The 208,557-nt window shown below is 36.4% G+C and overlaps 2 protein-coding genes across 7 annotated transcripts; one reads left to right on the top strand and one right to left on the bottom strand.

Annotated features, from left to right (window-relative positions):
* Nucleotides 1–11,139: 11,139 nt before the first annotated feature.
* LOC138308596 (F-box only protein 10-like) lies at nucleotides 11,140–40,540 on the bottom strand. Its single transcript, XM_069249641.1, has 14 exons — nucleotides 40,466–40,540; nucleotides 35,610–35,844; nucleotides 34,797–35,250; nucleotides 32,576–33,545; nucleotides 31,050–31,420; nucleotides 29,598–29,679; nucleotides 27,093–27,160; nucleotides 26,703–26,831; nucleotides 19,455–19,571; nucleotides 17,719–17,878; nucleotides 17,237–17,406; nucleotides 16,341–16,478; nucleotides 15,111–15,295; nucleotides 11,140–13,232 (listed from the first exon to the last, which is right to left on the bottom strand). Exons 2-14 carry the CDS (start codon nucleotides 35,786–35,788, stop codon nucleotides 13,043–13,045), a joined length of 3,213 nt encoding a protein of 1,070 aa, XP_069105742.1. The 5' UTR covers nucleotides 35,789–35,844; nucleotides 40,466–40,540; the 3' UTR covers nucleotides 11,140–13,042.
* A 250-nt stretch (nucleotides 40,541–40,790) lies between these two features.
* LOC138309030 (nuclear receptor coactivator 3-like) lies at nucleotides 40,791–194,050 on the top strand. 6 transcript variants are annotated; one of them, XM_069250126.1, is made up of 23 exons: nucleotides 40,791–40,964; nucleotides 44,015–44,137; nucleotides 164,656–164,825; nucleotides 169,384–169,475; nucleotides 170,334–170,423; nucleotides 171,429–171,540; nucleotides 172,739–172,816; nucleotides 173,599–173,715; nucleotides 174,532–174,661; nucleotides 175,432–175,538; nucleotides 177,262–178,155; nucleotides 178,643–179,304; nucleotides 180,620–180,760; nucleotides 181,264–182,953; nucleotides 183,851–184,059; nucleotides 184,551–184,628; nucleotides 184,830–185,081; nucleotides 185,553–185,763; nucleotides 186,423–186,696; nucleotides 187,117–187,358; nucleotides 187,606–187,773; nucleotides 188,072–188,211; nucleotides 188,405–194,050. In XM_069250126.1, the coding sequence occupies exons 2-23, from the start codon at nucleotides 44,085–44,087 to the stop codon at nucleotides 188,474–188,476; spliced, it is 5,982 nt and encodes a 1,993-aa protein (XP_069106227.1). In that variant the 5' UTR covers nucleotides 40,791–40,964; nucleotides 44,015–44,084; the 3' UTR covers nucleotides 188,477–194,050. The 6 variants fall into 6 exon arrangements, with proteins under 6 accessions (XP_069106227.1, XP_069106230.1, XP_069106232.1 ...); XM_069250129.1 differs by lacking the exons at nucleotides 40,791–40,964; nucleotides 44,015–44,137 and adding an exon at nucleotides 60,744–61,184; XM_069250131.1 differs by lacking the exons at nucleotides 40,791–40,964; nucleotides 44,015–44,137 and adding an exon at nucleotides 91,871–92,209.
* Nucleotides 194,051–208,557: the final 14,507 nt, after the last annotated feature.

Here is a 208,557-nt window from a genome sequence, read left to right on the forward strand (position 1 = left end):
TTTCATTGCACGCGAATATAAGTTGGTTCACAGCATCGTTATTCACGCGTTAATGATTAATTAAAATTGATACTCTTATTGTATTTGATAAATTGAGTGACTCATGTGATGTGATCTTGATGTGTTGGATGATGTTTGTTTTTTTGTGACGAGTAGACTAGATCTACAAAATGGCTGTGATAATCAATCATCAGTAGGTATAGGTTGTTCCCTTTGTACATGTACAATTCTATTTAAAACTTAATTTCTTGGTTTTTTTTTAACTTCATTATCTCAAAGATGAAAAAGAAATTTTGAAAATTAAAAAGTCTCATTTAAGTTTACACTTGTTATTTTAGAGATAATTTTTTATGTGTATACTGTGTAGCCATTTACTTCTGCAGGAAAGATATTTTTGCGATTTCACAGGTCATTATTATGGCTGCGAAAATTTGATCAACATCACTTGAGAAATGTATGATTGATTATGAAATGGTACACAATTATGTCCATCTTATATATATATCTTTTCAACATATATCCTGTGATTATTCTGATGTGTAACTTTGCTAAACCGGCAATTAAAAATTCAATTTTCACATGTTCTTCACAATATAATAATGCATCTTGAAGGAGAATTTAAAGATTGAACATCCATCTGGTACGTAATCTTTATCATTGACCTGTCTTAAGTGACCAACTATCTTAAGCGACTTCTATTGGAAGGCTTCTTAAGACATGTTTGACTGCATTCCATCTTTGCATATTACAGAGTTAGCTTCCGTGTGGGTTGTTATAGATTGTTACGTCATTATTTGGGAGAACAATTCACATCATTTTCACCAAAACGTATGACATTATGCTTGCAAACACATGACATCAATCAATACCTACCTGCAAGGGCAGATAACTCTATAATATGCAAATATAGAATACCCTTATGACCAAATGAAGAAACTAAAATAAAAATTTCAAATGTGATTTTAAGATAAATTTCCAAAAAAGTAAACCTCCGAAAATAACTGGTTATACAATATACTGTGTACCATCAAAACATTTCGTAAATTTTTTTAGATCTGATGTCAAAACATAGATTATACATGTATATAAATAAGCCCACCATCTTCATCTTCATTTGCAAAATCATTGCTAGCTTTATATAGAAGCTTGTTTTTGAAGTATATTTATTTCATATATGACTCCATTTAAGAATACTCAATATTGAAAAATGTATATTTAATATATGTTATGTACCTTTTTGCATGCATATGATACCCATGAAATCCCTTTTAAACAAGTTTGTAGATAATATGAGAGGTCCATCATATTCTTTATTCCACTTTCGCGATTTGTAATATATATTATCTCTAGTTTGTTCAAATAATCATGCTTAATTCAAGTGCATTTTTTACCATGTACATAATATACAAATATACATGTATCATTTTTACTCGCAAGATACAAGGAAATTGTATAGGCAATCTTAATTTTTTTTAAAAATTTAAATTTGGTAAACTGTAATTATTTTTTCATTATTCTCTTTATTATGAATGGATTTTTTACCCTTCAAAATTATATACAGAGCTCCCTCAAATTATTAGCACCTGATAACATCACCACCCCTTCATACTACTGAACCCTCTGAACAAATTTTTACACTACATAATTCCACCTTCACCCCTGTTAGACACATTTGAACGTTTCTAATTCAAAGAATGGAAGAGTTCATTATGAATTTTCAGGGGTGAATGAGTTAGAGAGTGTGCTACCATTTATCCCAAATATCTTGAAAAATGTCTCAATTTTATTGACAAAGAGTAACTGTTCATTCTGCTATTCTGCATTTGCATATTATAGTTATTTGTCCATATGTGAGTAGGTATTGATTGTGACGTAATGTGTTTCCAAGTGTAACGTCATACATTTGGAGAAAATGATGTGAATAGTGCTCACAAAGTAATGATGTCGCAATGGATACCTACCCATAAAGGGAGCTTACTCTGTAATATTCAGAGACGGAATAAAGACAAACAGGGATTTTTGTTCTAAAACCGCCTTGAGGGTTGGCTGTGTTCTTTGGCAGACATCATTTATTAGCATTGAGCTTTTCATCTTCAAATTTACCTCCTATACTTCTTCCAAATCAATATTAAGTACCGGGTATATGATTTTGATTTTTAAAGATGCTCCACCGCCGACAGAGCATAAATGATAATTACTCATTTGAGCAATAATTGATTTTTAATCGTGTATATATATGCCTGATTAACACAAAAAATAAAATATCAAATAATTCATTTAGCCTTTTGTGCATGCGCAATCAGTACTTCATTCCATTTAGGATATTCCGGGATGAATTTAATTATTTTTCATATTTTTAACTTTAAGCAAAATTAGAAGCTCAAACTTTTCAATGGTGGTAATGGTGTAAAGTAAGTAACTTTTGTAACTGAAGAAAAATACTAAAAAATACTATTTGTCAGCAGTGGAGCATCTTTAAATATCAAAACATTCATAAAGCTCTAAGTATTGGGAAATTATTAATCTTATGGTATTCAATAGAGTTAGTACAAAATCACCAAGTTCCATAAAGTTATCTAGTCTAGAAATATACTCAGTTTTTATCATTAAACATTGGCAATAATTTTGTTTTTCTCATCTGTAACATTTATAAGTCATTATGCAATAAATTGTTTAGATTGTTAACGTCATTATTTGGGAGAACAATTCACATCATTTTTCACCAAAACGTATGACATTCAGTGACATCACAATCAATACCTACCTGCAAGGGCAGAAAATTCTATAATATGCAAATATGGAATACCCTTATGGCCAAATGAAGAAATAAAATAAAAATTTCAAATGTGATTTTAAGATTAATTTCCAAAAAAGTAAACCTCCGAAAATAACTGGTTATACAATATACTGTGTACCATCAAAACATTTCGTAAATTTTTTAGATCTGATGTCAAAACATAGATTATACATGTATATAAATAAGCCCACCATCTTCATCTTCATTTGCAAAATCATTGCTAGCTTTATATAGAAGCTTGTTTTTGAAGTATATTTATTTCATATATGACTCCATTTAAGAATACTCAATATTGAAAATGTATATTTAATATATGTTATGTACCTTTTTGCATGCATATGATACCCATGAAATCCCTTTTAAACAAGTTTGTAGATAATATGAGAGGTCCATCATATTCTTTTATTCCAATTTCGCGATTTGTAATATATATATTATCTCTAGTTTGTTCAAATGATCATGCTTAATTCAAGTGCATTTTTTTACCATGTACATAATATACAAATATACATGTATAATTTTTACTCGCAAGATACAAGGAAATTGTATTGGCAATCTTAAATTTTTTTAAAAATTTAAATTTGGTAAACTGTAATTATTTTTTTCATTATTCTCTTTATTATTAATGGATTTTTTACCCTTCAAAATGATATACAGAGCTCCCTCAAATTATTAGCACCTGATAACATCACCACCCCTGCATACTACTGAACCCTCTGAACAAATTTCTACACTACATAATTCCACCTTCACCCCTGTAGACACATTTGAACATTTCTAATTCAAAGACTGGAAGAGTTCATTATGAATTTTCAGGGGTGAATGAATTAAAGAGTGTGCTACCATTTATCTCAAATATCTTGAAAAATGTCTCAATTTTATTGCCAAAGAGTAACTGTTTCATTCTGCTATTCTACATTTGCATATTATAGTTATTTGTCCATATGTGAGTAGGTATTGATTGTGACGTAATGTGTTTCCAAGTGTAACGTCATACATTTGGAGAAAATGATGTGAATAGTGCTCACAAAGTAATGATGTCGCAATGGATACCTACCCATAAAGGGAGCTTACTCTGTAATATTCAGAGACGGAATAAAGACAAACAGGGATTTTTGTTCTAAAACCGCCTTGAGGGTTGGCTGTGTTCTTTGGCAGACATCATTTATTAGCATTGAGCTTTTCATCTTCAAATTTACCTCCTATACTTCTTCCAAATCAATATTAAGTACCGGGTATATGATTTTGATTTTTAAAGATGCTCCACCGCCGACAGAGCATAAATGATAATTACTCATTTGAGCAATAATTGATTTTTAATCGTGTATATATATGCCTGATTAACACCAAAAAATAAAATATCAAATAATTCATTTAGCCTTTTGTGCATGCGCAATCAGTACTTCATTCCATTTAGGATATTCCGGGATGAATTGAATTATTTTTCATATTTCTAACTTTAAGCAAAATTAGAAGCTCAAACTTTTCAATGGTGGTAATGGTGTAAAGTAAGTAACTTTTGTAACTGAAGAAAAATACTAAAAAATACTATTTGTCAGCAGTGGAGCATCTTTAAATATCAAAACATTCATAAAGCTCTAAGTATTGGGAAATTATTAATCTTATGGTATTCAATAGAGTTAGTACAAAATCACCAAGTTCATAAACTTATCTAGTCTAGAAATATACTCAGTTTTTATCATTAAACATTGGCAATAATTTTGTTTTTCTCATCTGTAACATTTATAAGTCATTATGCAATAAATATGTTTTAGCTAATTAAAAGTTTTCAGTGTTTTTATTTTGAAAGCAATTTTGGATTTAACAAGAGATCCCAGAGGGATCTTGGCACCCATTAAAGAATTATCTATGTCTGACAATGGAAAGAGGGATCTATTCTCTGCTTTTCAAACTTTTTCAAACATACTGCAATTAAAATTTGAGTCAGGTCGCTTTAGTACTTTCTGAGAAATAGCGGTAACAATCTTCAACTTACCAAATTACAAGATGTCGCCGTATCAGCCAACATGGTCACTGTTCAGTCCCAAAATGCAATATGCGAAACTAAAGCCCTAGGGGAACCTGGATTTGAAATTTGAGATAGATTTCTTCAGCACTTTATGAGAAATAGTGATAATAAACTTTAACTATCAAAATCCAAGATGGCTGGCTGGTGGCCATCTTGTTGACCATCTGATGATGGTGGGATAAAAAAGCTGATATAACATCTGAATAATTCGGTCTAATTTCCATAGAACAGCTTCTGTTTCAGCTGGAATAAGGATACAAGAAATGTTTCAAGAGTTATCTCCCCTGTTAAAAACCTTGATTTGTGGTAACTTTCATAATTTCTCTCAATATGCAAATGAATTATTACCAATTCTTGACGTGGAAATGTTCTGATAAGTACTTTACTCTAGCAGTCTATCACAGCACTTAAAATAGTAAGATAATTCTAGTTACTTGGTACAATGGATACTGTTGCCAGCAAAGCAGTCCTTCCATTTTTGGGTTCAAGGGTTGTATGTTAACTACCATATTCTTATTAATTGAATAATAAATGGTGGATTGGATTATCCTTGGGATCTGGGTCACAAGGGTACTATATATGTGTCATTTCAAGTATGTCGCACAATTAAAATATCTAATTTATATTTTTATTGTTAAAATATTTGTAATGGTTTAACTAAGTAAGGTAGTACTTCTTGGTATTTCCATAGAGCAAGGTTGATAATGAAGTGTCCCACCCTACCACTAACCCCTGTCAACTTTGGATTTGATATATAATATTTTGGTAATATAAATTATGTGGTAAAAAGTAATTTGCATATTAAGTCATGTTTAGAAAAAGGGGAGTTAACTACAAATATTCACTCTGGTATAATGATGTAAAGTGAAGATGATAATACCTATTTATACTTATGTCATCTTTGGGTAATAGTGTGAATATTAATCTACATAAATACTTATTTAAATTAAATGGTATTGAATTTATCAACATTACAATTTACTAAAGGTGTAATTTTGAAAGTGCACTCGATGTAATAAAAACACCACAAATCGTCAAATTTACAAAGGGGAAATAACTATTAAGATGCAATTTTCCTATGCAAGGTCATAAAATTTTGCTCACAAGATTTAAACTTACTTCTTTCACACTTCATAAAAACAAGAGGCCCAGAGGGCCTGTATCGCTCACTTGGTTATTGTAATGCCAAGCAATGTTCTGATTACAGGATCATTGTTTCTTTTCTGAAGGAATTTAAGATTTATCTCTAATTTCCCTAATTGGGACCCATTCTTTCTGCTCTAGGGGGTCAAAGCCAAAATTTATGCAAACAAAATTAATGTTCCCCTTCCGTAAATGATGTTTCTGGTCAAATTTGGTTATATTCCATGCAGAACTCTATGACTAGTAGCGATTTAAAGGTTTTTACTCTATTTACCCTATTGGCCCTGCCCCTCCTGCCCCTGGGTCTGAGCCAAAATTTATAAAAATTCTGTTCATCTTCCCCCACGGATGTTTCTAGCCAAATTTGATTACATTCCATTCAAAACTCTATGACTAGTAGCGATTTAAAGGATTTACCTCTATTTCCCGATTGGGCCCCGCACCTCCTTCCCCCGGGGGTTCAGAGCCAAAGTTTATATGTGTTTCCCCTTGTTTCTGGACAAATTTGGTTACATTCCATGCAGAACTCTATGATGAGTAGCGATTTAAAGGAAATGTTATGGACAGACAGACGACGGATGCCGCACCATGACATAAGCTCACCGGCCCTTCGGGCAAGGTGAGGTACAAACAAGATTGTTTTCCTGATAGCTGTTTTATCCGAATTTACCAATCTTTTATTAACATGCACTTTGCATCTTGATTTTGGGAATTACATAGAATTCTTTGTTTTTGCTTCCTCTCTTTCACTGAAAAGAAAACGAGTGCTTTTTATTTTGTTGATGTGCGATTACAATGAATGTAAGAGTTTGAGTTTACTTTATTTAGCACTCATGCAAGCACCCAGAGATTACCTTCAATCGTAGTGCCTAGTTTTGCATATTGCAAACTGGATGGCAAGCAACCATCCTTTGATAATGACAATAGGACTAATCCACGTACTATATGATACCCGATAACATTTGAGCAGGACTATTGTTTCTATTTGTGATAGAATGATACTAAAAGATGTTATCCAACACTAACGTCCTTTCAGCGTGAAGATTATAAAGAGTTACATTCCATCACCACTGGAGATACTTATGGTCCTGTACAAATGTTATCAGGTATCTCGTGGTACATGAATTAGTCCCATTATGAAAAGGTCCTATCCTCTGACTGACTTAATTAGATCATTGATCTATGGTGTGTCCCAGTGATTGATTCATGGGGCTTAACGTCCTTGTTCCAGTGAGTGTAAAGATTTCTCTCGGATCTCTTGTTCAGTGGACTGTGATAAAGTAAAAACAAATTCAAATACCAGAAAATCTTTTGCTAAACATTTTTATTCTAATAAATTGGTAGCATTTAATATTTATAACAAATTTATGTATAAGATAAAATATATTAAATACACATTGTATAGCAGTCTACATCTGGGTAAAATTAGCAAAATTTTAAAAACTATTAACAAAGGGACACAACTCTGGGTCAATATGAATAAAGGGACATAACTCTGGGTCAATGGGACATAACTCTGGGTCAATAGGACATAACTCTGGGTCAATAGATCTTGTGTAAGTGTGTAGGTATATGAAGGTCACCATCATCCACATTCTCCAGGTGTTACAATCAGAATCGGATAAAGTACCGTAGTCTACCCAATAAGTGCCCATGTCCCTATAAGCGCCCCTTCCCATTTTGAGGCTCCAATTTCAATTGCCTGGGCATAAATAAAGACCAAAACTATCAAAACTGTATAGGTTTGCAATAATTTTGTCTTATTAAGCACCTTTTCATTTATTTCAATTTTTTAAACACCCTGGGCACTAATTTGGTCGAATCAGTATGTTATTGTTTCCCCTGGAGATAAAGGAGTGGAGACTGGGCTGTTGGCAAACCAACTCAATAAAAAAAAACTTACGAATAAATCTGAAATACAAAGAAATTTAGAATTATGTTTGACTCTTACCCTCTAGCTTTCATTTATATTTTAAGTCTCAAGTCTGATATAGACAATCCAATGTAATTATGACATTTGTGTGAACTGACTGAATATTGTGGCAACTTAATTTCATGTTTTCATGCCAAAAACCTTTTTTTTTTAGATCAATTTTACCAGTTACAGTTTGAATTTTTTTTTATGTTTTTGTAGTTGGAAATTTTTTAGCTGAGAATAATTTTTGAGAATTCTGTGAAATACGCAAATTGAATTGCACACAAAATATAATTGGTTAGCAGTATCATGTACAGAAATATTAATCTGAAATACAACTTCACACAAGGTTTGGGGTGGGCTGAAGGAAATGGATGGGACCACATCAACCAAAACCAAAAGCAAATATGAAATAACTATTAATTTTAACATCATTTTATCATTTTTAAATCCAATTCTTTCAAGAATCTATCCATCAATGTTCTTAAATTGATAATATGTACACAGCTCAACTCCAGGTCACCATCGTGGTTCCATGGTTGACTGCGCATGCTCTACACTACGTAATATAACACACTGCAGTTAACCAGGAGTCTGTGACGATGACTTCAGGTTTAATGATGATAGGGCTTTGTTCTATGTATTAAGTTTCCTACTAGTGAGAGGGACCTGCCATGATTTTCTAACCTACACTAGTTTTATATATTATAGTAGAGCGGGATTAGCGACCAGGGGTATATATCTAGCTCACGGAGGTCCGGAGTTTGAATCCTGGTCTGACAGCGAAATTTTCTCCGCTCCTGTTACATAAACAAGGCAATGAAACCATGCATTTTTTTGGTCTAAAAATTTACCAGGTAGAACTCATTTAAGATGTCTCATTTGTAAGACGAAACCCAAGAGAATGTATCAATCATTATTGACCTTGAATGACCTTGACATACATAATTGACCTTGAATGACCTTGACATACCATAAGTATGATAAATAATCACAAAAGGTGTTTTCTTCCTTAATCACAAATTACTATCAATTTACAACACTAAAATCAGTAATGGAGTTATCTTCTCTTTGTTACACAATGTCAATTGAGATTGCCCAGTTTTCAATAAAAATACATCTGAGTATTCATTAATTAACTTGGTAAGTATTAATATATATATATATGTGTGTAATAGATTAGTTTCCAGTATACTGTAATTGTTAATGTACTTGTCTATATGTCTTTATAAGGAGATATGTATGTAAATAGCATAATAATTATAAAAGTCATGTCACGAACACATTAAAACAGAGAACAAAAAAGTTAAATAAGATTTTGTCATGCCATATAAAAAATATTCCTCCTGAAAAAGCCAAAAAAAATCTTTAAAAAGTTTAAAATACAATAAAGCTACTAATCACATTTCTGGAGAGTCTGCTTCAAAATTAAAATTTTCATATCTCAGGTCATGAACAAAATTAATAGATTGTAGCTTTTGAGTCTGAATTACCCTACAAAAGATTTGGGTATGGTTGCTTTAATGTCCTATTAAAAGCTAGGGTTATTTTATTGATTACCAGGTTTATTTGTTGGTGGAAAGCCGGAGTACCAGGAGAAAAACCATTAGCTTTCAGAAAGCAAATAAGTACCTAGCAACTGCCCCACATGGGATTGACAATAACGACCCAGAGATGTGGTCATATGTCAGGACATTCTGGGTACAAAAGGAGTTACAATGAACTACCTGTATAAATTTTCAAATTTTTGTACTTAAATTAGCAATTATGATATCAATAACCCATAGCTAGCAATATGGCTTATTTAATCTATTGTACTTCTTCTGTGAAAATTTCAAGTTTTATGATCAAAGAAAAAAATGTAAGCTTATCTAGTGGCAAGACGCCAACAACAACAAAGTCAACTGTGGAAAAAAGTGGAACCTACGACAATATCACTGCGGCCCAGTTTTACGAACATTCCTTAACTTTACGGAAATCTTCAACATAAATCTCTCTATAGGAAAGCATTAAAGGAGTTAAGGGGAAAGTCTTAAGTTCAGAAACTTTCCTCAAGTTTTTCTTAACTTCTGTAATACTTCCCTATGGAAATTTTTAAATTAAGGAATTCCTTAGAGTTAAGGAATGTTCATGAATCTTGGCCATGGCAGAATAAAATATCTCAAAAAAGAAGGGAACTGTTCCCAAAATTCCAGCATTTATCAGAATATGTTTCCACTAAAATCTTTTAACAAATGAACAGAAAATTATTACATCTACATAAATGTAATTGATTAAACGTGGAAATGTATGTTGAGATATCTAAATGTCATGTTATATGTCATAAATGTGTGATACGTCATGTCTGGAATGTGAGAAGTCATGTAAGTTCTTAAGACCATAACACCGTGGTAACAAATCAGATGTCATGTTAGACTAAATAGCAAGATGATGATGACAATAATCAGCATGAAAGATGGAATTACTGTTGATATCTGTTGAAGTTTGACCACTCTATAATCAACATCAATGATATGATAATTAAAGCACTGTTTAATCTTCCATCTTAATATCTAAAGTTTGGAAAAACTGGAAAAATAGCAAGACTGGTGGTCACATGTTCTGCACATATGTAGCCTTGACTACATAATCACCTTAACAACATACACTGTAGTCAACATAAGTGTAAACCTTGAGCACATGTGTGACCTTGACTACATGCGTGACCTTGAGCACCTGTGTAACCTTGAGCACATGTGTGACCTTGACTACACATGTAACCTTGAGCACATGTGTAACCTTGAGCACATGTGTGACCTTGACTACACGTGTGACCTTGAGCACATGCTCCACATATGTGTAACCCATCATTTGTATAGAAACCTTGAGCACATGTGTGACCTTGACTACATGTGTGACCTTGAGGACATGCTCCACATATGTGTAACCCATAATTTGTATAGAAACCTTGAGCACATGTGTGACCTTGACTACACATGTGACCTTGAGGACATGTGTAACCTTGAGCACATGCGTGACCTTGACTACACGTGTGACCTTGACTACACGTGTACCCTTGAGCATATGTGTGACCTTGACTACACGTGTGACCTTGAGCACGTGCTCCACATATGTGTAACCCATCATTTGTATAGAAACCTTGAGCACATGTGTGACCTTGACTACACATGTGACCTTGAGCACATGCTCCACATATGTGTAACACATCATTTGTATAGAGATTATGTCTGGTCAGGGATATTAGTGATAGTAATGTTTCAAAAAAACCGGCATCCCTGAAAATAATCAGCTGAATGACCTCATACAGGTCATGTGAACAAACATAAAAGACAACTTTTTCATTTAGCACTAAACAATCTACATACATAAATATATATAGGTGTCACATTAGTGGAATGTAGAAATACACTTTTAAAATGTAAACAAAATGGATGGTCGTACACAATGGATGGTTCTTCCTCAATTAAACAATTATCAATTTTCTGACATGATAAACATTTGTCAATAATTTGTAAATGAGTGTAAACATAAACAAAATATCAATATTTTAATTAAAACTGAACACCTGCTACCTATTAATATTTCATAGAAAAATAAAATTACATATACCAGTACCTAGTATATAAATGAAAATGTTCGCATTTCATAATGATAAAACTAAATTAAAAATGTCTTAATACAAACATTACACATTAATATGGAACTATATTTAGAAATGGGATTTAAACTATAATAAAAATTTTAACACAGGGACTTTTTCTATAAATGAACAAAAAAACATAAAAGTACAAATATTTATAAAGATTGAATTATTTATAAGACTTAAAACTTTGATTCATATACGGTTAAAAAAAGCAACCATCATATCACAATAAGGATGAAATGTGGGAACATTTAACTAGACATTATGTATATAATATAATTATCCTATAAAGTGGTCACATGATTACAACAACAGGAATGAATATATAATAGATTCTTATATAATAAGGACGGATTACAGAACTTTGAATCTGGACAAAGTTTCACAAAAATCCTCAACTTAAACTTAAAATGCTAATTTGAAATTCCTTAACTTAAAATTCCTCAAAGGGAAGCAATTCCAGAAATTTAAGAAAATACATTATTTGTTTGTTTATGTTTAAAGGTCCATCAACAGATATTTAGGGCAAACTTTTAGATGAACAGACAATAAAGATATAACTTATTGAGGTAAAAGCTAGGCAAATGCGTTCTAAATAAAAATCAGGTTTTTCACTTAGAAAGTTTTTTTTTTCCTTTTGTATTGCCTTCCAATTGAAAACTTAAAGTTAAGCAGTTTCTTTAACCTGTTCATCCCTTTAGAAGGCTTTAGATTCTTCTCGTTCAAAGGCTGGAATGGTCCATTTTGGAATTTCAGGGGTGAATGAGTTAATAAAAGAATTTCATGAAACTTGGGTCTGATCAAAGAATGAGCAACAAGGAATGCAACAAGGACGGAACAAACACAGATTTTCAACAAACAATGAAACCTAACCAGTTCTAGCTTCATTTTCACATGATAATTAAAACCACAGGTCTTTGCAGTTGCAAAAATATTTGCATAATGGAAATTGAACAACATATATATACCTACAAATGCTAATCCTGGTACTGCAAATCGCTTTGATTTCACGAACACTTTTTAATTTTTATAATTACGATGTTAGACATGTTTACAGACACATAATTCTGTAAACATCTGCCTCTAGAAATGACAATGAAACTGATTTAATATGGATGCCATCTTGAATTCTTCATAGAAAGAATGACAGAGAATTTACACCCTGATAAATTGACAAAACATCTAGCCAAACAATGTTAGATTAACATAAATGTATTTTAACTAATAATCTAGCTATTCATATCTAGCTATTCATTCATTTACCCCTATAATATAATAATGAACTGTCTATCCTTAACTTTAAGAAGAGTTCAAATATATGTATGGGGTGAATAGATTAATGTGTTCAGATGGCTCGACCAACTTTTAAAATTGACTTGCAGATTTCTGTTTAGATAATGGATACTAATTATTTTCTCCGTTTTTGTGTCAAATATAAGAATATTAGGTCATTTGATATAAACATTTGCAAGATTAGAATTTTTTTAACATGGATAACATAGCTACAATATAAAACTACAAAATAACACAGAGTTTGCTCCCTTCTTCACAGTTACCAGACGAAGGTACTGTCACTCTTGTTACCGTGGAAACCTGGTTGGCAGGAAGTGAATTGATGAGTGATGGAGCCTCGATGTGAGGCCGTGGTCCAGGGTCGTGTAACATCCAGAAATCTATATCAGACTCTCCGTTCATCACCTCAGGGCTGGAATAAAGCAAAAGTAATTCTCATGTTGTTTTACATAAAATTGATCAAATTCTGTTAGGCAAATATTCTTCTGAACAAATTCTGTATTTTCTAAATCTGTGTTTTGCTAACAAAATGAAATTCAAATGGACATAGCGTTTTCACAAGCAAATAATGAGGAACTCAATTCTGTTGTCCAGTCAGTTCTTTAAATCTGGCCAAGACTGACTGGCTACAAAGCTAGCAAGACAGAGCCTAAATCTAGGAGGTAGACAACCTTCTGAGAAGACATCTGTTCTTAAAAAAACGCAAATTGAGTTGAGCTCAGGGGACTTGGAGGATTGGAAGGGATGGGACAAAAGTGGACAGGACGCAATGAGACAGGACAGGACGCAATGAGACAAGACAGGACCAGACAGGATGGATTGGAATAGGAAGATACATGACCACATGCATGGACATGAGTAACGTTTCTTTGAAGTGTACATTGGTTTAATCAGTTTAACATCATATGAACAGCCAGGGTCATTTCAGGACGTGCCAAGTTTACATGGTTGAAGAAGCCTGAGTACTAGGAGAAGCACCACTGACTAGCGGTCAGCACCTGACAACTGCCCAACATAGGAGTCAGAGCCAAAATTTATACAAGTTCTGTTCCCCTTCCCCAAGGATGCTTGTGGCCAAATTTGGTTACAATCCATGCAGAACTCTATGACTAGTAGCGATTTAAAGGATTTACCTTTATTTCCCCTATTGGGCCCCGCCCCTCCTGCCCCCTGGGGGTCAGAGCCAAATTTTATACAAGTTCTGTTCCCCTTCCCCAAAGGATGTTTGTGGCCAAATTTGGTTACAATCCATGAAGAACTCTATGACTAGTAGCGATTTATAGGATTTACCTTTATTTCCTATATTGGGCCCCGCCCCTCCTGCCCCCAGGGGGTCAGAGCCAAAATTTATACAAGTTCTGTTCCCCTTCTCCTAAGGATGTTTGTGGCCAAATTTGGTCACAATCCATGCAGAACTCTAGGACAAGTAGCGATTTATAGGATTTACCTTTATTACCCCTATTGGGCCCCGCCCCTCCTGCCCCCGGGGGCTCAGAGCCAAAATTTATACAAGTTCTGTTCCCCTTCCCCCAAGGATGCTTGTGGCCAAATTTGGTTACAATCCATGCAGAACTCTATGACAAGTAGCGATTTATAGGATTTACCTTTATTTCCCCTATTGGGCCCCGCCCCTCCTGCCCCCGGGGGCTCAGAGCCAAAATTTATACAAGTTCTGTTCCCCTTCCCCCAAGGATGTTTGTGGCCCAATTTGGTCACAATCCATCCAGAACTCTATGACTAGTAGCGATTTAAAGGAAATGTTGACGGACGGACGACGGACGGACGGACGGACGGACGGACGGACGGACGGACGGACGGACGGACGACGGACGCCGCGCCATGACATAAGCTCACCGGCCCTTCGGGCCAGGTGAGCTAAAAACGCAAATTGAGTTGAGCTCAGGGGACTTGGAGGATAGGAAGGGATGGGACAAAAGTGGACAGGATGCAATGAGACAAGACAGGACCAGACAGGATGGATTGGAATGGGAAGATACATGACCACATGCATGGACATGAGTAGCGTTTCTTTGAAGTGTACATTGGTTTAATCAGTTTAACGTCATATGAACAGCCGGGGTCATTTCAGGACGTGCCAAGTTTACATGGTTGAAGAAAGCCTGAGTACTAGGAGAAGCACCACTGACTAGCGGTCAGCACCTGACAACTGCCCAACATAGGATTCAAACTCGCAGCCCAGAGGTGGAGGACTCATAGTAATATGTCTGGACACCTTAACCACTTCGGCACCACGGCCGTGGAGCATACATAATCTACAGACAAAACCTACCATTTCTTGTCGTTGCTTTCCTTGCCAACCACACTGTTGTCTTTCACAGTACATTTACACCCAGAGCTAACTTCAATAGCCTTGTGGGAACTCTTGTATATCTTATTGTTCTGTACACAGCCTTTGGTTACCATGGAAACATTCACTGCCTTATCACTCAATGACTGAATGCGGTTTTCCTGAACCTGTGAAAGGATAAAATTATTACATTACTAAACAATGTAAGTCAATTCCATTTCTGTAAAAAAAAATATTTTACTGTTTACATCAGTATCAGAGAAAGTTAATACAGTAAAACACATTTATAATGAACATGCTTTATTTAATACAATGAATTCATGTTTATAATGATGTACTTTTCACTATCTGTAAAGAGATTTTTTTATATTTCTTTTATTTTCAAAAATATTTCATAGCAATACTATGACATTAAACATATACAATACAGAAAAAGTCATAAACATTCATACACGCATTCATTCTTATTTTTTTTAATGAATTTAGCATTGCCTATTTTTTATAAAAGAAAGGGGAAAAAAGGCAGATGAGAGGAGGAGAAGAAGATGTGCAGGGAGGAAAAATGGTGGAGGAGGTTTGAGAAGAAAGATATATATATAGCGACAGGGCTGGGCAGAAGGAGGGGAGCAGAAGGACAGAATGCACTTTTAACTTCTATAACTGATTTTATGTATAGTAACTTGCTAAATTGCAAGAAGTGAATTATAATATTCAATACCATGTACAAATAGGGAAAAATAACATAGATTAACATATTTACACATTAAGTAGCACATGAAATGAACAGTGTTAAAGAGTCAAGGGTTATCTGTAAAGATTCTTAGAAGATGTTTATAATATGTGGATACATAATGAACTATGCTTATAACAAGGTAGTTCCATAGGTTCCTAGAGGCTGTTATCACCATATTTTACTGTAATGTGTAGTTAATTGTTTATGAGTTATTAAAACAATTAATACAGCAACTTGGCAGTTTATATAATATTACTGAGACATTCTAAATCAATATTAAGTAACTTTCCAGACAGTTTCTATGGTAACTGAGACAGTTTCTATGGTAACTGAGACAGTTTCTATGGTAACTGAGACAGTTTCTATGGTTACTGAGACAGTTTCTATGGTTAATGAGACAGTTTCTATAATTACTAAGTCAGTTTCTATGGTTACAAAGTAAATTCACTAAGTTACCGAAACAGCTCCATTCTTCTTACCGAAACAGCTCCATTCTTCTGTAGTAGAACAGCACATCTCTGATTTCCAATAATATCATTGGTTGAAATGTCAACCTCATTCTGACTCCAGATTCCATTGTCTCTGTTATCAAATATTCCGTTTCCTCGAATGGCAACCTGTAAAAGAAATTTATATCATGTATTGACATCCTTAGATGTAAAATTAATACTATTATGAACTATATAAAATTTTTCTTTGAATCACACCGTTGTATGAGCCAATCAAAATGCTGTACTAAACAGCAATGTCAGTTTTTCATTTATGAGTTGATAAAGTAAATATTTAATCAAACGGAAATTTTCTTTACAAGCAAGATTGAATTTTTTGTGTGAAATGAAGCAATTATTGCTATAGCTCTGGTTTATAAGATTTGCTAATATGAGAAATGTTTGTATTTCAAGATACATTAATATGCAATATCGTCTTTCTCAGCATTGATACCTACAAAATCAATCTGATTAAAATACAGATCCTTATTATCACTACGTTGGATAAGAGGATCTGACAATATCCCATTAGGGGTCATGTCAGGATGACCTTTGGAAATGGCCAATCAAATTGGCATTGCCAGAATCTTGACCGGGGACAAACTAATTTGAAAACGCTGTCCAAATTATTTTCCTGTACGTAGTCATCTCGGCCAAAGTGCACAACAATGCTAAATGTGTATTCTTACTGGAACGAAATGGCGTTAACAATTGACGTAGAAATGTGTAGAAAATGTATTTGATCTGGAGTACACGCGGTAAAAGGTCATCCGAACGTGACCCCATATGGGATATTGTCTGATCCTATATTGAATGGAGTGGTTATAAGGATATGTATTTCAATCAGATTGCTACAAAATAAAAGCACATGGTATTTTCTGCCTTACCTTTCCATTTTTAGAGGTCACAATCCCGTTGCCACAGTTACATGTAATACTGTTATCCTGGACTAACACGTCGGAATTCTGGTCGATAAAAATCCCATCCCCACGGTTACCATGAATAGCATTACACTGGATGGCAACTTCATCATTGAACATGACCTTGACCCCACGACCTATAAAACCAAATATGGATGTCATTGTTTACGTTTAGTTTTAAAAAATACACAGTGATCAGCAGCTTTCGTCATTTTTTTCATTAAGCAATTAATTAGATGCAAAAAAAATTGGTCTGTACCAGCACATAGCCAAAGCAGCACAGACTGGTACATTGCTCCAATTCCTGAGAAACACTAAATGTTAAAATATTGGAAAACTATTATTATTTTTTATCATAATTCTTTAAAAAAAATTTTTCATGAAATTCTTGAATCTTTTTTTTACGACAAAGATCAAAGAGATGCTTGCTTTTTTGCACGATGACATACCTCCATTATGATAGATACTGTTGTACTCAATTGTGGCTTTCTGGCATGGTCGTCGTGGCAACGGTTTTTCATCATTAGCAAACTGCCAAAAATCCATGCTCTGTCGACTGTGCATGTCATTCCTGTTGATATCCATCATGTCAGCCTCATGAGCTGCATCCTAAAATGTCAGGTTTAAATTTTTCTATAACCCATATTTTGTTTTAACCACTGATGGCAATTCTGTCATATAATGGGACAAATTCACGTACCGCATGTTACACGATAAGTTTGTGCCGGTCTATTATCTCTAATGGTGATGCAACGTAACTATTTGAAATCTTCCCGCTGAAATGACGTTAGCGTGGGATATCATCTTTAGACGTCATTCCATCACCAATAGAAACAATAGTCCCACACAAACGTTATCGGTTATCACATGTTACCTGAATTTTTCCCATTAAATATGCTTTTTGTATCATATTTTACTTTTACTAAGGATTTTTTCTTTTTTTGAAATTTGAAGTCACGATAATGGTAAAGTCACAACAAAAGCGTTAAAGGCCCATTACCTTTCTGGAGCAAAATAGTTTTAAGGTTTCTTAAAAAACATTAATAAAATCAGAAAATGCATTCCGATGACCTAAAATAAGGTTAAGACACAAAAAATATGCAAGATTCCCTGCGTAATATATGAAAACAGTGGAGAGTCATTTTGCTGTTTTGCCGTCTGGCGCAGTGATAGTCAACTACCGCGCGGTATTTAGAACGACGGCGGGAAACATAAGACGACCCGTGATATGAAAATTAACGTTTTATTTATTTTAATCAAATTGTTCAGAAGGTGATGATAAATGTAGTATTAACGGTAATCTAATAATTTTTAAGACTCTACAAAATTATTGATCTTGTTTTACATTCCTATTTTAAAAATTAAAAGTCGTGTCGGTTAGGTAGTGGGCCTTTAAACCCAAATGGTCAAAATTATTTTGATAAATGTAATGAATAATTTCTAAGGCCTTTCTATCATGAACCCATGTCTTAATATAAAACTCTCTCTATCAATTGTTGTTTGATTTTTGAAGACACATTGAGTGAGTGTTGTTAAAAGATGACAAAGAACCTGATACTAATGTGCGTATTTATAATTAAGGCAACAAGTCCAAATTGGCAATTCCGATATTCAATAATCGCCACTGAAGGGAATGCCCCAGCCCCTTTCAAAATACACATCTAGCTCACTTGACACGTTACTAATGTATAGTTACTAATACTTGTGGGTGTTTTAATTTCGTTAAATTCACAGGCTCATATAAATTTAAGAAATTTGATACCTCACGCAATTTATCAAAATCATAGTTTTACTTATTACAGGGTATAGCCTGTCGTATGCATGATGCTTTCCATTGCTACAAAGATAATTCGCTAAAATAAACTCAAACAGTAAATCGTGAAAATGTTCAACTGCCAAACTTAACAAGTACTGTTTAATTCCACTCTGATGACAAATGGGAAGTCAGTTTTAGTTGAACTATAGATCTTAGTTTTACCATTTTGTTGACAAAAGTCTTACCATTTTGTTGACAAACGTCATACCATTTTGTTGACAAACATCTTACAATTTTGTTGACAAACGTCATACCATTTTGTTGACAAAAGTCTTACCATTTTGTGGACAAAAGTCTTACCATTTTGTTGACAAAAGTCTTACCATTTTGTTGACAGATGTCTTACCATTTTGTTGACAAACGTCTTACCATTTTGTTGACAAACGTCACCCCAGCATCTCCGTTATCGTTGATCTGGTTGCCATGGAGCATCGGTTGGCAGGCGGCCGTTATCCAAACTCCACACCCTGAGTTACCTTTGAATGTTTAACAATTCGTTACATTTTTTTCCTCATTTTTGACCAAGTGAACTAAAAAGTATAATCTCATCTGGTTTCATACAGCAGTAACTTTTCAAAAGAAAGATTACGACCGTAATACATAAGATTACGGTCACGTGTTGACATTAAATCTATAGTGACTAGAGTGGACCGTCAAGATTTCCGCAGGTCTATTGTACACAAACCAGATATTAGAATATGTGACTATACTAACCAGATATTACAGTATGTGACTATACTAACCAGATATTACAGCATGTGACTATACTAACCTGATATTACAGCATGTGGCTATACTAACCAGATATCACTGTATGTGACTATATTACCAGATATTACAGCATGTGACTATACTAACCAGATATTACAGCATGTGACTATACTAACCAGATAAAACAGTATGTGACTATACTAACCAGATATTACAGCATGTGACTATACTAACCAGATATTACAGCATGTGACTATACTAACCAGATATTACAGCATGTGACTATACTAACCAGATATCACTGTATGTGACTATACTATCCAGATATTACAGCATGTGACTAAACAAACCAGATATCACTGTATGTGACTATACTATCCAGATATTACAGCATGTGGCTATACAAACCAGATATTACAGTATGTGACTATACTAACCAGATATCACTGTATGTGACTATACTAACCAGATATTACAGCATGTGACTATACTAACCAGATATCACTGTATGTGACTATACTATCCAGATATTACAGCATGTGGCTATACTAACCAGATATCACTGTATGTGACTATACTAACCAGATATCACTGTATGTGACTATACTAACCAGATATTACAGCATGTGACTATACTAACCAGATATTACAGTATGTGACTATACTAACCAGATATTACAGCATGTGACTATACTAACCAGATATTACAGCATGTGACTATACTAACCAGATATTACAGCATGTGACTATACTAACCAGATATTACAGCATGTGACTATACTAACCAGATATCACTGTATGTGACTATACTATCCAGATATTACAGCATGTGGCTATACTAACCAGATATCACTGTATGTGACTATACTATCCAGATATTACAGCATGTGGCTATACTAACCAGATATCACTGTATGTGACTATACTAACCAGATATCACTGTATGTGACTATACTATCCAGATATTACAGCATGTGGCTATACTAACCAGATATCACTGTATGTGACTATACTATCCAGATATTACAGCATGTGGCTATACTACTAACCAGATATCACTGTATGTGACTATACTAACCAGATATAACTGTATGTGGCTATACTAACCAGATAACCAGCATGTGGCTATATAACCCAGCATGTGGATATATTACCAGATATAACTGTATGACTATATTACCAAATATTACAATCAATGATGATACCAACTATATATAAGTGTACTATACAAACCCAGATATTACCACAGTGGTGGACTATATACCAAATATTACAAGCATGTGACAATACTAACCAGATATAAGTATATAACTAACCAGATATACATCTAACCAGATATTACAGCATGTGACTATACTAACCAGATATTACTGCATGGTGACTATTACTAACCAGATATCCATATATACTAACCAGTAATCACAGTATGTGACTATACTAACCAAAACTATCACTGTACCACAATACATACTAATACCAATATAGACATCACTGCATAATATTATTGAGTAGCTATCAATACAGGAACTGGTATAGTCACTGATGTGACTATACATCATAACCATATATCCGTCAGTTTGTGGGGGGGGCTATACCTAAACCAGATATTAACAGCAGGTGACTATTTACCAATAATTACAATCAATCGGGACCAATACTAAAATGATAAAAACCTATGTGAACATAAACTAACCATGAGATTAATATGTAACTATACTAACTAGATATCATAGGCATGATAACAACTCACCAGACAAAAGAGTGCCTAATGCCTAAACTGGACGATACAGTAAAACATGGTTATAACAAAACCTATGATAGGATCACCAAAATCCACCTTGTTATAGAATATATTTATTGAATCCTTTCTATAGTTTACTCACCTTAACTGTATTAACTCCCTCTATTTATGATAACTCACCTATCACATAACCACGGCCAGCCTCGTTAACTGTATTAACTCCCTCTATTTATGATAACTCACCTATCACATAACCACGGCCAGCTACGTTAACTGTATTAACTCCCTCTATTTATGATAACTCACCTATCACATAACCACGGCCAGCCTCGTTAACTGTATTAACTCCCTCTATTTATGATAACTTACCTATCACATAACCACGGCCAGCCTCGTTAACTGTATTAACTCCCTCTATTTTATGATAACTCACCTATCACATAACCACGGCCCAGCCTCGTTAACTGTATTAACTCCCTCTATTTATGATAACTCACCTATCACATAACCACGGCCAGCTCGTTAACTGTATTAACTCCCTCTATTTATGATAACTCACCTATCACATAACCACGGCCAGCCTCGTTAACTGTATTAACTCCCTCTATTTATGATAGGGGCTAGACACCTATCACATAACCCCGGCCAGCCTCGTTAACTGTATTAACTCCCTCTATTTATGATAACTCACCTATCACATAACCACGACCAGCCTCGTTAACTGTATTAACTCCCTCTATTTATGATAACTCACCTATCACATAACCACGGCCAGCCTCGTTAACTGTATTAACTCCCTCTATTTATGATAACTCACCTATCACATAACCACGGCCAGCCTCGTTAACTGTATTAACTCCCTCTATTTATGATAACTCACCTATCACATAACCACGGCCAGCCTCGTTAACTGTATTAACTCCCTCTATTTATGATAACTCACCTATCACATAACCACGGCCAGCCTCGTTAACTGTATTAACTCCCTCTATTTATGATAACTCACCTATCACATAACCCCGGCCAGCTACGTTAACTGTATTAACTCCCTCTATTTATGATAACTCACCTATCACATAACCACGACCAGCCTCGTTAACTGTATTAACTCCCTCTATTTATGATAACTCACCTATCACATAACCACGGCCAGCCTCGTTAACTGTATTAACTCCCTCTATTTATGATAACTCACCTATCACATAACCACGGCCAGCCTCGTTAACTGTATTAACTCCCTCTATTTATGATAACTCACCTATCACATAACCACGGCCAGCCTCGTTAACTGTATTAACTCCCTCTATTTATGATAACTCACCTATCACATAACCACGGCCAGCCTCGTTAACTGTATTAACTCCCTCTATTTATGATAACTCACCTATCACATAACCACGACCAGCCTCGTTAACTGTATTAACTCCCTCTATTTATGATAACTCACCTATCACATAACCACGTGGCCAGCCTCGTTTAACTGTATTAACTCCCTCTATTTATGATAACTCACCTATCACATAACCACGGCCAGCCTCGTTAACTGTATTAACTCCCTCTATTTATGATAACTTACCTATCACATAACCACGGCCAGCCTCGTTAACTGTATTAACTCCCTCTATTTATGATAACTCACCTATCACATAACCACGGCCAGCCTCGTTAACTGTATTAACTCCCTCTATTTATGATAACTCACCTATCACATAACCACGGCCAGCCTCGTTAACTGTATTAACTCCCTCTATTTATGATAACTCACCTATCACATAACCACGGCCAGCCTCGTTAACTGTATTAACTCCCTCTATTTATGATAACTCACCTATCACATAACCACGGCCAGCCTCGTTAACTGTATTAACTCCCTCTATTTATGATAACTCACCTATCACATAACCACGGCCAGCCTCGTTAACGTTAACTGTATTAACTGTTACTCCCTCTATTTATGATAACTCACCTATCACATAACCACGGCCAGCCTCGTTAACTGTATTAACTCCCTCTATTTATGATAACTCACCTATCACATAACCACGACCAGCCTCGTTAACTGTATTAACTCCCTCTATTTATGATAACTCACCTATCACATAACCACGGCCAGCCTCGTTAACTGTATTAACTCCCTCTATTTATGATAACTCACCTATCACATAACCACGGCCAGCCTCGTTAACTGTATTAACTCCCTCTATTTATGATAACTCACCTATCACATAACCACGACCAGCTACGTTAACTGTATTAACTCCCTCTATTTATGATAACTCACCTATCACATAACCACGACCAGCCTCGTTAACTGTATTAACTCCCTCTATTTATGATAACTCACCTATCACATAACCACGGCCAGCCTCGTTAACTGTATTAACTCCCTCTATTTATGATAACTCACCTATCACATAACCACGGCCAGCCTCGTTAACTGTATTAACTCCCTCTATTTATGATAACTCACCTATCACATAACCACGGCCAGCCTCGTTAACTGTATTAACTCCCTCTATTTATGATAACTCACCTATCACATAACCACGGCCAGCCTCGTTAACTGTATTAACTCCCTCTATTTATGATAACTCACCTATCACATAACCACGGCCAGCCTCGTTAACTGTATTAACTCCCTCTATTTATGATAACTCACCTATCACATAACACACGGACCAGCCTCGTTAACTGTATTAACTCCCTCTATTTATGATAACTCACCTATCACATAACCACGACCAGCCTCGTTAACTGTATTAACTCCCTCTATTTATGATAACTCACCTATCACATAACCACGGCCAGCCTCGTTAACTGTATTAACTCCCTCTATTTATGATAACTCACCTATCACATAACCACGGACCAGCCTCGTTAACTGTATTAACTCCCTCTATTTATGATAACTCACCTATCACATAACCACGGCCAGCCTCGTTAACTGTATTAACTCCCTCTATTTATGATAACTCACCTATCACATAACCACGCCAGCCTCGTTAACTGTATTAACTCCCTCTATTTATGATAACTCACCTATCACATAACCACGGCCAGCCTCGTTAACTGTATTAACTCCCTCTATTTATGATAACTCACCTATCACATAACCACGGCCAGCCTCGTTAACTGTATTAACTCCCTCTATTTATGATAACTCACCTATCACATAACCACGGCCAGCCTCGTTAACTGTATTAACTCCCTCTATTTATGATAACTCACCTATCACATAACCACGGCCAGCCTCGTTAACTGTATTAACTCCCTCTATTTATGATAACTCACCTATCACATAACCACGGCCAGCCTCGTTAACTGTATTAACTTCCCTCTATTTATGATAACTCACCTATCACATAACCACGACCAGCCTCGTTAACTGTATTAACTCCCTCTATTTATGATAACTCACCTATCACATAACCACGGCCAGCCTCGTTAACTGTATTAACTCCCTCTATTTATGATAACTCACCTATCACATAACCACGGCCAGCCTCGTTAACTGTATTAACTCCCTCTATTTATGATAACTCACCTATCACATAACCACGGCCAGCTACGTTAACTGTATTAACTCCCTCTATTTATGATAACTCACCTATCACATAACCACGGCCAGCCTCGTTAACTGTATTAACTCCCTCTATTTATGATAACTCACCTATCACATAACCACGGCCAGCTTCGTTAACTGTATTAACTCCCTCTATTTATGATAACTCACCTATTAACTCCCTCTATTTATGATAACTCACCTATCACATAACCACGGCCAGCCTCGTTAACTGTATTAACTCCCTCTATTTATGATAACTCACCTATCACATAACCACGGCCAGCCTCGTTAACTGTATTAACTCCCTCTATTTATGATAACTCACCTATCACATAACCACGGCCAGCCTCGTTAACTGTATTAACTCCCTCTATTTATGATAACTCACCTATCACATAACCACGGCCAGCCTCGTTAACTGTATTAACTCCCTCTATTTATGATAACTCACCTATCACATAACCACGACCAGCCTCGTTAACTGTATTAACTCCCTCTATTTATGATAACTCACACCTATCACATAACCACGGCCAGCCTCGTTAACTGTATTAACTCCCTCTATTTATGATAACTCACCTATCACATAACCACGGCCAGCCTTGTTAACTGTATTAACTCCCTCTATTTATGATAACTCACCTATCACATAACCACGGCCAGCCTCGTTAACTGTATTAACTCCCTCTATTTATGATAACTCACCTATCACATAACCACGGCCAGCCTCGTTAACTGTATTAACTCCCTCTATTTATGATAACTCACCTATCACATAACCACGGCCAGCTTCGTTAACTGTATTAACTCCCTCTATTTATGATAACTCACCTATCACATAACCACGGCCAGCCTCGTTAACTGTATTAACTCCCTCTATTTATGATAACTCACCTATCACATAACCACGGCCAGCTACGTTAACTGTATTAACTCCCTCTATTTATGATAACTCACCTATCACATAACCACGGCCAGCCTCGTTAACTGTATTAACTCCCTCTATTTATGATAACTCACCTATCACATAACCACGGCCAGCTCAGTTAACTGTATTAACTCCCTCTATTTATGATAACTCACCTATCACATAACCACGGCCAGCTTCGTTAACTGTAATTAACTCCCTCTATTTATGATAACTCACCTATCACATAACCACTCAGCTCGTTAACTGTATTAACTCCCTCTATTTATGATAACTCACCTATCACATAACCACGGCCAGCCTCGACTGGCTATATGTAACAGTTAACTGTATTAACTCCCTCTATTTATGATGCTAACTCACCTATCACATAACAGAAATATTTATCGTGTAAAATCCCGAAAACGTCACAAAATGTTTACATATGCAAATCACGAAATTAACTCGCGAATGTCTCCACATTTACAGTATAATTGCGGAAAAACTATTACAAACAGAGTGACCTCCCCTCCAACAGCACTACTCTATACAGGAAAAGCATAACAACAATTAGGACATTTACGATGTTAGATTATATGAATTACCAAATAAATAAGAAAGGTTTTCGACTTTTTAACACCTTTTATCCAACAAAACTTTCAAAACTACAGTGACATCAACTTACCAGACTACAGGACTCCCTCGATACAATATGTACACTCCTGCCTCTTTGTTTTGGTAGATTTCGTTGTTATTGATATGGCCACGCCCACTACCCAGAACAACCACGCCTGATCGCTTTCCATGATGGATCCGATTACTCTGTAAACCAATAGATGATGATCATGTCTAAATGCTGTAATTTAATGACAAAAACATATAATACAATTATGTGAATAAAGAACTTAATTAATTCTTAAAAGAGAAATAAGTTCTTGAAAACTTTTTCTAGAGACACATCGTTTTCTGTTTATTCCAAAAACCTATTTATTGCCTATAACAGGTATATTCTGCGATTATGTCAGACAAACCTATTTCAGAGTTATCTTTCCTTTGAAAATCGGGAAAAGATATCTTTTATACCTGGACTATTGGGTCAGCGTTCTTCCTGATGTCGATACCAGCCTCACAGTTAGAATGAATGTCGTTCCCTGTAAATACAACAGCAGCAATGTTCAACGTGACATCATTGTGATCCAGAAATTCCTCTACAGACAAGAGGCCCATTGGCCTTAACCCAAGTTTGGATACAGAATGAAACAAAGACATATAACACTATATATAGGCCCATCAGGCCCTTGAAGTCAGTCAGTGATTTTATAAATTTGGCTTTTTAATCTATGAAGAATATTTGGTTCCTTCAAATCTGTGAATTCAGAAAGAAGATTTTTGAAATTTTAGCCATTTTGACCACTTTTGACCACGCCCCTCTGGCCCCTGGGGTCAGCCAGGACCAAAATTGCTAAGATGTTAAAATGCAATCTCAGGCTAATAATTCTAACCCAGTTTCACTTATTTCCTATGAAAACTAAGCAAATATGTTCATCAATGTGTTTTTCCAACATAAACTTTGATAAATTTGACCCCCTCCCCAGGGGAAAATTTGAAATCCTAGGGCCATGGAATTCACAATTAATGTTAAGAGCCTTAAAACCTTTTCAATCTATGAAGAGTATCTGGTTCCATCTAATCTTCGAACAAAAAGAAGATTTTTGAAATTCTTGCTGTTTTGACCACTTTTGGCACTGCCCCTCTAGTCCCTGGGTGTCGGCCAGGACCAATATGGATATGACATTAAAATGCTGTTTCAGGTTAATAATTCTAACCCCTTTTGACTAATTTGCTGTTTCAGGTTAATAATTCTAACCCCTTTTGACTAATTTCCTATGAAAAATAAGCAAAAAAAGGTCATAAATGTGTTTTTCCTATATAAACTATAGTAAACTTGACCCCCTCCCCAGGAGGAGGAACTTGAGACCCCAGGGTCATATAATTCAATTTTTTTTCAAAGGACCTAAGAACTTTCCATATAAGAAGAGTATTTTAATCTACCAGTTCCAGAATTTCAGAAGATTTTTGAAGTTTTAGCTAATTTGACCCCTTTTGGCCCCTCCCCTAAGGCCCCTGGTCATACTCAGAATGTACTGGATATTTTCTGTGCGTTTCTTTTGCTGATACGCACCAATTGTACTTAATTATTACGGTACCGCCTAATAGAGAACGTTTGGATTTTTCCAAGATGGCAGTGCCCGTATGAAAGATATGCGAAAATATAAAGGCCAATTGTTTTTAAACAATGGATATAAAAGTAATACCTATGCAGTTTCTGCATACATTGAAATAAAATAATCCATGTAATTTCATCAGATATACATATTCTCTGTCTTGCTTTCAACAAAGAAAATATTTCAATGACAAAAGAAAAAAAAATTTGGGTGCGCCATCTTGGATATAAGAGGTACGCTTCTGAAAATGAACCACTTGTACCGGTACAGTTCTGCTGATACATTTGAGATTTGAGATACAACAGATTTGCATCGATACAACTGATACAAATCCGCAAATGGAATGCACAGTAAGTCTTCAGAGTTAAATACTCTTGGTAGATGTATATACATACTTCTAAATTTAATTTTGTCATAATTTTAAACGAGATAAAAAAATTCACAATTAACATTTTTCTTTCAATAGCTATTTTATGGTTTAGGAAAGGTTGAAGAAGGTTGAGCTCAAAACAAATTCTAACTTTGATAATAAATCACAAATATTGCTTGGGAAGTTTGAATAAGGCTACAGATGCTGTCCAAAGTTTTGGACTTGAAAATAACTCACAGATACTACCTTAAGTTGATAACGGCATACAAACATGTTTTTGAATGTTTTAAAGAAATGAGCTTGGAAACAAACCTTCAATGTTCGAGTCCTTCAATTGCTCCAAATTATCTGATTATTTTTTTTTATATAGAATATAATTTTGAACGTTTTGAAGAAATGAGCTTGGAAACAAACCTTCAATGAGTCCTTCAATTGCCCCAAATCCTCTGATTATTATTTTTTATATAGAATATGATTTTGAACGTTTTAAAGAAATGAGGTTGGAGACAAACCTGCGATGAGTCCTGAGGCTGCCAACCTCATGAACACTCCTGAGGTACGACTATGATGTATCTCGCTGTTGATCAGCACCATCTGTAAACCACCAAGTAGGATATATATAAGACTCTTTCATATGTGGATATGAAGGATAGGGATATTCTACCTGAGGGTCACAAAATGTAGTAAAGCCAGAGGCTTGCCGAAGGGTTTTGCAACATTTTGCGATCCCGAGTTTTTTCTTTCATACCTCGACGCTTTATTGCAATTTTACAACTATAATATCCCGCTATTTTGAAATTAATTCGTAGAATTCCACGGCTGAAAGTCAATTTTTCATACATGAAAAATTATGTGATATTTTCAACAAAAATTCCGTGTGAGCTTGGAAACAAACCTTCAATGAGTCCTTCAATTGCCCCAAATCCTCTGATTATTATTTTTTATATAGAATATGATTTTGAACGTTTTAAAGAAATGAGGTTGGAGACAAACCTGCGATGAGTCCTGAGGCTGCCAACCTCATGAACACTCCTGAGGTACGACTATGATGTATCTCGCTGTTGATCAGCACCATCTGTAAACCACCAAGTAGGATATATAGTATAATATAAATATACATATATATAGGACCTTTAATGACTGTTCATTTCATATGGGATTTTATAAAATGGGTCTTAGAAAGTTTTATTTTTGCAAGCCTTGATAAAATGACCACAAATTTAAGATGCTTTTTACAATTGTATCACATGACTACATTTTGGAAAATCTCAAATTGTTTTGCAAATACCCAGAGGAAGCCACAGTTTTTGCTTTTTACAATTGTATCACATGACTACATTTTGGAAAATCTCAAATTGTTTTGCAAATACCTAGAGGAAGCCACAATTTTGTTACAATGTCCTTGAATCCCAACATCACATCATATCTTAATTACAGAAGTTATATTTTTGCGAGCCTTGGTGAAATGAGCACAAATTTAAGATACTTTTTACAATTGTATCACATGACTATATTTTGGAGAACCGTAACATCAAAATGTATTGCAAATACCCAAAGGAAGTCATCATTTTGTCACAATGTCCATGAAATAATCCTAACATCTCATCATTGCTTACTTATGTCAAGTCATGATGTAACAATGAAATCGCTCAAGGTTATATTACATTACCGGTAATCATATATGCAAAATATCACCTTGGCAAAGTCACACTATTTATCAAACAGATTGTGTTCAAAATATACAGAGCTTTTTCACACTCCTTTGGGAATGGGGCCCGTGGCTTTGAATTTGGGAAAATGTGCAACAAAACCAAGATTTGGGAAAAATTATGAAATATGAAATAAAGCATAACAAATAAAACTTTTTATTTCCAGTGTAGCTTATGTACTTTTCTGAAGCCAATTCACAAATATTTAAAGCCTTAACCAACTAAGTTCATGCAATGTTTTTGGATAGTTTCCAATAACCTTTGATTTTGGGAAATTTAAGGCTTGAATTGGAAAGTCAAGAGGATTTGCCATGGGGAATGGGGCCGAAATTCGGCTCCAAATCAGGCTGAAAAAAAAGCCCTGATATATGAGCAGTCTAATCGATCTCAGTTGATATGAGGATGTTTGATTTGTTTATCAGAATCAATGGTACATTATGTTAATACAAGCCAATTTGATGCAAATATCTTGTCGTGTTTCACTTTCATTAATTTTAGAAAATTAATTATCTATTAAAGGGTTATTAAAAGTCTTGTTAAATATTCCATGAACATTTATCTTATCCTAGCCTGAAGTTTACTAAATTCAATAATAAAATACACATTAGACCAATCGATATATATTGCTGTATTAATTGGAATGGGCCCTTCAACAGAATATTTCATTATAATTATTTTTCAAAATACAATTTACTAATTACGTGTCGGTACTACTCTACTGTTTTAAGTCACTAACCTTGGCATTCTGGATACACCTGACCCCGTAACCAAGGCTACTGAGGTCACAGTGGGAGATGACCGCCTGAGCCTGTAGACTGACCATCGCCCCTCCTTTACACTGACTCATTCGACAGTGTCGGATCAGACAGCCTCGTACTTCATCCAAAACTTTCTGCATGGCGTCATCGTGGACGATAGGAATTAGTTCTGATTCATTTTGACTTGATATAGAAACAACATCATCGTCGGCGTTAAAGCTACACGAGGCTGATACAGAGCGTGGCAGTTGGTGTTCCGGGTAGGATAACATTATCACAGACTCTTCGCTTGATGAAAAATCACTCTCGCCGTCAGATATCGGGCCTTCGTCGCTGCTGCTGGTGCTGACTATAGAAAACAAACATTTTGATGATATAGATAATTAAAACAGGGTGTGAAGCAACAAATGATATCATACTATATATCAAATTTTAAGATTTTTATAATTCATTAAATTGATAATTTATGTCAAAAACTTTTATAAGGCTGTACAAGTATAGCTATCACGAAAAAAATCTACGGGCACATATATCTAGTTGGTTTGTTCTGTCAGAGCATGTGCTAAATCTTTCAAAATCAATCCCATGGTGTGTAATTACAAATGTTAAAGATGCTCCACTGCCGACAGATCTAGAGCATAAATGATATTCATCATTTGAACATTAATTGGTGTTAAATCGTGAATGCATATATCTAATTAACACAAACCATAATATAAAATGATGTACTTTGCCTTTGGTGCATGCGCAATCAGTACTTCATTCCATATAGGATATAATGCCACGGAATTTTTTGGGGATGCAATTAATTATTTTCTATAGTTTTAACTTGAAGTAAAATTAGAAGCTCAAACTGTTCAATGGTGGAAATGGTGTAAAGTAATTAAGTAACTTTTGTAACTGAAGAAAAATACTAAATCGTCTGTTCCTGTTTTTGGTAGTGAAAAAATACAATTTGTCAGCGGTGGAGCATCTTTAAGCTTCAACAAAATCCATCAATCAATGGATGCTGAGCTCGAGTTATTGTCTGGAACCACCATCGGACAGACAGACAGACAGACAGATGACAGACAAATGGAGACAAACACTATATCACCATTAATATATATAAGGTCTCCAAGGTTGAGTTCACATGAAACCCAAAGTGTGGTACATGTTTCAACAAAACAGTGATAGTTTTAACCCAAATTACATAATTTGAACTTTGAACTCTTCCCGTGTCTAACCCAGCTCAGATCCAGGTTTTGGAGAGTTTCTCTCAGGGTAATGCTTTTTGTTTAACTCTAGATCTGCAACTAGGGTCTATAACTAGAATTTTATATCACTCAACTCAATGCCCAAGTGTGATGTGAACTTGGCCCAATATAAGACACAGAGGTGAAAGGTAAGTAGAATAGTATTATATATCTGACACTGTTTGAGGACAGCATGAGATTTAGCTGTACTAAAAGCATATTTCATACATGACAGATTTAAGACAGAAGCCATAATAATTTGTTCTTACTGCCAGGGAGTGAATGGTCTGATCCTGATTCGTACTGCCCGATACTATCGTCATCTCCTTCAAATAAATCACTTCCACTGATCATGGACAGAGGTGACCTGGACCCACTGTCCGACGAATCCCGTCGTATGTTTAAACGCAGTTCATGATTAACAACTGCTTCAGCAGGCTGTTCAGCAGGTCGTTCAGCTGGTGGATCAGCCAGCAGTTCAGCTGAAGGTTCAGAAGGTAGTTCGGTATTTGGTTGTGAGGCAGGAACAACTTGGCTCTGAGCCTCCGTGGCAGCAGACAACACCGACTCTTTGACAACATTTGAGGTACATGGTTGAGGGTTTGCAATATTATATAATCCGTCCATGGAACTTGCTTTGGAATTTTTTCTATGAGATTCTACATTTGTCAGATCCTCTGTATAACTTACCAGGTCAGAACTAGAGGACTCTTTCAGATAGAGCTGTTCCTTATTGGACAAACTACGGAATAAATGAACATTTGAACTTGGCTTCTCTGTAAATTCACAATGAACTTGAGAGAACTTTGCTGAACCACTGACACTCCTTCCTCCAAAACTTGGTTCGAAGGAAGCACTGTTTGTTTTAGAGTAACATGACTTCTCTGAAGGTTTTTGATTGGATGTAAAAGCAGTAGATGTAGAGAAAGCAGAAGTTGGCACTGGATCCCCCTTAGGATTTCGTCTAGTTTGAGAAATTTCACAAGCACTCACAATTTTTTCCATTAAGTAACCATATGTCCAGTTTTTTTCCTCGCGGGGGTAGCCTTCCACAGTGATGGCCGCTGAGTCAGTTTGTGAAAACTCACAATTTTCTATAACACTTGCGTTGACATATTGTAGAATGACAGTAGCGTGGCGTAGAGTACAGAACTTGAGATGACAGGTTCCTGGATTTTGAACATAGACCATACCATCTTCTAAAATACAGTTGTCAACCTGGAGGTAGCCGGATCGCACCTTCAAAACAGGAAAGATTAAATTAACAATTATTATAGAAATGTGACATAATTGAAATTAGACCCGTAATTCCACTTCACTACGAGTATTTGTATTGGAGCGTAACATAGAGCATTGTAGTGGAGCGGAATTACAAGGCTAATTTTGTATTATACAACGTTAACTATTTGTATTTTGTAGAGCATCGCATGTAGTGGAGCGGAATTACAAGTCTAATTTTAATGAGATTGTATGGAAATGCAGATGTAATGATTGAAAGATTTACTACACTGTGGTACTATTCCATTTGAATTTACTTTAAAACTGATCATTTGTAGTGATAGGAATTAAATTCCCCTATATCATAAACTCTGTTTTCCTGAGTATTGTGTAAATCAATCATAATAGTAATATACTTTATTTATTGAGGGTGGCATATTTAGCATGGAGCTAATCTTTCATATGGCCTACATATATAAACACAAACAGAATTGACATAAATCATCAAAATATACATCACATGCATATGATAACAATTTATATACAATACAATGGAAAAACACAAGTGAAATGAAACACGTACATTACTGTTTCATATATAACTGTATAGTACATTCCTTAAACCAAATAATAGGAACTGTTATGATATAAAGGTAACATATATTAAATACAATGAAAGTTAATAATGCATTATAATAGATTATCAAGTTTGATAGTAAATAATTTCTTAACTTTTTCTTAAAAGTTACAAGGGATGTGAAGTCTGATATAACAAGTAGAAGATTATTCCAAGACAAAACTCCAGAGTAGCTGAAGGACTTTCTCATTGTCCCTGATTGTAACTTAGGTAAAATGAGTTTATTTTCTGTAGCTGATCTCAGTTTTTGCAAGCAAGAATTTTGAAGTTCCTTAGTACATATATTCAATTGCAAATATATACAGTTCAAAAGTACAAACTGTCAGATAGTATTGGTTTATCTAGCATTATTCTAAGAGCTTTCTTTTGTAGTCTTGTTATATGATTTAGATGCTGTTTTGTCAAACCATTTCCCTAGACTATAGCTGTATAATCTAAAATTGGTATTCAACTATCCTGCATGTATGTTAAGCATCTTAATTCATAATTTACCCCTGAAAATTCATTATGAAATCATCCAGTCTTTGAATCAGAACAGTTCAAATGTGTTTTCAGGGATGAATGAGTTAGGACATGTCTGTTAGAGATGAGTATCTTAAGATACACAGTAAAATACCTATTCTCCCTGTTCTCACCTTCAATATAAAGTTTGTGAACCAAGGTGCTCTGAACACAAGATTACTGACACGCCCTGTAATTGCGATCTGTTCAATACAAACAACCAGGATCACACTTCCCAGCTCTCCTTCACCGACCAACTCAAATGGAATCTTTGACGACATTTCAAACTGCTCGTCATAAATTCCAGGATGCACCACAATTCTGTCATAGTCTCGTGCTACTGCAAGTGCACTTTTTAACGTTGCGTGTTCCTTGCCTCGCCCTACATGGATTATCTTTCGTTCTTTTCGCCGTTTCAGGACATAGAGACAAGTAGCTGGATCAGGCTCCCTTTGTGTCCGAATCCAGAACCTTGTGGACATGAACTGCTCTTTGAAAGCCTGTTTCCATGAAGGCGGTTCTGACTTGGTGTTAAGTGGCCAATAAGGATGTTTCCAATCGCCACACTGTAGATAGAGTTCTCGCCATCTATCGAAAGAATAATGTTTTATTTCCTTTCATTTAATCAAAACAAAATGTAATCATATGGTTCCATATAATATCCAAAATATTTAGACCCCACCGTTGTCCTGAAACCTGCCCCAGGCCTAAAGTTGCAATATAAATCACTATCATCTTTACCGAATAAGAATCATTTCTACCAAGTTTTATTGAAATTCCTCCAGTAGTTAAGGAGTAGCCACTTGGTTGTTTTGTGACAAGGGGGCATAACTCTGAAAAAGGTAGATAATCTTGTTTCAGTATAGATTATGCATTTCTACACTGTATAAGGATATTTCCACCAATTTCATGTACACATGTAGTTGAATTAATAATAGTACACTAACCTGGTGTTATCAAGGCTAACAATGAGGTCGTTCCAGGTTTTACACACACAGGAACTTCGACAAAGGTCATCTTCTGATAGATAGGATAGGATAATCCTCCAGATCTCGTACGGCAGTCCCGTCTTGTCTCCCGGTAGCACCTTACTGCCGATGTCCGGCTTGGCACTGGGGCTGGACATCGTCTATTTCACCATGGCACTTTGATCATTGATCTGCCTTCCCACTCCTACATAGACTAACAAATCAACATAGGATTAATGAAGTTATACGGTAAAACCCCTATAACTCAGACAGCAGGGGACCAGATCAATAGTTTGAGGATTACAGTAAAACCCCTATAACGTAGACAGCAGGGGACCAGATCAATAGTTTGAGGAATACAGTAAAACCCCTATAACTCAAACAGCAGGGGACCAGATCAATAGTTTGAGGAATACAGTAAAACCCCTATAACTCAAACAGCAGGGGACCAGATCAATAGTTTGAAGAATACAGTAAAACCCCTATAACTCAAACAGCAGGGGACCAGATCAATAGTTTGAGGTAGTGTTGTCTCAATGATCTATTATAATCAATGTCTAATCGAAAAGACAACCGATTTCGATTTATCGATTATGATATATCAACATCGATGATCGGTATTGAAACAGGAAGTGGGCATTCTACTTTCATTTTTCCTTAGAGAGTACAGAGTTTATGCCGTTTTTCTCTTTAGCAACGACTTCTTACCAAATTATGCTGTTAAGACAAATATGAAAACAAAATAAACATTATAAGCCTAATTAGTCCATCAATAAAGATTGTTACATTTACTTGAGTCAATCTGATGATAAATTAGGATAAGTAACTATGCAAAATAAAGCCAGTACGAAAATATAATACCTTAATGGCAGCCATCAATATTGTGAAGCTTTTCACTTCATATAGGCCTTCATTTATATTGTTTACCTGATATTGAATTTTAAAAGTCAACGTTATCAAAGTTGTTAAATTGACTTTGAAGATTATATTTTTCCTTTTGTCAAGAATTTTGTAATGATTCTTTTATTGGGTAACATCATAAGCAACTGAAAACATGAAAAAGTGTTGTTGTTTCTTTATACTAAAAAAAAACTGTTAAGGGTATGTCCAAATATGAAATTTTGATAAGACTTAAAGTGATATCAATAAAATTCATGACATCGTTGAAAATAACTAACATTTCTAAGAAAATTATGTAACAAAAGAGAAACCGATTAATAATGGAAAATCAATCGATTGACACCAACCAATTTTAACTGATCATTGATGATGAAATCTTAACCGATTCCCAACACTAGTTCGAGGAATACAGGGTATTCAATTCATCCTAGGTTGGTCACGATCAATCCTTGATTATCAAAATGTCTGGTCACAAACTATGACAAACAATGCATGTCAATGATATTTTAATTACACTGATTTTCAGCATTTTTAATTCTTATGAAAGTGTTTTTTTTATAGTAATATTGAACTGATAAGATACGGAATACATAAAATGAGTGTTTGAAAATTTCTCAAGGGCCAAACACCTGTTTGAAGAATATATGGTTTAATACTATTTATTTGATGAAACAGATATACATTTCCATTTGAAGAAAAAGGGATATTCGACAAATAGCTGTTCGAGCTTACCCGGGGTCTTATTACTTGAAATATATAGCCTTACAGGGGCACGGTCGGGATCAGGCGATCAGTTCGACAAATGGGGGGTATTCGAGGAATGTGGGTTCGTGTTAGAGGGGTTATACTGTATTTAAGCATTGGTTGTCATATTTTTTACATCCATTGATCTACCTAGTCACCAATCCTGCTCAAGATGTATAATATATTCAAGTATATTATGAATCAATGCAGTCTTACCAATAAAATAAAAAAGATTTTGTAATTAGAATGTAGCATAAAAGGAATTTTTAACATATATAATAGATAATTGTCTTAGTTTGCGGCCCTTTGGGAAGGAGAGAGCAGGGTGGGACCATGGTATGTAGATAGTAAATTACATTTTATATGTATACATATATTGAGTTTTGATTCAAGTTTTGATTGCATTGATCTAGCTGATAACCAATATAAGTTGACAACATGTATGTTGTTGACCAGTGATTTTCCAGGGTATTTTGGGAAAAAAGTTTTTGTAACAAATTGGGAATTTTAATCGCAAAAAGAGCAATTTTAGGAAAAAGTAACCCATTACTGAAGATGGTATTATTAGTGATTAGATATTGTAAAACAGTAAACTGTGTCATTTTGTCAAAGGTGACAACCATCACAACAGTTTGCGAGTAGTTTGTTTTAGGTTAAACAATGAGAAGAGAGATTTCCCCGTTTTATTTGGTTTTCAGCGATTTGATTTAGGAATTTTTTTATTCATTGTAATTGGGAAAAAAATAGGGGGGGGGGGGTGTTTGGCATTGGGAATGGGGTCGTTTACCGAAGTATTGTTAGCTATATGCTTTCATGGAAAGAGAACTTTAGTTGGTTTGTGTTCGGGGGCAAACACATTTGAAAGTGGGGAGTAGTGTGGCAGGTTTTGATTGTAAATAGTGATATGGTTGCCTTCAAGCTTCGTGTTAAGCAGAATTTCCTTTAAAGCTCAGCCTGTTGAGCAGCGGACTAGTAAGTTTGGGGTTGTGACGTTCGAGTCAGGCTGGCTGCTCACTATTTATATAAACAAGAGGCCCATGGGCCTTAACGGTCACCTGAGTTAGAATACATAATGAAACAAATTAAAGACATATTAACACTATATGCTGGGCCTTGAAGTTGGTCAGTGATTTATAAATTTGACTTTTTAGACTATGAAGAGTATTTGCTTCCATAAAACCTGTGAATTTAGAGGTATTTTTTGAAATTCTAATCATTTTGACCCTGTTTGGTCCTGCCCCTCTGGTCCCCCAGGGGGTCATTGAGGACGGATATGGATGTTAAAATGCTATATCTTAGGCGAATAATTCTAATCAAGTATGACTCATTTCCTACGAAAATTGGGCAAATAATGTTCACAAATATGTTTTTCCTATATAAACTAAAGTAAACTTGACCCCTCCCCAGGGGGTAAAGTGAGACCCCAAGGTCATATAATTCACAATTTTTATAAAACATCTTAAGACCTTTCCATCTATAATTATTTGATTCTACTATATCCAGAATTTTAGAAGTTTTAGCCTATTTGACCCTTTTTTAGCCCCGCCCCTCTGCCCCCATGGGGTCGGCCAGGACCAATATGGATATGATATTTAAATGCTATCTCAGGCTAATAATTCTAACCAAGTTTGACTCATTTCCAATGAAAATTGAGCAAAACATGCTCATAAATGTGTTTTCCCTATATAAACTATAGTAAACTTGACCCCCTCCCCAGGGGGAAACGTGAGACCCCAGGGTCATATTACAATTTTTATAAACAAACTTTAAGGCCTTTTCATTTATAAAGTGTATTTGTTTATACCATTTCGAGAATTTTAAAAGAATATTTTTGAAGTTTTAGCCTATTTGACCTTTATTGGCCCCGCCCCACTGCCCCCAGGGGGCCGGCCTGGACCAATATGGATATGATATTAAAATACTATCTCAGGCTAATAATTCTAACCAAGTTTGACTCATTTCCAATGAAAATTGAGCAAAACATGCTCATAAATGTGTTTTCCCTATATAAACTATAGTAAACTTGACCCCCTCCCCAGGGAGAAACGTGAGACCCCAGGGTCATATAATTCACAATCTTTGTAAAGGACCTTAAGACCTTTCTATTTATGAAAAGTATTTGATTCTACCATTTCGAGAACTTCAGAAGAATATTTTTGAAGTTTTAGCCTATTTGACCCCTTTTGACCCCACCCCTAAGGCCCCTGGGGGTCAGTCATAGAAAATTTGTTAATAGGATTAATTGGCCATCTCATACTGATAATTCTGACAACATTTGACTCATTTCCTATTACAAATGACCAAATAATGCGCAAAAATGTGTTTTCCCAATATAAACTATAGTAAACTTAACCCCCTCCCCAGGGGGAAATTAGAGACCCCAGGGTCATATAACTCACAATTTTTGTAAAGGACCTTAAGACCTTTCTATCTATGAAGAGTATTTGATTCTACCACATCTGTGAGTAGAGAAGAAGATTTTTGAAATTTTACTCAATGTTACACCTTTTGGCCCCTCCCACAGCTCCCTGGGGGGTGGGGACCATATAATTCACAATTTTGATTGGCCTTATGCCTTAGAAGGTTTGTGCAAAATTTCATTGAAATTGCTTTAGCAGTTTTGGAGAAGAAGTCGAAAATGTAAATTGTTTACGGACATACGACGCACGACGGACGACGCAGGACAAAAGGCGATTAGAATAGGTCACTTGAGACTTCGTCTCAGGTGACCTAAAAACTCAGCCCCGTTACATAACTATAAATTAAAACTTCCCTTCACATGCACAGCAAGGCAAGACGTTTGCAGCTTTTTGATTCTCAAAAGACATTGGTGGCAATTCTGTCTCTTAAACATACAAAAAGCACAACCGCTCTTACATCGTTTTCTTTCACACTATTTACTCAGATTTGTCAAACATAGAAAATCTACTTTTGTGATTTTGGTCGACACTTCATATCAGAAACAGACCTATACATCGTTTAAATAAGACTGCGTTTACTTTCTGTCCACAGTCATTAAGATAAACAGTTGATTAAGTGGGCACTTGTCTTCATTTTTTATCAGAGAAATGACAAAAAATAAACTTATTTGGAACAATATCAAGCCAATATATTTGTTGTATTCCTGAAAATTAACAGTAGTTTGGATTGTTGAACATCGCTGATGTTGATATAAGAATCGACGTTCTTACCATCTGTAGAGCGGTCTGACTTGTGTGCTAGGAGATTCCAAACATTTGGCAGCCATGTTTTACAAAATATTAGTAAGTGACGTAGGCCTACTTCCGGTTATAAAAATTGTCGGCCCCGAATCTGTATAAATGAAACGATAATAAAAACAATGTCACATATGCATCGCATACAAATTTCCTGGTGTATGGTCATAAAACAATTTTTCGTTCATTCATATTTTTTGAATGCATGTACACTAATAGATTGTTTCATACATATCGAATCAATTCTATCGCTCTGGTTTTCTCAAAAATGCATAATTACGGCCGCTTACCGCTCATATACAACATGGCGACCACATTGAGAATCGAGATCCTATGGATGTCGTATGATCGATAGGTACTTTTCAAGCCCGTCGTCACTTTCCAAGCCTTAATGACAGGGATATTTATCAAGAGTGGAATGAATACTATCTATTGCACTGCCTGTCATGCAAATTAACCTGAAAAAAATGTCACGGTAAGCATCTTCAAATGTATCGATCATTGCAAATGCTGCATATTCCCGATAAATCGAACAAATGTTAACGAAAAAGAGATTTTCTTGACAAAGACATAACGTATTTAACGATTAACAACATTTCTGCCTATTGTTGATGTATATCTGTCGAAAAACCGCTAACAATAAAAAAAATAATCGAATTTATTATTGAAGCCTTTTTTGCAACCCGAAATGGCAGGACGTTACGGTTACAGTGACAAGACGTTTCGGTACTGCAGTGAAATAATTCGGTCCACGGATAAAAGCGTTAGCGTCTATGCTTAACCAATATAAGAGTGATATATTATCAAACAGGTTGTTCGTTCAATTAACAGAAATACAGGCAAGATTATATTTTTCGAGAATGTTGACCTCTAAGTATCTGCTCAAGTAAAGCAATCATGCCATTTATTTTGGGACGAATTGTCTTGAGAAATGTTTATTTCCAATATATATGGATTTTGGTAAAATGTTGTTTATGAATCAAAATACATAAATACACATATTAGAATCACAAGTGACTAATGAAGACAATATTGTAATACAGACCTCAAACTCACCATCCAAAATTGAGTACAGCATCATTTGCTTGGGAGGCTGTGGTATGTGTTTGTTTTGTGGGTTTTTGCAATCCTAGTGCTGCCTCACTGAAGCATACCGCCAGAGACAACGAACAGCACACCTCACTTACTCATATAATACTGACAATGGGCAAACCAGTCTCATTCTTGCCAACCCTCCCTATTTTGGAGGGAGACTTCCGATTAGAACCCCCATTTAAGGCCATTTTAGCAAGTCCATTGCTTTAATATTCAAAAATCTGACTATATCATCAGAAAGAACAGGTCAAAGCATGCAACAAGACATCCCAGAGGGATCTTGGCGCCCACAAAAATCAACCTTTAATTTCATCAAAATAATATAAAATGCATATACCTTGTTTTTTACAACAAATTAAGTTTTGCTTAATCATGGTGAACACTTAAATAAAACAATGATAAATTCCAGTATAATAATATAAACTAGATACCACTCGAGAACGAGCATTCATGGATTTGGCTGGTAGAGCCACTAGGTTTCCGGATTATACAGGTTTTAATTGTGATAAATTAAGACAAATTAAGGGATGGTTAACAAGTTATATACTGCAAACGTTTAGTGCTGTCATATTTTATCACAAATGCGAAAAAATGTAAATTATGATTTTTAGCTCTGATATAAATTCTCTCAATTTGTCAATTTGTACTGTTACAATTTTTAAGCCATGGATACAAATTTGGCCGGATCAAATTGGTCTCTATTACATGGCTGCCTTCAAAAATCACTCGGGCACAATTTTCAATATTTTTTTGTGGGTTTCCAATTATTTTATGGGTCTATACAAGCTTTTGCATAATATTTTTGTCCAAAACAAACATAACTACCATTCTAATATCTACTGTACTGCTTACAAGGTGTCAAATTCATAATTTGTAGACTTGCGGTATAAATTCTCTTTAGAAAGGCCATCATATATATATATATATGTGTAAAAAAAATAATGTTTCGCTGAGAATTTGATATTTCATATGGTGCAGTTTTATTGCCTAGTAGGTAAGCGATATAAAACAACTACAATATGATGCTTGCAAACGTTGTGATAATGGTTTGCATTACCATTACTTCGTTTCATTTGTAGTAAAAGGCACCAATTGTAGCTCAAAAGACGACACCATTTTCTGTCTAAAAGTCTTTTGTGCTACAATATTGCAGCTATACATAAATTAGCACTTCAAAGACAGCATGAAAATGGCTAAAATAAAACTACCACTGAAATAATTACAATTACAGTATTGTTGGGAATGAGTTGAAATTTCATGGTCGATCATAAATTTTATTAGCTTACATGCCCAAAGGGCCGGTGAGCTTATGTCATGGCGCGGCGTCCGTCATCCGTCCGTCTGTCAGCATTTCCTTTAAATCGCTACTATAAATAAATAGCAATAAATTTTGGCTCTAACCAGGGGCAGGGTCAAAAGGAGTGAATTTGGTTATTTCCATATAACGTCTTCTTCTCTGAAACTGAGCATGGGATAGCACTCATATGTGCAATGGTAGCATCCTTATAGAGTGGGGTTACAAAATTGTACAAATAATGGTGCTGACTCCCGGGGCCTGAGGGGCAGGGTCGAGTCAGAAGGGGTCAATTTGGCTATTTCCATATTTATAAATGACTCCTTCTCTGCAACTAAGCATGGGAGAGCACTCATAATGCAATGGTAGCATCCTTATAGGGTGGGGATTCAAAATGATATGCCTGACCCCCTGGGGCCTTAGGCCCGGGGCCAAAAAGATTAATTAGGCTACTATTTTCATATTAATTACTTCCTCTCTGAAACTATGTATTGAATAGCATATTCGAATGGCATCTATAGCATCATTATATGATTGGGATTCAAAATAAAACAAATTCAAATTACAGAATTACACAAAAAAAAACCCAAAAAAACAGGTGAGCGATACAGGCCCTTTGGTTTAACCAATTAATGATCAATTAAAATATTCATATAAAAGTTTCCTTCAAAGGCTTACGATCGTGAGGCCTCCCTTAGCTGTCATGTTTTGATGTCACTTATTTTCCTCAAAAATCATGCTCATCTGAAGGTTTACATTACTAAGTAGTGCTTATGCGCTCTTCAATTTGTCTAAGATGCTTAAAATTTGAAATGATGTGAGTGACAACCACACACAATGGAATGATTTTAACAAGTTGGCTATGATTTTTTTTGTATGTTTTACTTATCAGCTAACTTGATACTTTGGTTTATCACGGTGATGGAAAATTCCGACAAACTGGAATACAGATTTCTTACTCGATTAATTGATCACACACCTCAAACCAACGAAACTCGACAAATTCGATTAATCATAACATCACAAGTTTACGGTATAGTCAACTCTCCAGATTTGATAGGTACTAATAGGTAAAGAAGTGCTAATTGTTTTATATCTTCTGTCATTCGTGAGTCTGTGTTAATTGATGTTTTCAGGTCTGATGAGATGCGGAGGATTCTGAAGATGACGATGGAGATGGACTGGAACAGTGTTCTGTGAGACGTGATGTCTGATTCACCAGATAAATCCCAGGCTCCGGACACCAAATCAGTATCAACGTAAGTGGAATTTTCATGAATAACTCAATCACCCCTGTAGACACATTTAGACTCTTCTGAATCAAAGATTAGACCAGTCCATTATGAGATTTCAGGGGTAAATGAGTTAAATTGAACCTAAGTTTTCTTAAACTTAAAACTATTTGCTGCATGGTCCTTCCAAACTTCATGCTGACCATGATAGAATCCAAATTCAGCTTTGAATACACTCGATTACTCTGACATTATACTTGACAAGATATTTGATTTTAATATATTGATCGTACTTTCCATTTTTCAGGTACATTAATTATAACAACCAACACAAACATGTTTTTGTAATAAATTCTACAAAATATATAAAAAAAAAAGATATATTATAGAGAAATGGTATTTTCTTTCAGACTTGCACAATATGAAGATTTATTTAACCACATGAGCAGTTTGATCACAATACTCAGAGTTATGTCCCCTGGTTGTAATTTAGTCCCCATGTTTATCATATGCTCACAGAGACTACAATTGATTTTCTTCTTGTGTAGCTGGTTGTATAGAAAAGCAGCTCTATCTACTCCTGATTTGTAACCTGAGGGGCTGAATTAGGACCAGGAAGGGTCCGGGGTGTGATTATTTCCCTTTTCAGACGGTGTAATGATTTCATTTAATGACAGCGTAATGATTTCATAGACAAAAGAGTCCCAAAATGAATTTCGAGTATTGAAGTGATTATCTTCGCGGTTTATTTTGAGTACACTCAGATTTTTGTGTAATATCTCCATCCACCTGAACTAAAATAACGATATTGTTTTGTAACCCAATCTGCTATGACACATCTCTCTATATAGGAGATATAGATTGACAAGATATTTTTCTTCATTTTGTTAATGACAACAATTAAAATCTTTATTATTCCTTATTTTGTCATTGATAGAAACTGTTATGTTGGCCATAGGGTGATTGATATCATGATATGCTATAAAATGTTTTAAAAACATCATTTTATTGATAGCTTCAAATCTTGTCTTGAAGCCTTTTCAACAAGTGACGTAAATCATTTTCTAATTTTCCAGACCTTGATTTCGTCAGGATATAAGTCCTGAAGGTAGCAGTAAAACTGATATAAATGGCCTTAATTTTTAAGGATGGTGAAATAGCTAGATTAGCTAAATTAGTAGTGTACAGTGCATGTGTTTACGCATTTATGCAGACTGATTAGGCCAAAAAAAAATGTCTGTTTACAGTTATATGACTGACCATAATTTTTCACCCTAGACCCTAATTTTTTTTCTCCACTTTTCTACAAAAGAAATTAAAAGTCATGATTTCGATCGCAGACTCCGGTTCTGGCCATTACTTTAGAGTGAAAGACACTAAAAAAGAAAATCCCGACCTACTGACCTTATTTTTTTTTGCCAATGTGACCCTAAACAAACTTTCTTTTGGCCTTATTACCATATTTGACCCAGTAATCTAACCTTCACCCCTATAAGCTTATCACGAGCCCTACCCCACAAAGCCCCTCTCCCTTCTACATATAAAAGCTAACTCTGTATACCCAGTCCCCTATAAGCTTATCACAAGCCCTACCCCACTAAGCCCCTCTCCCTTCTACATAGAAAAGATAACCCTGTATACCCAGTCCCATATAAGCTTATCACAAGCCCTACCCCACAAAATCCCTCCCTTTTTACATATAAAAGCTAACTCTGTATACCCAGTCCCCTATAAGCTTATCATGAGCCCTACCCCACAAAGCCCCCCTCCCTTTTTCATATAGAAAAGTTAACTCTGTATACCCAGTCCCCTATAAGCTTATCACGAGCCCTACCCCACAAAGCCCCTCTCCCTTCTACATATAAAAGCTAACCCTGTATACCAATGCAGTCCCTTATAAGCTTACTGCGAGCCCTACCCCACAAAGCCCCCCTCCCTTTTACATAGAAAAGCTGACTTTGTATACACAGTCCCCTATAAGCTTATCACGAGCCCTACCCCACAAAATCCCTCTACCTTCTACATATTAAAGCTAACCAAGTATACACAGTTCCCAATAAGCTTACTGCGAGCCCTAACCCACAATGCCCCTCTCCCTTTTCATAAAAAAGCTAACTCTGTATACCCAGTCCCCTAGAAGCTTATCACGAGCTCTACTCCACAGAGCCCCCTCCCTTCTACATAGAAAAGCTAACCCTGTATACACAGTCCCCTATAAGCTTATCATGAGCCCTACCCCACAAAGCCCTCTCCCTTCTACATAGAAAAGCTAACCCTGTATACCAATGCAGTCCCCTATAAGCTTATCACGAGCCCTACCCAATAAAGCCCCCCTCCCTTTTTATGCTAACCCTGTATACACAGTCCCCTATAAGCTTATCAAGAGCCCTACCCCACAAAGCCCCTCTCCCTTTTACATAGAAAAGCTTACTCTGTATACCCATTCCCCTATAAGCTTATCAGGAGCCCTACCCCACAAAGCCCCTCTCCCTTTTACATAGAAAAGCTAACTCTGTATACCCAGTCGCCTATAAGCTTATCACGAGCCCTACCCCACAAAGCCCCTCTCCCTTTTACATAGAAAAGCTAACCTGTATACCCAGTCCCCTATAGGCTTATCACGAGCTCTACCCCACAAAGCTCCTCTCCCTTTTACATATAAAAGCTAACTCTGTATACCCATTCCCCTATAAGCTTAATCATGAGTCCTACCCCACAAAACCCCTCCCTTTTTACATAGAAAAGCTAACTCTGTATATTAGTCCCCATAAGCTAATCATAAGCCTACCCCACAAAGCCCCTCTCCCTTCTACATATAGCTAACCCTATACCCAGTCCCCTTAAAGCTTATCACGAGCCCTACCCCATAAAGCCCCCCTCCCTTCTACATATTAAAGCTAACTCTGTATACCCAGTCCCCTATAAGCTTATCACGAGCCCTACTCCACAAAACCCCTCTCCCTTCTACATATAAATGCTAACTTTGTATACTCAGTCCCCTATAAGCTTATCACGAGCCCTTCCTCACAAAACCCCTCTCCCTTCTACATATAAAAGCTAACTCTGTATACTCAGTCCCCTATAAGCTTATCACGAGCCCTTCCCCACAAAACCCCTCTCCCTTCTACATATAAATGCTAACTTTGTATACTCAGTCCCCTATAAGCTTATCACGAGCCCTTCCTCACAAAACCCCTCTCCCTTCTACATATAAAAGCTAACTCTGTATACTCAGTCCCCTATAAGCTTATCACGAGCCCTTCCCCACAAAACCCCTCTCCCTTCTACATATAAATGCTAACTCTGTATACTCAGTCCCCTATAAGCTTATCACGAGCCCTTCCCCACAAAACCCCTCTCCCTTCTACATATAAATGCTAACTCTGTATACTCAGTCCCCTATAAGCTTATCACGAGCCCTTCCCACATAAAGCCCCTCTCCCTTCTACATATAAATGCTAACTCTGTATACTCAGTCCCCTATAAGCTTATCACGAGCCCTTCCCCACAAAACCCCTCTCCCTTCTACATATAAATGCTAACTCTGTATACTCAGTCCCCTATAAGCTTATCACGAGCCCTTCCCCACAAAACCCCTCTCCCTTCTACATATAAAAGCTAACTCTGTATACTCAGTCCCCTATAAGCTTATCACGAGCCCTTCCCCACAAAACCCCTCTCCCTTCTACATATAAATGCTAACTCTGTATACTCAGTCCCCTATAAGCTTATCACGAGCCCTTCCCCATAAAGCCCCCTCCCTTTCTACATATAAAAGCTAACCCTACATTACCCAGGAACCTCTAAGCTTACCCTCAAACCTTACCCAACAAATCCCCTCCTTTTCTACATATAAAAGCTTACCCTATATTACCCATTCCTCTATTTGTAACCCCACATAGCCCTTTTACTCTATTTTCTCATGTTAAAGCTAACTCTATTATTATCCAATCCCCTTACCAAGGGAGCCCCTACCCCTCATAGCCCTATCATTCCTTTCCAAATACCAAAGCTAGCCCTATATATACCCAGTACACCTTTTATTTCCATTTACTAATTTCCATCCCTTTCCAGTGTTCCCAAGCCATTCTCCCACATTCCATCACCCAGCATAATCTATCAACACCATTGGATATTCTATTACACATTTCGAGGGTTCTGTACTTTGTGTAATGGGCATGGTCACACAAAAATTCATCACTTCAGGCTTGGCTGGTAAAGTTGAATGGACAAAACAGCTGCAGACTGTGTTAGTAATAAGTTAGTTTTTAATGCTCGGCCACCGGTCAGAAGGTCCTTTTCAGGATGACCTGACCTTTTTATAAATAACCTCCCTGTTTACTGGGAGGCAGTTGTTGATTACAAAGTGACCAATGATGCGCTGACCGCATTGTGCTTGACTGACCGGAGGCTCTGGTAACTCTAACTGGCATTGTGTCAGCCAGGCTCGTTGTAAAGGGGATATGGCTCTGTATAAGATTTCCCAAGCTCCTTCAGAATATCGTCTCATAATTACATGCGTAGGCTAAGATGACGAGGACTTTCCCGATTATTTTCAACGTTCTAAGCGATTATTTTCTATGTTCGAAGTGACATGGAAATTGTCATTGTCCATTTATAATGGTGACTTTATCTGTGTTGTCAACTTGAGTTTGAATAATTGGATTTAAAATTCCTAGACGTATTATAGTTAGGACAAAGCACGGAAAAAAAGAAAGAAACGGAGGAAAAAATATTCCCTTTTATTGATTGTACAAAAGGTCAGCAACACGATTTAGTAATCAATGTCCTGTGAATACAAGAGCTTAAATTATGATTTGGTCATCAGGATCAGGTTATCCTGGACTGACCAGTACTATCCTGGACTGACCACTACTATCCTGGACGGACCACTACTATGCTAGGACTGACTAGCTCAACTCTTAGCTTATTGTAGCATTTATAGCTACAACTTCCAGCCAAGGATCGTAAAAATAAAAACTTCTTAGACTTGTTTCATAAAATCTCATATGAATAAAACACTCATATAAGCTTAGTGCTATCGCTCTTTATTTACAAGTAATTTGGACCAGCTTCCAATATAATTAGTTGACCAAAAACAGAATATCTCTTACAGAAATAAAATTTCTTTCTTCTAAAATGGGGGTTTGGGACAAAGCTAGAGTATGAATATATGAATAAAAAATCAACAGAAAATTCTGATTCGTTATTTCCATAAATTGCGCTTTTTAACATTGCATAATTCACTGTTACTGATAACTCAAAGAATTATTAGAATTCGTGAATTGCAAAATTTAACCTCCATGAATACACTCTGTAGAAGAAACTGCAAAAAATTAATAATGTAACTTTACAACGCTATAAAGACTATCTGTTTCATTAGGTAAAAAAAAAATTGTCTGTTTAGGGTTTCATTGGCCAAAAAAAAGGTCACTCGGTGTGTTTTTTTTTTTTTTTTTTAGTGTCTTTCACTCTAGATCTAGAGTAATGGCCGGAACCGGAATCCCGATTGTTAATTTTTTTTTTTTTGGAAAAAATAAAAAAAAATAGGGTCAGGGGTAAAAGATTAGGGTTGGTCAGTTAACCCTAAACAAACATATTCTGTTTTTTTTTTTCACCCTATTAGTATACTGTAAGGCATATTGCTAGGTTTTAATGAGAGGCACAGGGGCAAAGTCAAGAGTTCCAGGGTGAAAATCATTGTTCCCTTAGAGGAAATCTAGGTACTGTTACAAATTTAAAGCGCCTTCCTCAACACAATCACCCCTGAAGACACATTTAAGCTCTTCTAATTCAGTGGTTGGAACAGTTCATTATGAATTATAAGGGGTGAGTGAGTTTATCTCGATTGGAGAATTTTTAAAAGTACAATATAACTTCTCTAAACCTAACCCTCTATAAACCGGAAACTTGTCTATACCAATTAATTTGTTTGGTCCCGGCAAATTTCTTAATAAACTATAGTACCCAAAACCTGCATAATCCGGAACCTGTCTACTCTGGAAACCGGAACTGTCTAGGTAATGTTACTTTACCTTTCTTTGTAAAATTAACTTGGGCAAACCGGCAGCAATGTTTTCACAACATGGGACTGATCATGAGGCACCTAAGGGGATTTACCTGTACCGGTATACTAAGGGCTAGATAGTGACACTTTTTCATTTTTCATTCGACGGTTTTGTTACATGCACATTGTATTTGTGAATACTTTTCACGGTCAATTCTAACAATAAAACATACACATAACTTCTGAGAGTTCATTTGAATGTAGCAGACCGGGAGAAATGGATCGTACATGTACACCTCAGAAACCAAGCAAACGTAGGATGTAATTCTGTGTTCTACCATGTACATATGTGAGAATAAATATTTGTGCTGTTATAAAAAAAATTCTTTTGATGATTTCCATGTGAACATATTGTGATAAGGTTATATCCTCTATAAACAGGACACCTGTATAAACCGAACAAATAGACTGGTCCTGTTCACATCTGGTTTAGACAAGTTATACTGTAATATCAATGCAATTGTTTTTAAAACAATTTCATTTTGTCTAATAAATTTTACTGCTGCCATTTTCAGAACCTGTAAGATTTACGTTTATTCCATTTCCAACACAAAAAGAATTTTTTTTAGATACCTCTTATAGAAACAGAAATTTTATGATGAGGTGAGATATTAATGCTACATAGCCTTAAGAAAACAGGAAGTCACAAACAAAATGCCATCTGAAAGACAAAATTAATATACCCAAAAATCAATAGATGTCTTCCTTTCTAGAACTTTCTGCAGAGCTGTTTATCGTTTGGTAACTGCGTGGAGATTTTCAGTACGGTTTCGCTTATGGTTACGATTTAATAATAATTTCTTATTTACCTGTTCATTTGGATGTAGGTGGAACTGGGATTCAAGCATTAAATATCATTACTGTCGCTCCTGGTTGAATAATACACATTAAATGTAGGTTTATATGTAGCTGATTTCAGAAGCATGGGAAATAGTTTTCAGACTTTGAATTCAAATTGGTGCCGCGGTGGGCGAGTGGTTATAAGATGTCCCAACATATTACCACAAGCCCTCTACCTTTAGGACGTGAGTTTGAATCCCATGTCAGGCAGTTGCCAGATACTGACCTCTGGTTGTTGTTTTTTTATCCGGGCACTGCAGTTTTCCTCCACCAACAAATCTGGCACGTCCTTACATGACCCTAGCTGTTGATAGGACGTTAAACTAACAAAACCCAAATATCGTATTTCACCGCAAATAAGACCCCCTCCCAGAGAAGAAATAAAGGTCAAAAGTAAGTCTGAAAGGGAAACGCACATTTTTGCAAGAGTCACACGGACATGTATTGAGTTAGAATCCACGACTGCAGAAACAATCTGCATCAATGACGCATATTTTTGCCGATTCATGTAAAAAATGACAAGCCGTATGAACACTAAAACGTGTTGACCATGCCGATATGAAGTGTTCATGGAAACATATATTGGCGTCTTTTGTTGAAAATAACCTCCAATTAAATATCAGCACTGTCCACAATTTGTAGTTATTGATAATTAAATTAAATAACCGGTGAATTAACTTGAATTAAATGACAAAAATAACAAGCACACAAACAGTTGTTAGCTCACCTGGTCCAAAGGACCGAGGTGAGCTTATGGGATACCGCAGCGTCCGGCGTCCGGCGTCCGTCGTCCGTCGTCCGGCGTCCGTCAACAATCAACTTCTTCTCCATATCCGCTGGTCAGATTTCAACAAAATTTGACTGGTAGCATCCTTATGGGCTACTAACTGAAAATTGTACAAATGATGGGGCTGACCCCCCGGGAGCCTGAGGGGCGGGGCCAAAAGGGGTCAATTTGGCTATTTCCATATAAACGACTTCTTCTCTGAAACCAAGCATGGGATAGCACCCATAATGCAATGGTAGCATCCTTATAGGGTGGGGATTCAAAATTGTACAAATGATGAGGCTGACCCCCCGGGGGCCTGAGGGGCGGGGTCAAATGGGGTCAATTTGGCTATTTCCATATAAACGACTTATTCTCTGAAATCAAGCATGGGATAGCACTCATGATGCAATTGTAGCATCCTTATAGGGTGGGGATTCAAAATTGTACAAACGATGGGGCTGACCCCCCGGGGGCCTGAGGGGCGGGGTCAAAAGGGGCCAATTTGGCTATTTCCATATAAACGACTTCTTCTCTGAAACTAAGCATGGTATAGCACCCATTATGCAATGGTAGCATCCTTATAGGGTGGGAATTCAAAATTGCGCAAATGATAGGGCTGACCCCCCGGGGGTCTGAGGGGCGGGGTCAAAAGCGGTCAATTTGGCTATTTCCATATAAATGACTTCTTCTCTGCAACTAAGCATGGCATAGCACCCATTATGCAATGGTAGCATCCTTATAGGGTGGGGATTCCAAATTGTGCAAATGGTGGGGCTGACCCCCCGGGGGCCTGAGGGGCGGGGTCAAAAGGGGTCAATTTGGCTATTTCCATATAAACGACTTCTTCTCTGAAACTAAGCATGGTATAGCACCCATAATGCAATGGTTACATCCTTATAGGGTTTGGATTCAAAATTTTGCAAATGATGGGGCTGACCCCCCGGGGGCCTGAAGGGTGGGGTCAAAAGGGGTCAATTTAGCTATTTCCATATGAACGACTTCTTCTCTGCAACTAAGAATGGAAGAGCACTTATAATGCAAGGGTAGCATCCTTATAGGTTTGGGATTTGAAATTGTACAAATGATAGGGCTTACCCCCTGGCCTTAAACGGCACTATAAACGAGGTCAAAAAGGTCAATTAGGCTACTATTTTCATATAAATTACTTTGTCTGAACCTATGTCTTGGATAGCATATTTGTATGGTATCAATAGCATCATTGTATGGTTGGGAGTCAATTTTGTGCTTATTTTTCTAATTGTCAGAGTCTTGTGATAATTACTAACAAAAAACCAGGTGAGCGATACAGGCCCTCTGGGCCTCTTGTTTACTACGTGATTTTTCTATGCCAATAAAACAAACAAAAAGAAGTTCCGATACAAAGTCATTTTGGTGATATTTTTAATTACTCCATTGCTCAAATCCATCATCCAGTAAACTAAAAAAATAGTTCGGGGGTCTTATTTGCAGACATCTCCCCTAAGTCTGAAAATGTGTCAAAATAGGTGGGGGGTCTTATTTCCGGGTGGGGTCTTATTTGCGGGCAAATACGGTAGATAATGATATCTCACAATGTACAGTAGATCATTGTGTTATGTTACGACTGATTACAGAACTTGTATGGGAGACGACAGGCAATTGTTTGGACATAATGGCTATCCACCTGTGAGCTGAAAACCTAGCATGTCATTCTCCAGGTTTTAACTTTAGCTCATTTCCCCCCTTACTGTATACATATACTCTGTAGTTTCCTTAGCTTAAACCAAACATATTAAATTCTTAAAAAAATGACCCTTGCTGATATGAACAGCAAGAAATCAAGCCAGATTTGTAGGAAACAAGGAATTTAGATATCAGCGTTCCCTACAACCAATTAAAAAGAATTTATTGATGTAGGTTCCGAGACCCATTTGGGAATTGTTGGATTTATGAAGTAACCACAGATTTACATTAAAGACATCACCATCTCTGTGAACCACAACAGAAGATTTTCTGCCCTTAACAATTTAAAAAAAAAAAATTAATGTTGATATGCAGGGTATTTCAAACATTGTTTATCCCTAAACGCGATGATTTTAAAAGTAGCTCCATGATCATCAGACATGAAAAAAACCCACTTGAAACGACTTTCCCAGGTTTAAATGTGTGTTTCAGCAAATCCAAAAATCAATACCAATAGCCATCACTGCTTGGTAGGAACGCATGCAAAACATCGTGATGTGGCTAACATATACTAGAGCTTGCATTTCAGGAGAGGCAAAACAAAACATCAGCTTGTCGTGATTTATAATTTCATTTTTTATTTTTTGATAATGGTACAGTCAAACTTGTGTAGCAGGTTTTAAGTGAATATATATATAGTGATACTGTCACCTAGCTTTGTGCTTAAGGGTAAGTAATTGGTAGAGGAGTGGGGGGGGGGGGGTGGGGGATGGCGGGGTTTGACAGCACACTATCCACCCCCTGTTACAGTTGGTGCTGTTGACCACTCCAAGTGGAGGTATTGGAAGCTTCCTTGGAGAGAGAACCTGGGAGTGTCTGTATAGGGGGGCAAACACCTTTGAAAGGGGGGAGTAGTACTAGTGTAGCAGGTTTTAATTTCTGGCAGACCAGAAAATCAGGGGTCTGTGGGTCCAAACCAGCTGGCAGCACAGTACTCTCACACTGTTATACATGCTTGAGCAACCACCTTTGTTTAAAGTTCACCTGTTTTATACCGCTTTCTGAGCGTCCTAAAGCAAATGGTCAATTTCAACACAATGTTGGTCATTATAGAGAGGTGATTGATAAGGTAGGCTTTACTATATGGATATCTTTTTATGTGTAATGATTCTTTCATCATGAAATCATTGTGTGTGCGTGTTTGTGTGTATACTATGCAACCCATGTCACATTCTGTCTTGTCTTATCCCAACAAGTGAGAAATACACGTCATTCACCAATATTTCTAGGTTCTCTATCTTTGATAGGTTTGAAACTTTTAAGCCATTCACCCCTGAAGACACATTTAGACTTTTAAAGGTCAGTCCATTATGGAATTTCAGGAGTCAATGAGTTAATAGAATTTTGTAGGTAGAAATATAACCAAACACTTTTAATGTCAGATAATTCAGTGATTCGTTCTTAAAAAGGTGAATTTTTGTGGTTCTGTATAAATTATATGTATTTTCATATTACAGAGTTATCTGCCCTTTCGGGTCAGTATTGATAAGGACGTCGTGTGTATACAAGTTGTCATAAATTTCAGTGAAAATGACATGAATTTCACTCACAAAATATTGACGTCAAAATGGATTCCTATCCGCAAGGGATTAGTTTAGTTTGTTTAGTTTTACGTCCTACCAACAGCCAGGGTCATGTAAGGACGTGCCAGGTTTGTTGGTGGAGGAAAGCCGGAGTACCCGGAGAAAAACCACCGGCCAGCGGTCAGTACCTGGCAACTGCCCCACATGGGATTCGAACCCGCATCCCAGAGGTGGAGGGCTTGTGGTAATATGTCGGGACATCTTAACCACTCGGCCACCGCGGCCCCATCCGCAAGGGAGGTAACTCATAAACAGAATATGTTTTCTTCTGCCTTGAATAGAGTATGATATTTTTAACTTTTGTAATATGTGATCAGATTCTTACAGTGATAATACCTTTATGTTCTGTTTACTCCATGAATAAGTTAGATAATTATGTGTGATAAATAATTTCAAGGTCCATACTTGCGTTAAATGAACATTTCAATCTAAAAGTACTTTAAAATTTGCACATATACAGAAAACAAACCCGTTCTTATGGAAGTTAGATTAGTTGATTGTACTATGAAATGCTAAAAAAGCCCACTGTGGTGAAATATGTGAACTTGCTCTCTGTCCACCATTACACATTATAGTCGGATATCTTGTATGCCAAACCATGGCCCTTGCCAGTGGAGTAAAGCAAATTTTGTCTAGAACAAATCAAATCATTCTTACAGTTGTGTGTTAACCTTATTAGGTGCAAAATTGCTCCTGTCCAAAAAACAATAAAATGTGTTAAATTTTGGTGCTTCCGTGTCAAACACCAAATAAGCCAAAATATGATCACATCCAAAATATCCCAAGATGGTGAGCACATATATCACAAAAAAATCACAGTTGTGAAATACAGAGGTGAAAACACCATGATTTAATTACTTTTGAAAAAACAAGACGTAGCGTTGTTTTGTTATTTATTGTATGACAACAGCCAATAAGAATGTCAGAAGTTTGCCTCGGATTGCTTAATTCTCTTGGCATTGTTGTTAACAAAACATGGCTGTATGATATTGATTTACATTCTCAAGCAGCTAAAGCAGTTTCCAAAAATGAAAGTTTAACGATTTATCATAGCTTGCATCACTAAAACCGATTTTAATAGAAGAATTGTTCTAAAGAGAAAGTGGAGAAAGAAAGGATTGAAGATTTACGATTTTCTTGAACTATTGATATCAGTTTAAACTTTAATTTTCCTGGAAACTTTTTAGTAAAGCTGTTTAACTCATTCACCCCTAAAAACACAATTAGGATCTTCTAAATCAGAGACTAGACCAGTCCATTATGAAATTTCAGGGGTGAATGATTAAATTCGATTGTACCTGATTAATTTGTGATATACCATTTGAAACTTGTGTCGTTTTCTCTGAAAAGGATGTTATGCTTGTAAACACATAACTTGACAATTCATGCCTGGTCGTGTTCTGCAAAGAAAATAACTCTAACTATCACAAATGTGCAAATACATAATTGTTTTTAGGGAAAAAACCCAGACATTCTATTTTATAAGAAGTCAAACACGAGGGTGGTACATATGCGTAATTCTCTTTTGGCAGATTGAAGACGAATACTTGGTGAAACATTCTGTTGACTTGAGGGAGTCGAACCCAAGTCTATTGTAGTACCTCTTGACTCATTAATTCTTGAAGAGGAATTAACCCCATACTGTTTATTGTGCATCGTATTACAGAGTTATCTGTCCTTGCTGGAAGGTACTGATTGCTATGTCGCGTATTTGTGAATGTTACCTCATTTTTAGCCCACCATCATCAAATGGTGGGCTATTCAAATCGCCCTGCGTCCGTGGTCCGTCGTCCGTCGACCGCCGTCCGTCGTCCGTCCGTAAACAATGCTTGTTATCACTATTTCTTACAAACTGCTGCAGGGATTTTGTTCAAACTCCACATGGAGGGTCCCCTTGGTCCATATTTGTGCCATACAGATTTTGAGGCTGATCGGAAAAACAAGATGGCCGCCAGGCAGCCATCTTTGATTTTGGCAGTTGAAGTTTGTTATCGATATTTCTTGAGAACTACTGAAGGAATTTTGTTCAAACTTCACATGGAGGTTACCCTTGGTCCCTAGTTGTGCCATACAGATTTTGAGGCTGATAGGAAAAACAAGATGGCCGCCAGGCGGCCATCTTGGATTTTGATAGTTAAGGTTTGATATCCCTATTTCTCAAAAAGTGCTGAAGGGATCTTTCTCAAATTTAATATGTAGGTTCCCTAGGGCCCTTGTTGTGCATATTGCATTTTTGGACCAATCGGTGAACAAAATGGCCGCCAGGCCGCCATCTTTGATTTTGATAGTTAAAGTTTGTTATGGCTATTTCTCAGATAGTACTACAGGGATCTGTCTCAGATTTCATATGTGGGTTCCCCTAGGGACCTAGTTGTGCATATTGCATTTTGGGACCGATTGTCAACAAGATGGCCGCTGGGCAGCCATCTTGGATTTTGTTATTCAAAGTTTGTTATCGCTATTTCTCAGAAAGTATTGAAGCAATTTGTCTCAAATTTTATATGTAGTATGTTTGAAAAAGTTTATAAAGTAGAGAAAAGATCCATCCTTCCTTTGTCAGATATAGATCATTCTTTGGTGGGCGCCAAGATCCCTCTGGGATATCTTGTTTAGGTAGTTTGTGCTCACAAAGTATTGACATCACAATGGATACCTACCCGCAAGCCCCCCCGCAAGGGAGCTAACTCTATAATATATAAAGACGTAATAAAGGAGTCAAAGTTATGCAAGTCTGCAATTTACATGACGGGACGTGGGGATGATGTGTCCTGTTTACCGTATTCTTATTAGCAGTCAAACCACTTCTGTCACTTGTTTATTAATCCTTGTACAGCTCTTAAAGATGCCTTCACCCCTGCAATTTCATAATGGAATATTCCACTCTTTGAACAGGAAGAATCTAAGTGTGTCTTTAAGGGATGTATGAGTTAATGATTTTAATGTTGGTGACAGGATATGGTTTGATTCGTTTTTATAAAATATTGCTTTTTAATTCTCTGTAAAGTGCGATCTTTTCAACCCATTCCTTTAATTACTTTCTCTCTGCAGATTTTGTTTTACCATTTTAGTTCTTTTTCTTAATCCAGATTTTGCCTATTCTAATGGTTTTTTGGAGATCTATCTTGTGGTACTCATTGATATTCATTTATCCTTGAAGTTTGGTGATTGTGTTCTTGGCAACGTTTTGTATCCTAAAGTGCATTCTTCTAGTGTATAAAGCAGTATCCGTCATGCTCATTATCTCATCAAACGGGAAGACAAAGGATCGATGTGAAGATGTTTATAAAGAAGTATCAAATCTACAGCTAATGTATTTTATGGTGTGAAGGGGCAACTTGATTGGGCAAATTTCTCAATTTTGACTGGAAACTGATGAAAATTGATGTAAAAACTAAGTCTGGGGATAATTGTTGACCGTCAAGGATGCCGAAATTTCTGAAAATCTGCGGAAATTAATGGAATACATATAGAAACTCACAAAGCTCTGCTATTCTTCTATTACAATGTACTGAGGAGATTCCTCATTAAAAGACATTGAGAGATTCTATATGAAAAGACATTGAGAGATTCAAATTCAAAAAGACATCGATATGATTGAGAGACCTAAATTAAAATACATGGAACTTAATGCTGCCTATCATTCATTATATAAAAAGGACACTGAGAGATTTTATATAAAAGGAGATTGAGAGACTTTTATAGGAAAGCATTGAAATATTTTATATAAAAGGACATTGAGATAGGCATTGGGAGATTCTATATTAAAAGGAAATTGAGAGATTTTATATAAAATAACATTGAGAGAATGTATTGGAAGGCATTGAGAGATTTTATATAAAATAACATTGAGAGAATGTATTGGAAGGCATTGAGAGATTTTATTTAAAATAACATTGAGAGAATGTATTGGAAGGCATTGAGAGATTTTATATAAAATAACATTGAGAGAATGTATTGGAAGGCATTGAGAGATTTTATATAAAATAACATTGAGAGAATGTATTGGAAGGCATTGAGAGATTTTATATAAAATAACATTGAGAGAATGTATTGGAAGGCATTGAGAGATTTTATATAAAATAACATTGAGAGAATGTATTGGAAGGCATTGAGAGATTTTATATAAAATAACATTGAGAGAATGTATTGGAAGGCATTGAGAGATTTTATATAAAAGGACATTGAGAGACTCTATATTAAAAGGCATTAAGATGTACAGTACTGTAAGTTCATTTTCTGTCAGTGTTAAATAATAATCGATGTAAATGGATATGTAACAGCATTAACATGTATCACTTTTGGTGTTAATCGACTGGTTACATGGCAACTATATTGGCTACATTGGTTTGAAAAATGAATGAGATAATACGACCTGTGACAAATACTGTAAATCTGTTTCATAACTTATTCTAGATTGAAAATAAGTTTGTAGAGAGTGTAATTGGTCACCTGAGTATTTAAAGCTCAACATTGCTTATCCAAGATAAAAAAATTATTTTGCAGAGAACTTACTCGTTCACCTGAGTCAAAGGCTCAACACCAGTTGTAGTTGTTCTATAACAAAATTCCCACATCCCTTTCCCCTACAGTGGTATCAGCTGTAGTTGTTCTATAACAAAATTCCCACATCCCTGTCCCCTACAGAGGTACAAGCTGTAGTTACTCTATAACAACATTCCCACGTCCCTGTCCCCTACAGTGGTATCAGCTGTAGTTGTTCTATAACAACATTCCCACGTCCCTGTCCCCTACAGTGGTATCAGCTGTAGTTGTTCTATAACAACATTCCCACATCCCTGTCCCCTACAGTGGTACCAGCTGTAGTTACTCTATAACAACATTCCCACATCCCTGTCCCCTACAGTGGTATCAGATGTAATCACTCTATAACAACATTCCCACGTCCCTGTCCCCTACAGTGGTATCAGCTGTAATTGTTCTATAACAACATTCCCACATCCCTGTCCCCTACAGTGGTATCAGATGTAATCACTCTATAACAACATTCCCACGTCCCTGTCCCCTACAGTGGTATCAGCTGTAATCACTCTAACTACTCTATAACAACATTCTCAGGTCCCTGTCCCCTACAGTGGTATCAGATGTAATCACTCTATAACAACATTCCCACGTCCCTGTCCCCTACAGTGGTATCAGATGTAACTACTCTATAACAACATTCCCACGTCCCTGTCCCCTACAGTGGTATCAGATGTAATCACTCTATAACAACATTCCCACGTCCCTGTCCCCTACAGTGGTATCAGCTGTAATTACTCTATAACAACATTCCCACGTCCCTGTCCCCTACAGTGGTACCAGCTGTAGTTGCTCTATAACAACATTCCCACGTCCCTGTCCCCTACAGTGGTATCAGCTGTAACTACTCTACAACAACATTCCCACGTCCCTGTCCCCTACAGTGGTATCAGCTGTAACTACTCTATAACAACATTCCCACGTCCCTGTCCCCTACAGTGGTACCAGCTTTAGTTGCTCTAAAACAACATTCCCACGTCCCTTTCCCCTTCAGTGGTATCAGCTGTAACTACTCAGCAACAACATTCCCAGGTCCCTGTCCCCTACAGTGGTATCAGCTGTAACACATGTGAAACATTACACATGTAGAGAGAGGCTGCTGTTGTAAGAGCCACATCCCTCTATCAGCTGTTTTGAGCTGTAGCCAGCTAGCTTGCCCAGTACTACATGTCATCAGTGAATCTGTGTAGACTTGTGTGTATGTGTATACAGCTAACATAGCTCTCACAGTGTATCTCTGGCTATTCTCCTTCACTCACATTGCAGGAGAAGTCTGAAAATGTGAATATTTTTCAGGAGAATTTTTGAACTGTTGTTTGTGTGCAAGTTAAATTTCTACTGTTGAGACATGGAGGATGGCTAAGAGCGGTGGGAGCTACCACACTGAGTGTGACTACTGTCTTCACCTTCCTTGTGACTGCAATGCTGCAATATAGGAATGGATTATAAACATCAATATCTATCTAAACATTCAAGGATTTAATCGTTTTTGCTGTCTTTTTTCATCTACCGGATTTTTGAACATCATTAATTCATATTGGATACTGGTCAGAGGTAGGTTGTCGTTTTTGTCATCATGGCACTGCTATCAGCCACTTTTTATTGCAGTCTTCACTAAAGATCTATCCCACTGAGCTGCAGGTTTAAATTACAGGATCAGGAGGGTGTTTGGAATACCTTGCTGCTCATATAGAGTAACAAGGGTTTGACTGACATGTGATGTATGAAGGCCTGATGAAGCTAAATGTTTGTTTGTGCATGGAAGAGAGACTTGAGCAAGCCAAATTGATGCAGAGCGCAATACATCTGTGCAATATATAGATTAGACAACATATGCAAAATATATGTGAAGTTTGTGGGTATTTATCAGGGGTAGGATATATATATAATATGGTCATCTTGAGCTAGAGGGTATTTAATGATAAATATTATGGTTTCAGGGTTTTTCAGAGGGTTTTAGTGTATTTGGTGGGTTTATCTAAGGGTTTGAGGATATTTTGAGGGGTTATCTAAGGGTTTGAGGATATTTTGAGGGGTTATCTTAGGGTTTGAGGGTATTTGGTGGGTTAATTTGGATGTTTTAGGGTATTTTATCATTAGGATATTCAATTTGTTAGATTTATATGAGGTGATGGATATATATTTTGTAACTTTGAACAGTTTGTAGAATATTCAGTGGGAATTTTGATGAATGATTTGGGAGTATTGAGATGAAATTGAAGATATAAATGTATTTCAATTTTTACACTGTCTGTAACAAAATTTTATGGTGTTTCCTGTATCGTATATATATATAAATATATGTTGAATATCCTTGTGATGGAACATCTAAATAGAAAAAAACAAACCATTTAAATAGAAAAAACCAAAACTAAAACAAATCTGCGATCATTTTAAGAGATCTATCCATTTTAAGAGATCTATCGCAGATTTGGTTTAGTTTAGTTTTTTCTATATATATAGATATATCCAGATAATAATTTTTAGTGATTTCGACTTCCGCGAGTTGTATGTGATATTTACAGTAGTTCACATTACTGAAATTCATTTGTATCCTTTTCAAGGCAACCCTTTTTCACACTAATGTTTCTATAACTAGAGTGGTTGATCAGAACTAAGATAGCCATCTGGAGTACCCAATCAAGCTATCGCTATGGTAACTAAAACACATCTGGCCATCATTTGTACTACTATGGTAGCTAAGTTTTAGTGTAATACAGTCAAACCTGCCTTTGTGACCACCTCTGTATAAAGACCACCTGCTTAAAAGAACCACTTTCCTGGAGTGCCAAATGGTCATATATTACACAATTTGATTTGACCCTGTGTAAAAAAGACCACCTCAGATTTCATATGGTGTTAAATGGCCATATATAACACATTTTAACCTCTGTATAAAGGTGCCAAATGGTGGTTTCATAACATAATTTAATTTTACCTGTGTATAAAGACCACCTGGTTATAGAGACCACTTTTTTCTTGTCCATTTTATTGACATCTTTGAATGCAGGTAGAAAAGACACTTATGTGTGTATATTTCGTATTTCATATTGAAATTTAAACATTGTTCAGGTTCATATCACGATAGGATCTAGATCTGTTTTTCATTTCATATCCGTTAACTGTATTCAGTGATTATATGATTATTCATACCAATGAGGCAATTTGCATGTGAATCTTGTATCAATACAGTCATTAGAATATGTAAATGTCTGACATTATGGTTAATATTCAGTCTCCATGTACAATTAAGTGTTCTGTGTGTGAAATGACATGACCTCAGGCAATTTAGAAAAAATTGTGATTCAAATTTTGTCTGGTTTTTGTAGTGAATATTCTTTCATGATATCAGTAGATTAATTAAAATACCTGCTTTTGCTTCAAATTTTTTTCCTGTCGTTGACTCTACAGGCAATGTTTTATTTAATTTTTTTGAAGTTATTCTTTATTTTTTTTCAATCTTTTACAATCAGGCTGCTTTAAGTGTCTTATATAAAGGACACCTGTCTATAAAGGACATAATCGTCAATCCCATTTGGTGCAATTTTACTATATAATTGACCTCTGTATAAAGGACACTTGTATATATAGGACACCTGTCTATAAAAGACAGATTGTCAACCCCATTCGGTACATTTTTTTAACCTCCGTATAAAGGACACTTGTATATATAGGACACCTGTCTATAAAAGACAGATTGTCAACTCGATTCAATACATTGTTTTTAACCTCCGTATAAAGGACACTTGTACATAATGGACAATGACAGAATCGTCAATCCCATTTGGTATAATTTTACTGTATAATTGACCTCTGTATAAAGGACACTTGTACTTAATGGACAATTTTGCAATGTCCCTATGGTGTCCGTTATAGACAGGTTTGACTGTATCCTTTATAGACAGGTTTGACTGTATCCTTTATAGACAGGTTTGACTGTATCCTTTATAGACAGGTTTGACTGTATCCTTTATAGACAGGTTTGACTGTATCCTTTATAGACAGGTTTGACTGTATCCTTTATAGACAGGTTTAACTGTATCCTTTATAGACAGGTTTGACTGTATCCTTTATAGACAGGTTTGACTATCCTTTATAGACAGGTTTAACTGTATCCTTTATAGACAGGTTTAACTGTACATTTATTTATCAAATAAGTTTGGCGTCTGTATCCAATTGTCATTTGAGTGATGTGATATGAAATCTGACATGTTTTTACAGACATAACTTGCCAACAGTCTACCATATGTGTGCTGTGTACTAAATACATTTGGTCCATGGACCCCAGAGCGATTAATGAAGTAAAATGTTATTGTCAGAGTTTCCCACCTAAATGTACAGATGTGGCCTCCTGGTTCTAACCATGCTCATGGGAAACTGGCCACTTGTTAAGTTTTTTCTTAACAAATTGTGTGGTTGAACTCAGTCACCCCCGAAATTTCAAAATGAACTAATCCAGCCTTTAGACTAGAAATATCTAATTTTTTCTCCAGGGGTGAAAACATATTTTCATATATCACATTTACATAGCCTATAGAGAAAGCACTGGCTGGTGACTTTCTGTTTGATATACTGAATATCTATATTTACCAAGGTCAATTTTAATTATGTATTTTGTTTACAGTCTGTTTCCATTGTAATCAGGGTCTCTAAGCTCATAGACGGTATTTGACCTAATAAGGGTACAGGACGCTTAAACTTCATTACTATTTAAAAAAGAGGGTAGGGGGAGGGGTACAGGACATTTAAACTTACCATTTGAAAAAGGGGGTAGGGGGAGATGGATTTGTGTGTGTCACTTACTAAGGCGAAAATTGGACTGATCTTCACAAAATTAATTACATAAGAGACACCCACTCAGTTATCATATAATTTAATATTCATAATATGATTTGAAATAAGTGAAATTGTTGGCCTTACGAAAGAGGTAGGGGGGGAGGGGGGGCCTATTGGGTCAAACACAATAGGCATTGTTTTGTTGTGTAGTCCACACTGTATGTAAAGTTGTATTAAAATTTAAGATGAATTTGTAAGCCTGTAAATGTCCAAAAAATTCTTGAGTGCTATGAATTTTAAGGGGTAGAAATGATTATTTTTCAGTATATAATTACATTCTAATGTTCACTGTGCTAGAAGTATATAGTCGTACATATTATGAACTGGAAGTCATGACGCCCGGAGTACCAGGCTCACTAGAAGTCTACAGTAGTACACATTATGACCTGGAAGTCGTGACACCCAGAGTATCAGGCTCACTTGAAGTCTACAGTAGTACACATTATGAACTGGAAGCCGTGACACCCGGAGTACCAGGCTCACTAGAAGTCTACAGTAGAACACATTATGACCTGGAAGTCGTGACACCCAGAATATCAGGCTCACTAGAAGTCTACAGTAGTGCACATTATGAACTAGAAGCCGTGACACCCGAAGTACCAGGCTCACTAGAAGTCTACAGAAGTACACATTATGAACTGGAAGCCATGACACCCGGAGTACCAGGCTCACTAGAAGTCTACAGTAGTACACATTATGAACTAGAAGCCATGACACCGGAGTATCAGGCTGACTAGAAGTCTACAGTAGTACACATTATGAACTAGAAGCCATGACACCGGGAGTACCAGGCTCACTAGAAGTCTACAGTAGTGCACATTATGAACTGGAAGCCATGACACCCGGAGTACCAGGCTCACTAGAAGTCTACAGTAGTACACATTATGAACTAGAAGCCATGACACCCGGAGTATCAGGCTGACTAGAAGTCTACAGTAGTACACATTATGAACTAGAAGCCATGACACCGGGAGTACCAGGCTCACTAGAAGTCTACAGTAGTGCACATTATGAACTGGAAGCCGTGACACCTGGAGTACCAGGCTCACTAGAAGTCTACAGTAGTACACATTATGAACTGGAAGCCATGACACCTGGAGTACCAGGCTCACTAGAAGTCTACAGTAGTACACATTATGAACTGGAAGCCATGACACCTGGAGTACCAGGCTCACTAGAAGTCTACAGTAGTACACATTATGAACTGGAAGCTGTGACACCAGGAGTATCAGGCTCACTAGAAGTCTACAGTAGTACACATTATGAACTGGAAGCCGTGACACCCGGAGTACCAGGCTCACTAGAAGTCTACAGTAGTACACATTATGAACTGGAAGCCGTGACACCGGGAGTACCAGGCTCACTAGAAGTCTACAGTAGTACACATTATGAACTGGAGGCCATGACACCCAGAGTACCAGGCTCACTAGAAGTCTACAGTAGTACACATTATGAACTGGAAGCCGTGACACCAGGAGTATCAGGCTCACTAGAAGTCTACAGTTGTACACATTATGAACTAGAAGCCATGACACCCGGAGTACCAGGCTTTAATGGAGTTGAACCTTGACATTGGATCATGTTTTATTCAGTGTACTCCACACTCCATCTAGAGAGAGCCATCCAGCCTCCTAATAGCTTTATCCACCAGCCTAGGCCAAAACTCTGTGTAATGAACACTACCTATGAATATTTAATTTTGCAATAACTGCTTCTGTCGACCGGCTATTTGTGGAGGTGAGAATAGGTGAGATACGTTTAAGTACCATCAGCTCTGAGTCTTCACATCTATTTCAATATCTACGGTAATGGAGCTTTTAACTCATTCACCCCTGAAGACATATGTAGACTGTCCTAAATCGAAGACAAGAACAGTCTATTATGAAATTTCAGGGGTGATTGAGTTAGGGAGATTTCACAATTTGAATTACCGTAAAGGGTTCAATAAGCATCAGGGTCAATTTGTACAACCAAATTTAAGACAGTGAATTGGAATAATTCCTATACTTTTCTATGAATCCCCCCCTTTATACTAAATACATACAGTAGCACAGTACAGAGTTTCAATGTTGGTTGTTGGTAATAATCCTTTTGCTGTAGAAATATGTGTAAATATTGGAATGAGTTACCTGCCCACTTTAAGAGTTATGTCCCTTTGTTTGACATGTTTGTGGGGTTGGGGGGATGGGTTTGGGCTGGACTTATACATTTACCTCCTCTCTGACGATTCTAGATGGATTTGTCAGAAAGGAAGTAGGGCCAGTGATAGATAGAATATCAGACACCTTAATCCCACTCCGCCAGTGTATCCCAGAGGAAGAGAGTTGATTAGCAGAGTGTCAAACATTTTAAACTGCTTGGCCTCAGAAGTGTGTAGACTGATGGTGGAACCCGATCGAGACACTCGTATAGGCATTTAACCTTCCTGTCGGTTATTTTAACGAGATGTCATAGTTATAATTGACATGTCATTCCAGACATCAAAAAAGTGACCTGTGTAATATGTTATGTTTTTAATTACACAATTTATTAAAATTGTCATCAATATATTGCAATAGGCCTAGAGATGTAAAGAAAGTAATTACATAAACACTTTTTTAAGTCTATAGCAATTTGATTGCATTCTATGATAAATTATTTTGATATAAATGATACAAGGACAGGTGAATGAACTGACATATTTATTATCGTATATTTTATCGCGGTAAGAGAATTCCCTCGATAAGTCACACTGATATATACCATATATACTGCAGTTACTGCCCCTTTTGACGACAGTTATTGCCCCTTTTGACGACAGTTAATGCCCCTTTTGACGACAGTTACTGCCCCTTTTGACAACAGTTATTGCCCCTTTTGACGACAGTTACTGCCCCTTTTGACGACAGTTACTGCCCCTTTTGACGACAGTTACTGCCCCTTTTGACGACAGTTACTGCCCCTTTTGACGACAGTTACTGCCCCTTTTGACGACAGTCACTGCCCCTTTTGACGACAGTTACTGCCCTTTTGATGACAGTTATTGCCCCTTTTGACGACAGTTACTGCCCCTTTTGACGACAGTTATTGCCCCTTTTGACGAAAGTTATTGCCCCTTTTGACGACAGTTACTGCCCCTTTTGACGACAGTTATTGCCCCTTTTGACGACAGTTATTGCCCCTTTTGACGACAGTTATTGCCCCTTTTGACGACAGTTATTGCCCCTTTTGACGACAGTTACTGCCCCTTTTGACGACAGTTACTGCCCCTTTTGACGACAGTTACTGCCCCTTTTGACGACAGTTATTGCCCCTTTTGACGACTATTATTGCCCACTTTTTGTTTAATATTTGATTATCAGCCAGGTCACGTTTAACAATATAGCAGGTAATAATTAGTTGAGAGTGATGAAACCAGAGTAATTAGAGAGATGCGATGGCCGAATGGTTAAGATGTCCCGACATATTACCACAAGCCTTTCATCTCTGGGATGCGAGTTCCAATCTCATGTGGGGCAGTTGCCAGGTACTGACGGCTAGTCAGTGGTTTTTCTCAGGGTACTCCGGCTTTCCTCCACTAACAAACCTGGCACGTCCTTACATGACCCTGGCTGTGAATAGAACGCTAAACAAATAAAACCCAAAAGCACAATTTAGAGAAAATTGTTATACTGAGTCAGAAAGATTCTTCATGTAGTGATGTGCATTCCTAAAGTGGAAGGGGTAGTGACAGAATCTGAGATACATTTTGTCGCCTTGAGTAAGGTATGAAAGCTAGTAGTATACTGTATTTCTACTTATTTTTGTGTGCGATTTTTGTGTGTGACTTTTTCGTTTTAAGTAAATTCACTTAAATTTTTTTTCTGCCTGAATTTATATCTTCCACAGTTTTTGCACAATTAAATTCAAAGCTATTACCATTCAATTTTATATCCGTAAGAAACTTAATATCCATAAAAAATGCTTTGAAACGAAAATTGCGAAATTAAGCTTCCGCGAAAGAACATTTGTTTACAGTAATGGCTTTTGATATGGTAATTCAGTTTTATGACTAACTGAATATTGAATTTATCTGGTCACTATCTCAATGAAAACAACAGTTTTATTGCAAACAATAACTACTTGTTTTTATTATTTAACTCTTTTACCCCTATGTAACTTTAGTAGACTCTACCATCAATTGATCTGGATGACTCCATTATGGCCTACAGTGGTGAAAGGGTTAAAAAGTAAAGGTAAGGAATATCAGAGTAAGCATTTATTTTTACATACAGTGAAATATATTTATAACAAAGATATCGCTTACAGCGAATTTATGGTTATAACATAGTAAAATCTATTCCTCGTTAAGGTTTTTAACGAACTATGCTGACAACAAAGTAATTTCATTGGTCCCCAGAGGTTCGTTATAGGTGTTTTACCGTTTTATACTTCATTCCTGTTTAGAATGTGTGTACTTCCTGATGCTATCAGAGTCTCTTGCCTATCATCTTACCTGTAATAGAAATCTGTTAGCCTTATTACCTGTTACTCTTTGATCAATGACGCTATCACCTGTCAAATTTACCTGTTAATATCTCACCTGTAGCTAATGATCCCCGTAACTATTGAAAGAGACCTAGATTTGAATTCGGAGTTTGTAAACATGAACAAGTTTTATGTGTGAGTTTTACCTGTAGTTGTGAATATTTGTATCTTCCATGATAGGTAACCCATAAAACTTACCTGTATGAGTTGATAAGCATATCATTACCTTTAATATCCCTTTGATCATTTAAGTAAAATTTGTACCTTTAGTGAATCTTTTTATCACTAATACCTGAGAATTACAGGTATTGTTTAATTACCTTCGTATATGTGGGAACTGTATTACCTTTGGCTTTCATCTTTTACCTGAGTATATATGCATGTGGGGTTATAATGGCTTGATGGTAAAGCTGTCTTAAATCTTAATTTGCTCTCTTTTTCTGGATAGCCAGTTCCAAGATTTTTGTTTGGCTTTCGCTAGGTACTCATTTAGTGGGATTGGATTTGGTCGATCATCGGTGACCAGGTAGCTCAGCGGTAGAGCATTCGGCTTGTGTTTGGAGGTCCCAGGTTCGGTCTGGCCGCTACATTTTCTCTTCTCCTGTTACAATCAAAACCTACCATATTCTGATAAAAGACCATATGAGTGGTAACATATCTGTCTTACCGAGCAGGTGAACTTGATTCACCTATTTGGGACCTTGGTGAGAAAAAATTAAAATTTCCAAATAAGTGTCATAAAATATTGTATGAAATGAATATAAAAACTTTATAACACATAAATATACAACCTACATTTCAGAGAACTCCAACGCAAAAATGTACTGTAAAAACCCAACGGAGACAGCCATTTTATCATGCTGTCCTTGAAATTCTGATGTCATGTCATATGATTTACTATGACGTTGCTCAAGATTATATTACATATAATTGACATATATGCAAAAATATTATATGGGCGAAATCACTGGATATCAAGTAATGGATATCATGTGTTAAAAGTTTTAATAATTGTTCCATAATTGTGAAACAAAGGTTGTGGTATGGTGAAATAAAGTTGATATCATGATAAATATTCAATCATCTTTATTTGAATCTTTATGACTGTTATAGCCCTCGACATTAACACAATGTCTGGGTTGATGTTTTAACTGCCACTCCATGATTTGATCTTTTAAGTCACCACCCACGTGGTGTACTTTCAAAAACTTAAAAGGACTTGATCAATTTTTTGATGTTATGAAATTCCGCGGGGAAATACACGAGCAAATTAAAACTTGACAGTTCACAGACGGTGCTGTCTCATTAATAGTTCTTTTCCATTTATATCCCAGCAACCCAAGTGTTTTTTATGAATGAAACAAAGGAAATGAATTTTTGATGACAAAGTCAGTAGACAGAGCAGTACAAGACTATATCCATTTTACCTGGGCTAGGATGATACTAATATTATAACAAGGGAGGGGGAAATGTAATGACCAGACCGGGGTTCAAACCCTGGACCTCTGAACAATAGCCATATGCTATACCGATTGAGCTACCTTAGGTCACCTATGGTCATCCCAGTCAAATCCTGCTACATTATTTTCTAGCTATAAATCCAATAGTTGTGGAACTACTCAACAGCTGAGTTTGCCAAATATGGTCGTTATTTTATATTCTTTGTGCTGTATTTAAAGTTCTTTCAATTTTACTCTGCTCTTATAAGAGTTATGTCCCTTCCACGATCTTATCTAGAGTTGTGTCCCTTTGTAGTTTTTCTCTGCTCTAATAACATGCAGTTATATCCCTAATTATTGATGGGTTGATATAGAATTAGGTCCCTTTGTAGATTATTTGTCTACTCTAATCAGAGTTTTGTCCCTTTGTTGATTTATCCAGAGTTTTGTCCCTTTGTTGATTTATCCAGAGTTTTGTCCCTTTGTTGATTGCTCTAATTAGAGTTTTGTCCCTTTGTTGATTGCTCTAATTAGAGTTTTGTCCCTTTGTTGATTTATCTAGAGTTTTGTCCCTTTGTTGATTTATCTAGAGTTTTGTCCCTTTGTTGATTTATCCAGAGTTTTGTCCCTTTGTTGATTGCTCTAATTAGAGTTTTGTCCCTTTGTTGATTACTCTAATTAGAGTTTTGTCCCTTTGTTGATTGCTCTAATCAGAGTTTTGTCCCTTTGTTGATTACTCTAATCAGAGTTTTGTCCCTTTGTTGATTGCTCTCATCAGAGTTTTGTCCCTTTGTTGATTGCTCTAATTAGAGTTTTGTCCCTTTGTTGATTACTCTAATCAGAAGTTTTGTCCCTTTGTTGATTTATCTAGAGTTTTGTCCCTTTGTTGATTTATCCAGAGTTTTGTCCCTTTGTTGATTGCTCTAATTAGAGTTTTGTCCCTTTGTTGATTTATCTAATTAGAGTTTTGTCCCTTTGTTGATTACTCTAATCAGAGTTTTGTCCCTTTGTTGATTACTCTAATTAGAGTTTTGTCCCTTTGTTGATTACTCTAATCAGAGTTTTGTCCCTTTGTTGATTACTCTAATCAGAGTTTTGTCCCTTTGTTGATTGCTCTAATCAGAGTTTTGTCCCTTTGTTGATACTCTATCCAGAGTTTTGTCCCTTTGTTGATTGCTCTAATTAGAGTTTTGTCCCTTTGTTGATTTATCCAATTAGAGTTTTGTCCCTTTGTTGATTTATCTAATTAGAGTTTTGTCCCTTTGTTGATTTATCCAGAGTTTTGTCCCTTTGTTGATTGCTCTAATTAGAGTTTTGTCCCTTTGTTGATTTATCCAGAGTTTTGTCCCTTTGTTGATTGCTCTAATTAGAGTTTTGTCCCTTTGTTGATTACTCTAATCAGAGTTTTGTCCCTTTGTTGATTCATCCAGACTTTTGTCCCTTTGTGATTTTCTATCTGCTCTAATTAAGAGTTGTATCCCTTTGTCAATTTAATCTATAGTTTTTTATCCCTTCACAGATATTTTCTGGCTTATAAAGAGTTCTGGCCCTTGTTGCGTTAACGACAAAATCTTGATAGTAGAGATAGGAATCTATGCAATCTTTACTTGCAACACAGTACCATATCAAAATGGACCAAGAACTGCATTCACCAGAGCATTAATTATAATGATAGTTAGTCGTTATGTTGCCGACTGCAGACATTTCTGTGCCCGTTTACCCACTCAAGTCCAGAGGCTGGTTATCATTACAGCACAAATTAACATGGCTTTTCTGGGTCTCATTATTTCGATATCAGCGAAAATTTCCAGCAGCCATATTAGATTGACCGAGAGATAAAACCTATCACTTGTCTGTATCATCTATAATTTTAAATCATTTATATCTATTGATCATGGGTAACCATAGGCTTGGTGCTGTTATCAGCAGAAACTGATTGGCCATACACACATCAATGTTTTTATCATTGTTTGTAGCAAATGTTGTCAGTATATGAATATATATATGTGTTGGCTGAGAAAAAGTATATGCATCCATGTAGAGTTAAATAAAGTCAAACTTGTCTTAGTGACCACCTCTGTATAAAGACCACCTTCTTAATAAGACCATTTCTACAGGATTCAAATTCTCACCTTTTATAACACAATTTAACCTGTGTATTACAACAGTTCACCTGACTTCAAAGTCAACTTTTTCTTGGCCTTTTGGGTGGACTTTATAGACAGGTTTGACTGTATATGGAAAAACAGATGTTTTCATGTGAAAGTGGAAACTATTTTATAGCTCTATCATACTGAAGCAAACAGTATGAGTCTCCTTTTATACTGTACTTGTAAAATAAACTACGACATCAGATTATCGACAGTTTAGCAATGGGATATTTCTCTGTCAACCCCTAGGGTATGACAGATTGCGCACGCTAACCTTTTGAACCTGACGACAATTACGTGACGTCATGACTTCATGCAGTGTGACGGTGGCGTGCATTGTTGATGATGTCATCATTGTTGATGATGTCATCAATATTGAGGTGCAGACAACGGAACAGGTGATGATGTTTATGTTGCAGTGAAAATGCTACTTTTGAGGCTATTTTCTCTTCCTTTTCTTTTGTATATGGGAGAAAAAGAATTATTTTCTACCTATGAGAGTGTGACAACAAAATCACAACCCTTTAGGGATTTCCTGAAAATTCAACCCGGGTTCATGAATTACCCCTCGGGTTGTGATTTCATTGTCACACCCTCTAGGTAGTGAAAGATTCTATAAATCAACTTGTCTATAAAGATCATATATTTGTGTCTTCATGTGAAAGTGGAAACTATTTTATAGTTCTATCATACTGAAGCAAACATCATGAGTCTCCTTTAATCTGTACTAGTAAAATAAACATCTGTATTTTTTACGGCTACATGTGATCCTACAGGACTTATGTTTTAGAGACCACTTGAGTATTGTGAAGACCCATGTTTCACTGCTATATAAGAAGCAGTGACCTTGCAGCGTTGAAGTAGTCGACCATATCTATGTGTGTTGTGGTTAGCCACAAATGGTTTGTGTATAGTGCTCCGGAAACACTGTTGGTCCAATTCTCTGAACCTCTTCAGTATTACCACCTAAAAAATAATGTTCATACATCTAAACGCGGCGTATAAACACATGACCAGCAGATTTAGTGTATGATATATATGAATGATAGCTGTTATGTGTGGTGTTGGATAAAGATACAGTGATGGTAAAGTGAAAAATATACTGTAAATGTGAAAATCTATGTGAGGAGGAAATTTTCGCTATTCACACTAAAGTCACGGAAATTTCCCCAATATCTGTAAAAGGACAAGAGTAGATAACTCTGTAATATTCAAAGACGGAGTAGCGTTATAGGCGACGGGGCAACAGTATAACTGAAAAGATTTGTTGATATTTAAAAATATTATTTGATTTGAGATCTTCCTGCTTTTGGAAGTATGACTATGTATGAGCATTTTATTCCTGCTTCATATCTTGGTAGATGTTACTGTATAGAATATTTCATGAATGACTAACCCTGAATGTTCGATAAAAGTGAAGGAAATGTGCAAGTGAAATGTCTTTATTGTCAAAAGCCACACGTCGAAATCTCATTCAACACAAATCATATGCATGGCTGTAACTCAATTAGAGTCAGTTTGTACCAATAGAATTGTAAATTCAGCAGGAAGATCTATACAGATTATGGATTATTTCCCTTGAATCTGATCTACATCTGTATATGTTTCCCTGTTCAGCATACCCATGACCAGCCAAATCTTTGAGTATACATTACATTCAAATGGAATACGGTTAAAGTGAACAGTCAGGCAATGATGGCTAAAGTCAGTAAAAATGGTGTGAATGTATCCAGTATAATTTCTTATGAAATAGAAAAATAAAATCTCTCGTCAGAATCTATCTGTGCACAAAGAAATTAATTTAAAGTATAGGAATCCTAAAACGTCCTCCCTGCTGACTATGTCCGTGGTTACATTTACACGCAGCTTCGCTTTCAATGCTTTCAACTTTCCTTTACTTTAATGGTCAGAACTGGGAAACGTAAGCAGAACCTGACCGTCGTATTAATATGTGAGAACTTTTGGAAGGCCAATGAACGCATTTAGACTGGTTTTCTTTGCCCGACTATTCACTTTAACTACTTTAGATTTTGTGTATTCAAGATGCAATGAGTGGTTCCAAGGTTGGGGTACATTCATTGGCCCTAAGGGGTTGCATACAATAAGTGGCCCCAGGGACTGAGTACAATGAGTAGCCCAAGGGGCTATGGGATAAAATAAGTGGCACCAGGAGCTGAGTACATTATGTATAGCCAGGGTCTAAATACAGTATTTTGACCCCAGGGTTTGAAGACATTATGGCCCCAGGGTTCTGATAAAATGTGCAGCCCCAGGGTTAGGATACATTATGTAGCCCAAGAGGCTTGGGACATTTGTGGCCCCAGAGGGGGTAGGTATTATATGAGACCCCTGGGGTAGCAAACATCCTGTGGCCCCAGGGTCGGGCTATGGTGTATTTGCAGTACTTGATGGTTTCCCACCAACACATTGGACCTGGACTGCTTATCTTTGCTACTGAATGATATGCAGTACACAGGTGGTCACATATCTGTATAGATAAGACCTGTTCCTCCATGGAAGTGAAAAAATGGTAGTTTGATAAGAGACAAAATGGTTAGCTCATGCCATTTTAGAGCAAATGTTTTGTGTTAGCTGAGAGAAGCCGTATGTGTATGGCATGTTGTTCAGACCTTTCGAGCGCCAGGCTCTCCCTGATGGTGTAAACACACCACCAAATATTTGCCGATTTTTTCTGAAAACACCTATATTACTTTAAATAATCAAAATTTGTGTTCCTTCACTGCTACAGTTAGTTCTGAAATTATTCATATGGAACGATTACTCTGACTTTGTGAATAGTTGCCGTTAATTAGCGCCCATCACCACCACCCTAGCATAGTAGTATTGTTTCCATGTGGTTCATTTATTCCGTATGAATGTTCTGGATTTCTAAGAACAAATTCCATCTGAAGTTATTTATAAAAAAAATTGGCTCTTCTTGTTGAAAGTTTATAATTGCAAAGCAGCCATTGTAAAGAGTTTCTGAAATTACAGCTTAGATCCACAAGCACATACTAGATTTTTTTTTCAAAAAATTTGGCGCAAGAAAAAAGATAGAAAACAACCTTAAAGGGTTATAGATGACTTACAACTGTTTGTTTATTATTCTTTGATGATTTATTGATAACCAAGGACATATAAGAACCTTCCAGGTTTTCTCAGATGGAGGAAAACCAGCTGTACCTGTAGAAAAACCACCAACCAGCGGCCAGTTCCTTGCAACTGCCACACATGGGATTCAAACTCTGGACCCAGGGGTGAAGGGCTTGTGTGGTATAATGTCAGGTTGGAGTTAGGGGGTGGGGGCTGGGAAGGGGGATATATGTTCAACGACCAGGCCATGTTTATGTAATATGGAGGTATTAATAGCAAAAAAAAAAAAGAAACTTCTGAAAAATAATCAACATCTATGTCGTAAGGAAAGCATGTGTAAAGTTATATTAATGTCAAAGCTGTGTATGCTCGGTAGGAAAGTGATGAAATGAAAATAATGGTTTATAAAAGTAAACAGCCAACCTTCTCAACAAAGAATGCGAAAACTGCACTCTTATAGGAAAGAAACATTTGTGAAATACAAAACAAACCAGCTGAGAAACTTGTTATGTTGTAAAGCTGTGGGTTACTGGTTTTGCATGAGAAGGAACAAATGTTTTGAATCAATGTCAATAGGAGTCAGGACTCACTGCTGTGGCTGGCCGGCTGATTAAGGGGGGGGGGGGGGGGGGGGGGGGGGGGGGGAGGGGGGGGAGTTGATTAGGGGCGGCTGCCAACATATTCACTTCAATCTGCTATATGATAACCTTTCTTATTTCCGGCTACTGTAAACCACTTGAGTTTTGAGTGTACATTATTTCTCATCATCGTTATTTTCAACAAATTCTAGAATATTTGAATTCATGCATTTATGCATACAGCAATTGTTTTGACAATTTTTAGGGAAATATTTGAATATGCATTCAAACTCCTGAACTCATAATTTAATTGAATGAATTTATAGAAATTTAATAATTGAATAAATAATGTAAAAATAAGTAAATGAATAAAGAAATAAGAATAATTTAATAAATATGTAAACAGAAATATACAATAAATAAATAATTAAATAAATAAATAAAAAAAAAATAAAAAAAAAATAAATAAACAAATGAATATGTAGATAAAGATATATAATAAAATAAAAAGATTATCAATTGAAAAGAAAATGAACTACTTGATGACAGATGTGTTTCTCTTCTTATAAAGGAAAGATGAATTAATCCATTGTACGAAATAGACCCTTATTTTTGAATGGCATTGTTAGTGATACACAAACAAATATAACATAAAGCTATCAGAATAGCTATGTAGACCTTCAGGAAGTATCACACATGTATTTTATCAGATGTATGTCAAATACATTCCAGTATGGGAGAAAAAAACCCATGTGAAAGTATTTACATGGGGAGTTTTCTTGTGATGCACAACACCCCCTCCCCCTTAAAACCACAGATCAAAAGAAAAAGAAATGTGTAGCTGATGTTAAGGGAACCTAACCTTGTTTTACTGACTGGACAAGAGTACAGCAGATTTCATTAGTGAAGGGGTTTACTTCAATAGAAGGTATCAGGAATCAAAAAAGGCACTATGTTTGATGTAATTTTTTTACAAATGGATGGATTACATTGTAAAGAGAGTTTCATGTTCACCGAGGGGAAAGGTTGGAAACAATGCTTAAACTATGTGTTAGTTTATACAGATATCAGCAAAGTATAAAGCTGATGAAGGGATCGAAATAGAAGCTGTATGTAAGATCTGGAATCCTGCTGTAAATTTCATATTTGGGAGACCTATGTTGTGACTCAGAGATTTTAGAACTGAAAGATCAAGAGATTAATGTTGCTGCAGAAGACCTGCTTTAATTAGAAATCATTGAATGATCTCTAGATCTGAATTACTGATAAATCTTCAGCATGAAATCACTTGAGATCTTTCTGGGTCTGAATGGCTAAAAGATCTTAGCTATGAACCACTGAGAGATCTTTAGCTTATAATTAGAAACACTCAGATATATTAAGCTCAGAATTATTGAGAGATCTTTAGCTCAGGATCACTAAAATGTGTTATATAAGCTGTGAATCACTGAGAGATCTTTAGCTCAGAACAACTCAGATATATTAAGCTAGATATATTAAGCTCTGAATCACTGAGAGATCTTTAGCTCAGAATCACTAAAATGTGTCCTGTAAGCTCTGAATCACTGAGAGATCTTTAGCTCAGAATCACTAAAATGTGTCCTGTAAGCTCTGAATCACTGAGAGATCTTTAGCTCAGAATAACTGAAATATGTTAAATAAGCTCAGAATCACTGAGAGATCTTTAGCTCTGAATCATTAAGAGATTTTTTTCTTTAAATCAATTAGAGGTCTTTTTAAGCTCTGAATTCTTGAGAGATCTCTAGCTCACAATCACTATAGAGATCACTTCTAGTAGAGATCTCTATATAAACAGATGTAGTGTGGTCCATATCTTGTGAAGTAGATTAAATGCCTGTACCATATGTTGTAAAGAAACAAACATCTCACCAAACTACTGTTATCAGATAAGGAAAACTAGCTACAGTAACACAATTCAACAAGGAAATGAATAAACGACTTCTTCCCTCCCTTGGGGTCATTCCTTCATTTCCCAAGTCAATGTCTTCCTTTCTGTCGACGCCTTCATTTTATTGTCTACTGCATTATCAGGGGAATTAAGACAACTTTACAAACATTTCTTCTTGGATTGGCCCATATTATCATTAAAACCTGAATATTTAATTGAAACAATAGTGATCATGTATTATTGATATTTTTATTATGATGTCTTTTTGATATTTTTTTTTCAGAGATACAAAGATATTATAATCTCCGTGTTGCATAGAGTATAAATATGACATGGTATGTGCCCTATCTTTAAACTGGTCAATTTTCTGACATCCTTGCAGCAGATGGTTCATTGTGGACTACTCACAGTAGGGGACCTCTGCATTATCTCACCAATAAATTATAATTAAAATGGTCAGAAATTAACGTCATTACACCTTTACCATTCCGTCTTAGGATGTAACAGAGTTACCTCCCTTGTTAGGTATCCATTCTGACGTCATGTTTTGTGAGCGAAACTTACTCCATATGTTTTCTATGAAAATCAGGATGTTAGGTTCGGAAAAACATGACGTCTCAATCAATACCTACCAACAAGGGCAGATAACTCTGTAATATGCAAATACATAAGTTGTCACTAGCGGTTGAACTTTTTATTGAAAACTTGTTTCTGTTATTTTATTAACAACTGAGCTCACAACCCGTGTTAAGTTGGGCTGGATCAATATATCGATATACCAGTACATATCGGTTTTCAACAGCCTATTGATTATCGATACGTAAACATGCTGTATATCGCTGTGTCATTTTAACAACTCAACTTACTGTTTTTGTTATAAAATAATTCCAAACAAAAATTTAGTCTAAAACATCGATCAAGTACAAGCATTTCAATCAAAAAGTAGTGTTAAGCATCTGTGTCACCTAGATGAATTAGAGATGCCTTTTCATAACAAAAGATACAAATGGACAGAGCTTAACACCAACAATAATGTCAATGGAGAAAACTGAATCAAGTGTTTGGTAGAGTTTTGCCAGGTCATAGAATGTTTCATCGAAATTGATATAGTCACAATACTAAAAAAATAATAGTCAATTGAATTTGAAAAAGAAGTCCACTGTATTGTCAATTCGTACCGTATCGTGTATTGTTTTAGTGAATTTTCATTTGTATCTTCCTATCGTCTCTATCTCTCTATCGTATTGTATGGTTTTTAGCCCTTCCAATACCCAGCCTTACTGTTAAAGATGCTCCACTGCCGAGAGAGTATATATGATATTCATAATTTGAACAATAATTGGTGTTTAATCATGTATATATACGCCTAATTATAAAACAAAAAAATAACATAAAATAATGTATTTCGCCTTTGGTACATGCGCAATCATTACTTCATTCTATATAAGATATAGTGCCATGTAATTTTTTCGGGATGCAATTAATTATTTTTCATATTTTTAACTTGAAGTAAAATTAGAAGCTCAAACTTTTCAATGATGGAAATGGTGTAAAGTAAGTAACTTTGGTATCTAAAGAAAAATACTGAATCGTCTGCTCCTGTTTTTGATAGTTAGTGAAAAATTACCATTTGTCAGCGGTGGAGCATTATTGCATCACTCTGCATCAGGACCAGCTACTAAGGGTCCTGATGATCACCACGACCATCTACGACCATCTACAGAGAGTCCTGATGATCAGAGGTAGCAGGTGGTATTGCAGTATCACAGGACTATAGGGACTTAGCAATCTGAATATTGCAGACATTTACATTACTTAATCCCTCTTTCCTGCTGTTTTAGGTTACCATGGAAACCAAAATCTTAATAATTGCTTTCCAGTGTCTCTCCCAGAAGTCATTAGGGTAATCTTGGTGTGCTACTAGGTTGGCCATGCACTTGGCAGTGTATCCCTATCTGTGTGTAATTTTCTGACCATCACATGTAATGGTCAGTGGCCTGGTCATGCAGTGTAGATTTCAACATACTATGTGTAATATTCCAGCTAGCAGTGGTCAGTCAGTAGTGGTCAAGGAATTTGAGCCACTGGTCATTTATCAGCATCAGGTGGCTGAGACATTATTTCCTGTTTGTCAGCTTCCTTGCTTGGTCAGTGGTCAGTTTATCTTGGTCAGTGTGAATTTATCTCCACTGTTCTGACGGCTACCACCTACCATGCACTGCTGGTTTGTGGGCCTGGTCACAAGCAGTTTAACTCGCTTCCCCCTCAAAATTCATAATGAACTGTTCCAACCATTGAATTACAAGTGTTCAAATGTGTCACCAGCAGATGAATTAGTTAACAATGTTAAAAATTATACACTTTTTGTTGTGGTCAGTAATTCGATCGATCGGCCAGTTAGTAAATAAACAGGATGTTTATAACAAGGGTACCCATGAGACTGTAAGTTGTTATAAAAGTTTTCAATCAAGTGTAAAAGGTGTTAAATACGGTCTCCATTACTCAGCTGACAGAACATGCTTCTTTGGCTCAGTTGGAATAATATGAAATTGTAGATTTCCACGCTGGAGACCTGGGTTCGATTCCTGGTCGGGGCACTCAACAGGAATGCATATATTCCCTGTTCTTCTACACAAAGTTACAATTGAACTGTGTTAACACATATCACTCGAAGATATCTTTGGGTTGGTTCTATAAGTATTATTTCAAACTAAATAGTTGAGTTAGTTTACTTACTGAGCTTGAATGCTGAAAAATCATCGACTTAATCTCTCATGGTATTCAACCTTGATCAATGTTGTGTTTCTGCTGTCAAAATTATTCAGCATCAAAAGAACTTTTACTTAACTAGTCTCAATTAATACTGGAAGGGCATCAAAATAGTAATAGTCTCAATTATACTTGAAGGGCATCAAAATTTCAAAAGAATTCGACTTAATGATTTGTTTTCTCAACAACAGATTTAATGATATATTTTCTGATCTAGCTTCAAACTAGGGGGAGACAATCTTCAGACAAGGGGGAGACAATTTTTAAACTAGGGGGAGACAATCTTTAAACTAGGAGAAGATAATCTTTAAACTAGGATGGAGATAATCTGGTATTGAAATTCAGCTGAGAAACTCTTGTCAGGAACTTTGAATTGACTGGTAGCTAGTCTTTAAAGACGAATGTTTCAGCTTTAGTAACAAACTAACAATTTTCTGGAATATTCCATATACTTTCTCCCTGTGACACCATGTTTAATAAAAGGTTGAAATTCCACTTTTATGTTAACATCCATATTTGTCTTACAAAATGTCTTCCTGCTGGCTCATCCTGCTTCTGTCCACCCCGGAAGATGGTTTTGTGTAATCACAACAACGCCAGCCCATCCATTGTGCACAGACAGAATCAGATGAGCGTTTGTGTTCAATAAGCTAAGGCATTGATTTTGTATCATGTATATTTTATTTCTTTGGCTCCAAACACCATTCCACTTGAGTTCACCTCATTGCATTTCTCTGTCTTAAATCTATTGATTCACTACTGGTCATTTCCCGGAAGTTTCGTCCAACCCCTCAACACCCCCCTCCCCTTCATATCCCTGTCCACTCCAAAGCCAACCTTTGTATGGAATTTTCCCCATGTCTGTTGCTTGTATATGGAGATATATTAATTCATCTGTATAATGAAAGATTTTCGCCGCCGTATACATCCATTCATTTCGATATGTAGATAAGTATGGACATGAACGATTGGTCTATACATTAATCTGTCTGTGTTAAACGCTCCATATAAAGCCTACCATCTCCTCTGCTTAGTGAATTTTCATGTTCGCTTTCCTGTTATCCTCGTACACATTGATGGACTATTCATCAATGCAGCGTCTTCTTAAAGGCCAAAGCAAACAAAGAATTATTGCTTTGTATTCAAGGTCTTGTACAAATACTTAGTAACAAAACAATTTTCAAAAACACGAACCTGTTCAAAGAAAGACTTAAGAAAATAGATACAAGATACTGTATTTCTGATTCTGTGCAAAACCTAAACAAAAACTCAATCACCCCTTGAGACACATATGAACTCTCCTATTTCAATGGCTGAAACTGTTCATTATGAATTTTCAGGGATGAATGAGTTAATTCAAAACCGGATACATAGTGTAAGGATATCTTAGCAAATTTGAAATTAGTGCTTGCTCTAAGTCACATCCAAAATACCCAAGAGGATTTTTTTCAAAGGGTTACAAAGGCATAAAGTGTGTTTTTTTCAAGATCTGAACAAAATTAAAACTATTCATTTGGGCCTTATTTACAAAATTATTCTCCGATACTGTATTATTTCTGAACAACTTTGCATTAGCTGTCTAGAATGTGATTATTCGTGAATAAACTCTTGATGACCTGAAGACACATTGTTTCTAAAACCAAATAACTATTGGAAAATAGGCCTTAATTCATAAAAAAAAAATCATGTAAACAGCGATATGATAATATCAATGTGTACAACAGAGGCAGAAAGCTAAAACATTACAAATCATCATGATTAAAGTACCATGTTCTATATTCTCTGAATGTAACCCCGAAAATTTAAAAATGTCTTGTAAGTTTGTGTATTCTATCCTCCACAATACCATATTTGCTCCATTTTAATATCTAATATGACATGCCATGTTTATATTATGTCCTTTCTACACCAGGAATGTGGATGTCCTTACATATTCCACATTTTATCTTTGACATGTGAAGAAATGAGAAGAATGAGGGAGACATTTTGCGCCTAAGATAGAGTGAGAATATGATATTGTTTTGTGACGTTAAGAAACACTTTTGTCCATCCTCAATGGAGAGAAATCAATACAGCTATAATAGATTGTATTGATCCAGCGGGGTGTCTTTCTCCTTCAGCTCCTAATATTGATTACACAAGATAGGCCTGAAAGAAAACATTTACGATTACAAATCTTGGTGGTGAAATGTGCTGTTTACTGGAGACAGGGGCTGTGGTGTGTGCAGGCAGATTGAGTCAGATGTTTGTGTGATGAGACAGTGAAGGGGTTGTTGTGGGAACAGTTGTGTTGTTGTGGAGGCAGTTGTAATGTTGAGGAGACAGTTGTGTTGTTATGGAGACAGATGTGTTGTTATGGAGAAAGTTGGGTGGTTATGGAGACAGATGTGTTGTTATGGAGACAGTTGTGTTGTTATGGAGACATGAATTGTTATGGAGACAGTTGGGTTGTTATGGAGACATGGGTTGCTATGGAGACAGTTGTGTTGTTATGAGGCAGATGTGTTGTATGAAGACAGTTGGGTTGTTATGGAGACACTTGTATTGTTATGAAGACTGTTGGGTTGTTATTGAGACAGTTGGGTTGTTGTTATGAAAACAGTTGTGTTGTTTTTATGGAGACAGTTGTGTTGTTATGGAGACAGTGAGTTGTTGTTATGGAGACATTTGTGTTGTTATGGAGACAGTTGGGTTGTTATGGAGACAGTTGTGTTGTTGTGGAGACAGTTGTGTTGTTATGAAAACAGTTGGGTTGTTATGGAGACAGTTGTGTTGTTATGGAAACAGTTGTTATGTTTTTATGGAGACAGTTGTGTTGTTATGGAGACAGTGAAATGTTTTTATGGAGACAGTTGTGTTGTTTTTATGGAGACAGTTGTGTTGTTATGGAGATATCTGAAAGTGACAATATTTTAAGAGAGAGATCCAGATCATTACGCCAAGGTTTATAATATCATTTATGTTTTAAAGTTGAAATGAGTCAAAGATGAAGCATTAGATTAAAATGAAACAGAAAAATACGTTTCATATGGTGATGATGTACATTCATATGTACTGGTTTAATATTTAATGTGGATAAAGTGGTTAAAGAGAAATAAAAAAAATTTAAGGTCATATGGGCTTGAGATTTTAGCTATCATGTTTTTGATCCCAATTTCATTACCAGTAAAACAGGGTCATGAAAGTGTTTGATGTGGAGGCATTAATCAGTGTTGAAGGATATAGCGGTAATTAGTCACAGAGGCAGTCTGTGTTATACTGAAGCTTGTACTTTTAGATGGCCACTGATATTAAACGCTCCAAGCAAAAACCACTGACTGCCTCGCTAGTCTTAATCTATATTTTTTTTCTTTATTAGGTAAGGTTATAGCAGAAACAAGATATGTTAGTAATCTAGATTTGATAGAGAATCTTTCTGTGTTTCCTGTGCTTGCCTACACCTAGCTATATGGGCGGGAAAGTGAATGTTCTTGTCATATCTATGTAGATCTTTTTTCTAAAATTAATCAGGTCTAAAGCATTCAGATAATAACATCAGTGTTTTATCTTCCACCAACTTTATCTTGAATTTTACATTATAAGTTACCGTATTCGACCCAATAAGCGCCCATGTCCCTATAAGCGCCCTTCCTCCTTTTTGAGGCCTCAATTTCAATTGCTCAGACATAAATAAGGACCAAAACTACATAAACGGTATAGATTTGCAATAATTTTGACTTATTAGCACCTTTTCATTTTTATCAATTTCTTAAGCGCCCTGGGCGCTTATCGGGTCGAATACGGTAACTCATTCACCCCTGAAATTTCATAATGGACTGGTCTACTCTTTGATTCCTGGTCATGAGTTAAGCAGGTATTTTTTTTATTGTTTACTTATTTGCGTTTCCCTTCTTGATTATTTGTGTATTTGTTTTCTATCCTGTCTTAAATGGCCAAGTGGTTAAGATGTCCCGAAATATTACCACAATCCCTTGGCCTTTAGGTGAGTTTCGGTGCCTGCAGGTGCTGATCATCCGTTGGTGGATGGTTTTTCTCCAGGTACTCCTGCTTTCTTCCACCTCTTAAACCTGGCATGTCCTTAAGTGACTGGGGCTGTAAACAGAACATTATACCAATCTAACCAAATCCATGTCCCCATTGTGTTTCCTGCCCATGTACATTGACTCCCCCATCCCCTCAACTCTATTGATGTTGTATTATGCAATGATGCATTATGCAGATAACTATCACACATACTATAAAAAAACAATGGAAATGGTCCAATGTATATATATAACCTATACGTTAATAAATATGTACTATTTATGAGCATGTATGGCCGATTTGTCAATCATCTGTCTAGATTGTCCCAAACTGTGGTTGTCTGACTGTGTTCAATGTCCAACTCACATCACATCACTTGAGTTGTATATACTTTATCCTTGTAATACTAGGGAACATTCCACACTTAGTCTCCAACACTTCCTTTGTCTTTCCTTCCCCACCTACCCTTAATCCCTTACCCATTCCATCCCCAACCCTCTCACTATTCCCAAACCTTTCCTGATTGCTGTCCCTGTATGCGCCCTCTTTATTGGGTAGTACTTAATCCCCTCCCCCCCCCCACCTCCTCAAAAAAAAAAAAAAATCATTTGCAATTCTCTCTACATGTACCCTGACACCTATACCCCTACCCCTCTCCACACAGTCCTACATGACCACTTGTATCATTATCTGCTTTAAGTTCATGTGACCTCGGGTTTTTATTTTTCCTCCAAAAGTACATACATAATGCTTATGTACTGACCATCGATCATGTGATTGTATTGTGATGACAGGTCCATAAGGATACAATATCGACCTGTTATTGGTACATAAATAACGTTTATTGATCACAGTATGTACTTCTGTTATATCAGGACTATTGATGGCAATAAAGTCAAATCCAAGGAAGAAAATATTTACAATGTCTCAATAACTTATCAGCTTTATAACAGTTAGATGGCACTGTTGTAGCAGTATATATCTACAGCCCGTTATGTATGTGTGTCACAATTTCCTAAAAATCCATCCATTTCAGCTCTTCATAAAAGTTGATGTATCATAACGTAAGATATTTTGAGGCCTCTGATCTATCCCATCACCTCAATCCTTTTCCGATTTCATAGAGAGGCTACATGCGGGGTCATTCATATGTTAATTTTCTAGAGCTCTTGAGTTTCACGTACTATTTCTTTACTTAAAGGAATTCCTTAGTTTTAAATTCCTCATTATGCAAAAATAATTATATGTCTGCTTAGGGTTGCCCGATCGACCCTAATTTTTTTTCCAACTTTTCTATGAAAAAAAATTAATGTTGGGATTTCAATCTCAGAGTCCGTGGTCCCATGCAGCCATTATTTAGAGTGAAAGACACTTAAAAAAAAAATCACGATCTACCGACCTTATTTTTTTTGCCAATGTAACCCTAAACAAACATTTTTTATGGCCTTATATGAAAGTTACATGAGAAAAAAATTAACTTATAAGATTTTTCCCTTAACTTCTGTAATGCTTTTCTATCTAAAAATTATAAATAAATTCATTCACCTTTAAAGACACATTTGAACTCTTTGATTCAAAGGCTTGACCTGTCCATTATAAATTTTCAGGGGATGGATGATTTAAGGAATTCCTTCAATTAGGAATTCATGTGTTGATCATGATAATGCATTTCATGTTTACTTCAGTAAAACATTGATCATCGTTGTTTTCCTCTATACAACTGTAGTGATAGTCTAGCTCATGCAATAATCCATATATCGTGACATATCAAGCAAAAAACAAAACGAAGCCACGCCATCCATGTATAATCTCTATATCTTAAATCATGTATTGATTATTTATTTTCTGTTGCCAGTTAGTTGTGCAGAAAATAATGGTGAAAAAAGGGGATTGAGTAAAATGATAGAGGGGGGATGTATGCATTGTGAATAAAAGAAAAAAACAAACTTACTAAAACAAACAAACTGTGAATATAAATGTCATGATAACTAAACTGCCGATTATAGAATATATATAAAATATTAATTGAACTGTGGATTATAGAATATATAAAATATTAATTGAATCCCTAGAGTTGCCCCATGTGTTGTACTGTCCACCAGTGCCCAGTTGGTACGATGGCCGAGAGCGGCCTGCCATTATTTTTTTTTATAAAAAAAAATGTCATGACACTTTTTAGTCCAAAAGTGTCGGGCAAATAATTTTTTAATAAAAAAAAATCTGTCATGACACTTTTTAGTCAAAAAAGTGTCAGGCAAATAATTTTTTTAATAAAAAAAAATCTGTCATGACACTTTTTAGTCAAAAAGTGTCAGGCAAATAATTTTTCAATAAAAAAAAATCTGTCATGACACTTTTCACACAAAAAGTGACATGACACATTTTCCCTAATTTAAAGGAGTATATAGTATCCTATTTCAGTTGTGCTTTCTCACGGTCACCGGAATTCGTGGGATACCTTAAAGCTGATAAAACCGTTGTTATTAATTTGCCTGGGTTCAGGTACGCATTCCAGCACATTGTTTTTATAGCAGCATTCGGTGTTTTGAAGACTATCCAGCATGTAAGTATGACCATTGTTGTTTTTTATAGCTACAAAATCACACAATTAATATTAATCAATAACTGCAGTTTTACTTTACTTTACCTGTTTCTTACAAACATATTCATATAACTTGTCTATTCATATCTTAAAGGTCATCCATTAGCATACGTAACTCGGACCAAGAGGGTGACACAGTGATTTCCTTTCCTATATCCCAAGACCAACTTACTATCGATGATCTTCGTAAGTATTACTATAAAAAGACAATCGACCACATCCCATCCTTTTTGACGTTTTTATCAATAAATCAACGGTACTTACTTAACTTATTTAGATGTAAGTTGAATATAATTATTAATATTTTGTCGTTGTAGGCAGCGCGTTTCCAACCATAACATCGCTAAGATATAAAGATTTGGGAAGTGATGAATTGCATCATATATTGTGCAGAAATGGCGTGTTAATTGAACCGGGGATGGAGGATGGAAAAGGACTGGAAGAATATTTATTGCAGTTAGTGGTACCGAATGTAAGTTGTTGACGTGTAAACGTTTTGTTCTGTAGATAATGAGGGTATTAACGGGGACCTTCCTTTATCTGACAAATGAGGTCATGCAAACGTATTAATGATTGAAGTGTGTGGTCAAGGCATTTGGTGAATTGCTATAATTGCTTCAACGTGTTTTAACTGTATGTAGCAAAAAATTATGGACCGTTATGTTCTCGCATATCGACAATAATCTGAATATTATGTAAAATAATTAGCTTGATGAAACACGGCACTATGATTGTTTTCGGGTGTCACAAAATTAAATCAAAATCAAAAAACAATTTTTCAATATCAATGGGGCTTAAAGCCCTTCAGAGACATACTCGCGTAAATGTTATAATTGAAAATGTTACCACTGCTGATAGTCGAGAAAAGAATGGTCTACTATATCAGCTGATGACACTATTTAGAATTCAGACACGGTTAAATCAAAGGATAAAATTCAGATTTCGTTGATAAAATTCACTGCATTACAGAGTTAATTTTATTCGGAAGTGCAAAATATAAATACTTACCAATACAAAAACTAAATGATTTTTGTTTCTGTTTCCTGTTTTTTTTTATCAAAATGTGAAATGTTATTACACTTCTTATACTTGATCAATACTTTGTTGAATAGAGCATAATACAAATCAATGATATAAAAAACTATTTTAGAATGTTCAAACTGAAATAAAGGTATGGTTTAAAGCTGTCGCGTTATAGAATTAATCGCGAAAATAAAAAATCATGTATGCATGTAGTTAATTTGAAATATATGAGTATAGTAGTGTCATCGTAGAGCATTATGCGAAATCTTCACTGAACATAACAGCAGTGACAAGGGAAGCAGTAATAAGGAGGTGTATTACCTCTTCATTTTCTTTTTGGCTCTCGGCGATAGCTAAAGTTTTGTGTTGACGTTTTCTGCAAAAGTATAGAGCGTACAGTTTTTGTGAATTTGGTAAGTTATACATGTATCTATGTGGATGAAGATGTGCACATTTTGAAGAATGCTTTTGAAGTATTAAACTCTAACGGATCACTTTGGAAAATCACAATAAATTTAATATATTACTACAAAATCTGCAGACGAGTGTGTAAACATGATACAGGGTTGGGAGGAGGGGGAGCTAGCCGACCGCTGGCCCCGCCGGCTATCTTGTTTCATGTTTAGGTGTTGCTGATGTGTGTCGCATACCTTTACCTAACAACATACTGGCAATTGTCACAGCATTTGTTTTATATAAGACCTACATTTTACGTGTGTACTTCAGATAATAATGCATATAGAGAAGTTCACTAGCCGCGATTTGAAATGCTAAAGATGACCATGACAAACTTTGCATTGCACTATGTAGCAGTTACAGGTATCATTTATATTATCACACTGTTACTGGCCATACAGGAATCAGAACACATATAACATTGATAGCATAGTCCTTAGCAATGATATGGAAGGGACTCCTCCACCATTCAGAACCCATGTTAAAAAATCTGTCAGATCCGATAAACAAATTGCTTTTGATAGTGATTATAAAGTCGCCATTTCTAAAAACAAGATGGACATTTTTAAGCAATTCGCCCAATTCATAATACTACATAAAAGATACAGATATTTGGGGCCGCGGTGGCCGAGTGGTTAAGATGCACCGACATATTACCACATGCCCTCCACCTCTGGGTCGCGAGTTCGAATCCCATGTGGGGCAGTTGCCAGATACTGACCGCTGGTTTTTCTCCGGGGTACTCCGGCTTTCCTCCTCCCAACAAAACCTGGCACGTCCTTAAATGACCCTGGCTGTCAATAGGACGTTAAACTAATCAAACCAAAAGATACAGATATGGTAATACTGTTAGGGTAAGATACATGTAGGTTTAACATTATACAGTTGAACCTCGTTTATCCGGTCTCCATTAATCCGGTCCCCTCGGTTTTTGGTTCACGGCGATAGCCGTACTAAAAACATTTTCATGTTTTGTGTAGAAGTTTTCTGCAAAAAATGGTTATATATATATGGTTGAAGATGTGTTTAAACTTAAACACTAAGTAAACACTGCATTTTAGTTTAAAACATGATGCAAGGAGAGCTAGCCGACCGCTGGCCTGGCCGGCTATCTTGTTACAGGTCGTTTTGTTTCTGAGGTGTCGCATACATAAAATGCAGGTCTGAAATTTTGTGTTCGGCATATTTTTCGTCAAAATAACGCGACGCATTTGTATGTCAAGTTTCATGATAATAATAAAGAGTCATATATATTACAAAATTGTCTGTACTCTAGTATTATCACCATAGGCCTAGTTTAAGCATCTTGTTTCAGCCGAGAGCCATGTGGCCTTTGGCCTCTTGTTTTAAGTTGAACCATGCAATTCTAACGTTTATCTTTTACAACGTGTATGTTATTAATTTTTTATACGAATGGAGATTTTAATAATCTTTTTTTTTAGTGAAGGCAATTCCAGGTTCGGGCTATTCGAGTCATATCGGCGACAAATAGCAACAAACGCATCTAGAAACCGGAATGTTGTTGCTACCACTTCCAGGCAAAGACAACCAATTAGGCCACAGAATCAACAACAACATCGGTAGGTATACTAGTAATAGCTCATAACTTTTATAATAAGTATTATAATGTGTTTTAAAAATCTATGTTGTAAATGGAATAGCATTTTCACTTAATAGTTATTAATTGCACAAATACAGAGCCTCCTGGTCTGTTTTGTAACAGGTTGATAGAACATGGCTGTATGGCCTTCAGAATATAGATTTGTGTATTCCAGTGTTTGTTACACTCAACAGGTGCTACAAGTCTGACCATACTCTATAGTTATATTCGATGGGGTTTTTATTTTCCTAAATTCATGGATTCTTATGAATTCGCAAAATTTAATACCTCACGAAATCTCTCAAATTTATGGTTTCACATATTTTAAAAAGACTACAAAAAATTCAAGAAAATAAACCCTGCCAGTAAATTCCAAAGAATATATATTGAAAAATGTTACTCCTGCGAAATTTTACAACTTTATAGTATAATATAGCCAGGTTCAGGTATAAAACCATATTCCTGTGGTGTGACCTAGCTGCCTTTGTACCCCCTGGGCCTAACCCCCCCCCCCCCCTCTGATCATTTTACCTCCTCTCCCTGTATATATCTCATTGAAACCCACCCCTCTCCCCCACCACTGTCTTCTATCCCCTCCCCTCCCTCCTTCCCTATTTCTCTATCAGGCCCTCCCCCCCCACCTCTGTCTTCTATCCCTTCCCTCCCCCCCCCCCCCCCCCCCCCCCCGCCTATTCCTCTGTCCCTCCACCTCAGTCTTCTATCCCCTTCCCTCTCCCTCACCCCTGTCTTCTATCCCCCCCCCCCACCCTACTCTGCTATCCCCTCCCCCCACCCCTACTCCTCTATCCCCTACCCCAACCCCAGACCTCCACCCCCTCTCTCTCCCCCTACTTAAGTCTACAGTTAACCTGATTAAGGCTATCATTAACCTTGGAATGTATGTCTATATAACACCCTATACAAATACAGTATAAGTGAATTGTGTCTATACATGTGTCTAGCCCATACAGCTAGACTAGTTATGTAACTACTTCCCAGTAGTGTTGTGCTGGTCAGTAAATTAAAGTGGTCAGTGGTGGCCAGAGCCAGACCAGTCCCAGCTAGCTGACCAATGGACTGCCTGCATGTTGTTAGTCAGACCTAGCCAAGGGTGATTGAACTTCAGCCATGTTTGCTCAAGACAGTGGTCAAGGCCTGTAGTGTATCTAGTTCACTGACCATTGGCTAGCTAGCTCTAAAACAAACTGACCAGGCAGGAAAATGGCCATAAGTTGGAAATTATTTGATTCAGTAGATAGTGTGTGATTTGATATATACAACATGTAGTATCAGGGTTTAGTGTTGTTAGCTTTAACTTACGGACCAGTGATTTTACCTGTGACTGATTTTACCTGTGACCAGACAGTCCTGTGCTTGGTTTGGAGTGACCAACTGACCACATACAGCCAAAATGGCCAACAGTTGGGAGATATGATGGAAGTTGTGACAGTTTTGTGGAACTAAAACATGTAGAGTGGGTTTATGTCAGCGATGGGATCTTAAAGAAATAATTACCTGTAATTTCTAGTTACTTACCTGTGTGATTGGTGTACCCTATATATTCCTGGATTATAACCCTTCGTCCCTGTCATTAGGTGAGTATACAGACTGGACACTGGACTGGACACTATATAGATCATGATCAGCTGAAGGTGTGTTTGTGGGGGGTAGGGGGGGGAGGGATCGACCTTATAATATAGGTCACTCATGTCAAAGTTAGGTAACAGAGTTATAGTTAAATGCCACTGATGACCAAACTTCAGTGGACCTTGCAAGACATCACAGCTATTTGTATGAAATAAGTTTGCTGTCTACATAACCAGACCTATAGTCAATTTTGATTATATTGCATAAAATTTTAGGCAGGAATGCATTTCAAGTATCAATTTATATAATCTTTCATTTAAATAAAAAGTAAATTTTTGTCAGCTTGCTGGAAGTTCAGGTAGCATATAATCACCAAAACAATATGTTTAAACTTTTAAGTAAAAAAATAATAATTGCATGCCTATAGGCTAGGTACATTTTAACATTTCAGTTGATTAAACTATTTACGTTAATTTGATAATTACTTAAAAATAGTTTCAGATTAGCTAGGTGTCTATTGCTGCACCAGCTCTTGTAATCTGTGTAAGAAAAAAAAATCAACAAAATTAGTTATAATTACAGGTGTCAGTCACAGGTAATAGTAAATTGATGTTTTTACAGGTATAAACATCATAAAAAACCTAATTAGCATTTACCTGTAAAGGTATGCCTATACTTAAATTTCATCTCTACACAAAAATTTTAAATTTCAATTAATGAGGAATTACAGTAAATTAAAGATTTTCTTAACTTATCGTCAATCTTAGAAGAAGAAAAAACATGCAGTCAAACAGAAGTCATTTAAGTTCACTTAATAAGGAATGCCAAAATCTCTTAATTTTAGCTGATCTTGTGGTGCAAATTATTGTTTGTTTGTTTATTTGCTTGTTTAGATTATTAACCTGCCCTGAAAATATTTTCACAGGTAAATCTTTTTTGGTAAATATTTGTACATAAGATCTAGCCATTTGGTAATTGCTGTCTATATACCTATATAGATAAGTATTATAGATAGATTGTATGTGACCTGTCAGTGCCACAGGCCAGCTTCACACCTGTCCATGGTTACTAGTGGTATTTAACCACAATTACCAAATGGCAGACCTCACCTGGATAGAATCTATACCAATGCTAATGAAACTGGGCTTTGTGATCAATCATCCGTGACCAGGTTGTCACTGAAATGAAAATGCATCGTATAGTCCTGGGGTTTAACTCTAGATTTGGATATATAAGTTTTCCATTCAAAGATCAAATTTTCATGTAAAAAAAAAATATTCATTTAGCCCCCAGGTTACAAAATAGTGAAAGTTGATGGAGGGAAGGGAGGGGTGTATTGTATATAATTTCTGTTACAATTTCCATCAATCTTGCCTAATTTTATTTCAGCCATTTCTTTATTACATGGATGTTTTAATGTTGTATATTATTTTGATTAATTTGTCACTGTACTATATAGATACTGAAGACAACCATGTTAGAAAATTTCAGATTTTTCATTATGTATCAATATCATAAATATATATATTATAACCAATCTACATTTCTGCAAGGTGAGTATGCAGGTGTGCATTCCCTGGCCAATTTCTTTCCTAAAACAGTGCGAAAATCTAAGTTGCTATCTGTAATAAAAGTGGTATAATTCATTTAAATGGATCCTTTAAGATTAGTAGTACATTTTAAATGCCACAGTAATTCAGGCTTAATTGAAAAAAAGTATTTCAAAGGAGGTTTATCCCAGGTATGAATTAATTACAGGTAATGATAGTAACTAAATATGTTTATAAAAAGCACTTGAAACGTCCTCATTTAATACACGTCATGTTTCGATCATTTCTTTTTCCCAATCAATGAAAAAATGGGAATATATGATTTAAAATGTAAACAGCAAAGAGAACGCCTGTGAACTGGACATTGGTTAAAGATCCTAGCCCGAGGCGAGGTCTTTACCTGTAAAATTTGTAGTACTGTTATAGAAAACTTGGTCATCCATCTGTGACCGACACTGTGTCATTCTTGTGCTCGCTGGACTGTGACATTGGGAAGTAACATATGCCTTAAGCCAGTTTTTTACAGGTTTACTTCCTAAAGTAAGTCATTAGCATATACCTGGATTTGGTTGATCGACAACCCTTTGATCAAGCAATTCAAGGTTTATATTTAAGTGCTCAGTTTTAGGGCTGATTTCCTGTTTCATTTCCAATGAACTGATGCTTTTATAATTTGCAAGTGACAGGATTAAGTGCATACATATATTTTGGATTTACATACTAGAGTTTATTGTTTAATCTCGCCTTGCGAGTAGGTAAACTGATTGTTGCATCATGTTTATATGAATGAAAAGTTTTATTTACCAGAGTAAACAACATATTTTTTGTAGCGTAATGATGTCACAATTAATTGACTCCTACTACATTAAGAAGGGAGAAAACTCTATAATATGCAAAAACAGAATACAACTAGAACTGTCCCCAGAGTGGACGACTATATATAATACCCCCACCCCTCTGATCCCCCCCACCCCACCGGTACCCTTCACCGCACAAATTTAGTAATATGTAACTCCATTAATAGGGAGGACACATTGCAGAACCCTATATAGTTTACTCAACTGCACTTTATGTCCAGGTTCTGTGTACTAAATTTTATCAAAATCTGTCAAGTAATTTAGGAGGAGTTCGCTGGACAGAGTTATGTGTACAGACCACAAGGTTTCTTTTGCTTGGCTGTACAAACCTTCATGCTGGTTTCTTTATAACATATGACAAAGAATTCCCTCCCATAAGTAACTACTGTATTCGACCCAATTAGCGTCCATGTCCCTATAAACGCCCCTCCCGCTTTTTGAGGCCTCGATTTCAATTGCCCACGCATAAATAAAGACCAAAACTACACAAAACTGTCTAAATTTGCAATAATTATGTCTTATTAGCACCTTTTCAATTTTTTAAACTCCCTGGGCGCTTATTGGGTCGAATACGGTATGTTTCAGCTGCTGATTGATTACTCACTGATCCAATACACTATACGTTACCTGCTCTTGATTTTCCATCTGTTCTAGCAGACACAAAATCTACAGGTGTCTGCAAAAATATCAAGAAACACAGAGGGAAAAACTGTAAAAATAACAAACACGGAAAAAGCTGGAGAACTTGAGAGCTATACACCTGAATATATCTGTATTTCATCATCCTGTTGTGTTCCTCTGGAAATGTGATGTTAACATTATGGAGGCCTAGATGTAGCTTGTAACTGATGAACATTCCACATTAATATAAATAAAAAAAAAATCAACTTCAGTTCTAAGCTTACAGTTTTATGCCAATTCTTAATCAGAATGTATTTTTTTCAAATAACTCGAAAACGAAATAATTTATCTTTTGGTAAAAAAAAAAAAAAAATTCAACAAGACTTTTCAAGGCGAGTCCAGAACAGTAATTTTCGAATTTTGATGAGTTCCAGCTGTGTAAAAAGAAACATGAATTAAAAAGAAATATAAAATAAAATGAAGAAAAAGGTAATTTAAGATGGTGTTAAGGTTAATTATATGTGTTGAATACTTCAGTTGAGTTGGTAGTAAAGTCTGTACCATATATATATGATTGTAGCTGGGGTAGTAAGTTACGTTATATTAGCTAAGACACCTGTGTATGAGTGCAAATAAGCCAGTATGCTATTTCGTGTTCTCTGTTGTGTATAAATTTAAAGCACATTGAATTACAGCAGTATAGAGATTGCATTCATAATTCTTAATGTTAGAAAAGTACATTGCTTTATGATGATTGATCGGGGAATCTACAGTGCTTCCACACCGATTTTGCAGCGATTTCCTACGGAGCCACTGGTAATTATACCGTGCGGTATCTCTGCTTTATTTTGATCACTCTTGATATTTCTTCTCAACTTCTGTAGATTTGTTTCATGAATTTCGATACATACCTAATCACCAACAGTTTGTTTAATAGTTTGACCTTCACCTTGGTTACCCTGGTAACAGGATTTGGAACAAAATCTTAAAATTTCCATGGTTACTATGACAACATAACTGTTTGATTTTAAGCAACCAACACATCAGGATTTGACAAATAAATATATAGCAATTTTTAATAATTTGGTGTACAAGATGAATTTCAGCAGTTTCTATGTTGTGTTTGATTTATATCCAAATGCATGGTTAACCAGGTAATCTGTTTATATATATATAATGTTTGGGTTCTATACACATCCTATACAAACTACAGTATAACAAATTATAGGCTAAGTTTAATTATTAAAACTAATTAGTAATTGACCTATCTTCAGTGATTTACGGGACTCACCTAGAAAAATCTTTTGAGAACCTCTATATATATTTCCATTGGGACTCATCAAAATTTGAAAATTAGTTTTCTGGACTCGCCTTAAAAAATCATACATAAATTGCTATATCTATATGGATTATTGGTCAGTCCTCTTTCTCTCTCAGTTCTGGTCATCCTATTGGGTTTTGGAAGCTGGTGTCCAGCTACCACGGACATCACTGATTCTGTACTGGTCAGTATGACAAGAGGCCATAGTGTCATGGCTTTAGTCCTAACCAATTTCCTTTATTGGCCAAAGAGGTTTACATGCCTAACTCAGCATTTGATTCAATTCCCCATTTGATGCTTGATGTGATGGGAACACACAGCTGTAAAACAGAGGATGAACCACAACACAAATGGTGGCAATTATCTGTGGTCACAATAAACTCTGTACAGCCAGGCTCCAGGACTCACTGGGCTGTATCAGCCATTGGTATTGATGCCGTGGTGGTAGTCTGTGTCATAGCAACCAGTAGTTTGTCCAATGTCATGGGATCTTGTAGAATGTCATGGCTACCAAAGTTGTATCTGATTGCATAATATCTAGTAGAATGTCATACATTATACCTGGTGTCATAGTAGTTGTATCTGGTGTCATAGTATTAGTAGAAAGTCATGGCTACCAAAGTTGTAGTTGTTAATTTCCAAAGTTGTATCTGGTGTCGTAATATTAGTAGAATGTCATAGCTACCAAAGTTGTATCTGGTGTCGTAATATTAGTAGAATGTCATGGCTACAAACGTTGTATCTGGTGTCATAATATTAGTAGAATGTCATGGCTACCCAAATTGTATCTGGTATCATAATACCTATTAGAATCATTTAAATATCACAGCAACCAACATTGTATCCGTGTTATCCATACTTATACTCCATATTCGTTTGTAACTGTAAGTTTTCCTATTTTGACAAATTTCCCAGAACAGATACCTTGTACCTTACGATTGTCCCTCAATCAACACCCATATGACATTAGCACGAGAACCTGTCATACAAATAGGATATTTCGTGTTTCCTTTCACTAATGAGAACAAACCAACTCATCATTTGAACATGTTGTCGCTAGGAATTTTCGGTAAATCTTAATTTAAATACTTTTAACGGTGATACATACGACTGCAAAAAGGTCTCTGATCTAATTACTGGGGACTTTTGAGTTCAATTCCTTACAGAAAATCATGGGGAAAGGCTCGATAAAATGATGAATGAAAGATCTTAGTACATACATTACCCGGATAAGGTACAGTAGGAAAATGTGGGTTTGTTGACAGGTACTGACCATGCACCATGGTTAATGGTTTTTCTCTGGGTACTCCTGCTTTTCTATAGCACAGTCTTAAATTAACCTAATTGCTAATTGGACATCAAAACTAATCAAACCAAACCAAACAATCCCAACTTGATTTTGACCAGTTTATTAATAATTCCTTATTCATTTTATTTCTCTTCTTTATTTTACATATACATGCTTCCATAATTCTCTCTTCCATTCCTATATATCTTCTATCAGTTTCCACTGACTTAGCCATTCTGTCTGACACAGGAACATAACAATAATGATGGAATTGTATGCATCAGTTTCTATTTTGATTAGTTACCATGCATATAAATCTGATTGATTGGTCCGAGTCATGCACCGCAGTATAACTTCACTGATTTATCGTCGTTCCTCTGATAACTGACTCTGCAAATTCCTGCCACACGTCGGTAATTACTAAGTTAATAGGAAATTGCAGATGCAATATCATCCTACATGTCTGATGAGGAATGGTCATTTGTTATTTTGTTACAAAATTATTGCAGAAACAAGTCAAGAATTTTGATCTACTTGTTTCTTGATTGGTAACTAGGTCATAATGCCCTACAAAAATAAATCTAAAGATTATGATTAATATTTTGATTTTCTAATGTTGTTTTGTTTATGAGTATAGCAATCTGCATAAAAATGGATTATTGTCATAATTAATCTCCCTTTGAATATAAAATTTTCATAATTATCTCCCTTTGAAAATAAAATTTTCATAATTATCGCCCTTTTAAAATAAGATTTTCTTATTTATATCTCCCTTTGAAAATAATATTTTCATTAAAATGGAAACCATTCTCTAAACCTTTCAATTTAATTAGTTTAATATTTAAAAATTACATTAGGAAAATGTATGCTCTTTCTTTGATTACATTAATTTTCCTTCTTTTTAATCTAATTAAAAATATAGTTGTGAATCTAAAATCTTTATTAAGATAATTACCTCCCTTTGTTGCTTTTTAACCTACATATTATTGTAATGATTTTTCGATACAAAATCTTTTAAGTATCTTTTTGAAAATTATTACAATGTTATTATATACCACATTTGATAATTACCTCCCTTTATTATTTTTATTGTAAATATATATTTAAAGTTATTATTCAATCAAAAATCTTTTCTTAGAAGTAACTTTTTGAAAATTGTTACTTTATTATCATACACTGCATATAATAATTACCCCCTTACTTGTTTTTACCTTCAATATATCTTTTCTTAAAATAACTTAAAGCTTCATGAAAATAATTACAATGTTATTATAGAGTACATTGATATTCTGACAAAAAAAGTGTATCATGGGCCTGAATTGAGACCAAAAAACCACCTCAGGAAGAGATGTGATTATAATTTTTTGGAGCAGCTTATAAAAAAACTTGAGATTTTGTGTGTAATATAGTGTGTGTGTTGATATATGAAGGCTGTAGTGCTATATCCTTATCAAAGCTCCACAGAAGCCAGTATACATTAACAGCCGTGTACTGTTACAGTACAAACTGAGCTAATGGCAGGGCCTGCCAAGGTTTTAGGTAGACAGCCACTATAAGCCACCATGGAGGGTCTTTCAAACTGGCTGCTAAGTCTGTGAAGAATTCTGATATTAGAGGAAATATCTTGAAGTTTACTGAAGTATCTTTAAGTTTGCTATGTTTAGTACCCACAATAAGCCCCAACTCAGCAATAAGCCCCCTCCCCATTTTATAAAGTCTTTTTGACTCTGGGTCGTATCCTATGTTCATGCCTTTCTGCCATTACAATGTATATACATTTCGTGAATGTTACCTGAACACTTTTCTGCTCTTTAATTTCCACCCAAGAGAATTGTGGGATGTATTTCGCACAAGATACATTGAAAAGAAGAAATAAAATTTTGAATGAAAAATATTTAACCCTTCACCAGCGACAAACTAATGTCTATCAATCTGAGTTTCAAAATAGACAAGACATGTAAGGGAGTAAATGATTAATTAGCAGCTGAGCTGGGAGAGAGATGTATAACCATGACGATTTGTTAATATTTTAATCACAATTTCTTAATATTTATATCACATGGAAAGATTCACACTGGTACTTTTAATTGTTACTTCGACCTGTTCCTCCCTTTAAGAAACAGTTGAACTCTTCTACTTCTATACCTGGAGCGGTTCATTATTACATTATAGGGGTAATGGGTTTATGTTTGACCAGGAAGTTTTATGAAAATAATATTAGAAGCTGTGACAGAATTGAATTGAAGGTTACAGGAAATCGGAAGATACCTATGTTTGTGATAATGTATCTATATGAAGCGACTGGTGCCACTGACGAATGCAAAATATCTTCGCATTGGTCTTTAGTTTTATTTGTGCTGTAAAACCCTGGAAATAGATCTAGTTCAGGGACGCCGTAGATAATTCACACATATTAACTGTCAATCATTAACAGCAATGAATAAATCTATACATTTAATTTTTTCAATGTTGTAATTCACTCGCACAAGTATAATCAAACCTGTCTACAGTGACCACCTCTGTACAAAGACCAACTGCTAAACAAGGTATTTTCCCAGCAAGGTTCCAACTGGCCACTTTCAAAACAATTTACCTTGTGTATAAAGACCACCTGCTTAATAAGACCATTTTCTCATGGTCGCAAATGGTGGATTTCAAAACAAAATACCCTGTGTATATTTATAACAACCATCTGGCTATAAAGACCACTTTTCCAGTTCCCAAATGGACAATTTCAACACAATTTACCCTGTGTATAATGACCACCTGCTTTATAAGACCATTTTCTCATGGTCGCAAATGGTGAAATTTCAACACAGAATACCCTGTGTATAACAACCACCTGGCTATAAAGACCACTTGTTTCTTGATCCCATGAATGACATCTATAGATAGGTTTGACTGTATAAGCCTCAAAAGTTTGGATCCTTGAAGATTGGTCTTATTAAGCAAGTGTTATTTCTACAGAGGTGGTCACTGAAGCAGGTTTAACTGTATGTATATATGAGGTTGGACTTGCATCTTGTGCACTTTTACCAGAAAACTTCTTACCAAAACAAGTATCACAGGGACCCATATAAAGATGTTTTTAATGCATCATCATTCAAACCCTGTGATCATAATAAAATTTGGGGAAATGTGAAATTAATTCAATTTCACTTACAGGTGAATTATGTGGGATTCTTTGAGCATTTTACTGATCAGAACACCATCCGAGTAAGATTCTTGTCGCTCCTATCTCCCTTCCTCTAATGTTGTCTTCTTTTCCTGTTAAAATTAAAGTCTTCTACCGGATCTCCCTGATGTAGAGGCAGTTTTCTTATAGCAACAGCATCAGAACACTTAGAATTGGCTGTTTAGAATTTCCTCTCAGTAGAATTGGTTATTAATAACTGGTGAGATAATTAATGCATTTTCATTGTATAACAGTACATATAAACCTGCTGTAAGATCTGCTTCAGCGACAACCTCTTTATAGAGACCACCTGGATGATTAGACGACTTCCAACACAATTTGTCCTTTGTATAAAGACCACTTATAAACCTGACTTATAAAAAAATGATGTAATGAAGTAAATTATATAATAAAAATTAACTCATTTGTGGTTAAAATTCAACTTTGGTTTTTTTTCTATAAAGTTAACGACAGTGTGGTTAAGAAGACTAGTTGTCATCACAACTTATTAAGGAAATGATGTAAGAAATGTGGTCGTTTATGTTATAAATTTTTTTTTAAAGTTTTTCCGATAAAGTGTGGTTATTCGGTAATATCTACAGAACATTACAGTATATATTACCTTAACTTTGTATGTAGCTGGCATTGATTAATCTGTATCTAAATTACAGGTATATTTGAATATTTGCATATTCATGACTAACTGATAATGAATATCACCTGTTAAATACACCTGATACATCAGCACATAAGGATACCACACTTCTTATGCACTGATTAGTTCAGTGTGAACCATGTATATTTATGCATGTGTTTAATACATACTTAATATATATCTTTGGTCAATATCTTCATGAAGTTTAAAGCTATGATTTCTATAGATGTGAAATTAAAATGATTTATTCAGCATATTAAAAAGTTTCATATCTTCTATATAATTATGTATTGTTCTGTTAGTGTTATTAAATGATATATGAATTTTATGCACTCAGACAGGCATAGGGTTAACAGTAAAATAATGCAAAATTGATCCCCCTCATGTAATTTAAGTGTGTGTATACATTAGAATGGGGTGGGGGTGGGATGGGGGGTGGGGTGTGGTGGGGTGGGGAGTGGGGTGAAGAGCAGGATTTGTTACATGTATAAGGATATATCTGATAATCATGTAATAATGTATATTTTTAGGGGGAGGGGGTGGGGTGGGGTGTGTGTGTGGTGGATAGGGGGTTGGGGGTGAAGTAGGGGTGTGTGTGTTGGATAGGGTATTTATGTATGGGGAGGGGGTGGTAGGGGTGTGTGTGTGTTGGATAGGGTGGTTAGGGGGAGGGGCTGGTAGGGATATGTGTGTGTTGGATGGGGTGGGGGGTTGTCATGTTTTCATCCAATCCCATCCTGATTTTTTTGACATTTCCAGTTATTTTGATATTTCAAAAAATTCAAAATATTTGATATACATGTAGAGTGGATTATTACACACTATACTATATATGACAGCTTTTCCTTAACATAACACTACACATTACAACACTCCACTTTCATTGTATATACCATAGCAACGTACCATAATCCACTTGTCCAATTTCTTTTTTATTTGTATATTTTCCGATTTTATCCTTGAGGCATGTAAAAAGTAGGTCACATCTATAACGAGGTTGCTGTCCTGGTACTGTAAACTGAGGTAAGACAGCTAGGGTCAGTGTCCTCGCCAAACTCATGTAAAAGACCGGATAACATAGATATTGATTGTCCTTCTAGCAGTGGACACACATTTTATAGAAATTGTCTTTGAATTTTATTAGCATTACCCATCGTAAATAAAAATTACTAGATGCACTAACTACTATGTTACAAATTTTCACTCTTGATTTTCTTTTATAAAATTTTCAGAAAATTTTATTTTTTTGACAGAAAATGTCATGTTGATTTCCATAGAATTTTTTGTCAATTTTAAAAATCTATGAAATTGGAAAACAAAATTTTAAATTTGAAAAATGTTCATGAATCTTCTAAGGACATGTATGTAGGTAAGTCCTTAACTCATTCACCCCCTGGAGACGTAATGGAACACTTCTAATTCAAAGACTGGAACAGTTCATTATGAACTATCAGGGGTGAAAGAGTTGGTAGTAAGCTTTCTCGTAAGTGCTATAGTTTAGAGTGGAACACTGAACTTAAGTTTGACTGAATCAAAACATTAAGGTCTTTATGCTTACAGGCATACAATAAAACATGTTTACAATGAATTTATGGTTATAATGGTGTAATTTTCAAACCCATTCAAGGTTCCTATAAGATATCTCTAATATGTATAAGTAACTATATATGCTTATAACAGTAATATTGTTGGTCCCCAGAGGTTCGTTATATTTATATGATGTAAGAACTTCTGAAGCGAGGTCTTAAAAATTTGTTTGCTGTGATGTTCCGTCAGTAATCTCCATGTCAGATTTGTTGTTGATTTTAGTGATGCTAGTCGGAGCACAAACACAACAAGTTTGTACGATGACCTTTAGGGGGAGGCGATGACTTTTAGGGGGAGGCGTTATTACCTTGTATTGTTTTCAGTAAAGGTCAACAGTGTCTTCTCTGGGAATCAGATACCAGGTCACATCACATTGTGTCGTTTACAACACACTATGCTAAACTGTTCCCTCATACTACATAGTTATCTCCCTTGTGGGTAGCTTATCGATTGTGAGGTCAGTTCTTTGTGAGCAAAAATCACGTTGTTAATGTGATGGTTATATACTCATAAAATCATGGCGTATTAAATCAGTACCTACCCACATGGGCAGATAACTCAGTAATATGCAGAGTTATTTCCCTTTTGGGTATTTATCAATTGTTAAATCATTTTTTGTGAGCAAGAATCAGGTCATCAATACAATGTTATGTTCATAAAAATATGACATGATAATTAGTACCTACCCACAAGGGCAGATAACTCAGTAATATGCAGACTTATCTCCCTTATCAATACAAACAATTGAGAAGAAAACTACAATGTCATAATATATATATATATATGTGACAAGGAAAGATAACTCTGTAGAATAAGTTCAGACTAAATTGTAACTCAAGCATGGATTCATCATTTTTCAATATCTTTGATTTGGGTCAATTGATTTATTATTCTACTAATTAACAGTTAAGGTCATATAAGGACATCAGTAGGAGGAAATCCAAAGTACCCAGATATATAACCACCAACCTGCAGTCTGTAACCATGGCAACTGCTCAACATAGGATTTAAGCTCATGATCCTGACTCAGAAAGTATGTCTGATGCTAGAAATGTCTAATAAATAAGTTGATCCTAAAGAAATTGATCTTCTGAGACAAACATTAAACCTACCTGGAATGAGGATTACGGAGCTGTGTTTATAGGAATTGATCGAGTCCTCATTAGTACGGAATGATGTTAGTCCTGATGGACCTACACTAACTACTATACATATGAGGACAGTCACACTGGTACAGTTGGGGGGGAGCTGGGGCTGGGGGGGATACAAGGCTTATACTTACTGTATGACATGAAATATAATATTATTGTGTACTTTCTTTAATTGTTAGGAGTTTGATATTTTGTGGATAAAAATTTTCATGGTAATTAGTCGATGGAGAAATAGTGACAATAATATAAAAACAAAACCCACTGTTCTTATATTAGTGGTTGCTGTGAAACCACCATATATATTAATAACTAATTATGTGTTTCTCAATATTGTGTTTCTAAAATTACCGAAGTCTGAAATTTTAATTCATTAAAATTTCAATTGACTGGGTGTATCATATAGTTGAATTTTGATGCACTTCAAGATAATATACTGAAAATTTTATACACTTAAGATTTTATTTAAATGTACTAAAATTTCAATGCACTTAAATCAATATTCTAAAATATTACGCCCACTTAACGGACATGGGCAGTATGAATGACCGCTAGACAGTCTGAAAACCCAACCCATTAAGGAGTGTGACATTAGCAGCCATGTATAGGTATAGATAAATATGTATCTGCTGAAAGTTATTGAACTGCAGGAACAATGACCAAAGACCAGCTGTGATAAATATCGTATTTACAATACACAAACTTCAGCTTAGTGGTATATAATAAAGTCCAGGTTCAACGGCCGATTATGTCATACGTGGGATTACTGTAACTGTGAAGTATATACTTATGTATACTTAACATAGAGGCGAGGAGTTAAATCTCTATACAATATACAATTTAAAGATTTGTAATCGGCCTTGAATTTACGTTTGGGAAATATTATAAATGCCGATTTTGATAGTGAATTTTAAACACATACAACAATTTTATGAGGTATATATACTTATGTTTGCTTAACATGAAGGCTAGCAGATAAGGTTCTATACAATTTAGTAATCGGCCTTGAATTAGCGATACAATTTAAACTTTTGTAATTGACTTTGAATAAACGTTTGGGAAATTTTATAAGTGCCGATTTTGATAATGAATTTAAACACCTACAACAATTTTAAACTTGTGATTTGACCTTCAGTTAAATATCACTAAGGGGCATAATCAACTGAGAATTTGGTTTGGTTGTCCTAATGACCTGTTACTCACCGATCAGGTTCATTTTAAGGACGTGCCAGATTTAGGAGGAAGATGAAAGTCTGAGTACCAAAAGAAAAATCACAGGCTTGTATGGTCAGTATCTCTCAAAAATTAGTTTCTGCCCCACATACGACCCAGAAGTATTGAAACATATATCTTAACCATTAAAAAGATATTAACCACTCAGCGACAGTGTTGGTACTTAAATTTTCATACTTGTGGCAAGATTTCCCAGTTGCTGGAATAAAGGCTTCACTCAGGTTACCAAAATTTACATTACTTCACATTTCCTAAGGTCAAGAAGTACATTTCTTTAAGTTTTATTCATGTCCAGGCTTAGTGGTCAAACGCTCCCTCCAGTGGTCAATTTCCCCAGTGTTGTGGTCAATTTTGTAACTCATTCATCCCTGAAAAGTCATAATAGACTGGGCCAGTCTTTGAATCAGAAGAGTTCAAATGTGTCTTTGGGGGTAAAATATTTATAATTAGTTAAGACCTGAGATGACCAAATGACTAAGAGCTGTTAACATGCAGGTGTCTGTAGGACTGGTATTATACAAATTAAATAGCGGGATACAATTATATCTTACAATTGGACTGTCCGAACTTAAATGCTATTTCTGTCATCTTTAGAACACAAAGACACCTTACACGGAGCCCTTAGTAAGCTTCCAAAATTATCTTTCCACATTTTACTTGAGGATGTGTATGGAGAATGCTTCTTCAAACAAAATATTTTAATTCATTGGTGATTTAAAGGTCATGATTGAAGAGGTAAATTAAAAACTTGTGATTGATCTTGAGATGAAAACACTCATTGGTGTTAAAATGTTTAAATCACCAGCTAAATTTATCCTAGAATAAGCCCTGTCTGTACTTTTGGAAAAGTTTGGATAAGTAGACCACTTATTTAATGAAATTGTTTCCCCTGAAAACATGTTTGGACCATCTTAGTCCAAAGGCTAGAACAGTCCATTTAAAATTTTTAGGGATGAATTTGTGAATAATCAATTTGAACTTTTAACAGTTAAAAAAATTGACATTTTACAACTTCATTGTGGATGGGATTTTTTTGTTGGTAAATAAGGCAATTAAACAAATAAATATTGAGTGTCATGTTGTTTCCATGGTTGAGTGATTTTCATGCCAATTTTGAAATGTTTTGTTCACATTAGTACATATATACATTAACTAGACTTATTGATCGAATAATAATTTAGCAATTAAAATCATTGTTAAAAACCATAAATTATTAGTAAATGTGAAACCTCATTGATTTGGGCATCAAGTGTAGTTTTTTTTTTTACACAGAATGAACTCTGTATTGTGTGTAAGCATGTATACATAATATATGTATAAATATACATGATCTATATCCTTGTGGATATATAACGTATTCACCTTGTTATCTTTAATTGTCACAGTTACATAGATTTACATGAAAACAACATTTATATGATTTGTCCGTTGTGTATATATATAATTCCCTACAAACAACAAACAGGATTTCGAGGCAAAAACAAAAACTCACAGAAATATTTCAGTTGAGTTGGTTTATACGCCATGTTGTGCTATAAAAGGTAGCATATTTTTGGGTGGTGGGGAGCGGGGTTACAATATAACCCATGTCTGTCCCATCAGGTCCTAGCTGTCGCGTCTTATCCCTTCCCTTCCTGATTTAAAATTTGGGGTCACACTACCTTTATACATTGTATTAACTGCTGAGGTCACTTAAACTACGCCTTGTTTGGGGAGCAATGGAAAGCCAGAGTATCCAGAGAAAAACCAACTGGTCATATTCAGTTAAGTTATACCAATCCATCCCTCATTGATAGGAATAAGAATTTACATATATGATGTTTGATAATAAAATGTATTCCTTGTACATAAAATTATTCATTAATTTCTGAACCGATGCTCAGATGTGAAAGATGTAGAGCATTACTATCAAATATATCGTTCATTTATGGAGCATTATTAACTCAATGTTCAAACAAAATCATTGAATGAAACGTTGAAGCTCCCAAAAAATTTTCATGTAATTGATATAATGGAACAGTTGGTACAGAAATAAAGGATACTTAAATTTGTACTATTGTGTACATGTTCAGGTTGGGCAGGTTGGGATGCTCAGTGTCGATGGCAGATATTCAGGGAGGTGTAACATACAGTGCTATTCTGATTTGATAGAACTTGCCATACTGAGTGCGTATTTTCGAAAAAAGAAAAAAAAAGAAAAAAATTATTTAAGATTTGATAAATGCATTATTCAATAAGTATACAAAAAGCATGTTAATAGTGAATGTGCCGATATACGTTTACAACAAGTTTATAGTTATAACGTAGAAATTTTCATTTCCATTCAAGGTTCCTATAAGAGCTAAAATTTTATACTTTGTAAGTGTGGAATGTTTTTTGTTTTTTTGTTTTCTTTCTTTTAAGTGCAATGTTGTAAATATGCTCAAAGTTGCACTTTAACTGGAAAGATGTCAGTTTTGTAGTTCATTTTGTGTTTTGATAAAGGGGCTGATCACTTTGAAAATTTGACAATATCTTTATTCATACTCTTGGAATGACTCTATTGCTACATATATAAGAGATACTTATAATATATACAACTGTGTATCTTTTATGGACTTGGTAGGAAATCTATCATCAGCAATGATCTAAAGTACAGTGTAATTATTACAGATATACTTCGGTGTAATTATTCTGTGTTACAGATATACTTCGGTGTAATTATTCTGTGTGTTACAGATATACTTCGGTGTAATTATTCTGTGTTACAGATATACTTCGGTGTAATTATTCTGTGTTACAGATATACTTCGGTGTAATTATTCTGTGTTACAGATATACTTCGGTGTAATTATTCTGTGTTACAGATATACTTCGGTGTAATTATTCTGTGTTACAGATATACTTTGGTGTAATTATTCTGTGTTACAGATATACTTCGGTGTAATTATTCAGTGTTACAGATATACTTCGGTGTAATTATTCTGTGTTACAGATATACTTCGGTGTAATTATTCTGTGTTACAGATATACTTCGGTGTAATTATTCTGTGTTACAGATATACTCGGTGTAATTATTCTGTGTTACAGATATACTTCGATGTAATTATTCTGTGTTACAGATATACTTCGGTGTAATTATTCTGTGTTACAGATATACTTCGGTGTAATTATTCTGTGTTACAGATATACTTTGGTGTAATTATTATTCTGTGTTACAGATATACTTCGGTGTAATTATTCTGTGTTACAGATATACTTCGGTGTAATTATTCTGTGTTACAGATATACTTCGGTGTAATTATTATTCTGTGTTACAGATATACTTCGGTGTAATTATTCTGTGTTACAGATATACTTCGGTGTAATTATTCTGTGTTACAGATATACTTCGGTGTAATTATTCTGTGTTACAGATATACTTCGGTGTAATTATTCTGTGTTACAGATATACTTCGGTGTAATTATTCTGTGTTACAGATATACTTCGGTGTAATTATTCTGTGTTACAGATATACTTCGGTGTAATTATTCTGTGTTACAGATATACTTCGGTGTAATTATTCTGTGTTACAGATATACTTCGGTGTAATTATTCTGTGTTACAGATATACTTCGGTGTAATTATTCTGTGTTACAGATATACTTCGGTGTAATTATTCTGTGTTACAGATATACTTCGGTGTAATTATTCTGTGTTACAGATATACTTCGGTGTAATTATTCTGTGTTACAGATATACTTTGGGGTAATTATTCTCCGCTCTCCGGAGAAATGTGTCGGCCTACCATATACTACTCTTGGTCAGCTATTGACTGTCCCCTCCGGCCAAATTCAGCCAATCTCGCATGATGAAACGCTTTCTTAGGACGTCTATTACAGATGTTTAGGTGATGGGCAGAGGAAGTGACTGGTGTATAGAACTCCCACAACACCCCAGGCCCTGGTCATACAAACATGTACGAGATATTGATTTCACAATATGTTTCCGTATAACTAATTTTGATAATGATTTGACCGTGTAGTGCCGGTGTGGTGTGGTGTAATGTATATATAGGATTTTATATGAGTTTTCATTTTGTATGAGATTTTATTTTTTCGAGCCTTGGACTTTTTATACTGTATCCACCGTAATTAGTATTCACCCTCTTATAAGCGCCCCTCCTCTCTTCTAGAGAGGGAGTTGAAAGTGTAAATTGTATAACCACCCCCGACAGAAAGAGTTTAAATATTGCTGATTTTTTTCACCCACAACTTACATTTTGGTTCATTAATAAGCTCCCCCTTTGTTTCAATTTTGTATGCGCCCTGGGCACTTACTATGGCAAATACGGTATATGATATATATATAATCACACTTGGATTCTTGTAAATGTCATTTTATAACTTACCACATTCCTTGTAATTAACCTATGTGACAATATCTTCTTATTCAACCCATGACACCTGTGTCTAATTTGGAATAATCTGTCTGCCAGCAAAGTAAAACCTGTATATCGTTGGGCACATCATAGAATAAGTACAGTATCTAGATTAATTGGCATTCACTGTGAAATGTCACTGAGTGTCTAAGATGGCTGCCAAACTCCTCTGAGTACAACAGTCAAGCATCAGGCTCTCTAGTTGTGTACCTATAGACAGTAGCAAATTTACCGAGTCTATTTCGTATGTTACCTCCCTTGCGGTTTGGTATCCATGGTGACGTTATTATTTTGTGAGCTAAAATCATGTTGTTTTCACAAACATATATGATGTAGTCAAAAATCAATATCTGGCAGCAAGGGCAGATAACTCTGTGATGTGCTAATACAGAAAACACCCTACAGAGGTGGCCAAATGGTTAGGGTATCGGAGATTTGACCACTTAAAGCTTTCTACCTCGGGAATTTGATGATTTATTGGTTAAGGTAGGAATCTGATATTCTACCACTACCACTCTACCAGTATGGTATAATAGATAAGTGGTTAAGGTGACAGGTATTCGACCAGTAGAGTTTATTCTCAGTCTAAGACCCATTTGCAAATTGCAGTTGCTAGGTGACATGGCAAAGGTCTGCAGATTTTTCTTCGGGAACTCCAGCTTCCTTCACTCCTATGTCTTTTATGACCATTTAAATTGTGTAGGATATTTGTACAACAGCATTTGTAAATGACCTCATAAACGTCCAGAGTTCAGTATTATGGTTTTGATCCTGATGTTGAGAACTATATTGTTATATATAAACTTTATTTATTTTACATCGATTGAGAAACAAGTTATACAACTTATGTAAATCACTCTCGATGGCCCGGATGTTAAGCGCGCGAGGGGTCTTAGTGTGGGAGGAAACCGGAGTGCCCGGAGAAAACCCACGTGATCGGGCAGGTGACCCCTGACCTTTTCACGTCCGTGCCGGGGATCGAACCCCGGCCGGCTAGGTGAAAGGCGAGTGGCTTAACCACTACACCACCCGATCACTATATTGTTGTTCAGTCCTATCTCATTGTCGTGTAGCTATGAAGCCGTTGCCCCTGGTCTAGTGCTTTGTGTATTGGTTGCTATCCCAGCAGGTAGTAGGGCTGTTGGTTATGGCAGCGGAACAATTAAATAACATTACATGGATAACAATACAATGGCATTGCCAGAAGGAAACTGAATCTCCAGCCAGCTACATCAAGCTCACTGCTTTAATTTCCTCGGATACTATAGCAGACTCGGTAGACAAATAGACATGTAGATTTTTGTAATTTTAGCCATTTTGACCCCTTTTGTCCCTGCTCCTCAGACCCCTGCCGCTAGATTGTGTTGTTACATTTGGTTTCTCTGTTATTTTAAGGAAAAGGATACAAGTATCTGTTGTTGAGGAGTGTTTTCACTGTAACATCATTATCTCGGGCCCATTGTATGTGTGTGTGTGTGATAATTGATCATGGTACTGACAATGTGTGCTGATTGGTTACCCCATATTTATTGATGATGTCACGTAATTGTTTAGTATGTGTGTGCTACATAGCTGCCTTCAGTCCCATCCCACCCCCCTAATTTCAGCAAAATCTCAAATTTTTGGTGGCAAAAACCAAAGCAAAATTATAAATAGTTAACTTGACATCTTAAAACTGAGATTCCAAGAAGTGTGCCCAAATATGAAATTATTCATATTTTACAATAAACTTTGTTGACTTGAGGAGAAAATGAGGTTTTAACTATATTTAAAAATTTTCATTATTGGAATTTGTTTTTTAAAAATCTTCAAATTCCTAATGTTTTCAATAATCATTACTAGCGAAGTATTCCAATTTACACTAAGAAAACTTTAAACAGATGAATTAATGAATCTTTGTTAACAAAATCCTTTACAATTTTCACATTCCAATGATTTCCGCGGCTGACAATGTCATGTGTTTAGTGATTTCCGCGGCTGACAATGTCATGTGTTTAGTGATTTCCGCGGCTGACAATGTCGTCTTGTGTTCAGCATCTTGGCGTAACATATACTACACAGAAGACGGATAGATTGGGTCAATACATTGTCGCCATGTTATAATGCCAGCGGGGCCCTCAAACAAAGCCTAAAGAAAGGAGATACAACCAAATAGTATCAATACTGTAAGACTCTTTCATATGTGAATAGGAAGGATAGGGATATTCTACCCGAGGGTCACAAAATGTAGTCAAACCCAAGGCTTGCCGAGGGTTTTGAAATATTTTGTGATCCCGAGGGAAGAATATTCCTATCCTTCATATCCACTTATGAAAGAGTATTTTTCTTTCATATTTCGACGTTAAATTACAATTTTACAACTATAAAATCCCACCATTTTGAAATAGTTCAAAGAAAACCACGAGTCAATTTTCCATACATGAAAAATTACGTGATATTTTCAACACAAATTCCGTTGTTTGCATCTTTTATAGTAAAACCAGTCATGTTTGTTAAAATGTTAAAATTGTACCGAGGCAATAGAGATTTTGTTGAGGCCGTGACGTCACGAGGGGAAGCCATGCAATACAGCTTCTGGCGACATGAGAGTATTGACCTAGACCAGCCAGTATTACACATGTAGGTATGAAAGAATATAGCTTCTACGCGATTTATTTCTGAAGTAAACGGTAACTTCAAGGCACTTTATATCGGGACTATCTCTGTAATTCAGACTCTTTTTTAAAATATCATTCTATAGACCCAACTGGCTTACTCTTTGACTTTTCATTCAATTCAAAAAAACCTATACATTGGACTTTTGGTAATTTGAACACTTGCTTCCCCTGCCCAACTTGTGAATTTTGTGGTCATTCCGATTTTGTCTACTTAGTCAGCTATCAAATCCGTCGCTGATATTTCTGTAGGAACAGGACACTGATGGCTTTCCTCCTGAACCTCAATAAATAACATTGGTTGTACCAATCAAACCAAAAACCAAATTCAGCATCTACATACAGTCCTCTATATAACAAACTGTCTTGGGAAGTGAATCTTATTAGCCCCACTGAGTCTGTGTTGTACATTTTGTACGATGTATACACTGTGAGTGTTTGTGTTGTGGTAGTAAGTGTAATTATACTACGGAATGTCATAATGTCCAAAACACTAATGATTTATAAATACCTACATAGTTTGTATATATAACGGATTGTGTACCAGCCTACAGACGGATGTTTTACCATGTGTCAAAGCACAACATCGTATATAAAGCACTCATTTCTTATGACTCAGTGAGTGTTGTTATATCTTAACTTGGAAACAAAACCTGCCAAAATTAACCATTCTTATTGGCAAATTTCTCAATTTTCTTATTGGATGGATGATTGAGGATGGATATATATGTGGAAAGCTTTATGGTCAGGTAGGGTGTGCTGTTTGATGTCTTTGGCCACATGCTTCATTGAGATAATTAACACTATCAATTAAATTTGTCAGGAGTCCCACTGCTACTATAACAATGCAACTCAGACATACATACAGAATATACAACTAATTATATATTTACCGTAGTCTCTCCAAGCATACACCACACCACACCATATGCACCAATTGTAAACAAGAAAGGCGGAGTATTGATCACCTCAATGGCACTTGAAAGGATGTTAAGCAATTTACAACTAAACAAGTCTCTCTATCACATGGAGACACAAATATCCAGAAAAAGCAGTTGGTATTGAGATGAATTTAAATCCTATAAAATCTTATTTAGCAGGTGGTCTTTATACAGAGGTGGTCACTATAGGCAGATTGCACTGCATAATGAGGAAACACAGTATAGTTGATGTTTAGAAATATAAAAAAATATATATATTAAATGATTATGATCACAAGGAAGTTGTGGAGTAGTTTCTCTTGTATTCATAATTTAATGGAGAGTTTTGTCCTGGTGTTTACAAATCCATCAAGGTCATTGGCTGTAGGGTCATAGGTCCCCTGTCAACACTTCAGTAGAGATGGTGAAATATATGGAAATTAGCTTAATGTCAGTGTGGACATGGCCTGACATGTATGTAATGGAGGTTCCTGTATACATCACTCCAGGGGATAGGGACGTAGGATTATAGGGAGAGTCACATCAGGGGATAGAGACGTAGGTTTACAGGGAGGGGTCACATCAGGGGATAGGGATGTAGGTTTACAGGGAGGGGTCACATCAGGGGATAGGGATGTAGGTTTACAGGGAGGGGTCACATCAGGGGATAGAAATGTAGGTTTACAGGGAGGGGTCACATCAGGGGATAGGGATGTGGATTTACAGGGAGGGGTCACAGCAGGGGATAGGGACGTAGGTGTACAGGGAGGGGTCACATCAGGGGATAGGGACGTAGGATTATAGGGAGGAGTCACATCAGGGGATAGAGTCGTAGGTTTACAGGGAGGGGTCACATCAGGGGATAGGGACGTAGGTTTACAGGGAGGGGTCACATCAGGGGATAGGGACGTAGGTTTACAGGGAGGGGTCACATCAGGGGATAGGGATGTAGGTTTACAGGGAGGGGTCACATCAGGGGATAGGGATGTAGGTTTACAGGGAGGGGTCACATCAGGGGATAGGGATGTAGGTTTACAGGGAGGGGTCACATCAGGGGATAGGGACGTAGGTTTACAGGGAGGGGTCACATCAGGGGATAGGGACGTAGGTTTACAGGGAGGGGTCACATCAGGGGATAGGGACGTAGGTTTACAGGGAGGGGTCACATCAGGGGATAGGGATGTAGGTTTACAGGGAGGGGTCACATCAGGGGATAGGGACGTAGGTTTACAGGGAGGAGTCACATCAGGGATAGGGATGTAGGTTTACAGGGAGGGGACACATCATGGGATAGTGATGCAAGTTTACAGGGAGGGGTCACATCAGGGGATAGAGATGTGGATTTACAGGGAGGGGACACATCATGGGATAGTGATGCAAGTTTATAGGGAGGGGTCACATCAGGGGATAGGGATGTGGATTTACAGGGAGGGGAAACATCATGGGATAGTGATGCAAGTTTACAGGGAGGGGTCACATCAGGGGATAGGGATGTAGGTTTACAGGGAGGGGTCACATCAGGGGATAGGGATGTAGGTTTACAGGGAGGGGTCACATCAGGGGATAGGGACGTAGGTTTACAGGGAGGGGTCACATCAGGGGATAGGGACGTAGGTTTACAGGGAGGGGTCACATCAGGGGATAGGGACGTAGGTTTACAGGGAGGGGTCACATCAGGGGATAGGGACATAGGTTTACAGGGAGGGGTCACATCAGGGGATAGGGACGTAGGTTTACAGGGAGGGGTCACATCAGGGGATAGGGATGTGGGTTTACAGGGAGGGGTCACATCAGGGGATAGGGATGTGGGTTTACAGGGAGGGGTCACATCAGGGGATAGGGACGTAGGTTTACAGGGAAGAGTTGTATTCTCATCCTTACCTATATATTTATTATCAGATATTTCTGATTGTTTGTCTGATGTTGGCTGTACTGTGACAATGATATAACTTTGATAAACTCTATAAAAAGACACGTGTCGTGATGAAGGAGTGATATTTCACCCTAATTATGTCTTTGGGTTATAACGAGGATCTGGAGTAGACATAGAGTAATAATCATAATACTGACACATCATTTTTAGTGCACATGTACTAAGGTTTTAGTGAAGACTTTTTATTAGTTTTCTGTAAAGAAACACAATCACAATACATTTTACAAAAAGTACAACACATACAATGGACAAATATTGTGTAGATTGTATTGATATCTTACATATATATATGTAGCTCTATATGTAGCTGAAAAAAATAGATATATTTCGGTCAAGGATCAATCAAATTCATAATATAACTAGAAATTTGTCACCGGGACAATTTGACGGGCTTTTCACCTAAAAGCTACTTCGTTCAAGGTCATTTATAAACAACACATGGTTAGCGCTTAGTTTTCAACGTACCAAAAGTCCCAATACCAGGTCATAGGCCTTTCAGAACTTTACAATAAGTCATTTGAAGATTTTTGGATTGTTAGCCCGAGTGCTCTTTGATATAGGTCAGGTCAATCACATTAACAACAAACTTGGTAGGCCTTTATGTCAGCATGCTTCATGCTTAATATTTCGGTCTCTAGGCCTTCTAGAAATTGAGAAGAAGATTTTTATTGATTTTGTCGAAAAAATTGCATTTTTGAACTTTGTCCTTATTATCCAACTGGAAGTTGACGTTTAAACAGAAAAAGTTGTACCAAAATGAATTGTTTCATTTTTATTTCTACATAAACATATCCAAAAATGAAAGTAATTGGCTTTGTGGTTAACGAGCTAACGACTGTCTCAATGAGCTGAATTTTCACAGGATTATTTCATAGCTCTACAATCACACGCACTCTGTGACCTTGGATGAAGGTCAGCTCGTTTATTTTTTCAAACCTGATAGTCACCCTACCTAAGCATAATTCATGCACAATATCAAGCCTCTATACCATGTAGAACTTGACAAGAAGTTGTTTTGTGATTTTCACTGAAAACGGCGAATTTGCATTATGAGTCAATGATCAACCGGAAGTTGACACTTTAGAGAAAAATGTACAATTACAAAGTTTCTCAGTATGCAATTCTACATCACATATAACAAAATGAAAGAAATTGGCTCAGTGGTTAACGAGTTTATGGCTGTCTTCGTTAAACCGGAAGTGACGTCATCGCGGCCATATCTGAATTTGAATCAACCCCATATTAACAAGAACTGGTCACGGTGATAAGTGGAAAATCTTGTGTGAGTTTGGGCTTGATCGGACTGGTTGAATCAGAGAAGTTGTTTAAAATATAATTGTCGAAATTTGCAAAAAATTCTTAGTTAAATATTAAATACGTCATAAAAAATTAATTAGTGAATCAATTTTAAGTTTGAAGACATTAAAATCTTCAAAATGGCATACTGCATCGATGTAATGTAAAAAAATGACGAAAATTGAATAAAAAAAAAATTCTAAAAATAGTCACTTTTTTGTAAACTTTGACCTCTAGCGAGCTTTTTAACGAGACATTTTTTGTGGAAACATGTCATGAGTAAAAGTTAGATATGTTCATTCCCTACAATAAAATACCTTCAGATTTACAATAGCTTTCATATTTTTTGAGTTAGAGCAGTTTTTGTGTTTTTAGGTTTTACGTCATGGCGGCCATTTTGGATTTTTTGACCTACTTCATTTTGTTCATGGATCACCTTTAAATGTTTGATTTAAACATACTGTAATCATTTTATCCTATGTCTTACCGTTTGACCGATACAGCGTTCACAAAAACAGGAAGAAGAATAATAATAAGAATAATAATAAGAATAAGAAACTTAACGAAAACAATAGGTCTTTTCACAAATAGTGAAAAGCCCTAATAATCAATTATTACCTTTTGTAGTTGATATTCTTCAGGGAAATCGTAGTCAATTCATTATGGATTAAAATCAAGAATTGTTCCCAACAATAAACCTTCCAGCTGGGATGTTTATCTAAATATCTTCTCATTCTTAAAGTAAAGATAAATAATGAAAGTGCTGTTATGACAGGAGTTATAAGCAGAAGCAAAGCACATTGTCAGTGTTAACCTGCAGTATGTCAGAAAGCTTCTCTTATAGTGATAGATGTGCTTTTACCGATTCTCTATTTGAACAGGTTTTAAGTGGGCAAGTGATTTATCGGTGAGTTTATTCCCCGAAGTAAAATACTCGGTTATGGCCGTCTGGAATATTTCATCAAGAAATTGTCTTAAAAATATTTATTTTTGGAATCTCTGTCAGTGTTCAAAAAATTGGTCAGAAATTATGGTACATGTTTGGTTTGGTTAATTATAGTTTAATGTCCAATTAACGACCATGCTGGGGTTAATTAACGACGTTTCCAGTTTAGATGTTGGAGGAAGGCCGGAATATCTGAACAAAAATCGCCGACCTAGCAACTATACCCCGCTTGAAATTTGAACTTGCTACTCCGAGGTAGAGGGTTTGTTACCTGTTATTAATGCTTCTTAAACATCGTTAGTTAGCATCATGAGGTGCATCTCGTTCTGTGGTAATATGTTGGGACATCATAAACTCTCAGCCACCAGGGCTTCTTAAATTTACATGTAAATCCATGACTTAATTATGGTGATAGTGCAATAGTTTCAGTAATTTGGTTTAATGATGGTCTTATGAGTTTTATTTCTATAGCAACGATGACAATGTGTCTTAAATTAAAAAAAAATAACACAAGAAATGATGCAGGATTAAAATATTCAATCAAGATTTTCCTATATTGTTATTGAGTCTAGAAATTATTTGATTCCTTTCCCAACATTAAAAAATATCACATTTTCTTACTACAGGAAGATTTACAACTGTTTCCACTTTCACAATTCTTTCTACATTTGAATTCACATGAGAAAAAAACCATGTTCAGACATTTTTAAGGGGCTTGATATGATAACAGCTTATTTGATTACAGGTTTATTAGCTCACCTGGCCCGAAGGGCCGGTGAGCTTATGTCATGGCGCGGCGTCCGTCCGTCCGTCCGTCGTCGTCCGTCCGTCCGTCCGTCCGTCAACATTTCCTTTAAATCGCTACTAGTCATAGAGTTCTGCATGGATTGTAACCAAATTTGGCCACAAACATCCTTGGGGGAGGGGGAACAGAACTTGTATAAATTTTGGCTCTGGTCCCCTGGGGGCAGGAGGGGCGGGGCCCAATAGGGGAAATAGAGGTAAATCCTTTAAATCGCTACTAGTCATAGAGTTCTGCATGGATTGTAACCAAAATTAGCCACAAACATCCTTGGGGGAGGGGGAACAGAACTTGTATAAATTTTGGCTCTGACCCCTCGGGGGCAGGAGGGGTGGGGCCCAATAGGGGAAATAGAGGTAAATCCTTTAAATCGCTACTTGTCCTAGAGTTCTGCATGGAATGTAACCAAATTTGGCCACAAACATCCTTGGGGGAGGGGGAACAGAACTTGTATAAATTTTGGCTCTGACCCCCCGGGGGCAGGAGGGGCGGGGCCCAATAGGGGAAATACAGGTAAATCCTTTAAATCGCTACTTGTCCTAGAGTTCTGCATGGAATGTAACCAAATTTGGCCACAAACATCCTTGGGGGAGGGGGAACAGAACTTGTATAAATTTTGGCTCTGACCCCCCGGGGGCAGGAGGGGCGGGGCCCAATAGGGGAAATAGAGGTAAATCCTTTAAATCGCTACTTGTCCTAGAGTTCTGCATGGAATGTAACCAAATTTGGCCACAAACATCCTTGGGGGAGGGGGAACAGAACTTGTATAAATTTTGGCTCTGACCCCCCGGGGGCAGGACGGTTGGGGTCCAATAGGGGAAATAGAGGTAAATCCTTTAAATCGCTACTTGTCCTAGAGTTCTGCATGGATTGTAACCAAAATTAGCCACAAACATCCTTGGGGGAAGGGGAACAGAACTTGTATAAATTTTGGCTCTGATTCCCCAGAGGCAGGAGGGGCGGGGCCCAATAGGGGAAATAGAGGTAAATCCTTTAAATCGCTACTAGTCATACAGGTCTACATGAATTGTAACCAAATTTGGCCACAAACATCCTTGTTGGAAGCGGAACAGAACTTGTTTAAATTTTGGCTCTGACCCCCCGGGGGCAGGAGGGGCGGGGCCCAATAGGGGAAATAGAGGTAAATTCTATTAATCGCTACTTGTCCTAGAGTTCTGTATGGATTGTAATTAAATTTGGCCACAAACATCCTTGGGGGAAGGGGAACAGAACTTGTATAAATTTTGGCTCTGATCTTCCGGGGGCAGGAGAGGCGGGGCCCAATAGAGGAAATAAAGGTAAATCCTTTAAATCGCTACTAGTCATATAGTTCTGCATGGAATGTAACCAAATTTGGCCACAAACATTCTTGGGGGAAGGGGAACAGAACTTGTATAAATTTTGGCTCTGGCCCCCTGGGGGCAGGACGGTTGGGGCCCAATAGGTGAAATAGAGGTAAATCCTATAAATCGCTAATTGTCTTAGAGTTTTGCTTGGATTGTGACCAAATTTGGCCATAAAAATCCTTGGGGGAAGGAGAACAGAAGTTTGGCTCTGACCCCCTGGGGGCAGGAGGGGTGGGGCCCAATAGGGGACTTAATGGTTAATATTAAAATTCCTTCAGAAAAGAAACAATGAAGCTGTATTCAGAACATTACTTGGCATTACAAACCAGGTGAGCGATACAGGCCCTCTGGGCCTCTTGTTTACATACATACATACATCTGAACCTTGAGCTGTCTCGAACTAGATAGGATCATATAAAGAATATAAATATAGAATATATTCTAGCTATACGTATAATGTACAGCACACAATAAAAGAGAGAGATTCATTAAAGTCAAACCTGTCTATAAAGACCGTTTAACGTTTAACTCATAAGAAAAAAGTGGTCAATATCTATAGCTAAATGGTCGTTTACAGGGGGTCACTTTGACCGGTTTTCTTGTAGTATATTACATTCTAGCTAGATATATAATGTGCAGCACAAAATAGAGAAATTAAAAAAGTCATTTACCCTCTATAAAGACCACCCAAAAAATGGTCTCTGTAGACAAGTGTCTTTAAACACAGGTCACACTGTATTTTAAACAGCTATTCGGGACACTGAGATAGTGGTCTTACTAAGCAGGTGTCTTTATACAGAGGTGGTCGCTAAGGCAGGTTTCATGGTATTCAAAGGCGAATTTGAAAATGTTTTGTTATTGCACCGGTATCAATGTAATATTTTTAACTCCTCTTTCCTTGAAATCAAATAAGGTTTGCGGTTAATGCAATTTGGCTTCAGGTTATTTTATGGATAATGTATGATCATGAACACCTGGCTAAAACAGAGACATTAAAGAAAGTGGTAATGGGATTCAGCTTGTGTTGACAATATACAGAAGTAAAGACGAGCGACAGATTACTGGTGGTTTATTGTTGATCGTTGTTGTCAGGGCCTGAACGATACGTTGGTAGCAAACATTGTCACCGATATCTCAATGTTGGACAAAAAAAAGAAACATGTTTCTCTTCCAAATGCACAAACAGACTGGGAAACTGGCTGACTGGTCTATTGAGGATTTGTGAACTCAAGACATTTTGGATATTGATACATGATCTCCCCTGAGATTTGATAGAAGTGGTGATGCACATCATCAAATATAGGGTTTAATGCATAGATTATAATAAAAATAATAAAAAAGATAGGCTAAAGCTCTGAATTTTGAAGAATTTCATGATACAAATTTTAAGGATTTGAATTCAACATTAATGGTTTTGATGCAAGCCCTGATTGTGGATGTAAATGGAAGCTTCAGCTCAGTGAAGAAGACTTGAGTTGGAATAATCAATACAAGAGTCTATGTAGTAGGTCTACTAGTACATATATCTCTGTTGTGGGTGGGACAGGCCTGCCTCTGTGTTACAGTGATGCCCATGTGGCTATAAACATTGATGTCAAACATTCTAGTGACTCATGCTTCTCTTTGACTTAGACTTTACCAGAAAAGCAAACCTCCATGTGACAAAGATCTATAAAGGCACTGGATGAATCTTAGTGTAATCAATAAGTTGTGAGAATTAACCAATAATTAATTAATTCATGTAAACATCAATTATGACAATGACAAAACATCAATGCAGCACAATAAAAACATTCATATAACCTTGACTCAACATCCATGTGATAGACTAAGCTTCTATGTAACCTTGACTAAAAATCCAGAGCCTATCCCGATTTGACCTCTTCTACTTCCAGAATATAACTTCCATTCACTCGATTGTAGCTCTTCTACTTTTGGAAGCTCTTCCGTCTGTAAGCTGGAAGATCTTCTGAGAAGACTTCTCTTGTTAGAAGAGTGCAAATTGAGTTGAGCTTATGTGTTGGAATAACTGAGGTTCATAGTGTCAAGATGAACACATTATGCAACTTTGCAAATAAGTAAACATTCATGTGACAAGACTAAGCTTCTGTTTGAATTGGAATCATTCATGTAACCTTACAATTGTCTTAACGAGCATATTACACATTATGCTATATGGGAAGGGGAAAAAATTAATGTCATTTTGACTAAACATCCATCATGTGACAGATCGACTAAAACAAGTCTGATTGACAACCAGGGATGAAAACATCCACGCAACCTCATTACAATTGAGGCTGAAAGATCCTGTGGATACCTTTATGACAAAAAGCATATTACTGAGATGAAACTTGCTCAATATTAATACCAGCCATCTCTCATTCCCTGTTACATGTTGTACAGCTGTGAGCCACACTGTACGTGTGGGCAATGTGGGGAAGCTGTAAGGAAATGGCAGTAATTTAATTATACCATTGATCCGCATAACTCTACAAAACTGTCTATTGATCATCTCTAGTTCTTATAGCTTGTATTTCCTGTTCTGGACATTGAAAGATGGGATGTAAAATCAGATATTTTAGTTCTACAGCTGTCACATTCTGTTTGGATTTCAGGCAGTTAATCTGTAAACATTGGTACATGCTGAAGTTTATACAATAAAAGTCACCTCCTATATCAATTTCACCAGTATCTTTTCTAACATTGGGATTTTATTTACACACCCTACCCAAATTTTGTTTGGATTGATTAACAGCCAGGTTATTTAAGGTCATGGAGATTTTAGATCGTGTAGAAAGCCAGAGTACATGGAGAAAAACCACCAACTAATGGTCAGTATCTGGCAACTGCTTCACCTGGGATTCCAACTCGCGACCAGATGTGTAGGGTTTTTGGTAATATGTTTAGACATTCTTTGTGACTCTGTCGACTAGATACAAGTTACTGACAACAAAAAAAGGGTATTTATATACTATATGTATACTCTGACAGTTAACAGAGTACATGTTGCTATTTATAGACTACAAAATGGTTAAAGTTACCATGACAGAAAATACTATGCTTGAATCGAAAAATAAAGAAAAAAATAGGAATAATATGACCTTGATGTCACAGAAAATTTATTCTGATGAATCTGTTGATCAATTCTATTTCACGTTAGCTCAATGGCCATCCAATAGTCATTATATATGTAACTGCTACACATATAACATATTATCTAGCTATATTCCCTCGGATAATATCGTATAAATATTGATAACACTGGGAAAATGTCAACGAACTCTTGGGTCATGTGTGTTGCATTGTGACGTACATAATATCAAATGCAGCCACAAGCCTCGTAGAAAACTTAATTTGAAAGGAAAACAATTACAACTAGCTAGATTTTACGATATTGAAGGTTAATAGATAAAAAAAACCATTAATAGTAATAAGGGGAAGAGAATGTTTATTGTTTTGAAACAAAAATTGTAAGTGAAAGTGGGGCCTCAAAAAGGGAGAAAGGCACGTATAGGGACTTGGACACTTATAATTATATCGGGGCGAATATGGTACTTATCTTTGGAGATCTAATAAGGTGTTTTAAATAGACCATTGTGGTCGAGTCTTTCTAGAATATCTTACGATAAACAACTCGTAATTTAATCTATCAACCTTGCAACTTTATCTGCCAAAACAACTCGTAACTTTAATTTATCTACCTATACAACACGTAACATTATCTACCTTGCACTTTACTCTTATATTTCCTCGTTTTCCTGTCGGCCACAACAAGGAGCTACCTACTCTCAGTAACCCAGCAGATGCAGTACTTTTCAAATACAGATCCTTCAAACAGGAGTCAAAATAAGTTAGTATGACCTTGGAGTAGACGTGTACACCAATAAATTATGTGTACACCAATAAATTACTCGGCCACTCGGGTAAATACATTCATACATCTCTTGGTGCACATAGCCGCATATAGTGTACAGTACGACGAAATAATGAATGGCTTATTCTCTAAAAGTCTCTTTAAAACTGTTTATTATTTTAAAATTTGGCGAGAAGCTTTCAATCTTTTGAATGTTTATGCTGGAAGAGCTTTCAGGAAGGAGTTTCTAGCATATTTTACGAATGAAATGACAGTGAAAAAGGCACAAGCATATGTGTTAAGGGCAAAAACCTGTTAGGTTTTGTTACAAGCTTTTTAATTCTGTGAAATGTTCCGGTACACAAAAAAGACTTATCTGTATGTCAGTGATATAAAAAAAAATGGATATTCTGTGTCAATTTTGGAATGTGAATAAAACATCAGTTATATGCTGTGGACCCCTTATAAGTCAGACATGATATTCCAAAAACTGTCACTCGAGACAGAAATGTTAGGGAATGGATTAACATTATAATATTACTTATAGACTAGGAACACATAACTTGGTAGTCTGTAAATTTTGTAATCCAGACGGTTTAGATTGGAATCCAAGGTGTCTGGATTATCAAAGATCACATAACAAAATTCCTATATCCTGTATTGGTACTAATTGTAAAATCACAGATTTGGCACCCCACCAACCAACCCACCTCATCTCTCCCCTGTACCCCCACCAACCAACCCACCTCATCTCTCCCCTGTACCCTCACCAACCAACCAACCTCATCTCTCCCCTGTACCACCCACCAACCAACCCACCTCATCTCTCCCCTGTACCACCCACCAACCAACCCACCTCATCTCTCCCCTGTACCCCCACCAACCAACCCACCTCATCTCTCCCCTGTACCCCCACCAACCAACCCACCTCATCTCTCCCCTGTACCCCCACCAACCAACCCACCTCATCTCTCCCCTGTACCCCCACCAACCAACCCACCTCATCTCACCCCTGTACCCCCACCACCAACCAATCCACCTCATCTCACCCCTGTACCCCCACCAACCAATCCACCTCATCTCTCCCCTGTACCCCCACCAACCAACCCACATCATCTCTCCCCTGTACCCCCCACCAACCAACCCACCTCATCTCTCCCCTGTACCCCCCCACCAACCAACCCACCTCATCTCTTCCCTGTACCCCCCACCAAACCAACCCACCTCATCTCTCCCCTGTAACCCCCCACCAACCAACCCACCTGATCTCTCCCCTGTACCCCCCACCAACCAATCCACCTCATCTCTCCCCTGTACCCCCACCAACCAACCAACCTCATCTCTCCCCTGTACCCCCACCAACCAACCCACCTCATCTCTCCCCTGTACCCCCACCAACCAACCAACCTCATCTCTCCCCTGTACCCCCCACCAACCAACCCACCTCATCTCTCCCCTGTACACCCCACCAACCAACCCACCTCATCTCTCCCCTGTACCCCCACCAACCAACCCACCTCATCTCTCCCCTGTAACCCCCACCAACCAACCCACCTCATCTATCCCCTGTACCCCCACCAACCAACCCTCCTCATCTATCCCCTGTACCCCCACCAACCAACCCCTCATCTATCCCCTGTACCCCCACCAACCAACCCACCTCATCTCACCCCTGTACCCCCCACCAACCAACCCACCTCATCTCTCCCCTGTACCCCCACCAACCAACCCACCTCATCTCTCCCCTGTACCCCCCCCCCACCAACCAACCCACCTCATCTCTCCCCTGTACCCCCACCAACCAACCACCTCATCTCTCCCCTGTACCCCCACCAACCAACCCACCTCATCTCTCCCCTGTACCCCCACCAACCAACCCACCTCATCTCTCCCCTGTAACCCACCAACCAACCAACCCACCTCATCTATCCCCTGTACCCCCACCAACCAATCCACCTCATCTCTCCCCTGTAACCCCCACCAACCAACCCACCTCATCTCTCCCCTGTACCCCCACCAACCAATCCACCTCATCTCTCCCCTGTAACCCCCCACCAACCAACCCACCTCATCTCTCCCCTGTACCCCCACCAACCAACCCACCTCATCTCTCCCCTGTACCCCCACCAACCAACCCACCTCATCTCTCCCTGTACCCCACCAACCAACCCACCTCATCTCTCCCCTGTACCCCCCACCAACCAACCCACCTCATCTCTCCCCTGTACCACCCACCAACCAACCCACCTCATCTCTCCCCTGTACCCCCACCAACCAACCCACCTCATCTCTCCCCTGTACCCCCACCAACCAACCCACCTCATCTCTCCCCTGTACCCCCCACCAACCAACCCACCTCATCTCTCCCCTGTACCCCCCACCAACCAACCCACCTCATCTCTCCCCTGTACCCCCACCAACCAACCCACCTCATCTCTCCCCTGTACCCCCCACCAACCAACCCACCTCATCTCTCCCCTGTACCCCCACCAACCAACCCACCTCATCTCTCCCCTGTACCCCCACCAACCAACCCACCTCATCTCCTCCCCTGTACCCCCCACCAACCAACCCACCTCATCTCTCCCCTGTACCCCCACCAACCAACCCACCTCATCTCTCCCCTGTACCCCCCACCAACCAACCCACATTATCTCTCCCCTGTACCCCCCCCCAACCAACCCACCTCATTCTCTCCCCTGTACCCCCACCAACCAAACCAACCCTCATCTCTCCCCTGTAACCCCCCACCAACCAACCCACCTCATCTCTCCCCTGTACCCCCAACCAACCAACCCACTTACCTCTCCCCTCTACCCCCTCCCCCCCCCCCCCCCCATTCTCCCACTCAACCCCCACTAAAAACAAAATTGATGAATGAACTAAAACATTGATAAAACACTGATGTGACAATATATAATGAAAAATATTAAAATGTTATAAGCATGACCCCTCCCTACCACAACCTCCATTAGCACCACCTCCCACAAACACAATTGGTGAATATGACACTAAAACATTGATATAAACGTGAATAGGTTTTGCTAAAACACACTGATGTGACAATATATAATAAAAAAAATATTGAAATGATATAAACATGACCCGTTACCACCATCACCAACAAACAAAATTGATAAGTAATAGAGTCTATTCTGAACCAAAAATGTTAAGAAGTGACACTAAAATAAAATTTGTTAAAAGCAATATCAGTTCAGGAACCAAATGGCTTGTACACATCGGTTCCAGGAGGAACAAATAAAGAGCTGTGTATTATTTACTGTGCTGGGACCATTATATACCAACTTGGAATCTGACAATACATTACATATCATCAGACTGATTGATTCGCCATAGATCGTCCACCTAAGTAGGTTTGGATGTAGCGTGGCAGTTGTTCAATACAACTGTCGGAAATACTGGCGACACATTGGTGCACATCCCGGAGACTTCATAGATATAGCGATTTAGGCTCCACTGCTTACAGACAGCTCCAGGAGAAACGTTGGAGTCATTTTACTGATACTTCCAGGCTAGGAGGAATTTCAGGGATAGGGTTTGGAATAGAAAATTTTAGTGGCATAATTCAGTAGAAAATTTAATCTTCCATGAGCAGACGGACACGTTGGAGTCGGTTTGCAGTTGCTTTTAGGTCCGGAGAAGTTTCAGAGATAGGGTTAACATTTGGAATAGAAAATTTTTATTCTTCTTATAGAAAGAAAAATTGGAGTCACTTTACGAGTGATGTTAGATCTAGAGGAATTTCAGTGAAATGCTTCAGAATAGAAAATTCAAGTGGAGTTATTCAAGAAAAAATGTTTTGTTGTTTGTTTCTTTGAACTTTGGTAATAGGTTGGATGGAGATCTGGGTCAGATGTTGGATGGAGATCTGGGTCAGAGTTGCCATAGGTTGGATGGAGATCTTGGGTCAGAGTTTGGAATAGAAAATTTCTGTGGAGATAGTCTATACACCTGTATATCCTCTGTTAGTTAGTTAGTTAGTTAGTTAACGGTGTCAGCTTACAAGTATTAAGGATTTTAAAAATAATGAGCTTCAGAGAAGATGTTGACAATAGCAAGTTTCTGTGAATCAGTTAATCTCTAAAATGCTTAATAGAGTCTGTGAGTTATTTAGTTGCTTTTGGTTCAAAGTCTAAGTCTGAGAGAACGAATCATAGAGAATGTAGGCAGAGGCTAACTTCAAATGGGGGGAGGGAAGAGGTTAATATAGGTGTTCAAGGAAAATCTTTCTTTCTTTCTTTTGATTCTTATATCTTGGTGTAGCCTGGCAGGGCAAATGAAAAAATAACTATTCACATTTGAACCAAAAATCAAACTCCTAAGTCTACGTCCCCCTGCCCCTCTCCCACTTACTTTATCGTGATATAAACAGTGGTTTAAGTGGTGTACCCTTGACAGATAACAGTATGAATTACGTATAACTCATCGATTACAGAGGTGTCATTAAGTATGTCATAAAAGATGTGTCATTAATATTGATTGTATTTGATATTTTAAGCCGAAGTTAAAAATTGTGATTGTCACTATTGTATGTATTGACCTATATGCACCGACTGGAATATAACGTTGAAGTCGACCATATTAATTTTCAGCAATGCACTTCCTATATTATGTATATGCCCACTCAAGTTTTATCCATAGATCTCTTAGAGATTAAAAAAAAATTGTTAAAAGACCACAATTTTCGTTTAGGTCAATTAAGTTTTTACACAAATTTAGTTAATTTACCAAGTGTTGTTCATCCCCTGTAAATCAAATAAGACGTGCCGAAGCAAAGGTATGATTAGTCTAATTGTGTAATTGAGGGGGGACAACATTGTCAGAGGAATGCATGGAATCAACACACCCCATGAATTGAATTTCCTACTTTCTACATTCCATGAGTGATGACTTCACCCATTCACCCCCCAAAGACACATTTGGACTCTTCTAAATCAAAGACTAGACCGGTCCATTATGACTTTTCGGGGGTGAATGAGTTAATTTTCTGTGGATTGATTAGTGTTTTTGTTGATTGTTTAATTAACTTTAGGTAATTACACAGGTACCATCTGGAAAAGTAGCTTCCTATTCAATTACCATGCACTCTGCATATTCCTCAAGATTTGTGATGGGACAAGAGGACCCCTTCTTAAGTCAGATAGTGTAATTGTATGTTTAGTGATTGCGAATTTTTTAAATATTCATTTCGCTCTTCTGAGACAAAATTTATGATGTTCTAAATGAACAATGAAATGATTGCTTTGTTCTAATGATATAACCATGGTAGATTTATTAATGCAGTAGATCTCATTTTATAATGAACATACTTTTAACAAATTTATGGTTATAATCGCGTAAGGTAGGAATTGGAAATTTCAGAAAAGATGGTGGTTAACAAAAACAACTATGTACATCTCTGCTATACAACTCTGTATTTGCATATTACAGAGTTATCCGCCCTTGTGGGTAGGTATTGATTGTGACGTCGTGTATTTGAGAGCGAAACGTCATACTTTTCAGAGAAAACGATGTGAATTGCGCTCACAAAATAATAACGTAACAATCGATACCTACCCACAAGGGAGCTAACTCTGTATTATGCAAAGACGTAATAGGGTAATTGTGATATTTATATATAACAAATTATGCTTATAACAAAGTAATGTCACAGAACTGTATCACATAAATATATATCACCGTGCATTATCACTTTCCAGTGAAGTTTCAGCAAGGTGTACATGTGATGGCATAGTGGTTAAAGTGTTCAGAATTTTACAACTAAATTTTTATACCTCCTGCAACGAAGTTAAGGATGGGGGATATACTGGAATGGGTTGTCTGTCCGTCCGTCCATCTCTCTGTTCGATGCAGACACAATTTTGTCCAGCGAACTCCTAAACTACTGGCATAGATTTAGATTTGGTACACAGAACCCTGACATAAAAAGGAGTTGAGTAAACTATATAGGGTTCTGTAATGTCCCTTATTAAAGGTGATAATACTAAATTTTTGCAGAGGGGGGGTATTAGTTGTCCACTTTGGCGACAGTTCTAGTTACCTCTTGGCCGGGAGTACAAGATCCAAATAGAGGAAGTTTGGAGACTTCGTCAGGAACTGACTGAAGGTGATGGCTTTTCTTTGGGAACTCCAAAACCTGGCACATGTTAAAATGCTGACCCTAGCAATTAATTTGACATAAAACAAAATATAGATATGATTAGGAATATGTATCAAGAGATTAAACTATTGGGAATAGTCAGTGATTAAAATGGACGATCCATAACCAGCATGATTTCATTTTCCTTTTATATTTGATTTTACTGCCATATATAACGTAACCACCATTGTTGGTGCAGGTTCCCTTGTTGGTGCAGGTTCCCTTTCCATACCTATGTATACCGCCACATAATTTGTGATTATTATACAGTGATTACATATGTGTTCTTTTGATGAATACTTAGTATAATTACGCCTCCACATGTGAATATTCCATGCATTAATTACAACACGACTATCTCACTCAGTGGTAGTAAGAAAAATCTATCTCTTTATAGTGCTTCTAAAAAATCTACACTCTCCATATTAGCTATTTATATAATTATGCTCTAGGAAAAGTTATATTCTATATGAACGCCCTATTCAATGATTGTTAGAAAAAAATATTTTTCTGCTAGTGTTCTTAGCATCCTACTCAGGAAGAAAACTTGCATAAATGCTCTCAGAAAAGCTACCTTCTACATAAATATCCCATTTAGTGGTTGTAAGGGGAAAAAAACCCTAAATTTCTGTTAATGCTCAAAGCATCCTACTCTGTGAATTGCAGGAAAACCTGCAAATGTATAGACTCCTATTTGTGCTCACAGAAAATATACCTTCTACAACAATCTCCTACTCAATGATTGTAAGAAAAAAAGCTAGACTTTATATAGATCTCTTAGAAAAGCTCCCTTCTATTTGAATGTCCCTCTCTCAAATTGAATGTAAAGTTTTTTTCCCAATCAGTGCTCACACCAAAACTTTCTTCTACGTAAATATCCTGCTGAGTGATCATAAGAAAACTAGACTTCTGCTTGCTCTCATCTCCCATTCAGTGATTGCAAACAAAGTTCTGCTCCCAGCAAAGGTCTATTCTATTTGGGCATCTTGCTCAGTGATTGTTTTATAAACAGATAAAAAAAAATTCTCTACTTTGCCAGTGAACTGTTAAATAAACAGAGATAAACAAGCTGTTTGATACTTTTATAGGAAATGATTTTAATGTGTGATTTGTAAAAATTAATGAATCATAAAATCTAAGGAACTACTTTTGTAGAAATCTTCGTCAAGTTAATAACAATTAAATAGAAATTAAGATAAAAATCTTCCATATTTCTTTAATAGGAATTATAATTACTAAGCCTTGTTTGAAGTGCCAGTCAAAAAGTCACTAAAAAATTTTCATAAAATCAATAGTACTATTAAAAACCCTTGTTTAAATGCCATTGTTTTCTTTGATGGTGGATCTAAACTAGAGCGGACTTGTACAAATGTTCCTTTCTTTAATTGCCATCAATGAAAAATTCTTGTAAACAAGTTTAGTTACCCAGTCAGATCAGAAGTTCTCTATAAACAGCTTATCAATTGTGAATTCAAACACCAAAAAAATTCAACTTAATAATTAATGAGATGAAACTGCAATAGTCTCAATCATATTGGAGGTAAATTCATCGCTAGCTGAGATTAAGTCATTGCTTTTTGGCGGGGCCTGTACAGTTGCTAAGTTAAAAATAAACATTTTAGTGACAAATAAATAGTTGTCTTAACCTTCTGCAAAAAAATCTTGTCTAAAAATAAATGTACACAATTTTCTTTGAACGCTCAATCTTTATTCCCACATGGGATATTTACATAAAAGGTATTTCCTGAGCTTCCTTTCACAGAATGGGCAGTTGTTTTTAATTCTTTATTCACAAAATGCTGTATACACTTCTTTAAGGTGTTTTAACAAAACCTCTACAATGCGAGCAAACTTAAAGAAACGTTGAATACCCTTTGCGAGGCCCCACCACTGTATAGCTTTACAACAGTCAAAATATGGGGCCGACTGGGGCATAAATGACAATTGTGTTTTCTGGACAAAGGGGGATTATTTTCTCCCTTGCTTGATCCTCTTAGTTTCTTCTCCATGCATGCATTGATTTTGTTGTAATAGCTGGACGGAATTAGCTGTAGAGCGATTGGGCCCCCTTGACAGCGAGATCGGGCGGTGGGAGTGACGAGTATAGTGTTGGTCCCCTGTGATACGTAAGACTTAAGGGTACTTCAGGTAGTCCCTGTGGAAACAAAGGCTTTGGAAAGACGATCATTAGAAGGCCAACACTGAACCTCTTCTCACTTAAGGTTTCTTCTTATTAAATCAAAAGGAAAGCTGACAAAAATGATAATGAAATCTCAAGGATAGAATAGATCAAATTTATATGAAATAAAAATTGTGATAATTAAAGATCTGCCAATTTCCGTTGGTTTCCTGAAATAATCAGTAAACTGATACCTTGGGTAAATTTTTAGCTGGAGCAACATTTACAAGGATATTGATACATCAGTTTCAAAAAGAGAGAGAATTTTTTTTAATAAGATTAAAAGCCACTAAACTTTCATGCAGCTAGCAAAAGCGGTGTCTTTATAAAATGGTAACTGAATTGATCAGCTTCCTATTACTTGACTCATTCACCCCTGAAGACACATTTAGGCTCTTCTTAATCAAAGAATAGGCCAGTCCATTATATAATTTCAGGGATAAATGAGTTAAATAAAAAATATTGTATTTATTGAAGATGCAGCTACACTTCAAACACATAAAAAAACAGAGCAGTATTTGAGAGGAAACAATTTAATAAAAAAAAAATGACTGAAAAAAAACCCCGAAATATTTATGAAAGATTATCCTCGCTCAGTTTTCATGCAGCTAGCTGAATTAAGAGATGTCTTAACTTCAGTTTACAAACACCCAGGCACTGTTATACATCAGTGGAAATTGTTTCTTTTCTTGTTGTGCTGGGATATCTTTAAGTGTTTTAGCAGAAATACAGAGCCGTCCGCCTGTGTGGCATGGATGATTGTTCTGGCAGTTAAATTCCATTGTGGTAATCCTCGGATCTGCGTTGGTGTCAGACGCAGTTTCTGTAATTACAGGTCTAGGGTCAGTTTGGCCATCGTTAGGGCCAGCTCGTACTGACATCCATTGGCCCAGGTTATGGACGAGGTCACCAATAAAGCAGGCGGTCATTTCCATGGTGAAGAAATCCTTGAGAAATTCTCAGCGAATAGCTGCAGTGCCGTACAATGTGAAATCGACAGGTGTGCAAGCTGTATCAAATGCATTAACAATTCTAGAAGGATCTGAAGAGGGATTCTTTCAAAAATGTAATGTTTTTTTCGATTCGTTTTTTCTGAAGAAAGAAAGGAATAAATATAATGTTCTGGTGTTTATGCATGTGCTGAAGTCTCTTGTCTAAAATGGCTATATGCTAAGGGCTTGTAAGACAATGAATGTCGGTTTGAGTTGATCACAATCTGTCCTGACGATTTAGATTCTGGGAGCCAAAGATGCCCCTCCCTTTTCCTGGACCTCGTTGATAATTTCTCCCCCAATTTCTCCCCTTGTTTTTGAGGATAAGTTTCAAAGAGAGAGATACGTACTGTGCTGTGTTTTTATTTCCTTGACCATTACAGTAATAGCTGGGCTAGCCGTGCTATGGATAATTTAGAAAGAGTTTCAAACTTTAAACGAGCAGACGACACTAAAATGTTGTTGGATAATGATGAAGGTGGAGTTTCAGGTGACTATAACTTACCTACAGTAAAAGCACAGAGTCAGGTCTGATTTCCTTGGACAAAGGTCAAAATGTTTTCTCGGGACGAAGTGAATGTGAACAGCAATTTAACACTCGGCGCTTTCATGACGTCATGAACAACAACGAGGATGTTTCAGGATGTTTAATTCAGAATTGAATACCTGCAGGGTGTTTGTCTTAGCTGAACACTCTTATGGTGATTCACCTTTGGAATTTATTTTGGCCCAATCACAGTCAGGGCTGTTGGTCAAAAGTGACCGGTGATTTACTCGTTAAGTAGTTTATTACTCACTTTAATGTACCTTTAATGGATTACAAACAATTTCTAAAGAATTTTTTTTCTTTAGAAAAATCAACTGTCAAAATGTGGAGAAATTTTCAAAAGAAACTTTCTTGATACTCGGGGATGGTTAAAGTTATCAAGAAATGTGGAGAAGTTTTCTGAATACGTGACCAAACACAAATAGCCTGAACAATAAAAAGGAAGGTTCTAATTATAGTCCTGTGGTCAGCGATAAATATTTTGAATTGACCATTGGTCATCTCTAAACTGACCACAACAACAAAAGGTATATAACTTCAGAGAGAAATATGATCCTACACACGTTGTTACGACAGCCAGACACTGACACTGACTGTCCACCGGTCAGTCCATACCGAAGGTATGTACACCTGTACTGACTATGGTCACTTACGATATACCTGTAATTATGTTTTACCTGTAATTCAGACCTGTCGCGATAGAGTGCTCCGGGCCAGTCAAATAGCGATAGGATTTATGGGTACTTGCATTTGGTTTTAGACAGTCTATGTACAGTAGACAATACTACGGAAATTACAAAGAGGCTTTATAAACATGTATGTTAGCTAGGCATTGACCAGTCTATATGTGTGTACTGTGTATACAGGTATTAAGGTGTGAGAAATAGCCAGACTTTTAAACGTAATTGGGACTTTAAGTGATTTATCGCTAATCTTGTTATTGGTGAAATGAATTCAGTTTAATGCTTTGCACAAAACATAGAACAGCTTTAAGACACAACTATCGCTATACACATTTAGTCCTGGATCCAAAACAACTTATCATAGAGCTTTTGAACACATCCATGAGTTTTGCTTAATTCTGTGTGATTTTATTGAAAATTTTCTTGACATCAGTTTATGGAAGCTTAAAAAATCAAAGGAGGCATTTATGCCTAAATACATCAGCTAATACTTGTTTAATTCATAACAAGTTCTTATATCAAAATTACAGATTGATTCAGACATTTTATAACAACATGAAATCCTTCGTCTTTTAGCCACAATAATGGCTAAATGGTTAAGATGCCCGACATTTTGCCACTAGTCTTCTAACTCGATGAAATGATTCATGTAACTTGACATTCTACCTTAGCACTTTATTGCCTGGTAACCATAAGCCATATACCACAAGCCCTCCATCTCTCGAACACTGAACTTAGATTGTTAACATGCTTCGACAGTCTACCACTTGTTCTCTCTCTCTCTCTCAAACACAGAACGCAAATTTAAATGTGCATCGACAGTCTACCACTAGCCCTCCCTCTCTACATTCTACCTCTAGCACTCCCTCTCAACATTCTACCACTAGCCCTCCCTCTCAACATTCTACCACTAGCCCTCCCTCTCTACATTCTACCACTAGCCCTCCCTCTCTACATTCTACCACTAGCCCTCCCTCTCGACATTCTACCACTAGCCCTCCCTCTCGACATTCTACCACTAGCCCTCCCTCTCGACATTCTACCACTAGCCCTCCATTTCTCCAACACTGAACTTAGATTGTTAACATGCTTCGACAGTCTACCACTAGTTCTCCCTCTCTCAAACACAGAACGCAAATTTAAATGTGCTCCAACATTCTACCACTAGCCCTCCCTTTGACAAACACAGAACTCAAATTTTAATGTACTTCGACATTCTACCACTAGCCCTCCCTCTCTCAAACACAGAACTCAAATTTTAATGCGCTTCGGCAGTCTACCACTAGCCCTTCCTCTCTCAAACACAGAACTCAAATTTTAATGTGCTTCGACATTCTACCACTAGCCCTCCCTCTCTACATTCTACCTCTAGCCCTCCCTCTCAACATTCTACCACTAGCCCTCCCTCTCAACATTCTACCACTAGCCCTCCCTCTCGACATTCTACCACTAGCCCTCCCTCTCTACATTCTACCACTAGCCCTCCCTCTCGACATTCTACCACTAGCCCTCCCTCTCGACATTCTACCACTAGCCCTCCCTCTCGACATTCTACCACTAGCCCTCCCTCTCGACATTCTACCACTAGCCCTCCCTCTCGACAGTCTACCACTACCCCTCCCTCTCGACATTCTATCACTAGCCCTCCCTCTTGACATTCTACCTCTAGCCCTCTCTCTCGCCATTCTACCACTAGCCCTCTCTCTCTAGGCCTGAGTTTAAGGCCCAGTGTTGCCAAGTACTGTCTGAAGCTCAGTGTTCTTCTATTCATCAGCAAAACAGGCTATTAATTGGCCATAGCTGTTAATTAGAAAGGAAAACGCTAATTATCAAAATCAAGGACACACTTCACGCTAAAACTTCAATAAATACAGGATCTTACATGTACACTCATGGCTATGTAGTATGAAGTTTATCAAACAAGTTCAATGATTTGATACGCCACAAGAAGCCTTTTGCTGGAATGTGTTTCCGTTTACGAGACAATCATGCGACATCACATATAGATTATGATGTCAAAACAACATGTGACGTCACAATAGTGCTGTTACACATGTGTCTTATATAATTACGATATTTATGACATGGCCATATGACATGACTGGACGGCCTGTTATGTGATAAATGTGATTATACTTAAAGCAGAACTGATGAAGTTATATATATATATATATATATCAATTTATGCATGATGTTACCCTAAGTTATGTCTGTTGCCAGTTTAATTGATATTGTGTTTTTATGTTCCTTTATTTTTCTGTCTTTTCAGGTAAGTAGCAGACATATTAGGCTGATAAAGTTGTAGAACGGAGGATTGTGAAGACGGAGACCCAAAAAATTGATTATCAGATTTTGATCTGCTGCTCATCACTGGTTTGTTTTAATATAATGAAGGGCAAGGTCACTAATGTTAACAATGTTTGTTGAGTTTACAATCCAATGAACAACGATGTTTGTTGGGTTTACCATTCAATGAACAACGAGGTTTGTTGGGTTTACCATCCAATGAACATCAATGTTTGTTGGGTTTACCATTCAATGAACAAAGAGGTTTGTTGGGTTTACCATTCAATGAACATCAATGTTTGTTGGGTTTACCATTCAATGAACAACGACATTTGTTGGGTTTACCATCCAATGAACATCAATGTTTTTTTGGGTTTACCATTCAATGAACAAAGACGTTTGTTGGGTTAACCACCCAATGAACATCAATGTTTGTCATGTTTACCTTCCAATGAACGAAGACGTTTGTTTGGTTTACCACCCAATGAACAACGACGTTTGTTGGGTTTACCATCCAATGAACATCAATGTTTGTTTGGTTTACCACCCAATGAACAACGACATTTGTGGGTTTACCATCCAATGAACATCAATGTTTGTTGGGTTTACCATCCAATGAACATCAATGTTTGTTGGGTTTACCATCCAATGAACATCAATGTTTGTTGGGTTTACCATCCAATGAACATCAATGTTTGTTGGGTTTACCATCCAATGAACAACGAGGTTTGTTGGGTTTACCATCCAATGAAAGAGGTTATCAATGTTTGTTGGGTTTACCATCCAATGAACAACGAGGTTTGTTGGGTTTACCATCCAATGAACATCAATGTTTGTTGGGTTTACCATCTAATGAACATCAATGTTTGTTGGGTTTACCATCCACTGGACATCAATGTTTGTTGGGTTTACCATCCAATGAACATCAATGTTTGTTGGGTTTACCATCTAATGAACAACGACGTTTGTTGGGTTTACCATCCAATGAACATCAATGTTTGTTGGGTTTACCATCCAATGAACATCAATGTTTGTTGGGTTTACCATCTAATGAACAACGATGTTTGTTGGGTTTACCATCAAATGAACATCAATGTTTGTTGGGTTTACCATCCAATGAACAACGAGGTTTGTTGGGTTTACCATCTAATGAACAATGACGTTTGTTGGGTTTACCATCTAATGAACAATGACGTTTGTTGGGTTTACCATCTAATGAACAATGACGTTTGTTGGGTTTACCATCCAATGAACATCAATGTTTGTTGGGTTTACCATCTAATGAACAATGACGTTTGTTGGGCTTACCATCTAATGAACAATGATGTTTGTTGGGTTTACCATCCAATAAACAATGATTTATGTTGAGTTTACCACCCAATGAACAACAAAGACCATTGTGAGATAAAACTAGCTGTTGTCTACCAATTAATAAAATGTAAGGGTGATTTTGCATGCAATTCAGGGCAATAAGCTTAAAATGTATGCATTGATCTCTGAAGATACATCTGAAAGAATCTTATTATGAGCTGAATTGTAGTTCTTGATAAAACTTTAGAGTTACTGAAAAATTAATATTTAAAAATTACTTTACAAATTAAGAATACCACTACAGCATAGACCAGTCCATTTCTCTGCTTCATTAGATAAACTTGAGTATTATGTTTGCTGATCATGAGAGCTAGCTCATGGCAGGTAATATTAACATCGTCCTTGAAATAATTGTACAGACAGATATTAAACCCCAAGTTAACAGATTTATACATGTATAAACAAAATGACATTTAGCCAGATTTTGTCTTGTAAACAGTATGCAAAGACAAAATTGAAAAAAATAAATAAAACTGAAAATACAGGCAATTGATAGAATTGTTTCTGTATGAAGTGTTTAAATCTGCTAATTAACTACCTGTCAAAATGTCCATTAAAAGTTGAAACAGTTTTTAAAAAGGCAAATAATTTCATTGCTTGGAGTTTAGTGATAAACAATTCTTTGCTAAACTATCTTAGGACCAGGGACTTGGTTATATAAATTTATATGTTAAAACATTTCAGGACGCAGGGACTTGGTGATATAAATTTCTATGTTATTATGTGTGCAATGACTGCCTGACTAGCTGTAGGAGTAGCAGGTTATATGCGGTGGTGACAAGTCCCCGTGGTAATACAGCATGTCAAAGTCTAACCAGCAGTTTGTTTACAAGCCCAGGCAGTTAAATTTAGACATTGCGGGGACCTTGAACAATCATCTGTGTTCAAGCGATTGAGATAGACTCAGAGATAAGGGTCCCTTGTATTCAGTCACACAAGGGAGAGGTGTCGTATTTGTCAAGATTTTTTGGAGGTTTTTCATTCAACAACTGTTTAAAAAAATGTGAGAATTTTCATGTGGGAAAAAAAATATGGAGTATTATTCACCCTAGGTGCATGTGTGATACAAAAATGGAGCTAGAATTTGGCCCTCAAAGTACAGGTAAGTACAGTGTATAATGTTTACTTGGGGTAGATATCAGGTGTATTAAGATTTACAGGTGTATGTTTTTAATCAACCATGTAAGGTACTGTAAGGTAAAAAATGCAATATTCTACTGGACAGACACTGATTTATACTGACTAAATATTGTATTATATACTGACCAGGTACTGTGTTATACTGACCAGAAACTGTATTATACTGACCAGGTACTGTGTTATACTGACCATATACTGTGTTATACTGACCAGATACTGTGTTATACTGACCAGATACTGTGTTATACTGACCAGATACTGTGTTATACTGACCAGATACAGTGTTATACTGACCAGATACTGTGTTATACTGACTAAATACTGTATTATATTAACCAGATACAGTGTTATACTGACCAGATACAGTGTTACCGGATACAGTGTTATACTGACCAGATACTGTGTTATACTGACCAGATACAGTGTTATACTGACCAGATACTGTGTTATACTGACCAGATACTGTGTTATACTGACCAGATACAGTGTTATACTGACCAGATACTGTGTTATACTGACTAAATACTGTATTATATTAACCAGATACAGTGTTATACTGACCAGATACAGTGTTATACTGACCAGGTACCGTGTTATACTGACCAGATACAGTGTTATACTGACCATATACTGTGTTATACTGACCAGATACTGTGTTATACTGACCAGATAAAGTGTTATACTGACCAGATACAGTGTTATATTGACCAGATACAGTGTTATATACTGACCAGATACAAGTGTTATACTGACCAGATACTGTGTTATACTGACCAGATAAAGTGTTATACTGACCAGATACAGTGTTATATTGACCAGATACAGTGTTATATTGACCAGATACAGTGTTATATACTGACCAGATACAATGTTATAATGACAAGATAACGTGTTATACTGACCAGATATTTTGTTATACTGACCAGATACAGTGTTATACTGACCAGATACAGTGTTATACTGACCAGATACTGTGTTATACTGACCAGATACTGTATTATACTGACCAGATACTGTGTTATACTGACCAGATACTGTGTTATACTGACCAGATACTGTGTTATACTGACCAAATACTGTGTTATACTGACCAGGTACTGTGTTATACTGACCAGGTACTGTGTTATACTGACCAGGTACTGTGTTATACTGACCAGATACTGTGTTATACTGACCAGATACTGTGTTATACTGACCAAATACTGTGTTATAAGGACCAAATACTGTGTTGATCTGACCAGATATTTACTTTACTGATCATATATGTACTTTACTGTGTCTAAAAGCTTACATGCACATATACAATTTAAAGATGATTGAAGAGTGATGAAAGCTTGCTGTAATACACGATACCTTATTATCATGCAGTTATAAGTTATTAGTATATATTGCCTTAGGTATTGATTTATTATAAAACAGTTTAAGAAAACACAACATTGAACTGTAATTATATGGTATTTAAGAAAACACAACATTGAACTGTATTATATGGTATTTAAGAAAACACAACATTGAACTGTATTATATGGTATTTAAGAAAACACAACATTGAACTGTATTATATGGTATTTAAGAAAACACAACATTGAACTGTATTATATGGTATTTAAGAAAACACAACATTGAACTGTATTATATGGTATTTATGAAAACACAACATTGAACTGTATTATATGGTATTTAAGAAAACACAACATTGAACTGTATTATATGGTATTTAAGAAAACACAACATTGAACTGTATTATATGGTATTTAAGAAAACACAACATTGAACTGTATTATATGGTATTTAATGAAAACACAACATTGAACTGTATTATATGGTATTTATTTAAGAAAACACAACATTGAACTGTATTATATGGTATTTAAGAAAACACAACATTGAACTGTATTATATGGTATTTAAGAAAACACAACATTGAACTGTATTATATGGTATTTAAGAAAACACAACATTGAACTGTATTATATGGTATTTAAGAAAACACAACATTGAACTGTATTATATGGTATTTAAGAAAACACACAACATTGAACTGTATTATATGGTATTTAAGAAAACACAACATTGAACTGTATTATATGGTATTTAAGAAAACACAACATTGAACTGTATTATATGGTATTTAAGAAAACACAACATTGAACTGTATTATATGGTATTTATGAAAACACAACATTGAACTGTATTATGAAAACACAACATGAACTGTATTATATGGTATTTAGAAAACACAACATTGAACTGTATTATATGGTATTTAAGAAAACACAACATTGAACTGTATTATATGGTATTTAAGAAAAACACAACATTGAACTGTATTATATGGTATTTAAGAAAACACAACATTGAACTGTATTATATGGTATTTAAGAAAACACAACATTGAACTGTATTATATGGTATTTATGAAAACACAACATTGAACTGTATTATATGGTATTTAAGAAAACACAACATTGAACTGTATTATATGGTATTTAATGAAAACACAACATTGAACTGTATTATTATATGGTATTTATGAAAACACAACATTGAACTGTATTATATGGTATTTATGAAAACACACAACATTGAACTGTATTATATGGTATTTAAGAAAACACAACATTGAACTGTATTATATGGTATTTAAGAAAACACAACATTGAACTGTATTATATGGTATTTAAGAAAACACAAATTGAACTGTATTATATGTATTTATGAAAACACAACATTGAACTGATTATATGGTATTTAAGAAAACACAACATTGAACTGTATTATATGGTATTTAAGAAAACACAACATTGAACTGTATTATATGGTATTTAAGAAAACACAACATTGAACTGTATTATATGGTATTTAAGAAAACACAACATTGAACTGTATTATATGGTATTTAAGAAAACACAACATTGAACTGTATTATATGGTATTTAAGAAAACACAACATTGAACTGTATTATATGGTATTTAAGAAAACACAACATTGAACTGTATTATATGGTATTTATGCTGGTGATTATAGTTTATGGACGCATAATGATTTTAACTTCTTACTCAAATCTTTTCCTCTATTCATCTCCGCATTTTTATAAAAACGGAACGTTTTGGCACAGTTAATTATCTCTTGTTTACGGTCCCTCTCTGTATTTTATAAAGTGCCAGTTTAGGTAAAATAGAACCATAGAATATGAAGTTTAAAAATCTCAACACAACTGGGCACTTATCCAGGGTTTTACAAGGCCGAATGTACAATATATAATAACAATAGTATTCGTAAAGGTTTGCCACAGCTAGGGGCTATATATAATAGTTAGCCACACACCTATACGCTTACATAGGTGTGTAAATCTATATAGCATTATCACGTTACTAGTACAGCACTTGGATTTATGACACTGTGCAATTATATTTATATGCATACAATCTCAAAAATAAAAATAAAAATCTTCTATTCTAGAGTTATCTCCCTTGCAGGCAGCTATTGATTGTGATGTCATTACTTTGTGTGTGAAAATTACGTTACTTTTTCTGACACTCATGTAATCACAACATAACAATAATCAGTATGTATACACACAAGGGCAGATAACTCTGTAATATACAACTACAATGTTGGCTTGGTATCAAAGTATAAAACATCAGTATATGATATATTCTCCCCTTATCTCAGTGTAATTAGCCTGCTATCGAGTCAGATGAGAAAATTTATAGAAGACATCAATGTAATTATCATGATTTACTGAGGAGCCGTAAATCTGTGCTGATTGACACGGTATGTGAGAAGTTAAATCATCTGTAGAGTTAATGGCCTGTGAAATTATCAGATCATAGTAACTTAGGTAATCAATAATAATGTATAGTAAGGTTTTTGTGACATCATCACCATGTGTGTGTGGTTGATATGACATCATCGCAATATGTGTATGATAGATATGACATCATCACAATATGTATATGATAGATATGACATCATCACAATATGTGTATGATAGATATGACATCATTACAATGGTTGTATGATAGATATGACATCATGTGTATGATAGATATGACATCATCACAATATGTGTATGATAGATATGACATCATCACAATATGTGTATGATAGATATGACATCATCACAATGGTTGTATGATAGATATGACATCATCACAATATGTGTATGATAGATTTGACATCATCACAATATGTGTATGATAGATTTGACATCATTGCAATATGTGTATGATAGATATGACATCATAACATTATCTGTACGATAGATATGACATCATCACAATGTGTGTATGATAGATTTGACATCATTGCAATATGTGTATGATAGATTTGACATCATTGCAATGGTTGTATGATAGATATGACATCATCACAATGTGTGTATGATAGGTATGACATCACAATATGTGTACATCTAATGACATTATCACTATATGTGTATTGTTGGTATGACATCATAACAATATGTGTCATGTGTTAAAGTGTGAAGGTCTATCATAAAGTGTAACAGGTTATTTGATCAATGTAAATAATCACAAACTAAACTCCACCTGCTGCCGAACAACAATATCTGGTATAGATATATTATACCCAATTTGTCTTCGCATTCCACTACACATGTCTGTGTTTTAGGACCTACCATTTAATGAAGCATTCCCCAAGGATAACTTGTTGCAGAAGAATTCAATTTCTGTTAAAGCAATCAACACACTAAACTTGGTGAGCTGTAACATTAAAGTCAAAGTTGTATTACTTTAAGGTGCTTTGAAATATTCAATCTATAAACATAAAGAAATTTTGAAGAGAAAAAAATGTTAGAAAAAAAATATTTGCGTCTTTGAACTATTTGTAGTTATTCACTGTTTTAGTCCTGAAGAATCATGTTAACAAGGCAACGGTAGGCACATTGCTTTATAATACTTAGGGATATTCCAAGTTTATATCTGTTCAGGTGCACAGTCAACTTTATGGCCTTCCCACAGGGGACATAACTCACCACACCAATTCGTTTTATTTTCCTGCTTGCGATATGAATGTACACCAAACGCTATTGCAAGTCACTTAGCATTACTTCTCTGCAGTCTTCACTGTTATAATGAATTTTAATCGGGACTAATAAAAAAATCTGCCTTACTTGTGATATTTATATGTCTGCTATCCTCAGGAGATTCACATAGATGCATTAAATACATCCACGCCTGATGAATATTTGTAGTGGTTGTGGCTTGAATATTACGAGCTGGACAATTTAATACCACAGTGAGGCTTAAAGAGAATCGTAGCTTGTTTTAGGAGCAGGAAGGGAATTGTGGACTCTCGATCTGTCAATATGTCACACCTGCTTAAAGAGAACAAATGACATTTTATTATCTTGTTGTATTGTTTTAATACCTCCGAGAAGAAGTCTGCATAAGTGTGGATTAATAATGAAATAATGATTGGCGATTCCAATATAAAATGTTATCAATCATAATTCAAATAAAAACTGTGTAATAAGTTGCTGATATTTCGATTATCGTTCTCTGGATACAAATGGAAACTGAGATTAATTCAGGGGCATTATCTAGTTATTGCTGCATTATAATGGTTAGACATGATATAGTACCAATGTCAGCAACTAAACAATTGTCGACCCCTAAGTATTCAGCTATTGTTCTGTAAACTATCACCCCTGAAGACACATATAGACTATTCTACTACCAGGACTGGAACGGTCCATTACAGAATTTCAGGGGTGAAAGACTTAGTAGTTGACACCAGGTGACAAGTATCATATTCAATTCAAATTCAAGTTGAAATTATTGATAACGATTAAATCGCAGAGAATGTATAATTTATCTTAATAGGGTTAGTTTGCTCTTTGGTATTCCAGAGTTATCTATGCCTGTTTCACTAACCGTGCGTTCCATTTGCAGATACGAACCAGTTGTATCGATACAAATCTGCTGTATCTCAAACGGAATGTGCCTTACCAGCAGAACTGTACCGATACAAGTGTTTCGTTTTCAGACCACTTGGAATCAAGATGGCGGACTCGAGATTTTTCATTTGTCATCAAAATGTTTTCTTTGTTGATAACAAGACAGAGAGTATCTATAACCGATGAAATCACATGTATTATTTGTTTCAATTTATGCCAAAACTATTTAGGCATTACTATTATATCCATGTTATTGTTAACACATAAAATACTTGGCTTTTATATTCAAAGTGTATCTGTCATGCCGCCATCATGGAAGAACCGAAAACGCGTTCCATAAGGCAGTGCCGCATCACTTTAGTATGACTTCTTTTGTCAGACTCATAAATAGTATAGACGACTCATGTTTTTTCTGAATTTAGACATCTGTTATCTAAATGGATAACATGAATAGATAAAGTATTAATTCTAAGTGAAATTAAACTCCAGTCTAAACACAAGTGTTTGTACTATTGCTTAAGATTAGAAGTCTTGCAATACCCTGAAGCTTCTGGGCCAAAAACATAACATCGCTGTCTGAATTAAGCTTAGACCATTGTATATGCATTGTACTTTAAATACAAGCTATTTCCTGTATGTGTTAGGCCCAACGTTCTTGTATTTAAAAACAAAAACAAGAGATAAAAATAAAATTGGACAAACACTCAAGTTCTGCATGTTTTATCAGTTCCTGTTATTTATGAGTTAATATTTTCTTAAATTAGTTGATGAGTTCAAAAATAAAAAAAAAATAAAAGAAAATGGGCCAAGATGCCACCTTGTCTGAAGGCTAATGTAAACAAAGTAAAGCAAATACAATTTTCTTCCAGGGGTTTTGAATATGTTTTCTTTTTGCGTCTCTTATTTCAAAGAAAACATTTTGTGGCCAAATTAACAGATCATAGTTTCAGATCCATGGAGATTAATTTTAACCCATTCAACCCGGAAGACATATTTAGACTATTCTAGTTCAAAGGCTGAAATAATACATTTTGGAACTTCAGGGATGTATAGGTTACAGGTAATGGGGCAAGTTTCTTCATGCAAGTGTCAACTTACAATCATTAACTGTTACATCAGAAGGCAAATTACAGCATAAATCTTTGCTATTAGACTTTGGTATTAAAGTTTGGAGATTTTTATATGTTAATATTAATGCTTTCAATTTGATAATCCTGCACAAATCAAGATTGCTAGTTTTTGGTGAGTGGTGACTTATTGTAGATAAATATAAGTTCAAGTCCGAAACATGAAAAGACATTGTAAGCTTTGAAAACCTACTGATGCTAATTTCTTATGAGGTATTGCATAACCTTTCCTCATGTTTTGAATTAAAATGAAAGATTTGATGTGAACATCCTTGACATTGTGACCTTAGAATAACTTAATGTTGGCAGGTTTCTGTTTAAAGGAAAAATATTTATGCATAAAGAGACCAGTTGCTCCAGAACACATGTCTTCAGCTTTGAATTCAGGAGTGGTAGAATAACAACATCAGTATATAATATGACATACCAGGTATAGGATTAAATGTCTAAACATGTTCCGTGTTGAATGACCTGTACATTTAAAGCTTCATAAGAATTTTCTGTTTATTTATACATGTACATGCTATGAGAGGGTATTTATTGATTATTATTAAGATTTTTAAAAACAACAAAGCTCTATCTCAAACCGTAAAAATTGTTTGAAATTTGAAATGAGCATGTAGGACTTGTGTTAATTTCATTACATATTTCTGACACAATTTTTTTTTCTGCAGTTTTATTTAAGAAATTTTAATTTGTAATACATATGTGTGTAGCTACTTCAAAGACTAACTATTGATTTGAATTGCTAGACATTTTAACTGATCTACACATGTCCATGAATGATTCAATGATTTTATTAAGCCGATAGCCATTCAACATGTTTGAGGTAAGAAATACGTGTCTGTCCTTGACAATCATATGACACGTAGGAGTTTTCACCAAGGATATGCTGCAGGTCTAGGAGTTTTCACCAGAGATATGCTGCAGGTCTAGGAGTTTTCACCAGAGATATGCTGCAGGTCTAGGAGTTTTCACCAGAGATATACTGCAGGTCTAGGAGTTTTCACCAGAGATATACTGCAGGTCTAGGAGTTTTCACCAGAGATATACTGCAGGTCTAGGAGTTTTCACCAGAGATATACTGCAGGTCTAGGAGTTTTCACCAGAGATATGCTGCAGGTCTAGGAGTTTTCACCAGAGATATGCTGCAGGTCTAGGAGTTTTCACCAGAGATATACTGCAGGTCTAGGAGTTTTCACCAGAGATATGCTGCAGGTCTAGGAGTTTTCACCAGAGATATACTGCAGGTTAGGAGTTTTCACCAGAGATATACTGCAGGTCTAGGAGTTTTCACCAGAATACTGCAGGTCTAGGAGTTTTCACCAGAGATATACTGCAGGTCTAGGAGTTTTCACCAGAGATATATGCTGCAGGTCTAGGAGTTTTCACCAGAGATATCTGCAGAGTCTAGGAGTTTTCACCAGGATATGCTGCAGGTCTAGGAGTTTTCACCAGAGATATACTGCAGGTCTAGGAGTTTTCACCAGAGATATACTGCAGGTCTAGGAGTTTTCACCAGAGATATACTGCAGGTCTAGGAGTTTTCACCAGAGATATTGCAGGTCTAGCTAGAGTTTTCACCAGAGATATATACTGCAGGTCTAGGAGTTTTCACCAGAGATATACTGCAGGTCTAGGAGTTTTCACCAAGGATATGCTGCAGGTCTAGGAGTTTTCACCAAGGATATGCTGCAGGTCTAGGAGTTTTCACCAGAGATATACTGCAGGTCTAGGAGTTTTCACCAGAGATATACTGCAGGTCTAGGAGTTTTCACCAGAGATATACTGCAGGTCTAGGAGTTTTCACCAGAGATATGCTGCAGGTCTAGGAGTTTTCACCAGAGATATGCTGCAGGTCTAGGAGTTTTCACCAGAGATATACTGCGGTCCCAAGGTGTTTATCTCTTTAACATGCATCTAACATAGACAAATATCTACCTGTTGTTAACCTGCCAAACATCTCACTACAGTTAGTTTTGTTGTACTTAATTACATCAGTCCAACAGCACTGTAGTACATACACAGTACATACTCAAGAAAATTTGTAGTAGTACATTTACCGATTTATGCAGTATTCATGATACTGTGTATATTTAACTGTAGTTTTGAGTGTCCTGGGCTGGGGTTGGGGGAAGGGGGACATGAATGTGAAAATGTCTGAAAGGGTCAGGAAGGTTTTCTCTCAGGGTACTCTGGGTTTCCTTCCTGACTCTAAAGACCCCTCACATGCTTATATCCGGGCTAGATTTGTATAACTTAATTTGTAATTGATGTAAAATTAAGTCTTTAACAAATTCTAAAACAAATTGAACTAATGGATACTGAGAATCTGTTTGAGATACCGAAATGACATTAGTAGGTACAGTTCACGGTTGGTTAGTCAACAGTGATTAGAATGACATTATATTTTGATGTGAATTTTGTGATGTCAAAAACCCCGGAAAGTGAGACTGATCAACATTAAATCATACTTTACCCACATCGCTTTGGTATCTTGAAACCTCCATATTCAGATTTGGTATTTTTTGTGCTGTAGTAATTCATGAAACCTATGTATGGAATATTGTTCAGGACTGCACGAGGTTCAATGTTTTCTCATGAAACCTATGTAAGGACAATGTTTTCTCATGAAACTAGCTATGTATGGAATATTGTTCAGAACTGCATGAAGTTCAATGTTTTCTCATGAAACCTATGTAAGGACAATGTTTTCTCATGAAACTAGCTATGTATGGAATATTGTTCAGAACTGCATGAGGTTCAATGTTTTCTCATGAAACCTATGTAAGGACAATGTTTTCTCATGAAACTAGCTATGTATGGAATATTGTTCAGACTGCATGAGGTTCAATGTTTTCTCATGAAACTAGCTATGTATGGAATATTGTTCAGAAACACATCAATGTTTCAACTTTCTCTCCAAACCGGGTACTCACCAAGCAGTTATTCAGTCATTTAAAATGTCCACATGTCAAAAGTTCAAAACACAATTGCATGATTGTTGCTATTTATATATTAGTGGCAGGTCATAAAGAAAATTTATGCTTTTAAATGTCCACGAACAGTTGTGATTATTATTTCAAAAATCATACAAGAATTTTTTTTTAAGATTTGTTCTGATAGTATACTTTTACTGTTGAGTGATTTTAACTCATTCACCCCTGAAGACACATTTGAGATCTCCCTATACAAAGGTTGGAACAGTTCATTATGATTTTTTAGGTGTTAATTAGTTAATTAATTCACCATTGTGTACAATGTATTTTATTTATGAGAGAACTTTTTTAAAAAAGTCTTTAATATTCCGTCTAGCTAAGCTAAAATTGAAAAACTGCAGAATGAATTTATCATGTAGGTGATCAAATGTGTATAAATTTTATTGAGAAATAAGGTAGATCGCTTGTATCTACTTGAATTAAGTTGGCTAGGTGCAATATAAAGATAGAAATGTGGGAATTTATCAACAAAATAAGATAAGGCCCTGAATCTAATGAAGAAGTAAATGCTGTTGTAATCTACAACTTTAGTTCCTGTTTTGCCAAAAGATGGTTCCAACATCTACATTTTTACAAAATCATTGATGTTAAAAACAGAAAGTAAATGGTTTTTGTGCATGTTAAGCTTCCTCTTAATGCTTATAGATATTTGAGCCAAAAACATTTTCATGTTGATAAATTTTATAATCAATCTTTCAAAGAAAAAACCATAATGTTGATGCAAATATGTATTTGAATACTGAACCTTTATTTGTATCCCTGGCTATTTCCACTTTCACACTCTCTTCTTTCTCCCTTTTTTCCCCATATCTTGCCTTCAATCATTTAGCTGTGGTCCTATCAGTGTGTTCCAGCTGGAAACCCAGGAAACCTAGTCGATGGTGTGAGCAGGCAGTATTGCAGCTCTGAACAGATAAGGAAAGGGTTATCATTTCCCATGCTTGTAAATCACCAACTTCTACTTGCATTCACTGCACATCTCACCCAGACTCTCTAAATCTTTACGGCCAGTTCTGCTCCTGCCATTCCATTACTGTTGCAATGTTTCAAATGTTGTGACATTACTGCTTTGTCAATAAAAATGCATCTGTTCCACTGTGGTATTGTGGTTGTTATGACAACAGAATAGTGCACATCAATACAGGGGCTCACTCACTGACTAAATCTGTGTATACAGTCCTACACAGTGATTACATTACTGGAGTACAGGGGTTCATTCACTGACTAGATCTGTGTATACAGTCCTACACAGTGATTACATTACTGGAGTACAGGGGTTCATTCACTGACTAGATCTGTGTATACAGTCCTACACAGTGATTACATTGCTGGAGTACAGGGGCTCACTCACTGACTAGATCTGTGTACACAATCCTACACAGTGATTACATTGCTGGAGTACAGGGGCTCACTCACTGACTAGATCTGTGTACACAATCCTACACAGTGGAGTACAGGGCTCAGACACTGACTAGATCTGTGTATACAGTCCTACACAGTGGATTACAGGGCTCACACACTGACTAGATCTGTGTATACAGTCCTACACAGTGGAGTACAGGGCTCACACACTGACTAGATCTGTGTATACAGTCCTACACAGTGATTAAATTGCTGGAGTACAGGGGCTCACTCACTGACTAGATCTGTGTACACAGTCCTACACAGTGGAGTACAGGGCTCACACACTATAGCTAGATCTGTGTATACAGTTCTCAACAGTGACTACATTAATCAAGTATAGGGGCTCACACACTGACTAGATCTGTGTATACAGTCTTACACAGTGACTACATTGAAGGAGTACAGGGCTCACACACTGACTAGATCTGTGAAGACAGTCCTACACAGTGATTACAGATCTCATGTATACAGTCCCACACAATGATTTACATTGATGGAGTACAGGGCTCACACACTGATTAAATCTGTGTATACAGTCCTACAAAGTGGATTACAGGGCTCACACACTGACTAGATCTGTGTATACAGTCCTACACACTCGATCTGTGTATACAGTCCTACACAGTGATTACATTGATGGAGTACAGGGCTCACACACTGACCAGATCTGTGTATACAGTCCTACACAGTGATTACATTGATGGAGTACAGGGCTCACACACCGACTAGATCTGTGTATACAGTCCTACACAGTGATAACAGCCCTGAGCATGTGTGTATTGTGCCTCAGCCTAGCCTTACCTGTGCAGGCTGGAGTGAGTGACCTTGTATTGTTGGTACTGTGTAAATAGCTTATGTAAAGCTGTGTGTATTGTATAGCACACAGGCAATATACAGGTAACATTGGCTCATTCTGGCTGGACTAGCCTCAGTGAATTTTATACTGCCAGCCAAATACAACATGGGATTACACATGGATTTCTGGGGCTAGGGCTCTCTCCCTTCCCTGTTACACCATACAGGGGACCTAGTATTGGATCCTGTGGGATTTAAACCATGTGACATGGTGTAATTTGGATGTAGATTTGTCATGTACAGGTAGCTGCTATAGACAGTGCTGGCGTGTCCTCATAGTGTGGGCAGTCCGACCTGCTGGCTGGCTGCGGCCATGTGTTTCCCTGGAATATCTGAACCTGGATATGTATTTCTGGATAGATATGAGCTCATATTGTGTGTGTAGGGCCACCATATTGGAGCTTAAAATAAATAGCAGCCGGTGACCCATGATTTTATACTGTGTCGGTGGTTTGTGTTCACTGGCAGTCAACTTGTTTTGGATTCTAAACCAGTGGTGAGTGGTAAGTTGAGTCATTATTGCCAGCTGTAGTACTAGCATGCCAGTGTGGTGGTAGGGGAATACGGTTTTATACCCACACACACACCAGTACTGGCCTAAAAACAAGGGGTTTACACCCCACCGTAGTACTTCTGCTATATAAACTTGTTCACCCAACCATGTGCTGCATATCAAACTACAGATTCTGTAATTGTGAAACGTTTCTATGTATTTTAAATGTAGTGTAGGATTTCTTATTTGTGCCTGGTCCAATGTAAACAAATACTCGGTGTGTTTATTAAAACAGTAACGGCTGTGTATACATTAGCAGATTTGATATTTTAAAGCTAGGGCTGTATGAATATTAATTTAACTGCTTTAAATGTTATGTTGTTTAGTTGTCTAAATGTTTCCAGTTGATGTAGTCAGTTTTTATCTTGAATGATAACAGTGGAGCGTTATAGCTAGACTATATACTATTACACTGCTCCTATATTATAGTCTATATAACATTACAGTACCCCTATATTATAGTCTATATAACATTACAGTACCCCTATAATATAGTCTATATAACATTACAGTACCCCTATATTATAGTCTATATAACATTACAGTACCCCTATATTATATATAGTCTATATAACATTACAGTACCCCTATATTATAGTCTATATAACATTACAGTACCCCTATAATATAGTCTATATAACATTACAGTACCCCTATATATAGTCTATATAAATTACAGTACCCTATATTATAGTCTATATAACATTACAGTACCCCTATATTATAGTCTATATAACATTACAGTACCCCTATAATATAGTCTATATAACATTACAGTACCCCTATATTATAGTCTATATAACATTACAGTACCCCTATATTATAGTCTATATAACATTACAGTACCCCTATATTATAGTCTATATAACATTACAGTACCCCTATATTATAGTCTATATAACATTACAGTACCCCTATATTATAGTCTATATAACATTACAGTACCCCTATATTATAGTCTATATAACATTACAGTACCCCTATATTATAGTCTATATAACATTACAGTACCCCTATATTATAGTCTATATAACATTACAGTACCCCTATAATATAGTCTATATAACATTACAGTACCCCTATATTATAGTCTATATAACATTACAGTACCCCTATATATATATAGTCTATATATACTAACATTACAGTACCCCTATATTATAGTCTATATAACATTACAGTACCCCTATATTATAGTCTATATAACATTACAGTACCCCTATATTATAGTCTATATAACATTACAGTACCCCTATATTATAGTCTATATAACATTACAGTACCCCTATATTATAGTCTATATAACATTACAGTACCCCTATATTATAGTCTATATAACATTACAGTACCCCTATATTATAGTCTATATAACATTACAGTACCCCTATATTATAGTTATCTATATAACATTACAGTACCCCTATAATATAGTCTATATAACATTACAGTACCCCTATATTATAGTCTATATAACATTACAGTACCCCTATATTATAGTCTATATAACATTACAGTACCCCTATATTATAGTCTATATAACATTACAGTACCCCTATATTATAGTCTCTATATAACATTACAGTACCCCTATATATAGTCTATATAACATTACAGTCCCCTATATTATAGTCTATATAACATTACAGTACCCCTATATTATAGTCTATATAACATTACAGTACCCCTATATTATAGTCTATATAACATTACAGTACCCCTATAATATAGTCTATATAACATTACAGTACCCCTATATTATAGTCTATATAACATTACAGTACCCCTATAATATAGTCTATATAACATTACAGTACCCCTATAATATAGTCTATATAACATTACAGTACCCCTATATTATAGTCTATATAACATTACAGTACCCCTATAATATAGTCTATATAACATTACAGTACCCCTATATTATAGTCTATATAACATTACAGTACCCCTATATTATAGTCTATATAACATTACAGTACCCCTATATTATAGTCTATATATACATATAACATTACAGTACCCTATATTATAGTCTATATAACATTACAGTACCCCTATATTATAGTCTATATAACATTACAGTACCCCTATATTATAGTCTATATAACATTACAGTACCCCTATATTATAGTCTATATAACATTACAGTACCCCTATTTATAGTCTATATAACATTACAGTACCCCTATATTATAGTCTATATAACATTACAGTACCCCTATATTATAGTCTATATAACATTACAGTACCCCTATATTATAGTCTATATAACATTACAGTACCCCTATATTATAGTCTATATAACATTACAGTACCCCTATATTATAGTCTATATAACATTACAGTACCCCTATATTATAGTCTATATAACATTACAGTACCCCTATATTATAGTCTATATAACATTACAGTACCCCTATATTATAGTCTATATAACATTACACTACCCCTATATATAGTCTATATAACATTACAGTCCCCTATATATGTCTATATATAACATTACACTGGCCCCTATATTATAGTCTATATAAACATTACACTGTACCCCTATATTATAGTCTATATAACATTACAACCCCTATATTATAGTCTATATAACATTACACTGGCCTCTTATAGTCTATCAAACATTACACTGGTCCCTGCTAATCTATATAACATTACACTGGCCCCTTATAGTCTATCTAACATTACACTGGTCCCTTATAGTCTATCTAACATTACACTGGTCCCTTATAGTCTATCAAACATTACACTGGCCCCTTATAGTCTATCTAACATTACACTGGGTCCCATTACTGGCCCCTTATAGTCTAAACATTACACTGGTCCCTTATAGTCTATCAAACATTACACTGGCCCCTTATAGTCTATCTAACATTACACTGGCCCCTTATAGTCTATCATAAACATTACACTGGCCCCTTATAGTCTATAAACATTACACTGGCCCCTTATAGTCATCTAACATTACACTGGCCCCTTATAGTCTAACATACACTGGTCCCTTATAGTCTATCTAACATTACACTGGCCCCTTATAGTCTATCTAACATTACACTGGCCCCTATAGTCTATCAAACATTACACTGGCCCCTTATAGTCTATCAAACATTACACTGGTCCCTTATAGTCTATATAACATTACACTGGCCCCTTATAGTCTATCTAACATTACACTGGCCCCTTATAGTCTATCTAACATTACACTGGTCCCTTATAGTCTATCTAACATTACACTGGCCCCTTATAGTCTATCTAACATTACACTGGCCCCTTATAGTCTATCTAACATTACACTGGCCCCTTATAGTCTATCTAACATTACACTGGCCCCTTATAGTCTATCTAACATTACACTGGCCCCTTATAGTCTATCTAACATTACACTGATCCTTATAGTCTATAAAACATTACACTGGCCCCTTATAGTCTATTAACTATCGAATTATCTAACATTACACTGGCCCCTTATAGTCTATCTAACATTACACTGGCCCCTTATAGTCTATTTAACATTACACTGAACCCTATAGTCTATAAAACATTACACTGGCCCCTTATAGACATCAAGATATCCTTTGAGTTGAATATTAGACAAACTATCTCTGTAACCTGTACATTATCTTGATGAACTTTACATTATCTCGGTGATAGTTAATGACCAGTCATTGTCTCTACTATACTTTATTGATATGCCCTTTGTTGAAGGTAGATAGAAATTCCTTGTTTTATCAAGCTTGAACTTGTAAATGGCATATTTGCCAACTACTTTTGCTTTAATTATACTGCGGTCATGCATTTTGATGAATCTGCAAAAAGTAAAGATATGGCATATATTTTTTTCTTGTGGGCTGGGTGTTTTTAACAGATAAGTATATGGTCTTCTTATAGCACAAAAACGAAACAGAATATCTGCATTTTGAAATTGTATGCATGAAAAACAGCTAGGATGCCTATAGCACTAGCTTAGCATATAAATTACCAGTATTAGGTACTCCAGTACTTTGAATTCAAGGTTTTCTGTTACACATGTGTTGGTAAAATGTGACTTGACTGACGTGTGTATATACACACACCTTCATCAGTATGTACAGGTAACACCAGCCTTGAATTTGACACCTGTATGTATGGTCTATATAACGTTAATAGCCCTGACAAAAAAATAAAAAATAAGTCCGCTTGATTTGACTCATGAAACACAGGAAGATTTGTCAACCAAATGTAAATATGTCATAAACTGTTATGGAGCCAGCTTTTTTTGTTGTAATCCAGTTTTAGCCATGAACTTACCTGGAATATTATTTATTTTAGATATTAATTATTCCATGAGGCCACACCAATTTGATAAATAGTCCTTCGGGATTTTGAGGGGGAAAAGTTTGGCGAGAGGGTGGTTTTTTTTGGTTTTTTTTTTTAATTTTCAAAAAAAAAAAATGGGGTGAGCAGTATCTAAAATGAGAATATAAAGTTTACAAACATAAACACAAGGCCAAATCCATTATATTTGTGTTTTGTGTGCATGCAGATTGTAGCATTTTATGTTTTGAGAGTCAAAAGAAAAGATATAAATAACATCTTTTGCCTCTGTGCTATTGACTTTTCTGATGCTATTGACTTTTCTGAAAGACTAAATTGTTGGCTGAACAATGTTGTACAAGTTCATGTACAAAGATTTAAAAAGAACAAGGTAAATAAACTAAAAGATGATATCAAATTCAACATTTATTAATAACAATACCTGACTGCCATGTCTTGACATTAAAAATAAAAACAAAATATTAATTAACAATTTCAAATATATTTATACTATAAATCAACAGTGTTTTTATTTCTAGTCCTGGTGGAAATCTACTAAACCACCGTATGAGAATCATAAATATCGTTGATCTACAATATTGGGAACCTGTAAAATTTTGCCACACCCAATAGAACAAAAGGTGTGCATTTACGTACACGAAAATATTTTTTTTTAGTGTAAATCTACATTAAAAACAAAAAATTTCAAGTGTATGCAAATGTAATAATTGTAATGTTTTAGAGTCACACAAAATCAAAAATATATCAAATATTAAAAATCACAGAGAAGATATAATCCTGACTAGTTATTTAAGTATTGGCAGACTTATCACATGCAGAACTATAAAATCATTCAATATCATCATATTAATTTCAATTGTGTTAATTTTTCTTTTAGTTTCTGTCATCTTTGAAAACAAACAAAAAATTTAATTTTTAAAATAGGAACGAAAATTATTAACTAAGCGTTAATACTACACTCATCATCATCTTCTGAAAAATTTATTTGAAATAAATAAAATGTTCAGTTTCATAACACGGATCGTTTTATGTTTCCCGCCGTCATCCTAATTAAATACCACGCGGTAGTTGAATATTACTGCTCCATACGGCAAAACAGCGATATGAATCTCCACAGTTATCACATATTACGCAGGAAAATCTTTCTTTTGTTAGGTGTTGTAACCTTATCTTAGGCCATCAATATGTATTCTCTTGTGTTATTAATGTTTTTAAGAAACCTTTAAATTTTGCTCAGAAAAGTTAGTGGGCCTTAAACTGGTGTTCAGTGATATTTACCAGTGACAATGTTTATGTATTGTACATACATTTATGAACAGTATATTAGGATAGTTTTATAGCACAAGTCTACGATTTATATCCTCATGAATATTGATTTTACTTCGCCAATTACATAGATCATAGATACACATAAGTTATACATTTGTATATCAGCACTTGTACACAACAAGTATTTGCTTGCACAAGCGACGTCCGTTATACATCTGTTTGCTCTCATGCTTTACATGCAGGCGTACAGTTTCAATGCTCAATATATCAAGGTAAAATTTAATTCAGTCCAAAATATGAAATGCATTACTCACCCGACGCAAAAGTGGTTAAGATGTTTTGACTTTCTACCACTAGCCCTCTATATACTTATATATAGGCCCATAGGCCATGGCTGAGTGGTTAAGGTGTCTGACATTCTACCACTAGCCCTCTATATACATAGGCCATGTTGGCTGAGTGGTTAAGGTGTCTGACATTCTACCACTAGCCCTCTATATACATAGGCCATGTTGGCTGAGTGGTTAAGGTGTCTGATATTCTACGACTAGCCCTCTGTATACATAGGCCATGTTGGCTGAGTGGTTAAGGTGTCTGACATTCTACCACTAGCCCTCTGTATACATAGGCCATGTTGGCTGAGTGGTTAAGGTGTCTGATATTCTACAACTAGCCCTCTATATACATAGGCCATGTTGGCTGAGTGGTTAAGGTGTCTGACATTCTACCACTAGCCCTCTGTATATATAGGCCATGTTGGCTGAGTGGTTAAGGTGTCTGACATTCTACCACTAGCCCTCTGTATATATAGGCCATGTTGGCTGAGTGGTTAAGGTGTCTGATATTCTACAACTAGCCCTCTGTATACATAGGCCATGTTGGCTGAGTGGTTAAGGTGTCTGATATTCTACGACTAGCCCTCTGTATACATAGGCCATGTTGGCTGAGTGGTTAAGGTGTCTGATATTCTACGACTAGCCCTCTATATATCTACACCATGGTGGCTGAGTGGTTAAGATGTCTGACATTCTACCTTTAGCTCTCAAACTCAGTGGCAAAAATGACTTAAGTGATTTACATTCTACTTTTAGCATTTAGGTCTCAATAGGGGGATATAAATGGTGTTTGACCACTGCAGGTGCCGGCCAGTTATGTCTTATAAACAAAAGGTTCAAGGATAACGAGTGCATAAATTGTGAAAGGCATATGAAATAGTTTGTTTATTTTTTTGTAGGATTGTAAATTTGATGTGGTTACAGTGACCCTCCATTAATACTTCAGGAGAGGAAGCATTGTTTACCTTGTGCATGACCAACAGATTCACTAGTGATATGAATGGGGCTGGCCTGTTTTTAATGGCCTGGGTTTTTTTAATTGCCCATATTTAACATACTCCTGACTGCTCCTTCACACACATTCCTAAAGCACAACACTATTCATCACAAGTGTTTTCAAGAAATTTTAACAATTCACTAAGCATCATTGTGAAAGAAATCCATCATGGGTGTATATCGCAAAGAGCCTTATGAAACGTATCTGTCAAATGTGCAAGCATCAATATGAAACAGACCGAGGTAAGAACACAATGGTTGCATGACAGACAAAACGAGGATAAAAGATTGATATTAGAGATTTATACTAAACAAACAAAGGTATTTCTCCTACTTGAAAAGACTGGTTGCATGTAAACATAGCCTGTAAGGTGTCAGATCTATTGTATGATACAAATAACAGCTAATGGCATTGCAAATAAGTCTTTTTCAATATATTTTGTAGATTCGCAGCGCTTGTACCTTTCAAAAACTTTCAAAAAGCAGCTCTATGTTGTGTTCTGGGTGACAATTCTAGTTGGACCTGTAGCTCAGAGTAACAAAAGTACAGTCAAACCTGTTTATAAAGACCACCCTCGGGACAGGAGTTTTTATAGCCAGGTGGTCTTTATACAGAGGTCTTCGTTAAGGCAGGTTTTACTGTACTTGTCAAGGCTAATATTTTAATATTCTAGCAGTTGAGGCAACATAAAAACATTCTGATTTCAAATTGACATCTACTTTATTGTATTGAAAGTGATGTCAATGTAAATTTAGGCGCACCAATTTAGCTTACAAAGTATATCAACATGCCTAAAGTCATGAAATAAAGATGACAGACATTGTGCATTGCATCCTCTGAATCCATATGAAATGGAGATAAGATTTTGTCTTGCAGACGTGTATTGGGCTGAGGGCATTTATGTCTTGCAGAAATTAATGTATTTGATAGAGGGCATTTTTATTTTGCAGAAATAAGTGTATTTGATTGAGGGCATTTTATGTCTTGCACAATTCAGTGTCTTTGAATGAGGGCATTTATGTCTTGTAAAATTAGTGTCTTTGATTGAGGGCATTTATGTCTTGAAGAAATTAATGTTTTTGATAGAGGGCTTTTATGTCTTGCAGAAATTAATGTATTTGATCGAGGGCATTTATGTTTTGTAGAAATTAGTGTATTTTAATTAATAGAGGGCATTTATGTTTTGCAGAAATTAGTGTTTAATAGTGGGCATTTAATGATGTCTTGTAGGAATTGGAGTATTTGATAGAGGGCATTTATGTTTTGCAGAAATGATGTTTTGCGAAATAAAGTGTATTTGATAACGGACATTTATGTTTTGTACAAGTAAGTGTATTGACAAAGTAAGTGTTTGACATTTATGTTTTGTACAAGTAAGTGTATTTGATAACGGACAATAGTTTTGTAGTAAGTGTATTTGATAACGGACATTTATGTTTTGTACAAGTAAGTGTATCTGATAACGGACATTTATGTTTTGTACAAGTAAGTGTATTTGATAACGGACATTTATGTTTTGTACAGGTAAGTGTATTTGATAACGAGCATTAATGTCTTGCAGAAATTACTTTAATAGCATATCTTTGAGCATTAATGTCTTGCAGAAATTACTTTAATAGCATATCTTTCAGCATTTCTATTGAACTTAGATCGAGGTACGTGGAGGTTGATTGTCCTTGAGGACTAGCAGATGATTTCATGTCATTGACTGTATAAGGGTGTGAGGTTGAGTTGCCTAGGAACGATAACACTCGTGAAATACACACATCCTTTATAGAAGTTATAACTGTACCAGGGAAAGACTCATGATATAGACATACACATGACTTGGTTTCTTTGCTAGTCTGGTATTGTCTACAGTATAGTTTATATAGGTAAAATTCCGGGACAGTCTCATGTTCGTGTGGACCATGACACAGTTGGACGGTAGTTTTGTTACCCTCTCCTCCATCCCAACTACCTTCACCCTTGTGGCCCCGACCCTGCACTTCCTTTCATAGTGACCCCCTCACCCCTTCCCCCCCTCCCCCCTCTACCCCCTCTACCCCAAATGTCATTTACATTCAATGCAAATATCTTATTATAATTGATATACATTATACATATATACCTTTTCTATCATTGAAAATTTTAATGTGTGCACTTATTATTACTTATATTTACTGAACAAGGCGTGGTGTAGCGTTGGCTTTTGTCACTGAGTTTGACGGTATAATGTCCCTTTTCAATGTTGTCGGCAGTATTTCAATAAATGAATGTCTACATCTTCGCTAAAAATTCCAATTTCAACAGATCAGTTTTGATAATACATACATGTTATATTGTATACATCTGATTTATATGGAGATTGAGGACCTGTACAAGGTGTACCTTTTGTACCATTCCTGTTATCGCTAACATCTGTACAATAAAATATTCTGGAATTGAAATCCATATCTATGTATATGGTGCATATTGATAATATTATATAAACAAGCTGTTGACTGTCGGATACATATACAACAGATAAGATTACATTATTGTCTTTGGATTTTAATCGCGTATTTATTTATTGTTTACGTTTATACATTAAAACATCTGGTGTGCTCTTGATTTTAAATAGTTCTACACACTGAAGGAGATTTTATTTGTTTCCTTTTATTTTGAGACTTCTGTACTTGGGTTTTAATTGCATATTCACTTATTATATTGTATTTACATTCATTTATGAAAACATCTGGTGCGCTCTTGATTTTTAATAGCTCTGTATGTTGTTGTGGATTTCGCTTGTTTCCGGTTATTTCTAGAAATTTGCCTATAAAAAGACATATTACATATTATAAAAAAATTATAAAGACATATTATAGTAATTACATGGTATTAACATATTATCCTAAAACGTGGTGCACACTTGATTTTGAATAGCCCTATACTTGTAGAATTCTGTATATAAAAGACACACATGGACATGCTTGACTCATAAATAATTCATGTCTGATTAGTGTATGGAAATATTAACTAAGGTTCAACTTCCTGTATCCAACATATAACTGCATTGTCTTTAGGATCAACTTCCTGTATACATATAACTGCATTGTCTTTAGATCAACTTCCTGTATCCAACATATAACTGCATTGTCTTTAGGATCAACTTCCTGTATCCAACAAACAACTGCATTGTCTTTAGGTCAATTCCAGTATCCAACCCTGCATTGTCTTTAGGATCAACTTCCTGTATCCAACACTGCATTGAATTACAACTCCTGTATCCAACATAATGTGTCTTTAGTGATCAACTTCCTGAATCCAACATATAACTACATTGTCTTTAGGATCAACTTCCTGTATCCAACATATAGATATAGTGTCATTAGGTTCAATTTCCAGTATCCAACATACAACAGCATTGTCTTTAGGATCAACTTCATGTATCCAACATATATATAACTAAATTCTTTTTAGAATCAACTTCCTGTATCCAACATATAACTGCATTGTCTTTAGGATCAACTTTGTGTATCCAACATATAACTACATTGTCTTTAGGATCAACTTCCTGTATCCAACATATAACTGCATTGTCTTTAGGATCAACTTCCTGTATCCAACATATAACTACATTATCTTAAGGATCAACTTCCTGTATCTACATTGTCGTTTGGATCAACTTCCTGTATCCAACATATAACTACATTGTCTTTAGGATCAACTTCCTGTATCCAACATATAACTGCATTGTCTTTAGGATCAACTTCCTGTATCCAACATATAACTGCATTGTTGTTAGGATAAACTTCCTGTATCCAACATATAACTACATTGTCTTTAGGATCAACTTCCTGTATCCAACATATAACTGCATTGTCTTTAGGATCAACTTCCTGTATCCAACATATAACTACATTATCTTAAGGATCAACTTCCTGTATCTACATTGTGTTTAGGATCAACTTCCTGTATCCAACATATAACTGCATTGTTGTTAGGATCAACTTCCTGTATCCAACATATAACTACATTGTCTTTAGGATCAACTTCCTGTATCCAACATATAACTACATTGTCTTAAGGATCAACTTCCTGTATCTACATTGTCGTTTGGATCAACTTCCTGTATCCAACATATAACGGCAATGCCTAAGGATCAACTTCTTGTATCCAACATATAACTACATTGTCTTAAGGATCAACTTCCTGTATCTACATTGTCGTTTGGATCAACTTCCTGTATCCAACATATAACTGCATTGCCTAAGGATCAACTTCTTTTATCCAACATATAACTGCAATGCCTAAGGATCAACTTCTTGTATCCAACATATAACTACATATACATTGTCTTTAGGATCAACTTCCTCTATCCAACATATAACTGCATTGTAATTAGGATTAACTTCCTGTATATCCTATCTTTGGACTTTCAGTAAGGTCTACTGTGGGTAGTGGAGGGAAATGATGGTAAGGGACACTTTCTGACCTCAGAGTTTTGAGGAAGTGGGAAAAGTTGGGGGGGGGGGAGCCATTTATAAAAAAAAATGTATCTTTGATTCAGAATGTCTCAGACATTAATATGTCAAAAGTATATTCAATGAGTCTTTGACATTTTTTTCTGAATAGAAACACTCATGAGGTCTTTTCCTGTTATTGTCGGATTTGCTTCCCAGCTTTTCCTATTTTGTTTGAAAATCTTTATTATAAACTATATCAAAACATGTTTTATGAAAAGCAATGTTCTGTCATGATCTTTATGTGATATTTGATAAAGTGTAGTGATAAATAGATTTTCAGTGTATAAATGTCACATGAACTCTTGTGTTGACACCTTCACACCTTAGGTTGTTCAGGTACTCCGGCTTTACCATTAATTACTACCTGTGTATTAAGTATATTGTCTGTGAGAACCTTTTTCCTGCAGTATCTAGAAAACTTGTGTTTACTATTAGATTTTGAATATTTTATATATATAAATTGACAGGTGACCACTTACTGTAGGGACAAAAATACTGGTAGCCATGATTGCTGTAACTGTACTGTAGGGTCAAGAATACTGGCAGCCATGATTGCTGTAACTGTAATACAGGTTCAAGAATATTGGTAGCCATTATTGCTGTAACTGTACTGTAGGGTCAAGAATACTGGTAGCCATGATTGCTGTAACTGTACTGTTGGGTCAAGAATACTGGTAGTCATGATTGCTGTAACTGTACTGTAGGGTCAAGAATACTGGTAGCCATGATTGCTGTAACTGTACTGTTGGGTCAAGAATACTGGTAGCCATGATTGCTGTAACTGTACTGTAGGGTCAAGAATACTGGTAGCCATGATTGCTGTAACTGTACTGTAGGGTCAAGAATACTGGTAGCCATGATTGCTGTAACTGTACTGTAGGGTCAAGAATACTGGTAGCCATGATTGCTGTAACTGTAATATGTATAGTTTCTAATTATATGTGCAGAGGCTTTAATTCAATAAATTAACGTATCTATCCAAATTTACGAAGTTTAATACCTCGTAAAATTGATCAAATTCATGGTTTTACATGTTACAGCCTCTTGTCTACATGAGGCTATCAAAGGCTACAAAGATAATTTGTGATAATAATCCTGTGTAAAGTAGTTTCAAACTGTATATTGTTTACGTTTACACATGGGAAATATCACAGCTGTACAGTAGAATAAAGATGGTGAATGTTTTTTTTATAACAATCAACAGGTGTTTGATATACTTACCTTTGTGTGTGTTACAGACAGAAATGCCTCAATGAAAGGCGACGAAGGGACCAGGAAAACGGGTACTTTGAGGAGCTTGCAGAGTTAATTTCATCGCGGATCACGGACATGAACTCCTTCCTAGTGAAACCGGAGAAGTGTGCAATACTACAGGAGAGTCTGAATCAAATTAAACAGATCAAACAAGGTATGAGGCTTCAAATCCATCAATAAGAAATTCAAATCTTTCAATTAATGATTCAAATCCTACACTAAAAAATTCAAATCCTTCAATTAATGATTCAAATCCTTCAATCAGTGATCCAAATCCTTCAATTAATTATTCAAATCCTTCAATAATAATGATCAAATCCTTCAAATGATGATTCAAATTCTTCAATTAGCAAAATTAGAATCCTTCAATTAATGATACAAATTCTTCAATTAACAATTCAAATCCTTCAATCAGTGACTCAAATCCCTCAATTGGTGATTCAGATAGAAATTCAAATTACAATGGTCTTTATGTTTGTTGACATGGTGAGGCCGCGGTGGCCGAGTGGTTAAGATGTCCTGACATATTACCACAAGCCCTCCACCTCTGGGAAGCGGGTTCGAATCCCATGTGGGGCAGTTGCCAGGTACTGACCACTGGTCGGTGGTTTTTCTCTGGGTACTCCGGCTTTCCTCCACTAACAAACCTGGCAAGTCCTTACATGACCCTGGCTGTTAATAGGACGTAAAAATTAACAAACCAAATTGTTGACATGGAAGAGTTTGCTTTATGATTATTTCTATATAGTCCTATGAAACAAATTAGAGTATATATCCTTCTAGTATTTTAGCTATAAAGTGCCACCTAAACAGAGAGTATGGGTATTTTTGGTTTCCAGAGAAGTATTTATATGATACTGTTATTGGAATGTGAACATGTGCTAGCTCAGCTTTCAAGGTCAGGCTGATGACCTGCGGCCTGCCGATCTGTCACCCATCACTCATTTATGTTACATCTGGTTAGGCTGCATGATGGGTAATATTTATAATGTTTTATGTGTACACACAAAGCTGGACAACAACATACAGGAGTGTGATATAGGGCCGCATTCACCAAAAATAACATTTCTACTGTCCATGTAGCAACCATCTCTAGATTTAATCTCTCTCTAGCAACCAACTCTAAATCAAATTATCTTTCCAGCAACCATCTCTAAATTAAATGTCTCTCTAACAACCATCTCTAAATCAAATCTCTCTCAAGCAACCATCTCTAAATTAAATATCTCTCTAGCAAAAATCTCTAAATTATATATCTCTCTAGTAACCATCTTTAATTAACTATCTCTATAACAACCATCTCTAAATTAAATCTCTCACTAGCAATTATCTCTAAATTAAATCTCTAGCACCCATCTTTAAATTGAATCTCTCTCAAGCAATCATCTTTAAATTGAATCTCTCTTGAACAACCATCTCTAAATTAAATCTCTCTCTGGCAACAATCTCTAAAATAAATATATCTCTAGCAATCATCTTTAAATTCTCTCTTTGCAATGATATTGTCTGTATATGTGGAAATATGTCTATCAAAAAACATTTCTATCTCAATAGCATATATATCTTTAGGAACTACCGATCTCTTTACAAACAGTATGATTGGTGTATCCAAAGACATTTATTTTATCTGTAGAGGAACTATTCGTTTGTTGATAATAACACCGACAACATGTTACTTGTATAGTCACACTTTTCATCCATGTAGAATTGGTTTACTACATTTCCATTTATTGACCATTGGTTGAAAATACCAAACTGTTACAAAATTCATTTCTTTAAAAACCTGTACATGTCTGTAACATCTCATGATGATATGGACACACATTGGATCTATATCTTAGTGCCGCATGGCCATGGCCACGCTGTGATATTTCTGGCATCTATACTTGTGTTTGTCTGTCTGATTTCAGTGCATACATTTACATGTATAGTATGTGACAGCTCACATGGGGAAAATAATGAAATATGGAATATTATATCAGATCACTGCTTGCGCACAGATGTAAACATTTCTGCCAACAGATGGGGCTATATGAAGCTATGCTTAATTACCAATTGTATGATGGTATATTGTACCATATAGCAACTACGAAAACAAAGAGAATTTCTACACAACAAAATTGACATGCTATACAATGATAAATGTTGTGTAACTTGAATTTACAGAAACTGTATGTGACATATTCACTTTGTCCGAGCACAATATGGTAGTGAATGGAATGAATATGTTTTCTACTTGATGTATCAAGAGTCTTCAGTGGTCAGTAATGTCAATGGTCAGTATAGTGGTCAGTATAGATAAAGAGTCTGTGGTCAGTAATGTCAATGGTCAGTATAGTGGTCAGTACAGATAAAGAGTCTGTGGTCAGTAATGTCAATGGTCAGTATATATATAGTGGTCAGTAGATATAGAGTTTGTGGTCAGTAATGTCAATGGTCAGTAGATATAGAATCTCTGGTTAGTAATGGCAATGGTCAGTATAGTGGTCAGTAGATATAGAATCTGTGGATAGTAATGTTAATGGTCAGTATAGTGGTCAGTATAGATAAAGAGTCTGTGATCAGTAATGTCAATGGTCAATATAGTAGTCAGTAGATATAGAATCTCTGGTCAGTAATGTCAATGGTCAGTATAGTGGTCAGTAGATATAGAGTCTGTGGTCAGTGATGTCAATGGTCAGTATAGTGGTCAGTAGATATAGAATCTCTGGTTAGTAATGGCAATGGTCAGTATAGTGGTCTGTAGATATAGAGTCTGTGGTCAGTAATGTCAATGGTCAGTAGATATAGAGTCCGTAGGCAGTAAAAGTAATGTCAGTGGTCAGTATAATGGTCAGAACATCCAGTAAACCCCAGAGAGTATGTTTTTGACTCAAAAAAACTTGATTTGAGTCTTGTGTTTGAAACACATGTCTATTTGTCATAGGTTTCGACTCTTCGGATTTCTGAGAAATGATTATTGAGTACTGAAATTGCTAAAAGTCAATGGTCAACTGGATATCTTGGTGGTCACTAAAATCAGACACTGTAAAAATGCAGTGAGTGGTCAAGCAAACAACAATAAATATCTTTATATAATGTTCTTGCTGATGTTAATTACTTAGAAATGGATGTTGGTTACAATTGTGAATATAGAAATATATCACTGCAGGATGCTATTGATTTACTCAACACATGAGTATAGTTCAGTTTCAGTGGACATAAGTAAAGTCATTGTAGAAAGCAATATACATTGGTGAGTTTCCAGGTTATTTGTGTTATTTTTTCACAAATTCTGTCACTTTGTCACACTTAGTTGCTACATATTCGAAAAGAGCGTGTTTTTCACATTTGTCTTATTAGCATTGGAGGGATCTCATCAGAAGCTGTGTTTCAGATTAAAATAAATTGAAGAAACATGACATCTTATATTATGAGAAGACTTCACAGATTGGAGTAATTTCCCAGAACGCGACAGCTCTTGAGGATCGCACACGACTTTGTCACCGCGGTACCCCCGACATAATAGAAATGAACATGGCAAGTCGTTTTGTACGACAGGAGGAAGGCCTGAGCGGGAGAACTGTTACATTACATTACATGACGTGTAGAAACCAAGAGATGATAGCACTGGGTAACTGGCCAAGGGAAAGCTGTAAAAAATCAATACCGCCTCGGTGATCATTCCGAACACAACACCAGCTTCATATCATATTGGCTCACTCCGTCGGAGTCCAGATAGGACTTCACTCCGTCTTACTACAAATGTCGCCTGCGAAATCTTTCTCCAGCTCCCAACGTGGGCCAAACGAAGCCAACAGTTATCTGGGGCCCCCATGTATAAGACGAATGACCAATTCCCCAGTGCTATTTTCTTCAATTACTTCTCAAAACTTACCCATCGTGATGGATGTAGGGAGTTTGTTTTAACGGAGAAACAGTAGATCAATGTGCTGTTATTATTGGTGTTTCCCATATACTTTACTGTAATTTTCTGTGTCGCAAACTCTGTAATGAGGAAGATGATTAACCCAATCACCCCTGAATTTTCATAATAGGCTGTCCCAGGTCTTGATGTAGAAGAGTTCAAGTGTGTTTTTAGGGGTGAATGAGTTTTAAAAATGAGACAGATGTACAAATAACACAGATATATAGTCAAATTCAGATCTTTCTTAAATAGTTAGTTTATATAAGATCTCTCAGTATCTATCAAGATTAATTTGGTTGACTCGCCATCACATTCACATAATACAAATAAAACTTGTGTAGGTAGCTATGACCTAAACTTTATGAGAAAAATAGAAGAGAAATATTATTATTGATACTGTGAATTATAAGTCAGTAAACAATGTTTGTATTTTGTCTTTCCATACAACAGAATCATCTGCCCATGCGAGTAGATATCGATTGTGACGTCATTTGTGAGCAAATCTCGTGTTGTTTTCACTGCAAAATGTGACTTTGTGTTCCTATACACATGATGTCACAATCAATATCTACCGGCAAGGGCAGATAACTCTGTAATATGCAAAAGCAAAAGTGTAGGTAAATTTGGTAGATAGATGATTGTCACATTTGGAATTTGAAGAGAAATACATGTATGTATTATATCAATAGATAATTATGGTGACGGGGAAATACTGGGGGACAAGACATTTTGTTTATTGATTTGTCCATTTGATTGTTTATGTATTTATTTTAATTGTTTATTTATCTATTTATTTGATTTCCAGAAGCGGGATCAGAGGCAGTACAACAAAGTCAGGTGTCATCTAGCAAATCCACTGTTTTGGCCAACAATGTAATTGGGCCACTTCTCTTGGAGGTAGGTAAAACTGCCCAGAAGTCAAAACAGTCCTTAACTTCAAGAAATTCCTACTTAAAATTCCCAATAGGAAAGCACTAAAGATTTTAAGAAAGGCTCCTTAAATAAATATATTTCCCTTAACTTCTGTAATGTTTTCGTACAGGGAAAGTTTCTTCACTTAGATAGCTTGTCCCAGTTTCATCAATGTTCTTTAACTTAAAGACATTTTTAACTTTAAATCTTTTATTGGAAAGTTTTACAGAAGTTTAGAAAAAATTCTTCTGTAATTTTGTATTTCAGGTTAAGAGATTTCTTAGCTAATTTACCCTGAAATTTCATAATGGACTGGTCTAGACTTTGATAAAGAAGAGCCTAAATGTGTCTTTAGGGTTGAACGAATTAAGTTAAGGAATGTTAATGGAACTTGAGTAAAATCATGCGGGAGATCCTATTATTTCAGGAAATTTCATTTCTGTTGTTAAGTTCAATCTATATACCGTATTCGCCGTAATAAATAATTGTAACAAGGAGAAGGACACTTATTAATAAACCAAAATGTAAGTTGTAAACAAAAAAAGCAAGCCATATTTTTAATCTTTCTGTATTTATAGTATATTACATAACCTGTAACATGAAACATGCATGTGCCTTTTATCCTTTGAGACACATTACTATGTTCTGATTCATATGTAAAAGACTCGCAAGTTCATTTAATATAGGATACAATACTGATGCACCACATGCATTGGAGGGGGGTGTTTATACAACTTCAACTCTTCTCCCGATGATGGGAGGGGCACTTATAGGGGGAGGGACGTTTATTACGGCAAATACTGTTCATGTATATCTAATATCTGGTGTTTCGTTTATTTGAAGGCCCTCGATGGATTCCTGTTTGTTGTAAATGGTCAAGGAAAAGTTGAATTTGTGTCTGAAAATGTGTCCAGTTATCTGAAATATGTAGAGGTGAGTGGGAAATTAAAAAACAACAACAACAACAGCTTTGAACAATTTCTTTTTTTAATTTGTTGACCAGAATCTTATACCATTTCTGTACAGTATTTAAGAGCTACATGATGGACAGAGTCTTGTATCATTATAGTACAATCTATTCATAATGTGCTAGCACGCCCGCCACCTCTTGGATGCAGGTTTGAATCCCATGTGCGGCAGTTGCCAGGTACTGACCGCTGGTTGGTGGTTTTTCTCCCGACTACTCATGCTTTCATCCACCAACAAACCTGGCACGTCCTTACATGACCCTGGCTGTTAATAGGACGTTAAACTAATAAAACCAAACCCACTAACACGCATTATGATTGTTTTCTGCAAAGCTCTGGCATCAATAGACCACAGATCAAAAGATAGTTTAATTCTAAAATATGTCATTATTTTCACAAATTTGTGAATACAATGTATTGTACATACATTCATGATTGAAGGTTCTTAGTGATAACGGTGTATGGTTAATTTTAATTTGTTATCATACTAAATCCAACTCTCTGATTGGAAGATTCTTTTTCTTCATATACTATAAAGAAAAAATCCGAGAATGGCGCAAACATCCGACTTATTGATGATGTCACAATAGAGTTGCGTATGAATTTAGAAAAAATAATCCATTGGAAAATCAATAGAATCGTACATTTAAATGTATTTTATGTTATAAAGTAGTCTGAAAAATTAATTATAAGCATTGATGTAACTATTTTTAACTTCATAGAGGTATGAAATAAATTTTGTTTGCAATCTTTTGTGAGAATGATTCACACAGTTTGCAAATAAAATTTCTTTCATACCTCTTTGAAGTTAAAAAATAGTAACATCAATGCTTAAATACATTTTATACAATTATTCGTGAATATTAGAATTCACATTTGTGCTTTATCGAAAAATTTCTATATCACAACCAAAAAAATTGGTTTACAGTATAATTTTGATTCATGGCGGTATAATTGTCTTTCATTACAGGATGACCTAGTTGGAAAGAGTGTCTATAATATTATACATGTAGGGGATCATGCCAAATTTAGTAGTAGTCTGCTTCCTATGTCCTTGGGCAAAGTACTGCCTGTTTCATTAGGTAAGTACAACACAAAAATTCAGTTATGTTTACTCTCAAAATATCTCAAAGAATTGTATTATTACTTGATATACTGTCACACAGAGGGAATAGAATGTAAGTCTAGTTTAGAAAAAAAAAGGTTGCAGACCTTAGCTCATTCACTCCTTAAAACACATTTAGACTCTTCTAAATCAAAGACTAGATCAGTCCATTATGAAATTTCAGGGGTGAATGAGTTGATATAATAATAATAATAGACTTTATTTAGAGTTGATAACACTTTGAGTCAGAGACTTGTCTTCCAAGTGGTCGACATCCTTCATGTATCATTTTAAGTAAATAATGTTAAATGGAAAAAATCAGGATGCTGTGAAAGCCACTTTTCAGATGACAGTTTTCTCTTACAAACATTCTGTAGTTTTGTTAGATATATTTACCAGGCACTGAACAGGTGCTTTCAACCGATTTAATATATTGCAGGTATTTTATTTTAACTTGTTCTGTATTGTTAAAAACAAAGGATTATGTAGGTTTTCTATCTTATGGTACATTGTATTACAATCAGGGTCACATCTCTCCGACCTCTGGCATTGATTAAGTTAAAATATGTGTATTGAGGAAAGTTCTTTTACTTTATATTGAAATATCTGAGGGTGACCCTGTTCACAGTAGCAAGTTGCAGATGTTTACAAAATATGCAACTCATAAACAGTGTAACAGGAGAGGAGAAAATGTAGCGGTCAGACTGGGATTTGAACCCGGGACCGTCCGAACACTAGGCGAGTGCTCTACCGACTGAGCTACCTGGTCACCGATGATCGACCCAGTCCAATCCCGCTACACTCCTCCCTCCTTTCTCGAAGTCTTCACCCTCGAAGATATACGAAACCCTTCTAAACACCATCACCGTGGGTTATTTAGTTTGGCGCCAATTCTGTAACAGGAGAGGAGAAAATGTAGCAGCCAGACCGGGATTCGAACCCGGGACCCTCCGAACACTAGTGGAGTGCTCTACTGACTGAGTTACCTTGTCACAGATGATCGACCCAGTCCAATCCCGCTACAACAGATTTTAAGCAGTTCTATAACAGTGACTCGATAATTCTTTGTTTTGGAGTTTTGTTGTTGTTTTTACAGTGACTCGATAATTCTTTGTTTTGGAGTTTTGTTGTTGTTTTTACAGTCACTCGATAATTCTTTTGTTTCTCTTTTCCAGCGAGTGTAATCCCTTGGTCCACTGAGGCTGCGGCCAAAGGCCGAACTTTTAATTGTCGTATGCTGATAAAACCCCCAAGTAAGTATGCAGGAATCATGGACACACAATAATGTTAGACAGAAATACAGTAGAACATAGTTAAAATCAAATTCTGGGGTCAATGGGAATTAATTTACCGTATTCGACCCAACAAACGCCCAGGGCGTATACAAATTGAAAAGAATGAAAAGGTGCTAATAGAACGAAATTGTATTGCAAATCTATACATTTTGTGTAGTTTTGGTCTTAATTTATGCCTGGGCAATTGAAATTGAGTCCTCAAAAAGGTTGAGGGGCGCTTATAGGGACATGAGCGCTTATTAGGTTGAATACGGTATTATATATGTAGCAGGTTTTAATTGTACATAGTGATATGATCACCTCTAAGCTTCGCACTAAGGGGAATTTCCCTTTAGCTCAACAGTTGGTGGAGCAGCATACTGTTTGTCTGGTGTCATGGGTTTGAGCCCTGCTAGGAGGAACACAACTTAAACAGGGGCTGCCCCATCTTGTCCTGCTTCAATCTACACAAAATCTTGAAAATTATGTATTGCCACACATATCTAGTTTGCCTCAGTCGCCCCTGAAGGCACATTTGAACTCACCTAAAACTAAAGCTGGAACAGATCATTATAGAATTTCGGGGGTGAATGAGTTAAAATATATGTGTTACACACATATCTAGTTTAACTCAGTCACCCCTAAAGACATATTTGAACTCACCTAAAACTGAAACTGGGACAGTTCATTATAGAATTTTGGGGGTGAATGAATTGAAATGAAATGAATCCATTCTATTGTCTTGTTTTTGTGTTTGTCAGGTGAAGAAAATGATGATGTGGAAGTTAAACAAACATATGTGTCTCAATATGAGAATATGCAAATTTCTGCCATACTGCAGCCCGGGGAGAAATTTTCCGATGCATCGGAGAGCACAGGTATGGTACCAATTACACAGGTGATCAGATAAGAGAGGTTTTCAGAGCATGTGAACAGGCTAATATTTTGCTGAATTTTTTTTTGGCTGGAAAAATTCCACATGATAACAGCTTATTATTTCTGGTTTCAAAAGTTAAATCGTCCAATATGCTGATTTACATAGGATGTTAACTATCATCCTCGACATACCAGGGGTTACTATCACTGACATAATATCCACCCCTGGACTATCTCATAATAAAACTGAAGGCATTTCAAGGCTTTGTGTGCAACTATGGACAAGCAATTAATTTGGTCCTTTGGTGTACATAAAAAAATCGAATAAGGGTACATTGTGGTTGACTTTGTGGCTTTAGAGTTTGGCTTCGCTCTCTGTAATCTTCAAAGGAAGCTGGCCTGTGATTGGTCAGTTTTACTGGCTTCGCTCTCTGTAATCTTCAAAGGAAGCTGGCCTGTGATTGGTCAGTTTTACTGTAAGATAGTCCAGGGGTAGATATAATGACAGTGAAAATAACCCCAGGAATGTAAAGAATGGCTGGCTTTAAGATAGGTTCAGAGTGTGTGACCAGGATAAGATTTACACACAATAATGACAGCTTATTACACGTTGCTCATTATGATGATACCGTGAAATTGTCATCTTTATAATATTCGGCTTTCTTAATCAAAATCAATATGTAAGTTATCCCAAATAAAAAGCAAGTATGGAAAATTCAAATCATACAGAACATGTTTTTTCTGGTATTTCATATATTCTTCAGTACTTTCAATACTTTGATTTAATTTAATAAAAAAAAAAATTGTTATCATTACAGAAGGCCAGTCTTGTCTAGTGTGTATTGCACGACGACTTTCTTTAGCAGAGAAGACAAATACAATGCTGGGTATTGAACAATTTACTACGAAACAGGATTTAAACGGAAAAATTATAGCTCATGATACAAGGTAAAAACTAGTTTAATGTAATTCCGTCTTTGCATATTAAATAGTTATCTGCCCTTGCGAGTAGGTATTGATTGTTACATCATTTGTTTTATTAGAGAAAACAATTTAAGTTTCGCTCAGAAAATTAAATAATGATGTCACAATTGATGCCTTCCCATAAGGGAGATAACTCTGTAATATGTACGTACAGAATATTATTGGTGACTGCATGTCCGGGGTAAAATCTATCAATAGTTTTATAATGTCACGGTGATGAATTTTAGGGGACAAAAGTTATTACCAATCTCTGTCTTGTCCAATGGAATATGATGGTAAGCATATATGTACTTCTACCCAGAAATTTGGCTTGTCTCACCATTTACATTTAAGGAGAATTCTTAACTTGTGTAATGCTTTCTTGTGAAGAATTTTAAGTGAAGGAGTTCCTTAAAGTTCAGGAATGTTAATGCAGACTCTGAATACATGAATAAAATAAGTTAAGACAAAAAAGAATAGAAGACAGATAATTACATATTAATGTTGCTGATTTAGTGTCAGTAATATTAATATGTTTATTAGATGTAATCTGATGGTAAATTTCCATTATTTTCATTGGCTAATAACTTTCTGTATTTCAAAAACACAAAATCATGATATCACAATGTCGAGCTCCTCAGGAAGGTGATCTTCACCCTTGGTCATTATTTGATTTCACCAGGTTAGTATAACACCATATTGACTCCCTCCATACATGTACCTATATATGGTAATTGATTGCTTTGTGTTTGCAGTGGTGTAGCGCCAGGACATAATACCTGCCCAAACTTTATTGGACAGAACTTACAGGATTTCTGCCATCTTAACGACGTACAAATCTTATCTAAACACATACAGGAAGGTAAGAACTTACAGGATTTCTGCCATCTTAACGACGTACAAATCTTATCTAAGCACATACAGGAAGGTAAGAATGTCATACCTGTCATTAATACAGGTGAAAGCTGGGCAAAAATCAGTTGACGTTACTAAAATATGGTCAATTTCTTATCAAAATCTCGTGAAATATCGGACCAAATTTCATTGAAAATATTATTACTAGATAGTGCAAGGGCAAAAATTTGAATTAAAAAAAAAAATCAGTCAAACTTCAATAAAATATGGTCAAATTCTCATCAAAAACCTTATGAAGTATGGTACGTTAATTGTTTTGAAAGTAATGATACTAAATCATGCAAAATATTGAATTAAAAAAACAGTCAAACTAATTCACTGAAATATTGTCAAATTCCTATCAAAATCTTATAAAATATGGGATTAAATTTCATTGAAAATATTGTTACTAAATAGTGCCAGGATAAACCATTGAATTAAAATAAAAACAGTCAAACTTCAGTAAAATGTGGTCAAATTCTGATGAAAACCTTACAAAATATTGGACCTAATTGTATCGAATGAAATGTTACTAAATAGAGCAAAGGTAAAATATTCAATTTAAAGAAATATGGTCAAATTCTTATCAAAACCTTATAAAATATGGGACCTTATTTGTAATGAAAGTAATGTTACTAAAAAGTGTCATATATTCATTCACATCAAATGAAATAGTATAAATAGGCTAATTTTTATGTAGGTAAAACCAAAGATTTATTTCATATACGTTCTTGGTGAAACCCACTGAAAATGAGGTTCGTTTTTGAAAGAAACGTTATTATAATAGAGCTGGACATCAATTTAAAAAAAAAAAAATGTATGTAGTATAAAACATTTTAGAATTGTTATTATGGCGACTTGAGATAGTGCACAATGCTTTGACACCTGAACATATCTCATAACTTGGCAATTTAATCACTACAGCTATAAGACTGTCACTAACACAAGTGATGTTGATTATAACACCTTGACTGACCTGTAATGAACATATCTACAACTGTTCGTTGTATCTGTTTGGGTATAACTTACCTGTCAGTTTATAACCTACCTGTTAATTAATAGTCAGCTGTTGGCAAACTGGTCATCTTCAGTTTAACTGACATTCTGAACTGGAGATTATGTCTGAAAATATGTTTATCATATTAATTAAATCATACAATGTTAGATATAAATGTATATTAATTCAATTTCAACAAAACTTTATTTTAATTAAATTAAATTGAAAATGGATCAAACAACAGGCAATGCATATGTTAGTTCTCTTCACAATTGATATCAAGTATATATCAATATATGGAAGAATCATTTAACAATTGTTAATTGTATATTTACTTAAAATTAAAAAAATGCTAAATTATTCATTAAATGATGTGAAAACTTAAGTATTTTATTTGATAAAAGTGAAAAAATCAGAATATAAAATTGTGATGTCATGTGTTTGCTTAACATCATGCTTTTAGAAAAAACAATGTGAATTTCGTTCTCAAAATAATGACGTCACAATGATTATCTTCCTGCAAGGGAAGTAACTCTGTAATGTACAGAGAAGAAATAACATTTGTTTTTCAGGGAAAATGACACAAAATTCGCTCACAAAATATTCATATCGCAACGAAAACCTTCCCACATGGGAGGTAACTCTGTATTGAGCAAAGATGAATTAACTAATGTCTTTTTTTTGGTTTCCACAGTGCTTAAATCACGAACCAACACAAGTAGTGTGTACCGCTTTAAGTTAGAAGGCAGTCGGTATGTGTTTGTTCAGACAAAGAGCACGCTCTTCACAAACCAGAACAATGGTGATCCTGACTTTGTTATGTCAACTCATTCTATCATTCGTCAGTGTGATTCTGATAACGAACTAAAGGGCTCGGCTTCGTCCAGTCTTATGAAGTCTATTATTGGTCAGTCTCCGTTATTGACCGGCCAGAGAAATCCAACAAGTCCAGTTAATCAGAATTCATTGTCCATGATGCTTGGTACGTTAAATCCCTCGTTTATGTCGCAGGGGATGAGCTCCGGTGGAGTTATCCCCCCTCAGGAGGATGAGACATTGGACCTTTTTGCTTCCTCCAACAGTTGGGATACATTCGCATCCGAGATTTCCGGGATTAATTCTGCGGTTGGAAATAACAATAACAGTAACGGAAACTTTGTAATGTCCAGTGGAAATTCCCGGACACCTGTGTCTCCGAGTGTGAACATGAATTCATGGAATAACAACATCGGACCGATGAAATCATCAGTGATGGCACAACAATTACAACAGAGGCCAAACATGGCTCCTCTTCCTCAGCAGGTCTCGATGGCCGATAAACGACAGCTTCAAGCTGCTATGAACTTCCAGAGAAGTAACTCTTTTGAAACCGGAGGACAGAAAAGTCCAGGTTTCTCTCCAAGCTCAAATCCTAAAAATATGTCATTTCCTATGCCAAATCAGCGAGGCATGATGGGATATTCTAACCAGCGAAGTCCAGGAAGTAGTTCAGGATCTATGAATCGTATGTCTCCCGCAGGAAGTGGGAATATCGGAGTGCCATATCCGCACCAACGGACACCACCCATGTCGTCTGGGCCCCCTCCAGGTAAGGTTTCATTGTTTTACATTACTTTTAAAGGAAAAACACAACATTATTGAAGAACAAAGCAATCGCACTTGTATGATGTGTTTGTATGTCTTATTATGAAATATTTGTTTGAATTCCAGAGTTAAATGAAAATGGGTTCTTTTGTTTCTTGTCAAATGTAAGATCACGGTAAATTGTAATATAATGCTTTTACCTAGTCTTAAATGATTTTCATAGCTGAAGGTTTTGAGTGTAAAAAAATTATCCATTAGTAATTATTGTCATTATTATCATGTATAAACTCATTCACCCCTGAAGACACACTTAAGACTCTTCTAAATCAAGAACTAGAACAGTCCATTATGAAATTTCAGGGGTGCAATAGTTAATTGTATATTATTATAATTCATTCCCATCCTGATATCTTATAGGGAAAGGGGCTTAACTGTTGCAGATACTTCTGGTATTTTCTTCTTTGATTTTGTAACTATTATTTCTCTCACAGTTTCTGGAAACCAGGGGATTCAATCGTGGGTCCGAATGCATCCACCACAAGTCAGCAACATTGGAGGTCTGACAACTAGCCAATCAGCTACTCCCTTACAAGCACTACAGTCCATGGACACACAACAATCAAATATGATTGGTTCAAACCATGTAAGCCCCTCCCCTCGTCTGTCAGGAGGTGAGTTCAATTTCCCTGGCTCAGAAAGCCAGGTGTTGGACAAGAGAAGCAACTCCTCAAACGCCCGAGTGGGGAAATTGTGTATGCTACTGACCCAAACCTCCTCGTGTTCCGACTACGATTTGTTTAGTCGGAGTTCCTCAGTAGACAGTAATGCGTCAGGCGTAAGAGAAAATAAAATATTAGACAGTTCAGTTGTGAAATCCCCGGCTGATAGTGTGAACCAGAGTCCTCAGCCGGGGCCGGGACAAAGTCCACCCGACAAACCTCAGAGCACCACACATAACGATGAGGGTGACAGTAGGTCCAAGTCAAAGTCGGAGCAGAGCAACAACATCCTCAAACAGCTGCTCAGTCAGGACGATGAAACTGACCAGGAAACTGAGAACAAGTCAAACAACGAGGCTGGGGTGCAGGAAATGGGCGGGGACATGGATAAAAATGAAGCTGAGGCTAAAAAGCCTAGTAACGTTTTATTAAAGGTTAGTCGCAGCTGTAAATCTGGCTTCGATTTCTTGAAACAAACTGAAGTAAAAATAAAAACAGACGTAGAAGTCAATTTTCTCACTTAAGTTACATAAGGAGTAAAACTTCAGTTTTGACTTGATTCTGCGCTAATGTTTCAAGAAATCAGGGCCAGGTAAATTTTGCTTGTACTTAATCAAATATACAGATATTTCAAAAACATGCTATGGTTGAAAAAAAATTCCTATGAATATTAAATGCTACTAAAATTCTGGAATATCAAAAAATTGGTTTGTAGTACCAGGTATTTGAATTGTTAACTCAGTGATAAAAATATATGTTTATACATAATTATTGGAATTAAGAGCTCAACATCTCACTGCTAGTATACTGGAAACCCAGTACTTATTTTCACAGCAACTTTATTTCGCATTTTCATGCACAATGGCTTTTTCACGCCTTTTCAATTTTGCGACTTATAGTCGTATGAAACTACTACACTTTTGTTCAAAACATTTTCACAACAATAAATGTTCGCGATTTACAATCGGCCAAGAAACACGCATTGATGGCTCTCGAAAAAAATTTTAGAAAAAAAAAACATGGCTGGATTTCACTTTCCATTTAATATTTAAATAAGCAAACCTTAATCCCGGCGAAAAATACTTTGAAACAGAAATCGCGAAATTTCTTAGCCACGAAAGAATGTTGATTTACTGTATAATGTAGACTTATTTTCACATCAACTTGATTTAGCTTTTCACGCATAACAGGGGATATTAATTTGGGTTTGTCCGTCTATCCGTCCGTCTCTCTCTCTGTAATGATTTTTTTCTGTGCAATAACTGCCACAAATCTTAAGCGATTTTCTCGAAATTTGGTAAAATGCTTAAATGTCTTAGGGCCTTGGCAAAGTTCGATCGGGACTTTGATTTTGGCAGAGTAATGGCCTTTGATTAACAAAAAACAGCATTTTCAGCTTTTTTCATTCAATTTCGCAAATCAAATATTACTGGGGGGGGGGGGGGTTGGCCCTGCCAAGTTTGATTGGAACTTTCATTGGACCCTATTTGGCGGACTAAATGGGTGAAACATTTTCTTGGCGATTTATGTTAGTGATTTTTTATCGCCTACATAATACGTAAATACATTGGATTATCGTAACTCAGTGGCAGTATTATGATTAACGTTTTAGTGATTTCTTATCGCCTGCAAATGTCGAATTTCATCACACACAGAAATAAGTTGATTTACAGTAATTGAAGTATTATGGTGTCTGACCTGCCATATTCATGATTCATGATGATCATTTTTGATTAATATTTTTTCCAGCAACTCCTAAGTTCAGAAGATAGTGCCCATCTTCAGGCAAAGAATAACGAGGCAGGGAAAGGCAAACAGAGAAAGCTATCAGGGGAACTATTACAGATACTACTGAATGAGGAAGAGATGACGTGTACATCAGCACCAGCCGTAAGTTGTAACAGCATTAATTGCCGAGTCAACAGAAAAAAACTATTTCCCAGCCAAGTAGAGATTACAGTTCAGGTTTAGTCAACAGTTTAGACATTTCCTGGTGGTTATCAAGTCAACAGCAAAAACTGTTCCCCACCAAGTATAGAGATGTACCATTAACCAGTTAAGACATTTCATATTATAGTCATACATGGAAATGTTCTTGAATTCAATGATGACAGCAATATCAAGGTACATTAAGTGTAAGTTTGTGAATAGCTCTAAGCATTCAAAATGGAGAAGAAGAAAAAACGGAAAAAAAACAACAAAACACCAGCATTTGAAACTATTTTAATCAATTTTACAGTAAAGTAAATGATGAACCTTTGGGAGCCAGTTAAATTCTCTGCAAACACACTGCAAACAATTAATATTTTCCTAGACCGTGAATGAGATGTACTTGATTATAACCATATTAATTTATTGTAAGCTTATTCTTTATAAAATTTCTATATCAACAGGAGAGCACTAGTCAAGAAAACGATCCTGCGTCACGTCATCGCCATCAGTCAGGACCCCAGGAGCCCCAGTCGACGACTATGACCCCTCTAACGCCTCTCACTCCTGTGACCCCGTTAACCCCAATGACCCCACAACATCCACTACCTCCAACGACCCCGACCTTACCCCAGGGCGGTGGCTCCTTACCCACCAGTATATCCTCAACACAAACACAACATGGGACCTCATACTCGCAAGCTCAATCAACAATGGACCGACCCGCTGCCAAGGCCTCTATTTCTGGCCCCGTACCTGCTCCTACGGGCTCGGACAGCGCCAAAAAGATCCCAAATACCTCATCTCTTCTTGGAGACAAAAATCTTGATAACCTACTGAACTACTTCTGGGAGAAGGGAAACGAAGAAAATAGTGTATCTAGTAACAGCTTAGCCTCAAAGGCACTGAAACGGAAAGCACCGCCTTCAGATTCAGATGTCCCTGATGGATTGGACTCCGAGATGGCTTTGAATAATATAAAGCAACAACAACTTCAGGCCCAAATACAACTGCAGTTGCAACAGCAGCAACAGCAGCAGCAACAACAACAACAACAACAACAACAACAGCAGCCTCAGAGCAGTAGTCTGACACAAAAGAATGCGCTGCTTGCCCGACTGTTATCACGTAAAAACGCAAAAGAGACAAAAGTTTTAACTCAATTGACAATAGGACAATCGCTGAATCCTTGTGAGAATCCCCATAATAGATTACCGAAGAATTTGTCAGACAAAATCATGGTCCTGAAACCTTCTGATAAGCAGAGCTCTTCGAAAAAGTCTAAAGAGGATGGCTGTGCAAAAGACATCAAAATGGAACAGCCATCGTTTTCTGCTAATGGGTCGAGTAAACAAGATGACTGTTTGAGTAGACTCACAAATCCCGCGATGGATGTTAGTGTAAACACAAATAACAATATGGGCGCACCGTCATCGAGTTTCAACTCGTTGCCAACGGCAACATCCAGTAACACAAGCCAACAGTACCAAGACCAGTATGCCCAGTTACAGCAGTTGTTGTCGGGTACCAACACTGGTAACCAGCCACCCTCTAATATGGAGATAGATCAGGTTGATAATCCGGACGCTCTACTTGACCAGATTCTCCAGCAGGCTGCCGACTTACAACAGGACATGTCTCAAGGTAACATACAGAGGTCCACTCCCAACTTCACAGACGAGTCCATTATATCACAGTTAGAACAGGTCCTTAGTGACTCGGGCTTCTCCGAGCTCGATAACATGCTGGGCCTGACCCAGGACGCCAGTAAGGTACGCACTGACGCCAATGACGATATGGCCATAAAAGCAATACAGCAACAGTTGATGAGTGAAGAGCCGTCGCAGGCTAAGAAAGCCGCACAGCCAGGAATGATGGGGGGCCAGACCAGAGTCACGTCAAGCATGGCTCAACAACCCCAGGGGTTCAACCCGGGGGTGATAGGGCAGCAGCAGCAACAACAACAACAACAGATGGGACAAATGTCCCCGGGGATGGGGGTAAACAACATCCGTTTCCAACTCCAGCAGATGTCCCCGCGGGCCCAACAGCAGCAGCAGCAGCAGCAATCTGCTCTGTCCCCGCAACAAGGCTTTAATCAGGCAGCTCCCTCCAACTTCAGCGCCCAGGGACCGAGGCTTCCTGGTCCACAAGGTCAGTCACTTCTCTCAGTTCTTGTGAATATGTACTAAAACAACGCTACAGAAGTCAACTTGATTTGTGCTCTTCTTAGAAGGGAAGTAGTCTTCCCACAGTATTTTCCGAAGCTGACCTCCATTTGCCCTTTTCTACTTCAGAAATCTTGTAGAATAAAGCTTTTGATCACTTGATTTGTACATGAAGCTCTTCTGCATCTGGAAGCTATACGAAGCCTAATTCTACTTGCCCTCTTCTACTACTAGAATATAACTTGTAGACACTCGTTTTGTAGCTCTTTTGATTCTGGTAGCTCTTCTATTTATGATTTGAAAGATGTTTTGAGAATATTTCTCAGAAGAGCACATATTGAGTTGAGCTCTATCTGTAAGATCTTTCGAAAGACTTCACTTCTCTTAGAACAGTGCAAATTCAATTAGCATAATCGGCTCATAGTCGAAGAATTTCCAGAATCAGGAGAGTTACAAACTTAGCAATCTGAAGTTATACTCGAGAAGCACAAGTATAAGAGGGCAAATTGAGTAGGGCTCAGGTGTAAGAATTACTAATAACTGGCTCATATAAAAGTTTATTTCTTATGGAATTACTAACCTTCGTATAGCGTGAAGCTCGGTGAATCCGAGGTTTGGATATCTCTCCTTCAAACCCTTATTTGTTAAATCATTTGACTATCAAGACTTAGACTTAAAGTTGAAACTTAGTTTTTGATACCATCATATCAACAAACAACCAGTTTTCAAGCAGTGTACACTTCGGATTCGGTCTATACATCGATAAACAAAATAATTATCGCGTTTAAACCTCAAAATTATTGTTAAGTTTCTTATTAAATAGAAGGATAAACAAAACCAGGCGAATGATATGTAACCCATTGACAAATGCTCTTCCTTGTAGTGCCCCATGCCAGTGCCTTACAGGGAAACCAGCAGCAGAGACAAGTCTTCAACATGAATCCCAACTCAACAGCCAGTCAGGTGAGACAGTCCCTCCTCCATCAGCAAAAACTCAAGCAGATGCGCGAGATCGAGAAGCGAAGGATGGAGCGGCAACGGCGCTTACTTCAGAGTCAACTGAGTCAGCAGTTCAACCAGCATTTCCCACCGGTAAGTGAATCAGAAAATTATTTTTTTCAAGGTTAAAAAAAACATTTTTGTTTTTGCAAAAATACAATGAAGTGTTCTCACATAGGAGGGGACCAATTCAACAGTCTTACACAAAATTGAATGTGAATCAGAAGTGTAAACTGAACATATCTATGAGCCTTATTTTTCGTTTCCCCAACAATCTATTAACTTTAATCATTATTTTTAATGCTCGTACCACGATTTGATTTATTTGGTATAACTGTACCAAGGAACTCTCTTATGCATTAATAAAGTGGGAGTTATCCCCCTTCTCACCATGATCTTCATTTATTCTCATCACATTCATTTTTTTGGATTATTGGAACTAGAAATATCATTCTACTAGAATAATTTACGGGTATCACATTCTACTAGAATAATTTACGGGTATCACAAACATTCTCATAATAAAAAAGGGTGTTTACATATTTTGGTTAATATAAACATTGAAGAAATTACTGTCCTTACAGGGAATGGAAAATCAAGCATTTCCGGAAAATCTTGGAGATTTAATGAACAGCGGCAGTGCACCTAATGTTACTATACAGGTTCGTATGGTACTTATGGAACCCTGATTGTTTTTTGGACTGATTAAAATCAATCTAAAACACGGATCCTTAATTTCACTCCATTCATATAGGATTTGACAACATACCATATGCCTACCTTGTTGATTAATTTAAATGTTTAAAAGAAGCCTGTTAACAGTATTAAACTTCAACATTGATTAATGTATTGTTTACTTACAGCGGAACCAAATCCCTGGACCAATGTCGCCGCACTATAGTCCGGCAGGTCTCCAGCAGATTCTTGGTCCGGGAACCCCCAACAGTCAGATCTCTCAACAGGGGCCTCCAACGCCTCAGGCTTCGAACCCTATGATGGGTCCAACGCCACCCTCATCCCAGATCTCTCCTCACTTTAATCAGCCACAGAACCAGTGGGGCGCCCCTCGATCACAACAGCCAGGCAGTATGCAAAGTCCAATGAGCATACCACAGGTACGTTTGAGATTGCCCTATGTATATACAAGTACAACAGATTACAAGTACATTCATATGACCATCCCAATATGTCCCTGGCATTCTGTCTGGCCAAAATGTATACTACAGCTGAGGCAATTAATACAAAGTCTTCCAGATAGTTTTGGTTTTAGGATGTGTATATATTAAAAGATCTTACCAGGTTTTCATCCCAATATGTCCCTTGCATTCTGTCTGGCCCTACATGTATACTACAAGTAAGGTAATTGAGGGAATCAAGATAAAGTCTTTCAGATAGTTTTGGTTTTAGGATGTGTATGTATTAAAAGATTTTGCCGGGTTTCATTGTCATAAACCGTTGACAAAAGTGATTGGACACACGTTTTCACATAGTGACAGCCTCTCCCTAGATTTTACCACCGACTTGTTTCCTGTTAATATACATTTTCTTCAGTACCATATAAACCTTCCATGATTTCCTATCACCAGGGTTCACAGTTTAACATGAATCGCCATCGGTCAATGTCCGGAGGATCCATACCCAACTCGAACCATCAACAGAGTCGTTTCCAGTTTCCCGGAGAGTTCAGCGGAAACCAGACGGGCGGGAACACGATGGGCATGTTTAATCAGCAGTCACAACAACAACAAATGTTTAGTCAGAATAGAATGATGCAGCGACAGATGAGTTTACCTCCAGGTTGGTTACAAATCAACATATTATAATACATGCGAGGTGTGGACGTTTGAAAATTCTACCGTGAATGTGAGTCGTGAAAGTTTGCCATGAATGTGAGTCGTGAAAGTTTGCCATGAATGTGAGGTTGCGAGGTTTGACAGTTTGCCATGAATGTTAGGTTTGAATGATTGACATAAATGTTAGGTTTGAAAGATTGCCATGAATGGGAGGTTTGACAGTTTGCCATGAATGTTAGGTTTGAATGATTGACATAAATGTTAGGTTTGAAAGATTGCCATGAATGGGAGGTTTGACAGTTTGCCATGAATGTTAGGTTTGAATGATTGCCATGATTGCCATGAATGCGAGGTTTAAAATTTTGTCATGAATGTGAGGTGTGAAAGTTTGGAATGAACGTGAGGTTTGAAAGTTTGTCATGGAATTTTCACATTATTAGATTTGATATTGAAATCACTACTGACGTTTTTAGGTAAAAAAAAAAAGATTTTTTATAGGTCAAGGTGAAGATAATACCATTAGTGTTACAGCATATATCCTGATGAGTTTAGTTGACTTAATTATCCTAAACGTTCCTATTTCTAATGTGGTATATATATGCAGTAAATCACCATATAATCTGTTATGTAGATTCTTATTTTATTGTCCTCAATTGCCGACAGGTCGAGCGTCGCCCCGTACACCTCATAGCCCCTTTGGGAGCAGTCCAGATCCCCTTTTGATGTCGCCCCATGCTATTTCACCAAACACATCACACCGACAGCCTCCAACCAATCAGGTTAGCCCGCCATTCAACCAATCAGTGTCCACGGCAAGTTTCAATCCACCGATGTCGGGGATGTCTCGACTTGGTCAGGTGGCTAACTCGCAGGGGGCAGTACCGGCATCTACATCATTTGACGACTTCGACATGCAGTTTGGTGACCTGGAAACAAGGTACACAATGTTCAAAATGTACAGTACAACTTGTTTGATCCGGAACCTGTATACTCCGGCATATTCTTTTTTCTTCTTAATTAATAGTAATTAAAACCTGTATATTTCGGAAACCTGGATATACCGGCCAAATGTGCTACTCCATGCCGTTTTAGACAATTTTCACTATAAAATCTTGTCGCAGTATCAATGTAGCAGTTAAATTATGAAGAAATTCTTAATCTGCATATTAAAAAAACAGATAATATACAACATGCTGACATACTAATGAGGAAAACGTTTTAATAAAAGTAATAGCATGTTCTTATTAGTGATTTGGATTCGATAAAATTTCTGTGATTTATCATTCCTAAGTTGGAAATTTCATATGGTGAGTAGAGTACAGATTAGTTCTGTAATTTTATTATCTTTTCATTTTAGTAAAAAGTTAGAACTTGGTATGGGAATGAGTGTGAATTCCACGTCACAGTATGTCAAACAAGAATTGAGAAATATATGTGCCGCTCGATCAGAAAAACAAAACCAACAACAGCAGCAACAACAACAGCTACAAGCCATGCAACAGCAACAACAACAACAGCAGATGGCACAACAGCAACAGCAGCAACAAGATAACTCTAGTTACGAGTCCAGTGAAATTCCTCTAGACATATTTGAGCAAAGTAAGTTGGGTACATTGCATGACATTACAGGCTCTTATTTAGATTTTAGCACCATTACATACGCTTTATCCACTTAAGGTACGAGTCTCTTCATTCACAAATAGAATAGAAATAGTGAATAAAGTCCTTTTAGTATCATTAGTTGATCTTTTGTTCACTGATGAGACCGATATTAAGACTCTAGCGTAGTGGTAAGAGAGGCTACCAACTTAACTCAAATGAATGACCTTGATCTTTATTCTTACAGTTGATGAGATGGCAAAGGAGCACGGTGTTAACCCTGGACAATCACGAACTAGTCTTAACCTTGGTGACTTCAAGGAAGAGGATATAGTTCAGAAACAACGACAGGAAGCCAAAGATCGTTATCAGCAGTTCCAAGCTCTGTCGAAACTAGACAAACCGGAACCAGCAGGTATCACAGCTAGCTATATCTCGTTGACTTATGTATATCTTTTAAATCTGACTGAAAAATCTTTTTCACGCAATAACCTTCAATGAACTTCTCACCCTTTACTTGGCCGAGTAGTTGACTTTGCTGAACGATAGATCTATATATACTTGACATCTATTTAAGATACACTAACATGCTTAGATGTTAGTCATTCTTCCCAGTTACAAACATTATAAGTGATTGTAAGCATATTGCCATTTGAACATGTCATATGACTTTGATTTATTTCTTTGACCTTGACCTTATCACTCGTTAACAGAAGTAGCTGACCCTGAGGTGAAGGCCACATCTTTATTTAGAGCCCAGCTTCTACAGCCTGGCCAGCAACCTGGGACAGGTGTAAGGCAACAGGGATTGGTGGATAGACTCAAAGTTCAGGTGGTACAAAAGGAACCAAGGGTAAGCACAATTACTGTTATCAAACCTAGTGAAGTTTTAAAACAGATAGGTCAAGATTGATATTAACCTGGTATTCATTCTTTCATGAATAAATCGTTTTATTTCTGCATTTGTTTGAGAATCACTCTTATTTTTTCGCTGTTTTGTGGTGGGTTAGTTATTACGTTTGCTCATTGAATCTTCTCTTTTGCAGACAAATTGTGAAGACATCAAGCCAGCTGAGCATAAGAACAGTCTTCTGCAGCAGCTGCTGTCATCGGAATGACGAAACGCCATGCTTAGATTCTGAAAAAAAGTTATTTTCTGTTAATCAGTATGGAATGGAAAACACGGGTCATAAAATGTTTCTACTTTGTGTGGATTATACATTAGACATATCCATACAGAGTGTGATATTCCAGATGTGGTTTATTAGTGGGCGGAGTTGTGATGAGATTGGAATAAGAATTGGTTAAAGTGTGGATGTACGTAACACTCTGCATGTGCAAGGTCATGACCTTTCAATGACTGAGGATTCAATATGATTCCACATTCAGTAAAAAATAGACATGATGACGTGGAGGAATTTCATTACTTTTGTGTGTTATAGTCTGAAGTGAAAGTATGAAAATGGATTGCTTAGAGTGCAAAGGAGGCAAAACATGTAGTGGATTATATCCTTGAAATAAGGACGTTCCTTCAGGAATGCTGGATTGATTTTCATTGGATTTCACTCCATGCTACAGATGTGATGTACTTTAAAAACTAAAAGACGGTGTCTTGTGCGTAGATTTGGTAACCATAGAGATACAAAGTGTCACGAGACAAAGCATGGTTGCCATAGATAGACACACAGTGTCTACAGACACAGTTGTTAACCATGAAGACACCGATTACTAGGAATGAAAATGGTCACCACATTTAATGGAATTGGCGAGAAACAGACAAAAGCATATCTATCGAGGCTGACAATCAAAGACAAAATGGCTGCCTACAGAGGTTGTCAATGATCAGAGGTAATGCCTCTCTCGGCGTTATAGATCACCTCCCATAACTCTGAAGAGAGATTAGTGGGAGAGGAAGTGTCAGAAGAAAAGCAGGAAACAATAGGAGCCGCTCTGCTACTCTCCCATGTTATGGGAACCCGTCGAAGTGCTGGAGCCAGTATCAGGTTTACAGCACAAAGTGCCTAATCAAATCACGATAAACCAGGGATTTTTCTTCATTTCAACCTTATAGAATAAGTGTATATTTTTCGTAACGGAAGATATGTATGGTGTTTTTACCTGACAGCAAAGGAAGAAGTATAGATTTCTTTGGGTTTCATCATCACTTACTAATGGAGTTTGAGGAATATTCCTGTGAATTAATTTCTTCATCTTTAATTCTCCACGAATCGGGCAGATATTTTGTCTCTATGAAATATATGAAAGCTTAGTTAAGGCCATTTTTCTCCTAAACTTTGTGATTCATCCAAACTGTTAATGCCAGAAATCATCTTACTTTTAAAACAGAGCGTAATTGTGATGTTGATTCAACAAAGTATGTAAAATATTTCATTCTAGGCAGCTAATTAATATGTAGGCCCCTTTCCTTTTATTTTTGAATTTGGTCGAGCTAATGCCTTAGACATATTTGAAAAATTCAAAGTCACATCTCTTGCCTTTAATAATTGGTGATGAGGGAAGGAATTAATCATTTAGATCTCACAATTTTTTAGTTTTTGACTCTAATCACATTGAGTGGATGTGTTTCTTAATGTTTTCCTTTAAAATCAAAAGGCCGGCTTTTGCTACATTACAACGAAGTTATGGTAAAAGAGTTTTCTGTGAACATGAATTGTGATGATCTTTTTATTTCGACTGAACGATGCAAGTTTCAACTGAACATAACTTGGTGGTGTTTGACCAATTTGTCAGAATGCATGGTTTTACAGAAGTCATTATTGGACAAATTCCCTACAGAAGACGGTGATGACAAAAAGACAATTTTCTACGTGATATACGAGGAACTCTTCACTAAGTGTCAGTTTTAGAGCAATGATGGGTTTTGTCTTCATGCCATTGCTCCGAGTCTGTGAAGCATTTCTTTACAGGTTGCCATAATCAAAATTAAAGTATTGAGTTTTTGAGGTGGTATTCAATACAACTGTCAATTCCTTTAAATTTCCCGTGGGGATTTAACACATGAAACTTGATGGAAGTGTATATAACAACATGTCCATATATAAATATATATATACATAAATATATTATATATCTCAATATATGTCTTATTTACTCATGCATTTGATGTTTTGGAGTAAAAATGTGTTAAGCTACAGAGTACTGTTGTAATGGTCATAACAAATCATCGATTCATTTTCATCAAGATCATACCCCTATTTTTCTTTCCATAAATTGATAACATTACAAGTTTGTAAGTATATAACTCGTACATCATGTGGTATCAACGCACATTTTTTTTGTCCTTGTTTTGTTTTTTATCACAGAAAAGGAATTATAAAAAGGCTGAACTTCTTGAAAATATTTTTATCTTAGGAACCCTGCTTACCTATAAATATATAGTATATGATATACATATGTATGTACCACCTCACGCTTTTAAACTTGTAATGAATTTCTGTATTAAAGTCTGTTGCTAGCTATCTGCTACCTGTAATGCAATGATACTGTATTAATTTGTATCCGTTCATAAACCTATACGAAGAATTCAACTTTTTTAAATAGAATCCTGTAACTGTTAATGTTTCGGGGTACTTGGTTTTTAATTTGAACTGATAAAGTATCGAAAAGGATTTTTTTTAATTGTCTTTGTACCGTATTCCAGCCAATAATTTCTCCTATCTCTAAAAGAACAACAGCATCCTTTGTTTTGAGGACTCTTACTTGTTAATCAGAAAACTAAAAACATGGATACCGTAGTTTCTTTTAAAAATCGGTTTGTGCAATACCTTTTAGGCGCTTATTGGATTGAATACGGTAAGATTATTTTACCTATGTAAAATATGGATTATATTCCTCCTTTTTTATTTTCGCACATTCTGTGCCAGTACAAAGACTTCTAATTATTGTAAAACAATAGCTAAGTCTTGAAATAGGATACTAATAGTCAATAGTTGAATGCTGCTCTATGGTTAGATTCGTGTCTACACTATAGTATATATATATTAGTTGTAGCATATTCAACAGTTGTTTTAATCACACACAATTTTGTTCATTATTCAATATAATGGATTTATAATTACAAGTGTTATGTTTCAAACATAATTAAAACGGGTCAAACGAGACTTGCTCAAAAGCGTTCCTACGATAAAAATACTTGAAGTAGATGAAATTGCAATATAAAATGTTACTTGTGTACTCAGGTCTTATGAATTTTAGTTGAAATGAAAATCTTTTTGTTGTCCAGCGGCAGCAAAGGTGGCTGGAAAATGATGTATTTTTGTCACTGTTGGTATGGCCAGACATATTGTATGATATTGTAATTACTCTAATGAGTATACAAAGACTGGGCTCAGTACTGTGTAGTAACAATACACAACATTTACCGGTTGATTTTTTTCGTCTACTTGTCTTTTGTTTCTCTCACTTTTGTCATTTGAAATCTTGTTTTTCGTAAAGATAACATTTTATGTATTAAAAAAACCGGTCAGTCATCAAAGATGATACTTTAAGATTGAAGAAAATTCTTTGTGATTTCTTAACTTGTTTTTCACATAGTTTACTTGTTTAGACAATACAAAACACATCGGGTATTAAACACAGGTATTAAAGATAATTTTAACTTAATAATTATCAAACTTTCTACAGAAGTAAAACTAGAAGAGTTTTATATGTAAACAGCAAGCTTATTGCATATGGCTCTGCATGTTGGCATGTGTTTACTTGTTTGGAGTGATAGGTAATATATAGGGCAAGAGGCAAGGTGTCATTGAAGGGAAATAACCTAGAGAAACAATACCTAGTAGAGATTCTGATACAGTTTGACCTGGTCAATGTTACTCTGGGAGTACCAAGTAAAGGTTGTGAAGAAACGACTGTAGGGCTGTAAAGTTTCAATAGGAATGAAATGGATTCGAATTTAGATAATATACATGTACATATTTTGTGATAGTTTTTCTTGCCAGTTGTAAGAGAAATTCAAAATTTCATGAGCAATGTTAGAACTACTGTGACGTAGGGTTATAAGGCAATCCATCCATTTCGCACTGGATGTGCATGTGTCTTTTTAATGCATAATAAAATCTGAACTAAAAAGCTGTAACGACGTCCAAAGTCGAGTAGGATATGAGGGAAGAGAGAAGGGTGTGATCCAACTCTTTATTTTCAGTTTTTCTCTAGAACTGAACATTTGGTGTGTCAAACCTAAGACTAGAAGTTCTCGATGTCAGTTAGGAATAACGTCGCGACAACGTCAAAAAAGTATCTGGCCCACATAGGGTTGGTAAATACATCAGTGCAGAACAATAATGAGGTGATAGTTTGTTCAAATTAAAATACTTTGTCTTAATTCCAAGGGAGATAATTACATTCCCGGTGATGTTCTGTTTTATCTCCGAGTGAAATATCTTGAATGCAAGGGATGATACTTTCAATAAGACGAGGATTTTTTTTGTTGAATTATATTGTCTAAATCCCCTAAAATATATTTGAAATATGTTATGCAATACAAGATTTTTGAAATGTTTCTGTGTTGATTGAAATTCAAGCTGTGAAATAAGGTATCCAATAATGAGATAGGGATAGCCTAAGATTATTAGTGACGATTTTGTATACACCCCTGACCCAAATACCTGTTTCAAATCAATATTGTTTTCATACAGGTGACAAAATCAAAAGATGTAAATGAATCGGATCATTCGAATTCTTCAAAAGTTAATCTCAGTAGGTTTGATATATAGCTGCATAGTTAGCTTTCATCACAATCAATGCAAAAGTTTAGGAGATAAACATAATTATGTAGCCAATTCGAAGTATTTTTATATCAGATATTCTGTAAATTGTCAGTATGATCACGGAACCAATTTCGATTTGAATCATTAATGTTCTGTTCAATAATAAACGATACAATTTATGATGGCATTTGGCTACTAAAACATGCGAATGAAGAGGCTCATCATAGTTTGCTAAGTTGTTTCATGCACCTGTTTGAATTTCTTTCCATGCATGCAAGATTTTTTCTCTATTGTTCTTTTTTCTCTCCTATCACTCCTTGTTATGCTGACATTGGTGGATTTGACGGAAAATTGCATTTTTATCCATTTTCGTCGTTACCTTTTTTTCATATTTCATTCAAGTGCTAACATCATCTTTCTTTTGAAAAAAGAATATATATATATTATATATGTATATATACATACGGTATAGCTATGGACTATGTATATATCTGAATCGTAGAAGGAGGAAAATGATTTTTCCTACATATTGATGATTGTAAGACTTTTATTTCACCCAGAAACTCATCTTTTTTGTTTGTTGGTATTTTACCTTGTGAAGTTTTTGTTATGTTGTTATTGTATTATAAACATAAGTGTTTTGTTGATAAGAAGTGTCTGGCCAGACTAAATGTTTACAATGATCTTGTACAGAGTATAGTGTTGTTATTTTTTATGCTTATTCTCGCAACGTTGTTGAGAGGTTCAGGTCATTAACATTCATTTTGTTTTGCGTGAATGGTCCTTGGTTGGCTCTGAATTTTGGTTTTTGAGAGAAACGATCAGGATCACTCAGTACAATCACGTGACTAAGAAGGGGAGATAACTGATTGAATATGTTGTTTTCTTTCATCTTCATCATTGTATAGCCCATTATAGTTCAATGGAATTCAGGAAAATACATTAAAGATAAATAAAAAATAACTCATGTGTTTGTTATTATATGTTCATCTTTTCTTCCGTCTACAAGCAATACCTGAAGGGTGTTGTTTTTCCACGCTCAGTAAATCCGCACAAAATATACATCAACATGTACATGTATTGGTCAAATTGTATTATGTTTAAGTGACGTCATCACTTTCTGTGCTAATTACGTCAACCAGAAATAAAGTGCACATTTACTGATGTGCGAGAATTGTTCCCTTAAATGGCTTAGCATACCAAATGTTTGATGTTTAGAAAGATGGCATATTCAGCTGCTTGTTGATATTATGCACATCCAGAAAATAACCTCTGATCATATAAGTTTATGCGTAACAAATTTTTAAATTTCAAACAAAATGAAAGCTGCTGGAGAGTATACCTATTTGTACAAATTAATACGCTCTACCACAAGCGCGTAAAATTATCTATGAAACCTAACGAAAATAATACACATTTAAGAATACAGACATCGGTCTTTCTATAGCATACATGTAAAGGGTTTCTGTACTTAAAGTTGACAATGAGAGTTAAAAAAAATATTAAATTAAGATTAAAAAAATATAAGTGCGCTTGTATTTCAAGAATCGTTAATGAGACATCCCCCTGTCGAGGTCAGCCATTTTGTTTTTCTATCTACCGATATTCCGAGGCGCTCATCGACCCTATGTAATTACCCTATCTAATCTATATTAACATATTAATATTAGACAGATGGCCGGACATTCGGACCGGCAAGGACTGAGTAAGCCGGACCGAACAAGATTTTGCCGGACCAAACATTAGTGTGAATATTTGAAGTAAACATAACTTCCTTCTATTAGTATCCAGGCAGCTGTTTTCATGATTATATAATTTATCTTATGCAGTTTACATATTTGCCAGGTTCAGCACCTGTGTAATACTTCAGAGACACCATTTCTACTGACTTCCAGTATCTAATTGCCGGAGACAGATTTAAAACAGCGGTCGAGTCATTTTGCCGACATGCGTCGACCGGCAAATTTCGCCTACTCTGTGGCGGCTTGCAATAAGCCTTCTCTTTTCGAATACCATCAGAGGAATTTTAAAGTACATGGCATGACTGACAGTACACCGGGCCCCGGATTAGCGTTCCTCCCGAAGGACAGAAGAGTGGTCGTGTTAGACAGTATGATATAGCATAACGGCATGCAGGAAATACGACGGTAGGTTTAGATTGTTAAGCAAGGGTTCTTGAAGTCTGCACTGCCCGAGGGAAGAAGGAGAGGTGTATCTCAGGAAAACAAATAGCGATCCGAGGAAATATAACTTCTTAATGTGGAAGAAAAGGTGATTTTCGTTGTACTCGCTAGACGGATGACGAGGTATATGGTTGACAACAGGACATATCGGTGCAGAAAAGACATGGTGCCTTCCAGTTGAGGTTGGATGTCGAGGGTTCCCCGGCCAGTCACTGTGGAGAACTCTGAAATTGTGGGCGTCGTAGGAGCAGAGAGGAAGAAGTTGATGGAGTGAACAGACCGGCAGAGGCGGCATCAGGCTTGATTTGAGAAAGAAGGCGAGATATGCGGTGGTCACCAGCAACGGAGCTAGACACACACGGTGACGAGTCAGAGGACATCACTACACAGACTTGATAGAGAAGGCAAAATAAGCTGTATCAATAACCAGACAGCAGGCTGCAGTGATATAGAGGCAGCAAGAAGGGCCTGTCAGTTCCTGGCTGAGATCGATCACCCCAGTCGGCGCACCTCTGGAGGACGTCGTGGATTAAGCACCGAAACGTCTCAGGAAGGAAGACCATCCACCGGATGATGGAACTAGATTCCGACATAAAAAGCAATTCATTGGTTGAGGTTTAGTATTTAAAGTGGGAATTTTAGATACCATAGTTTTTAACAAATCTTGGCAATCTTAAGTAGGCGCCGGATGGGATTAAAGGTTTAAAAAACAGATGAAGATTGATAAAGGGTGGAGTTTATAGCGCGAACAGGGGTTTTTAGAAACAGAAGAAATGAGTTATATGGTGAAGTGGTTTATATTAAGGGAAGGTGAATCTCGTCGTACTCGCTAGACAGATGACGAGGTATATGCTGAACAACAGATACATGGAAATCCCAGTGCAGAAAAGAGAGATTTTCGGAGTGTACGGATGTGTGGAGCACACCAGTGCATATCCAGATTACCACGGAGGCACGGGAGAACAAAGGCGACTTGGCAGAACTTTTGCTGGACCTAGCGAACGCCTACGGATCTATACCACACAAGCTAATGGAGATGATGCTGAAGAAGTACCACATACCTGAGAAGTTCAGAGTCATGCTGAATGACTACTTTGACTACTTCAGAATGTGCTTCACCATCGGCAACTACACATCAACGTGGCAGAGACTGGAAGACATCGAATGCACAGTATGAACCTGCTGATCGAATGCACAGTATGAACCTGCTGATTAAATCCGTGGGTGAAGATGAGCAGAGGGCCATACATGGTGGCAGGTATCAGATAACCACAAATAAGAGCCTTTATGGACGACATGCCGGTGACTACAAAGACAGTCGTTGAAGGATGTTGGACCCCGAGAGACCTGGAGGACGTACATAGTCACATGGGCACGGATGAAACTCAAACCGACAAAGTCTCGGAGTCTCGTCCTGAAGACAGTCAGAGTGAAGGATGAAAGATTCAAGGTTGGTGGCAGCGACGTACCGACGGTATCCGAGAAGCCAGTGAAGAGCATTGGAAAATGGTTCGACAACAGCCTGAACGACAGAAACAGTGTGGTGGAGATGCGCAGGCATGCTGACGACTGGATAAAGACTGTCGACGGAAGTGGGCTCCCAGGGAAGTTTAAATCTTGGATTTACCAGCACGGCGTACTTCCCAGACTCCTGTGGCCATTGTTGGTCTACGAAGTACCACTCTCCTCAGTAGAAGCGCTGGAGAGGATGATCAGCGGACACCTTCGGCGTTGGCTTGGCGTTCCCCAAAGCTTAAACACTATCGGCTTGTACAGCTCGGGGACGAACCTCCAGCTACCATTCAAGCCGGTGACGGAGGAGTTCAAGGTGCCGAAAGTACGACAGGTCATCATGTTGAGGGACAGCATAGACGCCAAAGTGAAAGATGCGAGGGTCGATACACGCCACGCTTAGGACGAAAGTGGTACCTTAAGAAGACTGTGAGAGAGGCAGAAGCACGATTGTATCATTGAGATATCAGAGGGACGGTTGCAGCGGGGCGACTAGGACCGGGCACGATATCTAGACCTACATGGCGCAGTGTAAGTCAAGGGAGCGACGGGCGACGGGACATAACTCAAGCAAAGGTCAGACAGATTGAGGAGATGGCTAGACAGGTGCGAGCTGTCAACTTGGGATAACAGGGGAGTTAACTGCATTGGGAAGACGCGAGACAACGGAAGATTCCATGAGGTGACCAGCAAAACTGGCACGTGTGTTGTCATTATTAACAATTGCTCTCGCAGATACACATAGCACCACGACCAGGTCCTAAAAGAGATAGCTGCAAGCCTTGACAGTACCAAAAAGAAGAAGAGAGCATTGTCGAATGGACCAAAGTTCATCAACTTTGTGAAGGCAGGAGGGAAGGAAAAGAGCAGCGTGGAGTTAGGCGGGATACTAGGAACGGCAGCAGACTGGGAGATGAGGGCTTACATCCATCAACGCATGGGATTTCCAGGGGAAGTCGTGTCAACGCCCCTTCACCCAGACATTGTGTTGTAGCCCCGGAACTCCAAGCAGGTCTTTATGGTGGAACTCATAGTACCATGGGAGGACAGGATTAGAACGACACACGAGAGGAATAGGTTAAAGTACCTGCAACTCGTGAAGGATTGCCAGAAACAAGGTTGGAGGACATGGTGCCTTCCAGTTGAGGTCGGATTTCGAGGGTTCCCAGCTCAGTCACTGTGGAGAACTCTGAGATTAATGGGCGTCGTGGGAGCAGAAAGGAAGAAGTTGTTGAGAGCCGTGAGCAGACAGGCAGAGGCGGCATCAGGCTGGATTTGGAGAGAAAGAGGGGCGGGACATGGTGCGGTCACCATGAACAGTGCTAGGCACACACGGTGACGAGTCAGAGGACGTCACTACACAGACGTGATGCAGCAGGCAGAACTAAGCTGTATCGATAACCAATGACAGAAGGCTGCAGTGACATAGAGGCAGCAACAAGGGCTGGTCAGTTCCTGACTGGGATTGATCATCCAGTCGGCGCACCTCTGGAGGACGTCGTGGATTAAGCACCGAAACGTCTCAAGAAGGAAGACCATCCACCCAATGATGGAGCTGGCCAGAATTGGAATATCCCGATGAACTGAAAGTAATTAATAGTTAGGGGTTTAGTATCTAAAGTGGGAATCTTAGATACCATAGTTTTTAACGAATCTTGGCTATCTTAAGTAGGCGTCGGGTGGCATTAAAGGTTTAAAAAACAGATGTAGATTGATAAAGAGTTTATAGCGCGAACAGGGGTTGTTAGAAGTAGAAAAAATGAGTTACATGTATATGGTGAAGTGGTTTATATTACAATCAATGTTTATTTTCGGGAGAATGTTGATTACTGTGTAAAATCATCTACAAGTCTGTCCTACTAAAGCAGAGGTTTGTATACAAATCACGTTAAATAGTAGTAAAGGGAAAATATTATGATAGAAGATGGTAGGAATTGGGGTCGGTATAGGGGAGTGCTTGGGGGAGGGATCATATATGAAGTTTATTTTTATTTTTTGGGGTATGTTTTAACGTGATTATTGTAGATCAACATGAATGACATGCTCTCGAAGAAAAGGCGAAGCTACATAATAAACATTATTTCATATCGTGGGATACTATGACAGATGTAATGCTGTTTTGATATGTTTATAACGTGATTATTGAAGATCAACATGGACTTCGTGTACATGCTCTCGAAGAATAGGCGAAAATACATAATACACATTATTTCCTATCGTGGGATGTATGAATGAAGTGATGTTGTTGTTTTGGTATGTTTATAACGAGTAGGAGGAGAGACATAAAATATACATTATATAGGAGTGAGTAAGTTTGAGAGAGAGAGAGAGAGAGAGAGAGAGAGAGAGAGAGAGAGAGGGAGAGAGAGAGAGAGAGAGAGAGAGAGAGAAGACATGACGGTCATTCAAGTCCACCGCCCCGACCTATTTCTAGACATACCATAGTAAGGAAATGGTGACGGCTTGTTGAATGGAGTACATACTTACATGTAGCTGCTAGTGATATGTATTTGTTGGTGCATATGTGACAAAAAAGATGGAAGTAGGCGAAAATCAAGAGGAAATAGAGAGTGGGAGAGAGGAAAAAAATTCTTACTAGAAATATGTCGAGTCAGTGGACCTGATTAGCCATCATACTCGTTTTTGTTTATTGTACGTGCGTGTGGTTTGCGCGCTTTATTAGGGGTCGCAAACATCTCGTATTCAAGCAGAGTTCAAACAAAATTGCGACTGCACTAACTTAGAAACGAAAGGGATGGTCTCAAAAACGAATTTTGTAGAAAAAAAATAATCACAAATGCATACATTTTTGATGCTGTCAAACAGCAATCATAGGTACGCTAAGCAAGCTTGAGCACATCAAAACAACAATAAGAATCCGCGATGAAAATCAAATGCTGTTTTGTTACTTTCACACCCTAATTGAAGGTATAACATAATAAAACACACATGTATCATAATTGTCACAATAATAATCGGTGTATACAATTACGCAATCAGTGATGTTTTCCGATGTTTACTTAGAACTATTTCGTTTTGATCTTGGTTCAGATCTTGTGTATTTCCGAAAATCACACACAACGCCTTCTTAATTTATTCCTCCGCAGTAGATTTTCTTATATTATCTACTTAGTTGAATGATACAAAATTGATGCTATAAATGATGATTAATTATGTTTGTTTTAATGATTTATACAAAAAATAAGATTTAAGTGTGTTTGCAAAAGTCTTATTTGGTTGACGTTGCGAACTATATCTGTTTAAATTACTACGATCTCTTCCATCTAGAGATGTGAAATCTCGAGTTGCTTCACTTTAAACGCCATTGCTATTAGGTCTTTCATTGCAGGAATTAATTATTTATAGCTACCTTTTAATTATTTCACCAAGATCAATTAAAACAAATACATATAGAAATTATACATGTGGTTTCAATCTCTAGTCAACATTAATTCCATTTTTCTTTTTTTTCTGAAAACATACCGTAGTAAACCGAACTATATCTTCTCTACCCTCTAGAGATGTGAAAGCTCGAGTTGCCTCCCTTAAAACCTCATTACTATATCACCGTAGTGAAAGTGCACTGCATAGCACTTGTTCTATTTGTTCAAGCCGTGTTTAAACAAAGATACACAACATATTTGCAACAATGTTCCATAACATCAAAGGGATTGTTGTAAAAGGTAACCAAATTATGACTTTTTATTTGACAAAAGTATCTGGCTATGATTTATAAGTCAAAAGTAGGCAAAGCAAAGTGATACATACATACAAGCAGCCATGTTAGTCTTTCTAACAAGGAATATTTCTGTTGTTATTAAATGGATATTAATTAGATCTAACTCATTTTCTTTTCTTTTAAAGGGACATTGATGAAATTGATAATTTCAGTAATTAGAATGTGTATATAGATTACTTACATGTATTAAAAGAAAATAGCACTCAGATTTTTAACAGATTTATTGGTTTGATAAATCTACTCATTTCAGAAATAAGAAATTTTGATATATAAAATATATATCAGTCATTTCAGGAAAAAACCTATTTAACTTGTGGTTGTTGAATCAACTTTGTGTATATTTAAACAATTAATATCTTTTGTTTAACTCCAAAATTCAACATTGCACATTATATAAATACAATGTTCTACAACATGTTAACTAAATTTAATATAAATGATAAACCAATTCTTTTATTCCTTTGTTTGAGTCCTTCATTCACAGCATCTATGAGTGGCCTTGGCACTTTGATTAACTTGCATTATCAGCTTTAACCAGAGGTCTCAGAAAAATCTTAGCGACCACCATTAAATGATCTACGTCAGTCAATGGAATGACTGGCTTTTCTCTGTTTTTTCCCTTCACTAACATCTTCCTTTGAAAATATTGAATACATATCGAGAACTTTGCCTAAATTCTACACGCAGCAACACACTTCTATTGGTATGTTCCACATATGGCCACTGCGTGCGAAGTATTTTTGAAAGTATTAATATCTAAGAGGTCTGCTTATTGAACATGCTGTTCCCTGATCATTTACATGCAAAATGCAATAAGCAAAACTTAAGGCACCAAGATGAACCTTACATATAATATATGAATTTCAGAGAGAAAATGTCATTATTTTTTTCAGGAATAGTACTAATAAACTTCAATAAATAAAATCAAAGATCACTTCATGTCGGTCCTTTTGTGGTTTGATCAGTTCCAAACTAGAGCCCAAAGGGAGCCTTTCTATAAAATTTGAGGCCGAATCCTTTAGCATTTTCTGAGAAATAGTGATAATAATCTTCAACAATCGAATTCCAAAATGGTTGTCCGTCAGTTATTTTGTTGACCGATTGAAACACAAAATGCAATACGCACAGCGTCGCACACTATGGTTATAGGAGAACCTATTCGTGGAATTTGAAACAGATTCCTTCAGTACTTTGAGAGAAATAGCGGTAACATACTTCAACCATCTAAAATCCAAAATGTCCGCCGATTTTACATCTTGTTAATCGATCTAAAAATGCTATGTGCAGGAATAGCAGTAACAATTACCGGACGGGAGGACAGACCGACCACTTTGTTTGTCTGATTAATTAACGTCCTATTAACAGCTATGGTCATGTATGTAAGGACGGAGACCGACCACGAACGAAAGGCCACAACAAATGATGATGGTGGGCTAATTAAAAACAATATACTGGTTGGCGATCCACCATCGCCAAAAACATATTATATAAGCTGAAATAGCTTTTAATTTCCACGTAGGAATGTAAAACGAGATAATTACCGCGTATGAGTTGGCTATCTTTGCACAAGACGACAAAGAAGTAATGAAATTATTTTTCGACATAAAACTTTTTCGTTAAAAAATTGTTTTTAAGATACTTCAATTTTTGTTTCCGTATTGCACCGGGCCTTTAAATGCACCGTCTTGCAATAAATAAAAAAAAACAGATAAAAAAATCTGGGTACAGTACTTACCTTTGATTGATGCGTGCAATGGGCGTGCGCTCGCAATATCGCAAAACATGGATATCGATTATGCTGCTTCCGATCATTCTGGAACTCGTCTCCTGTTGCGCGCTTGGCATTATGGGATAGTTTAATTTCATATCGAGTATGGATGACCCCGCTTCCGATCATTAGGGAAGTATTTGTTCAAAAAGTTGACAGCTGGCTGTAAAGTGAATGAAGATTCTTTTTAGAAATGATAAAATATGCGATCATCCTTATGCTTGTTCACTTCTTATTCTTTATTGAACCGCGTACATTTCCAAGATGGCGGTCATCGGTAAACAAGAGGACACCAGTGATAAGAAAAATAAATTATTCCTCGGCTTTATGAGAAATACAAAAGCAATCACCATTGTGAATTGTAGTGAAAACAATAAATTATTTTAATTACCTATTCGACCCAATAAGCGCCCAGGGCGTTTTAAAAAAATGTAAAAATGAAAAGGTGCTTAATAAGACGAAATTATTGCAAACCTATACAATTATGTGTAGTTTTAGTCTTTATTTTGTGCCAAGGCAACTGACATTGAGGCCTCAAAAAGGAGGAGGGTCGCTTATAGGGGCATGGGCGCTTATTGGGTCGAATAGGTACTATACTTATGTTTATTATGTAAACCTACATTGTATTCTGTGTATCGCAATAGCCGATGATCTGTTAGGCCTAGCGTACAATGTAAAGGTATAGGTAAAGGTAAGTATTTTTTATGTAAATAGAAAAACGATGTACTTTGTTTATGTTGGAGGCCTTTCACCATGATTTCGTCATATTTAGTTAAACTTTTCAGGTTTTTTTTTTTTTTTTTTTTTTTGAAAAACGGAATCGAAATTATACGGCCCAGTTCCGTAAAGATATTGATTAGGAACTTCAACATTTGATATAATATATATAATTCTACATGTGACTGTGAGATATCAGACTCGCCTACAGATATTTTTTCAGAATGTGTCGAAAAACGTATGAAGATCCACCTAGTATAACTGAGAACAGTAATTTTTGCTGACACCCAATAATTTTCGTTTGGCAGCGGTTAATTTTTTTGAAGCACATATGGCGGCGAGATGTCACTTTTGATTCAGTATAAATGTCATTTCATGACTGGAACGACACTTAATTATCTTTGTTTATGATGGTGTTTGTCCGTTAAACTGTTTAAAGGGCCTATACCTTTCCGAAACGGCTTTTAATTTTTAAAACAGGAATGTAAAACGAGATCAATAATTTTGTAGAGTCGCAGAAGTTATTAACTATACGTTTACTAGCACACTTATCATCACCTTCAGAACTGTTTAATTAGAATAAATAAAATGTTAATTTTCATAACGCGGGTCGTTTTATGTTTCCCGCCGTCGTCCTAAATGCCGCGCGATAGTTGACTATCACTGCGCCAGACAGCAAAACAGCGAAATGAATCTCCACTGTTATCGAACATTAGACAGGAAATCTTGCATATGTTTGGTGTTGTAACCTCATCTTAAGCCATCGATATATATTTTCTTTTGTTATTAATGTTTTTAAGAAACCTTCAAATTTTGCTCCGGAAAGGTAGTGGGCCTTTAAAATGATTCTCTCCGAAATCAAGAAATTTCCTAAAACCTTTCGAACATAGGTTTACACCAACACCCATGCGCAGTGATATGTTTGCGCTTATCCGGTTGCTAATATAAGTCAGACGTTTTTGATTCAGAACGAAAATGATTGAATTTTATTAAAGTACCGTGTCGCTGACGATCACATATTTCTTCGTTTTCACAGAACAGTTTTTGACTAAGTCTATTTTATTTTTCTTAACCTACCAAATCTGGGAACTTATTGCTAAAAGTAAAAAATAAAATGTCCGGATAAAGCCGTTTATTTTTCTTTGTACATGTATGCGAAAACGTTATCTGTGGTTAATTGATCACGCAAACAGAAAGTACAATAGCTAATAGGTATAAAACAAAGAATGAAAAGGACGTACATGTATGTTGCGAGATATATAGAATCTTACATGAGTGTTCATTTCATTTGAGATTTTATGAAACAAGTATAAGAATAGGCCTGGCTCGCAAAAATAAAAACTTCGAGACGAGTTTCATAAAATCTCATATGAATGATCACAAATTTAAGATACTTTTTATCACATATCTACAAATAACTACATACACATGTATCAAAGAATGTAACGTCTAAATGAATTCCGAAAATCCAGCAGAGGCCGCTATTATGCCCTACCGTCCTCGTAATCCTGACGTCACGTCATTTTTCCTGATGTCATTTTATTGTTTCTGTCTGACGTCACAATGAATTTCTAGCCAATGAAAATCGTTCCAGGTCATATTACACTAGTGGCATATGCAAAAATATTACACGGGCGAAATTACTAGATATCAGGAGGATTATGTGATAAAACACTATTTACGCTATAAATATAGATAATAAAAGTTCATACTTTGAAGCTACAAAGCTGTTTGTATACCAATTGTACCTTTAACGTGATCTTAAGATAAGGTTTTTGGTGGTTATTTTTTGAGAGGTGGCCAATCAAAATGGCCCGCATTGTGTATACATGAGTGTTTTTAGAAAATATGGAAATAACATTACTTTCTACACTTACATTTATTACAAATGCATATCTATATTTTATTGATATCAAAATAGCCAATGAAAAACTTTGAGAAAATCCAGTAGACTCCAAAATTTGAATTAATTGAATAATATGAACTTTACAAGTAATGATTGTAATGGAGGACCATTACAGATGTCCCGCAAACGAACTGTGCAGTAGGAAATGATCACAAAGTTCAGGTTGTGTGATATCTGAACAAATAATGTGTTCAGCTTAATGTAACAAAATCTAAATTTCAACCAATCAGATGCCTCCATTAGGTAACCATGACAGCACAGCTTTTCAAAACTGATTCAATGTTGATAAGCATAGTTAGCATACCTCAATACCCCCATGTACCAATATAACATAGCATACCCTTTAACCCCCTTGTACTAATTTTCAGCTTTATCGGACAAAATGTAAAATCAACCAATCATAGGCCTCCATTATGTAACCATGACAACACAGCTTTTCAAACCTGTTGCCATGTAGATAAGCATACCTCACAATCCCCGTGCAATCAGAGGCCTATATTTCGTTACCATGACAACTGAGCTTTTCGAAAATGCTGCCATGTTATTCGGTGTCCCAAATAACCACTATATACTAATTTTCATCGAAATCCAACTCCAAAATCTCAAAACCGGAAATGGGCTCTGGCGGCCTTCTTGGACTTCCAATTGGGGAAAAAAGACCTTGCACAATTCCACACCCTAATGAGTTTGTATGTGAAGTTTCGTGATAATTGGCCTAGTAGTTTCTGAAAAAAGCTGCGGAAACCCGCGCGGCGGAAGAAAGTGGAGGAAATAAAAATAAAAATAATAATTAACTTACATTTTATATGATAATAAAAAAATGCTGTAATAGGTATCTTCATAATTCCAATTGTTCTGAAATCAGAACGATTTTTGAAGTGTTCCAGCAAAATTAATGTAGTGTAACTTACTTTCTTTTGGAGAAAATCGACTTTTTGTGTCACTATTTTCCTGATGCAAATATTCGCTATTGCAATACTTGGAAGGTCTTTATCATTACGGTGTTTATTCTCGTTGAAAACAAGCGTTCTGACGCCCTGCGCGGGTTAAGTTTATTTAACGAATTTAAATTCTACAAAAGAAGCGGAACAATATCAAGAAACGATGCATTTTCAGCTCTAATATCCACATTAGTCGGGCACAGAACTCAATACCGGATAAAAAGAATTTCCTGTAATAGTTGCTATAGGAAAATATTACGATGTCAGTGAATAAAAAAAATAAAAAAACATATTGATAAACAGACTGTTTTGGCAAAACTGTTAGGCCTACTAAAGAGCTCCAAATAAATTTTGAAGCGTCGCTTAAAAAACAAAATGGCGTCGAAAAAAAAACCGAATGCGCAACTTTTTCGGGCGGTTAATCACCCGTTGCTAGGGGGTTGCTTCGAACGTGTCTATTGTCTCCTGTTGTTGTAATGCTAACTGCCGTGTTATAGTGTAAAATACCAAATATATCTCAACCAATCAGAATGCATGATTCTTACTTGAGATATAATAATGTAAAAGGTCACAGACTGATCCTAGTTCCGATTCGATTGACATCTCGCGAACTTTTAAATGCATTATATAATGTTGTATGATGGCTTCAATCCTGGCGTCTTTGAATTAACAAACTGAATATAGATCTAATAAATTGCTTCTAACACATTAGCCCCTAATTACACACAAATGTGAAGTTTAACATGTTTGAATCTGTTAATTCAAGTATATACTAAAGCCTTTCTCGGTGCATATAGGTCTAGCATGGAATATTGCCGCAAGTTAACGGCACGGTAATTTAAAAATACCAAGTGTACAGTACATGTACTCCTACCCTAACTACTGTAATTTTGACGCAAAAGTACGCAAAAATATCAACAAGTCATTGAAGCTTATCGAGTAGAATTTCATTTATTCCACCACACATAATACGCCTGTATTTTAGATTTTAGTTGGGTTTTTTTTGTGGTAAAAATCACAAAATAATATATGTTCAGTAACATGCCATGAAAACTTACACCACTGTACATTGATTGACCTTTCTATTGTAAAATATATGATTACTGTGAGGTTATTTCGAGAATAGGTCGGTGGCAAGTAAACGTAACGGGGAGGAATTGTCGTCTGCTCATGACGGGCCTAGACACAGTTTGGGGGGCTTTTTTGTTTCACTTATATATACTTACATGTAATTCACTTGTTGCATATCAAAAATTAGTTTTGATAACGCCCAACAGTCAAAGGTCAAGAAGGATGACCAGAGTAGTACACCATGCTTGTATTCCGTAAATTAGGAACGCTGTGACAGGGGTTAACTACCCATAATTCCTAGCGGTGGGTTATTGCAACAGGGGTTTGCTAGAAACCGCATAGAAGCGCGAAGACCTAATAATATAGCACAGGCGTTTGGTTCTATAGGCTCTTAACTTTATATATGTGTACATATATAGAGAGTAAAGTGTCCATACAGCCAAACGCCTGTGAATATAGGCAAGTTTGGGACTAAAGCATGCACGATGCGATATATGCCACTGTTCAAGGAGCGTATGCCAAATCTGTCCTACGATTTCAAGTTTTAATAGGTATCGCGTCGAGCTGACTATACCTATCTGTTTTTTTTTTTTTTTTTTTTTTTCAAACTTATGATATAGGCAGGTTTAGTAGAGTATGCAGAGGGTTGGTATTGAATCTCCTACTCCCTAGGTAGGGAACGACTCTTTTTCTGTCCCTGGAATTTCTAGAAAAAAAATATAATTAATACAAGATTTAGAAAAAAACGGATTGGATCTTACACCAGTCGATTTTATGGGGTGATGAATTGAGTTCCTTTTGAACAAATTTAACATGAACTGCTTCGAACGACCAAAGCAAGATGTTTGTTTACAACTTCCGGTTTATCACGCGAATCTTTCACTCACAGGAAGTGCATATATCGGTGACCGCTTTATATCCCTATCTGAAGGCCCGTTAGTCCGAATGCCTATTACTCCTATGGCCCTTTAATCCGAAGGCCCATTTGTCCTAAGGACCCGTTAGACCGAAGGCCCATTAGTCCAAAGGCCCGATAGTCCGAAAACAGATAATACAACTGGAATTTATATACGAACAATTCTCGAAATGAAACAAACGTTGATTACAGTTTTCGATGCAAAAGATTTGTTGTAAATTTGCTAAGGTATTATACTGTTACGAAAAATGGTAATAAACAACGAAATGTTCAAAAAGTAGGTCAGAATGACCTAGTTAAGCATTTATTCTATTTTAGCATTAAAAACTTTAATATTTTTGCTGAAAACTAGGATTTTTCAAAGATTTGAAATTGATGTTAAGTACTACATAAGAATCTTGACACGACCTGCTTAAGATGATTACATCCTAGGGTCACATTTGCTAAGTCACGTGCATAAATTAGGTCATATTCAATGAATGTTATTGTCTGTCAACTAAGTAACTTTTTGATTTTCCATGTTAAAAGCAATGCAAGTGTTTAAGCTATTTAAGTTTATCATCAGTTTGGAAAAAAATGTTATCTCTGTTGTAACTAGGACTTAAACAATGAAAATTTGAATTTTCATCCTTTGACCTTTGATCTTTGACCTCTGAAATCACCACGAGCGCAGAAAAAATCGGTTTTTCTGAATAGCATACAATATGCAGCTGACCC

The sequence above is a fragment of the Argopecten irradians genome, chromosome 15 (assembly GCF_041381155.1).
Source record: "Argopecten irradians isolate NY chromosome 15, Ai_NY, whole genome shotgun sequence".
In the NCBI taxonomy this organism is placed as follows: Eukaryota; Metazoa; Mollusca; class Bivalvia; order Pectinida; family Pectinidae; genus Argopecten; species Argopecten irradians.

Coding starts and splice junctions, on each gene's coding strand:
- LOC138309030 (XM_069250126.1), top strand. CDS start 44,085: ATGTCTGATTCACCAGATAAATCCCAGGCTCCGGACACCAAATCAGTA. Junction 186,697..187,116: donor TTTGGTGACCTGGAAACAAG/GTACACAATGTT, acceptor TTTTCATTTTAG/TAAAAAGTTAGAACTTGGTA. Junction 187,774..188,071: donor AGACAAACCGGAACCAGCAG/GTATCACAGCTA, acceptor ACTCGTTAACAG/AAGTAGCTGACCCTGAGGTG.
- LOC138308596 (XM_069249641.1), bottom strand. CDS start 35,788: ATGTCCAGCCCCAGTGCCAAGCCGGACATCGGCAGTAAGGTGCTACCG. Junction 29,680..31,049: donor GGTGTATCCAGAATGCCAAG/GTTAGTGACTTA, acceptor GGTGGTTTACAG/ATGGTGCTGATCAACAGCGA. Junction 17,407..17,718: donor CAGTATCTATCATAATGGAG/GTATGTCATCGT, acceptor TTGGTTTTATAG/GTCGTGGGGTCAAGGTCATG.